The following is a 288358-nucleotide window of genomic DNA, read 5'->3' on the forward strand; positions in this document are numbered from 1 at the left end:
CCCTGGCTGTGGTTATGGTGGGGATGATGGAGTGGTGGCGAGTGGAGTAACCCTGGCTGTGGTTATGGTGGGGATGATGGAGTGGTGGTGAGGGGAGTAACCCTGGCTGTGGTTATGGTGGGGCACATGAACCATTCCACCAGAGGAACTGGCAAGGAACTGGCAAGGCACAGCATGTCCAATCTCTGGAACTCTCAAAAACTGAGATAAGAATCTCATCCTGAGACTGGTAGGAGTGGGGCTTACTCCCTCCTTGTTTCTGTGCCTGCCTCAGTAATAATCTGGTGACCCACAATCAGATGGTCACAGGTAGTCACCTGGAATTCTCCCCCATGCAAATGAGGCATCTCAGTGGCCTTAGCCTTCAGTCAGTGACCCTTGCTCACCCTGGATAGTCTCACCCCCTTTCCCCAATAACCCTTGGTTCACTCCCAAATAAAGTGTACACATTCAAACCCACCCCGAATAAAGAAAGATGCACAGGCTGAAATCATCTTAGGGAGCTGCTTCTAAAGAAATGCACCAGTTAAGATTGTCTCAGAGAGCTGTTTCATTGGAGATCCTGGAGAAGTCCTCCGCCCCCACTTGCTCCCAGCCTCGCTGGGATCCTGCCTGTTCCCTTCCAGCCCGGGCTGCATCTGAGAACCCTGAAATGGAGAAAGACCAAGAACACCACATTCATCCCGGACCCCACTCACCCCTCCTGGCCTGGTTGCAGTGGCATCACATTCTAGACTTCAAGATGGTGTCCTGGCAGAGTCCAGAAACTCCAAGAGAGGTGGAACTGGAACCACAGTTGATGATGACAGCTAATGGTGGCCAACTCTTAAGGTGGTGTTGGTTGTTAGTGGTTGGCAGTGTGGGTGATGACAGAGGTCCCAATGTGGAATGGTTTGGTGAAGGTGGTGATTGTTTTGATGGTGGTCATGGTTATGGTTGGGGTTTAAATCTCAGCTCACGTCCAGACAGAACACACCAAGTCAACATGGTTCCAAAACGTGGAGAGGTTTAATGAGAGAAGAGTAGCAGAGGGGATAAGTAAAGGCCGGCCCTGAGCATGTGGAGGGAAGGGGGAGGGAGGATGGGAAGAGAAGGGACAGGGAAGAAGGTACGAGAGCAGAGGAGTAAGAACAAGAGCAAGAGAGCGAGGGGGACCAAGCAACCCCTTATATAGTCAGGCACAGCTGGCTGTTGCCAGGTAACTGTGGGGCAGAGCATACCTGGCTGTTGCCAGGTAGCTGTGGAGGTGGAGCTTAGACAGAATACCAACAGTTATAGAGAAGGCATAAAAATGGATGATGCATGGTGTTAGGATAAAGTGGCAAGGGGTGGGGGTACCTTTGGTGGGTTTGTGCCAATGTGTATGGCTGAGTAATTGCGCCATTCAATGGACCTAGTGTGAAAAGTTTATTGGGGAAGAGCAAAAGGCTGTCTGGGAATGAGGACATAGGGGAAGACAGAGGCAGACAGATAGAATGAGAGAGAGAAAGAGAGAGAGAGAGAGAGAAAGAGAGAGAGAGAGAGAGAGAGAGAGAGAGAGAGAGAGAGAGAAAGAGAGAGATATCTAGGGTGATTGGGGTCTTTTATGCACATCTGTTGTACAGTGGAGGGTGCCGTAAGCTGCTATCTCCCTTAGGGCAGGCCCCTGCTAACACTTGGGACTCTGGGCTCAGGCACGCTTGGATTTAAGCCGCCAACTCAATTCCTGTCTTGGTTCATTTTCTGTGGCTGTAATAGAATGCCAGGGCTGGGTAATTTATGAAGAGAGAGGTTTATTTAACTCATAGTTCCAGAGGCAGGGGATTCTAAGATCTGATGGTTGTCCCTGGGCCTCATATAATAATAAAAATCTGGTGGAATCACATGGAGGGAGCACACGAGAGTTGTGGGCTGAACAGGGAAAGACAAAGAACTGGCCCACACGTTTCTGGAAACTCACCCATTCTTCCAAGAACAGGTCAAGGTGGCAAAGACATGAATTCCTCTTGAAGATTCTATGTCTCAATACCGCTAGACCGGCATCCAAACTTTAGCACGACTGTTAGTGACGATAAGCTACACAAACCCCTCCCAACTTTGGCCTTGCGGTTCAGCCCGGAGCAGGTTGGCTGCTTCTCTTTGTCTCTTCCTCCGTTAGGTGAGAAGTCTTCACGGAGCCTTTTTTCTTCCTCACTCATCCAGCACTGCAGGGTGAGACACGGCATCCGCATCACCAGCACAGCACACATGGCGCTGAGGAGCGGCATCCATCTTGGTTCCGGAGTTGCAGGTGAGTGCAAATCAAGGACGATGGACTTGCAGGCAAGCAGTTCTCAACCTGGAGGTCCTTCCACAGGGGTCACCTAAGGCCATTGGAAAACAGGTTTTGTATTACGACTCGTAACCGTAGCAAACTTAGAATTATAGAGTAGCAATGAAAATAATTCTATGGTTGGGGGTCAGCACAGCAAGAGGAACTGTATGAAAGGGTCGCAGCAGAAGGGATGTTGAGGGCCACTGCACCAGGTAGATGACAGGGAAATCTGTGACACTTTGCCCCCCAAGTCTACCACAGCAGGTGGAGCGGGCAGGGTGAGGTAGAGAGGGACTTGACATCCTGACTGGCTTTGAGTAACGGACTCTTTAGCGCTTTGTTCAGTCTCCTGTGGCCTTCAGTTCCTCTCGGTCAGCTGAGCTCCTGATATTCTGAGGACATAAACGGTTTGACTTGAGAATCAGGAGAATAGCCAAATGACAAGGGAGACTCGTGATTCACGCTGTTGCTGGCCAGAGGCAAGGACATGCCCAAGGTTATCAAGATTGTTTATCTCCACTTTGTGGAGTAGAGAGAAGAAGGAGGAGAGGAAAACAGAGAGGAGGAGGGGAAGCTGTTTAGAGGAGTTGGTTTGGGATTTAATCAAAAGCATTCAATAGCGGGCTAAATTCTGCTTGGCTTGTCAGTGCCTGCTCCCTCCCACCTCAGGATAGGAATCTACTAGAAGGGTATAGGGAAGTTTCCAGACCCATGGATGTCTTGAGGCAGCCAGGAAGGCTGCCTGCGCAATGTGGCTGGGGCTAGGAGGATGCTCAGGTATCACCACCTGGACTTTTGTGGAAGACCTGGCCCCAGGCTGCAACACTGCCTGATAATAAGGTTTATCTGTGTCACTCTTTCAAAGGCGAAGCCCAACAGGCATAGCTAATGGGTTGGCCTTAGGATGCATCCAGACTAGAGAAACCAAGCAGAGTGCCAACTTCCTGCTGAGCCTCTAGTCTGCTCCCGGGATGGGGATGAGGGTGGGTGGGTGGGGTGAGGGTGTTTGTGGTTTCTGCAGCATAGGGAAGCTGCTTGGATGTCTAGATTTTCACACTCAAAGTCATCCATCTTATCTTCACAGTACACACAAAGTAAGATAGAATAGTCAATGGCTCACCCGTTAAAAGCACTGGCTGCTCTTCTAGGGGACCTGGGTTTGATTCCTACCTTGTATGCGGCAGCTCTGGTCTAGGGCTGTGATGCCCTCTTCTGGCCGTTATGGGCACTTGTGTGTACAGACAGGCATACAGGCAAAACACCCATATATACATACAAGGAGATGGAGAGCGGAAAAGAAGGCAAAGACCCACCACTGGCTTTCCATTCTCCTCCCTGAGGGCACAAGGGGAGCTAGGCTAAGAAATCCACACCTACATTGTCTGTATCAGGGATGGATGAGGGAAGAGCTCTCTTTGCTTGTGAAGGTGAGGGAGGCAGCTGTCGTCTGGCCTCCTGTAAGCATCTCCTGGGAAACCCAGGGGTTGTAGCATCCCTGCAATGTTATGTATTTGGGGCTGGGTAGACTGACAGACCGCTTCTCCCTGGGAAGGAATAGGTGTGTCTCTAGGACTAGGGCAATCTTTGAGGTTCTTAGCTGTAGTTAGAAATAATACCTAGGGTGTTTTGTTTTGTTTTGTTTTGTTTTGTTTTGTTTTTTTCTTCCCTAGGCTCAGGCTTCAGGGAAACATATTCCAGAGGCTCTGTCTAGACAGGAACACAAGATTTTAGGTCCCAAGAGATAAGTGTCCCCCTCATTACTAAACATTCATGGCGTCTGGACTGGGTCAGCATGAGGGAATGGATCACTGCAGAGTAGACATCGTTCTATAGCAGTGGCTCTCAATCTTCCTGATGCTTCGAGTCTTTAATACAGTTCTTCGTGTTGTGGTGACCCCCAACCATAAAATTATTCTGTTACTACTTCATAACTGTAATTTTGCTACTGCTGTGAATCAGAATGGAAACATCCGATGTGTAGGATTCTGATATACCATCCCTGTGTAAAGGTCATTGGGCCCCCCAAGGGGTCAAGACCCACAGGTTGAGAACAATGGGTTCTCAGTCCATTGAGACACCACTTGCATCTGTCCAGTCCACTGGCCTTGCTTCTTGACAAGAGCAACAATTCCACCTGACAGTCTAGCAGCAGTCATTACTGGCTGAGAAGCCATGCATGATGGCTGGTTAGGGTCCACTGTGCAGGATCTGTCTGATGGCTGGCCTGGATCAACCCTTCTGAGGCTCATCTGCCCTGTGTGGCCAAGAAACACAACCCTAGTGTGGAGAGCTTAACGCCCAGGAGAAGTACCTTTGTGTAAGGACACATACCCCACCAGGGTCGCCTCTGACACCTCCCCCAAGGCCTTATCTGCAAACATCATCTGGTCGGCCGGCTTCCTGTTACCGTGAGAAACACCTGACAAGTATCGACTTGTAGACAGTGAAGTTTGGTTTGTGGTTTTGAAGTTTTCAAAAGTCGGTGATGGATGAGCCCCATTGCTGTGCGTCTTTGGTGACATTCATGGCAGGAACGTGTGGCAGAGCAGTCTGATCAGTTGGTGGCTGAGAACAAGAGAGAAGGGGACCCTGGGTCCTTGGAGAATGTGCTCTTCTCCCTGTCGTGAATTGAGAGACTTCTTTACATTTCGTCTTCCAATAGTGCCAAGCTGGAGACCACGCCTTCAACCTCCGGGTTCATTCACTCCACCTTAGAGCACCCTAGTGGAGGTAAGGGCCTCAGAGTATAGCTGAGTGGGAATCATGGCCCAGTCCTCCTCGGGGCTCTTTATCCCCTGCGTTGACTCCTTGCTTCCCTGTCCTAAGCCCTTCCTTGACATATGCCTCAAGAAAGCTTTGCCTCAGATCTTCCCTGTAGGGAACCTGTGCTAAGCTAGGCTTATGATCCAGCAGTGACATGGGCACAAGGCATAGAAGCAACCCACGCTAGAAAATGACTCTAGGGAAAAGCTTCCCGCCTGAGGGACGAGTGGGAGGGTCTGGAATGAAGAGTCCACCTTTTGCTAAGTCGTACGCATGGTCTGGCAGCACGGCTCTAGATGTGGGCAGACTGGAGCACAGCATCAAAACCCTCCTTTAGTTAGGAACTTACACTCGAGTGGGTGGGGTCAAACCACAGAATGACAGGGTGTGGGTGGGGCTGGGGAGGTGGCTCAGTGGCTACAAGCGCTCACCGCTTTTGCAGAGGATCAGGGTTCAGTTCCCACACCCACATGAGGCTCACAACTGCCTGTCACTCCAGTTCCAGGGAATCCAACACCTCCGCCTGGCCTCCATGGGTATAAAACTCATGCAGGCACAGGCACATATGCATAAATGAAAACACTTTTTTTTTAATTGTAAAAAGAGAGATGGGCACAAAAATAGACCCATGACTCTCATGACACAAATGATGCATTTGCTCTCACGACAGAAAGCAACCGGGGTCCCAGAGGATGTTAACACTGAGCAGGAAGACAAGGAGGACCAGACTAAAATGTTGTAATAAGAGGGCTAGTGACCAGATGTGGAAGGCATGTGAGGCCCCCAGGTCTCCTAGGCTCACGGCATGAGTACCTACTTCGTCTCCTGTGCTCTGGGAGTCAGTAGGTCTCAAAGGCCTCCAAGGCCAGGTTTGCACTCGAAACTTCTTCCCTTCTTTCATTTCCATCTCTTTCCATCCTGTCCCCCTGCTTCCTCTTCCTCCTATTTACCCCTCTATATACCTCCTGTGAGCCAGAGACTGTGCGAGGAATTGGTGGTAAAACTAGTCAGACTTTGTCCCATCCCTCGACAGTGGCATATAATGCACGGTTATTCTAACGTGTGTGAGGAGCGATTCTGTGACCATCAGACTGGGGCTTCTGCAGGGATCCCAGGAAGAGGCTATCTTTTGTGATTCAGCCTGAGACAGAGGACGGATTACGGAGGGGCCAGGAGAACTCTGGGCAGAATGGGAATGCTGCGGTGGAATAGGGGCAGGGCGGGTGGGTTGGGCTGTGGTCAGAAACATCAATGCTTTCAGGAGGTCATCTTGAAGCCAGCAACTGCTCTTGCCACTGTCAAGGATATTGGCCAGCTGTAGAGAGCTGAAGGCTAGGGTAGGACTATCGCCAACCCTGTGGTCAATCATTAGTGACTGATTATAGGTTAAGCAACAGGGTGACCCTGTTTGTTCCATCCCCACGGAACAACTCTGGCCAAGAGTCTGACAGGAGGAAACTATGTGGGAGAGAGTGGCTGAGAGGCAGGGGAGAGCTGCTTCCCCAAAGCAGGACATTCGAGATCCAGAGAGGCATGTGGGAATAACTGCAACTATTGTCCCTTATCTCCTGACTGCTCTGAAGGGCACTTCTTCGCTGTCCTGCCAGTGTCCTCGGCCTTCTGTAAAGCCGCACTGTCAGCCAGCTTCCTGTTCTGGTGGAGTTTTGAAGGTCTAAAAAGATTAATTTAAACTGTGTGTTCTACATTTGCGAGAGGTTAAAAATAACACACGCTCAATGGTTAAGAGCATTGACTGCTCTTCCAGAGGTCCTGGTTCAATTCCCAGCAACCACATGGTGGCTCACAACCGTCTGTAATGGGATCAGATGACCTCTTCTGTGTCTGAAGACAGCAACAGTGTGCTCATATACATAAAATAAATAAATAAATCTTTTTTAAAAAAGAAAAATTTCACTTTAAAAAATAACACTCACATACATATACACACTTATACACATACACACACTCATACACACATACTCATACACACATACTCATACACACATACTCACACGCACACACATACACATATACATATACACTCATACACACATACATGCACACACATACACATATACTACATACACTCATACACACATACATATATATATGTGTGTGTATATGTATACATATATATGCAAATTCCTATTTTCTTTAAACTTTACACTTGACAGAAGCATTTCTGATCCAAGGGCCTCTAGGCCCTAAAGAGAAAAATAGCCAATGTTCTTCTTAACCACTGAGCCACCTCTCTAGTCCCTCAAAATATTCTTTTTTTTTTTTTGAGGTGGGTGCAGCGAACTTTATTGATGGTATTAAAAGAGTAGGAAGGGCTCCCTAGGCCTCTACTGTTATTATAGGGGTCTAGGATGGGAACTGTGAGGGAGATGCTCAGTGTTGGGGGCCAAGCTGGGTCAGGGACTCCTCAGCAACTGCAGGCCTCTCTCTTACTCTCAGTGTCCTTGCTGGGGTGAGTGGTCCAGGGTTTCTTACTTCTTGGAGGCCATGTAGGCCATGAGGTCCACACCTTGTTGTTATCATACGAGGAAACAAGCTTTACAAAGTTGTCATTGAGAGCAATGCCAGGCCCAGCATCAAAGGTGGAAGAGTGGGAGTTGCTGTTGAAGTTGTAGGAGACAACCTGGTCCTCAGTGTAGCCCAGGATGCCCTTTAGTGGGCCCTCAGATACCTGCTTTACCACCTTCTTGATGTCATCATACTTGGCAGGTTTCTCCAGGCTGCATGTCAGATCCACAACGGATACATTGTGGGTAGGAACCTGGAAGGCCAGGCCAGTGAGCTTCCCATTCAGCTCTGGGATGACCTTGCCCACAGCATTGGCAGCACCAGTGGATGCAGGTATGATGTTCTGGGTTACCCCACAGCCATCATGCCACAGCTTTCCAGAGGGGCCATCCACAGCTTTCCAGAGGGGGCATCCACAGTCTTCTGAGTGGCAGTGATGGCATGGACTGTGGTCAAGAGCCCTTCCACGATGCCAAAGTTAAGCAGTTGGTGGTGCAGGATGCATTGTTGGCAATCTTGAGTGAGTTGTCATATTTCTCATCACACCCATCACAAACATGGGGACATTGGCGGAAGGGGCAGAGATGATGACCCTTTTGGCCCCACCCTTCAAGTGAGTCCCAGTCTTCTCCATGGTGGTGAAGACGCCAGTAGACTCCATGACATACTCAGCACCAGTGTCACCCCATTTGATGTTAGCAGGATCTCGCTCCTGGAAGATGGTGATGGGCTTCCCGTTGATGACAAGCTTCCATTCTCAGCCTTGATGGTGCCATTGAATTTGCCATGGGTAGAGTCATACTAGAACATGTAGACCATGTAGTTGAGGTCAACAAAGGAGTTGTCGATGGCAACCATCTCCACTTTGCCAGATGCAGAGAGGGCAGCCCTAGAAACCAGTCACCCAATATGGCAAATCCATTCACACCGATCTTCACCATCCTGTCTACTGAACAAGGCTGGCCCTGCATGAGAAGATGCTGCTGTCTCTGAAACAGGGAGGAGCCCAAAATATTCTTAATATATTGATAAAAGTCTTAAGTGCAAGGTTTCTATTAAGGCTGGACTACATGTAAAGTAATGGGTGTGCGTGTTTGCTAATGATCCTTATCTTAAGTTCCCTTTTTATGGTGAGGATTGCAGGAGGTATCATCTCAACAAACAGGAACGTTTAGCATCTTGTCTTCTCAGGATCTACGTGCATTGCGAATGTGTGTATCACTGTATACGTGTGCGTGTGTATTGTTTACCAGGTACCAAATCGACTTGTAAGGTCTCGTGCAAATGACAGTTGTTAACTTGGCCCAGCTTCATTTTGACTCAAAGTAAAAGTAAACATTTAGTGGGAAAAGCCCCATTTGACTGTCCCAACGGGCTAAGGAAGCTCTGCCACACGTCCAGCATTCTGACTGAAGGGACAAAACACTGGTTAAGGACGAGGAGACGTTTAGTTAATGTGACCATTTTGGTAAAACAAACGCCCTAGATTTTTCTTTGGGGGAATTAAGATGAGCTTTAAATTTTAAACTGAAAAGAAAAGCTTTTCAAGGGACAATATATATGTAATTACATATTTCTAATCAAGATATCTCTTTAATTCTTGTCTCAATCCTGTTCCAACAACATGATTTCTACTGTTTAGGAATATAAATTAAAATTTAAGAGATGATCACTCCTGCTTCAGGGACGTTCTCCGACCGGATGACTGTCCTTCGAGATGCTAAACTTCCTTCCAAAGATTAAGAGGATGACTTATGTCTGTGCTTTTAGGTATGTGCTGTATGTATGTATGTATGTATGTATATGCATGTATGTATGTGTTGTGTGTATATATGAATGTATATACTGTATGTACTGTATATATGTCTATGTATGAGCTTTATATATGTATGTATTATATGGATATGTGTGTGTATGTACTATATGTGTGTGTGTGTGTGTGTATAAAAATAAGAATTTTAAGAATTTTTTTAAAATCACAGTGGCCTCTCAAAAAAAAAAAAGATTTAAAAATTCTGTTTCAAGACTTACAAAGAGCTGGATGTCGTGATGCTTGGTTTTAATTCCAGTATTGGGGAGGCAAAGGCAGGTGGATCTCTCTGAGTTTGAGGCCAGCCTGGTCTATAGAGTGAATTCCAGGACAATCAGGGGTATGTAGAGAAACCCTGACTAAAAAGACCCAAACCAAAACCAAAACAAAATTAACAAGAACAAAAAACAAGAAAAAAATTTATAAAAATATCTTAAGGTTCACAGACAGTCTTAGGGTTTACAGACAATCTTGTGTTACATTACCTCAAAATAATATATCAGGGACAATTATTGATATATGGATTTAGTTTTAAAAAAGTGAAAGATAAGGGGACTGGAAAGATGGCTCAGTGGTTAAGAACACTGACTGCTCTTCCAGAGGTCGTAGGTTCGATTCCCAGCACCCACAGGGCAAGATCACGACCATCTCCAACTCTAGTCTCAGGGAATTTAATTCCCTCCTCTGGTCTTTGCCCCCAGGCAAAACACTTACACAAAAACAAATAAATCTTATTTAAAAACAGCCTAGGTAAAATCCTTGTTAAATTATTAACATGCTCACTACAGAGGTAAACAAGACTTTTACCTCTATTTCTTTTTTTTTTTTTTTTGGTTCTTTTTTTCGGAGCTGGGGATCGAACCCAGGGCCTTGCGCTTCCTAGGCAAGCGCTCTACCACTGAGCTAAATCCCCAACCCTTTACCTCTATTTCTAACTGTTAGATATTTAACAGTTATAGTTTATATAAACTATACAGTTATAGTTTATATAAACTAAACAGTTATAGTTTAATTATATCCACTTTCTGCATTTTAGATAGAGTGTAGCCTTGTTAGAGGGAATACACCCTTGGAGACCACTGAACCTTCTGGAAGCTGATTAATTGATGAGAACTTCAATTGCAAAGAGATTGAATGCTGCGGGTCCAGAACCTAATTATGATCATCTTGAGCTATCTTTGGCCCCACCTCTGCCTGACCCAACACGCTGTGACTGACAGCTAAAACTTTTTGAAACTTAACAGATTCTAATTTCCACCAAGTAAAAGGCTACAAACGGCCTCAGATCCCATATGTGGCCTTCAGCGGATGTTTTCCGGCCTTCCTGCAACCCTCTCCTTATTTAATGTCCCGTGAGAGATTAAAAACAACAAATAATAATATAGAAAAATTTATATCAATGGGAATGAACACTCCTGAAGAGAAGCTGTGTTTGTAGAGGAGGACTAACCGGTTAGAGCTCCAGTCCTGGGGAGGTTGAAATACTGCAGGTCCCCAGGTTAGTTAGCTTACGGTGGGCTAGTTCTGGCCCTCGGGCACAGTCATTCCTTGCCCACCTCTATGTTAGAAATAACATCCTGTGACTAATAGACAAAAACCTTTTGGAATCTATTAAGAGACCACTAGCTTCTGCCAATCTGAAAGCTAAGAATATCATCAGATAGCATCTCGGGCCTCCAGCAAAGCTTCCCCTCTCTCACTGTGACTAATGCTCTGATGCAGTCACCAATGCATTACATTCAATTAACTAATTTGCTTGCTTTCAGTTTTGCAAGACAAGGTTTATCTATGTAGCCGTGGCTGCCCTGGAATGCATTCTGGGAACCATGCAGGCCTTGAACACAGAGACACTCTTGCATCTGCCTTCCAGGTGGACCAGTGTACTTTAAACTTGCCTTGATTTATGACTTTCCTAGTTCTGTAAAACTATAAAAACTTCATGAACCTGCTTCCATGTTAGAACATGGAATTTGGAATAATCTAAACCGTGATCACTCAACATAACTTTAGAGTAAAGGATCTCCCTCATTTCAAGATGGCGCTGTACATTCTGTGTTGATGACAACATACTGTAAAGAAAGTTATTTAAAACTTACTGTTCGCTTCTGGGGTTTTCTCTGCTGTAGTTTTGGACCAAGGTCAACTTCAGGAAACTGAAGCCAGGCATGTCAGGCATTGGGGACTGTTGCAATGCATTTAAAAAGCAATACCCAGACTTATGCTTTTCTTTGTCACTATAAAAACTTCATCAGACTGTCACCATCTTGGAGCATGGAATTTGGGGTGGCTTAAATCTATGTTCTGTGGCTTTTGTCACTCATAGTTGGTTCTATAATAAATTATCTCTAATCTCCTTTGAGGTAAATGCTGTGTTTTTGTGCAGACACCCCATAGACTCTCAGCTGGAGCCATCCCCCTGGTGGAGTCACACTGGTGTTAGTGATTCAGCAGATCCTAGGAACATCCTGAAAGTCTCCATGGCAGTGGTTCTCAACCTGTGGGTTGCGATCCCCACAGGGGTCCCATGTCAGATATTCTGTGCATAAGATATTTATATTACAAAGATTCACAACAGTAGCAAAATCACAGCAATGAAAATAATTTTATGGTTGGGGTGACCACGACATGAGGATCTGTGTTAAAGGGTTGCAGCATTAGGAAAGTTGAGAACCACTGAAACTATAGGGCCGCCTGGTCCAAGCAGATATAGTCTAGGAACCCAACTGGGTTATGAAGACTGAGAATGCTGTGCTCCATTTGTGTGTGTGTGTGTGTGTGTGTGTGTGTGTGTGTGTGTGTGTGTGTGTGTGTGTGTGAATGTGAATGTGACGACATCATGTGGCTGGAGGGGGTGCCTTAGCAGGCCCATGCTGAGGCCCTCCCACCCCCCTAGGTATCAGATCTATCATAAAATGAAGTTTATTTGGGACATAGGAAGGGGATCTGGTGAAGAGAGTAGAGGCAGAAAGAAAGGGACAGAGGGACAGAGAGAGGACAGAAGGAAGAGGAGAAAGAAAGAAGGGAGAGAGGAGGTTAGGAGAGAGAGAGAGAGAGAGAGAGAGAGAGAGAGAGGGAGGAGGAGGAGGAGGAGGAGGAGGAGGAGGGAGAAGATGAAGGGTCCTTTTATACCTGAACCATTCCTAGAGGAAATGCTAGCGCATGCGTGCACACACAACACAACACAACACACACACACACACACACACATGCACATACACACATACAGACATATACACACACATACACACACAGACACACACATACACACACATATACACATACACACATACATACATATATACATACATACATATGTATAAAGCTCTTTGCTCCAAATATATACCTATGATGAGGCTTAATTTAGGAATCAGGCATAGTGAGAGATTAAAAACAGTAACAAATAATGAGAGAGAAAACTTATAACAACACACTTCAGGGAAAGACTTTAAGATGCTGACAATTCCTAGAGTATTTTCCCTGCAGTATTTTTGGATCAAGGTCAACTTCTGGAACTGACATCAGGAAAATCAAAATAGCTACCGCAGGGGACTGCTATATTTTCCTGCCTTGAGGCCCTTGGAAGATCACAAGCAGTTACTTTCTCTCTCCCAAGCACTTCTGCCTGAATCCCTGTTCACAGCCCACCTTTCTAGACATTTCTAAGAGGTTAAATTTGTTACCTCCCAGGCTTGTGGGCCAGGAGTCCAACTGGGTTGTCTTCCTGTTTCTCAGAGGCCTAGATTAAAGTGTCTGTCTACTTACCTCTTCTATGAGGAATTGAAATAGAGGCAGCTTCCTGGTTCCTTTAGTCCTAGCAGAATTGAGCTCTCAGGCCTCGCTTCTTGCTGCTGCAGACCTAACCTCTGCACACTTTCTCAGTTGTCCCCATGTGAAATACCCCTGGGCTGTGAACGCCTTCTGCCACAGGAAACAGCCTGAGTCTATGAACCTCCTTTCTGCTACTTCCCATGATTGTAGGAATGGAAAACAGATGCCAAACCTGTCCAGCGTGGCCTGACAGACTCCTTTTGTGACAGTTTATCAAATAGAGGTTCACAGAGGTTTGAGCTAGACCCTAGTACCCACCAAACATAAGAGGTCCATCTCAGGCAGTGAGCATTGTCCATGACCTGAATCAGATGAACATCTAGGCTAATGTCCTCTTGCTTTCTCTATGTACCTTACTTCCTGAGTGTATACGATGTGAGTGACTTTTTTCTAGCCACCTCTTCATCATTTTGCTGGGTCCCATCGTCACCTTTTTTCTTTCTTAGTTTTTATTTATGTTTTTTATTGTTTTTTTTAATTTACATTTTAAATGTTATTCCCTTTCCTGGTTTCCAAGTTATAAGCCCCCTATCCCATCCCCTTCTTCTATAAGGGTGTTCCCTTCCCCATCCACTTCCTCTTCCTTCCCCTACCCGATATTCTCCTACACTGGGGGTCCACCTTGGCAAGACCAAGGCTTCTCCTTCCATTAGTGCCCAACAAGGCCATCCTCTGCTACATATGCAGCTGGAGCCATGGGTCTGTCCATGTATAGTCTTTGGGTAGTGCTTTAGTCCCTGGGAGCTCTGGTTGGTTGGCATTGTTGTTCTTATGGGGTTACAAGCCCCCCATAGTCACCTTCTTGAAGTCACTTGTATCTATTCTGACTCATTCTCCAGGTAGCACTGGGAATTCTTTTTAAAACAAAGGTTCCTGTGTCAAACTGGTGCGACTGCATCTTCCTGGTTCCTCATTGCTGTCAGATGTATTTGGCCCTCGATGGTGCCCCAGCTTCTCACCAACTTGTCCAGACTTGGCTTGCTCTTTCCTGCCCTCCTCCCAGACTCTAGCCACTGGGACTTTTCAATACTTCTGATGAATCAGATTCCTTCTCACCCCAGGGCCTTTGTATACGCTGTCACAGTGACTTTTACTCCCCAGAACTCAGCTCAGAAGCCACTCTCATGGGAGTCCTTTCCTAAGGTTCCGTCTCTTTGGAATCCATTTTCCTGTCAATTGCTTTGGATTCTGCTCCATTTTAAATGGTATAATTATAAGATTTGGGGGATTTTAGCTAAGACAGCCTGAACTTCTGATCTCCTGGTCTCCACCTCTCAGGTGTGGGAATTACAGGAGCATACCACCACAGTTGGTTTTCAGGACTGAGTAAGGTCTGTCTCAGGCTGGAACCTGTCTGCTGCATGAGGTAAGGAAGTGCTGTGCTGTGCGTGCATATGTATGTACCTGCGTACGTGTGTGTTGTGTGTGTCTGTTTCTCAGCATCCTCTGTGGCACCCTACTCAGGCAACTACACTGCCTAGCTTGTCAGGAGAGCCGGGAGTCTAACTGGAGTTCTCTGGTCAGCCTCCGCCCTCTGGTTGGTAGGGAGAGCAACCCAGCCTCCCTCTGATTTCTGTTTTACACACTGTGGATCCCGTCAGAGCATAGTGCTGGAGCACAAAGTAGGGACAGCTTGAACTGTACTTAATCAGCTGCCCTGCGTGGGCAAGAGTGGGACTGGGTATTTCGAAACTAATGTAAATCATTCACCGGCCCACAGGAGGGAGTCATCGGCCTCTGGATGCAGCAGGAATTGATGGCAACTGTAGCTCAGTGGTTGTATACCAGTGGCCCTTGCTGCTTATTTCTTGGCTTATTTCTTGTTTTATAAATACAATGGGAAGATTACTAGGATTCAGTCCACTAAGGTTGGTTTGAGTCCAAATGTTTCAAAACCTCGAGCCCATGGATGAAAAGTAAAAGCTGTCACTGCGAGGCCACCAGGGGGCAGCACAGTCAACAAGCGGAAGTGAGGAGCTAGGTTGCTCTCCCTACCCGCCAGAGGGCGGAGGCTGACAGAGAACTCCAGTTAGACTCCCGGCTCTCCTGACAAGCTAGGCAGTGTAGTTGCCTGAGTAGGGTGCCACAGAGGATGCTGAGAAATAGACACACACAACACATATGCACGCCGCACGCACTCACGCACGCACGCACGCACGCACGCACGCACACACGCACAGAGCAGCACTTCCTTAGCTGCCTTTGGCTCTGGTTGTCCAGCCCTGGAGTTGGCATCTGTCTCCCCTCCCTGCTTCCTTCCACCCTCAACCATCTGCATGCTCACCTCTAAGCAAGCTTCAGTGGGACCCAGGTAGACAAAGGACATCCTTCCAGTTTGAAAAGTGCTGGTTGGCAAGTAGGCCAGGGACTAGGGTTAGACAGTAGGACATATGGAGGGACCCTGAGTCTGGGCAGTGGCTTAAGAAGATGACACAGAGGGGTTGGGGGCTGAGCCTGAAGTGACCTAAGTAGCTGCAGGGTGGGGTGGGGGTGAGGAGTGGGGGATGGGTGGGCAGGGAGTTGAAGTGGGGTGTAGGAATTCAGGGTGCCTGACCAGAGAGAGGCAGGTTGGGTTAGGGGGTGGTGTGTGTATGGGGTGAGAAGTACTAGACTAGGGTCTGGTGACATGGGTGCTTCCTGGGTAAGGGGTGGGGCAGCTGAAGCATTCTGACCCCCAGACAGGGATCTGAGGAAGGTAGACGTTCACATTTATGTGTCCTGGGCCAAGGTGGTGGAGCCCAAAGGCAAACATATTAGCAAGAATCTCAGTCTAGATCAGGCACACCTGGACAAGATCAAGTAGTGACGTTTTTCCAGGGGTGTGAATGGTGAAACTAGCTGGTCTTTACTCCAGTGGACCTTGTCTTTCCTGGAGATGCTCAAGGAGGATCAGAGCAGGACAGAGAGCAGCGCTCCCAGCATGCTTAGGAGCAGTGAATCCTGTCAGAGCTACTCAGGTCTGAGTGATGGGAGGGCGGGCACAGACTTAGAGTGCAGGGGTAGACAAAGGTTCCTCAGAGGTGGCAGAGAAGATCCTGCCCCCACGTCCCTGAGCTCCACTTTCACCTGTGGAACAAGGAAGTGCTGTCCATGTAAGAGCCAAAGTTAACTTGTAAGCCCCACTTGTCCCAAGGACAATTTTCTAGAAGCTGTAGTTCTGGGGCAATAGTCACACGCTGTCACTTCCCTAAACTAGTTTGCTTGAACCAACTAGACCAGATGTAATTGAGCACAAGTAGGCAGGAGGTACATAGTGTCCCCACTATGCCAGGGTGTATATTTGCCCTTGACCAGACCTAGAGGGAATTGCAGTGAATTATGGGTTTTGCCTTTTTAACCTTCTGCAAAATATGACTCATGTCTATCACCTGGGAATCCATGGATAGACCTCGCCAGAATCCATCTTTCTGACCAGTATTTACTTAAAGCTTGCTTTAAATTTGGCTCAGAATCGTGGCTTTTCTCTCACAGATTTCATGATTACCATCAACTCCTTGCCATTCTGATTGGACATGCTGTTCTAGGCCCTGAGAGGCAGGCAGTAGCAAGGGCTACCAAGTGGGCCCCTGGACCTTTTGCTTCTGATCATCTCTGATGCTGTTACCCTGGGCCACTGATGACCATCCCTGAGGGCCCTGGGCTGCAGGGTGGTTGGTTAAGTGAACCGGGCAGCCTGTGCCCTGGTCCTGGAACATAGCTTGTGGGGTCACCACTGAAGCCTTCTGCTTTCCCTGATGAGATCTCACCACAAGGTGGCGTTCACTGATTTTCTCTTTGTGAGTTTAGATGCAGAGATGAGATGCAGGGTTTCATTCACGAGGGGATGGAGAAACGCACTGCCACTGAACTACATCCCTAACACGTCTGGATTTTTGTTCCCATCCCTTCAGCAGGCACACAAGCATGTTGCTGAGCAGAGAGAAGGAAGGGTAACAGTCATCACTAGTCACCCGGCTGGTACTAAGGGTTATGTTATCTCGTACTCTAGCATCTTGCCACATCTGCGACTACCCTTCCTCTTTCTGCCAGAGAGGGGCAGGTTAGGATTTCAAGACCAAATAAAGGTCCTCATTCAGGAATCCTGCTGGCAGTCAGCCACCAGCGGCAGCTGGCACAGCCCTGTAGACAGCTGTGTGACCTTCAGCAGGTCATCCGTCCTGTCAGAGCTTCAGAGGGGGAATAAGAACAAGCAGAAACAGTGCTTGAATTCTGTTTTTGTCAGAGCTTCCCAAACTCAGTGTACACTCCTCCCCTTAGATGTTCACGTTCCCTGATTGCCACCTGACCTCTGTCAGGAGACAAAGATGTCTATGAGGCACAACCACCCTCAGAGGCCCACAGTCTGGGAGTCTCCTGAGAATGTACCCTTTTTAAGCTTGGCATGTGAATGGCTTTTCTTAGGTCTCTTGGACAATGTGTGGTCTCCGAGGGCTGGGGTCTGTATTCATGAGCTCAGAACAGTGACTTCAGCTTTCTTTAGTAGAACAAGGCTCCTTCTCATCTATTCCTGGGACCTGTCAGCACTTTGGCATTAGGCTGGCCGCTCCTGGTGAGGAAATTGCTGACTCCTGTGGCCTCCAGGTTGGGCTGCCAAGGAGAGCTGGTCAAGGCCTCCCAAGGTGACTCAGTCTCCTGCAGATCTGGCTTATAACCTCTGTACCAAGAAACACTGTCCACTTAGTCACTTGTGGCCTCCAGGACAGTAGCCACCTGAGGTACCTCTTCTTGAAGTTCCCAGGAAGGGTTGGCCTAATCCCTAATGTTTAGCTTGCCTCCTAATCAGGAAAGAGTCATCACACGAGTGGATTGCACAGGCTCTGATTTCATGGCTGGATTCCTCTATGGATACTGGATTCATCCAAGGATGACATTGTTGAGAATGATGGAGAGGGTAGCAGGCGAGGCCTGGCTGTTGAAATAGGTTACTGGAGGAATCCTCTGAAGGATTGTGAAGTCCTGCATGGCTGCTGTGGAAGGGAGAGTGTGACATAGTCCCCCCTCAGCACAGCCAGCAGGGTGTGGGCTTCCATGAGTGTTGATGGTTGCTAGGCATAAAGCTTATTTGTATAATAATGTGCATATTTTCATGTTCCTCCTTCGGGGAATTATCTCCCTGTTAAGGTTAATGACTCTGCAATAATTAGAAACAGCACAAGTCTGGGAGGCAAGAATGTGTTCCTTAGCAAAACGGTAAACTGTGACCTTCAGGACAACCCTTAAGGCTGTGGGAAAGAACTCTGAAAATGAGTTCAAGAATGTACAATTTCTCAACTATGCAAATAGCACTGGAACAGACAGAGGAGGATGTAAATGGACAGCTGAAGAATAAGTCTGGAGATGTGTTCATCCGAGGAAACAGGTGCTACACATAAGTCCACAGAGGATGCCTAGAGGCACTGCTCTTCAGAGATGGATATATGAAATGGTTTTGGTTCTCTTACAATCTTAGTTGGCCCATTTTTGTGGTGGTTGGTGGGTTTCTTTTAATTGACATTGGAATAAGATAGAGATATTACATTACAGATTGAATCTTAAGTTTTTCACACGTATGTTTCATTATTTATTATTTATGCCTGTATAGAATGCTAAAATTAAACAGCTTGCTTCTCCAGGTTTATTTAAGAAAATAAGGATGCAATATGAATTACATTAGGGGTTTCATGGACCTAAAATAACAAAGGTATCTATACTAATGAGCCAGCTTGTCAGAAAGGTACAAAGGCAGGCAAATTTCTGAGTTCAAGATTAGCCCCAGGACAGAGTGAATTTACGTCGAGGCATGGTGGGGAGTAGTAATCTCAAGACGGGATCCTACCGAGTTAAACTTATTGTTTGTGCTTACAAGGCAATCAGATCTCTGAGTTCATTTGCTATGTTAAAAAAATGTACTTGCGCACTCTAAGAATCAAGGGGGTAAGATTATAAAATGTTGATTCATGGGATAATCAAAAGGGGACCTTGGGTTATGATTAAATTGATGTATTAATAAAAGACTGGGGTTTAGATAACAAGAGCTGAGCTATTTACACAGCTGTCTGGAGAACCAGCAAGAGCAGAACACAGGGCTGTTAGCTTGTATCCACAATTGATTTTGAGTTGTTCTTTTGGTGTTCCCAAACACCCCTTCTTCAGGAACCTCTCTCCAAGCCGAGGCTCATCCTTGGCAAAGTATGGGTCTTTGCTCCTGCCCTTTCTCTGCTTCCTGAATATCCAGAGGAGGACTGCTTCGTGACCTTCACCACGTGTTCCTGTGACCTTCTGTCTCACTCTATCCCACAGAGAACAGAGACAACCAACCATGGACTCAAACTCAAACCTGCAAAACCATGAGCCAAATTAACCCTTCTTCCCTTTAAATACACACAGGTATTTGTCACAGTGATACAAGTCTTGCTAAGAGTTTCTGTTCTTCTGTCCTCGCCTCTGACAGTCTCTGTAGAACACCAAGACTCTTCCTTTCTGTCCTTGTAAACCCTGCTGTTTAGGAGATGTTAGCCCAGACTCTTCCAATCTGACCTTCATAACCACCCACCAAGGTGGGAAGGGTTAAAGGTAATTTAGTCCCCATTATTTAACCAATTTATAATTGCCGAGTTATTTTTAAAATTCAATTCATGTTTCTTTAACTCGTATGTAAGGAACTTGCTGAAGCCCTCTATAGATTCTTTCGTATTTGCTTATTAGACAATCATATAAGCAACAATAAACAATTATATTTTAAAATTCATTGTTGCTTTTATTTCCTTTTCACACCATATTGCATTGGCTAGGACCACTAATAAAACATCAATAATGGAAAATGTCCTTCACCTTTTTCATGTAAAGGGAACATTTTTTTAGTATTCTATCTTTAGTATTTTTAGTATTTTATCTTTGATTATTATTATGATTTCTTTTTTGTAGATATCCAATTTAATTTGTTTTAAATGTATTTTTGTTTATCTGTTTTTGAGACAAGGTCTTACTATGTAGCCCTGGCTCTCCTGGAACTTGCTATGTAGACCAGGCTGGCCTCAAACTCACAGAGATACTCCTGCATCTGCCTACTGACTGGTGGGATTAAAGGTGTGCACCACCATGTTTGACTAAAGTACACACTTTCAAATCAAATTGTTTTCTTTTATTCATGTTTTTCTAATTTTTAAAAGAATTCGTGAGTTAGTATTATATTTTATTAAATGCTTTCTCATGAGTATAAATTAATAGTATTTTTCCTACTTGTTCTGTGGACGAAGCTGTTTGTCAGTGATGTTTGTTTGAGGCAGGGTATGTAACCCTGGCTGTCCTGAAACTCACAATGTAGACCAGACTGGCCTTGAACTCACAGAGATCTCTCTACCTCTGCCTCCCAATGCTGGTGTCAGTGATTTGTGACTGAGGGTAAATCTTGCTCCTAACAGCATATTAGCAGTGTCTGGAGACCCCTTTGATGGACTCAGCTCTGGGTCTCTGTGTGCTACTAGCATTGGTGGTGTTGTTAAACATTCTACAATGCACAGACCTGCACCCTACAACAAAAATGTCAACAGTGCCTGAGATTAGAAACTCCAATTCATTCTTAAAGTTCTTTTTCAAGACAGGGTATCTATATAACCCTGGTTGTTCAGGAACTCCATATGTAGACTGGGCTGTCTTTGAATTCACAGATAACCTACTGCCTCTGTCTCCTGAGACAGAGTTTAAGACAGGGATTAAAGGTGTGAGTCACTACACTCAGTAATTTCTTTTCTTTTTCCTTAACTTTTATTTATTTTAAAGCTTAACGGGTTTATCAAATGCTTATCATGTACTTTGATCATATTTATCCCCATGACATCCATTGCTGCCCCTTCTACTTCCTCTTCCCAAATGTCTCCCTTCTACTTTAACACTCTTATACACACATGCACACACACACACACACACACACACACACACACACACACATATATGTAGGCATTCTACATCTGAAAAAAGTTATACTTTTCCTTCTGAGTCTGTTTTACTCAATATTGTAATCTCCAGTTACAAATATTCTTGGATGTTTCATACTTTTGTTCTGAACGACAGAACATAACTGATGTATGTACATCTACGACTTTATTCATTCGTCTGCCAATGGAGACATCTAGACTGATTCTGTGACTTGGACAGTGTTAATCGTGCTTCCACAATAAACACACTGTGCAGGTGTCCCTGTGGTACGCTGGCTTAAAGTCTGTTAGGAATGGACCAGGAGGAGTTTAGCTGGCTTACACGGTGACCTGTTTTTAGTTACTTAGTTAGTTAGTTAGTTAGTTAGTTAGTTAGTTTGTTTGTTTGTGGTAACCTCTGCACTGATTTCCACAGTGACTATTAACTTGTATCCTCACCAGCAGTAGACAGCTCCTCTTTCCCTGCATATCCTTGCCAACAATTGCTGTTTGCTTTCTTAGCGATAGTTATTCTGGCTATTATGACAAGGTGGAACCTCACATTTCCCTGATGGCTAAAGATGTTGAGGATTTTCCCAAATATGTTTTTTTTTTAAGATTTATTTATTTTATGTATGTGAGTACACTGTCGCTGTCTTCAGACACACCAGAAGAGGGCATCCGATGCCCATTACAGGTGGTTGTGAACCATCATGTGGTTACTGGGAATTGAACTCAGGACCTCTGGAAGGGCAGTCAATGTTCTTAACCACTGAGCCATTTCTCCTGCCCCCTCCCTAAAAAGTTTTATTTTGAGAACTATCTGTCAATTTAGAGTTGACAATTGTTTCCCTCCCGTTTTTGGCAGACTCTCTCTCATTCTCTTTTCCTCCCTCTCCCTCCTTTCTTCATTCCATTCCCCCTCCTCCTTTCTTTTCCTTTTCTTCTCCCTCTTTCTTCCACTTCCTGTAGCCCTGGTAGACCTTGAATTCACTCTACAGCTGGGCTGGCCTTGATCCCCGCTCTGCCTCTCAGGTGCTGGGATTATAGTGTGCATCGCCACCCCCAGCTTGGAGGCTGCTTCCCAACTCCTCACGTTGCTGGGAAGCTTCATTTCTTAGTTCCTACGATTATTTCCTGCCCCATTACAGTCCCTTACAGAAAGACCTTGTCTTGAAGTGTTTTCCTTTAGTATTTTACTAAATACTGGTCATTACATTAAAGTCTTTGGTCCTTTTAAATTGATTTTTGTTTAGAGTGAGGCGTGGGAATTTAACTTGATTCTTCTACATATATGTGGGTATCCAGTTCCTCCAGCGCCATTTGTTGAAGAGAGTGTCTTCCCCCAGTGTATGTTTTTAGCACGTCCGTTGGAAACCAGGTGGCTATAATTGTGTGGCTTTATCTCTGGGTCCTTCATTCTATGTCAGTGTGTCTTCTGTTGTGGAAGCAGGGTGCTGGTTTGGTACCATGGCCCTGCTGTAGAATTAGGAGTTAGGCGTGACATCTCCAGCATTGTTCTTTGTGCTGAAGCTCTTCCAGGCCTTAATGCTTCCATGTTATTCGGGATTTGTTTTCTAGTTCTGTAAAGAGAGCCATTGGAGTTTAAATGATGTTTGTGTTGAAACTACAGGTCTTTTTTTTTTTTTTAAATAAATATTAGTTCTGCTAATCCATTAGCATGGGAAGGGTTTTTTCTTCTTCTAGTGTCTTTAATGTCTTCCTTCATTTTGGAAGTCTTTCTCTTCCTTAGGGTTTTGTTTGTTTTGTTTTTGCTGTTATTTTTGAGTGTTTGTCTTTTCTGAGGTTACTGTGAATGGGAATGTTTTCCTGATTCCTTTCTTAGTGTGGTGTTCATTATTAATATATAGAAGAGCTACTGATTTTTGCTGGATTCATTTTGGAGTGTTAAGTTCCAGCAGTTTAGAAACAAGACCAACTTGGTTGTGACGTAACGCTCCTTCCGTAATGTATTTTATTTTCTAGTCTTTATTTGTATCTCTATGTTTATACATAAGCCTAGCCTAAAATGTTCTTGCGTGTGTGTGTGTATTTTCTAAGGTACTTGTGTGCACACAAATATGTATTTGTGTCTATTCCAAAGTTCAACCTCACCTGAGTTCTTCATTAGCTGTCCACCTTGGTTTTTGACACGGGTTCTCACTGAAGCCCAGGGCTTGTCAATTAGGTGAAATTGGCTCTAGGCAGTCACCCCAAAGGGTCCATCTACCGCCCCCCTCCCCCAGCACTGGGCCTATGGGGGTCACATTACCACACCCAACTTTTTACATGGGTTGAAGGGACAGGACTCTGGTCCTCATGTTCGGATGACAAGTGCTTCACCCACTGAATAGGTGGGTACACTTTACCACCTCCTCAGTCCTTGCCTGTATCTTTCATTTGATATAAAGTCCTGTCAGGCTAGGGTATCAGAGAACGTCTCGGGAAGGGCTCTGTTTTACTGTGGAAGGCTTTGTGACAAAGGGGAGTGCTTCTTTGCCTTGTAACCATATCAGCCAAGTCCGAGGCCTCCACGGCACCAGCTCATGCCAAGGATGGTTGCTCCTTCCAGTAGGTAAGAGTTCACCTGAGCCTTCCGAGCCTCTGCAGGCCAGGACAGGTAGAAGAGTGCACTGCGCCTCAAGCCTAGGACTTATGACCTAGTTTAGACATTCACCACGGGGCAGCAATTGGACACCACTCCAATCCTGACACAGCGTGTTGTGCTTCCTACTCACTGGCAGTCCTGGTCTACACTACCACAGGGCAGGAGCTTGTGGGAAGAACAAGGTTCCATCCAGTCACTCGGGATGTGGCCATCATTCCATCCTAGCAGCTCTGAAATCTCATCTCTGCCATGGCCACCCACCATGTCTGCTGTTGTCATCAAATACTAACCTCGTGCAGTTGAAGGCAGCTATGTGGCAACTTGAATAGCTTACGGTTTCGTCTGCCATACACCTGAGTCCACACACCTCAAACTCTACCTCTCATAGAGTCCCAGGGAAGCAATACAATTCAGACAGGGCTTTTTTGCCAATTTATAAGAAAGATGTATAAGAAAGTTCCGGCCTCCAACACTACGTTGCTCATTTCTAACACTTATTGTCTACGTTTCTACAGACATTGTGGTCACACTCTTGTGAGTCATCTCTAAGTCTCTGGCTGTCTGGCGAGTTCTTTTATTCTGAGCCCTCACCTGCCATTTTGGAGATCCACGCTTTTCTTCACCTTCTCTTCAAGCTGCTCTAGCCTCCACTCCACATCGCTCTTCAACGTTTCTTCCGAGTGTCCTTGCACTTGTTCGTGGAGCAGCCCCACATTTCCCATTACAATGTCTGCCTTCATTCTTTTTGAGATACCATATATGATGTCCAAGACTAGGAAATTTTTGAACGCGGAGGTTTGCACCCTGTAGTCCAAGATCACGAGGCCCACATGCAGGGAGGGACTTCTTGTAGCATCATTCAAAGTAGAGGGGGATAGACAAGAGAAAGTGAGAGGAAAAGCCTGCCGTTCTACAAGGATGTCTCTCACCAGCACTGAGCTCTCATGACCTAGCTACTCTGCCTCTCAGCACTGGTGTCCTGGATCACTTTCTAGCACACGAACTTGAGGGACATGATCAAACCAGAGCCTAGTGACATCCTTGAGCCCCAGCTGGGCCAAGCTCATCTGAGTGTTGCCAAGCATGGGTGTCTGCCTAAAGAGACAATGGCAGGGCTGGAGCAATGGCTCAGCGGTTTAGAGCACCGACTGCTCTTCTGGAGGTCCTGAGTTCAAATCCCAGCAACCACATGGTGGCTCACAACCATCTGTAATGGGATCTAATGCCTTCTTCTGGTGTGTCTGAAGATAGCTACAGTGTACTTAAATAATAATAATAATAATAATAATAATAATAATAAACAAACAACGGCAAAGGGGATGACAGCCTTGCAATTTTTCCAAATACTTGTCCTTCACACTTCCTGTAAGCATCTATGCAGCCCTCATTGACTGTCATAGTCAAAGGCGTCGAGGACATACTAACGGTGAGTCACCAAACCGCACACTGAGTAAGAGTGGTGAAAAATCTCTATCTTATTGGGTCTGGTCACGGGGAAGTAGGAGACCCCCAAAGGGAGGGGCTCATCTCTTTTAGGAAGAGCTTCATCAGGAAACCAGTGCCTGGCCTGAGAAGAAAAGGAGTTTGAAGGACAAGGGATGTGGCAGCAGGGTACTCCAACTCGCAACGGTTTCCAACTTTTCAGGGTCCAAGCACAGAGATTGCACAGGCCTGGGTCTGGATGAACTCAGAGTAAGCCAGGCTGTGAAAGGCCACAGCCGTGACTGCCCGAGAAACCTTCAGAAGGGGTGTATCTGAGGGGTTTTGTTCTCTCTCTCCAAACCTGCTTCCTCTCAGAGAAAAAAAAATAATAGCTCCTTCCTCTTGGGGAAGGTATCATTGGGGTAGTGAAAAACTAGAAAATATTAGCTAGAAAAATGAATTTGAAACGTCACATATTGACAATCTATTCAGTTACTTTCGAATAAGCATCTCCCCCTATGACTGTCTATGAGACTGACTGTAGAGGTCTAGCTAGCAGGACCATTCCCTTCTGAGTGCTATGCTAACTAGGGTGTTATGCAGTTAATAACAACTTGCTCTGAGTGGAATATGGCAGGGGCAGAAAGAGCAGAGGAACTGAGTTTAGTTTTAGAGCAAAGTCACTCCCAATCATGATAAATGGCCCCCAACCATCAAGAAGGTGCCTCATGATTTCATCTTCTATGGAGGTTTTGCCTTTCACTACCATCAGGGTGGCAGTTACATTTCAGCATGAGTTTTGGGAAGAGAAGTCAAATTACAGCAGTCCCGATATACAGGAGTGACTTTCTGCTATATGATCTCACTGCTCGAGCTCAAGTGACCTGTTCAGCGGTGGGCACCTTATTCAAGCATCTGTCCTTGGGATTGCGTTTGAGAACCAGTGGTGGTAGTGGCTACTCAGGAGAGACAGTTTGACCAAGCCAGGAAAGTGGGGTGCTCAGTGGGCAAGGTTGCTGTCTTAGGTCACTATCTCTGTTATAAACACCAGGACCAAAAGCAGCTTCAGAAGGAAAGGATTTATTTCAGCTTACAGTCTATGGTCTGTTATGGAAGGACGTCAGGACAGGAACCTGAAGGCAGGAACTTATAAAGCAGAGGCTATGGAAGAGTGCTGCTTACTAGGTTTCCCTCTCCCAGCTGACTCATCCTGCATTACTATCCCAGGAGCCAGTCCAGGAATGGCACTGCACATCATGGGTTGGGTCCTTCTACATCAATCACCAATCAAGGAAACCTCCACAGGTCTGCATAGACCAGTGTGATGGAAGCATTTTCTCAGCTGAACTTCTCTGCTCCAATGATGACTCCAGCTTGTGTCAAGCTGATAAAAAAATCAGCACAGTTGCTGATCCTGAGGAAACTGGTGTGAATGAAAAGACAATGAGCTCAGTACGTGGCTTAGATAACACAATCTCTATGGCAGACTGGAGGCATCACTTGGTGGGGGAACACTTGCTATGGTTTGAATATAAAATGTCTCCCTCGGGCTTGTGTGTGGAAGGTGTGGCCTCTAGTTAGTGTTGTTATTCTGAGAAGCTTTAGACACTTTAATTAGTGTACCTGGGGGACACAGTTACTGGGGCATGCTCTTAGGAGTTACCCTGCCTCCTTCCTTTCTTTGCTTCCTGTCAGCCATAAAGTAAGCAGCTTCCTTTGCCGTGCTCTGCCTTGTTGTATGCCAGCAAACAAAGGAGCTAGCAGCCCATGGACTGACTATTGTTTACTCACAAGGGGGAATACATCCCTCCTCCCTTCAAACTGTTCCTCTCAGGTATTTGTCACAAAGGCCTAATGTCACACCTGGAATGTGGAGGGCCCTGGGTACTGACTTCAGCGGGGGGGGGGGGGGGGGGGGAATACTCTGATAGTGTATGAGTTAAGATACCCAGGTCTTAAATTCTGATAGTGTTTGAGTTAAGATACCCAGGTCTTAATATTTGTCCTTTTTTTTAGTTTCCCGAGGCAATACAATATCCTAACATTAAGTTTGGTTTTGTATAAGTTTAATTATTAATTAATTTATTTATGAGACAGAGTTTCTCTGTACACACACAGAAGAAAGACAAAAGAGGTGGCAAGGTAACAGACAAGCCACCAAGCATAAGAGAAAGACAGAGATCAATAGAAGGCCAACTGTGCTGGGTAGCCCTGGAACTCACTGTGTAGACCAGGCTGGCCTCGAGTTCAAAGACAACCACCTGCCTCTGCCTCCCAAGTGCAGGGATTAAGGGGAAGCACCACCACAACCTGGCTGTTTTTGAATAACTTTAATCAAGTTGTGTTCCAGACTAGGGGCAGGATCTTTCGTAGGGACACGGCAAAGAGTAGTCCAGCTGTAGTGGAGCAGGGTGAATTGAGGGGGCAAGGATCATTAGGCTGCCATGATCTCAGGGTTGTTGGGGGGATGACATAAGGGGGTTGGGCATGGAGAGGAGAGGGGTAGATGTGGAGCCCACTTCCAAGGAAAGTAGTAGACATGATTATTGGTTAGGTGAGTAGGGATGGATCTCACAAATGCTCAGGGTATGGCTGAATGGTGGTGGAAATCCAGGATGGTGGCTTATGTTCCACAGAAGGCTCCAGGGAACCTTCTAGAAAATGAGTTGGCTTAGAATTAGGAACTGTGAGCATGCATGGGAATGAGGTTCTATCTTGGACATGGAATCAGGAACAAGAACTACTCTTTTGAGCATGGCTAATGGATATCTAGCCACCATGGCATAGGATCCCCAGCTCCGCACAGGGTTTGGTGGGGGCTGGAGTCAGGCTCTGTACTTCCTGGGGTGGGGGGAGTCCTCTCTTCTGTTGAACACAGGGAGGAAGAAGCCAGGTTTTTCTGGCTATATGTATCTCTGTCTACCTTTTCTCTTTAGAAGACCAGATAAGTGATAATGACCTGTGCTTGACAGAAAAGGAAGGGCTTCTGAGGGTGTCGGATTCCCAGAGGTAGCATAAGAGAGATAAAAGAGGTATGAGGTGACAGACAAGCCACCAAGCACTGAGGAGCCATCAGGGCTAGCATGGGAGAAGGACAGAGGTCAACACAAGGCCAGCTGGGCTGGGTTGGAAGAACAGACCACATGGCAGGTTACAGTTTCTTCCTGGTTGACTTAGCAGAAAGAGTTATCATAGGAATTAAAAGTAACAAATAAAGGCCAAGAAGATAGTTCATGTGATAAAGTGCTTGCTGTACAAGTATGAGGACCAGAGTTTGATTCCTAGAACCCACGTAAGGAAAAGCTGGTTATAGTGACATGTGACTGTCATCCCAGAATGGGGAAGATGGAGCAGGAGGATCCCCGAGGCTCACTGGCCAGTCCAGCCTATTGTCTGAGGTCCAATGAGAGGCTCTGTCTCAGAAAACAAGGTGGATGGCTCTGAGTCTACCCAAAGTAGACTGCTGGATTCCACATGTGCGTGCACACATATGCATGTGCACATGCACACATGTGATCCACACACAGACACAAATAGAAATCAGATATCCTGTGCTGTCTAGGTTGTCATTGTCTGAGTTGTTACCACTTGCAGGATAGTTACCTGGGGCTCACCGTTGTGACGGTTAGTGTTAATTGATAGCTTGACAGAATCTGGAATCACTCTGGAGAGAGCCTCTGGGCATGGCTGGGAAGATTGTCTTATTAGGTTAATTGATGTGGAAAGACTCTCCTTAGCTGTGTGTGGGACTGTTCTCTAGCAGGGATCTTGGACTACAGAAAACAGGCAAAGGAGGCGGAGCACTTGCCCTCATGGGTCCCTGAAGCACTGTGACCAATCGCTTCAGGGACCTTTCCTCCTTGACTCTCCCACCATCGTGGACAGAGCCCTGAAGCTCTAAGCTAGCACCAATTAAAAGTTTTCCTTTATAAGAGTTGCCATGGTCATGGTGTCTCTTCACAGGAGTAAAACCCCAACTAAGACAGAAGTTGGTATGAGGGATTGCTGTGATAGGCCTGACCATTCTTTTGCTGGGAGGAACGTAGATTTTGGAACTAGACAAGCAGTTGAATGCTTTAAGTGGGGCTTAAAGGACCATCGTAGTAGCAACTTGGAAGACAGTGGTGCTGAGGGTCATTTGAACTATGGGGGCCTGGCTCACGAGGTTTTAGAGAAGTATGTTAGTATGTGCCCTAGAGAGTATTCTTGTGATATTTTGGTAAAAAATGTGGTTGCTTTCTGCCCTTGTCTGAAAAGTCTGCCTGAGGCCAAATTGAAGACTTTTGAGTTAATTGCATTGGCAGAGGAAATCTCAAAACAGGCAAGCATTGACTCTGTTTGTGGTTAGTAGTGTTCACCCCTCTGCAGATCTATAATGAAAAGAATAAGCTGAGCAAAGAAAAATAGAAAATGTACAGTTCAAGGAGAGAAGGGGTTCCAGGAAGTGGAATGAAGATAAATCCTATGTTCAAGGAGATAAATAGATGAAAGAAAAGCCTGATATTAAGTGGAACAAAGGAAATGGAGACGCTAGGGCAAGAGCTCACCCTGGTAAGTTTCCAACTTGTGAAAAAGAATGAAAGAAAAGCATAAGGCCAGGTGTGGTGGTACACACTCATTTCAGCACTCAGGAAACAGAGGCAGGAAGATCTTTGAGTTCAAGGCCAGCCTGGTCTACAAAGAGAGTTACAGGGCATTCATGCTCAGCCAGTGAAGGAGACCATACAAATCAGAAAGCTAATGCAGGTGAAATTGAATGAGGGGAGCCATGTTCCATCCCCAGCAAGCAACAGGACCTGGCAGCTTCAGTCATGTGGCTTTAGAGTCAAGATAGAAGAAAATGTGACTGGAGAGATGTCTCAGCAGCGGTTAAGAGCAACTGACTGCTCTTCCAGAGGTCCTGAGTTCAAATCCCAGCAACCACATGGTGGCTCACAACCATCTGTAATGGGATCTGATGCCCTCTTCTGGTGTATCTGAAGACAGTTACAGTGTACTTATACATAATAAATAAATCTTTAAAAAATAATTTTTAAAAGAATAAAGTGGTCATGAAATCATCTCCCTCCATGACTATGGAAAGCAGCTGAGACCAGGTGTGTGTCACGGGTGTCCCTGCATGGAGGCCTAGAGAGGCCTCTGTGCGAAGCAGCGAAAATGAAGCCTGGAGACCTTGGATTATCTTGGAGACCCAAAGGTGTTGGAAATACCAGAGCCACGTGGGATACCTGCCAAGGAGAGTTGCTAACAGGGAAGTAGGGTGCATTCAACATGATGAAAGGAGTTGGAGATCTGAAGATTTTTGACATCAGACGTGGAGATGTAGAGTTTGGAGTTTGCCCAGCTTGTTTTGGCTTTGCTTTGGTCCAGAATTTCCTCACTGTGCTCCCTTTTATATCCCTTTTGGAATGGTAGTGTATATCCTGTGCCATTATATGTTGGAAATATGTGATCGGCTTTTTTATTTTGATTTTGTAGTTGATTACAGTTAAGAGATAGCATGAGTCTCTCAAGAGACTTTGAACTTTGGACTTTTAAACAAGTTGAGATTGTTATAGACTGTGGGACCTTTTGAAGCTGGACTGAATACATTTCTACATTATGATATGGCTATATCCTACACCTATGGGATAAGGGAGTAAATGTGGTGGTTTGAATAGAAATCGTCTCTATAGACTCATGTCTTTGACTGTTTGACCCATAGAGAATGCCACTATTAGGAGGTATGGCCTTGTTGGAGAAAGTGTGTCACCGTTGAGGTGGGCTTTGAGGTTTCAGATGCTCAAGCTAGGCCTAGCGTGGCAGTCTCCTTCTGCTGTAGATCAAGATGTACAGCTTTCAGTTCCTCCTCAAGCACCATATTGGCCTGCATGCCGCCATACTTCTTGCTATAACAATAATGGCTGAAACTGTAAGCCAGCCCTGATTAAATGTTTTCCTTTATAAGAGCTGCCATGATCATGATATCTCCTCGCAGCAGTAAAACCTTAAATAAGATAAGGTATTTTAGTGGCAACCTTAAAGGTTGATTGTGCTTTTTATATGGTTTGTGGGTAAAATACTGATTTTTCTACTTACAATATAAGTTCTGGCTAGCCAAGTTTTCTTTGGTTGCCCAGACACCTACGATAATTAAGTGGCCTTCAGTTGTTCCAAAGGAAAAATTAGTAACTTCCAGAGTTTGGAAAAGAAACAGACATAAGAGCAGGTCCTGAGCTAAATGACCAGGGTGGTGGTGAGCTGGTAGAACTGTGGTCTCAGCCTCTCCCAGGATGAAGGGTGACCAGCAAGCAGATGAAAGTACATGGATCTCCTGTCTCCCCTACCAGGGATCCATGATGGTTCTTCTGTAACTAATTGGCCCAAATATCTCCGTCATCTATGGGGAAATTGGAGCAACTAGGAGGACGACTTGGCCAGGGTCATTCCACAGACCGGTGGTAGCACTGGGAGGAAATTTGGAGCATTCAGGCTAGTTACAACATTATCACCATCAACCCAGCCTTCATGGCGCTGCTGTAGACTGTCCAGGAAGCCAGGCAGGGCATCCTGGGTGGCAGTAGCTGTGCTAGGGCCTGGTGCTGGGTGAGAGGAGGTGTGGTGTGCAGAAGCCAGATCCCAGGCAGACAGCAGTTTAGTGGAACGAGGAATGGCAGGGTCTTTGACACGGTTGGGTGTAAGCTGGGGTTCAGGAGGAGGGATGAGGGGTACGAGGGCAGGAGCTATACAGAATATGGGTCTTTTCAGAAGACCTGGGTCGGAACGTGGGCGGCAATTCCAGATAGCCTCTGCTCCCTGCAACTTTGAACACAATTTGGAGTTCTACTGGCTACCTGTGGGAGCATGTAGATGAGCAGACCTAAATCACGAGAGATGGGAAGAAGAGAGAAAGAAAGAGGGGTTGGGGATTTAGCTCAGTGGTAGAGCGCTTGCCTAGGAAGCACAAAGCCCTGGATTCGGTCCCCAGCTCCGAAAAAAAGAACCAAAAGAGAGAGAGAGAGAGAGAGAGAGAGAGAGAGAGAGAGAGAGAAAGAGGGTTTAGTCAAGGCCAGAGTCTCAGGAGCTTCAAGAATCCCCAATCTTTATAGACACAAAACAAGCTAAGAGAAGCAGAGAACTGGCCAAGGCCGCATGTTACAGTCATGGCCCAAACCACCCCTGCTGTCCCTGCTCTTCCCACGATTCCATTCAGTATGTTGAGGACACTGGCTGCCATCTTTCTCTATCCATCTCAAATCTCTATAAACAGAGGGACACGTGCAGATGTCTGAGCACCCCAGGTGTCTTCTGGAGTCAAAGCTTCCACCAGCCCTTCAAGAGGCACCAGTGAGCCTGCATCTCCTCCCAGCTTCAGGTCCTCTGGGAATCTTGCCCAGAACCTAGAGTAAGCAGTAGCCTGGGTCGTTCCAAGAGAGCTGTGGCCTTGAAATTTCTAATTCCTTTCTTACTCATGGGCTGTGCTTTCCTTTTTAGACCATGAAATCTGGGCACCAGTTCCTTGCTTCTCTGTGAATAGGCAGAATTCCAGGAATTGTTGGGGCCACCAGAGACGACCGTCGTGGGTCTTATGGGGAAGGGCATGTCTCTTTCTAGCTCCCAGAGTCTGAGAAGTTCATCCCGACTCCAAGTCTGAGTCAACTAACAGAACAGGAATCTGGGGGTTTCCTGACACTTTACTCTAGTCACCCACACAGGCTTTCTCTCCCTTCACATACGTGATGATGAACAGCCCCTATGTGTACAGGAGCCTCCTCTCTGGGACAGGAGAGCTCATCTAACAGCTGGAACCCTCTATCTCAGGGTACTCCCATGTCAGAAAGGGGGTGGAGGTCCTGGAGGTACTTTATGCCTACCTGAAGGCAGGAGGGCATAGAACTTCTGTGTGAGTGGATTTGGATTTAATCCTGACCTGTGCAGATGATCCTGTGTAGCTGTTTTGACTTCTCTGAGCCTCAGTCCCCAACTAGTTGAATATACAGTAAACTATAGAATCCAGTCCATGACTACCCAGGACATATATCCAAGAGAAATGAAAACAGGTTTATGACAAACTTGGACATGAATGTCCACAGCAGTGCTCGTGCCAACCAAAAGGTAAGGGCAAGCCAATGTTGATTAACCAGTGAGGCGAACTGTCTTTTCATATGGCCCTAAGACGGTATTTAGCAATGTGCGAGCAGTGTCCCCATATATTGTAAAGCACGAATGGACCTAGGAAACATAAAATGAAGGAAGCCAGACTCTGCCTTATAGGTTACAGGAGCTGTCTGGAAAAGGCAAATCTGCAAAGGCAGAAAACTGACCACTAGTTCTGGAGAGGGGAAAAACTCAGCCATGATGCTGAATGACATGGGACTTCTCTCCAGGGACAATCAATTATTGTCATGGCTGCACAACTCTGAGTGTGTTAAAGGATACTTAATTGTATACTTTTGGTGAATGAGTTCTATGCTATGTGAATTATACCTGAATAAATCTGTAAAAGGGACCCTTTCCATGCAAGACCGAGGCTTCTATGATCTAAGAGTACAACACAGGTAGCATAATGTCTAGCATCAGCAGACGGTCTGTGGATGTTGACCTTTATTTTTCTGGTCATCTTTAACAATCTGGTTTATGCTTTAAAACTATGTTCATTGTCTGCATAGTAAAGCCATGCTCTTCAGTGACTGGGGCCCACTTTGAGCACAGGTCCCTTTTTATCTACTGGTTCTGCTGAAATCCTGTGTGCTCCGTGATCTACCTATCTGTGCTCTGAGATGCCTACCTATGGGACACCTTGGGTGTCCAATAACCATCTGAGGTGTTTTCTGCAGGGTCACCAATAAGAACTATTCTGAGTCGGATCCTGTCACCGTCTGGCTTGTTTCTGGGTTCCCCGTGAACATACCATCTGCCCATGTGATACCTGGTAGTCCTCATCCAGCCTCCTGACACTGCAGACAGCATGTTCCTGTTATGTCCCTGTGTGTCCTGTGTGTCTCAGTGTTCCTGGGCACAGTGTCCGTGGTGGGCAGAATTCTGAGATGGCTCTCCTAACCTCTGCTCTCTGAGGATGATTCCACGAGAATACAATGCTACTTGGCGAGAGGAGGCTGGTGGTTGTCATTAACAGCCCTAAGCAGCTGCTGTTGGGCTGGGAGGAGGGTGGTCCACCCAATCACAGATGCTTCTCTTTACGAGAGGGAGCTGGGGCAAGCAGGGAGTCAGGATGCATCAGTTGGACTGGATTTAAAGGACTTAAAGTTTCCGTGGTTGAGATTCAAGGGGCCGTGGGCAGGACCTATGAGCATCCATCAGGAGCACAGAGTAGTCCTGGACAGAAACCAAAGCAAACCTGTAGTTCTTCAGTCCCAAGGACCTCAGCTCAGCCAGCACCTGAAAAACTTTGTAGGTAGACAGATCCCCTTTCAGCCTCCAGATCAGCCAACACCTTGGATTTGTCCTTGGGAGTCCTTGAGCAGAAAACCTTGCTGAACCCACCAGAGCATCTGACTTCTATCCTAGAAGATAATGAAATATGTTTTATTCAAAGCAGATACCTTTGTGATAATTGGCTGTGTAATGTAGAAAGCTCATACAACATCCATTGCTGGAGAGACAGCTTATTCTTGGTTTATAAGGCATTTCCCTAGGAGCAGAGTGTGTTAATTTCATCTCATGACAGTTTTTTACCTTAAAAAAATGTAAACATTCTTATTTTCAGGATATAGATCAGCACCACCACTGGAGACTGCTTGGTGTAGCTTGGTGATAGAATGCTTGCCTAGCATGCGAGAAGCCCTGGGCTTGATCTCTAGTACCACACTAAAGAAGGAAGGAAGGAAGGAAGGAAGGAAGGAAGAAAGGAAGAAAGGAAGGGAGGAAGGAAGGGGGAGGGTGGAACAGAGGGAAGGAGGGAGGGAGGGAGGGGTAAAGGAAGGAAAAGAGAGAGGAGGCAGGTCAGATCTTGTCTGCAGACACAGTCTCTCCACCCTTCTGGGTGCCTTATTGAAAGCTCTAGAAATGGGTGACTGAGAGAGAGCTTTGGACCCTAGAACCCCGAGTCTGTATCCTGGCTGTGCTGAAGGGACTCTGTGACTTTCAGTGAGTCCCTGTCCTTTTCTGAGTCTCTGAGCCAAAGCAGGACAGGCCTTTAAGATGTCCCTCTGCCCTCCATCCACCCCAGGCTTTTCTCTGGAGAAAGGTAATGCAAAAAGCCCAGGGTCAAAGATTAACATGAATGGTAGGGGTGTGTGGTACAGGAGTGCCTGGGACCTGAGGCAGGACAGAGAAGTAGGAAAGATCATGGTGTCACAGGACAGGACAGAAAGCATGGAACAGAAAAGAGACCCATCATTCAGGGGTCTGCTGATGGAGTCAGGCTTCAGATATACTGAGAAAACTCACATTACCTATGGAGACAACGCTGGACTCTCCCAGAGATAATCCAGTCAACTCCCATTGCCTAGGGGAACAATGCAGCAGTTAACCCAATCAAATGCGCGCCAAGTGCAACAAACAGACTCGGTCGCTTGCTGCCAAACCCCCTACAGCCGTGAGAGGTTTTTCATTACTCCAATCTCATTTTAAATCTGGACACTCAGCGCTCATAAATTCATTTTACAACTTTGTTCATAAAAGAAAATTTATTAGCCTTTAAACTGTGTTATAAGTCACACTTGGAGCAGGGCAACTTAAGACACAGGGTCATTTATACAGCCATCATGAAGACAGTCAGGCCTCTACCGGATAGGCCATTGCTCAAGCTTTGGTATGTCTCATTCTTTCTCTGAGAATCTCTCTTTCTATTAACTCATGTGCTTAAGATCTATGTTAAAGACACTTAAAAAATCCAATTCTGTTTCACATTAGTTGGCTCTGGAATTCTTTTCTGTGTCAAAGCTGATAATCCTGAATCGTCTTTATTGAAAGTCCCTAAGGAGGACGGTAATGTTCTAGGTTGCTGCTTAGAGCTGTGACTCCATCCCTCCCTTGCTGATAGGCCTACTCCTTCTCTTTCAGAAGTATTAGAATCTCTCTGCAGGACATGGGCCAGAACCTTTGGACCTCTAGAACCTCACCAAAATCTGAACTTCCCTCCACCTGACAGTGGGAACTTCTATATGGAGATGTTGTCCTGCACCCTGAGGATTGCTACGAGATGCAACCCCATTATCACCACAGCTAGAGTAACCAAAGATGCTTCTATACACTCTCAAATACCCTCTGGGAAGGTGGGAGTGGGCAAGCCTCCTCAGTCTGAGAGCTGCCTTGAGTCATTGCTTAGATGAAGCCAGATCCCAGAATCCCATTCTTTGAAGACACTGCATCCATGACCTTGACTGGCTTTCTATGCACTGCTGAATGACCTTGACTGGCTTTCTATGCACTGCTGAATGACCTTGAGATGTACTGTGCTGTTGGCAGCAGACAGAGGGCATTCACCGCCCCATAGCTCATGCTGTTCAAAGTAGCTCTCAAAGGACTGTTGTGGGCTGCTCTGAAATAGCATGGCAGCGGATAAAGGACAAGGCACAAGATGTTCACACTTGCCTTTGAGATGCTGTCAGTGAGGGAAGGGCAAACATGTAAGCAAAGAATTAGAACACACACACACACATAAACACACACACACACACACACACACACACACACACACACACACACACACACACACACACACACAGAGTTTAGAATAGTGCTAATGGGGCCTGGAGAGATGGCTCAGTGGTTGAGAGAACTGGCTACTTTTCTGGAGGACCTGGGGCTCAATTCCTAGCACCCCTAGCATGGCAGCTCACAACTGTCTTTAACTCTAGTTCCAGAGGATCTGACACCCTCGCACAGACATACATGCAGGAAAAACACCAATGCACATTTATTAAAAATCAATAAAAGTGAAAAAGAATAGTATTAGTTGAAAAATGCATATGCAGGCATTGGGTGGGCGGTTCAGGAGGTAAAGTGTAGGCCTGCATGAGGACCCGAGGTTACTCCCCAGCACCCGTATGAAAAGCTCAGCATGGCAGGGCTTGTCTGTAATTCCAGTGCTGGGATGTTGGAGATGAGAGGATCCCCTGGGCTCAGTGGCCAGGTGGTATAGCTGAATCTTTGTGGCCAAAGTATGGCACTGTACCTTGGACTTGGTGACACTGAGCTTGAAAATGACATAGGATAGGGGAGTAAGGAGGTGAGACTGGGAGGTGACCAGAGTCTTGATCACAAAACCATGGATGCTTAACAGCTGGGGTGACCCTTGGGATGATGGGGAGCCAAGTCTATCCAGGTGAGGGCCTGGTGGGAGGCTGGTGCATTGTGAGGGGCAGGCAGCTTCAGGGAAGAGCCAGTCAGAGGCCGGGCAGCAGTTTAGACTGTGATTGAAGAGAAGGTAATGAAGGAAAGATAGAAAAGTCTGGAAAATCCAAAGGATGGAGATTTTAGCCTCTCCTGTCTCCACTCCTCACTAACCTGGGGCCAAGCACTTCTCACGACACCTCTGTGATTAGCAGAGGTAACAAGAGGAAGAACACTTGCCTGGTAACAGATAAAGGGGAGGCACAAATGTAGCCTCTTTCCCAGTGCCCTTGGTGCAGAAGTTGCTGACCAATGTTCTCTGACCTCCTGGTGCCAGGAAGGCCTGAGGCTTGTTGTAGTTGATATTTTAATATTAATGGAGGTTCTCTACCATTCCCAGATAAAAGGCACACAACTTTTATATTTATAATAAGCCTTTAATATCCTAGAGCCAGGCAGATATCTACCTTCTATGCTATTATGTCTGCTTCCCCATCAATAACCCCACATTATAATTTACCCTGTTCCATCTGGGCCACTCTGAACTCCAACTGACCAGTCCTCATAGCCATTTTTTATAACTCACCTCCATGGTATCTTCTCCTCTCTCCACCTTCTCTTTCTCTTTTTTGTGACCTCAACTCTGGGAACCCAAACCCCATCTATCTCTCTTCTGGCCAGCTATAGGTTGTAGGCATCTTTATTCACCAATTAGGGATAACTTGGGGGCAAGGTTACATAGCATCACTGTGTATGTGCAAATTTTCTTGTTCCTGAGAGCAACCAGGCCTTGGGAACCAGTATTATAATACGGAGCAAAAGACTGTCCTCTACTGTCCTTTTTTTGTCTAAATAAAAAGGCTCCTTTTATAATAATAAACGACATGTAATAGGAACAATTATGAAACAATATGAAAATCATTAGGTAAGAGATACATTTAAAAAGTTTAATTTGTTTGTATTTGGCAATTCAGGAGAAAGTATTTTATTATCTATCCTCTCCTGGCAAGTTTAGAGTTCTGTATTTAAATCAATTTTTATCTTAATTTGCAACTATTAGCTTAAAATATCTTTTGAACGTAAAACATCTTCCTAAATGCTAAACAACTTAGGTTTAGGTGTGAGACTACAACTTCGTAGTCTTCAACCCCATCAGGAACCCGAGAAAGTATAAATATTACCTGAGTATGTGGGAAATTCAGGAACACAGCTTCCAAAAATTGTAGAAACGACAGAGACAGTTGACTGCCTGTAGAGTCCCCAATAGTCTCTGTAACAGTGGAGCATCTGTCTTCAGCCTCCTGGCCCAGAATGTCTGACAGGCCTTTTGGGAAGCAGGAATTATAAAGGTCTTGCTTATCCTGTCTTGGCAGAGCCTGGCAGTTGACTTCCCTGCATCCATTTGTCCTTCCTGGACAGATCCGTCTGCAGTTGAAGCAGGGACATTTTCTTTGCCTGGTGGCGAGCTCGCCACAACTGAAGCAACTCCATATGGAGGTTTTGATGCTCATCATCATCTCTGAAGTGGAATGGGGGTGCTGTCAGGAGCAGACCTGCCTCGTAGTCAAAAGAACTTTTAATAATGAAACAGCTATAAATGCTATATTGTCTGAGTTGTTGAGGCTTTTGAAGACTATAGCATATCTGAACAATCTACAACATGCATATTTTCGGGATAATCGAGACTACAATCTAATATGTCCATGAGGTTGACTAATTGATTATTAACTTGAATTATTTGGCTATCCTAAACAGTTTGTAACATCAGCTATTTAAATCACTGGTACTATTCTTTGTATTTTTTTTAAAAAAAGATTTATTTATTTATTTATTTATTTATTTATTTATTTATTTATTTCATGTATATGGGTACACTGTCACTGTCTTCATGCACACCAGAAGAGGGCATCGAGTCCACATTACAGATGGTTATGAGCCACCATGTGGTTGCTGGGAATTGAACTCAGGACTTCTGGAAGAGCAGTCGGGGCTCTTAACCTCTGAGCCATTTCTCCAGTCCTAATCTTTGTATTTTAAAATGAGTTGCATAGGCATAATACCTATGTAAGAGTTGAATCACACATATATCACGCAGTAACAAAATTAATCTTAAATTTTGTCTTATTATACAAAGATTTATATCAATGAAAACCTGAAATCTGTATCAACGTACAAAAAATTGTACTAATGTAACAAACTATAACCTCAATTGTGCATCAAAACATAAAGGTCTCAACCAATGGTTGATTATGGCTACAAAATGCTTTTTGGTTTAAGAATAGATTCAATAATCAACCCCTATGTGTCTAACTTCTTATAATATCTCTATATTCCCCTTTTCTTTTTAACCCCTTCCCTTTATCTAAGAAAGAAAGGATACAGAAGAGGAAAGGAAAGATAGAAATCCCTGAGTCTAAACTCTCTATTTTGTTTCCTCCCTGTCCAAGACCATAATTATCTATAATCATCCCTTAAAAATGACAACAGATCTACAACTCACAAAATGACCAAAACCATGAAGCCCAGCTTAAGAGACTGTGACAATGGTCTTTTTTTTTTTTTTTTTTAGAAGCTGGGGACTGAACCCACTGCCTTGCGCTTGCTAGGCAAGCGCTCTACCACTGAGCTAAATCCCCAACCCCGACAATGGTCTTTTTATAATTGTTTCCTGCTGAATTGGGGTGAAGAATTCCTGTCTGAGGACCCAAAAGCAAACTGGAAAAGTAGTTAAGTCAAAAGAAAGCTGGCTGTAGCATTTTTAGTCTTGTCTCGATGTGCTGAGAAAGTTTAGGGCTTAACAGAAGTCCAGATTGGAACAGTCTGAAAGGCTGGATGAACCGAGGTCATCTGCAATTAGCAGTCCTTTTTGAAGCTGTTCCAGAAGCCAGACTCTGGAAATAGCATCAGTCTGAGGCAGGATCAAGCAGGGAGCTGGAATAACAGGTCTCAGCATCTCAGCATCCCCGAGGGTGAATCCCGTCAGGGCCGCCCTCCTGGTCCTTTATTCTGTAACATACAAACCCTACAAGCAGCACATAGTTCTATGGAGACATTTGTGTGGGATGTGCAGGGTGCATAGGTCAACTAAGGATAAGTTCCTGCTCTTTGTTTGGGCAGGTGAAAGACAACTGTTTTCTATAGGTTGGTTTGATCATATGATCAAACTGCAATATAAATCTCCATCCATGCTATATAAAAGGATGGTGTGTAATAATAAGTCATGAGAATTCTGTAGACAACAAGATGTATTGGCCATGTAAGCTAACGTTCTGGCTGGAGATATATATATGTATATCCCAGTCCGTTTCGGAGTTGTTTCAATAGAGGATTTAGCAATACATATTACCAGTGCATTTAGTCCTTTTGATTTTCTCCTGTCTGCAGCCAAGATCTTCAGGGTCTCTCTCTCTCTCTCTCTCTCTTTCTCTCTCTCTCTCTCTCTCTCTCTCTCTCTCTCTCTCTCCTTCTCTCTCAAATCTGATCCTTATCACTTTGGAAGGAGTCCAAAGCCTTTTCTTCTTTCTTGTTAACACAAATACACAGCCTCTCTCTCAGCAGACCATGTACTTTGTCTGGCACTTTGAAGTCATTTTCTACCTAGGTGTGCTTTATTTCAACCTCTCTCACAGAAGATGTAAGATACCAGCATAACCATTAAACACGTAACCACCTTCATTTTGATAATTTAAAACAATTAAAAACTATTATTATTATGATCACCACCATCATCACCATCATTATTTATTGAGATAGGGTTTCTCTGTCTAGCCTGGGCTGACTTGGATTTCTCTGAAGATTAGGCTGGCCTCAAACTCACAAGGGACCTATCTGTCACCTGCCTTTGCCTCCCAAGTATTGAGATCGAAGGTTTGGATTTCTTTAATTATTATCTATGTATCCTTGAAAACATCTGTATCAATTCTCATTTCTTCCTCTCTTCTTTAGAGATTGTCGCCTATGTGGATTTATTAATCTTACCCCGTTTTCTCATCACTGAATATCCTTCTCTGTACTCAACTCCATTCTATCCTTCCATTTACTGTACAGGCCTATTCCCAAGCCATCACGTATCTGCTGAGTGTGTGACTTGGCCATGTGTCAGCATTAGGATGAACTGTAATCAGTTCTCCCATGGGGGCCATGTTTATAGAGACTGGTTGCTCAGACAAAACGTGACATCCTATTTTAAGTTAGCCCTCACGACCTGCCATTCGTTCTCCGGTGGGAACCCTACATTCCAGGGGGACGGACTGGCCGCATAGAGTAGTGTAGCTCTCAGGAACATATCCTTTGTTTTTCTGTTGGATAAAAGCAAAACAATTCTGCCCCAGTCCCAAGTCTAGGTCCCCACATTGACCAGCAGAATATATCATTCCTAGGGCAGATTTGGTTTTTGGCAACAGAAAAGCATCATCTTTTAATTTGAAATTATAAACACACCTATATTCCTCTTTCTCTTTATATAAATTTAAGATTTGTGTGTGTTTGTTTGTTTATTTATTTATTTTATGTATATGAGTATACTGTAGCTGTCTTCAAACACACCAGAAGAGGGCATCAGATCCCATTACAGATGGTTGTGAGCCACCATGTGGTTGCTGGGAATTGAACTCAGGACCTCTGGAAGAGTAGTTAGTGCTCTTAACCGCTGAGCGGTCTCTCCAGCCCGTATTTATTCTTTAAACTACTAAGTACATTCTTTTTTTTTTTTTCTTTTTTTCGGAGCTGGGGACCGAACCCAGGGCCTTTCGCTTCCTAGGTAAGCGCTCTACCACTGAGCTAAATCCCCAGCCCCTACTAAGTACATTCTTAATTATTATTAAGCAAAAACTTATATAGAGTACTTTTAAGGGGAAAATGTATCGTTTTGAATCCCAGACGGTTGTTTGGTAGTGGTCGTGCATTAGTAGAGCGTCCCACCCTGACTTTATTGTGAGACCAGGCAGGCCCAGAATTTAGAGATCTGCCTGTGTCTGCCTCTTGTGTCTGTTGTGTCTCACTTCAGACGATATACTGTGACTCAGCTGACACCCATTCTCAGCTCAGAGCTGCACTTCAGCAGCTGCACCATGCGGTGCCTGGGAAGAACCCAGTCTGGCCGGTGTAAACCTGCTATTTTAGCTTGTGGGCTCCTGGTGTGCCGTTCAGTTTTGGGAGGTGGGGGCAGAGCTGTGTCTTAGCTCATGCTATGAACCCCGGGGTCAAACATGTCGAACAAGCACGCATTCCAATCCTCGTTCTGAACTTAGCACAGTTTGGGGGAGAAACCAATGTTGCTAAGAAACCATTTCTCCTAGCCTTCCTAGTCTTAAAGGGACAGCTTGAGGTTTTTTTTATCTGGGATCTGAAATCAGTTTTGTTAAAAGTGAGTTCTTTAGGCTACTTGTTCAAAGAGGATGTGCAGGGGTATTCAGGCTCACAGTGGCTATGCCAGCTTCCGGAAGCGGGTAGGAAGGACGAAGATGGAGACAGAAGTGGCCCAGTTCCTTGTATTCCAAATGTACTCCATTTCAGTGCCCTGGAGTCCCTAGGGGCCAGGAGCTGTGGTGCTGACAATCCTGCAGCCCTCCCTCCTGCATCACCCACTGTGAGTGTTAAGTCGCTCTGAGTAAGCGGCTACTGTTTTCCTGAACAGGTAGTTCTGGGAGCCCAGAAGAAGGGGGTTAGCTTGGTTCGTGTTGTATATCTGTGGGAGGAGCAATGAACCACAGAAGTAGTAGCATAGGCTAACCTGGACCAAGCCGTAGGGAACTTGTGACTGAAGAAAGAGTCCACTCAGAGTGCCTGAGTTCTTTGAGCCTTAATTCCTTCCTCCGGTGAGGTGCCTTGTGCGTTGTCTGTTTTCTTTCTCATTGTGTGCGGTCTGCATAGGTATTCCATTTTACTGCAGAAGACATGCCCGGAGCAGGCTGAGAGGCCGAGTGGCCGAGTGGAGACAGGGACATCTGACTTTGCCCCATCCCATCAAGACAGCCTGCCAGTGACTAGCGGCCCCTTGGTGCCTAGGAGATGTGGGTGGGAGATAGGAGGCCATGACATTTTTGTCTCCTTTAATTTCAGCTGTGCAGGTATCCGCACACATAGGGTGTGTCCCCTCCCTGCTTCCTATCCCCAGTTGAGTCACTGCATGGTAAGGTTGAGGTCCAGCCTGGACCTTGTTTGACCCTGGGTCTCTAGTTAGAAAATCAAGGCCTTACTAGGGAATTGTGGTTTCTGTCTCCAGCCATTTGCAGGTTAGACAAGTCTGGCCATGTCCTCTGTAACATGGAGATCCAGAGCCCCCTTCCCAGGGCAGCCACTGGAGCTTAATGAGACCTTTCCTCTCCCAGAGACGCTGGTCTGCATACACTCTTGCCGTACACAATGGCTCAATGCATGACTCTCCCCTAACCTGGGGAGACCTCCCTAAGGACAGGAACCACGAACCACGAGGCTTGGAATTCAGCCAGACACCCTTCTTCTCTTAGAAGGCAGAGTCTCCCTCCAGGGAAGGTCCTCCCTCCATGCTGGTCCTCTGACTGATAATGCTGTCCTGGAACGTGGAGAGAATAAGGGAGGGTTGGGGAGCTGCTCTCTGGCCCTGCGGTAAAGCCAGTCCGATGAACGATGAACGTAGGGTGCAGGAAACAATGGGATAAGCGACTTTCCCTTTTTGAGCCTCAGTTTCTTTTTCCTGTGAAACAGGTGTGAGGGGGTCCTGGCTTAGGCTTCCCACAGTCCACCCCATCTGGATGTCTCTGGGAAATGAGTTTCCAGGCCCAAGCTCTATCTGCGCCGTTTCTACTTCTCTGGGAAATTGCGTCCCCCTCAGTAGACTATCCCTTTAAGGTTGGGCGGGGCCTGTTGGACACTGGCCCGTGAGGAAGCACTGAAGCGGCCACTAGAGTCCTTGAGGTAGTTAGTGGCGATCCAAGAGAGACAGTGGGTGGGTGGCTTCCCAGTGGGATCCCCAGCTGCTGGGAGGGGTGACAAGGGGGGAAGGAAGAACCTTACTGAGCCCTGGGCTCAATCTTACTGGGGACCTCAAGGAGCGGATGAAGTGCCCAGGGTGCAGCTGTGGATAGCTGCCAGAGCCTCCCCAGATGCTCGCTGCCTGCAGAGCTCAGCCACAGGCCTTCTAATGTGCTGGGCTCTCGCCTAGACCAGCCTAATGACTGCATGCGAGGTGGGTGCGAACATCCTGTCTCCCTCCCTAGCGAACACCCCAACTTCTGCTAAAGGGTGTGGCTCTTCCTCTAACCTGGACCTGGCAGAACTGACCTCGTGCCCTAACTCCTGCTGTCTAAGGCTACTGCACTCAGCCTGGCGCCAGTTTCTCTGCAGTTCATGGGTGTAGGTTACACAAACAAGTGTCTAGGGTGATCTTACAGTTCTTACAGAAGCAGGAACATTGCAAAGTTCTCCCCATCTCTGTCAGTCTGGGTGCAGGTGCAGCTCCCTTCTTCCTCTTCTGATGGCAACAGGGCTTTCTTCTCGCCGATTTGAAATGAACCCTTTGCCATAGACAGCTGGGGCAAGAGAGTAGGTACTTTCCTGGTCCAATTCCCTCCCGATGTGGTAGAGTAGTCAATACTGGGGGTATGGGGTGCATTTAGGCATTGAAACACTGGATAACTTGGTCATGTCTGAGTCGGACTAGCTCCAGATACAGTTTGCTGAACTTAACTCCATAATGTCTTACCCCTGACAGCCAGGGTGTGAACTAAAGATGTGGGTACCATAAGGCTGCTCAACCAAGGCCCCAGAGTTAACCAACTGCCCATGAGGGGGGTGCTACGGACAAAGCCTCCTGGTGGGAAAGGGCTTCTCTGACATGAGGGAGGTGGGCAAGGTCCCTGTGAGAGGTGATATTGGTTTCCTTTCTGAACAGGGGTGAAGTGGGGACCCAGGCAGAAGGAGTAACAGGTCTAGGAGGGAGTTCCGAGTGGCTCAAACTGAAGTCAGTGTGGGACAAGGGGAGCATGGCAGAACAGTGGAGTTGGAGCCGGCTTGGCAGGCCCTGGCAGAGTGCCAGGATGTGGTGGACCTTCTCTGGGGAAGGAGAGCTTCCCATCTGCCTCCAAGGGATTGGAAGTCACACCCTCCCTTCCAGGGATCCCTTCCTACCTCCCCTGTCAAGATGCAGGGGCTGTAGGCACACCCATGAAAAGGGTAGTGAAGTGTCTGATGGTGGCTTCTCTGAAATGGGAATGGAAAGGTCCAGCATTAGGACTTGCTGATAACCAGCCAGCACCAGGCTTTATAATGCGAAAGAAAACCCCCACCACACAAGGCACAGGCTTTCTTTTGTTGGGGTTGGGGGAATCAAAACTTTCTGCCTTCCCTAATGGCTGCTTAGCATGTGCCATGCCTGTCCCCAAGATCCACACAATGGAGGGAAGCCCTTTAGAAGAAGGTGGTCACTATTGAGACACACTGAGAGCCCTTGCAGGGACTTGCCTGAGGTTGGGACACACAAATTGTCATCCCATGAAGCCAGAAAGAGGATGCCTTGTTGGGGGAGATCAGCCTGGCAGATATGGACTCATGGGGTGGTCTCAACTGAAGGCCTAAAACTGTACATACAGAGTGAACATACAAGGGAACCTGAGATAGGTTAGATCCACATCTACAGCTCGCCATAACCAGTGTCTCTAGGGTATCACTGTGGTGGGCATCAAGAGGACACCTGTAAAGTGCGGGGTATGGTGCCCAGCTGGGCAAATGCCCCCAACAATGCCTGCTATTATCACCGAGTATGTAGACCAAAGGAAGACTGGGTAGAAAACAGCGCCATGGGCTCATGCTTGTCTCAGAGGATTCATCCTGGCATGTATTTTGCCACTTAATCCTCTTCGCAATGAGCAATTTTTGCTGTCCTGGAAAATGGAAAACATCATAGGTGTCTTCTAGCCTGTGTGTCCTGGTGTGAGCTCTGTAGAAATGTGGATCCCTTCTATACTTGGCTCTGAATGAAAGGCCCTTCCCTAGTTTGGGCCGTGTCTCCTCAGTTGTAGAATGGCCATTCTTCTGCACCACCCACCTACCTTGGTTATGGGAGTCAAAGCTGTTGAAGGTGGAGGAGCCGTCACCTTGTCTGCAGGTCCAGGATTTCCTCTGCTGCCTCCTTTGGTGCTTTTTCCAAACTGGTTTCCCCAGCCTTGTTTGGAATGGGTCTGTCGCCTTCCATGGCCTTGCCTTGATTGGAGGCAGGATGAACGTTCCCAAATGCTAATTCCCCACAAAGAGCTGCATTCCATAGCATCTCTATACGCAGCTGGTGACTCAGTGGCCCAGGGAACTCTGGCTTGGATGGAGGACAAGCCAAGGACTGGATAACCTTAAGAGATGTGTGGTGTGCTCCGAGAGGGCCCAGGGGTCTCAGAAGTTTCCCGAGCAAGGGCTAAGCTGAGCCTTGCAGGAAGGTAATGGGAAGGCACCACACAGAAGGCTCATTGGGACAGTGGCTTAGAGGTGAGCATTGGGGACCAGTGCCAGCCTCTTCTGGTCTGTAGGATCTAGGACCTGGCTTGTTTCCTGAAGCTTCCCCGTGCAATATTTTTACTAAGTCCTTCCTCTTCCCATGATTCATATGAGTTCAAAAGAGCCAAATACGTGAGTGCTCCCCTTCTGACAAGCACTCATGCTGAGCCTAACTTAAAATAAATCTTCTTAAAAATGCGTGGGTATGCCAGGCAGTAGGGGCACATACCTTTAATCCCAGCACTTGGGAGGCAGAAGAAAGCAGGTCTCTGTGAGTTCCAGAATAGCCAGGGCCATCCAGAGAAACCTTGTCTCAAAAAAAAGAAAGAAAGAAAGAAAAAAGAATGAAAGAAAGAAAGAAGAAAAAAGAAAAGAAAGAAAAAAAAGGTGTGGGTATTCTGCTAGCAAACGTATCTGTGCACCATGTGCATGCAGTACTCATGGAGGCCAGATGAGGGCATCACATTCAACTTCACTTTCCCAGTGCCATTGCTCACGCTCTTCCCGCTCCCCATGTCCCTGTATCTTTGGTTATATGGGGACACAAGGTAGACCCCATGAAGCAGTGACTATGACTAGGGGAGGAGAAGCAAGCCACAACCAGCAAGGCCTGGACTCTCCCACAAACTGTCCACCATAGGAACCATTCACCTACCAGGCCAAGGCCCCTGAGGCCTTTTTAGAGTTCCTGAATTAATGTGACGTGCTTATTAAGCACCTACTGTATCCCCGCTGTGGTGCTAGGAACCTGAAACAGCTTCTCTGTGACCATCAGAGTAGGCCTGTGTGCATGGGCATCTCATTCACAGGTAAGGAGACCGAAGTATAAGTCAGAAGACTTCTCTGAGGTCTTGGTACGTTTTGCTAGACCATTTCTTCAGATGCTCTCTCTTTCTGTGTGCAGACATGCGTCAGAGGCCAGGCGGCCTCCACTGTGCGTTACTGCATGACGGTCGGTGGCACAGTGGTCCTGGTGGTTGGGACACTCTGCTTTGCGTGGTGGAGCGAAGGTAACACAGCTGTCCAGCCTGGCTCACTGGCCCCTACCGTGGAACAGCCGTTGCCTGAGACACCCCTGACTTGGCTCAAGTCTGTCAGCTTCCTCTGCTGTAGCATGGGTGGGGTGCTTCTGTTCTTTGGCCTGCTTTGGTCCATCCAGGAAAGCACAAAGAAGTCAAGCCAGGGGGACCTCTACCGATTCTCCAGAGACCTGTATCACCTTGCTGTGGAGTCCCCAGAGAAGGAGGGCTACAGGTCAGTGGGGCAGCGTGGGAAGTTTGGGCGATTCATTATAGTCATGCTAGCCAGTATTTGTTCAGTAAATTCCCATGAGATTCCTCCACTGGACAAGGCTTTGCTCTGTATCCCTAGTATGTGGAAACCCCATGACAGAGATGGATGACAAACCAGAGTACTGAGAGTCCAGTCCTATGGAGATGTGGAGAAATCGGGGAAGCCTTACAGGTGCCAAGCTCACCAGAGAAGCACAGGAGTCACGAACCCAGCATAGGAAGGGTCCCTGAGAAACAAGAGACACTGGCCACGGCTAGGTACTGCATTGAGTGGCTTTTCCATATCCCTGGTGCCGTAGTCAGGACTTCTCCATTTGTGGAAGAGGAAGGCAGGCACAGAGACCTTAAATAACTTGCCCAAGGATATCTAACTGTATGTCAGAACTGGGGCTTAAACTCCAGCCACCTTGCTGAGAACCAGTGCTCTCCATAGCTCCTTGGCTCAGGAGACACCAGGGACAATGAGGGAGTTGACCTGAGAGAGCAGCTCACAGCAGGTGCCGAGCACACAGTAGGTGTGTTGGAAGTGACAACCTTTTCTGATCCACAAAGGTGGGTGTAGGTGGGGCAAGGTAGCACTTGGATGGGCATGGGGTGGGGGTTGGGTGAAGGTAGAAAGAAACGACTGCATTAAAACCATTCTCAGCCTGCTTTTCCATGCTGTTATCCCCTGGCCTTTGGACATGAAACGTGTGACCCTCCTGTCCCAAGGGCTGGGGTTACAGGCATGCATCTGTATGCCCAGCTTTCAGAACATCGTCTTAGAATCTGATCCCCATAGATGTGCTGCGGTCTGTGTGTGTTGTATGTGCACATTTGTGTTTTGTATCTGGAGGCCAATCTTGCCCTGTAAGGAAGCCGGTCATGCGTATTCTCACTGAGGACTTGTTTACTCAACAAAGCATCCCTAGGATCTGAAGCCTGCATGCGTTCTTCACCCTTTGCTTGTACCTTTATGCCACTGGGAACCACCACTGCTGTCCGTGGGAGGCGTTTTCTGTTACATGCAGCTCACAGGGGTGAGCCTGTGGTCTGCAAGACTGTGGCCTCTGAACTTTGGTTCCATAAGCACTGATGTCAGCTCAGTAGGGGCTAACCTGTGCTTCTGGGAACCGGTTGGGGCCCTACCCAGATGTCTTTCTTTCCTTTGTAGGTAGACAGTATCTTGCTATCACCCCATGGCTCCTTGAGGCCAGGTACAACATTCAACAGATAGTACATAGGCCAATAGCCAGATGTCCAGTGGGACATGGTGGGGTCCCCCTGTAATCTAGCACGTGGAAGGCTGAGATAGAACAGTCCCCGGCCAGCCTGGGCTACAGAGCTGGACCTTGGTTTTAAGAGACCATCAGAGGAAAGGGTACCGTATCCAGCCAAAGTTTGCTCTTCTCAGATGAGAAGCTTGTCTCACAGTGAATGATCTACATGCACATAAGACCAGCTGGACTCTGACGGCTGGGCCAGCCTGTCCTCCTGCCCTGCCCAGCCTGGCCTGAGTGCAGAGGTGTTGCTGTTGTCTGTACACACAGCAGTGTTTCCTCAACAGGGCCCAGGCCACAGCTGCAGGTTAGGTGAGCTACTCCCCGTCCTCAGCCAGTTAGGCAGGATAACTAACTCCCCTTGCCGGGAAGCCTGAAGCAGGGCCCTTCCAGCTCTGAGACCTGTCTTAGGGTTTTACTGCCATGAACAGACACCATGACCATGGCAAGTCTTATAAAGGACAACATTTAATTGGGGCTGGCTTACAGGTTCAGAGGTTCAGACCAGTATCATCAAGGTGGAAACAGGGCGGCATCCAGGCAGGCATGGTGTAGGCAGAGCTGAGAGTTCTACATCTCATCTGAAGGCTTCCTGTGGAAGACTGACTTCCAGGCAGTTAGGGTGAAGGTCTTAAGCCCATGTCCACAGTGACACGCCTATTCCAACAAGGCCACACCACCCAACAGTGCCACTCCTTGGGCTAAGCACATACAAACCATAACAGAGACCCACGTTTCATATTCAGAAACGGGTGTGACTGGGTAGGGAGGAAGTCATCTGCTCGTCCGAACTTTCCCATCCCCACGGGAGGGACCTCGCACCTAGTTACCTGGTTGTAGCTAGAACAGGCTTTTCATCTGTTGGCTTGGGCATTTCTCTTTCCGCCACAGGCCTTATTACCCCATTTAGTTACCTACTCTTTCTTGTCTCTATCTAACACTGACTAAGTACCTACCATGTGTTGGGTCCAACTCTTAGGGACAAGACAGAAAATATCCCACCTTAGGAGATTGCCATCTGGCAGCCATCAGCCCTGGAGGTGTAGGGCCAGAGGCCCCTGTGTCCTTCAGGGAGCACAGCAGACAGTGCAGGGCCTGCTCTGAAGGCCAACTTTCTGTTGCTGCCCTTTCTGTCAGAAGACTCTGTTGAGTGTCTACAAATGTCCCTAGGTTTTCTGAGGCACACCTGATGCCCCGTTTGTCAGTTGTAGCAGAAGGGAGGGCAGGCCTTCTGTATCAGCTGATCACTGCTAACAAAATACCTGAGAAAAGATCTCAAGGAAGGGTTTATTTGGGCTCATGGTTTGAGGGTACATCCCGCCATACTAGGGAGGACATGGTGGCAGCAGTGTACGGCAGCTGGTCCTGTGTCCACAGTTAGAGATGAATGGGGCTCAGCTCACTTGATTCTTTCCATTCTATGCAGGACCTCAGCCCCGGGGATGCTACACTGTGTGTGGGATGATGCGTCCACACATTCCCAGAGCTTTGTCTCCTAGGCAACTCTAGATGTTGCCAAGTTGATGCTGAAGATGAACCATCATTCCTTTCTCCTCTAGCGTGCTGCTGGGCTCCTGAGAGATGGCCATGGTGGTTGTGTATGCCACATAGTCGCACCCTTAGCTTCCCCTGCTCTTCTTTATGGCAGTCTTGGCCTCTAACAGGCCTGAGCCTTGCTCACAGGGAGGGTGTGGCGATTGGGCTTGTTTTACAAATGGGTAAAGTGTGGGGTAAACATGAGCTCTGCCGCTAGAGAAGAGGACTGTGCACTTAGCTGATGTGGTTTTCACTCATTCCTGGGAGGTGGGTGGGGCTTACTCCTGCTCTATTGGGTTTGCCCTCTCAATAGAAAGCCACCGGGGTCAGCCTGGAGCCTGTCTCTTGTCCTACAAGGCTGTCCTAGTCTCTGTGCATGACCACACCCCATAGCCACAGAGCTTTGTGTCGAGAGCCTCCCATGCTCTAGGACAGAACCTTGCAAAGGCCCAAGTTCCCAACATTCTTATATTCTGGCTGTGACCTTGGGCAGTTAAGTCTGATGAGCTATCTGGTGACAGGCACTGGTTGAGGGCTGTTGCACACCTGCCCTCTAAGCAAACTTCCTGCTGTGGGCTGAGCTCCTGGAGTTCCTGAGCCCTAGCCTGCTGGATGCCACATGCAGGGATCTCTGCACCTGAGCCCTTGTGGACCTCTCCACAGGGTAACTGCCTTTCCTCATCCCAGGTCCCCAGAGCTGGCTGCCACCCTAACAGCAGAAGGCAGGTTCACCCTCCTGGTCTCAGAGCAGCTCTGCAGGTCCTGGATTTGAACAAAGCATGGTTGAAGGTTCTGGTTTGCCACATGCAGACCCAGGACCAGATCGTGGGAGGGCAGAGAATGTCTGGGAGAGGGACATGAAGGGCGAGGAGGGCCCTGGGAGCCCTGTGGTACACATGTTCCTCTGGGCTGTTAACCCTTTCTCTGCTTTTCCTTTTCTGCATCTGTGGCAAGTATCCCCTCTTCACAGATGAGGAAAAAGAGGCCTAGAGAACGTGAAAACTGGACCCAGATACACAGCATTAGAATCCAGTGTGCTGCTTCCAGAAGCACAGCTTCTCAGCACCCTCGCCCACTTTTCCTTTTTCCTGATTTGTTGAGACAGGGTCTCACTAGGTAGTCCTAGCTGGGCTTGAACTTACTGTGTAGGCCAAGCTGGCTTCAAACACAGACTCTAGCATACTGAGATGACATTCATATTCTCACCAGGCTCGGCAGGGGCATTGCTGTCCCTTGCAAAGCCTGCTGGGAGCTCAGAGGAAGGTGAGCACTGGTTGGCACTCTGCTGCCGGCCTTCTGGCAGCTCCTCAGCCCTCTCCTTCCAAATCCATGCTTAATTCAAATCCAGGGCCTGCAGAGCTTCTGTGACATCAGGAGGGTAAGCCTGACTCCCGGTGGCCTGCTGTGAGCATGGCAGCCGGCTTGGGAACCTGGGATGGGGCTTCACAGGGCTCAGATGCAGGACATCTGTCCTTGGAATGCAGCCTGCAAAGCCTGATCAGGGTGGCCTCTGAGGACCCAGGCTTTGCCTCCCACCACTTTGAGTCGGTTTGGTGGTTTAGGTGTGAAGGGTGGGCTGGAGAGTCAGGGGTGGACAGCAGTGTAGAGTGAAAGATTGAGCACGCAAGGATAAGCAATTACTCGATAAACGTGCCCTGCTCAGTCTCAAGCATCCAGATGGGTAGATAAATGGAGGCCTCACACTCTGCCCTGAACATCACAACTGTCACTTTACAAATGACATTTCAGTCATCTGGGAGCCTTTCTGTCTGTGGACTGCCACTCAGTATCTCAACAACTCCCCCTTCCCTGAAGCGTCTGCTCTCAGTGTTTAGACACTCAAGCCAAGCAGGGAGTGTCAGTACAATGACATCGAAGAGTAGTGTGGAGACAGTCAGAAGATGTCCCGGGGAAGTTTCAAAGTGGGGAGTGGTGGCAGCAAGAAGCGTGGCAAGAGAACAGAGGTGTAGGTGTGTGAGGAGGAGGGAGAACTGACGTTGGCAGCTGCTCCAGCGTCATAAGGAGACTCCCCCATCTCCCCGGAATGAAGGAGAGTTTTGAGCTGGTCCTGCTAACAGCCTCTTTCTTGTTCCCACAGGCCTCCTAAGGAGGCTGCCATTCCCACTTATGAGGAGACCATGTACTGTCCACTGGCTGAAGGTCCCCTGCAATGCCCCATGCAAGCTGAAGAAGATCTCCAGTGCCATGCTCCAGAGGATGCCTGGCTGGGGTCAACATCCTTCTCACCTCCACCCAGCTACGAGAGCATCATCCTTGCTCAGGGGGCTGTTTCTGGATCGAGCGCTGTGAGCTCCAGCCCAGGTTGAGCTCAGACTGCAGGAGAGTTACAGATCTTGTTCCCTAACTAGAGAGCTTTGCTCGGGGCCTCCACCAACTGGTTCACAGCAGGAACTCAACAGGAGGTCTATTGCTGGGTGCTGTCTATGCATCTGTTGCTCTGTGAGCACTAGTTGGCTTTAAATAAACCCCACTTGATTATGTCTCATGTTTTATACGTGGCTGGCTCCTATAATTGTCCCTGTGAGGTACTGGGGAGGCCATCATCCAGGTCCCAACTGGAAGAGGACCTCTAAGCTGGCGTGCTGGGATCAGCAGCTGACAGCTGGGAGAGCATGTGTGGCGAGCACTGGGCCAGAGGCAGAAGCAGATGTGGTACAAGTTTACACACCTGATTTGTGGCCAAGAGAACACAGACTAATCTCAGCCCCTTGAGCCTAGGCCCCATCCAGTCCCACTTCCGTTTCCTCATTCATTAGATGGAATAGGCACTTTACAGCAGCGCCAGCCCCTGCCTCAGAGAGCAGAGTGGGAGAACCTGTGCGGTGGCATCAGTGTGTGCTGAGCAGCTGAATGCCTTGGGTTAGAGGCCCTCAAGCCTGCCACAAGTCTCAGAGTTGGTGGAGGGGAGGTGCCGGCCTGCTTAGCATCCTGTGACAGGGACCTCAGTAGCTCTCCAGATGTGGCACTAATAGCATCTTTCTCTCCAGCTGCATTCTGTGCATGATGTCTCTATCCACCCCACCAAGCCTCTGATTGGTTCAGTTCTGAACATCCCTGGCTTCTAATTCCCAGCACACCCTTTCCCTCCTCATCCCAACCCTCACCAATGTGAACTACAGATCACAAACTGGCAAACAAGATTCTTTTAGGGCAGGCTGTGTTGCTCATGCTGAAATGTAAGGGACCTATAGCACTAGAGAGAGGAAGGCATATGTAGTCCGGTGTCACTCCCACAAACCCCGGCTCCCACCCCCATTCCAGGGACAATTAGGGAAGGCTTTCTCCAGTGTGTCTAGGGCAAAGGCCTAGAAGGAAGCAAGGTGGCATAGGTCAGGCTAGACCAGAGTCTCACTAGGATATTCTCAGTCAGCGGGACTAAGTGGCCTCCCTGAAGCCCCTCAGCATAAGGTGGTAGCCCCAAGGGCCAGCTAGTGCTAGGCCAGATCTCTGTCCCTGTCACCTCCTCACCTGAGAAGCCCCTTGTTATTGCAGGTGTGGTGTCCCACTCTAAGAGACAGCCTGTGCAAGCTAAGAGCTCAGAGCACAATAAAGGATGCAGGGTCCCTGTCCATGCTGGACCACTGTGGGTGTCTGTATTGTCACTCTGCCTGTCTCCTGCTGCTCTCTCAGGCCACAGTAAGAGAGTCTCTTAATGCCAAGTCTAGGTAGGCCCTGGTCCCCACCTCACCCCTTATACACTCTAGGCTGGGAAAAGGCTTCTCCGCTTAGTAACCCTAAATTTCCAGCTCCGAACACTTATTTCTGCCCCTTGCTTTTTGTTTGCAGTCAGAACCCTGGGCCTTGGCACTTCCTATCCTTCAAAAGTTGTGGTCCTGCCTCCTCTACCCTCCTGTCTCATTCCCTTCTCCCAGAGGTTACCGTAGGCCGAAAAGGAGTCTGGAGAGGCCGTCTCCCAACTCTGGTGTGACTTTGGCTGAGCCTCTATCAGACCCTCTGCAGTTTCTAAGAGGTTTCCCACGTGAGGTGTTTACCACAGGGCACAGAGTCAGTGAGTGGCTGGTGTGAACAGGTTCTGTCTTGGCAGCAGCTGAAGGGCAGGTGGGAGGGCTAGCTGGCCACAAAGGACTTTACTGCCTTTCTCCACATCTGTTCATCTGTCTCAGGAAGGGATAGCGACTTGTTCAAGGTCACCAGCCTGAGCCTGAGTCAAGGCTCTGACAATCTCACCAGGCAGGGCGCTGACTCCTTCTGAGTGGTCTCAGTGTGGCTGAGGAACCTGTGGAGGAGCCCTGCATGGGGCCAAGCTGCTCCCTGCCACAGCCCCTCCTGAGCTTGACTGCAGGCCATCTGCCCACACCTGGGCTCATCCTGATTCACCACCTAGCACCCAGGCATCAGACCTTAGTGACTCAGGCCTCTTCATACTTTGTCCAGGATCCCTGAAAGTGAGTGTTGCTTGGTGATCCCTCCCTACCCCTGCTCCTGCACTGTCCACCTTTAATCTGGTTTTTCTAGAAGCAAAGTGTGATTTGCCCTCCCCTCTAACTCTATAGAGGCTCCTGCTGACTTTGGGAAAATGTCACCCCAAAGATCTCCTGTCCATATGCCCATCATTGGCCTCCCTCGGTCATTACAAGTCAGTTCTTGCCTCTCAAATACCATCTGGGGTCTTCCCTGTCCAGACCCAGGGGACACAGAAGTGAATGAAACATGGACACGCGCACACACACACACACACACACACACACACACACACACACACACACACACACACACACACCCTAGTCACTGTAATTTGGGCTGGAAAGACAGACAGGAGACAAAGAGATAATTTGTAGAGTCTGATGGGTGGTGGTTAGTGCTGTGGGATCCAACATATTAGGAAAGCTGAGGAAACTCCTCAGGGAGGTCTAGGGAATGACCAGGGAAGATCCCACTAAGGTTGAAGATCACAGGCTTGAATGAGTCAGCCATGCAGATATCTGGAGGAAGGTCATTCCAGGCAGAAGAAACAGCAGGTGCAAAGGCCCTGGGGTGGGGTGTCAGTGCATTCCAGGAAGAGCATGGAGCCAGAGTGACCTCGGGGTGATTGATAGCCTGGAGGAGTGATGAGCAGGCAGCACAAGAAAATGGTCCATGGACTTATGGGCCACATCCAGGCTTTTACTCTGAGAAGTCAGGTTGCCATTCCTGGGTTCTGAGCAGACCAGACATGAGCTGATATCTGTTCGGGCTAGAAAGAGATTTCAGGGGCCAAGTAAAAGTGACAAGGCGAGGAGAGTAGAGGGCGAGGAGTGACTGGATTCTTGTTTATGGACGGCAGAGATAACAGGATTTGGGGAGAGAGGAGTCAGGGTGGGGGCCCGGGAAGGATCCAGAAGATGGCTGCCATGGGCAGTGTGCTCTATGGGCTGGTTATCATGCAGATCCCTCTTCCTCACAGCTGCCGGAGAGACACACTCCTTCCTTGAAGCTGTCTACTCCGTCCTGAAAGCCGTGTCCACCAGCGAGCCTCAGCCCTCAGAGTGCTCTGTATGCCAGGAGCCTAAGCAGAGGCAGGTTTCCAGAACCTGGCTGGAATGCAACTCTGTTTCTGACAGACTCCGGCCCCTCAGCTCGAGCCTTGCCTTTCCAGGATTGGATTTCTGCTTGTGCCCGGTGTTCCTAGCCTGGAGTAGCTTGTTGGGCAGCTCACTCCGGGACCCGAAATTCCTTCAGGCATGCTCAACTCTTTGAGTTGCAATAGAACACTGTCATTCACAACGATCACACTGAGAACGGGACAGCTGAGTTTTTAAAAGAAGCGTGAACAAGTCTCTCGTTTTAAGTAAGTTTACAATTTGGTGTAGGCTGCATTCGTAGTTACTGGCCACAGATTGGGCAAGTCTTCGAAAAGACAGCATTTAACACGCCCTCTGCTGGAAGATCACAGACTCTCTGACCACTCCTGGAGCTCTTCTTGATGCAAGGAAGAAGGTCAGAACCAGAGTGGGCTCTGCTGTGAGAGCAGGAACTGCCTCTAGCAGAATCCAATCCCATTGACTTCTTTTTGTCCTTTTCATTAACACTGTTACAAAATCTTTGAGAATTTCCCATGATGCACCCTGATCTCACAAACAACCCCTTTCGCATCTACCTCGTGACCACCTCTTTCCCGTTCACCCAAGGCCAAGCCCTTCTTCCTTCTTCCGTTTGATTTTCCCCATAGAGCTCAGCTCCTGGGAGTTAGGGAGCGGGGCTACCCCAAGTATGGTTGATCCACCAGAGATCACATCACTAAAGCAAATGGACTCACTGTCCTCCCAGCAGCACCCCAGTTCCCTGGTCAGCGGTCAGACCCAGGCCCACTCTCCTCACTCCATGCCGTGAGCTTGCCTAGCCAGAGCCAGTGCAGATCCTAAGAGTGATGTCACAATTACTACTGGCTCATAGGTGCAACTGCCCCGTCTTGTCCAGAAAACCTTGTGTCCCTTGCTCCCCCACCCTTCCACAATCCCCTTGTCCATCCCTATGCAAAGATCTCTGAGCCCTGGGGGAGGGATGGGAAGACCACAATCCATCCAGGGCCCAGACTCACCCTCAGCCCAGCACACTCAACAGCCCAGGGTCCACTACAAAGAGAAATCCTCCAATGAGGCCGAGAGAGACATCCATCTATGGGTACAGCAACAAGCCACTATGAATCGCCTTGTCGTCATGTCTACCCAGGAGAACACAGCATTGGACATTTAATTCTTTTAAAAATATTGTATTGGTCCTTTGGGAATTTCATACAATGTATTTTGAATATATTCACCCTCCTTCCCCAACTCCTCCCCTAACCACCATCTCCACCCTCCCATCCCTTCCCCCCTAACCTTGAGAATGTTTCCCCTCTCTCGCCTTGGGGGTCTAGTTTGTGTTGCCTAGGCTAGTCCCGCCCTGTGGCCATTTAACTCTTACTATAACTCCTGCAGAGATCACTCATTTAAACCAGCACTAACTTTGCTCACACGCTCTTATTCGCTGTTGCTACCATTGCTTTAGGAGAAGGTATTTTGAGAAATGGGGCAAAGAGAGACCTAGTTATGGCCGAGAAAGAAAAAATAGGCAGAAATGTCCAGCCCTCTCCAGAATGGCTGAATCCATTCGCTAGTGCTCTGAAGCATTTGGGAAGATCTTGACTGATCTGTCACTCTCCAGGCTTTATCTGGGAAGTGGGTGTGAGTCTGGGCGCACAGAGGCAGCACCCAGAGGACGTGACATCATTGTGCCAGACACACAAGGCCACAAGGTGGCACAAGAAGCCTCCATGGATGTGGCAGAGGTCCATCAGGAGCATAGCTAGGTGGCCCTGGGCCTCATTCTTGTTTAAGGATGGGTACCAGCTAGGCTACTCTGCACTCATGGGATCTCTTCTCTTGTCTCCAAGCCTCTTGAAGATGATTCTAATAGCTCCCCTAGAGGCCCCTTGCCAGACACAATTCAAATGGATTTCCCTCTACTATGTCACTGTACTGGAAAGGGAGATGGCCAAATGTCCACTTTGCAAGCCACAGGCAACGAAATTTAAGTCCAGTGCCTAAGTTCACCCCAGGGATGAGACTGGCAGTGACCAGACACTTGGCACCTGGGCTGTTTTCTCAAAGTGTCTGTTCCCAGTTTCTGATGCCCTCTGCAAACTGTGAAGTGCAGGGGACAGAGCTGGGGGACAGTAATGGCGGGTGACAGAGAGAGCAGGGATCTCATGAGCAAGTGTGCTGGCAGAGATCCATGAGTGGCAGATGGGGGAATATGCACGGCCCATCCAGGAAAGCTCCCGAATGCAGGGACTCAGGGAGCTCGTCGACAGCCTGAGCTACTCACTTTCGAGATCTCCCGCTGCCATGCTCTGAGCACCTGTGGTGGTTCTGGGTCTCTGCAGTGGCAGCCATGGGAGCCAGTCTGACTTTCCCCATCAGACTGCCATTCTTACGGCGAAGATGGCTTTCCAGGTAAAGTAGAGGTCAGTCAGTCAGCCAGTTGGTCGGTCAATCTGCAAGGGCACCAGTTCACTTCAGCCCCCATGACACACAGGGCTGGGCTGTATGTGAACTGTGAAGGTGATATAGGAGAGAAGGCCTAGAGCCAGCTCTGGTCCTGGCTACTGTCTCCCCCTCCTTCCTCCCCTTATGGAGGAGGAAAGTAAGACACAGCTGGTGAGCATACACTCCACAGCTGCAGACACAGATCCAAGACCATCATGGACTTGGCTGCTCCAGCCTGCCCCTGTGTTCACCTATGCTGTGGTTGACTAGGGCCATGCTCGTGAGACACACAGCCTCTCGGCTCTAGTCTCAGCTGCTGTTGTTATCTGTGACTTTGGTCAGGCTGCCTGTCTATGCCTGCATCCTCATTTGTGAGATGGCTCCTGTCCCCTTAGTTGAATCGAACAGAGGCATCTAGGATGGTGACCATCCTGTTGATAGGCCTATATGATCAGGTGTCCTTGAGAAGGTGTCTTTAGGTGTCTAAGCTGTCAGGCTGTGGGTTCTGAAAGCCGCCATGGCCCCACCCACACCTCCCAGAGCTGGGAGGTGCAAAGCCTGTCTGGGCTCAGCTCCACAGTAGGCAAATGAGGTGATGATGTCAAAGCCATGGCTAGCCCAGCCCCTGTGACCTCCCCCAGCCCTCCTCTGCCTCTGTCCCATGTTCAGATTCACAAGCTCCAAACAGCTGGGCCCAGAGGGGAGGAGAGTGGCAGGAAGGAAGGTAGATGGCTGGGACCTTGGGCCCACTGAAGCGCGTCACCTGCCCTGCAGAACTGCTGGGCCCAGGGCTGAGAGCTGGACGCGTGGGGATCATTCCTGGCTCTGTGCATTACGCTGTGGTTCTCAGTCATCTACTGGGTCATCGCTCCTTGCAAGCCTGCTCAACGTTTGAGTAGGATTGTGGGCAGCTCTCTGCTGGTGGCCGGTTAGCCACCATGGCTGACGAGAAGACCTTCCGAATCGGTTTCATCGTGCTGGGCCTTTTCCTGCTATCCCTGGGCACATTCCTTATGAGCCACGATCGACCCCAAGTCTACGGCACCTTCTATGCCATGGGCAGCATCATGGTGATCGGGGGTGTCCTCTGGAGCATGTGCCAATGCTATCCTAAGGTAGGGGGGCTGAGAGGGGGCAGAAGGACAGGTGGCTCTCATGGTCTCTGACACCACCCCCTGTCCTCCAACTGCTGTGTTCTTTCCGTTGGACTTTCTGTGTTCTCTCTGCTCTGGGGAATATCCTCTGCTTATCCATTCATCTCTCACTGGGCTCGTCAGAAGCCCCTGTGTCTGGACCTGGAGCCAGCCGTCACTGGGACACAATGAGATCTATGCACTGTCCCTGTGTGATCAGAAGTTGGCCAGCATTTGCTGTCTGCCAAGCCTGAATCCACAGCTCACCCGGACCACGTCCCAAGAGCTCTGCATTTCCTGCCGTTCCCTTTCACCCTACAGACCCTGAAGCACATGCACAGACCTTGGGTTGGAGCTTGCTTTAAAAAGCCATGGTGAGCACCCAGGGCTCCAGCTGCTGTGGGCTTGGCTGTGCTGGGTCTTTCTGAGACATAGCACTTCCCTCTGTAAAATGCCCCCCAATCTCAGCTCCACATAGCCCTGAGCTAACCCAGGTATGATGTGTGGAAGGCGGGGAAGGAAGGGCATAGCTGCAACTGTAGTGTGTTTAAACATCGGCTGCTGCTTTCATTCTTGATCCTTCCACAGCCCTGAGGAGTGAACATTTCAGGTCTTGTAGAGCTTCAGTGCCCAGAGAGGTGGAGTGATTGTCGCAATGTCACACAGCTCGTTAGAGACAGACTCAGGGATGGAGGGAGAGCAACAGGAGGTCTAACTTGTGGTCTGCCTCTAAGTGCTTGGGAGTCTGAGCAACTTTGTTGTCTGAGCCTCAGCTTCCTCACCTGTACAATGTGAGTCAGGCGGATGGTGTGGGAGAGGGGGACGGACATCTGAGGTCCCACTGAACCTGATACTAACAGACTTACCCTCCCAGCCTCCTCCACCCCTCCCTTCTTTGGGGGTGGGAGTACCCAGAAGGAGTTCTAAGAATTGAGGCCAGGTCCCAGCCTCTCCCAGTCCTGCCACCTCTGTAGCCAGCCCAGGGCTGTCATGTCACTTATATCTGGAGCTTGGGCAGTCGGAACTGGTTTGGAGCCATTTATAAAGCAGTTTACAGTCAACTCTCCTTTAGGTGCTCAATGTCCTGAGCAGAGGTCACTGGGAGAAGAGGGCCTTGAGGCCAGAGCCACCACGTCCCCACCCAGGGAGGGTAGAGTGGTTGAAAAGACAGCGTCCTTCCTAGAGGCAGCTGGCGGAGACTGAGTAACAGCACAGTGTATGTGGGGGTGGGGCTGAGTATTAATGAATAACTGTTGAAGGCCCATGTGCTGTATGGTGGTGGAAACCCACACCTCCTGGAGTCCCTCAGACCCCAACTCAAGTCCCTGTGCCCTGTGCCAAGTCCGTGACCTTGGTAGAGTCGCCCCCAATGCCAGGCATGGCCAAGTGGAAGGAAGCAAAGGGTGCTGTGGGGATGGAGGGCTCCATGCCTGTGTGAAGCAGGCGCAGAGACCTTGTTCTTCAGATGCTGCTGCTGGCCCTGGAAGGTCATGGTGGTGGTGGTAGAGACTCAGACTGTTAGAGCCGTCAAAGTGGGGCAGGAAGGAGAAAGGGCTCCCACTCCTCACCGTGGCTGCTCCATTAGGGTTTGAATACAAACCTGGTTAGATCTGGTACTTACCTGGGACTCAGGCATGGATCAAGGGAGAATTGAGCCAGGGTAAATCTAGTGTGGGGAGCGGTTGACGATGCTGAGCCTGAATGTTGAGTTGGGAACAGGGGAGTGGGGAAAAAGGCGTTGAGTAGCAGGGAGAGCAGAGCCTTGGCTCCACATCCTCTGGTCCTTACTTTGTCTGCTGTGCTAGAGCTCAAAACCAGGACCAGCCCCAGTCCTCTCTGTGGGCGTCCCTCTCTATGCTTCTTGCTTCTTGGGACTGGTCAGTGTTCAGCCTGAACTCAGATCTCACGGGTACTCTCTGCAGGGAAAACTCCTCTGGAATGCTCATGGCTGTGAATAAAGGTTGAAACCTTTAGCCTGACGTTCTGAGGGTTTCCAGGTCTGGTCCCTCCTTCTGATCTTCAGTTCTGTGAATCCTTCCTCTTTCTTTAGGAAAGAAATCTGTGTTCTAAGGTGCTGTTTCCTGTCTGTCTCCTCCATGCTTCTCATGTCCATGAGGTGGTCATGATTGTGGTGGTGGTGATGGCAATGATGACCATGATGATGTAAATGGTGATGGTGGTGATGGTAACAGTTGTGATAGTGAGTATGATGGTAGTGGTGATGATGGTGAGGTGGATAATGCTTGTGATGGTGATGATGTTGGTGATGATGATGGTGATGATGTTGGTGATGATGGTGATGATGATGATAATGATAGAAATGGTGGTGATGGTATGAGGGATATGGGAATGGTGGTGGTGGTGGTGGTGGTGGTGGTGGTGGTGGTGATGATGATGATGATGATGGTGATGATGAGTATGATGGAGCAGATGCTGCTGCTGTCTGAACCATGAACCAGCTGGCCATACAGCATCCTTCGTACAGATGTAAGATGCTTAGACACCTGGCAGGGAGCGAGTGGTCCTCCTCAGGATTGTAAAAGCTCCTCTACCCATCCCCTCCCATCTTTCCATCATCATGAAGGTTTGCTGGTGCACAGCGCATCCCTCTCTCACTGAACTCTGTGGGAAGAGACAGAGGGTGCCATTCACCAGATTATGAATCTGGAGCCATTCACCAGATGCTCATCAGATGTTGCATGAAAAGTGTTCAGACTTGTGAGCTCAGTGGCTTGGACTTCAGTAGGACCAGGCTGTGATTTTCTGAGAAAATCCATGTAGCATGCTGTGAGAGTCCTCTGTATTACTCAAGGAGCCCTCCCAGCCCTCTTGGGACACAGACTATTAAAAGCATAGGATACATGATGGGTAAGCATTAGGCACATTCTCAATGTGGTCAGCCCATCTCCAGAACGCTTTCCAAACCGGGAAATAAAAGATGTAGACCCACCATGGGACAGTGCCCCATTACTGTTCTTGTTAGTCTTGGGGAGACACCAGCCTATTCTCTGCCTCTCTGATTTTCACAACTTGTGCAGCAGGAGAGTAGAATCTCAGTGTTTGTCTCTGCCCCTCCCAACGTGGCATATTTCACTCAGCACCAGGCCTTCAAAGTTCATCTTTGCCATAACTTGCTTTGGAACTTCCTTCCGAAGGCTGACGCATGCTGTTGCCTCTGTTCCTTGTATTTTGCTATCGCCCATCTCTTGGTTGTGGTTCACGGTGTTTCTCTGAGCATGGAGGAGCAGGTGTCTCTTGGAGGTTTCTTTCATTAACCCCAAGAGTTCAAGGAGGCTCTGGAAGGAGGGATGGCTCCCAGGACCCACAGTAAGGATCTGTCTCCTGGACCCTCCAGGACTGTGTCACCTGTCTCCCTCCTTCATGGCTTGCCTTCCCACCCCCAGTGGCCATCCCTGCAGCTCTGCTGCTTGACCCGGAAAGTTCAGGGATGGCACTTGGCACACTTCCGTCCATGTGTATCTCTGCTTCCCCATTACAGCCCTGTGAAGTGCAGGTCAGTGGCTGGCTCTCCACTCACTCACCAGATGCAGAGAGAGCACCCTTTGTGGAGACCTCAGGGAAATGATGGGCCGGGTCTCCAGGGCAGTTGTCTCTGTTACTCACAAAGGTGTCTGCACATGCCAGGTTCTCCAGGGATTGTCCAGGGAAAGGAGAACATGGTGTGGACAGAAGCCTGCCTACTCACTGGAGCTGAGTTACAAACGGGAACTCTGACATCAGCAGAGGCCCTTCCAGGTCCCCTTCTCCTGTACAATGTGCAGAGAAGCTTGCAAGAGGCTCTGGGCCAAGTAGCCAGCTGTGGAGTGACAGCTCCAGCCCTGGTCAACTGCAGAGATCATGTCCTCTCTCCTAACAGATCACCTTTGTGCCGGCAGACTCTGACTTCCAAGGCATCTTGTCCCCAAAGGCCCTGAGCCTACTGGAGACTGGGCTTTCAGAAGTAAAGAGGTAAGTGCAGGAGGAATGGCTCTCAGTCCAGCCTCCTGTCAAAAGTGCAGAGGAGGAGAGCAAGAAGGAACTCAGGAGGGAGAGGACCAGGATGTGTGGATTGGGCGCTTGTGTCTCTGTCTTGTTCTATCCAGCTTCCTCTTTGCCTCAAGTTTTCTGAGAACACACTCTGAAATCAGAGGTGGTTTCAAACTCTCAGTTTTATGTGTTAACACTGCCATTCCTATTTTATACATGTAGAAATGGAGGTTCGGAGAAACACAAACTTCAGATCTCACTGGGAGTCAGTGAAGGAGACAGGGGTGAATCCTGGCCTGATTTGGTCATAGTCTGCCTCCCTCCCCACCACCCCGCACCCCGTCACCCCCCACCGCGCCATCCCGGAGGTGCTGAGCCCTGGTTCTGGCTGAGAGCCCTTTGACTTCCCCTAATCCCCTGAGCAGTGACTCCCAAGCTCCAAAGGCCAGGTTACAGGCTCTGTAGCTAGGGGGCGCTGAGAGCCACTCTGTTTGCTTGGGGTAGTTTGTACCACTGGCATTTTCCACTCCTGATACTCAGGGAAAAGTGTCCCAGTGGGAAACAGCGGCCACCCTAAACACTATCCCAGGGCCCGTAACTAGCTCAGGCTACCTGGGGTTCCTTCCTTTATCTTGTCACCTCCCAGTCATGTGACCCTGGACAAGGACCTAGTCTCTAGCAGGGAACGATCACTATGGCCCTGGTCCACCAAGCAGGCAGGGTCTGCGTCTCTCTATATACAAGGCGGTTTACATATATGCCTCAGTTTCCTCACAGCACCTCCTGGAGTTGCAGGGAGGGTAGAGGCAATCAGACCCCAGCTTTGCAGGCGAGGAGCCTGTACTGGCTGTGGCTTGCTCCGTGGCTCGCTCTGTGGCTTGCTCTGGGGCTCACAGCTACTCGATACAGAACTGTGAACCCAGAACGGTGATTATAGAAGAGTGGCTCAGCAAGCCTTCATGCCGAGTCCTCTCCATTTTGCCATCACAAACTGTGGATACCTTTGGGGACATTATGTGAAGTTGACTTGGGGTCAGACCACTTAATTTACCTAGTTGGGCCTTAGCCTCATCATCCGTGGCCTGGGTCCAGCGATACCCCTGAGATTTTCCTTGTGAAATCAGTAGGCCCATCCCTCGACGTGGGCAGACAGGGGGTCATGGTGAGGAAACTCATGTCTGCCGGCCTGACTTCTCCCCCGCTATCTGTCCAACCCAGCCCCCAGCCCCCCTACGTCAGACTGTGGGAAGAAGCCGCTTATGACCAGAGCCTCCCAGACTTCACTCACATCCAAATGAAGGTCATGGGCTACAGTGAGGACCCCAGGCCATTGCTGGCCCCGGAACTGAAGACAGGAACCAGCAGTGCCAAGGAAGGCGAACCTCATTCTGCTCAGACCTGGATGGAGGCTGCGGTGGTCGTCCATAGAGAGTTGGATGAGAACGAGGGAGAGAAATCTCGTTCTCAGAGCAGGTGAGTGGGCGGCATAGGAGCGGGCTCAGTTGTAGGGCAAGAGGGGTGGGAATGAGGAGCTGGCAGCAGAAGGCCACAGACAAATGAGGGTGGGCTGGGGCTTTAATGGACTTCGGTGCTAATCTCCACTGTATACACGGTGGGTTTTAGACTCCCCTGAACAGTTTCTCTCGTGGGGACAGAGTTTCCGCCCCACAGGGACAATGCTTTAAGTAGCCAGCACATAGTTCTTCTTTTCCCAGATGCTCGGGAGCCCAGGAGGCCAGGAGCCATAGGGTTTGGATTTAAAGACTGGCTGGGTTGATGACCTGCTCTGTAGCTCAGGCAAGCTGTCCCTGACACAGCTCAGTTTCTGTTTATTTTTGAGTCTATCTCTGATAGATCCACTCACCCACATCTTCCCTCATTACTAGACACCAACTCCTTCTCAGGTCTTGACAACCCCCTTGTTTCCTGGAGATTCTGTTCCAAGCGGGGAGGCAGAAAGGGACACAGACGGACCTGGCAGAGTGAAACGGACTGGGGGGGGGGCGGCAGAGAAGAATCTAGAATGCCTGAAGTTCAGGATGAGGCACTTGGCTGGCTGGCTTCCTTCCTTCCTTCCTTCCTTCCTTCCTTCCCTCCCTCCCTCCCTCCTTCCTTCCTAACAGTTCTGTGGCTTGAGCACCTATGTCACTGTGCCAGGCACTGTATGAAATACTTTGAACAATTTACCTTCTGCAAATCTCAGAAACTACCGCTTGAGAGAGGATTCCCACTGCCCTCAATTTCCAGGGGAATTAAAGGAGACTCAGAGATAGAGACTCTGTGGCTAGTGGCTGAGATCTGGACCCAGACAGTGTTACTCATGGCCTACCCTTCACTCATGGTCTTTGTCTCTGCAGCCCTCCAGCGTGTTCCCAAGGCTCTGCACCCTTGGCTTCATTCCACGATGACCTGGACGTGGGCTCCAGCGAAGGCTGCAGCCCCCAGCCATCCCCACCTGACAGAGATGAGGCACACCCGCAGGTGCCCTGGGCCAGCAAAGGTCCACTGGATGGCTTCGGTGACTTTGCTCTGATTGATGACACCCCTACATCAGAGGACATGGGCCTGGAGGGGCAGGCACGGGAGGAAGCTCTACCCAGCAAGCAGCCATGGTCCCTGAGGATGAAGGAGACTGTCCAGGCAGGTGCAGAAGAACCAGAGCAGGAGGAGGAAGATCTGTACTACGGGCTGCCCGACAGCCCTGGGGACCCCCTCCCTGACAAAGAGTTGGGCTTTGAGCCTGATGTCCAGGGTTGAGATGAAACTGCTTCCTGGGTCTAGCCTGACAGCACTGCTCTCTTCATGTGACCCCCTCAAGGGCTCAGTTTTCCAAGTCCAAATAGGATTGTATGGAGGGTCGAGTGAGGCAGTGACCTGAAGCATCTTGGGAACTGAAGCAAACACACATGGTGGGCAGCCATCCTCCTCCCAGTGAGCCACATACTTCTGGTTGTAGCTTGTTCTGCTGACCTGCAGGTAGCGTGGGGTTTTCTGAGGTTCTGTGTTACAGCCAGACCCTCAGAAGCCTTTCTATCTCTGGCGTCTGATGGGGCCTCCTGTGGTGCTACCCAGGCCTCCGAGAGCCCCATGCCCACTGTGTTTTGGTCCTCTGATGAATGTTTGACTCACCCCACAGCGGATGCTGTCTCCCGGCTCCGTGTCTTCAGCAGGTCCCCTGTTCTGGGATCTATGACTCTGGCTGACCTCTGGTGACCTGCCCTGACGTCTGGATATCTCTCTGGTCCCTCCTGTTCCTGCAGTTGCCCCTAGCCCTTGCTTGAGCTGTGTTCTTCAGGGCCCCTTATGCTGAGTGAATTCCCACCCATTCCTATACGCCTGTCAATGTGACCTTTCTTCTGCTAGTTTTCCTGGCATCCCAACTCCTAGGTGAGAATTTCTCTTCGGGACTTGTGCATCCATTTCTGTGACTGATGCTTGCCACTGCCCTGGGACAACATCTTGGCCTCATTCACCATAGTTCCCAGGAGATCCTTGGCATGTGCAGATCTCAGTAGAGCTGGGAACCTTTGCAGATAGTGTCACCCCCCCCCATTTGACAAGTAATGGACTCTTAGTCTCTGACACCCACTTTTCAAAATGGCTACTAGACAGTCATAAAAATCAGGCAAAAAGCTACCAGAAGCAGCTCACAGAGCACACTTGCATTGACTTAGAAATGGACAAAATCCGGCTGTTGAATTAATTCCACTTGATGCCCTTGGCTTTTACTGAGCATCTGCTATGATCCAGGCACTCAGCTTGGGAAATAGTCACTGGTCCCTGACCCCTCTAAGGGCTCACAGTCCCCGCTTGCTGTCTTGTAAATTGGGAACATAGCATGGGGCAGAAGATGGGGTGGCATCAGAGCCACCCCCATCTGCAGATCATACTACCCTGTGTTCTCAGCCAACATGGAGGGAGCCATACGGAGGGTGTGGCTACCTTCCCCAGCCAGGTCCACACAACTTAGATCTGTTCTGAGAAGGTTAGGGGTCTCTGTGGAGGGAAGGAGATCCCGCTGGTGCTCAGTGAGAACATACCACAACCCTCCCCGCTTCTGGGGCATGTCTACCTCTTCAGTGAAGATGCCTCCTCCAGGGACCTCCTCTCTGGTCACCGGACCAGGTGTCCTTTGTTCATGTCGCAGCTGCTGTGTACTGCTGGCCCAGGCAGGGAGGACTGTGACCCACATCAGACAGAGCAGAGCCAGCACCAAGGGCTGAAATTAAAAAAAAAAAAGTTTTTGACATTGAAGGGTCACCTTTACTCGCCTGCAAATTCTTTTCTGTGAAACTGCCCATTCCGCTCGGGGCAGAATAAAATGAGACTTCACGCCTGGCTGCCGCCGAGGGTTCTTTGTGAAGGGAGCAGCAGACACAGCAGTGTGGCCATGTGGGATAGCAGTGGGGGGAATGGTCCCCATGCCCCTAATCATAACTACAGAGGCCTCAGATACCAAGAGCCTCTAGCTGCCAGCCCCGGGGCAGGGGAAAGTTAGCCCCGCCTTTCGTACAGATGGGGGCGGGGCTATAGCTGGCTTCCCCCACCTACCTTGAAGTGAGACCTTGCTCCCAAGCTGCCTGGGATGAGTCCGCTTATACTAATGTTTCAGCGAGGAGTAGAATCAGGTAGAATCAAAGCCAGCTTGTGGCATGAGTGGGGGACAACCCGGGGCAGCAAGCTTGGCAAGAAATGATACACGGGGATCGGGGCTTGTGTCAGGTGGCTGACTAGAGAGCAAGTTTTGCTCCTCAGGCAGCTTCAAGAAGCCGGTTTCTATCTGTGATCCTGTGATCTGCGACTCTGGGAGGGGAAAAGCCTGGACCAAGCTACACTGATGCCCGGGCAGCTGTGGTCGCGCAAAGGCGGTTGGAGGCGGGACGGGCAACACTGTGGTGTTCGCTCCTCTCGTGGCTTAGTCACCACCCGCTTTGCTTGTGCCTCACTCACCTGGGCTGCTTTTGCTGTTGCCTATCTCAGCCCTTCAGGCTCCTTATTAGCCTCTGGAGCCCGTGGGTGACTGTCAGGTATGGGTCGAGGAGAGGACATCGTTGATTCTGATGTCGAGGAAGGGTTGTGAACTTGGGCAGCAGGGGTAGTGGCTTTCTTCCTCCCATTCTAGCTAGTCCCTAGCTGTCCAGTTGTTAACTGCAGCTGCCATGGTGGACCTACCATTCTGTTGCTTCCCTGAGTCAATGTGGGGGGATACCAGTTGATGCCTCTGGATGTCCCCTAGAAGGCTGATGGGATTGGAGGGAAGTGAGGTGTTCATGTGGCCTGGAGTAGACAGAAGATCCTGAAGGACATGGTAGGTGTCACACTGTGGATCCCAGCCCCCAGCCTGAGGCACTGGTTTGCATGCCCAGGCAGTTGCTCCCCCTGTTTGGTGTTTCCACTCTGGGAGGAAGTCCCTGTGGAGGGGTGGCAAGGGCAGACAGCTGTCCCAGGGAGCCCTGAGTACTGGCCTGCTAATGGTTTGTTGTGGCCTGGGCACCCTGCAGTCCTTCTTAGGTGTCTGTTCCTTCTCTACACATGAAGGTAGAAGGAGGTAAGGCTGTATATCCAGTCCTTGTCCCTGGGCACACTCATGTCCTTTATTTTATCTGGTCCTCAAAAAAAAAAAAAAAAAAAAAAAGCCCTGGGAAAGGGAGGTCTGTTGACCACACATGGTAAATGCCCTAAATCTCAGACTCTGAAGTACAAATAGACCTGGGTTCATGCTGATCCTCTGCTAAGTCCTTGCTGTGCATGCTTGAACAGGTCTCTGTCTGTCTCTGATCCCCTGGGGATACGTTCCTGCAGTGAAGATGGCCCCCCTGGGTGGTGCTGAGGGTAGGATGAACAAATGAGTGTGGGGCCCGCTGGAGCGTCATAGGTATTTAAACAGTGTCAGGCCTCCTTCCTTCTCAGCATCTGTTTCCTCATTAGCCACACGTCGATCCACTATGCCTCACCTGTTAAGGAGACAACGAGAGAGTGACTTGATAGGGAGTGTGGGGTAACTCCCACATGGGTGAAGCTTGCACGTGTGCCAGAGGTGTTCTAACACCAAGTAGCTTGGAGCTAAGCATGGCATCTCCTGAGGGAGGGGGCTGCTGGGGAGGTTGATGCTGCCTCCCAGAAGCCAGAATAGGAAGAAAGTGGGCGGGAGGCCTGTGCCTTGCAGGTAGCATTGTGCACAGCGGCCTTTCTATAGCACCTCTGGGAGCCTATGTGTGCTTCCTAGGTCTCCTAGCAGCACTGAGGGACTGAGCAGGGGGCTGAGCTGGGACCCCAGGACAGGTTCTCTGAGTTGTCGCTGGGGCCATGTGGTCTACACAGTCGGAAGACTAGATAGTGTACTGATTTCCTCTCCCTCTCTCAGCCTGCAGGGCTATATTGTCTCCCATCTGACGGGAAACTGAGGCTCGGTGAGATTGGATCACTTGTCCATTTTTCAAGTGGAAGTAAGGAAATACAGCTGTAAGACCTTCAGGTCCTGGTGGGACACGTCTATAGCTCCAGGCACACGGAAGCAAGGCAGAGCAGCCAGGCGGGCCACGTGGAACAGCCACCTGTGCCCACCCGCTGCTGTGACTAGGGAGACTCACCCTGGCTTCCACACATTCCCGGGTTCCCTACTGTGTTCTGCTAAAGGTCAGATCCCTTAGGCTGGCTTCACAGCCTTTCGTCATCTGGCCTCTACTGCCCTTTTGCGGCGGAATCACCCTCTATGGCATGCATGTCCAGCACTGCAGACCTACCTTCGTGCCATCTCAGGCTTGGGTACACATGCCCTTCTCTTCCAGCCTCAAGGCTTGGCTCAAATTGTCTGCTCCCTGGACCCTGAACCAGCCTGCCCCAGAACACATTAACCACTCTGTCCTCGGGGTCTTTTCAGCTGTGCATGGTCTGCCCTTCTTCCCTAGGATGCTTGGGTGACTGTGGTCTCTGCTCCTGAAATGGGAAGCCTTTAGGGGTCTCCCCCCACCTTCCACCGTTTGCTTAGGGAAGTAAGCAGCAGCAGTTATGTGGGGCAGAGTGGGGCCGGAGGAGCCAGGTGCCCACTCTGCAGGTTCCTGGCATGGGTACAGTGACTCCCAGCCTGGGACAGAGGGACAACTCTAGAGTCTTGGCCATGAGTGTGAGGATGGTCGTCCATCTGGCCAGCACTGTGTCTACAGCCAAGAGATTTCATTTTTCCGAAATCTGAAACAATTTCATTGTTCTTACTCATGAAGCAGAGGCAGTAACACAGACATCAGAGGCACGCTGTAGTTATTTAGACGGGATGCTGCTTATGGAGTGGGTGGCCCGCCCTCGGTGCCAACGAGCCCTCCACGAACCACACTTACTGTTGTTCTTGTCGTCTGCAGAAACGAGCAGACTGTGCTCAGAATCTTGACACCTGGCATCAGTGAAGGCACAGGGCTGGCACTCAAACTCTGTCCCCAACATTTCCAAACTCAGGGATGAAGCTGGTGGGTTAAAAACATTACCCTCCCCATCTTCGCTCTGAATGAGCAAGCTAGAGATGCTACGGGAAAGGTCACTTCCATGTTTTGTTTGTTTTGCTTCAATTGGATTATGAAGGGCCTCAAGCTGGAACCCAGACTGAAAAAGGATGAGATGGGGGATCTCACCCAGAGGCATGACAGAAGCCAGCTCTGTCGTGGGAAGGAAAGGAAGGGCGTCTTCCAAACTGGGAATGCTTGGACACTGGTATGGAATGGTGGAAGTGGTCTGGGGCTCTTTGAATTCCTGCACAGAGCCAGATTTGGTCCTAAGAGCAAGGGAGATGTGGTGACACTCATGAGCAGAGGACTGACGTGAGGAAGGCGATGCTGACGGCCATATTGCTAACAGGCATAAAAGGGACCCAGGATGCCTGTGCCCTGCCAGGGTTAGAATTTAGCACTGACTGCCCATGAAGACTTATTGCACTGGCAGCCCCCACTGGATGCCAGGTCAGGCCTGAAGGCCATGGGGCCATGGTTCCACACCCTCACGGCTGACCACAGGCCCAGCCAACCAGCATAGCAGAGCCCAGTGCTTCTCCCCAAGGCACCAGAGCCCTGACTCAGACAGGGTACAGCTTTGAGATGAGCCACAGTCAACTCTGGGACCCAGGAAGGCACAGAGGTAGATGACAGCTCCACCGTAGAAGGTGGAAGCTCTCAAGCTGTCTGAGCATCGTCTGCACTTAGACCTGGGATGGGTAGAGCAAGTAAGGCCAGAGGTCAAATGGCAACGGCTTTAGATGCCTGCTCACCAGGCTTGGGGATAGAATGGACAGATTTTGTTAATTAATTAATTCACCAATTAATCAATACATTCTAGCTATGAGTGCTACCTCTGTGCCAGGTATGGAGGTCAGAGATGTGGCTGGCCTTTGTCAGGGGAGCCTGACTCCCCTGGGACAACTGTAGAATGAGCTAATGGCTCTCTGAGGGCTCAGGGGTGAGTCTAGGGAGGCACGAAAGGGTAGGACTTGACGGACAGTGAACAAGGCCTCGGGAGGCTCACCCTTCACATCCCAGACTGGCCCTGAAGCTGACGGCCAGGGATGGGCATGGAGGGTGGCAGGAGAGGGTGGGAGGGTGGGGAGACAGGACTGAACTGGGGAGGTTTGGGTGTTCCATGGGAAACCAGAGGGTTAGTTTGACAAGGACACAGAAGGAGGGGATTTTTGTAATGTATGTAAGAGAAGTGTGTGTGTGTGTGTGTGTGTGTGTGTGTGTGTGTGTGTGTGTGTGTGTGTGTGCACGCACGTGCTGAAATCTTATAAGGAGAGAGATGAGAGGTCATCAGCTCCAGGAACATGAGTGGAATGCAAACAAAGACAGCCAGTAATGCTGCCCTGGGAACTCGGCAACACTTTGGAAAGGTAACAGTGAGACAGAAAGTGGGGTTGGAGATGAGGCAGGGGATAAGCTTTCTTGAAGAGTAAGGGGTGGGCGCTCTGAGGAGAGAAGGCCCACAGTGTGAGCTCCAGCCTCAGCAGCCTGCGCCATTCCAGCAGCATCACTTCTGGGAACTGTGGTTTAGAATAGAGATTTACTCTCAGGTGACCAGGCAGTGTGTTAAGGTGGACATATGGAGCGCATTGGCGGATAAAACATCTGAAGATCTAAACAACACCAACAGGTTGATGTGAGAAGTTTAACTGCCTACTGCAACCTGAGGAAGAGGACTCCGTACAGATACTCAATGCTATGACCCTCCATTCAATTTGGTGTATCTCCACTCAATGAGATGACTCTGTGCTCAACACAGTGACCCTCCACTCAATACAGTGATCAGCCATTCAACACTGTAACCCTCTGTTGAAATTGGTGACAGACCGAACCCCTGCACTCAACATGTGATGTTCCTCTTAATATAATGACCCTCCATTCAACATGATGACCCTCTACTCAACATAGCGACCCCCACTTAGCACAATGACCCTATATTCAATGCCATGACCCTCTACTCAGCATGGAGGCCATCCTTGTTGAGTCGAGTCTAGACCTGTTTTTCTGTACCACATGGTAAGATGGAAGCTACACACGTTCCATGCATTTCTCCTGTAATTTCTGGATGCTTCATTAAGCTCTCTACCTCAAGACAGCGGGGCTCCATGATGATTGTCATTATACCCACAATGCCCAGCTAGGGTCCCAGAGTGCAGTGTGTTCTCAATAAATCACTGTTGAATGAGTGACTGAGTGTGCTCCTTATTGTGGGACAATTTGGTAGTATACAGTTAGGAGAGGTGACAGACTGTAAAGAGCACACATGCAGCAGGAGGCTGTCGTTCCTCTCTTTCCTGGATTTTGCTTGTGGCGATCACATGCCCACTCACAGTTGGTTAATTATGACTGGCTCAGAGGCACTTATGACAATTTTATTGGCTGCTAGGAATGTCCACACGATCAAAAATTATAACGAATGAGCCTTAAAGAACAGCCAACTGGGGTTATTCCTGAAACACACTTTGATTTCCCTTTAGAAATGTAGAACTGGTCTCGAATGTGGATGCAATGGATGGAGCTGCTACAGTCATGTTTCAGCCATGAGGAAAAGTCCAAGAGAACCACAGAAAGGCCACGACTTGGCTGAACCAGTGGACTAGTTAGCAACCTTAAGCCCTCCACCTAACTGAGAAAAAGTCTACCTTGTTCTTTAAGCTACTGCAGTTGCAGCCAAATGCACTCTCATTGGTGCAGAGTAAGGACCCCTAACATCCATGTGTACAGAGGTGATTAGAAAAGCTTAAAGTTGCCATTTAAGTGGGATTTTTCTTCCCATTTTCACAACTTTTTTCTTTTACAGAAAATATGTAAATAATGAGAAAGGGCTTTATAGTTACGAATAATAATTCTGGGTTTTTTTTTTAACTAAACAAAATATCAGGTTACTGGGAAGAACCTCACATTCTAGTCATCTGTTGGCACCTTAAAGAACAGATTGAAGTGTCCACAGGGTGTGGCATGTGACACTAAAGCTAAGGCCATCCTGCGTAGGAGTGGTGACCTGGTAGGTCAGTAGCAGGCATGAAGTCTCCAGGGAGGCAGGGGGCCCTGAGGCTCCGATGAACCCCTCAAGGACATGAGGTCTTTCCCTGAGACTGGGGCCCTGCCATCTATGCTACCCAGCATGCCAGGTGCTGTGGGACCTGCGAGGGACTGCGACAGGTGACAGGTGACGGCTGCAGTGTATTTGATGTAAACAGAGTCATGCGGGGAGCTGCCCAGGTGACTCTTCTCACAACAAACTCAGGTTGTGAAACCCTGTGAAAGTGACCCTTGGGGAGAGCATAGGAAATTGGAGGGGACACTAGGGAGATTCCACTCTCCTTGGTGAATATGCCAGGGACAGCCATGACTCAACCAAAGGCAGAGATCCACATGGCTACTGCCCTGGGCCTACATAGTCCCCCTCAGGCTCAGTTTCTCTTTTCCTACAGTGGAGAGCAGGTTGGCCCATGCTTGGGTGTGCTGGTGGGTTTCAGACGGCTGCCTTCCCTGCAACATTAGCTCCCTGGCCTGGAGGCCTGAAGCCCTGTCACATTTATAGCTGGTCTCCACTCCCTGCCACTTGCCCCGAGGTCCTGGATGCCTGGGATTCTGTCCCTTCCTCTCCACCCCTTTCCTCACTTGATACCAATGGGTGCATGCCCTTGGGGTCTTCCCGATCCAAATCCCCAGTCAGGACGGGGTTGTGTGTTCATGGGGCGAGGCTGCCATCACACCTGAACGCTGTCCTTCCATGCTTGACTGGTGGATGTACATTCTGTCAGTGCGGTGAAACACGTCCACAGTTGCTCTCTTAGCTGGCTTCCCCTTCCATTGGTGAGGTTGGAGTTATGGTCACCATTTTATTGATGGGAATAGCCTGGGAGTGGGCAAATGGGTGTCATGGCAACACAGTGCAGCCTCACCTGCAGCCCCACCTGACTCTTCTTCCCCTGCAAGGCCCCTTCGCCACCCTTCACCTCCCACTATGGTCACTGTCAGTCCTTCCCCACCCCCACTAGACCAGATCCACACAGAGCGAGAAAAAGAGAGCGGGGAGAGAAAGAGGAGTCAGGCACGAAAGGAGAGGCCAAGGAATGCTGCCTGAAGGAGGGTGCCATGCAGAGCGTTGGAAAGATCTGTGCTGTCTTAGAGGGAAGATCACTGGGAATGGCTACAGAAGGAGCAGCATTGTGACATTTTGGGCATTTGCAGGTCTCCGTGATGTTCGGGGAAGCTGACCTTCTCACAGGCTGCCACACAGGCAGTGCTCAGCTGTGGGCATCCTGGAGCATGGGGAGTCCTGGTCAGAGAGTGTGGCTGAGCAGGTGTGGGGTGTGCTATAGGAGGAGCCGAGGGGGTCACAGAGTGTACCTGCTTAGAAGTGTGTCTCTCCTACCCCCTTCCTGTCACACACACATCCATTGTGTCCTTCCCGGAAACTCACCACCTTAGGCAAAACACCGGACTCGTACTGCCATGTCTACAGCTGTGACCCGGTGTCTATTATACTTGAGGTGACAGAGGGAACTTGTTCTCTTTGTCTTAATTTTAATTTTTAGGGGATGAAAGAAGTGCGGGCATGCTGGGGAGGGGGATGGGGAAAGGCGCCAGCAGGTCTCAGTTATGTGTTCTCCAAATGGCTGGCAAGGGTCTTCAGGACAGGGAAGGCTGTGAAAAGAAGACAGTCTGAGGCTGGGGAACCTGGAGGAGATCCTATGTGTGTGTGTGTGTGTGTGTGTGTGTGTGTGTGTGTGTGTGTGTGTGTGTGTGTGTGTGTGTGTGTGTGTGTGTGTGTGTGTGTGTGTAAAAGTATTACTCAGCATAGGGCTACAGTCAAAGCCCTCTTCTGTTCCTAACCTAGATCTCTATACTCTCAGGAAAGACAATGCCTTGTGCTGGCCTCAAGAGCCACATACTGCACCTAGCATGTGGCAGCCATGACAACTGGACCATAGAGCCTGCTTCCATGTGCCGTGCTTGGGTCACTACCCCGGAGTTTGTGGAGTTAGAGCAGGGTCTCGCTCATCTCTCCAGAGCAGGTATTTATAGCACTGGGCGCTGCCTCATCTGTCTTCAGGCTGGGATTTCTCACTCGTACTGGTGCCCTCTGCTGGTCCATTGTGGTCACTGCTCCTGGGCCTCCAGTGCTTCTTGCAAGAGTAGGGCAAGTTTGATATTTCTCCTTTCTCCCTTTCTCCCAGCTTCACCATGCCCAAGACATCCTGGCCCATCCCCAACCTTGTCCTTTGTGGTTTCTCCATACCCATCCTCTCTCCTTGCTCTAGAATGCTTTGTCTTCTAGATAGCTCGCTTCCTATCTTCTCTTCCCGAGCCTTTCCCAGAAGCACAGAAGCTGCTCCTTAGGACCACCTCTTCTGTTGTCCTCTGCCCCCACAAACCCACAGCGGGCCACCATACTCCTTCCATGCCACCCCTGCTGCATGAAGACCTCGTTCTGACTAGCGCACTGTCACCTCTACATCAGAGGCCTTCCTGCCGCTCACATAGCCTCCCACTCCCTCCACTGAACTATCGACCTTGTCCTATGGTACCTGTGTCTCTTCCAGCACTTGTTTTAAAACTCTCATGCACTCACATCTGACTACGCCCTCCTTCCCAGCCTCTCTCCCAGCTGTCAATCATCACAGACATCCCCTTTACTCAGCGCCGCCCAGCTCCTTCCGCACTGTCCCTCCACTAGGTTAATCTCAGCAATTTACTCTTGGAGCCTGCCCTGCCCACTGCCTCAGTCCCTGACCTGGAACTTGCAGTCCAACTCCTGCCTCTGTCCCAAGTGTTTGAATTGTAGGTCTATGTCATCAGACCCTGCTGTTTATTTTAACTAAAAAACTTACAGCTCGGGGCTGGAGAAATGGCTCAGCGGTTAAGAGCACTGATTGCTTTTCCAGAGGTCCTGAGTTTGATTCCCAGCAACCACATGGTGGCTCACAGCCATCTGTAGTGGGATCTGATGCCCTCTTCTGGTGTGTCTGAAGAGAGTGGCAGTGGACTCAAATACATAAAATAAATCAATAAATCTTTTTAAAAATGACCAAAATGATCGGTCATTTATAAAACAAACAAGCTTATAGCTGGCTATTATAGCTTGTGCCTGCATGCCCAGAAACTGAGGGGGATTGAGGCAATGTAAGTTCAAGGCCTGCCTGGGCTACAGAAGGAGAAACTGCTCCAAAACGACAAGAGCAAGTTACACCTTGCAGGTGATATGGAGAACTCAGAAGCTCCGTCTATTCCCATCACCACACAGATGAGGTCACAGGGTCTCAGACAGAATGCTGTGTGACCCCAGACAGCACTGTCTCACCCAGTGCTGGTCCTGCTGTCTTCTCAGGCTTCCAAGACTCCTCCCTCCTCATCCTTCCCAATAGCTGATGCCTTGCTGTCCTGTTGGTGAGAAAACATATATAGAATAAGCAGAAGCTCCATCCCCTGCCCCCAACATCTGACTGCATGTGCCTTTCTGCATCTTCTGTTGTGTGAAAGAGGTCTCTGGGTCCTCCTCAGTGGCTCTGAGAGCATCTTCTCTGCCTACGAAATACTCCCTCTCACCTGCTCTGCCAGCTCTTCCCTCAGTACTGAGTTTCCCCAGCAGCCCAGAATGTTCTACCACTCCCGTCCTGTGAGAAGAGAAAGCTTCTTTGGCCCCATGCACTCTTCACCCACTGCCTATTTTGGGGTGCATTTAAAAATTATTTTTAAAATTTAGTTACCACATAACAGTGTGTGTGTGTGTGTGTGTGTGTGTGTGTGTGTGTGTGTGTGTGTGTGTGTGAGAGAGAGAGAGAGAGAGAGAGAGATGTTTAGATGCTTTTTGTGTAATGATGACCATTGAGTGATTAGTATATTGATGGCTTCAAGCACACGTCACTTCTTCACTTCTGTGTGGTGAGAACAGGCAGATGTCCCCTCGTGTCTGTTTTGAGATGTGCATGATATTTAGCTGCAGTCACCCAGTACAATAGAACCCCACCCCACTGATTTAGCTTTGTACCAGCCTCGCCACTCATGCAGGAAGCTTTTCCTTGGTGGCCCATCTGGTGATGTTCCTGTGCTGAATTTGGTAGCCAGATGCCATCTTCTGGTCATAGTTGTGGTAGCATTTCTGCTACAATGGTTCCCGAGTTACATTTGTTCCGGGGGGGGGGGGCACTTCCCTGCCTGTTAGACTCCCTCAGTGAACTCTGGGGCCCTGTCTTTGAGTGCCACTAATGCTCTCAGTTCAGCATCTTCCTGTCTGATCCATGGTGCCTACTGAGTGAATGGCTCAAGAGATCAAAAGGTGTACACAGAGAGTCCCGGTTTCCCCAGTGAGCTCCTGTCTCCAGCTCTCTAAGCAAGGACAGCGTCTTTCTAGCCATGTAGGCCAAGCCCCCTCCCTGCCAAATGCTCCCACTCCCACTCCCCACTTGAAAGTTGCTAGCCTTTGTAGAACATCCATGTCCATAGCCCCTCCCTCTTCCTTTGTCACCAGCTCTGCAGGTGACTCATGGGTGCCTGACTGACTGCCTTCTTTGTTTCTTCCCTGGCCCCTGCTAGATCTGTTTTCTAAGTAGCAACAATACTTCAGTAATAGGTCAGATAGATTACTCTCCACTCACAGTTCTCGTCACATCTCCACCTGAGACCCTGAGGGCGCAGACGCTCCTAGCATGCTACCCACCACATTGGGACTCCCATGGGCCCACCTCCTCATCTGGAAGCAGAGCTCAGCACGCTGTGCCCCGGGCCCAGCCCCTCAGGGTTGCTTTCCTCACTGCCCTTTCAAGTCCTTCCACTCCCCTCAAACACTCCAGCCTTGTTATCATCTGACACACTAGGCACCTGACTTTCTTGTTCTGAGTGTGTTCCACTCTCCTGTGGTAGGAGCTGCAGTGTGTGTGTGTGTGTGTGTGTGTGTGTGTGTGTGTGTGTGTGTGTGTGTGTGTGTGATGCTTGGAAGTCCCTGCTCATTGCCCTAACCCAGCATTCAGATGCAATGTGTACTTAGTAATTAATTAAGTCAGTGGTTAAAGGGATGTGTCAGGCTCAGGTGCTGAGAACCCCCTCAGACAAAGTTCCTGCTTCCACCAAATTTAGTTCCTGGGAAAGACAGACACACTAGTGACTGACTTGCAGGCAGTCATCTATATTTGTTTCTAGCTGACATAGCCCTTATTAAAAGTGGGAGGAGGTTCATTTTGGCAGAAAACTGCAGCTCCGCTCACCCACCTGCTCCCCAATCCCCACCAGCTGGAGGGGTGCCCTGGCCTCTGACAGTTGGCCCACACTAGACTCAGCCTGTATTCTCCTGGTCACGCTTTCTCTGAACCTTAGGAAAGAGCTGGAAAGGAGTCAGGTTCACCTGACTCAAGCCTGTACGATGGCATGCGGACCCTCAAATTCTTCATCTCTTAAGAAAAGGCAATGGTGTCAGCCCAGCGTGCTCCATGGGGCCTGGAAAGATGACACAGGAACAAGGACAAAGGTGAGGTGGCCGTGCCAGGTCTACCTCACTGCCACAAGCACACACATCACAGACCTAAATCGGACACAGGCAGCAAGAACCCTCCAGCCCAGTTTGGACGTTGGTCTACATACTCAGAGGCAAACCATATATACTTATGTGCCGTGGCTGGCATATTACTTGAGTGTCACTCCAGAGTCCGTTGTGATTGGTGGCTTGGTTCCTAGGGTGGGGCTATTAGCAGGGATGGAATCTGAGAAGGTGTGCTCTTGTGGGAAGGCTCATTGGACAACCACCGTGGAAGATCACATTGGAAGAGATTGTGCGGTCCTAACCTGTCAGCGCTCTTTGCTCGCCTTGGAGACCTGAGCCTTTTGGTCCATCACGCACTCCTGTCGTAGCCATGAGCCACCCTCACTGGAACGCAGCCCATGCTGGTGTCCTGCCTGGCAGTCCTTACAGGACTCAGGTTAGGAACTCAAGGTTGCCTTTAACCTAGGGACTGGTAACCCCCTCTCCGCCCTTGCTCAGCCTAGGCCATGGGTGGAGGACACCCCTGGTCCTGGTTGGGACTCACAAGTGCTTCAGTCACCCTCAGACTTTCTCTAGGACAATTTTTATGAGTACCATTTGCCCCCTTGCTTGATTCTTTCGTGGAATAAGTTCCTAAGAAATAAAGTCACCAGGCCATAACTATGTACAGTGTCACAGTTTGTTACTGATTAGAGCTACTAATGCAACAAAACGGACTAGGTACAAAAAACAGAAGGGGATTTATGACTAAGATATCATCTCTCCAGCCCGTCACCTGCTACTAAGGGAGACTAACACGCTTAGTATATAAAAGCCACAAACCCTCTTACCCCGGACTCTCCAACGTTACAGTTGCATACCATTATGCCATGTGTCCCATATTCTTTCTTTAGCTATGCATAATCAGAAATATGCCTGCTCCCAAGGTGTTTTTCTGTAGGAATATATAGGCTTGCTCCCCTGTTGAAAATACTCATGCTTCCTCTGAGAAGGAAACTGCTTTAGAAATAACGCCTATACTCTCCTGGCCTGCTGTGCGTGATGAATCTTCATTTTGAAAGTATTCTGTTTTTATTATGTGTGCCTGTATGTTTGTGTGCACGTTTGTGAGTGTGTGTGTGTGTGTGTGTGTGTGTGTGTGTGTGTGAGGTGCTATGGGTTGGAGAAAAAAAAAGTGAGTCAGAATGATGTGTTCACATTCTCTCTCTCTCGGTGCCCAGCAAGGTGCCCAGTGATGGCTCCTTCATCAGTCTAGTTTTGAGGTGAGGATACTGACATTGTGGAGGAACGGCCTCCTTTGTGGGCAGAGAAGTAAGGCTGAGAGGAAGCCCCATCCCTGAGCGCCCCTGAGGTCTGAGGTTCTGTATGGTGGAGTGAATCCCAGCCTAAACCCCAGGCTTTTCAGGGTAGGGATGAGAGCAATAAAAGCCTCCAAGTGCTTCCCCTCTCAACTCCATTTCTAAGAACTCATGAAATAGGTTGTGTCACACATGTAAGGAAGCATGAATCATCCTCACACTCTTGAATGTGACAGCCAAGGAGAGGACAGGCTCAATGACAGGAGGCTGACTAAAAAACTGTGGGACAGATATAGGATGTGTGTGTGTGTGTGTGTGTGTGTGTGTGTGTGTGTGTGTGTATGAATGCAGCCTGCTCAGTCAGTCCAATGTTATTTGTATGTATACAATTTCAAGGTCCATGTGATGGTTTGAATAGGTATGGCCCTCATGGACTCATGCGTTTGAATGCTTGGCTTATGGGAAGTGGCACTATTAGGAGGTGTGGCCTTGTTGGAGTAGGTGTGGTCTCGGTGGAGGAAGTGTGTCCCTGTGGGGGTGGGCTTTGAGGTCTCTTACACTCAAGGTCCACCCAGTGTGGAATCCAGTCTTCTGCTGCCTGTGGGTCACGATGTAGAACTCTTGGCTACTCCAGCATCATGTCTGCTTACATACTGCTTCTCTCCACAATGATAAAGGACCGAATCTCTAAAACTGTAAGCCAGCCCCAATTAGATATTTTTATAAGCATTGCCATGGTCATGGTGTCTCTTCACAGCAGTGGAAACCATAACTAAGGCAGTATGTGCGCCACCGTTGTGACCCTAAGTGTTTTAATGTCATGTTGGTCATTGTTGTGGTTCATGGGCATTATAGTTGGGTAGGACTATTGATTGACTCCTTCCTTTTGAAGCCTACATGGCATCTTCTAGAGTCACGGATGCGAGTCCTTCTGGAGTAGACTTACAGGTCAGATCCAGTCTGAGTGAACTCATTTTTTTCAATTTTTATTGGATATTTTCTTTATCTACATTTCAAATATTATCCCTTCCCGGGAGTGGACTCATTTTTTAAAGCCACATTTGACTGTACTCTGAGTGCACCTGATGAGGCAGGGTGACTCTGTATCTTGTTTGTGGGTGTAGATGACCACCCCAGCATGAAGCATGAGGCCCAGACTGATGAGTACCTTACTCTTGAAAGTAAAAACTGTCACCTACAAACTTAGCCAAGTAGATCAGGAGCGATGGATACAAGGCAGTGTGGGATACCAGACAAAGCAAGCCTGTGGACTTACCGAGAACACCAAAACATAGTCTCCTCATCTGGGACTATAGAAGTAGCAGCCTAAGAATGAGAAGTGTCAGATACACCAACCTCTTGCCGCAGCTGTGTCCAGGAAAATCGCCACAGGAAAGGACTTCTGCCTCTGTCCCCAGGTGTCCGCTGGAGCCGATTCAGCCCCTGGAACAGCTTTGTTCTGCCCTGAAGTTGGCAAAACCTCCCTGGTCCCCCATGGAGACCTCCGTGCTCCGTCAGCTCTCTCCATCTGCCTCCAGTGCAGCCTCTAACCATTTCATAGTTGACTGAGCCGTAGGCCAGTAAAGTGTACCACAGTGGTGAAGATGCTGGCAGTGGGGGAGCTTGGCATAAGTGAGGACCATGAGGTCCTCAAAACAGACAGATCCACGAGGAACTCAAGGGTTTGGCTCAACTTTGCTGTGAACATAAACTATGAGAAGTGTAACGTGTGGCCTCAGAGTTAGGGTTAGTAATTAAGATTGGAGTAAAGGAATCTATGATGGCCAGTGACCACTCTCCAGTGAAATCAAGATCACTTAGTGAATTGCAGGTAGGAAAACTGACGCAGCGTGTGAACTTGTTGCCTGTTAAGAAATTCTGATGCCGTAGGAAGATGCGAATGCGTCTGTCTGTATTTCTGACGTGGTGCCTTTATGACACTTGCAGGAGCAAGAGGGTCAAGGTGGAGTTCGTTTGTGACTTTAATGACTGGCTCAGCGTGGAGCCCAGGAATTTTGGGCCAGAATCTAGCAACCTTGGTGATGCTGTGGAATGTTCCAGGTTAAAGCCTGCAGGGGTTGGAGGACCTGTTGCTGGCAAGAGCACAGTCAAGCACTCTGTGATTTTAGGGGACCCCAGGGTTGGGTGGAAGGAACTGTAGTACCCTACAAGCTGGATCTAATGATTGACAGGACCTGGATCACACAAGAGTCAAGCCCCTGGACAGGTTTGTGAGGGGTTTTCTAGATTGAGTTAGCTGAAGAAGGATGGCTCCTGGACTGAATTAAAAAGGACAGCAGCGCTTGTCTGACTGTGGGTACAATGTGGTCATGTGATCAGATGTGATCACATGAGAAGCTGCTCCTGCAGTGACACTTCCCAGTGATGGGCTGTGGTGGCAACCTGTAAGCCAAAATAAAACACTTCTTTAAATTTTCTCAAGTATTTTTCAGAGCAAATAAGAAAGGACAAGATACTAGAGTTCCCAGCATCTAGAAAGACAAAGTATTTCCTTACCACTCTTCCAGTGGAAATAAAAAGTCAAATGCTTGAAATTCAGATTGAAAATATTTTTACAAAACTGCAACATGTCTGAGAGAACCAATAAGTGGTGATATCATTTCCTGTAGATGGTAATGCAAATCACCACAAAATTGGTTGCCTCAAACAGTCGAGTCTTGTTTTTTTGAGCTTCTAGAGGCCAGAAGTTTCAACCAAGGGTGAGAGGAGCTGCGCTTTCCAAAGCCTCAGAGAGCCCCTCCTAGTCTCTCCCCCTCCTAGTCTCTCCCCGAGGCTCTCCTGTGTGAGCATCCCTCCCATCCGTGCTGCTGTCTTTGCCCAGCCTCTTCCCTGGGTTCCGCTGGCTTTCGCATAGTCTTCTTTTGTTTATCAAACCATCCCTCTAGGTAGGGTCAAGGAAGTCACATCTTTTGGGTGGATACTCTCAAACCTAGTACTGTGATTTCAGGAGTGGGAGGAAGAACTTCTCAGTGAACATTTGTCAGTGCTTCTTAACCCTCCCACTGCTGTGACCTTTTAATACAGTTCCTCATGTTGTGGTGACCACCAACCATACCATTATTTTGTTGCTACCTCATAACCACAATTTTGCAACTGTTATGAATAGCAATGTAAATATCTGTTATGCAAGATACCCGGTGTGTGATCCCCATGAAAGGGATTCGACCCACTGTCGAGATCCACAGTTTGAGAACCTCTGGTTTACTTAAACTTGACAGCCAGTACATTTGAGGGACAGACTGGTGACCAGTGCTGGGGCTAGGGGATGGTTCTTAAAAGGGGGAGAAGCTGCTTGGGGGCAACTTATAGTAGGGGGTGTAATTAATGAGCCATGAAAACCCAGCCAAGTGGCAGGCACCCAGTGAGGTGTCCTCCCCGCCCCTGTGGAGAATGCAGTGGAGGGTGTGGGATGAGACCTGACTGCCCCTCAGGCTCCATCTGCCACAGAGCCCAGGGTACCTACCCCACCCTCGCCTCCTTACACCACACACACAGACACACACAGACACACACAGACACACACAGACACACACACACGCACAGAGAGAGAGAGAGAGAGAGAGAGAGAGAGAGAGAGAGAGAGAGAGAGAGAGAGAGAGAGACGACAGAGATGTGGATCTACACAGAGACCCTCTGTGTACAGGTTCATCACCTACTGGGTGGGCCTGAAGGGTGAGAAGCCTGGCCTCCCGGAGGGAGCACGAGGAACTTGCTCAGGGACCTTCTTGCTGCAGGTGGCATTAGTGAGGACTCTGACCAAAGCTTGGCTCATCAAGCACGGGAGAGTCTCCAGCCACCTCTGTGAAAGTGAATGAGCTCATTTGCCTGCCAAGATGGTGGGCTATGCGGTGGGGGGATGAAGAAACAGGACAAAGGGATGACAGACACCAGCTTGGTCCCGTGGGCCTCCTTCCGCCTACTCTAGTGGGCTGTCTGGTGTTAGGTAAAGGCAAAGGTGGAAAGGACGGCGGCCTCCGGCCCCCCGGACCTGGAGTCAGACCGCGGAGCAGTGCCAGACTCGGATCCTGATGCTGCTAGGAGTCTTGCTTCTGAGCAGAGGCTGGCCCCATGCCTTCTCTCTGTGGAACCCACTATAGGGTCTGAGGAGGGATCCTCTTTGCGTCTTCTGCCCAGCACAGTTAGTGTAGCTGGACACTTGCTCCACTGAGTTCTTGGTTAGAGTGTGTAAAACAAAACAATAAAAAAACAAACACAGTCTGAACCTTTACACATGACACACAGACACAGACACAGACAGACACACACACACACACAGACACACACACACACAGACACACACACACACACACACACAGAGAGAGAGAGAGAGAGAGAGAGAGAGAGAGAGAGAGAGAGAGAGAGAGAGAGAGAGAGAGAGAGAGCCCAGCCCCAGTTTGTGCCCACAATGGAGTTTGAGTCTCTGGCATCTTTGAAGACTTAAATGTGGCGTCTGTAGAATCGTCCCTCGAGGTGACCAGTGTAGCTGGAACCCAAAGTGAGCAGTCTTCTCCAGGTAGGCTAGGGGACAGGAGGGCCTAAGCAGCAGAGGGCTGGAGGCCAGGGAGGGAGGGGATACGGGCTGTATGGAGTGCAAAGTTTAGGCAGGTGGAGGGAAGTCAGTGAGGGGTCATGGGTCACAGGAGGAGGGCCCAGGAGAAGTTAGCTAATATTATTGGAGGGAGAAGTACAGGGGTAGCTGCAGACCCCGGAAACACTAAAGAGGTGGGTTAGCATGCCTCTAAGTTGGCTCCCAGTTTGAGGACTAGAGTGGGGGGGGTATGAGGGAGGAATGTAGCAAACAGGTTCGCTTTACAGCCCAATTAGGATTTGGGGTTTTGTCCTTTCTCTGAGCGTCATTTGACGCTGTCTGGGGAGGGCGAGGCCGAAACCCGATCCTTTAGTACCCGGGGCCCCGTTAATGTTTAATCAGAGAAGATCTTCCGATGGGGCTTGGATGGGGCTTGGGGTGGCGTGATCTCCCGGCCCCCAGGCGTCCAGCACCCACACCCTAAAAAGCTTTCCACCTTCATGTGGACGCGCAGTCTGCCACTGGGCTCCCGGTCTCTCTCTGTCTGAGACCTGAGGACTGAGCCAGTGCTTGGCTCCCCCAGGGACATCGCAGCCCGCAGTCCCAGAGCCCAGTGCCCCGCGTTCACGTCCTTCCCGAGGCCGCGTGCACCTCTCCTCGCCCCGATGGGCATCCGCTGCTCTGCGTGGTTGCGGTGGCCGCTGTCGCCGCAGCTGCTGCTGTTGCTGCTACTGTGCCCCACGGGCTCTCGTGCCCAAGACGAGGACGGAGACTACGAAGAGCTGATGCTCGCCCTCCCGTCCCAGGAGGATAGCCTGGTTGATGAGGCCTCACACGTGGCCACCGCCACCTTCCGCCGTTGCTCCAAGGTATGGGTGCGGGATGCTTTGGGTTTGGGGTGGTTCTCTCCGAGGATCTTCTCTGGCCATCCAGTCGTCTGGTGGTCTCTAAGTGCAGCCCTGGGGTGCAGGGTGCGGGGTGCGGGGTGCGGGGTGCGGGGTGCGGGGTGCGGGGTGCGGGGTGCGGGGTGCGGGGTGCGGGATGCGGGGGAGACCTACAGTGCAGCTGCACCTTGTGGCAGAGAGTGATAGGGTGGGATAGGGGAGGCCACGTGCTAAAGGTACTGTGGGGCTTGGTGTGTGTAGCGGGGGCGGGTTACCGGCGTGGTCATGTAGAAAGGGTGTTCTCCGAAATAAGGTGGCATCGGGAGGCTGAGAACTCTAGTGGCACATCTTTCTCAACTGGGTGCCAATAATCATCCTGGGTGCCTGTTGGGGTTCTATAGGCCTTGATTTAGGGGAAGGGTGTCAGGGATGAATGATTGGAAGCACTAGTAGGTGAGTGCGTGGGTGGGCGGAGTCAAATTCTTGGGCATATTTGCTCCTGGCTCTGGGCCACAGGAAGCTCCTGCCTGAATTTTCCCAGGGTTCCATTGAGGTTCTTTGCCCGGCTTGGAAATGGATTTGGGCCTGGAGGCTGCAGTCATTTACCTATCCCAGGGTGGCTAGTTACTTTGTCTTGAGCTTTTGTTAAAAGGGAAGTAACCATCCTTCGGGGACCACGTGGATGATCTCCGGATGTAGTCAGGGGAGAGATCGCTTTGGGACTGTAGCCCACTGCAGTGTGACCATCTGGCTGTTGTTAACAGGGCAGAGGGGAGAATGGGCTTCCGGGATTAACCTAGCCCCAGCCAGTGTGCTGGTGGGCCGGCCAGTCAGTGTCAGGTTCTCAACTCGAATTACCCCTCCCAATGGTCCTCAAGCTCTGTACCGAAAGGAACGTGGAGTCACGGCCAGTGTAATAAAGGGCATTTTAAAGTCCGGCATGCCTATAATTGTGGCTCTCAGGAGGGTGAAGTAAAAGGATTGTGAAGTCAAGACTAGCCTGGGCTATATAGTAAGACCCTGACGCAAACAAATAAAGCAGCTCTAATCAGCACTGCCCCCAAAGGGACTAAGGACCTTGTTTTGAGAGATGAGTGGGCAGAAGTGAGTGTATATCTGAGGGCCCAAGAAAACCCCAAAATTTATCCATCCACTCACTCATCCATCCATCCATCCATCCATCCACCCACCACCATCCATCCATCCATCCATCCATCCATCCATCCATCCATCCATCCATCCATCCATCCATCCATCCATCCATCCATCCACCACCACCCATCCATCCATCCATCCATCCATCCATCCATCCATCCATCCATCCATCCATCCATCCACCCACCATCCATCCATCCATCCACCACCCACCCACCCATCCATCCATCCATCCATCCATCCATCCATCCATCCACTCACTCACTCATCCATCCATCCATCCACTCACTCACTCATCCATCCATCCACTCACTCACTCACTCACTCACTCATTCATCCATCCATCCATCCATTCCGTGAATGTTTTATGGGAATAAAATTTAGAATGAAAATAATTTTGGCACGGAATTTTAGTCCAATCTCTTTATTCTGGCCATGAGATCCTGGGACCCAGAGAGAGAAGGTGCGCCCCTGGCTTCCCAGAAAACTCATTCCATTGCAGAGCACCGTCCCATTTCTGTAGCTTTTCATTTGGCAGAGGGCACTCTAGACTGACCGTTGAAGCATCGCTAGGAGCTCGGCAAATGAAGGAGGCATGAGAATCTTCTAGAGAGTTTATGTCATGGATGAAGGTGCAGAGATGGGGGAGGCAGAGGAAGAAGGCTCATGTGTGTGTAGCCCTTACTCTTATCTTCTGAAGTGTGAGCTATTCTTCCCAAAGGTCCTTTGTGATTTACTTGATGGCTTAGGTCTGATCAAGATTATCAAGAATCTTCAACTCTTCCACCGGGGTGAGTGAGTGCATTGACCCCTAACCCTAACCTGACCCCAGCACTGACTCCTCACTGCCCATTGCTTCCTTTCTAGAATGCAAGTGAGGTTTGAATCCCCAAATCCAGTTGACCCCGAGGGCTTGAACAAAGGGTTATGGACTGAGCTCCTCTGGCGAGAGTCAAAGGTGCCTGTGCAGTGATGTAGGAGGTGAAGGTTCAGAGTGGGTTAAAGTCAAGGCTAAGGACAGCCATTGGGTGTCGGGGATCTGTGGATGGCTTCTGCGCAGGCGCCTCTGTTCCCATGCCTTTGCGCTTGGCTCTTCCCTCTCTGTATGGAGGTGTGGTCTTGCTCCTTCCACGGTTCTTCTCGCCTGCCTCCATTTGCCAATCACCCAGCCTGGTGCCGTACACTCGTCCCTTTTGAGTATCCTTGCAGGTGCATCCTGGGAGTGTGACGGGCCCTGCAACACACGCACACTCTGGGGCTTGAACATGTCACCCGCTTAGGGCCAAAACGCCAGTAAATACTGAAGATGGGATTAAAGCCCGAAGCCTTCCGGTGTTTGCCTCTGGGCTGCTTCTGGAGGGTGTCAGAGGTGTTGGGATAGGAAGGGAGTGAATTACCTTGGATGGGTCAGTGAACGCAGAGGTGTGACTAGAAAGGTCTTTGGGTAGAGTCAGCTGAGTGACCAAGCCATGGATTCTGTAGACATGGGTGTGATATGGCCCTGCCTCCCCTTCCCGCCGGCCACCAAGTTTGTAGCACAAATAACTGCACAGCTGGGGGACTTGTGGTTCCAATCACTGTTTGGCCCCTTCTAGTTACAGTTTGTCTACTCTATCTCTTTGGATCCATTCCTATTCTGTAGGCAAGACTGGAGTCTGGCATGGATGTAATTGACTTTCCCACACTATCCCGTTGTGTGAACTCTCTTCCCCTAGAATACTGTTTAGTCCCCTGGGAGGAAGATTTCCATCCACTGAAGGAATGCCCCAGGCAAGATGCTTCTTCGACCCCTTTAACAGTCAAGTATAGTCATAAAGGCCATGGTGTAATCACCTTTTCAGGCATAGAAATCTTTTTCAGCTCTAACACGGGAGAGTCATTCGATTCACTGTCTGGTGGTCATAACACATTTGCCTCTCAAACCCTATCTTCTGTCCTAACTGCATAAGCTGCTCAGTGCTGGTCACCATTGGCAGGATTGGCATTTCGATTTTGTGCTGTTTGATGAACAGTCTCGTTATGCCACCGAGTCCTGAATTGCAGGTATTTCGAAGGTTTTAAAGAAGTCGTGGCCAGTGTGTCCCACTCATGAGCTATTAGGTGGTCTGCTTAGGCCATCCCTGTCAACATTCCAAAGCTATATGGAGACATAGCTTCAGAAGAGAGAGGGCATGGCATGTTTAAACCCCCAAGTGTCTTATAGGGGTGGGAATCGGCTCATACTCTGCATGTATTCCTCACTGAGGAAAAGCATCATCGACTCTTCATAAAGGGGATGGACCCAAGGGTTGAAGGGGTTGGAAATACCAGAGGCAAGGTTAGGCATGCCTCAGGATCCTTCTCTTGGAGCTAACAGAATCTAACAGCAGAGTGCAAATGCATCAAATTGTAGAGGTGTAGAGGAAGGGCTAACAGAAGATGTTCTGCCTTCTGAATCATTGGAAGAATCAAAGACTAGGAATGGGGTGAGGGGAGCTGAAGGCTTTAGGTAAGGCTTGTCTACTGTCTCTCTTTCTGTCTGAAGGGGCTGTCTATCTGGTGCTTTCTCTTTGTACCAGTAGGGTAGGGGTGGTTTGCAAAGGTGAATGACTAAGGCGATCAGATTAAAAGGGGCTGGACATTCAGTCGGCCCACCTCTCACTGCCCATGAACTTCTTTAAAATAACACAAAAACCCTTTCCTTCCACTGCTTTATATGTGCCCTATGGTGGCAGCCCGTCCATATGTTCTGACAGGCTTTAGAAATCTGCGTTTTGCCCCTTCCACCATGCTTTCAGCCTTGTGCCCATGATTACCCTTGGTGTCCTGGGGTGGGCTCCTGTGGGTTTACCAGAACCAGACACCTCTCATTAGATTCCCTCTCTTTTGGTCAGGCCCGTTTGGGTACCACACATTTCAATCCACCAATGATTGGGGCAACTCAAGACTCAACAAAACCAGGCCTCTGCGCTGCATAAGAGCCTTTTATTGGTGTTCTGGGGAGGTTCATTTGGATAGCTCAGAGCTCAAAGCAAGGGCAGAGAAACAGTGAAAATATCCACATTACTTATGATCACTCTCACCAGACGTACTCAGGAGACAGAAGGTCTCATGGCTGAATGCACTAAAGCTACATTGCTAAGGAGGAATGGGGAGGAGGAGGAGGAGGAGGAGGAGGAGGAGGAGGAGGAGTGGGGAGGAGGAGGAGGAGTGGGGAGGAGGGGAAGAGGAGGAGTGAGGAGGAGGAGAGGAGGGGAAGAGGGAGGAGGAGGAGTGAGGGGAGGAGGGGAAGAGGAGGGGTGGGGGAGGAGGAAGAAGAGGAGGGGTGGGGGAGGAGGAGGAAGGGAGGAGGGGGGTAGAAAGAGGAGAGGGAGGGGGAGGAGGAGGAGAGGAGGAGAAGTAAGAGGGGGGGGGAAGGAGGAGGAAAGGTGGGGGAGGAGGAGGAAAGGTGGGGGAGGAACAGGAGGGGGTTGAGGTAGGGGAGGAGGAAGAGGGGAGAATGAGGGAGAGAAGGAGGGGTGAGAGAAGAGGGGAGGTGGAGGAGGGAGGAGGAGGAGGGGAGGAGGAGGAGGGGAGGAGAAGAGGTGAGAGAGAGGAGGAAGGGTGGGAGTGGGAGGAGGAGGGGTGGGGGAGGATCCTGATCCTTCCTGCAGTATTCCTTAGGCAGGCAGAGATATTCCTCCCAGGGAAATGAAGTTCTATAGGAACAGAGTGCATCCAATAAAGACAGTGTGGGAAAATGTTATATGCATGCTACACTGGGATGATGTCATGCTGGATCCACTGCAGTTCTCATGTTCTCTGCTTCTCTTCCTTCCTGGGGATCAGGAGACCTGGAGGCTGCCAGGAACCTACGTGGTGGTGCTGATGGAGGAGACCCAGAGGCTGCAGGTTGAACAAGCTGCCCATCGCCTGCAGACCCGGGCGGCCCGCCGGGGCTATGTCATCAAGGTTCTGCATGTCTTTTATGACCTCTTCCCTGGCTTCTTGGTGAAGATGAGCAGTGACCTGTTGGGCCTGGTGAGCTACCTTCTTGGGCGTGGGACTTTCCAGGAAGAATGGGCTCCCATTTCCATGGTCCGACTGCCCTTAGTGTGCCCACTGCCAAGAGGCAGGGCCAGTTAGCACCTTGGCTCTTGGTTCCCTGAGTAGCTGCCCTGTAAACTTGGCCACATCCCAGTGCCGAGTCTACATCCATAGGAGGACAGAAGGGACCATAAGACAGCTAGGAGCCCCTACCCCATGGTCTGCCTGCCAGTATCCTTTTCTGGTTTCTCTACTGCCTGTGAGAACCTGTGTCAAAGGTGTCAGACTCTTCTCTGCCGGGACAGGTAGTGCTTGTCCATCACCCCTCTGAATGCTGCCTTTCTTTGCTGAAGGAGGTGAAAGGGGTACAGCTATCACCCGCCCTCCCTGTTGTCCCCATCTTGGCACTCCAGGTTCTCCCCTGCCTGCTAGCTCTCTTCTCCACCTGGTGCTCTCAGTCCCCCTGCACGCACTTAGGTCCAAGGGCTCAGGGGCTTTGCCCAGGCCTCCAGTGTGCATTGCGTGCACATGCACCTCAGGTCACTGCCGCCCCAGGGTTTAAACTGACTTAACATCTTGTTACTAAATGACTGTGGGGCATGGACAGTGCCACAGAGCAGGAGGACATCAAGTCAGTGCCTTCCACTTACCCGCTGTGCACTTTACCGAGCGTTGTCTGTGACACAGCCTTGAGTCTTTCCACCAAGCTTGCGGCCAAGGTAGAGACGCAATGGTTGAGGCCAGAGCAGTTAGCTGGTGCTGTGTGCTCAGCACAGTGGGGAAGGAATAAGACACCTGAAAGACAACAAGCTCTGTACAGGAGGCCATAGAGTTTGCTCTAGGCACTTGAGCCTTGGAGCCTCGAAAGGTGCATAGGCCCCGTTCAGTGTCTCACTAGTTTGTGTAATTTAGAGCAGATGCCTTTCTCTCCCATGGTTATCCGTAAGCCAGATGTGGCGATAGGAGCCATCCTTTGAGGACTAGTGGAGAATGTGGAATATCTTTGTGAATAGGGATAGGTTGAGACAGTGTCTTGCTCTGCAGCCCAAGCTGGCCTCAAAGTCATGATGCCCACAGCCCAGCTTCTGGAATATTACAGACAGGTGCCAACATCACCAGCTGACTGTTGAGTGTTTAAGCAGATAATAAGTAGAGAGATGGGCAGAGGTGGGTTAAGGAGCCCTGGGGTTACTGAAGCACCTAGAGATGCTTTGGGCCTCCAGGAGTCAGGGAGGGGGTGGAGAGAGGCAGCTGAAGCATGGGGGAAGGGTGTGGTAGCTGAGGATGCAGCTGCTGTGAGCCTGGTTAAGGAGCAGGGTGCAGGCCCCTCTCTCAAACTGATGCGGATGCTTCCTGTTAGCCAAACATGCTGGTGGGCTGGGAGTCTGGTTGCAGGGTCAGTGCAAAGGCCGGAGATGGGAGCAGACACACCATGGCCAACACTGGTGTCCTGACTTGAGAGGGATGGTACTAAGATTCCCAACCACCTCCCTGAAGCTAGGCATACCCTGACTCCCAGGTGAGGTGTGGAGCTCAGAATCCAGAGAGAGGAAGAGAGAGTCCTCTGAGCAGTCATACAGATTCAGCCACTGGAGTTATAGAGCACCACGCTCCCCAACCAGAGAGAGAGATGAGGATACAGGCCCCTGGCCTGTCTTTGGGCCTCAGGAGGGAGACTCTGTGACAGTCGGGGAGGTGGACAGTTGGCTCAGGTGGGGCTGCTGTTAGCTGAAGGACTTTTGAAGCCAAGTGCATGGCTCTCTGGTTCTGTAGGCCCTGAAGTTGCCCCATGTGGAGTACATCGAGGAAGACTCATTAGTCTTCGCCCAGAGCATCCCATGGAACCTGGAGCGGATTATCCCAGCATGGCAGCAGACAGAGGAAGATAGCTCCCCTGGTAAGGTCCCCTCTGCCTGCCCCTTTCCCGCCCCACCCCAGGGCTCCGGAGTGTATACTGACCTCTCTGTCCTCTCTGCATTGCTTCATGCAGAAATGCAAGAGTTTCCCCTTAAGTGACCCCTCCCTCCAGCTACTCATCCTTGTTGGCGTCATCCCCTCCTGTCCTAGTCAGTGTTCTATTGCTGTGAAGAGACACCATGAGCATGGCAATTCTTATACAGGAAAGCATCTAATTGGGGCTGGCTTACACTTTCAGAGGTTTAGTCCATTATTATGCTGAGAAGCATAGTGGCATGTAGGTAGACACGGAGAAGGAGCTGAAAGTTCTATATCTTGATCCACAGGCAGCAGAAAGACACTGTCACATTGGGCATAGCTTGAACTTATAAAACCTCAAAGCCTGCCTCCACAGTGACACACTTCTCTAACAAGGCCACACCCACTCTGACAAGGCCATACCTCCTAGTAGTGCCCCTCCCTATGGGTCAAGCATTCAAACACATGAGTGTCTGGGGGCGTCATTCCTATTCAAACCACCACACCTCCAATCTGGATAGCCCCTCTTGCTTCACTCCTCTCTAGGAAGAGCCTAAACCTGACTGACCCACTATTTGTGGGATACCCAGCCTTGTAGACAGGGATAGACCCCTCAGCAGGGCAGACACAGCTCACTTCAATGGCTCCCATTTAGATATCTAGTCTCCCAGCTTACCTTGCCCCTATCACTAGTACCATCAGCCTGCTGGAGGCTCCCTGTATCTGTCAATGGTCTGCCCAGTGTGCCTTGCTATCAGAGATGGAGAAAGAGAGACTTGGGAAGGTGGTCTGGATCGGTAGGACTGTGGTTGACATCGAGTTGAGAAAGGCTGCAGGGTGTCTGCCTTGGGGAAGGATCAGAGGTTCTGTGGAGTCTGAAGTGTCTGTCCCCTTCGAGGATGTAGGAAGGCTAATCTACTGCTTAAATAGATGGGGCATGGATTTGGTGAGATGGATGAAACCTGGCAGCTGTGAGTATCTGAGCTTCTCAGGCTGCTGGGTACCCCCTGAGGGTGGGCACAGGCTGGGGGGTGGCAATCCAAGGTTCCTTTTCCTTTTAGACACCTTGCCTTGTATCTCTACCATACCTGAGGCCTGCTAGGGAGGTACTCAAAGACTTAGCTGTATGCCCAACCCCAGGATGAGAATTCTTTAAAGATTCATGTTTTTAAAATGTGTGTGTTTTGTCTACATGTGAGTACACGTATGCATATGTGCCATGTGCAGGCAGTGCCCGCAGAGGCTTTGAGGAGGGCATCTGGTCTTCTAGAACTGGGGTTGTAGAGAGTTGTTGGCCACCATGTGGGTGCTGGGAACTGACCCCAGTTCATCTCCAAGAGCAGCAAATGCTCTTAGCCATTGAACCATCCCTCTAGTCCCCCAGGCTGAGAATTTTTGAGGGTAGCTGCCGCCTTGGGCTCTCCTTCCTTTCCTCCAGTCTCCTAGCTCTCCTTCCTTAGCAAACAGACATGTGCTACCCTCTGCAGGCCCCCTCCACCAGGCCTGCAGGGGCACCCCCGACCCTAAGCGTCTCATGTAGTGCTCACCCCATGCCTGTTCCTTGAAGATGCTCACCAACTCAGGGATGGAAGGTGCAGGCGTCAGGGTCACGGTGAACTTCCTGCACCGAGTTCCACCCAAACTCAATGGGGGAAGAAATAGCCCATGGGCTTACCAGTTGCTTGCAGGTGAATTTGTGGACTTGGAGCCTGTTTCTTCCCTGGAAATGTGTTGGGCAGCCAGGACATCAGGCAGTCCTGCTAGTTTCTTTCCGTCTTCTCGGTCCTTGCCTTAGCGAGATGGGAGCGCACATGCTTGGAAGATTGGTTCATCTTATACCATAATACTGTGTTCTGAATGTTCCCATCAGTTTACCTCCTGGCTCTGTCGTTTGCCAGCTACAGGCCGCAGGCAGCTCCCAGCCCTCTCTGTGCCCCACTCCTTGCTGTAAGATTCAATAGCATGCAGCTCAGGAAGTGTGGGGAGGTTTCGCATGAGCTGTGTAACAGGTGGGGTGGCAGACAGCTCAGGACATGCGCAATAGTGTTAACCCCGGAACTGTTCTCTCTCGTCCCACAATGGCTGCCATGGGAAGACGGAAGTAGCCAGGTGGAGGTGTATCTCTTAGATACCAGCATCCAGAGTGGCCACCGGGAGATCGAGGGCAGAGTCACCATCACTGACTTCAACAGTGTGCCTGAGGAGGACGGGACACGCTTCCACAGACAGGTGGGTGTGACTCTCACTTCGTCTCAGTGGTGGGCGAAGGTGGGCAGGGGTGCCACCCCTGAAGCACTGTGTCAGTACTGCCTAACTTTCCCTGCCCTCTGTCAGTTGGTTCGGACCCCCTCACGTGATCCCTGTGTTGATTGAGCAGGCGAGCAAGTGTGACAGCCATGGCACCCACCTAGCAGGTGTGGTCAGCGGCCGGGATGCTGGTGTGGCCAAGGGCACCAGCCTGCACAGTCTGCGTGTGCTCAACTGTCAAGGGAAGGGCACAGTCAGCGGCACCCTCATAGGTGAGTGACACTCTGGGTTCTACCTGGTGTGAGAAAGGAGCCAAAGCTTAGCAGGAAGCAAGGTCTCACGGTCAGGCAGTCTCTGTTACAGAGTCGGCAGGGCCCCAGAGATCAAGAATGCAGGTGGGAAACTGAGGCTTTGGAGGGGGTGGGGCTCAGTCCAGTGGGCCTGTGGGTGAGTGCTCTCCCACAGCTCTGCACTGTTCCCTTACAATGTTGTCACATGTCACCTTTGCAAAACCCCGAGGTAGTGGAAGCCAGTTTTCCCATCTGTGTGCTAACCGCGAAAGCTGGGACACCTACTTGGTGGGGGAACTGCAATGAATCTTTCCGGATGTTTGCAGCTCCTCGGTCCACTCCAGTGGTACCCAGAGGGTTAGAACTTCAGTATATACGCAGGGAGAGGACGTGCAGAAGCGCTGGCTCACTGTATCTCAGTGTGAGGCTTGGCCGGTGACCCCGAGGCTGGCATGAGATGGCAGTTAAACAGAAAGCCCAGCCAGAGAGCGTCACTTGGCCAGGGCCTACAGCAGGAGCCTGCCAGCCTCTGGGGATGGAGCTGCTAATGGCTTGACTGCCGCACACCAGTTAGATGTTGGCCCTGAGCTCGTCCACAAAAGATATGGGAACCGGCTTGGCTTATCAGTGGGACTTCAGTTGTTTTGTTTGTTTGTTTTAGATTTATTTTTCTCACGATCATGAATGTTTTGCCTGTATGTATGTATGGGTAGCAGGTACCGGGAACTGAACCTGGGTCCTCTTCAAGAGCATCAAGTGCTCTTAACCACTGAGCCATCTTTCCAGCCACCTGCTTGGGACTTAGAGCACAGCCAGTCATTGACACACAAATAAAGCAATAGCTTCTGTTCCATCAGGGATGGCTTGTGTCTGTCCCACCCCCTTATTGACCAACCTCAGTCCAGTTTGCCACTGCTGAAGGCCACTGTGTAGAAAGAGATTACTCATTCACTGGGAGTCCTTACCCAGGCCAGGCTCTGGGCTCTGGAGGGCTTTTTTGCAAGAGAACTTTCCCCACCAATGTGTAGAAAGCACCTAATGTGGTTCAGGGTGAAGTGGGCTCAACAGGAAGGAGCTGTTACTCCAGTCTCAGGCTCCTCTGTATGAAGCTGGGGACAGTGGTGTCAAGTCTAAGCACAGGTCTACATCAGCTAGGGGTCAGTTGTAATCACGCATGTCACCGATACCCCTGTGTCACCGATTCTCCTGTGTCCACTTCGCTGCCCCTTACCTCCTCCTGGTGTGAGGGACCTCACCAACCAACCCCTACATGAATGGTCCTGGACCCCAGTTCCAACTTCAGCCACAGTCCCCCAGGGCCACCTGGATCTAGAAGGTTCTGAGAAGTTGGCTTGGCCACACTGTGTAACAGAACAGGAGTCTGAAAAGGGACGGAGCTGTTAGGCTAGGCCAGCTGTGGTTAGACTCAAGTCTCCAGGCTGGCAAGGGTTAGAGTTATCTGTAGAGCAGGCCTGGGGTAGAATTGATCTCCACACTCATTCAGAGCAGGAACATAGTGTTGTTGATGTTGGAGGATTACATCCCCGTAGTGGAGAGTTGTGGGCGACACTGTGGAGTCTTTAACTCCTGACTTGATACAAACAGCACTGTCCCTGTTTATAGAGGGTAGATTGGCAGCTTGTGAGTGGGTGCCAGGGTGGTCTCTGATTATTTTGGGTGCAAAACTCGAAGTGTGGTGAGAGGGCCTCTGAGCAGGCCTCAGAGGGACGTGGAGGTTTATGAAGACTGAAGGCTGTCAAGGAGGCTCTCTCATTTCTGGAGGCCTAGGAATTTTCTGGAAAAGCATAAAAGTTTGGTGAGGCTCCTAATAGTTTGAATATTCAGGTTCTCAGAGAAGCTGGAGAAGTTAAAAGTGGGGAAAATGTTTCCCTTTTTAGGGCTAGTGTTTTTCTTTCTTTTAAATTCACTGTTTGACAGATTCATACATGTGTATATTTTGGTCATTTTACCCCCATATTATCTTCCTTTATCTTTCACACCCTCTGCCGACCCCCCTCTTCTTTCCAATAAGTCTCCAGTCTAGTTTTCTTTTGTTTGTTAGCTTGTTTTGTGACCCACTGAGTTTCGTTACAGTTGCTAGCAAGAGAATTATTTACTGGGGCATAAACAACTTAACAGTGTGCCCCTGTGAAAAAAAATGACACCTCTTGCCTCAGGGGAGCAGTTACCTGCTAGTGGCTCCTTAGGGTGGGGCTCTGTGAGTCCCTCTGCCATCCATAATAGAGTGTTACCCACCTGGTGAGGTAACATGATACTGTCATGAGCACAATGGCCTTGTCACATTCAAACGATGTTTCAGAGCACTCTGCTCACCCCTGGTCCTTACATCCTCTCTTACCTCCCTTCTGTGGTGTTCCTTGAGCCCTGCAGGAGAGGGGGTGATAAGGATGTCCTGTTATGACTGAGCATTCGTGGTCACTTACCCTCAGAACTTTGAGGCGAGGCTTCTCACACCAGGAGGAGGCAAGGGGAAGTGACGTGGACACAGGAGTGTCGGTGATATCTGTGTGTATAGCCAACCCATAGGACACAGGAGTGTATTTGACATCTGTGATTGCAGCTGACCCAGCTATGAGTCTCTGCATTAACTGCTCTCCACTTTATAAACACCAAGCTTGAGAGTAGCACACATCTCTGGCTATCAGCATAAACATTTAGAAGGCGGCCTAATAATATGACGATTTAGCAAAACCAATAGTGGCCTATGATCTTCCCAGCCATAGGTTTTGACCAGGTTTACCGCACCAGGCATAAATCCCCTTCGGTGGAGTGAGCCTCCAATCCGATCAGAAAGTGGTTGTTTACTCTCATGATAGCCACACTACTAGTGCACCGGTGAGCATATGCCATTGGCCAGGTTTGAACTGAACTCAAAGGCTTACAAGTGGGTAAGCCTGTTGACTTTTATCTCCCACCAGCCTGCGTAGCACCCTTCAGCTGTGAGAAACTGTGAGGCAGCAGGGGGCAAACTTCCAACTCAGTTCTAGCTTGATTTTTCTCTGCGTTAGTTAGGGCTATCTAGAGTAACCTAACTTATAGAATGAGTCTCTCTCTCTCTCTCTCTCTCTCTCTCTCTCTCTCTCTCTCTCTCTCTCTCCTTCTCCCTCTCTTTCTGTCCACACATATGTGTGTGTGTGTATGTTCATGCATGGCACACGCTTGTATGATTCATTAGAATGACTTACAGCTAATCCAACCATGGTCGGCTGTGAATGGAAAGTCCAAGAATCTAGTAGTTTCTCTGGAGTCTGAGTCTGGCTGTCTCGGCTGCTCTTCACTATATCCCAAAGAAGCGGGCTCTAATGCCAAACAAAGCGATAGACTTGCTAGCAGAGTGAGAGCACGCAGGCAAAGAGCAAACGCCTCCTTCTTCCAGGTCCTTAGGCTTCCCAGCAGAAGACCCAGATTAGAGGTGGATTTTCCCAACTCAAAAGATCTGGATTAAAGGTGTCTTCCTACCTCATAGATCTGGATTAGGAGTTGACAACCAAGAATAGCCATTACATCCTGCAACCAAAGTATGTGACGTTTTCTGAAATAACATCTTACCATCTAGTTCTGGGAAGCACTCAGCTCCTTCAGTTTTGAGTCTAAACTTAATCTAGAGGCAGAATTATTCCCTTCCTCCAGGGACCCAGTGCTTTCTCTCAAGGCATTCAATAGATTGGGTGAGGACCATCAATACTGTGGAAGTCATCCACTTTACTCAAAGGAAGTGAGTGAATGATTTAAATGTCCGTCATACATAAAATACTTTCAAGGTAACGTTCAGATAGGTTTGGCTAAGCATCGGAGCACCAAAACGACCACCAAAAAACCCCATCGCACTGTGTCTCTGAGGGAAGGAGCTGGAGGAGGAGAGTACACCTCTCTAGCAGGTGACCTGGGCTTGATTTTTCGCAGGCCTGGAGTTTATTCGGAAGAGCCAGCTAATCCAGCCTTCGGGGCCACTCGTGGTGCTGCTGCCCCTGGCGGGTGGGTATAGCCAGATCCTCAACACTGCCTGCCAGCGCCTGGCAAGGACTGGGGTAGTGCTGGTGGCAGCAGCCGGGAATTTCCGAGAAGATGCCTGCCTCTACTCCCCAGCCTCTGCTCCAGAGGTAGGTGCTGAGCTGTTTTGCCAGAACAAAGGGAAGGTGGCTCTCTTGCGACTGAGCTGCCTGGGCTGAAAAGTGCTTAGAGCCTCCAAACCGGGACCCCAATGGAACTCAAGCCATTCCTGCTTCAGTGTCTGTGGGAAGCTGTGACCCATGCAGCCATACCTACAATCCTGCCCAGCCCTTTCTCCCTTTCCCCTCTCAGGACCTGGGGCCTTATCCCATCCCTCTTCTGTCCCTTGGAAGGCAGGATAGCACCCTCAGCTTTCTCCCCACCCCTAGCTTTCCTAGATCACCCACAAACCCCTAAGCCATTTATGTGTCAGATTCACTGTCCTGTCCAATCCTTTAGTGTCCTTCCCACCCCCCGCATTGTTCAGCTCCTACCTATAAATGACCTTAGTGAGATTAGTGGGTGTCTGCTGGCCCCAAAGCCCTCATGTGATGGCCTCTTGTAATTATCCACCATGTCTGGGACTGTAGTAGGTGCATCCTGGGAGGGGCCTCTCTGGAGGACTTGATGGTCCAGTGGGCTCTTCCTCATCTGGGGGACATCTGCAGAGCAAATCTCTTAGTGCTGAATGTGCGGAAATGGGAGAGAGGCACCTGTTCCTGTTCAAGGCTTCATGTAACCCGGCCTTTCCTCCCTGACCACCAGAGCTTAGCAAGCTGCTCAACCTAACACTGCCGTCTTGCCCGCTCTAGGCTTTATACAGAACCTGAGAGCAGGCCCCTTTCCTACTTGGTCTCTACCCTAGAACATGGGCTCCACATGGAGTCAGGAAATGGGCTCTGGAAAATGTTGGGGAGCCCTGGCCACGGTGAGGCGCCACAGCTCCCCAAGGAGCTGCATTTCTCACAGGAGGTGGCATTTCAGTGGGCCACCGTGGGAACTGGAGTTGGCTAGTCCAGAGGCAAGATCTGCCAGTCTCATTGTGGCTCTGGTCTTTCTCTGCTACCCACTTCCTTACCATGCCAGGTCATCACAGTTGGGGCCACTAATGCCCAGGACCAGCCAGTCACCCTGGGGACTTTGGGGACAAACTTTGGACGCTGTGTGGATCTCTTTGCCCCTGGGAAGGACATCATCGGAGCCTCCAGTGACTGTAGCACGTGCTTCATGTCACAGAGTGGGACATCACAGGCTGCTGCCCACGTGGCTGGTGAGTCACCACCCCACTACCCTGCCACCACAGCCCTTTGGCAGGCAGCAGGGTCTGTCCCCTGACCCTCTGGGTCACCTCATGTGCCTGACGGCAAATGTGAGGGGGACCAGATGGTGACTGTGGTGAGCAGCTTTGCTAGTGCGGTGCAGTGTCCGAGGTAACCTACGTAAAGGAAGAAGTGTTTATTTTGACTCACGGTTTCAGAAGGTTCAGTCATGGTCACTTGGCACCTTTATTTTAGGGCATGCTGTGGTGGGGAGTGTGTGGTAGAGCAAAACTGCTCCCCTCATTTGCCTGGAAAGCAGAGAGGAAGGGTACACCCCTAATGACCTATTTGTATTAGGAAAAGGTTCTGTCTCCTCCCACAGGCTGGTGACTAAGCCTTCGATATATATAGGCTTTTGGGGAGAAATTTAAGAATCAAATTATCACAATGTCCTGTAAATGGAGTTTAATAAACTCTATTATTAATATGATCTGGACAGTCCCCCAGCTCTTGAACAACTACTGGGGGTTACCCTTAAATCTATTTTACTAATCGCTAGACTGTCTACTTTCTAGCTGTGGTACCCAAGTACCTGCTGTTTGAATCTCGCTGGGTTACTTCTCCAACAGTCCCTTCTGGAGGTTGGGGTGCGGGTGGGGGGTAATTTCGCTCGGGCACGTGCTCTTGGTCTGGCATGTCTAATGGAGACCTCCTCTTCTCTCTGTCTTCCTCCTCCTTCATTCTTTCTCCTTCTTCCTCATGGTCCCTACCTGCAACCCCCAGCCTGGTAACCGAAACTCCACCTACTTCTATTCTCCCCAGTAATCGGCTGTAATGGCTTCTATTTAACTGATACTTTAAAGCTGGGGAGCAAAGTTTACATAGCATCACTGTAAGTGAGGATCTCGTTGGGGGCAACTAGATCTTGGGGGTCAGTATTTAGCATTTGAATACACAGCAGCACCAGACCAACTCCCAACGATGTCCTGAAGAACACTGGGTCTATCAGGGAGGGATACACAAATGGTGGAACAGAAAGCAGTTGGAGTTCTCCTGAGGGAGCTCCACTGAGGCACCTGTAAGGCCTGAAGGTCAGGAAGGCTCCCCGGAGGAGGGATGTTTGATGTGGGTTTTGGTGGGTGGTTCACCTAGCAAATGCCTGCAGTTGCCAAGGCCCACAGGCATGATCAGATAGATGTCTCCTTACCTGGATTTCACCGAGTGAGGGATTGCAGGTGCTTAAATTTCCAGAGGAGCAGTGTGTGTGTGTGTGTGTGTGTGTGTGTGTGTGTGTGTGTGTATGTACGTGCGTGTGTGCATGTGTGCGTGTACGCACATATGTGTGTTTGTGCCTGAATGTGTGCCCTGGCAGGAGCCCTATGTTTTGGGAAGGAGGGCCAGGCCACCTTCTGTAATCTGCACCTCCAGGCATTGTGGCTATGATGCTGAACCGGGATCCGGCACTTACCCTGGCTGAGCTGCGGCAGAGGTTGATCCACTTCTCTACCAAAGATGTCATCAACATGGCCTGGTTCCCTGAGGACCAGCGGGTGCTGACCCCCAACCGGGTGGCCACACTGCCCCCCAGCACCCGGGAGACAGGTGAGCAGGACGGCAGGGAGGGTACACAGTCCCTCCCCTGGTCCTCACAGGAGGGTTTTTCTTCTCTTAGCTGCAGTTTGAGGGCAGATGAGAAGGCTTGATGATGATTTCTTGGGGAAATAGCCAGCTTGCAGCCTCTCTCCCTGCCATCAGCTGAGGCGATCCCTAACATCTCTGGTGGGTGCTTCTCCTACCCCGGAACCCTACTCATCTGGGCCTTGTTGCAGGCGGGCAGCTGCTCTGCCGGACAGTGTGGTCCGCCCACTCGGGGCCCACCCGTACAGCAACAGCCACAGCCCGCTGTGCCCCTGAAGAGGAGCTGCTGAGCTGCTCCAGCTTCTCCAGGAGCGGGAGGCGACGGGGTGATCGAATTGAGGTGCCGGGGCCCTGTTTGTGTGTCTGTCTACCCCTAACCAGTCCCAGCCCTCAGCAGGTACAAGTGGCTCATGCCTGAGTCTCCTTCTAATCCCCAATTTTAGGCTTAAAGTTACGGTCAAAGAGAGCCACATCCAGGATGGGCAGTGCCTGCTGGGTGTGGTCAGAGACTTGTGGAGGGACATTTTAAGAGCTGCTTCACGGTGTTGGTCTGGGACTCTGGAGTCGGGTAAAGAGCGTTCAGATGCTGTGTGACACTGAGTTTGGCTGGAGGGCAGCACCTGGCCAGGACAGCCAGGTCCTAAGGATAGACCTGTGAAATGTCCCAGGCTGGGGCTGGTATGTTAGCCACCCAGTGTCTCCGCCGGAAGCTTTATTTATGATGGAGCTGCCTGGAGACAGAACCGTCTGCCTCGGCCTGGGCAAATGACTTGTCTTTAGAGTGGTGGGGATAAGCATGATGCTGCGGGCTCCAAGGGTCCCAACTAGGTACCTGTGTGTACTCTGTCCCAGCCCCGTATTCTTTCTCACTGCTTCTTGTTTTTCTGCAACTCTCAGGCCATAGGGGGCCAGCAGGTCTGCAAGGCCCTCAATGCATTTGGGGGTGAGGGTGTCTACGCGGTCGCGAGGTGCTGCCTGCTTCCCCGTGCCAACTGCAGCATCCACAACACTCCTGCAGCCAGAGCTGGCCCACAGACCCATGTCCACTGCCACCAGAAGGACCATGTTCTCACAGGTAGGGATCTTTTCCAAGCGGTGAAAAAGAGGCCTGGTTGACTCCATAGTGTGGTCCTTCTGAGCCTGAGACCCAGGGCCCATTTTAAGCTGGCTTCCATCTCGTCCATGTAGTTTGATCCTCTTTCTCCTTAGCTTCCTTTGGGAAAAGAGGGTGATGATGGCGGGGTGAGGTGGAACAGAGGATGGGGGTGCCTGGTGCCATCCAAAGGAAGGCTCTGAGGTCTGTCACCAAGGGGGCAACCTCAGTTTGAATTCTACACTTAGTGGTGGGATAAGTTCCTAATCAGCCTGTGCTTGGTTTTCTAATCATGGAGGGAAAGGGTGCATGCCACGCATGTAGCCTGGTGCTGGGACAAGGTATATCAGCTCTCCTTGTTACATCACTGCCCTGCCTCTGGGCTAGGGGGCATTAACGGCCACTGTCAGAAATAGTCCCAGGCAAGTAGTAGAGGTCACCAGTGAGGACTTTGAATGCTGTTAGGGGATGGTGGCTCTCAAACTGGGAGGAGGCCAAACAGCCTTGCATGAATGGAGGTTAAGTGCTGGGCAGGGCGTGAAGGAGTGGGAGGTCACTGGGGATGGCTCACTCAGTGGCAGAATCTGGTGGAGTACAGGCTGGGGAGCCACTGAGGGTTCCAGAGTGAAGGATGGGGTTGGCAAAGCCCAGACACAGAATGTATCTTCAGGGGGCAGGTGAAGCCAGTGGGAGGCTGCAGCCTGGACCTGGCAAGGCCCCTGGACCTGTTGGTTGCACTTCCGTACTGGGCTCTTGTTTGCCTTTTTGAGTGTCAACAGCTAAGCCCCAGGGCATGTTTGGAGCCATGAGAGCCTTTGACCGTCCCTCTCTGCAGCCTAGCAGAGATCCACTTATCAGCTAAGCCAGTGGCTCTCAACCTTCCTGATGCTGCGACCCCTTAATACAGTTCCTCATGTGGTGGTGACCTCCAACCACAAAATTATTTTCGTTGCTACTTCATAACGGTAATTTTACTACTGTTATGAATTGAAGTGTAAATATCTGTGTTTTCTGATGGTCTTAAGTGACCCCTGTGAAAGGGTCATTCTATCCCTCCAAGGGGGTCTCGACCCACAGATTGAGAACTGTTGAGCTAAGGCACCTTCCCCTCCATGTAGAGTGAGGTCCTGTAGCCAGGACAGAGAGAACTGAAGTCCTCAACACCCTAATATGCAGAGTCCTTGCCATGAATAGGTTATGTGCTGGGACCACACACGTGGCCTCCATCTTCCCATAGCATCCCCATGGGTGCTCTGGTACTCCCAATGCCACAAAAGGGCACCTAGGGCTTAGAGTAGCCTAGTGACCACTATCCATGGTTTTTGTAGCCGGTGGTGTTCCTTATTTCCAAAACTAGAATCCCAGGTCCCACACAGAGCTGCTCACACCTTAACTTTTGGTGGTAGGATGGGGAAGGAACTCACAGAGGTTCTGAGCACCTCAGGCTGAAGAGCCCTTTCCCATCCCCTCAACCCCCTTCTCTGGCTGGAGAGACCATGTTTTAAGAAAGTAAATTTCCAAGAGGTTGGATGGCTCTCTCACAGCCCCTGAGATGGTCAGTGGCAGATTTGAAGTGAGAATCCAGGGATCCTATTGCTCAAGCCAGCATCATTTCTCTTGGAGCTGTTTCTGTCTTTCCCAAGCTTTAGACTTGAAAGGAGTAGCATCAGTTGGGACCAGAAAGACAGGAAGTCCACAAAATTACAGAGTCTGATCTGTGTGTTTTCTGTTCTAGGCTGCAGCTTCCACTGGGAAGTGGAAGACCTTGGAGCCCAGCAGCAGCCTCTGCTGAGGTCCAGACATCAACCTGGCCAGTGCGTTGGCCACCAGGAGGCCAGTGTCCATGCTTCCTGTTGCCATGCCCCAGGTCTGGAATGCAAAATCAAGGAGCATGGCATCCCAGGTCCTGCAGAGCAGGTGAAGGAGTTGGGGATGGCTGGGTACCTTGGTCTTGTGTGTGTGTGTGTGTGTGGGTGGGTGGGTGCTGCCCTGTGTTGAAGGGGGCCCCATGGGTCAGGAGAGGAGCTAGACGGTTTTTACTGTTGCAGGCACAGCATGTGAGTATTTGAGCGAGGCAGGCAGGCCCAGTTTTGCTTCTGCCCACCGCTGCTGCTCTTTGAGAGCATGCATGGTCGTGGCAAGTGGGAAGGAAACACCGTGCTTGATCACTTTCTGATGGGGGGCCGCTGAGGTTCTGCAGAGTCTGGACACAGAGCTGTAGATGCTGAGCGAGTGAAGGTTGAGGAAAGGAAGAGCCCTGGGAAGAGAGCCTGGGGCCAACAGATGGCCTTTCAGAGCTAGAGGCAGAAGTGTCCGTCCTTTATACAGCTCTGGGGGTGGGCGGTGTGAGGCAGAAAGCTGCTCTATGAAGGGGAATCTCAGTTCCACTCTATCAGTGAGCACAGGTACCCGGACAGGCTGGCTCCAGTCTAGTCCAGTCCTAGGAGATAAACTGGGCAGAGGTGCCTGCTTGGCCCTCCAGGAGTCCCACTTGGTGGGAGAAGTAAGCAGAGTTAGTTCCAGAGGGCCAGTTTGGAGAGTGCTAATATGGAGAAAAATGGAGCAGGGAAGGGTGGTGGGTAGAGACACCCTTGAGATGAGATGACAAGCCATAGGGTCACCATCGGGAACAAAGTTTCTGGCAGAGGAAACAGCTAAGGTCAAGAGGGGTGACAGTATATCTTGGTGACAGGATCATCTAGGCCAGTGGGGCAGGTAGGGTCTCAGAAGTCTGGAAACATCTGACCTGGGGCGTGACCAGGCCCATGGTTGCCGAACTGAGAGACAGGAAGGTCTGCAGGATAGCCCCTGCACTGCTCCAGGTCTAGGACGTGAGGGTCTAGGCTGGAGTGGGAGTTAGGGGGAGGTGTTGCAGCCGGAGATGTGTAGGTGAAGAAGAACAGGTTCAGGGTTTCTGCTGAGCCTCTGAACCATTCTGCTGAGCCATTAGATGGGATGGGAGGCTGCAGAGGGAGCGACTTTGGGGAAGTGAAGGTGGCTGAGTTAGACGTCTGCCCTGGAAGGAGAGTGTTGGTTACTGTTGGGTGCAACCCTGCCTGTGTCTGAGAGGCTGTGGAGTGTGGTCAGCCCACAAGTCTCAGACACAGGCTGTCTTCCTCTGGACTCTGGCAGGTCACCGTGGCCTGTGAGGCAGGATGGACCCTGACTGGATGCAACGTTCTCCCTGGGGCATCCCTCACTCTGGGGGCCTACAGTGTGGACAACGTGTGTGTGGCCCGAATCCGTGATGCTGGTAGAGCGGACAGGACCAGTGAAGAAGCCACGGTAGCTGCTGCCATCTGCTGCCGGAGCCGGCCTTCGGCAAAGGCCTCCTGGGTTCACCAGTGACAGCCTCAGGCAGGCATTGTGCCTGTGGCTGGATGCAGAGATAGACGGCCTGGCTCTCTTGTGTCTAGCCAAAGGTGGGGAGACTCTGCCTGGGGGAACTTGGCGTCTCATCCTGGGTACCCATTCCTGGTGTATGTGTGGGGAAGCACCTCCTTCATGGTCAGGGAGCCTGTGCTTGGCCTTCTGCCATCAAAGATGTTAAGCTATAGTTGGCTTTGGCCAGCTGCTCCAGGATATCAGAACCTGAGAGCACTTGCTACAAGGCTAGTGTTCAGTCCTCAGGCCTCCAGAGTGAATGTATCCTGCAGGAAGATAATGATGGATCGTGACCCTTGACGGTCATCCCCCCAGGTCAGATGTCACCAGACTAGAAAAGTATCTGAAAGCTGCTGGGGCCACTCACAGCTTGCTTACTCTGGAGACAGCATTTTGGGCTCCCTGATTAATGCAGATCAGTTCTGCCCACCTCCAGGGGTGGATCCAGCTGTGAGGCCCACCTGTATCTTCCAGATGTTCTCATCTGCTGCACCGAAGGCTCTGGCCCTGCTCAGGAGAACATGCTACGAACTCCCAGCTGACTCTGTTTGCACTGGAGAACCACACAGGGCTTACCCCACTACCCTGTGCACTGACTGGCTTCACTTTATGAAGGAAGAGACAGGGCCAGAGAAGCAATGTCATGCAGCCAGTGATGCTAGGACATAAATCCAGAGTGGCTGGCCCTGAAGCCATGCCTCTTGGCAATGCCAGGCTGGGCATCCTATTTTTGAAGCAAACAAAAAATGAGAGGACAGGCTGTGCTTCAGCGGCTTGTTCCTGGACCTATGCTCCCTTAGCCCCAGTCCCACGGATCATGTGGAGAGTGGAGGAGCAACAGAGGGCGACTGTACTAAGGCCACACAAGCCGACAAGAACACCTCTATCCTTTTGACCTCTTCTGCTTTTTTTTTTTTTTTTTTTTTTTTTTTTTGGTTCTTTTTTTTTTTTTTTTTGAGCTGGGGACCGAACCCAGGGCCTTGCGCTTCCTAGGCAAGCGCTGAACCACTGAGCCAAATCCCCAACCCTTCTGCTTTTTTTATAGTAAGCTTATAGTAAGGTAGGGACCTGCGATGCTTTTGTAACTCGATATTTATGCCGGGTTTTATAGAGTTTTTATTATGTAGTGACTTTTCAGAATAAAAGAAGCTGATGTGACTGCCTGCACCTGACTAAGGCTGCCTGCTTACCAGGTTGACTATCTGCCAGACGGTGGCGTGCACAGGCCTGCAGTGGGCCCATTCTAAGAATGCAGCCACTGTTCCTGTAGCCTCCTGATGCCTCAGAGTACTAGTATTTGTCCTGGGGATCCCACTCCCTCCAGCATTATAGACTCTTTGGGCTCATGCCTACAGCACTCCTAGCTCCCAACACTTCTACCACCCTTCTGGCAAGGGCTCAGCGGTGTTTCTCGGCTCATTCACTCATGAGTCTGTGGTGTTTCTGCAAGCAGTCTATAGTTGCCCCGATTTGAAATGAAACATGCTCTCAGATCTTTTTTCAGTGTGCAATGTGCGAATATCCCTGTCATGCAGTGTGGACCCCTGGGTGTTACTGTCTTAGGCATGGTCTATCTCTATACAGTCTACACAGTGGATCTGCCAAAAGCCTCCAAGTGGTTTTCTGCAAAGCAAAGCCATGTGTGAAAAGCACTATAGCTGGCAGATGCTGATGGCTCAAATGTTACAATAGTGGCTGTCACCGCAGCCACTGGCACCTGTGCTTTCAACTCTATTGAGATCTCCTCCAGTCCCCTCCGTGGCAGTGCCCACCCACTGGTTGGTCAGGTGCTGAATGTGGACAGTTGGCTTCTGAAGATGTAGTGAAGGGGATGGGACCCGTGCAAACAGTGCTGGCCACCAGGGACCCATGCAAACAATGCTGGCCACCAGGAATGATTGACACTTAGTTTCTGAAAGCTGAGGCTATGGGCCCTGCCCAAGTTGTACACAGACAGAGATCCTAGATGAGAGAAGGCTAGGAGGACACACAGCCCGACTGCATTGTGGCCCTCCGCCCCCCACTGTCAGTGCAGCAAGCACACCAGGAAGGGACCAGGTATGTCTATGCTGCTCCCAGTGTCCCCCACAGCCCCAGCCTAACATTTGGAGAAAAATGTCTGTGAGACTCCAATTCTACATTTTTGAAAAATTTATTTTATACTCTTAGAAGCTAAGAACTCCACCACACATGAACCAAATTTAGAATCCAGAGTCTTTCCTAGTTTTTCTACTTCCTTCCGAAATTTTATAAACAAGATTTTGTACACAAGAGGTAGCAGAGGAAAATTCCAGTCTGCTTGTTCCAAGCTCAAAGATGCTGTACACGCCTTGGTGCTAGCAGGGAGGGTGGGGCAAGCCAGGTGAATCTGGAGGCTCAGGCTGTGGGTCTCACAGCTAACAGCTGTTGGTGACCAGAGAGAGGCCACCTGGGGAGCTACAGGCAAGCTGCCTGTAGGAGGCTCATCTGTCTGTCCCAGGATGCCTTAGGGGCAGGACAGAAGTCCTGAGGTCAGCCTGGACTGAAGGAGCTTCTTGAGAACACACAGCATTGAGTCAATTGTGCAATTCCTGCTTGATTGCAGACCACTGTAAAAGATTATAAAAACATCTTCATCCAAAAATTGGCAGTAAAAATGACAATTCTTTCAAGGCAGGCCTGCCATAATTGTCACTGTGGTACTACGTTTAAAAAAGTCCTCAGGAGGTTAGTGGACTGAAGCTGTTGGAAATCAAGTGGTTCCTGATTACGTGAAGGATGCTCACTGCAGCAAGGGGAGAAGATGGACCAAAGTGAACGGTGCCGGCGATCCTGATTCAGCTTTATGTGAGGACAGCAGGCGTAGGGGCAGAGGGCGTCGTTTCCATAGGAAATAAGGGACTAGCTAGAAGTGGCAGTTTCACTCCTGAATTCGGGCTCCTGAGTGCAGCTGCTGGCAATGATATTCCTCTATGCATCATGGCCAGCGTCTCAATGCGGGTCCCACACAATCTTCCTGCAGGCATGGGTGTGAAGAGATGTGAATTGGGAAGGGAAACAATGGAACACGGGTGTCCAGATATTCAAAATCAATTTTAGACCCTCGCATTAAAAAACTAGAAGAACCCCAGAATCAGATCTGCCACTTGCCTCTGTTGTTTCCCTGAGGACACAGCTGTTCTTCCATGCTGTCCCGTCCATCTTTGTGGGTCTGACCAAAGCTGGGTCTGGCCTGTGGTGGCTACAGAACCCACAACTGAAGCTGGTTGCACGGAACATCTATGGTGAGATGAAGGTCCCTGAAGCACACAGCAGGGACTGCCGCCTGCCTGCCGAGTGTCCTCACAATGCAAAAGCAACCAAAAAGGCACTTAGGGGCTGGCTGTGCCTCTTTGACTTGGCAAACCTAGCTGACAGTGGCAGCCTGGCACTTCCAGAGGCCCCCCCAGTTCTGTGCATGGCAAGTGGAAAATAAGGCAGAGCTAAAGGCGAAGCGAGGCTGGCACTGAGCAACTGAAGATACACAATGTACAGAACACAGGAAATGGCTATGTGACCCCAGCCGGAAGCCAGTGAGAGATGCCATGTTGCAAACACAACTAAATGGGCGGTGTCTAACTATTTTCTAGTTACTTCAGAGAAAGTACATCTTAAATCTTGCCTTTTCAGTATTAGTCACATCAAGGAGAAACAAAGTCTTAAATCCTTTCTATGCAGTAAAATTCTGATGAATCTCACGAAGTAGCAGCCCCCGGCCTTGGTATTTAACTCAATATACAATCAATACAAGGGCCACAGAAATTATGTTTAAGCAAAACAAATGATTGCAGATCACATGACTTAAGACTAGTTTATTCAATATGTCTCCAAGCACTAAAAGGATAGTTTTATGAAGTCAAACTCAATAAACTTATAAAGTGCTTTTAATTTTGTTGTTTTAAATTTTATTTTAGGAACAACCCATCAGTCTTTAGTGACTGACGTCAGAGAACACACCCTATTCTTTTAGAGAACATAGCTTTTTGTTTTGTTTTAAATTTATTATTGCTCTTTTCAATCTTGATTCAGAAAATATCTCAAAGAGCTTAACAATGCCACAGTTTCTGATCCTGGAAGCATGTCATCAAGGTCTGAGACCATGCTGAGGGCTTTCACCAGACACCAGAGATTCTGTAGAGGAGACATATTAAATACAGAGGCCTGTGTAAACTGGGTTCATTACTATTTTACAACAGAAAGAATTTTACCACATATCTTCACATCATTCTAAATTGGATATTCCTATTCAATGTTACTGCAGATTACTAATTTTCCCTCCCATTTCTTCTCCCTGGGTCACAGAGAGAGCCACAGTTTTATCCCTCATCCTCACTGCTATGTCCATGGAGCACAGGTTTGCCACCAGATGTGTTTCCTAAAAGCACATGTCAGTGCACCAGTAGACGCTGGGACAGCTGGCCCACATTCCAGAATTCTCCCAACAACTCCCAGCCTCCAAGTGGCCAGAGAAGTCTCTCCTCTGGAGCACAGGTCCTCATCACACTCCTGGCTCCCACTCCAGGCTCTTTTAAGGCCTTCAGCGACGAGATTCTGGTTTCCCAAAAGGTGCTGAGCATCCTCTCTGGGCACACTGCTCTACGGATCAACATCATCAAGGTCACTTCTTAATTCACCAATCATCATGGGAGATTCCGAACCCTGTGGCAAGGAAAGGAAGTTAAGGTTCCTACAACTAAAGTCAGATAGTTTCCCACACTGCCTTCTTACTTGCACTCTGTAATTTAAATCTACCACTGAGCAACTTAATTCTGCTTATTAGAAAGGATGAAAATACAATGCTAACTATTACTCCTTTTGGCAACTCAGTCACGCGAAATATTTGCATTTGTATGGTCTTACTCAGTCACCAAAAGAACCCTGACTGGCCTCAGGTTGTACTTTCTTCTCTGTACCCACACAGGCAGACTCTCATTAGGACTAAGTGAGCAACTGGAAGAAGCAGGGGGTTGGGGGGTGGGATGACGATGACACTGAACGCCAGTGACACCTTATCTCGTGCCAGGTACTACACATGTCAGGCCATTCCTGAGTCTACCATTGGCTTCTGTAACCAAGTGAGCTTGGTTTATATGTTTAATAATTAGTTTGAAGACTTAGCCCATGCCCTGGGACTACTCTCACTTGAGGTAGGGATGAGGAGGAGAAGAGACATTCTCCTGTGGACAGAACAAGCAAGTTTGATAAACAAAAAGCGAACACTGAGGAGTGAGGTCTACAGGGTCGTCAGGCAGCACACATGGAGGAGCCGGCAGTGGCAACAGAAGCCACGGAAACGTTTCCGAATGTGCCATGAAAACGGCCACGGTACAAGCAGGGCATTCTCTGAGAGCACAGAGCTTAGGATGAGAGAAGAGATAGGTGGGTGCTAAGTAAGAGGCCTGGGACTGGCCCAGTACACAGGGGTGCTCCATACGGGCTGTGGGATGCTGAGAAAGTGCCAGCTTTGGTAGAGAAGTGAGGCACTGGGCAAACAAAGACAAGCTGAGGAGGTAAAGCAAGTTCACGCTGGCACTCAGCAGCTGGACAGCGGTGATGGAATGAAGCCAGGAGCTCTCTACAGGATGCAGGGAGGTGTGCAGAGTAGCTACCAAGGAGACTGAGGCACAGTCAGCCAGGAGGATTTGAGGAAGCCAGCAGTACTGCCTGCTATTGCTGGATAAGATCTGAGAAACACGGGCCACCTGCCATCCCAACTATGGGGTGACGAGGAGGGGATGAGACTGAAGACGGCCGAGTCAAGAGCTGACTTTTTAAAGATGGAGAACTAACTGTGAGGAAACATCTCTAGAAAGGTCAGCAAACAGAGCTCAGGATGGGAGGTAAAGTTCTAACGAGTTAGGCAGAGAGAAGGCTGAGAGGAAACATCCCTCACTGCTCTAGAAAGAAATGGACCAGTGCGGACTATAGGGCTGAAGTGTGGGAGTGTGGTCTGAAGGGCCATTCTCCTGATGAACAGGGCAGTGGTGAGGTAAGTTGCTGAGAACCAGCCTACAGTATTTTACATTGTAAACCTGGGCCACAGCCATCCATAAGTGAGACGAATAGTTGCCCAATGAGGTTGTGAGGGTGTGAAAGGCAAGCTTTATGGGAGCTGCGTCTCCACCTGCAGCAGCACTCACTCACAGGCAGGTGGCTGTCGGTCTCTGCTCAGAGGAGACTGCTGTGATGGAAGGCTGTGGACCAGGGGAGACACGGCCCAGGAGTTTGATTTTCTTTCCTACAATCTTGAGTAACCAAACTTTTCCCCCTTTTTTTTTTTTTTTTTGTGGAAACTAATCTTGAAGGATTTGGAGGCCCCTAAAAAAGTAGGTGTCCTTCAAGCGGCATGGAACTTTCAAATCCACATTTCTAGGCAGACTGGGGAAGAGCAATAGAGGTTTTCAGAACTAGGCAGAATGGAGAAGCAGACAGCAGGAAGTGAGTGTACAGACCCATCTGCATGCTGGCAGCAGACACCTTAGAGTCTGGGGTTCATTTCCCTTGTGGCACTGTTCAGCTGTGTAAGTATGCAGCCTAAGTTCTCAGCCCACAGCCTATCTTTATAGCCACTTCCTTCTGTTTCACCTTTGGAACACTTAGGAGCAAGTGTTGCCCTTTCAGCCATAGGCAGGCCCCAGAGATACCTGCTGTAAGTGTCGCTCTCCATTCTCATTGGCAGGACTGCTCTCTGACCCATTGCTGCTTCCTGATTGCTCCTTTTCATTCAACAAAGCTGTGGCGTATGCTAATGTGTCCTGCACAGATTCAAACACAAGAAGACAGGTTAGAAGCCTTTCCTGAGCAGCACCTCTTCAGTGACCGCTGGTGGCCCCTCAGCACCAAAGCCCCTCATAACCCCTTCCCTGTAAGACCCCACTCACCAACCTGCAGAGGCCCTTTCTCATTGGGGCCGATAACATCAGCTCCCTACCCTCTATATAAACCCAGTGGCTGCCTCTGCACCTCATTTCCTACCCTTCCCTCTCTGCTCTGAGCTGTGGTTTCTAAGAACCTGTCTGAAGTATGCCAGATCAGACCCGCCTCACCTGAGCTGAGATGGTTCGCTGAAAGGTTTTTCCAGTTGAGGTTTCATTAGAGACATTGCTCTGTGGAGTCCAATAATGCTCTGACATCTGGAGATAAAGGCAGAGGTGACAAGTAAGTCCCCACAAGTGCCGTTCCTATCTCACACACCAAGACTTCTGCCACCTCAGTTACCATGGAACACTGTTTGCCAACTTCCCACAGGAAAACACTGCTTCTCAACGACAGTCCCAGCCCAGAACCTTTTATCTTCAAAGTTAAGACAGATGTTACTTGTGAATATATTAAAGGAGATTTCAAAACATAAGTCATTCTTAGGTTTTATATTGTGTGCCAGTCCAGTCTGAACGTAGTGATGAAGCCCTGCACTGTCCAACTGGGCATTAACATTCATCCAGCCATGTACCTCCCCTCTATGTCTGCTGCTGTCTCCGAGCTCTCTCCATGACGACAATCTGAATTCCAGCAGCCATGTGGCCGCTCACAGCACCCCGCTCACCACCTCCCCACACTCCACATTACTTCATGTCACAAGTACAAGATCCTTTTACTACAGACCCCTGTTATCATTTTTTCTAGTGTATTCTGTCCCCTTCCTATCATTGTTAATCTCTTACTGTGGCTATATCTAAACTAAACGTTATCACAGTGTGTGTATCTACAAACACCATAGCATATGCACATTTGGCACTGCCATTCACTTGGGGCGTGTGCGCAGAGCACAGCCCTTGGGCTGCAGAGATGGCTCAGCCATGATGAGCACCTGCTGCTCTTGCAAAGGACTTGAACTTGGACCCAGCACCTCTAGGTTCAAAGGATGTGACACCCTCTTCTGGTCTCCATGGGCACTCACAAGCATGTGTGTGCACTCACACACATAAACATAAATAAAAAATCTTAAGAAAAAAAAGAACACAGTCCTGTGAGATGTGGGGATGGGGCGTTACCATATTAAAACACAACTCTAATACATATACGTATTATATGTATATGTTTATAATACTAAGGAATGTTGGAAGAGCTAGAGGGATGGCTTGGTGTTAAGAGCATGTGTTCCACTTGCACAGGACGTGGTGTCTAGCACACACGTCAGGCAGCTTACAAATGCCTATAACTCCAGCTCCAGGGATCTGATACCTCTGGCCTCCACAGGCACTAACGCTCATGCACACATACATACATAAATAATTAATAATAATAATATCTAAAAAATAGATATTTGACATCTGAAAATAGTTTGAGGTCATTCTGCAAGTTTAGGAAAAAAGATCCTTTTCCAGGTAAGATGTGCTGTTTTAGATTCCTATGTTATAGAGCTAGGAAAGTTCAGAATTCTATTACCTTCTTTTGTAACCATTGTACAGCCCAACTCCAGTGGTGGGAATTCTCTTTGAAGTATTCTTTAGCAGCAGGACACCTGGAGATTAAGGAGATTATTATTAGTCAAATACTTTTTTTGAAAATATTCTCGTTTAATCACAGTACTCCATTTTGAAACATGTATGTTATTTTTTTTTAAAATAGATTTATTTATGTCCATACACTGTAGCTGTCTTCAGACACACCAGAAGAGGGCATCAGATCCCATTACAGATGGTTGTGAGCCACCATGTGGTTGCTGGGAATTAAACTCAGAACCCCTGGAAGAGCAGTCAGTGCTCTTAACCGCTGAACCATCTCTCCAGCCCAGTGTATGCTACTTTTACTAGAACTAAAATTTCCCTTCATGTTTGGACAGGTAAGACCAACAGCCACTTGAACTCCGAGAGGCAGCAAAGGCGATACCATGCCTAATCTCACTATCTCTAACTTATCAACAGTCCTGCTACAATGGAAAGCTGGAGAACTAGAGAAACTCAACATATTTAATAAATAATCTTTTGATCTAATTCTGGAAGAATAATTTTTAAAGCATGTCTGGGAGCATCTCTCTTTGCCTATTCACAGGGCTATCCTTCACATCTGAAGAGAGCACTGAAGATGATCTTGCTTCTGCTGTGTGTAGACAGGGTGTGGGAGGACACTGGACAGGCAACTGTGCAGCTGCTGGTAGGAATAGGCCATTGGTCCTAGCATTACTCAGAAATGCCCATCTTGACATGCTGCAAATATCAAGTGTAATCAAGGAACCCACAGTTGTGGTCGGGTGACACCTGTCTGTGGCCAGAGTACTATGTCCTCTAGGAAAAACATTTTAAGCAAGCCCAAATTCTTGGTTTAGGAAGTTCAAGCACAAAGGATTAAGCCTAACACTTTCTCATTTTTAATCTGACACACATCCAAGAATGGCAATTTCTATGCCTACAAACTGGGAGAAAGAAAGGTGGCTAAGTTCAGACACAGTAATACACAGCCACTGTATAGTCACTGACTGCTTGACTGTGGAGTACACGGGGTTAGATGAGCACCACTGTCAGCGCAACATTAACTGAAGAACAACACACAAAACATGGCATATAAATACAGTATCCGCCTTCAGAAGGAAGAAGTTCTGCTACACTAGAGCATGAACAAACCTTGAAGATACTGCACTAAGTCAAGCAAGCTAGTCATGAGATATCCAGTGTGGTCAAATTCATGAGGCGAAATTACTGGTTGCCAGTGGCTCACGTGCAGGGAGCCAGCCTGGCCTGGAATGGCTTGAAGTTGAACATAGCAGTGGACAAAGAGGTAGCTTTGAAGACTGATGGTCTCTGGCCTTCTAGTTCTCTAACTATAGCAAATGCTTGCTGATAGCTTAAAAAAAAAGCCCTAAAAACCTTCTTGCTTATTCTGTGGTTAAAGATCCTCTGGCCTGGGCAGTTAATACTTGTTGCCTAGCAGGGTTTATTGCTGTCACTTCCTGCTCTGGCCAGGCAGCCAGAAGCCTCTCTGGCTAGGCTGGGTAACTCTTTGTGAACAAGAGAGGAAGGAAAGAAAAGAATTAAACATTTTTTACATAGGCAAATATGCACAGAAAAAATATTATGTGTATATATATGCATATATATTACATTTTCTTCCACACATTCTCAGTTACACATTGACACATTTACATTTTTGTTGGGCCCAACCACCTGTCTCATACACTCCACAAATATTCATGCATGCTTACATCACACATATACGTACATACAGACAAACAGACATATACATTTGGATAGATGGATGGGGCAGAACTCCCCAAGCCAAACCATCCAACCAACTTTATTTCTTTTCTCTAGTCTTTTTATACCTACTTAGATAAAAAGTTCTTTAGAAAATTACCTCAGAGATAAAATATTACATAGAATGAGAGTCACAGAAGGATGTTGATAACAAGTTCAAAGCAGTGTTTCATTCTGCAAGCTCATTATAAGTTCAAAGCAACAGTTTTTTACATGGCTTTGCCTTATCATAGTGTACACCTGTGACTTTATTCTTGAACCTAATGTTTTTCCTTAAACACAAAGTTGTTCGAAGTCTATTTCTCTTTTTAGTGTGATTATAAAAGCTCATTTTATTTCTCATTATGCAGCCTTTACTTACTATTATGAGGAGCAGGTACGTTCAATTCTTTGCTCTCACTTTGTTATATCTTTCTAGCAAAACAATAAGACCATCTCTTAAAATTTTCTTCCTAAAATTATTTGAATCAAATCAGAAATTTATAGAATTCATCTAAACAGTGTTAATTCATAAAAGTTCATCTTTACGGTGATCTGCAGGAAATCTGATCAACAAGGTGGGCTAATGCCCAGGAATTGTATCAATAATGACAGGAAAGGCTGTCAGCTGCAAGGAGCAATGCACAGACGGAGACTCTGGTGATTGCCTCACAGAGTTTCACCCACTGCAGCCCAGGTACACAACAGTGGGCCACCTCCAGGAAGGCCACCTATTAGCCTCAGCTATTGTAGATGGCTCCTGACACTCTAGGAAGAAGGAAATGGGGACCCAATATTCAGCAGGGTTCAGAGTTTTAGGTTTGGAAGATGAAAGGCTCTAGAAATGGATGGTGATCAGTATAAATTTTCTTTAAAAATTTACATTCTTTACTATTTATGAGCCATGGTGCAGATGTGCAGGACTGAAAACAAAGTTCCAAGATGGTAGGCACGCTGCCACTCAAACCATCTGTGGTTCGACATTCCCACCCCCAAACTGTTGTCAAGATTAGATGAGGCAGTACAAACAAAGCACCTGGTATTGCGTCACAAGCTCGCAAGGGTTTGACAGATAAGGTGACAAGATTTTGTCTCTCGATAGACTGCTTTCAAACTGGGGACTTTCGACTCAAAGGAGCTGCTGGTTAATGAAAGGGATCAGCACAGGGAAATACATCAGCTGTTGCTCCTGAGGTCTCCAAAGCCCCTTCTGCCAGAAGGCCAGGTGATCCACCTTTTCTTCTCTTTGAAATTCTGGACTTCTGTTACTTTCTAATGTTTCCCCTTCAGTTGCTTTGGGAAAACAATCTGGACACATTCATGTAGATCTCAAGCAAGCATGCTCCCAAATCAGTCAGCTTCTCTCAGGTTTCAAAACAAGGTAGATCCCAGCCCACAGTCAAACCCATTTCCTCTGTAGTTTTAGTTTGTACTTACTTTTGAGCAAGAGTGACAAGAAATTTGACACACTGGTAGCAACGACTGCTGTCCACATGATTACTGTGGTGCATCAATGCTGGAGGAAGAAAAGACACTTTAGTAAGAAGGTCCTGGATGGGTTCAGGTTAATAGTGATTGTTCTTGTTCTGGAAATAAGTTAGATTGGTGGGTAGGGAACAATGACTTGATGCAATAGAACCATCTGGATTCTAGTGTTTTACTATGTTTAAAAACAGGCATAAGTAGCAGCTTGACTTCTTAGAACTGAAAGAACAAACCTCCCACACACTGCTACCCAGACAAGAGCAGCAGTTACAACTATTCATCATTTGACAATGGAAACTTCTGATATTATTCTATTTAATGTTTCTCATTTCCCACTTCAGCAATATAAGAGTAAATAACACTTGTTACATGCCATGTGTTTATGCTTTTAGGCTACAGAGGACCTATTATGGCTGACAGCATGATTAGGGTACAATGCTCCAAACTGGGGCTTAGAAACCTTGAGCTTGTAGCTCCTTTCTGTGCTAAAAGATGGTTTTTATGTTCCTCTTAATACTGGCCTACTATGTGCTGCTTAAGGATGGGGATATATTCTGAGAACTGTTTGGGAGGTGAGGTCATTGTTGTAAAAAAATCAGGGGAAACTTATACAAAGGAGGACAGCTATACCACTAGTGACCTAAATCAGACTTCTACAGAGGAAAGCCCAGACACAGAACATGACAGTGGACACATGGATCAAAAGGCAATCACACTTCCTCTATCTGACAGTACTGTGAGTCCATGGTGTTAGTTTTCCTTCCATGGCTGCTAAGGAAGGAAAGATTTCTGTTATCAGAAAGACTCCTTCAGCTTGTAACAAACTTTATAGTATTCTCGAACCTTCCCTGAGCTGGGGAAGAAGCCCAGACTGCACCATATGAATAGAAGGACAGTGTCCTGGTCAGGATGAGGAACCCCAGTGTCAAGAATAAGACTCCGAATGGAGCAGTCAGCCATTGGTGTGAGTCAGCCAGAGCAGAGGGACCACGCCCACCGGAACAGAGCTTACTCAGCTGCACTTTACACGGCAGGCACTTGTTCCTAGGCTGGCATACTTGCCTAGTAATCCATTCTCTGTCTCAAATACAAATTTGACTCGCTCTACTTGTATGGGATCTTCCATGACCTGGAGAGGAAGGAGACAGAATAAGCAAGTGACAGCACAGCCTGTGCAGAACTACCTGCTGTTCCCTCACAGTTGACTCCAGAACTAAGTCATAGACTCAGTACTAAAGGATGCTATGCCATGGCCATGCATCTCAAACACACCCCTAATTCAAACCCAAAATATAAAATTATTAAGGATCATTCATCTGTACATTTCCATAGTTTTCTGAGGGCTGTGAGGACAAATGTTTTGTGGTCATAAGAACATGAGTTCATTTTTGTTAGGCAGGCTCCTCTTACATGTCCAGCTAATGGCACCGAGTGCACACACTGTAGCCCACTACTTGGGTCTGTTGCTTCTACCTCAATGATATAACCGTGTGCCATTTCCCAAAGTTCATAAACAGGACTGGGGTCAAAAAGAAGATCAGGAAGACGGGTGTGTAGTAGATGGCACCCATCATGTATTTTCCATGATGCATATTTATATTTTAGGCTATTTCAATGCCTCCTCTGAGCCAAGGTCAATTATTAAGCACTAGGTTTTCAATGGGACACAGTCTCCTTTCTCAGAGACCCTTAACTCGGCTCTCTCACCAGCTCACTCCAAATCAAATTCTCTTAATTCTTTTTCTAGTTCTGGTCTGCCTGTTGCTGGCCCTCTACCCACTTCACTGCCCCGTTTTCTTGCCAGGCTCCTGCATTCCTGTTCTCCCAATCTCCAACCTTGCTTGCTTTGGTTGTTCCTTCAAAACAATTGCCAAGAGGGATATCAAGGGGACCCCCACCCACCCCGAGGACGAAAAGGAGTATGGGGGAAGAACTGTGGGAGGGGGTGACTGGGAGGGGGCAGTGAGTAGGATGTAAAGCAAATAAGTATAAATAAATAAATAGTAAAAATAAAGATAAAAAACCCAATAAAAACAAACACCAACCCCCCACTCAAAAAAAAAGCAAAAAAAAAAAAAAAAAAAAACAAGAAAACAAACAAAACCTAAAACCAACTGCTAAAGGCTCTTGCTAAGCAATTGATTAGTTTTACTTTCCCACTTAAACCCCTGCTGGCCAGCTCTGATGTCAGAGGCTAGGAGACAAAGAGCTCATTTCAGGAAATAAGGAGTTCAGGGGAACTGGAAGCTACATGCACATCCAAGGAAGCGCATGGTTACCTATCTTGATGACTGCTGTTCACCAGAATGGAACTAACAGGCTAGATCACTTCACAGTCATCTTTATGGGCTGTGAATACACCCTGTGCCCTACAGGAAGAAGTTGGTGTGTCGTGGACATTGGCAACAGAAGCCTTCTGTAACCTGCCCCAAGCTCTGCTGCATGGTTCTGTTCTTCAGTCACAACAGTGAGATCCATCGAGGTCCTCTGTCACAGTGGAAAGGGCGTGACCGACATCTCACATGCAAACCCAGCAGGTGATCCTGAGGACCGTCCCTAGGGTTAAGCCTAGTGGGTCACACAACTGAGGCCTCGACAAAGGCTGACTCTCCTCCACTAGTCAGTCCTCTGATCTGCAGTGTAACTGCTGTGGTCTTGCCTGGCTTCCTCAAGATCCTGAAGGCTCCAAGGAGGTAGACTCTCATTGCTGCTCCTCTCAGTCAACCACAGTACAAGTACCATGATTGTTATGAAGAAGAATAAGTGCAGACAAACTGAACAAATCCCAGTAAGGAACACATGCCAAGTAGTAAACATGTAAATGCAAGTGAATCAGGAGAGGACACGTGACTTACCAGTATCTCGTGCAGTAGCTGGAATGTATTCTTTAACTCATGGGGTGGAGCGGTTTCTAGCTGGTTCTGAAAACATGTGAAAGGATAAAGACTGTGGTAACTTTTCAGTGGAGAGCACTACTCTGGAACCCAGCTCTAGTTCTCCCACTGTTTGCCTGTCATTGGTTACGTCACTAACAACCCTATCCTTACACAGCTACACCTATACTCTACTTTGCTATCTAAAGATGCTGGCAGTGAAGAAGATGCAAATAAAAACTCTGAGGTGAAGTATATTAAAAATGCAGTGTACAAAACAGAAAAATCCACTAAGAAAACAAGGTTTATGGAAACCTTTAAAACATCTGAAATTTTATTTTTACTTATGTGTATGTATGTGCATGTGTGTGCAGGTATCCACAGACACTATAAGGAGACAGTGAAAATTCCACTGAGCTGGAGTACAGGCAGTTACAAACTGCCTGATGTAGGTGCTAGGGACTGATCTCTGGTCCAAACCCACCCCATCTTCTGTGCAAAAGTGAGTTGAGAAAGAATAGTGCATCTATCAAAGACTTCTGAGGTGGCAGGGATGCACTCATAAGACACGTCTAGAGCTGCATGGGTCATCAAGCTTTGAAGTCAAGCCCTGCTTCTTCTGCTTTGTAAGGAGGAAGCTGCTTGAGCTCACAGTCAATGTAGTGAGTAAGCAGGGAAACTTCATCTCTGATGAGGACAGAACACCCTGCTAAGAGCAAAGGCTGTATCTAAGTACCTACACCTGTTGACAATAATGTAGCAATTACAAACACGGGAGTGTGGAGAACTGTGGGTAGGAACTAGTACATACAGTGTGACTTTCACATAAAGAACCTGGAAGGAAACTGCTGATGTGGCAAGCTTCTCCTTAGGGCAGAGTGGGAAGTGGAAAGACTATGCATGACTAGCAACCCCTGTCAAAGTAGACTTTGGCCATATTTGTGGACTTACATTTTTTTTTCCACCAACAGAATCAAAACCATATAATTATGTAAAGATTGAAGGCTAGCAAAAGAATATGCACACTTATGTTATTGGCTAAGTGTGTGACCCTCCTTACTCTGTCCCAGTTTCATATACTTAAAACCCTATCTATCCCATAGGACTACTTGAAAAGTAAGTGAATTAAATGGCATAGCTTTTCTGTTTAGTAGATATAGAGGCGAGGTAATAATAATTACTGATTAGTGCTTTATAATTAATTTTATCACTGTTCTAGAATACATAAAACCCTACTTTTGACTTTTAAGATACTGCAAGTAAATTTGATTATGAACAATGGTATCCATGCTCCCTGGGAGCAAGACAGTGTTCTCCAGGGGACTTCACAGAATGCCACAAGCTACTGTTAGGTTTAACTGAAGTTGTACCTTAATGAAATGCAACATCGTGAAGGAAAAGTGCTCATTGCAGAAACAGCAGTACACCACCATCTCCATGAGTGCCAGGAGGGAACCAGTCAGCTCTCGCAGAGCAAACATAACCTGGTGGGAGGACACAGGAATGGGCTCAGCGCAGTCAGCAGTCCGCTGTTCTTGCTTTCACTGCAATTTCAGAGACTAAGATCCACCAACACTGTTTGAGGTCTAAGGATGGATTTCAGGGTATCTGAGTCTACCTGCCATTTTATACAGCTCTGTACAAACATGCACTTTGTGTTCTGTAAAGAGTCATCTTCACCAGTTTTCAAATGTAAGCATTCTCATGAGAGATTAATGACTGATGACAGGAAAATAAAGTTAAACTTAAAAAAATAGGTTGCTCACAAATTCATCTCCACATACTATCAGATTCTTAAAGAATTCATAGGAAGGTAAGTAGCTCTAGGTGGAAGGAGAGCTGGCTGAAGATGAGTCACACGGTGAATGGGCAGGCATGGGAACAGCCCACGACCACATTTTCTTTTTTCTTTCTTTCTTTTTTTTTTTAAATCCTTGTTTGTATCTTTTTATTTGTTATCTTATTTATTTATATTCAAAAGTTATCCCCCTTCCAGGTTTCCCCTCCATAAACCGCCTTTTTTATCCCCGCTTCTCCTGTTTCTATTATAGAGCTCCCCCACCCACCACTCATTTCCACCTCACCATCTTAGCATTCCCCTACACTGGGGCATTGAGCCTTCACAGGATAAGGGCCTCCCCTCTCAACCAACCACATTTCTAAGGTTCACACACACAAGCTTCTAGGTTGCAGTGTTTTAGGGAGAGACATACCAGGGACACAATCTTTTGATAATGAAATACTTTCCATGTGAACTGTCACTCACCTCTGGGGCCTTAGGGGTAAGTTCTTGGTTGAAGAAGATGAATAATGCCCACTTAACAAATTTATCCATCCATCTGTCCATCCGTCCATCCAGTGCTGGACACAGAGCATGCTAGGCAAGTGCTCTACCATTCAGTAGGCCTCATTTTTAATGTTTTAAAAATGTATATAGAAAACGAGCACTTCTTCTCCTAACAATATTTCCTTTTACCAGAGAAACTTGAAAAATATTCCAACAAAAGGATTTCGCTCAAATAGGAGAAAATAACGTAAGAAAATGGCTTTAGCACAGCAATTACATACCTCTAAGAGATAAGGTTTCCCTTCAGACAAGAACAATAAGGCTTCTACTTCCTCATGGAGGGGTAGCAGAGGGCTCGAGGGAGCAACACTAATAGGCGGTCGTTGTTTAAATAATCCAGGAGCTTTAGGAGACCCAAGAAACAAAACACAAAACACAACCTGTCTCACTTGGAAATGTTCCATGAGGTCTGCACACACTACTGCTTCATTCTTACAACTCCATCCTTCGGTTTACTGCACCAATGAGCTATGTAAACAAAATCCTATTTTCTTCAAAGTTCACCTCAGCAATAGCTATGAAAAAGTAGCCAAAGCTGCTACCCAAGAGACATTGAACAAGTCACTGTTCTCTAAACAATTGTTTGCAAAAGACACGGCAGGGCTGAGAAATGAGGACACACTCAGATTTTCTGTTGTAAAACTGTTTGAACTCAAGCAATGAGATAGTTTTTTATTTTTGAGATGAACAACTCAGGTGTAGAAAGCAAGCTATATTCATTGCCATATGTCAGAGTTTGTTTTAGCTGTCAACTTGACACTAACCAAGGGTCATCTGAAAGAAGGAACCTCAAGTAAATAATTGCCCAGATCAGATTAGACTGCAGGGTGTTTTCTTAATTGCTAATTAATGCAGTAGGGTCCATCCCACCAGGGGCATTCCCTTCCCTAGGCAGGTGGACCTGGGTGTGTAAGAAGGATGGCTAAGCAAGCTGAGCAAACCAACAAGCAGTATTCCTCTGCTGCTGTGTTTTAAGCTCCTGCCTTGAGTTTCAGCCTTGGATTCCCCTGACGATGGAAGCCAAATGAGCTCCCCCTCCCAGTAAGGTGGTATTTATCACAGCAATAGAAAGAAAACTGGAACTCCGTTTGTGTGCTCTTTAACCTGAAATGATGCACATTGGAATCTTTCTTATTTCCTGCCTTTAGATTTTACTACACACATTACCAGCACGCGTGCAAGGTCTATCATTAGAGCTGTGAACCTGTGTCTTTATGTTTTCTGATCTACAGAAGGGGATAGCATCTCTCCAATTTGCTGTGGGGAATGAGCACAGCACTGTGAAAAAGTAGAGCACACAGAAACCACTCATATCATCATATCTGCTTTGCAGCACTACTGTGTGGCTGGCAGGACAAACCCTAGGGATTGTATACAAACACGGTATACATGTATGATTAGGACACTATCTGTGACTGTGCCACTGGTGGGTGACGACAGGAAAAATATCCAATTCTAACATTAAAAAAAGATTTCACTAATTTACATTTGAATCACCTTTGCTTTCACAAAGCTCTTTGGTATTTTATCTAATTAATCCTTACTATACCTAGAAGTTATTTTTAAATTATTTTCATTTTGTATCAAGGATCAGAAAGGTGAGGTGGCTTGGTCAAGTTCACACAGCTAAGAGACAATAGCTCATATCTTGGCTATTTTCCTACTACATAAGTTATAACATTTTGGTGATGAATGAACTTTGAATTAGTCTTTAATCCTAGAGTTCTTTAAAATAATATTTTTCTCTGCTCAAAATCAATGCTTAACTTATCTTCTGTTGTTATCAATAAACTAGGTTAAATAAGGTGAGGTTTAGCATTAATTAAAAAAAAAACTTTAAGCACTCCCCAAATATCAATAGTCATTTGAGAAAGAAATACTTTCATTCAGTTGCTAAGATGAAAACCTCTTCTCATGCTTCTGATGTGAGAAGGTAAGGTCAAACTTACCAACATTCCTCTGCGAGGAGACGTCTGTATGCAAGACCAGCAAGGCAACAGTGTTGTGGAGATTCCCAAATTCTCGTGCTTGTGCTGAACTCCATCGGCGGATCTGTCATTAGAGAAAATTAATTTCCTGTTCTGGGTGGGAAAGGGTGCATTAGGTGGCAATTTACAAAACCACAGCATCTCTTGATGCCCACAGTGGAAGAGGTCAACATATGAGGTCACTGATCTAAAGGCACCTTCAAAGACTTTGCTCCCCAGAAGGAAAACATTAACTCAGATTCTAAAACCAAGTATACAGTATAGGTTGGGCAATTTTCCAGAGGGTTGGTATAATGAAGCCGGAGGGTAGGAAGCCTGGCCTGTGGTGTCTCCAGTGTGCTGTATAAATGGGCGCACGCTCCCTAAAAGTCCTTCATGTAATGGCAGAGATAATCCACCTGCTCTGCCTACTTTGAGGTTTTGAGGACCAAGTGAAATATTAAGACTGAAACATTTTAAAAGTAGTGTGTTCCACAAATTCAAGATAATAGTGACTGCTTGTGCAGTGCAAATACGGTGAATTCAAGCCAGTCCTCATTCTATGTGAAGTCTGAAACAAAACAGAAGTACTACAAATCCCAGCACAGTCAACACCCACAGCACACCACGGTGGCAGTGCTGTGACGTAAGAGTCACAGCAGCAAGCTGATGCGACAGTGGCTGAGAGGAGCTTAGGAGACTCAGTGCCAAGTCTGCCCTCAACAAAGGACAGCTCTGCCCATGCAAAGCACAGCGCCTAGATCTGTTTCACCAACACCTGCGTGCTCTGTCATCTTGTGTAAGTTACTTAGCACAGTTGTGCTTAAGCTTAAATTCTTTCTGGAGAATGGGAGTAGCACTGCTGTATCCAAACTGTTCTACCACAGAGCAACCAGGAGTGCCTGCTACAAAAGAAGCGCTCTAGTCGCCATTATTGGACTTTAGCATTTGGGGCATCTAAAAAATCTATCAAAAGAAATATGTGGATGAGGTAAAATAGAGCTATGCAAGGATTTCCACCAGGCCATGCCATGTACGGACACAGCATACATACACACACACACACACCCCCTCTACTTCCCTCAATGCTCTGGGAACTAATATATTCCTATCGTTTGACTGCAGTATAGTTGAGTTTTTAACGGTCCAGCCTCACAGACAGACTCCAACCTCCCTAAATAAAGTTCACGGCTCCAGGGAAGAAAGGAGAGGACTCCAAAGCTACCTCTTCCTTGTCCTATTCACGTTCCTCTTCTACTGATCTCCAAAGACTTTTAAGGCCTACGTGTATTTATACCCACAACCAAATGGAGTATAAAACATTTATATCTGCAAAAAGAAAGCCAACAGCATCTCACCGAGAGCAGGAAAACAGTCCTTACCTGACTGTTCTGTTGACTGACCCCAAGGAGGAAGCTGATCATGTGTCTCAGTGCTGAGTGACGCAGAAGAAGATCTCCAGCCCTAATACCTTGCTGTCACAAGGCAGTAGAATGACAAATTATACTACCAGCCAGATAAAAAGTTGTTTTAAAACTACAGTCAGATGAGAAGTTTTAAGAAATCACCAGGTTAAATGCTGTAACTTATGTGTAGTGAATACTTGTTAATGTCTAATTACAGACTTCTGAGTTTTCCACTGCTACCTGATGGCAACAACATTGCCGCTGCCTTCCACTGCTGTCAGTAACTACATCTACTTCTACCAGAATTCTTACAAGTAAAACTACCCATTAATTTGGATTTAATTAGGAGCACCAATGAAACTACAGAACTATACAGAATGGAATTAACATTTTCCATGTATGAAGTAAGTTTTAGATTATAAATCTGCTGTATTAGGAAAATGCACTAGAAAACAGTATTTACCTTTTGTACAAAAGTGTTGAAGAGAGAAAAGTACTGAGCACAGTTTTTACAATTTTCTGGGACGTCTTTATCCAAAAGAGCAAGCAGGACTTCCAATAACTGATGAAGGCTTTTTAACTGGTGAGAGGAAAAAGGAGATTATATAAAGAAAAGGAAGACAGACGGACATTATCACAGGGTTAATTTGAAGTAAACCACCATAAGAACAAAGGGAAAGTGATACAATCCAGTCTCAGATTTAGGTGGATTTATACTTTGGAGAGCAAAACAGAGTTATCCTTTTACCTTCCAGGAGAGTGTCAGAATTGTAGGAGAACTAAGAGGCTAGTGCTACTTCTTAGGTACTGGAGTCCAGGGCATGATCCTACTGGCCCATGTCACATGTTCTCCAGAGTCAATTTCTCTGTCTTACAGAGGTAGGGTACCAAGGGGAGATGGATTCTGAATCCCTCCCTCCACTAGGCTGTTTCTTCACAGTCACAGATGCAGAGAATAAAACACAGACACAGGCAGAAGGGCTAGAAACCAAGCCGATGGAGCAAATGGAGAGAACAGCCTGACAGATGACACGGCAATACCGACTCAACTAGGAACTTACTTGAAAGCCCGCTGACGCCTCATGGAAAGCTTTGAAAAACATTTTATTTGTTTAGAAACCATTTTGGTATGACAGTGCTTCTGCTTTCCCTCCCACCCCAACTGTTTTTGGACAACTCCCTAGAGGTTCAGTTGTTATCCGAGCACGAAGACCAGGCTCACTACTCGTTAGTTCACTCCTGCGAAGACGGTGTTCACAGACTTCTGGAATACCCCATCCGCCTGCCACACCCATTATAAATAATACAGTCAGCACTTACATAGCACTTCATTTTCAAAGGACAGTATAGAGTGGGTGCCAAGAGGTATAATATCCAATGTGGGGAAAACAAACACAAAATACATCAGCTGGATATCCAATAAAATTGACTTCAGGAAGCGGTTTCCATGCTTACTCCTTTCTCTTCCACTACCTGCTCTTCTATCTTTAAAAGGTTGGTGATGTCCTGTATCCTGATCCTAGCTACAGAAGAATGAATCAAACCTGCCTTTCCTCTTTGGACTAGACAGTGGAAGAAGGAGAGTGAGACAGTCTAGGGTAAACACTCGTGAGACACCTTAGACAACTCCCACAATCGGAGCAATGAGATTCAAGTCCTCTAAGCAGCTCCAGGGACCCGCATAGTGTGGTTCTGCTGCTTACGGCAATGGAAAACCATCGCTTTGTAATACATGTAAGTCTTGTGACACTGGAACTGAGAGGAGAACTTTCAGGACCTTTCTAAGAGCACCTTGACTTGCTGGTCCTTGCTTCCTGCTCCTCTGGTGGAGCGACACTCCTCGACTCGTCTGGTCTAATAGTGCTTGCTGGGACAGGCAGCACCGGTTCCAGTAAGAGCCCACTAACTAGATCTGGAACACCCTCTTCAGGGCTGCGTTAACAGTCAGCATCTCAACTTGAGGCGGTCATTCCTATAATCATTGCTGCACAAAATGCCTGGAGTCAATGTTCATGAGGAGCCAATTTATCCTGAAACTATTGTTTTTCAAAGTTTTCCATGAAGTATCAGCTGTTTGAAACAGCAGACTTGGGAGTACCTGCTGTACTTGAGAAGATTTAGTAACAGACTGAACAACCAGACTGAGAATGTACACCACATACTTCCCCAAGGCTCAAACCTTTGGGAACAAACACCATAGTTTGTTTTATCATGTGTATGCTGAGTTGGGACTCTGAAGGTATCCGTGTAGAGAACAGGGTTAGAAAGGAGAAACAAAGCTCAGGGAAGGATGGAGGATGAAGGAACTACTCTGCCTGGGAGGAAAGGCTCTGGTTTGCCTGCCAAAAGCAGTCAATCAGGAAAACAGCTTTTGAGGAAACAGAAAGAGCCAAGGGTAGACTCAAAATGTCTAGATTAGAAGTGTCTAGATGCGATTAGTCTCAGTTCACAGTCTAACACAAGTTCTTGAGAGAAGACTGGTCAGGGATCTAGAAGGAAAATCTTAAAGCAGACAAAATCAGACCTGAACTCTTTCAGTCTATCCTGGTATCTGGAACACAAGGAGGGATGGAAAAGAATACCTTCTAAGCTGGTATGTATCAGAAAGTCTGTGTGTGTGTGTGTGTGTGTGTGTGTGTGTGTGTGTGTGTGTGTGTGTGTGTGTGTGCCACGCGTGTACCATGTGGCAAAAACCCTAGTCCAGACAACAGTTCTAGGTCATCCTTCTTATTATGTACAACTGGGAACATCTGATCAAAATACATCAAGTTTACAAGTGAGACTGACCTTATCCTGATAAAACAAGGCACTGTCTAAGGTCTTCTCCAGAATGGTGGCCACAGCAACTCGCACTTCTCTCACACTGCACTCCAACAAGAAAACCCTAAAATAAAGAGAAACATGATATAAAAAGGACACAAGGATGTAGTCCTAACCTGCTCTACATACTTCCAACCTGTAATAGCCATGGAGTGAAATGACTCAGAGGTATTAGTCCAAGTATCCCGAGAGCTTCTAGGCTCACAGGTACCTGGGAGCTTCCCCAGGTCACTCCATATGTTGTAAATGAGATCTGGGAACCAGACAGAAAGTTCACCAAGATTCTAAGTGGTAACTCAAATGCTTTAAGGACAAGAGACACCCATAACATTTGCAATAGGACTTAACCAGATGCATGAACTTTTGAGGAATACTGTATATTTCCTAATGTAACACTAAAGGAATAAAAGTAGGTCTAGAATGGGGGGAGGGTAGCAGACAAGTGGTCAGTCTCCTCCAAAATAAGCAAGCTAAACAAGGGGAGACATGGGGATGCCAGTACTGAAGGTTAGCATTCATCAGAGACATACACAGCAAAGCCCATTCGTGGACTCTGTAGGACCTGTGTCTGTACAAGCAGTGTGCAAGATGACATTTCTAAGGTATTTGGGGGGGGTAGTCTGAGTGGGGTATAAGAAGATGTGAAGGAATTCTTATTTTTTTTTTTTGTTTGGTTTGAAAATGATATGGTGCGTATGCTGGAAAAAGTCAAGCTCCTTTATGTGATAGAAACATATGCTGAAAAATGCTAGTGAATTTTGTGTCTGAAATTGGCTTTAGATCAGAAGGAGAAGCAAACTCCATTCATGGGGAGAACTAGGACAGTAAGAGAAGGCTTTGCAGGATCCTTCTGCCCAGCTGTCTGTCTTCTGTCTGTCTGTCTGTGTCTTGTAAGAAGTTCCTAAAGGAGGATAAAGAATCCTCCATGTGAGTGGTTTACACTTTAAGTCAACTTGAGAACATTCACTATTACAAATCCCAGAAAGCCTACGTTAAAAACCAGCATAAAGAAAGAAGCAGTATGGGGTGCTGCTATGAGAGAGGCCATTGTCATTTTTATGCTTCAGTTAAGAGAAATATTTATACATGCTGACTACTGACCCTCATTCCAAAATGCACTAAAATCTGAGATCTTTGAGTGACAATACAATGTCACTCTTGGAAAATTCTATGCCATGATACTGTTTAGCATACAAAAAGGTGAGCAATATTGTATAGATTTATCTCCAGATTATAAATACACTTAGATAATAAAACAAAAGTGAGTAAATGTTGGCATTTGTGTTCCATCCTGAGACATCTTTAAAAATGCAAATAGCCCTCAATTCAAAGGATTTTCCAAAATAGTCTGGTTCCAAGCATTTAAGAGAAGGCTATGCTCTCGCTCTGACTCAGTGTGTGTGCTGTGTGCAGGTGACACATTTTAATTAGAGCGATGACAAACTATCTTTAAGGCTCTATGAGATGGAGATATAGCTCAATAAAGTGCTTGCCCTGAAAACATGAATTCAATCCCCAGAAACTATGTTTTTTAAAAAAGGCATGGTAATGCACAGTGCTAGAAATACAAGGCGAAGACAGATGAACCACACAGCAATGAGACACTGTCTTTAAAAACAAAGGGTGAGTGCTCCACTCCTGAACATGTCCTCTGACCTCCATATGCAAAGGCAGCCGGCTACACACACACACACACACACACACACACACACACACACACACGCACACACACGCACACACATGCACACACAAACATACGCACACACACACACATCTGCAATATATGCAAAAAAGTGTGTGTGTGTATATGAGAGAGAGAGCGAGCATGTGAGCTAGACAACCTCAAGGTCCTAGAGAAAGAACTAGACAAAATATATTTTTTCTTAGATTTTAAAAACGATTTTACTTATTTTTATGTGTATAAATATTTTGCCCACACAAAGGTATACCACATATATGTCTAGTGCCTTAAAAGGCTAGAGGCGCGCATTGGATTCCCTGAACTGGAGTCACAGATGGTTCTGAGCTGTCATGTGGGTGCTGGGAACACAGCACAGGTTCTCTGCAAGAGCAACAAGTGCTCAACCGTGGAGCCATTCTCTCCAGCACCTGTTAATAATTTCTTAAACACATCAACTCACAGCAATGAAAAGTAATTAGATCTTTTAAGAAGATCAGGTAATCCCCGGGATGCTTGACAGCAGGAATACCAAGAAACTCTACCAAAGGAGTATAATTTCTCAGGAGACAGTCAAAATCAAGCCTGTCTTCATATAAGGTGATGAGTGAGTATTTTCTATGCATTTTCCAAATGTATAATCATTCTTTGAAATGGTGCTTGGGAGACCTATGAGAAAATATTTTCAAACTGAATTAGAAAATTTGGTAAAAGGGTATCTTTACTGCAAACTCTAAAGGGGCAGGCACGCAACTCTTCTGAGACATGTTTACAAGTTCTCTTCATGTATATGCGTGATGTATGTGTGAACATGTATTTTCGTGTGGGTTATCTGGCAGGCACTCTGTATGCATGGGCAAGGAACCATTCAGCAGACTTGACTCTATCCTTAAGCTAAAGCTCAGGAGAGACAGGCAAAACACTAAGGAGTACACAGAGCATCAGTCTCTGTGTGTGTAATCTAAGCTGACATCTGAAGGAACAAAAGCAGCTACTATGTAAGAGCAGAGAGAACCATGTTCCAGACAGCAGGATATTGTGTAAGGGGCTTGTCAGGCTGTCTAAGTGGTGACTGACTGCAAGGACTAAGTGTACACTGCAAGGTTGAAGGTCAAGGGAAGCTCAAGTAAAGCCCATGGGTCTAACTGTGGTGTGAGGGGACCCATCACTCAAGACCTTCCAGGAAGGAGTTACGTGACCCAGCTGTTTCAAAACCCACAGAACGTTATAGGAGAAAGAGATGGAGACAGCAAATAGGCAAATGAATAGCCTTGGGTTCCCTATTTCCTTGTTACCAAACTGTGCACCCTAGAGAAGGGACTGCATGCAGCTCCTTAGCCCCAACATGGATTAAGGGCTGCAAGCTGTGAGCACCTGGTGGCTATCACCTTACGCTCTTTCTGCAGTCAGGGAACCCTTGCAATAGATGATTTTGGAGTGGCCTAATTTCCTTACTACTTTCCTGAAAAGCTTAAAATAGACTCTAATCTGAAAAATGATTTCAAGTTGAAATGTAAAAAGAAGCTTTACTTCTAAATGATAGGAACAGATAGAAAGTTCTTTTAATTAAAAGATTTGACTTTTAATTACTTTAAAAGTAAAAGACACTTACTTTACCAATTCTCGTCCTTCAGAGCTAATAAAATATTCAACAAGCCACTGACAAGCATCCAAACTTTTTGAAAGTAATGCTTCAATAGTAGCGATCCATTCTTCAGTATCGACCCTTTAAAGAGCAGAGTGCAATGTCAGGCTCCAGCGAGTAACTGCACAGTGCATTCACAGTCACGCCTGTCTACCTAGCTGTCCCCCAGTGGCCGGGAACAAGGGCAAGATTAACTATTCCCTGGCTACCCGCTGGCATGACTCAGCGTTTGCATGCTTCGGTTCCGCGCTGTGACCCTCGCCCGCACACAGGACACATGTGCAGTACCTACACCTTTGACGGATTTTCATCTTTCACATCTTCACCACCTACTTCAACTGGTGAGGACCAGACAGATCTGTCACATTTTGTCTGGCACAACTGTGTGTCACCTTCACAACAGCTTATGCTTTATATCAGATTGCTAAAATCATTAGTATCTTGCTTTAAGATTCAGACAGAAAAAGTGGCCTGACTACACTCCCAATAATCTCACACCACTCCCGAGACTCCAGTACCTCACCAACCCTAATGGTAAAAACAGGCAAAATGGTGACAGTGTAACATGTAGATAGGAGTGAATTTCATAAGCCAAATTTCTCTATTTAACCCTGTGCAGACCTTAAAGGATGTGCTCTTTTGAAAATCATGTAACTTGGTTATTACACATAAAATGAGGCTGCCGTTCGTTATTAATTATTTTTCTTCATGAGACTGGCTGAAAAGTCTTTCCCCAAACCCAGAGCTCAATGGTCTTCCAACTTTAGCCAGTTTGCTCTTTCTCTAGGTATTTTTCTACAAGACCCCCAGCTCTCGCCAGCAGTCATATATTCACAGACCAACTGTTACTAACCCAGAGCCTGTAATGATCCAGACATCTTGGGATGTATAAGATGCAGACCATGTCTGGAGCTCATAAGATGACTCTGAACATGTCCTGGTTCAAACTCCTCCATGAACTGTCACTGAACACAGCCCAGCCTTTCTGGTCTGGCACCTAGTGATTAGTCTTAATGGGTCCCTTACAAGTACCAGAAAAATACGACTAACCAGTCACTCATAGGTGGCCTTAAGCAAATCATGCTTGCTATTCTAGAATCTTTCTTTTTGCCTAGATTGATGCCTTCTCTTTTCTTCCTTTTAAAATCCTCCGAAGGTATCAACAGCTATGATTTTGCCCAATTCTCAAAGACATGGAATTTATGTCTTATAGCACAGCAATTTCCTTTTTAAAAACCAATCCCCACTAAACCTTTCTTAAAGACTGAGGGTATGTTTCAGTAAGCTGATTATAAATTTATTTTTTCATTGAATTAAGCAGTGTTTTCTGTAACAACAGAGTAGTAAAACATACCACCCTTACCTGAGTTTCTTCTTTGTTCGTAGGTAGGTTTGGAAAAGGAACTGAACGGCAAGCTGCAAGCTCACCTTTGCCATGCAAGGGTAATGTGGATGCTTTAACTTAGTCTGTGAGAGGGAAGAGGGTGTTTCATAAAAATCTTACAGATCGTTATATATTTTATAGAATGCAATAACGACAAATGATAAAGTTATAGGAAAAACCCTAATCTTAGCACTTAGGAAGTGAAGGCAGAAAGGTAAGTAGTTCAGAGACATCCTTGACTACTTGGAGATAGCCTGGGCTACACACAAACACAAAGGAAAAAGAAATGCCTAGCCAGTTAATAAGAGAAAATACTCATTTAAATTTTTAAAAAGCTAGCTCGTTCATTTTTAAATGAAGTCCTCTCAGAAAAGAATCTTTGTCCCTCTTGGCATTATTAACAAGTGGTACTGTAGACAAGGAAGTACTGGAAAGTTAATTTTGAGTCTGACAATATATGATTCCAGATTAGGAAAAGTTAGCTCATAGAGCTCAGAAGCAATTGATAAAAACCAATCCCACAGCCCTCAGCCCAATAGCCCCTAACCTCATAGTCTTCAGCCCCATAGCCCCAACCCCATAACCCCCAACCTCATAGTCCCCAACTCCATAGCCACTAACTCCAGAGGCTTCAGCCCCATAGCCCTCAAATTTGCAATAAAACCTAAAACTTCTGTATGTGCAAACCTATACCACTTATTTACAGTGTACAGCCCAAAGCTGCCTGCACAATCGTATCACCAGGAAGTAACACATTTACAGGAAGCAGGGCTTTGAACCTAGCCTGAATGCTAACACCTGAGATGAGGCCACTGCTTTTTTAGTTCAGATACAACTGGCTACTTACAGCATTCAACGACGCTAAAGACAAAACAAAACTGAAGTAGTCACTACTGTACACGTCTCTGTTCTTCATGAACTTGAGGTTTTCATCTCGCACCATCTGCAAAATAAAAACAGTGGTCATTTTTAACAAACAGAATAATATGTGGAAGGTTAGCAAAATGTTTAGGTAATAAAAGTTTGTAAAAAAATTATACTTTATAATTAGCTTTTTCAAACTTTGGGTTTTGTAACAATGAGGGACAAAAATCTTTCCTTTAAGTCTAAGGTGCTGTAGAAAGGTAAGCCATCTCCAATCTCTTTTGGGGATTCAAGCAACAGAGGATTTTTTTTTTTTTTTGGTATGTTTGGTTTTGTTTTTGTTTGTTTGTTTGGTTACAAACACTAAATCCCACACCTTCCTGGTTCAGACTACTCAGGTCTTTTTTCTTTTGAAGGCTCCACATTTTCTTTAGATTCTCTGGTTCTGCCTACATAGCTTTGGGCTGTTAGTGTATAAGGTCTGGACCAGGCAAGTGGACAGTCTTGAATTTGAACCCTTGCCTTGTGAGATGGTGGGCCATTTCTCTGTCTTAATCAGCCTTGTTTATTAGTTCCATCTGAAAAATAGGAGTAATATCTCCTATTCTACAATGGATTTAGGAAGCTTAATCAATTCATAAAAACCTCTTTAGTCAAGTGTGGTGGTGCACGCTTTTAATCTCAGCACTTGGGAGGCAGAGGTTGGAGGATCTTTGTGAATTTGAGGCCAGCCTGATCTACACAGTGAGTTCCAGGCCAGCCAGGTAGTTGAGAACCTGTTTCAAAAACAAACCAACCAACCAACCAACCAACACCCCACCCCCCAAAACTTGTTTATAGTCTGCAGCACAGAACAGGTATTCAAGAAACACTGACTATCACTGTTGACTTGGTCTTAACTAAAAGCTCTAGGTCTTGACTTGTTTTCTCAGCTAGTATAATTTCCACAGCATGTCCGTCTGCTCAGGGGTGGTGCTGGCCATCTTGGCTCACCTTTGTGGCACCAGCTCTATAGCTTCTGGCATGGAAGACATAGGACATGCCAACTGTAAGCACAGAAGGCAGCCACCAGAAGTGCTCTGAAACTTACACATGGATTCTGATGCTCATTGTGCTTTCTCCCTTAGAGAAGGATTTATCTGCTGCCCCTGCCCTTTCAAAGACTGATTTATTTTCATTTTTGCATCAGTATTTTGGCTCCATTTATATATACGCACCATGCATGTGCCTGGTTCTGGGAGGTGAGAAGAAGGTATTGAATCCCCGGAACTGAAGTTATGGGCAAAGGTTGTGAGCCTCCATGTGGGTGATGGGAACTGAACCCGGGTTCTCTCAAGAGCAGTGAGAGCTCTAACCAGCCGAGCCCCCTCTCTGCCTGTTCATGTGGTTCTTACCTGGTATATCCGAGCAGGCATTTTCTCCACAAACAGTCCTTTCTTCTCACCTTTTTTAACCAGCTTGGTTAGAATAGAGAGCCTGTCATTATTAGGCCTATGGGGCCGAGGAGAGGACTGAGGTGAAATCTCAGGTGAAGATGGAGCTGACCTGAGAGACAAAAATCAAAGAACTGTTAAGTATAAAGGGTTTTTGTTTGTTTTGTTTTTAACTTGCCAGACTTACATACTGGGTCTGTACTTAAACATAACAACAAACATACTTTCCTGATCCAATAGCGTAAAGGCAAATTCATTAAGGAAAAGACCATAAAAAAATCTTTCTGGTTATAGTATTATGCTTTGGACAGAAAATGCATTCAATATGTGTGCATACACATACACACACACACACACACACACACACACACACACACACACACATACACACACACTCTCTCCTTAATTCTAGAATATTTATATGCATGTTGTGAAACACAAGTAACTTCTTGCCAGGGCAAAAAAGTCTGGGGAGCAATAAACAAGCAACTTCTTATTTTCTTTGCAGAATTTCTCTTATGCTTAATTATTTTTAAACATTAAGCATTATATTATGGGGCTGGAGAAATAGCTCAGCAGTTAAGAGCACCGACTGCTCTACCAGAGGTCCTGGAGTTCAATTCCCAGCAACCACATGGTGGCTCACAACCATCTGTAATGGGATCCGATGCCCTCTGCTGGTGTGTCTGAAGACAGCTACATTGTATTCACATGCATAAAATAAATAAATTAATAAACCTTAAAAAAAATCATATTCTGACGATCCTATCAACACCCACTGAAATCACATGGCAGAGCAACTTACAGAGAGAGGTCCTCGGCCTCCTGCCTTACAACGCTCACTCGACTTTTCTTTGGCAGCACGGGGGAGTTCTGATCAGACACCCTCTGATAGAAGAGCATGTAGGCATTCCAGTATCTTCGACGAACATCAGGGTACGGGTTGGCTATTTTATGACAGTAAGAGAGAAGGTCTGGTAAATAAGTTGTTTTTTAGAGTGATTATAATAAAAGGCCTCCAGATTAACAATTTATTTACTAAATTTGCAAAGTGCAAAGTGTAAGTAAAATGTGGGTCTTTTTAGTGTAGCCTAGAATGCCAGTTCACGCATCCCCTTGTTGGGGAGGATGGAGGGAAGACTTCTTTATCACACTACATAATGAGGTTTGGTAGAGGTGCTAGTAATCATATCTCTGCATATGAAAAATATGAAAAGAACAAAATCTATTGTATTGTATTTTTATAGAGAGAATATAGCTTCTAATCTGAAAAAACCCTATATAATAAAAAATAAAGCGAGCAGAATATATCTCCTTATAAATACTTACTTTGATCATAAACTTTTGGTCTATATTCTCCTCCAAAGCATTCATACTCCAGGGTCTCATCATTTAGGTCAAATTCTTCAATAACGGTGTCATTAAATTTATACCATTTTCCTTTTCCACATCCCCTAGGACCCAGAGATCAGGTAAACATTTTAAGATTTAAAAACGATTATGTTCATCCTTGCGTTTGTCTCTATAGATTATGCACAGATAAAGCAGGCGACAGTTACTCAGGAGCACCCAAGAGAAACACAGCAATAGAGGTGCAGTGACCAGTTTCTGAAACAACTTTTCAAATCAAAGGAGTAAAAGACTATCCTAAGTTTAAAAAATTCAAAATGCAGAACCAAGTATACTATGAATTTCTTTTACTGGGCATTATAATGCATGCTTGCAATCCAGTACTCAGGAGGCCGAAGAAGCAGCATTGAGAATTTAAGGCCAAAGTAAGCTATAAAACCTTGTTTTATCCATTAGCTCTCCCCCCTGCCCCCCCTCCCCCCCAAAAAACTTTTCCAGTGGTGAGCATGGATGACAGAGTTCATCAGGGAAGGCAGAGAGTACATGAGGACTTCTGCAGGAAACCCTTACCGCCGGTCCTTAATGAAGGAATAGTAATGGCCAGCATGGGCCTGCCCACTGTGTACTATGACACCAACAAGCTCATAGTTTTCTGTGAGGGCAACTTTTTTCCGTGGGGATCCTCCACCTCCTTGATCCATATTCCTCCCATTTTCACCAACTTCAGAAGATGAATCCTGGCGAGCCATTCCTGCAACTGTGTAAGGCTCCATATTTAGCATCCAAGGAAACTATGTAAAAGTAAAAAGAACACACCAGTGTTAAGTGGGAATGTACTGGGTAGTACCCAGTAAAGTCAGACAAAGTGAGTCATGCTTTCCTAGAGAAGGGCTGACTCCTACTCCCACTTATACTCGGCATCTCATAGTCATAACCATGGCTAGGGTGCCTTCCAGAAATAAATGGCAATATGTGTAGGTCCGCCAGTCATACTAGCAGCAGCTTTGCAAACAAGGGCTGCACACCCCTCATGTTGTGTCTCAGAGAACAGACAGGGTGTAGAAACAGAAGGAAAGAAGGAAAGGAGAAATTTCAGGAAAGGGAAGAAGTTACCCGTATTTGTTCATCGTATTTGATGGATCGTCCACTCTCCCAGTCAAAGCCAAATCTCATCAGGTGAATTACCAACACACTAGGTAAAGACTTAATGCACGTTCTTTTCACGGTTATTCTCTAAGAAAAAGCAAAAAACCAAATTAATTCCCTGGAGGAAATTGAAATAATAGATGTAAAAGCTTTGGTACCCATGTAAATCAAATAGCAGCAAATCTACTGGGAGCAGCTCGCAGAGGTTAGTGATGACCCATGGGGGGCACACAGATACTAACATTGTTTTTTGGAAAGGGCAAATGTGGTACCTTCTCTTTACACTTTTCACAGTAGTATGCATTACTTCCTTCTAGAACTTCACCTCTAACAAACTGGTCCAAAGAAATTTCCAAACTTTGGCAAGATGTAACTCCTAGGTTGAGAGCCATGAAAGCTTCCTCACGCTCATATCTGATTGGGAAAAGACAGAAACCCATGAATGGAGAACCACTTCAACTGACCAGATCTTCAACACACTCTGCAACAGCCACAGAATTAGACAAGCCTCGGCATAAAGGCACAGACAAAACCATCAATTTCAACAAATACTTTAAGACTACAAAGTAATTATAGAAACTGAACAAATAAAATTCACTGAACATTTATAGATCCACTAAGAAATACATCTACAAGTCAGCCAACAAACTAACATTATAGCTTTCTAAAACATCATTTTAGGGGTTGGGGATTTAGCTCAGTGGTAGAGCAAGCACAAGGCCCTGGGTTCGGTCCCCAGCTCCGAAAAAAAAAAGAATAAAAAAAAAAAAAAAAAAAAACAAACCATCATTTTATCCCCCGCCACTCCATGGTGCTAGTATCAAAACCAGGGTCTTATACATATCAGAGATGCTGTACCGCTGAGCTACACTCTTATCCCTAAGAGTCACTGTTTAACGGAGTGGTGACATCTTCACTAACCTGTGAGGACAATCTTTGCAGATCTTCTGATCAGAATAGATGCCCTGGAAAGTATTCTTAAAAATTTGTTCTCGTCCCATTTTCTGTCGGAATAAATATTTAAGGTTTTAATTGATAACCCTAGAATATACAAGTTGGTTTACATGAAATCTTATTTAAAAAATTTCAATTTAGCCACCAAATTAGCCAAAAATATTAGTACTATTAGTAGTTTCAGCCAGATGGCAGGCTGACTCATTGGCCTCAGTATCAGAGCAATACAGGTACGAGGAGGGAGAATGAGGGGTCACGAGAGCTCATCCTCCCAAGTCGACCATTATGATTCTGGATCTTCTTTCTGTGCTGCAAGCTGCAAGGTAGAAGTGCTTTGAAAATCTTTGCTCTTGTTCAAGGCCAGGTACTACAGATCTGTAAGTTATTTTAAACAGATGAAGCATAACAATGGTGCTTATCGATTCGATGTATAGTGGCACCTCTGGGCAAGTCTACTGTTTTCCTGGAAAGGCAGAAATCTTTGAGTCTAAGCATCAAAACAATACCATTCTAGTCCTTTTGGCCCTTTGCCAGAGTCTCCCAGTTCCCGATCGGCCTCCAGGAACCATCAGTTTACTAAGCACTCTGCAATCAGAATACCTCTAGGGACATTGCTAAAACAAAACAAACAAACAAACAACAACACCACCACCTTGCGCACAAATGGTCATTTATTATGAAACATAGATGAGGAACTATACTTCTTCTCAGCTTAGGTGCATAAGGAATATTAGCTGGAATAATGTGTAGGTATTCATTTTAAATGCTGAAAGAACGAACTTGTCTCGGTCACCGTCAACCTACACTGTTCTCATAGCTGTGGGAGCCAGAGGGCAGCAGAGAGCTTCATTACCTTGAGATACTCATCCATCTGATCAATGAGGCTAGTGAAGAACTCATATGCGTCCTGCTGCTCTCTCACATAGAGCTCCTTGTTCCACATCTTGAAGATCTACATAGCAAGAATTAAACAGGTGTTTAAAAAAACAGCAGCATGCTCTGAACAACACAGGATCACATACGTGTTTCTGAAAAGCAAGCTCACTCTTAGGGTGTGGGCTGTACCCAGCATCTGTGCATTTTCTTGGCTCTTCCTAACAGCAAGTCTGAAACCAACTGTGGGTGCAGGGTAAGCCCTTAGACTACACAACAGCAAGTGTCCGTCTTAAAAGTGACCTCTGCTCTGTGACAAAATGCAGTCATGTGCTTTTTATTGGAGGCACTAATGATACTGGCACAGGTGAGGAGAAATAGCTGGAATCACTACTTTAAGGTACACTGTCATTGCTATTTTTTTTTTTTTTCGAGCTGACCGAACCCAGGGCCTTGCGCTCGCTAGGCAAGCGCTCTACCGCTGAGCTAAACCCCTGTCATTGCTATTTTAAACTGTGTGTGTGTTCAACGTCTCTGTGCAGTTTGTGCACAGGAATACAGAGCTAGAGCTGCGGGTGGCTGTGAACAGTCTGCTGTGGGTGCTGGGAACCAAACCTGTGTTTCTGCAAAAGCAATGCAGCTGCTGAGCTACCTCTGTAGTTCCTTTAAGAATATTTTAAAGAGCTAAAATAAGAATCGTAAGAAACAGTCAACATAGATAAGTAGATCCCCAGGAATTACAAACTACTTTCTTAACATTCTAATCACTTCAAAAGAACCAATTTTTTGAACATTTAAATCTCTGACAAGTTGTTAGTGATGAGAGAAACCAAAGTGGAGCCAAACTCTAAATATTATCTAAATCAAGTATAGTTATTGTAAGTACCTTCCAGAAGTTCTCAGGCACATAATACTGCAGCTTGCTTTCCATCAAATGCCCAAAGAGAGACTGCACTTGGTAAAACACACTGTCGTCCGGATTGTCTGTGTCATCATCCACTGAAAGAAGGGACTATGAAGAGAAGCATTATCAACTGAGGGACTCAAACATGCACGCACGCGAGTGCCCACTCTGCTGCTATGCCAGCAGTGTCTGATGTGGAGACAGCCTTGTAGATATCTAGGTTTGTCATCTCCTAGTGGGTGTGGTTAAGGATAAAGTACAAAGCTGATAAGATGAAGATCTCTAGACACATGTGACACAATACTTATGGAATAGTCTCAAAATATTGCCTGCTACTCTACAACTCGTGACTATGTTAATAAGATATGCTAAAAATAGAGCCAGATATTCTAAAATATTTGTAATATAGCTTGAGAATTAATTTTGTATGTACAAAAATTACACTTGGTCAAATTACTGATTAAAGAATAGATTTACACAAATGTGTGACTATAACATCTTTACAGATTTCAGAAGCTAATAATTTTTAACTATAGCTACAAACACAAGAAATAATAATTAAGCATGGCAAACAGGACAGAAGAAGGAAATCACCTCAGGGAGTCCGGGCTGCATATACAGCTGCTGGAAGACTGCATTCATGTAACAAGTAGCACCACCATTCCTCAGCCCCACAAACCCTGAAATGGATCTGCTGTCCACTGGGGGGAGGTACTGGGGAAAAAAGGAACAGAAACAGTGGGGAGGAGAGTATTCTACCACAACAGCCATTTGGGAAGACGAAGACGGAAAAGTAGCAGACTCAGATCTACCCTCCGGCTTGGTGGTAACATCGACAGAGCCTATGCTCCTCAAGCACCTGTGCTAGGTGCTGGCATGATTACACAATGCAATCATCTTAATGTTTCTTACCTGTCCATAAAATATGTCACACAAAGCAGGCATTAGGTCACTCAAATCAACCTGCAGTCATTCACTTATCATTCAACAAGTGTGTGTTTACTAATGACCTATCATGTGCCAGGCACTGTGCCAGGGATTGAGAGAGAACAGAAATGTTCATGGTCCTTCATCTCTCAAGAACTGACAATGTGGTTGTGTCAGCTCTATGGCATTAATCAAGAAGCTACACTAGATGCCTACTATATGCTGACATGGTTTTCTGAATATTCTCAAATTTATCCTGAGGAATTCTATAGTGCAAAAAGTCAAGCAAACTAATGTTTTTATATAGTATCTTAAAAAAAAACCAAACAACCCATGTTTTTATACATTATCCTTTTTAATACAAGGTAATGTTCTATTAAACTTTTCCTATAAGCATGCGATTAAAATGACAGGAAAATACCCCATTGTTTTATTTACAAGTGTCATCAAACAATGCAGAGCCTAACACACTGCCTTTCTGGGTAGGAATAATCCAGATAAGGCATCTTGGCTAATGTTCAACCCAGCATCTCTGTAGGTAGAAGGACAATATAATTCCTTGTGGAAATTTGACTATACCAGGAGCTGGCTCTCTTACCATAACCACACACAAAGTGCATCATCCATGTAATAAGCAAACAGCTGACAAGACATGCGCGTCTTTTGAAGCATTACTAGATCTCACATGTTTTTCACTAACATCAGTAACTGACACAAGTACTGACATTTATTTGTAGTAAAAAGCACAGATTTTTTTTTTAAAGCTATGAAAAAATTTCTTTTGATTTTTTGAGGCAAGAGTTTCTTTCTCTGTGTATCCCTGGCTGTCCTGGAATTCACTGTGTAGACCAGGCTGGCCTCAAATAAAATATTTTTTTGAGTGCTGAAGTTCTGTACTTAGAGCACACCTCCAGCTTACAGTGTATCCCTCAGTGCTGAAACAATGTGCTGACGGCTCTCCCTTCCACTGGACATGCTCTGGCCTGCCTCACAGCTGGGGCAGTACTGTCATTTCTCAACTTCACACATCTCTTCTTAATATATGATAAACTCTATGAATCTCACTGAATTTATCTGGCTTTGTAACTCCGGTGCCTGGCATTCTGCCAGCATAAATTTACTCAAAAAACAAAAACAAGAATAATAAAAAAAACTAATAACAAAAATGGTTGGAATGTTACTTTTTATTGAGAGTAACTATTAGTCAGTTTGAGAATGGCTCATCTCTAACTGAAATGATATTTCCTAATAATACAGTGATTAAGTATGATAAAAAATTTTGTTGATTGTAATATGTAAACATGCCACACAAAAAAAAATATTGACTTGGTTGTGGCTAAGATAATGCAACCTGAGTCCTAAACTTACATGCTATGGGGCTAGAGAAACTCCACAGCAGGTAAAGGCTCTTGCTGCAAAGCCTGAAAACCTCATTTCCATCCCCAGGTCCCACATGGTGGTGGAAGGTGAGAGGACCTAACTCCTGCAACTTCTCCTGGCCTCCACCCTGCTCCTCGTCATGTACATCCCCACAAAAGGTAGACAGAAGTTATACATGTAGGAGATCATTCTACAAACAGGTAAATGAGGGCTGGGGCGATGACTTAGGGTGCAGTGCCTCCTATGCAGCTGTGAAGTCTACAGTTCGGGTCCCCAGAGCAAGTGGCCACCTAGTCTAAACAGCTCCGGGTTCAAGTGATGCTTCACATCAGCCAAACCAAGGGGAGCATGACAGAGGAGGACACCAGGGTCTCCTGCCTCTACCTCACTTACACAAACACACCCAAGAAAGAATATTAGTAGGTCCAAAAACTTACATCAAACTCCTTGGTGAGAGCAGGGTCAGGCTGATGATGCATTGAAAGCAGTTCTTTTGTAATAATCTGAAGATTTGAAGGTGAGCTGTCAGCCAACATCACAAGGACTTCATAGGCTGCCAATCGGCTGTTTACTGTACTACACCTAAGAACAACAGCACAGCCATCTTCAAAATCAACATTGGAAAACAAAACATGAACACTATAATCTCTTCAACACAGGTAAGTCAGGCATATGCAGGAAACCTAGTAATCTATGTGCCCTAATACAGGAGGCCAGAAGAGCTTTCAGAACTATTACCTTAGCCTATTAATAATCAGTAAAATCCTCTTAAATAAAAAAGGAAGCTATGAAAATAAAAATAGATTCCCGCAAACATTTCAAATATGCTGCAGGCCAATAATTTTCAGCGACACTAATAGCTTTCTACCGTGTTACAGAAATGGAGACAGAAACAGATAGCTTGTCAAATCAGTTTATGAAAGTGACACACAGGAAGCAGATTCCTTTACTGCCTGCCTTTCAACCCAGGCAGCAATTCTGAACTCTAATTAACCTGGCACTGCTGAAGTGATCACAGATTAGAGTGGACACACAAAAAAGAGGACATGCAATGTCTGTGTGAAATCAATTATAAAGGTGTGGACTGTGCAGCTCCTGGGTTAGCACTGCACCTGCTACTGAGGACAAGGGCCACAGAGGCCGCCCTTCCTTTGATTCTTGTCTAGATGTATGAACAGGCTGGACAAGAAATGAACAGGGAGGTACTAAACACAGAGGCGAAAACAGTTGTTTTGTTACTGTGACAAAGAATACATTTACTTTCAGAAAGTTGTCATCTATTTTAAACCCCTTTGCTTCAAGGTTTTGTTGGAAAAGGTCACTGATGGATGAGCACATTTAGTACACAAGGAAGGAAGAAACAGGTCTGCTTTTCCATTCAGGAGTTACACATGAGTTTATTAAGGGGAAGGAGTCACCAATTAATTTTTTTCATTAAAACTGCTAGAGATATATTGTTTTGTATTTACTGAAAAGTCAAAATTACTAATCTATTCCTGGTGCTTTAATTAGAATCCCAGAGACCTAGTGTTTCAAAACAAGACCAGACAGGAATGAGATGGGAGCCATAGCCCTGAGGACAGTTCAAGAGCTCTAAAAATGGCCTCTCCATGCCTTCCACTACATTCTGCTAATAAGGGATTTCTCTAGCTAGAAAAGTATTTACACATGATGCTTCATGGGACTCATGTCATTCTTATTATACCTTGCCTCTGAAATTTTAACTCTGTTCTTTAGAAAATTAAGTTTGATTCCAAGCAAGGTAAGTGGCAGCTCACTGCTGTCTGTTCTAGGGACAACAGTCTAAAACATCACAGGGTCAACAATACTTGTAGACATTTCACATTTATAGCTCCAAAGAATAATATAAACCTTGCTTCCAAAATTACAACTTTAATAAATTACTAGCAGTTGCAGATATGAGAACATAGTATGACCCAGCAAATGACAAGGTTCTAGCCCTTTCTCCTAAAAATTCCTGGTCTACGCTTGGAGTCTGTTTACACTGGAGGTAGTTCATTCTTTCGGTGCTGGGGACTAGACTCGGGACATCCCACACGGCTGAACTTCTGCTTTATGAAGGAGCTAAAGTCCCGATCCCTACGTGGAGTTCTTACCACCTTTGCTTCCCTTGGAATGTTATGACCAGACCAGCACACAGTTACTTCCTTCCCGCCTTGATGGCGGGAACTGGACCAGGACACTTTCTGTTCACTCCACGCCATGCACGCTTTAAACAAAGCTCATTTGCATGCACTGGTTTAGGTGGCCGAAAACAGGACAAACTCACAGGATGGAAGACAAATTCCAAATTAAGAAAATCTTTTTGGATCACAGTTGTGAATTAAGAGATTTTACCAAAACTGAACACAATGTGCACTTTCCATACTTTGGATGAAAGTCCTGTTGGCTGATGGCGGCACTGCCGGCTGGAGAATGACTATTCAGAATAATTCTTGAAGCTCGGAAAAGGAAGTCATCTAACAACGGTTTAATCAGTGATGAGCCTGGAACAGAGCAGAGTGTCATGTTCAAGAGGAAGACAGATTTTAATTGGGAGAGTCTACTGCACTTTCCTATCAGAGCAGCACAGGCCCTGAGGCCACCTAACAGCCGTATGTCTGGTTTAACTTAGCGTACTCTTCGGGAGCTCAGTATGTTGCACAGATCTGTGGCACGTTGGGACCAGGAAACAAGGCAAGGAGTAGTCAGGTGACAGTGCCTTCTTTAGGAGTCTGTGACAGTGAAAGGAGTCAAACCGTCACCTTGGAAGCACAAGTGCCAACACCACTACTAGGCAGAATGGTCTGAGGGACTAATTCGAATCTGGGCATCAGGAAGTCCTCCACACAAGGGCTAAAGAAACTTCCAAGCCTATCTTTGTCAGGTAAAATGATGCTCCCTCCTTCCTGGTTAAGAATCACTCTTTTCTACGTATCTTCAATAGCAATGAGGATTCTACAGCGCTGGCATAGTTGATGCTACAACTGTGGTAGTTATATTTTGGTTTGTTTTCTAAGTATCATTTATAGCATTCAGATATGAATATCCAAGTTGTAACTGTACTCCAGGGGAATCTTACATTTCCCCAATGCTGAGGGGGAAATGGCTGGGGATTACTTCCCGGATGAGAACCATTCTTTTTTTTTTGGTTCTTTTTTTTGGAGCTGGGGACCGAACCCAGGGCCTTGCGCTTCCTAGACAAGCGCTCTAACCACTGAGCTAAATCCCCAACCCCGAGAACCATTCTTATAAGAATGAAGATATATTATAAAATATAACAATCAGCAAAAGAGACAAACCTCTGAATTGCAACTTTTATTTGATAGTAAGTTACGTGCTAACTATTTTCAACAATATAAAATTTTCCATGTGATTTAAGGACACAGGTGAAAGACACCCTATGTTTTACTAATCATTAAAGTTACAGACCATTTTCTACTCTTAAAAGGTCAAGTTTTCATGGGACATTTAGCAATTATCATATTGTCACAACTATATGAAACACTCGTAGTAGCTGAGAACTGAGGGACTCTTTCCCACACAATAAATAAAATGAACAGTAAGTACCAAGCACTTCCTTCTCTGCCCCACAGAGTGACAGCAGGGTCTTAATGAGCCGCAAGTGTCCTGCCAATAGGATGTTGTCTGCTTCACTGGTCTCACACTCTGCTGTCCGATTGGGTTCAAAGTTATCCAGCCAGGTAACCTCGTCTTCAAGCATGGCAGCTGGGCTGACTCTTAACTGTTCCATTTCTGAAGCTGAGAGGGGGGTAAAGGTGAGGAGGTGGAAATCTATTACAAAGAAGATTTCTGTCCATGGGAAAAAAGTCCTGGACTAAAGATAACAGTCTAAAGTCCTCATCTTTCACCTCACATATCTCACAAGCCTTGTCATTAATAGCCATCTGGCTGCAGACCCTGTTAAGGCCATCTCGTGCATCAATTAAACACTTGATTGCCTCCTCTGTTGGAGGCCACCATGCTACACACTAAGTTTGAGACAATGGAGAAGATCATTGCTCTAACAAAGCACCTGATTTAGCGAACAAGACTTCGTAAGGGAAGGGAGGAATGGAGAGTAATGAGAAGACCTAAGGCTCTCCACAGTGCTTCCTAAACCAAAGAGGAAGATAAGCTCTCTTCTCCAATCCATAAACCAAACACCGGAGAATAATTTACCCTACCAAATAAGGGCCGACAGTCAAATTCCACACTGGAAGCGTGGCTCAAAGTATCGATTAGTCTAGGCAGTCATATGGACATAGTCGCATTCTCTCTACCTTATACTTGTCAAGACATATAGTCTAACTATGTTACTCCAGTCACCAAGGAACTCACTGCACTGCTCGCAGGAGGAGGAAACCATAGCCTGCAGAGCTGCTGCTCAGGTATGTATCAGTCACCACACACTAGAGCTTGTGTCATTTGTAAGAAGAAAGGCTTGTACATCAAAGTCTGTTTAGAATGAGGTGCTGGGAAAAGGTTGCTTCTTTTGAGAAGCCATTCTGTTCCTTTTCTAGAGCACAGAGGACAGCCACATGCTGTCTCCTTTAGACTTCCAGTCTCCAGGAACTGTACCTATGAATCCCCCATGGGGCTGCCCAACTTGTACATTCACAGTGGATGTTTATTTTCACCTGGCTTTGAAGTTCTACTCCAATTAATATTTCTGTTGATTCTGAATTTTATTTCCTGTAATCTGAAGTGAATTTGAGCATAAAGAGTAGGGAATACATTGAACACCTGATCTGAACAACTAAATTTTACATAGAAAATTTGTATTATTTATAATATATTTGCATTATTTGAAAGTACAGATGAGTCAAATCTCCACATTCTAAAGGGCAACTTCTGTCACTGCTATTTCACTCACTGACTGACCTCCGTCACTATCAATATGTTTCAACAGATCCCAGCTGTCATTAAACTATCCCCTCAAGTGTCAGAACAGGGACTGGAGAGGTGCTCAGTGGTACAGGCACTGGCTGCTTTCCCAGAAGACTTGAGTTCAGTTTCCAGTGCTCATGTCAGATGGCTTAGAACTGGTAGTAACTCCATTTTTAGGGTATTTAACATCTTCTTCTGGCCTCTGTAGGCATCTAGGCACATGTGCATACATTCATATAAAACATACACATACCCTGTCAAGACTCAATGCTCCAGTGTAGGGGAATGTTAGGACAGGGAGATGGGAGGGATTGGGGGTGGGGAACACCCTCATAGAAGCAGGGAGAGATAGCGGGTTTCTGGAGGGGAAACCAGGTAAGGGGATAACATTTGAAATGCAAATAAAAAATATCCAATAAAGGACATACACATAAAGTAAACATAAACCTTAAAAAAATAAAACATGGTAGAATAAATTATGCTAGAGAGTCAAATCCTTTATGTTAATTCTTCCTTAGTTCAATTACAGATGAGACTTGCAAATTCTAAAGTTAACAAGTCTTCTTTGTACCCTGGTTGGGTATATAACAGAAGCAGAGCTCAGTAGCATATGGACTTACAAGCCATTTCCAAGAAAACAAAATCCAATGTCAAAAATGAATGTATTCTGACTTTCTAACAGGTACTTCAGACCTGGTCTGTCACTTTCATTTCCCTCCCCAGAATCAAAGTGAGACTTTACTTACTTGTCAGATCATCCAATAACTGGCATCGCAAATCAAAATACTCCATACACTGAGACAGCAGTCTAAAAATCAGGTAGATTCCAGTTACTAAAAACGGGCTGATTTTAAAAGATAAAGCATTTTCCTTTAAAAAATAAGTTCACAAAGCAGCTAAGCAAGGTAATTTTCCTAAACATACAATTACTTACATTAAATACCAATTTTAGCATGAAGGAAATCAATAATTTTTGTAGTCTATAGACTAGGAACAATGGTGTAGAGAGAATAAAACTTAACAAATGTATCATGTTTTAAAATAACAAACACTGATTGCTTTTGTTCACCCAAATGTGAACTATTATCTATCAGTTAGCTGTCAAATGCAGGGCGTTACTGGATTGTTCCAGTGAACAGGAGTACGGGTTCTAGAATCGGATTGTGTTCCAGTGGACAGGAGCACAGGATCAGACTGGTTTCAATCCTGGCTCTACTACTCATAGCTGGTGTCCATGACACCTCATTCCTCTCAGTCTTGTAATTTCTAATGCTTAGTATAGAATAAAAATGTGTGAATATTTAGATATACATGGACCAAGTAGGTGTAATGAACCAAGATTTTTAGGTTATTTAAAATTAAAGATAATAATATATCCAAACTCAGGCATTTCTGAGGGTAAAACTCTGTCTGTCTCTGTCTGTCTGTCTGTCCGTCTGTCTGTCTGTCTCTCTCTCTCACACACACACACACACACGCCCCTTGGTAAACTGTGCGGCACAGTTAGCTATTGTAATTGCTAATTATATACCAAACTAAGACATTTTAAAAATGTAAAATACAAATTTCAAATTTATGAAAATTATAACCATTCAACTGTATGCAAAATTAAATAGTTTTACAAGTCAACAACCTGTCAAAAGATTCTTTTGTTAAAAAAAAATCTCATCTCATGTTTTGTTAAAAATTTATTCCTTTTATGTTACATGTGAATGTTTGTCTGCACGTGTGTATGAGTGTCATGTGTGCGCTTGGTGCCCACAGAAGTCAGGAGAGGGCAGTGGATCCCCTGGAACTGGGGTTATGGATGTTCTCATGTGGCTGCTGGGAGTTACACCCAGGTCCTCTGAGGAGCAATGGGTACTCTTAGCCATGGAGCCACTGCTGCAGCTCCTTCCTTTTGCCTGTCACCTTTAATTGTGGAGGAATTAAGTAACTTGTTGCACAGTGAGGACAAGTTCAACAGCTTCAACTTCTTAAACGACGGAAAACTTCCACTTGACAATCACTGTCCTTCAAATAAATGTTTATATTTAGAAAAATTTCACATAGGAAGTTTGGAATCCAATTCCAAAGTCAAAAATAGTCAAGGGAAAAAGAAGCTGTCTACTTTCAGTTCAGATGCTTACTAGGTAAAAATATTTCCTGAAAATTAGTTCTAAATAATTAAAGAACTATTTTTCATTACTAAAAATATACAACTAGCGTCTACTTCAGGTTCAATCCTGAGGGTAAGTTGCAAATACATTTGGGTTGAACATTTAACAAGTCATCCATAATGATCTATTTTCAAAACCAAAAAATACTGACTTATTTACACATCAGGATTTTAAAACTTAAAAGTCAAATGCTTCAAGATAACATGTTGATAATTAAATATGTGGACCATGAATTTTTACACATTAGAAAGTGTACGAGAGCATAACAAGCATTGACACAGACACCCACACAGAGACACACCCACACCCTCTCACACACATTTAATGCTGTAAGAAAGACCTAAAACAACTGAAGGATATCTTGTGTCATATGCCTCATCTCAAAAATACATACATTTTAAAAGCCCAGAATCAATAAAAAAAAAAAAGAAATATCTTGATAACTTTAGTTAGATTAACAAAACAAACACAGTCAAAAAACTTAAGTATTAAACTTGGAAATGAAAGTAAGAATGTTGTCATTGATTTTTATAGAGAAAAAAAGGGGGGGTTACGAGCATACCACCAGCAACTGTCCATAAAATTAATATTGTATATGAAATGAAAATTCTAGAACTCAAATATTAGCAAAGTCGAATTTAAAAAACTCCCAACTAAGAAAAGTACTAGGCTAGGAAGTTTTATTGGTAAATTCTATTAAACATTTAAAAAACTAATAGTAGTCCTTCTCAAACTCTATGACCCTGAGGAGAAGGTAATGCTTTCCAATTCTTATGAGGACAGCAGTATCCTAATATCAAAGCCAGATAAAGATCCCATGAGAAAATTACAAACCAACTACCCTCATAAATACTAAAGCAAAAATCCCCAATATTAGCAAACCAGCACACTTAAAAAATTCTAGAACATGAACAGGCTGTTTTCTTGGAATGTAGTGACAGTCAGACATGAAATGCATTATTACCAGAGAGGAGTGAAGGAGCCCACACAAATCAGCTCCAGTGACAGGGACAAAAAGCATCCAACATGGAGCCTGAAGAGAAGGCTCAGTGGTTAGGAGCACTTGCTGCTCTTGTACAGGACCTGGGCTTGGTTCCTAACACTTGAGTGCCAGATGATCCAATACCTTCTTCTGGTCTCTACAGGTTCTAGGCACACACACATGCAGGCAAAACGTCCATACGTATTAAATACAATTACAGAAGTTAAAAAAAGTAGGACCCAGCAAAGTTTAATGCTGCCCCTTATCAAAACACTGATTGAAGTAGGACCTGAAGGGTCTATCTCAACATAATCAAGGCCATGTGCAAGGGGACACAAGTGTGATGTGGACCAAGGGACAGGCTCAAAGAACCCTGGGATGCTACCAATTAGGAAGAGTAGTGTGGGAGTGAGGAGTGGTGGAGAGGGAAGCCTGGTGGGCTTTAACTCTCATCCTGCATCAGGAAAAACATGCAGAAGCTGCATGTGAGGAGAGGAAAGAGAAGCTCTCTTGTCTTGAGAACCGGAGAGCACAGAAAACCACTCCCCGCCTCTGTGTCTTTATTACGTACCTCTGATTGACTCCTCTCATGATACTGGTCGGGGACCAGAGAGGCAGCTGCGCTGTGAGAATGACACCTAAGAGGAACTGATTTGGCTTCTGCACTTCTGGATGGGCCGAAGTGTCTGTTTGACTAAGAGTGTACAGCTGATCGCAGGCGACCCGGCGGATCTGAAATGTGATCAGTGGTAAATGAAAGATCAACACTGCAGACTACTTAAGAAGTAGCACCCTGAAAATCCACATCATTTACTTATTCAAATGACGGAAATATATTAGAAAGATGTTAACTCTAACTTTGAATGGCAAAAGATTTGACAGAGTAAATGGAGTAATTAAAAAATAAATGTGGTTTGGAAACTGATTTCCCAAATTACTCTACTACTTTACTTGAGCTAAAAGGTTTATGACTCAATGAAAATAAACCCCATTTTCAAATATTTTTTTTTAAAAAGCTTATTTTCATGGTCACATATGAAAGAATTAAAAACCTAACAGACGTTCATGGTTTGAAGGTGATCTCTCCAGACTCTGACCAGCATGCTGAAGCCTGACATCTGCTGCTTTTGCACTTAACAGATGCTTAACACTGGGGGCTGCTCTTTGACTGTTAACAAAAACTCAAATATCAATCAGTTCTAACCCGTGCTGAAACCTTTGTTGGAATGTGGAGGGAGAAGGAGAAGGCAGACAGTATAGTCCGCATGGTCTCTTTTCCTTCAGGGTGGTGTCTGTAGCCATTCCTTCTGTGCTCCTCACCATGCTGTAGGCCTGGATGAAAGCCCATAACAAGAGCAAACGGTCTTTTGCTATGTAATAGCAATCCTTACCTCAGCACTTGGTGATCCGAGCAGAATATCGATGATAAAATCAGCAACACATGGTAAGCTGTAGAAAGACGCTAGAGAAAACGAGAGAATGAAGGAAATAATCAGGAAACACATTTACAAAATGACAGCATTCCTAAGGAATTTCTTAAAAGCAAATTTAAGCAGAAAAATTTCCCCTTTCTACATAGAGGCAAACCCCAGGATTGTCTATAATGGTCTCTGGGAACAGCGGGCCTCATGGCACATTTCAGTACCACTACCTTCTGTGTACATACCAGTTACAGAATAAGGGCGTCTTCTCTCTAAAAACTACAGTGCTACTAACTATAAAACACCTTAACCTAAGTTCATACATGAAAAGAGATAAAAACTTAGAGAAGTTGTATTTTCTCAACTTGAAAATGTCTTAAACAATTTCAGGAAAATTAAATTATAAGAATGGTACAGGCTTGAAAAGCTATTTCATAATGATTTATACTTTCCATATAAAAATCTTCAAATTCATTTGTTCTCAGAAAATGTCTACAGTTATTATTTTAATTAATTGTAAGTTGGAACTATTCTAATTTCTATGTCTATCTTGATTTTCACTTCTGACTTATACAATTAGTTTGCATGGCCATCAAATCTTTATCTGTGGTAGTCTGAAATAAGTAATTACAAGATCATCAGTACAAGATCATTAGTACAGTTCCTAGAACGGGTTACTTTGTGTCTATTTCCTGAGAGCTTCCTGAACAATACAAAGTTTTTGGGAGCTGGAGATTCAGCAGGAAATGCAATGTACAAAGTCTCTGGCCTTGTGGAGCTCACAGTATAGTTGGAGGAGAGGGGATGGTGGCAATACCATGAAAAATGAGTGTGTTGTATTGACGGTTATTAAAACAAACGAGGCTGAAAGAGTAAGGGAAGGGTTTGGGTTGTGTGAGGGCACGGGGAAGGCTTGAGCTTTTGGGAAGATGGTCAGGGAATGTCTAACCAGGATGTTACGTATTCAAAGGCTTGCAGGTGAGGAAAGAGCACGAAGAGAAAGAGGGAACAGCAGTGCAAAGGGCCTGAGGCAGGAATGTATCTTATGTAGAGGAAAGAGCAAAGAGGCCGGCAAGTGAGGGATAAACTAGAAGTTGGGAGAAAGAGAATTGCTGGTATTAAGTTGTGTTGGGTTTGGGGACTTAGTGAAGAGTTGGCTTTTACTGTGGATAAGCAGAGAAGCCTGTGAGTTCTGAAGAAGTAGCATGCATGAGGAATAAACTGTAAGGGCAGGAGTAGGAGAGAAATTAGGCCAGCATTGATTGGTATAATCTACTTAAGAGATGGGAGCAGTGTGGAAGTACTAACTCCGCACAAAAGGGGCACAAACAGGTAGAATTCAGAATCTGAAGGTTACACTCTGATAACAGAAGCAGAGACAGTAAAATGTGATAGTTACTCCAGGTTCTTAGGCAGAGTATGCAGGAAGCTCGAACTGCTCTGCTCATAATCTGGTAGAACTTCTGAGTGATACGGGCAAGATTAGTTATTCTGAACAGGTCAGGTTTGGGACATCTCAAGTAGAGTGATGAGGAGAATGGTCCAGACTACAGACTCAAACTAACGTGTAGGGTAACAGTGTCTAGGTGGATTTAAGGCTGTGAAACTGGATGGAGTCACCAAGAAAGAGAGAAGACAAAGCAGAGGTATTGAGGAACTAAGGCCTAGCATGTCCGCCCACTAGACGTCATTAACAAAGATTACAGAGCCAGACCTAGATTTCATCATTTTTATATGGTGACTATATAATTCTGACACTATTTATTATAAACCAGTAACCTGGGTGGTTCGATTCCTTAGTTAGAATTATCTCCAGAGCAGACATGGCACCCTACAACACCTGATGTAGAATTGTATGTGTGGCCACGCAAGGCTCAGCAAACACTCAAACATTCCTGTAGAATTAACCACTTTAGCACTGTTTTTACCTGGTCTTCATCCTTACTTTCTCTATCCCTTCTCTCATGAAAAGGAGCTTTTCATAAAGCGATATCAAGCCTTAACAGAAGCCAGGCTTTTCTCTGAGAGGAATGGATTACCAATCAGCCGTGTCCTACCCAGTTGCTGACTCCGAAGCTGCAGGCACGTAACAAGAAGAGACAGAGCCTCTCCAGCAATCAGCGCATCTTTGGTGGACACAGACTGCTGCCGGACACAGATCCCGGCATGCAGGGCCGCCGGCTCTCCTTCACTGCTCGAGCTGCAATTGCTTCCTGAAGGCAGGGAACACAAGCTGAGTATGGCCCTGTCCTAGAGCTTGCAGTGTTTAGTGTAAGACCCACAGTCCCCGTGCAGTGGTAAATACTGAAGGAAGCACTGATAGGGAGCAGGAGATGGAGTCTCCCTGCTTGATGCACACCAGCTGCTTTGCCCTAAATCATCTGCAGGGATTCAAAATGTTTTCACATGACAAAACTCCTTTCAGGTGGGAGAAGGCCTTGTACCTTACAAGATGATCTCAATGGACTACATGGACACGAGAATCCTAAAAATAGAATTTACTTAACATTTCTGCATATTCTGGCACACACCTTCAATCCCAGCAATGGAGAAGCAGGGTAGACAGATCTGAGTGTGAGGTCACCCTAGTCTATATAGCAAGCAGCTGGCCAGCCAAGGCTACAGTGAGACCTATCTCAAAAGACCCAAACCAAGCCGAACTAGAAAAACCTTTTACTATTGATGTATTTATAAACAGAGAGAGCAGGAAGAACTAACAAAACCAACAAATAAAGCTACATGAAAAGGCCCAACAGGGAATAAGTGGACGGTCCAGAAGGGTAGCTCAGTTGGTAAAATGCTTAGCATGCTAACTATAAGACCCTGAACTCGGTACCCAGAACCCATGGGTGCAGCGGGGCATAGTAGCACACCTGCCAATCCAGCACTGAGGAGGGGGAGACAGGGAGCACATTCCCAGGGCCTGCTGAATCAGCCTAGCCTAATGGGTGATTTCTATGTCAACGAGAGACCCTGTCTTAAAACAGCCGCTCTCACCCCAAACCAAAAGAGAACAAAAATATCTGAAGAACAATAATCTTATATTGATATCTCTCTCTCTCTCTCTCCCCCTCTCTCTTTCTCTCTCTCCACTCTGGAGTTGGAACAAACCAAGAAAAAAACTGTTTACCATGCTAGCCTTCTGGGAAATTTATGTTTCTGCTACAAATTATAGGTGTTGGAACACTTTTATACTCAGCAAAGCTAGTATAAAAATAAATAAAGATGTCAGGATTTGACATCTGCACATAACCCATGCATTAATAAGCGTCCTTTTTCTTAAGGTGTCAAGACTCACGGATTTTTTAATCATGTTCAAAAGCAAGAGGAAAAGCTTTTTATAATCTGGCAAATCTGCCCATGGATTATTCTTACAGCTGATTCTTGCCCAATGCTCTATTACTGTCTTTTTGGTTCTGAAGATTTTTCTACATGGGTACTGTATTCACATCACGTTTACCCCCACCCAACCCCTCCCACATTCTCGTCATATGTACACATGTATACACATGTAAACAGGCACACACACATACTAATGAGGACCAAAATGCCACAGGGAATATACTGTTCTGTGTTTACTTAAGAGCACTGTCCCAGTTTAAATCATTACCTGAACTGCTGAGTCTGTTTCTAATTCCAGCAGGAAACAGAGAATTACTTTCTTTAATTGGCTGGCTACTTCCGACGAGGTCAAGCCGTCCTGCGGCTGCAGCCCACGAGAGTCTCATGAAACAAGCCACAGTGGCAGTGAAATCATTTGCTTCCATAGTCTAAGGAGGCATGGGAAGGGTATTATGAGAGACACATGCTGACTTCTCTAACTGTGGCCTCAGATCATGCAGGACTGCCCTTCTCACGCTGCGTCCTCACACAGGCTCATTAAGAGCTGTTTCCTGTAGTCCCTAATCCCCATGCTCTAGTTTAACCAATCGTTCCTCAGTTTGTTTTCTTGCCTTGTCCTCTCCTACACAGTACACTGCAGCTTCCATGAACATCCTGTCACGTAGCATGTGAGCTCCGGTTTTGTTCTTTTTACTTGAACAAGTCTCCTCTCCAACTCTCCCACTCTGTTCACCATTTAGTCTTTAAGAGCGTAAACAGGCCTGACAGCACAGGTGAGTGGACTCACCCCCTTGCTTGTCTGTGCAGTTTTACACTTGCTACTTCCACCTTGATCACAGTTTCTGTACTTGCAGTCAGCCTCCTTCCTACTCGCACTAAGGTGCCTGGAAGCAGTGTTCGCACTGGAGCTGTTCTATATTCACTGCTTCCTCTCCCGAGCAGGAGCCACTTGGTTCTTGTTGAGTTCACCGACTACTTACTTGTATTGCAACTCGAGCAGCAGGAATGATTTCCTCAACCCTAATGGAAGACCTGTCTGATACCGACAACTGTCTGTAGGATGACTTTTCTGGGGTCCCACATAGGGACATCTGTCTGCTTGTCTGCCGGCTGACATTTCGGAATGGACGGGAAGAAAGTGCTTCTATGCCATCTTTGGTGAGGTCTTCATCTAATGATGTTGGCATTGTCTGTCCAACAAGTAAAAACCTTAAACAGAGAAGGCAAATGCTCATTTGAAGTTATTTCATACTCTTTTAAAATGATAAAATTTGGAAGACAAGAAAAATATTGCCTTGAGAGAATAGTGCAATATATCTTCATACCTTGCAAGTTGTAGACAGATAGAATAAACACCCTGTCTTGTCTCATAGTCTACTTCTGACGGGATGGAATCTCTCTGCATGACATTTACAACCAAACTTCAAAGAAAGAACAAAGATAGTATATTAAAGACCTCAATTTCTTTAAAACAGAAAACTAAATGCACTTTCCATAAATGTTTAGTTAACAAGTTTCTACATGAACTATGCACATACGTATTTCTATCACAAGGACTTCCATAATAATTATCCACATACATATTTCTATCACAAGGACTTCCATAATAATTAGACCTGTGGTTTCTACATAAACCATCCACATATGTATTTCTATCACGAGGACTTCCATAATAATTAGACCTGTGGTTGTGCTTTACAGATAATCAAGATAATATGTTCAGATTGCAGCTTTTCTCACTAATTGGTTTGCCACCACAGAACAATGCCTACCTTGTTATTAGTAGAACTAGCAATTCAAGAAAATCTATCAAAAATTGGTGCATTCAATCAAGCTTATTTTCAATCTCTACTTTTCTTGCTTCCATTCTTACCTCTCCACCCTCCAAATCTATTCTTAGAAGGTCAACCAGAGTAAATTAGCCTTTTAATGTAAATCAGATCAAGGTACTCATCTGCACAAAGCTGTTCACTGGCTTCCACGTGAACAGAAGAGGCAGAGGGCGCAGAGCAGGCTGAGAGGTGCTACACACTCTGATCCTGAGTGTCCATAGAGTGCCACATTCTATCGGGCCAAAGTCATTGGCTTTGAGCACCCTGGCCTCTGGTGTCCTACATAGGTACCAGGCGGCTTCCCCACCAAGAGGAGACGACTAGCTGCTGGCCACGCGTTGCCCCTTCCTAGTTTTCAAGTTTCTGTAAAATGTCACCTTACCAAGTAGACATTTTCTCATCTACCATTAAGAATCACAGCCTCGGGGTTGGGGATTTGGCTCAGTGGTAGAGCGCTTGCCTAGCAAGCACAAGGCCCTGTGTTCGGTCCCCAGCTCCGGAAAAACAAACAAACAAACAAACAAACAAACAAAAAACAACAAAAAAAACCCCCAAGAATCACAGCCTCACTCCTTAGCTTCCTCTTCTGTGTCTTTTGATAGCTCTTAATCCCTTTTAACAAGAACCTTTACTTATTGGCTTACTGTTTGTCTCCCTCTCTAGTAGACTGCAAGCTTTATGGGGACATAAATTTTGTCTACTTTACTCACTTCTGTCTGTCCCCATTATTTAAAATGTATAACATAGACACTATCAAGTGCACACAGGAAGTCCAAGAATAATGCCTTGACTACCACAGACATGCAAACTGTTGGCTCAACTTGAAATGAGTGTTTAAAGAAGAGCATTTCTAAACTGCAGAGTGGAAACTAGACATGGTGGCTGAAGCCAAAGCTGTAGAATTGACAAAATCATGGCAGGCTTGCCTGAGTTAGGATGTTAATTTCAGGCTAGCCTGGCCTACAGAATAAGACCCTGTCTCAAGGAAAGAAGGGGCAGGGTGGAGAAATGGAGGCAAGAAGGAAGCCTGCGGGGGTTGGGGGACTGCAGGGAGAAAGGTGTAAGCACAACAAGAAATTTTGTGTGCACACCAGAACTTCCACAATGCTTGGGAATTATTTTTTAATATTAATTTTATGTTACACGTGTGTGTGTGTGTGTAATATCCTGTGGAAATCTGAAGATGGTGTTGGATCCCGTGGAACTGTAGTTAGAAGTGGTTGTAGTGCACTCTTAACCACTGAGCCATCTATCTACCTGCTGCTTGGGAATTCTTTTACCTCATTTTTCCCTTGTTATCTTCAAGGTCCCTGCCTAGATTCTTTTCTATGCTATTTTTTCCACACAGGACTTCTATTAACCATCTTTTGCTCAAAGTTCAAGTTGGTCTTCATTCCTTCCTGCCTGAGGACCGTTCTTTACTTTTGACCTTCTAGTCAGGTCTAGCTGAGTAGACATAAAGACAAGCAATACATGTTTATGCTTTTAACTCATCTTGCCTTCTACTTGGATTACAGCACTCTTTCTCTCCTTCTCTGCTTACTGACCTAAGGAATAGTCCACTCATTCTCAATTCCCAGCTCAAAGATTCCTTTTTTTGTGAAGCATGTCCTAGACTCTTATATCAGCTTTTCCTTCCCTCAGCCATGGCCATAGGCCACTGCTTCCAGGCTAATTAGCTGTTACTCTCCATTTAAGTGCAAACTTCTGAAGAGACGGGTTCCACCTAATCAACTCCGTTCCACTAGTGTCAATGTTGCTGCAATGCAGGACACAAAGTCATGGACGACTGAAGAAAGAGAGGCAGTCACCTCAACTTTACTTTTCTTGAAAATCTCCCTCCCTTGCTGAGGGGAGAGACATTCTTCACTAAGTTTTCCCAAGTAATGAAAAGTCAGAAAATGAATAGAAACATCCTAAGATATCAAAGCACCGTTCCTATTTGTTGTAACCCTCATAAGGCCTTACACAATTCACTGGAGGAAAAAGCAGGGCTTACATGGGAGAAATAAACCAATATGACCATGATGAGTTTTGCAACTCACAAACCTCAAGCCTCCAGCTTTGAGAAAGTTCTCACAGAAGGACTTTGCACAGCTTCTTGCCATGTCATCATCAGCTGTTGGCATGAGTTTGGAGCTTAGAACCTGGGGAGCAAAGAAGCACAGTCAGTCACGCTAACATTTTCTGAGGAGGGTATTCTTACTTATTCAGCTCAAGGCCTTGATGCACCTCTTAGTTCCCCCAGAAGATTATGAAGGCTGATCTCCCTCAGTAAAGACAATCACATTTTTCCATACTGTGTTTAATTAGGATTTCTTTTTCCAGTTTTGAACAAAGTGTTTTCATAAAATGCCTTCAACTTAGATAACAGATAAATTCATGTAATACCCAAAATATGTTCTTTAAACACACGCAGGCCAGAGCTTTATAAACAGCTCAAAAATGAAAAGCACTAGCTGAAGCCTACTCAGTGGACACGTGCTCTACTCCAGGCACATCCGTTCACTGTGTAGGTGAGGTGGGGCTTACTCTAAGGTCTCTGCCCTTCTCTGATACTGCAAAGCCTACAGCGAAGTAAAGCTAAACTGAGTATTGTGGTGAGTGGAGGATTCTATCGTAGAAATCACAATTTAGCAGTGACTCAGTCATGTTCTAATTTTATCAGCTTTGAGCTGAGAGATCATCCACAGCCTCGTTTCCTTATGCTAAAGGAGGATAATGACTACGTGTGCTAGATGCAGCAGAAGGGGTCAGACCAAGGAAAGACAATCTACTCAGTGAGCAGCGGCACAAACAAGTGTCCAGGAAACAATAGCTCATTTAGTTGTTATGTTAAAAATCTCTTAGTTCTAAACTAGATATTCTGAACTCAAAATACTTTCCTATTCTAAAAACTTTATTTCTATGAACCTATGAGCATTATGAGCTTATGCACTTAATATGGGGTTTTTTAAAAAAATTTTTTTCTATTAGTGACACTTTCTTCTGTTTGGGAAGGGGGGGTCCTCAGCTCCAGAGAGTAAGCACAGCGTGGGAAGGGAAGTCCTCTGCTCTGCAGTCCTTCCTGTGAGCACAGTTAGTCACTGGCATGCACACACCCCAAACTTAGCAACAAATTACTGAAAATCAATTTTCCTCAGAGGAACAGATATTTATTGTATTAGTTTTGAGGTTTCCTGGTAGACAAGCGTAAACTAATGAGCAAAGTTCAAGGAAACTATGATTTTAGGAACTTGCAAAACTAAGTACTTTTGGAAGAGTTACGTTTTCCATATATTTTGTACATTTGAAGCAAAAGAGATCTCCTGAATGGAATTCAGTGACAGCCCCCAAATTACACTGGAGGTGTTTAGAGTCAGTGCTCTGGCTCTCAGACAGTGCGCTTTAGGCAGTGTGTGATGACTACACCCGACTGCCAGCACAGCCTTGCTTTGCTAGGTGCTCTTAAACACAAATGATAAACCTACACCTTAGCTTCCCAGAAGCATCTACTCAAAAGCAATAAAGCCAGTAGAAATCATAAGATGAAAAATGTAAGCAGGCCAAAACCTTCCAGACAATTTTGTTTTGGAATATTATACTTATTTTCAAATGTCCATGTTATATAAGGGCATATTTCATTTTAAAAATGATTTATTAAGTATTTTCCTCTTTTAAACTAATCTCTCTTTCCAGGATAATGAATACTCTTAAGGCTAATATGTAATATCATCATGCTCTGAACATATAAGCAAGAAGTGGGACAGAAAAGGAATAACTGTACACTCCGAATTAGATTAGATGAGTACACTTCAGGGAAAACACGTTTCCCCTCACTAATTATGACATTTGTTATGACTCAAAACCCACTTGAAATACATACTAATCAAGATACCTGTTATCCACTTAGGCATCATGATACACTAAGGCTGCTTAGTTACTGCTGTGAACAACCTCTGCAGGATAGGGATAAAGCCAATTCATTCAAGGTTTTATCTACAAACACATTGATCAGAGGGTTTGATCAATGAGCAGAAATGCTTGCACCCAGACACTTTCCCCTTTGATTATGCTTTGCTTTCCTGATTAAGTGCACTAGCATCCCATGGCCCTTACTTAAACACCTGAAGCCACTACTTTGTCTTTTTTAACTACTGTGATAACTTGTACACTGGAAACAAGTAATGTTTGGTGAATTAAATGAATTCATTAAAAGCTATTTTTAATGAGATAAGTAACTGCATTTGACTGAATTCACCCTTTGAAAATTTAATTCTTAGTGTACTACAGGGTGTTGGGGCTATGGGAAATGATTAGGTCCTGAAGGTGATGTGCTCATGAGGTGGACTGGCCTCTAAGTGACTTCAGAGAGCCCTCTCACCCTTTGTCTACCAAATGAGGACCCAGTGAGAACAGTGTGTATGACCCAGGAGTAGGTCCTCATTGGAGTAGGTCATCAGTCAGCTGATGGTTTGATCTGGGATTGTTCAGTCTCCATAACCATAAGCAATAAGCTACTCTAGTCTATAGATTTATTATGAAAACCTGGATGGCTAAATAAAAGATAATAAAATAAAAAAGATAATAATTGCTCTAATTTATTTGATAGCCTTCTTAGAACTTGACATAGTATGCTTTTTGACAAATTCTTCATAAATCTGTGAATGACAACAAACTACAACGTAAAGAAATATCACAATGTACTTAATCAAGAAAGCTAAAGATAATCATATTATAGACGTGCAAAGCTTACAGAGGAAGGCAAGGGGATATCGGACACAGGATTTCCTAACTCTTTTTACCTAGATGCCAGTATGTGAGTAAACAATGTATAGACGTATAAATGGGAAAAAATAAAAATTCTCAAAGGTGAAAAAAGTTTCACTTTAGTTCCCCCGCACTAACTGTCTGGTAGATCATCCCATAATACAATCTTTCATTGTTTCTGGTGTCTGTCAAATGAAATGGAAGGAGATGGCGTTTCTTACTTCCAAGTTGTACAGCACTCTGAAGGTTGACATGCCAGGAGCGAAAGAGCGAAACAAGCTTTCTAAGATGGAGCTGGCACTCGGCTGATGCTGCTGCTTTGACGAAAGTGACGGAGACTTTGAGGACTGGGAGCTTGTTTCAGAGAGCAAAGTTTTCTACATTTGGAAGAGTAGGAAAAAAAACCCACATCTTAAAATCACACTCTAAGGAGAAGCACACTCAGTGCTTTGTGCTCTTTTCCTCTTTAAGCCACAATGAACAAGTTCTCAAAAGGACAGTCTTCCTAAATCCACCTAATTCTCTCTTCACAAACCATCAAACTCACTACACAGCTGAGTTCAGTGAATGTCACACAGTGCATGAGCGCCTTGAGACTACATTCTCAGAAATACTTGCAAAGCCATTTTAATTTGTTCCCATGTTTCCATTTTATGCTTTTAATAAAACTGTAAGATTGCTAATTTAGAGGTCTTAAGGATTTCTTTTCAACTGATACTAATGATGTATTTCAAGGATACATAAGTTCTCTCTCAACACCTAAGCCTCAGATAACATGACCAAGCAGATCCAAATTTCAACTACTAAACTATTAAACAAAAAACTCAGTTTCAACAACTTTAGTATAAATGAATTTCTTCTGAGCATGTAATTGAAGAATATGATATATAAAACAGTTGATGTGTAAATCTCTTAGGGAACAATATTTTAAGAATTAAAACAAAATGAATTTTACTATTTTTATTTTCTCCTCTGCAGTGCCAGGGACTGAACCCAAACCTTTGTATGAGGGCAAGTGTCATGATGCCCAAAGCTTGTCTTTTTGAGACAGAACCCTGTTATGTAGTTCAGTGTGACGTTAAACTCGGATCTCTCTGCCTCTGCCTCCTGAGTGTTGGGATTACAGGCAGGCACCAAGATGCTCAGCCAGAATGAACTTTACATGCTACATGTGAAAAAAGTGACAATGACTACGTTATGCAAGACTTCAGACATGGAGTGATCAGATCCAGGGAGGCATCTTCGGGGAACACAGAAGTCCTTGGACCAACAGATCTCCAGTGCAACCAGGAATGTGAAGCATACAGGATTGTCCTCTCAAAGGAAAGGACACGTAAAATGTTTAGTGTAAATGACTATTACATTATCTATATTCTCATGAGCTCGCCTAAGCTCCCATATCTAGAACCAGAAGTAACTAATAGCCCTACACTATCTGTATGACCAAGACCAGACCAGACCCTCCCCTAGGTCCTTAGCTAGTTCAGGTAGCATCTCTCTAGAATCTATCTTCTTGGAAGAAATGACATGTATCCTGAGTTGAGGTTCAATGTAATTATATTTCCTTAGCCACTGGGAGATTATATTACACCAGGAAACATTTTTTCCAAATTATACTGTGTTTAAATTTGTTGGCAATTAATCACTGGGCATCAGACTCCCTGTGATGAAGTCAATCCAAGTTTTCATTCTCACCTCTTAGTGCTTTACTCCACAGCCTGACACCTGCAGAGGCCCTCTCAGCATCGTGAGAAGAGAAAAATCTCAATGCATGAGAACTGCCTGACCCTGAACAGTACATAGATCTCTTTGGGTGTCAGTCTCTCCTTTTGTACCAGGAGCACAGAGAAGACAATAGAAAGGGCTCTTCTAACACTCAATCCCATAATTGGATCTGTTTGGACCTTTTACAAGCAACACAAGGATCTGATTTTAACTTATGGCAAGGGTATTTTTCAAAAAAGAAAAGTATTATAGAAAGATGATATCATATGACCTTCATAGGATTCAGGCAATGTTTTCAATGAATCATAGGACAAAATTTCAAGCTAGTTTAACAACTATCAAAATCTGAATACCTTTCTGCCTAAAGAGTCCAGCTGATCAAGGGCTTCCTGAATGGCTGGATCAGTGGGTATCAAGAGCAGAAGCTTCCGTACTCGCAGAGTTATCCTGAGAAAATTTCAAAAATAAAGTAAATTTCTTTAATTTTTTTATATATGCTATGACTTCAGTAACAGGTCTTTTAATATAAGTTTATATACTACTATGAAATAAATTTAGTATATACATATATTAGATATATAATGAAATATATTTAAAGTCAAATTTGCTTGGTTCATTAACTTTAATAATGTGCTTTCAAGCCTCACAAATACATGTATTTACCTTGGCTCCTCTAGATTGGCAAGTTGGTATAGCATGTCAAACACATTACATACAAGTGCCATCACCACACCAGGGAGAGATTTCTCCTGAGGGAAAAACATCAAATATAAATATATACTAGCAAAAGAATTTTCGTTTTCTAACCAAACTTACAACTGATACTTGTCCTGAGAGGCTGGCACTACAAAGTCTGGGGGAGACTGAAGAACGAAGTGAAGATCACCGCCTTCCTGTGGGTATCACTCAGTCAACACTTCCCTGGCTACCTGCTTGAACTAAGGTGAAGTAAGGGGTGTGTGCAGGTTCCATGGCAGAAAGCAGGCAATAAGCTTATCAGGGGCTTTCTGGAGCAACAAGAGGATGAATGGCTTGGGAAAAAACTGAAGTAGTATCTATGTGTACATCCACTCACATATAACACACAGGTAGATGGGACTCAATGTGAAAATAGTTACTCTTGTTTTGGCTAAAGATCAGGGAGGACAAAGTGGACAACACCACAAAAAAAGAGGTTCGGATGTAACCTGGTCACAGGGCACAAGAAAAGAATCAAAGGCTTTCCATACGGATTAAAGGACATCTTACAAATACTGTCACTTCACATGCACTTCCTCTCTAGATAGTAAACCCTAAAACAGAACAACTTCCCTCAGTTCTGTGTCTCTGATGCCAACCTTAGTCTTAACACAGAAAATTATAATCTCATGAAGTCATTCAAGTACTGACTGACCCAGGTACTGTTTCGGGTGTTAGAGTGAGACAGCAAACAAAATAAACCAGTTCAGTCTCATGGAGCTTGTGTTTTACCAGAAGACAGTAGATAAAATGGATGCTAATGAGAACAAGCAGAGAAGGAACATGAGCAGAGTGTAAGACTAGAAATGGGGTTGACACTGTAAGCAGGACGTCAAGGATGGCTGACCAACTCGCTTCTATCTGAGCAAAAGCTGAAGTGAGAATAAGACACCCTTGTGAACTTGTTAGGAAACAATACTTTTGGCACTGAAAGTTCAGCACAGCAGGTGCAGTGCATTTGAGGGCCTTTAGCACGGCAGCTATAAAGGTGTGAGAGGAGGGCATTAGCAGAGGGCCTCAGAGATGCTTGAGGGTGGGGTTAGAACAGCAGAGCCTGAAGGTCTCAGTCCAGGCCCTAACTTTTGCTTTGAGTGAGATGGTAGCAATAGAGTGAGTTGAGGAGTGGCATAGTATGATTTTGGGGGTGTTGAGTGCCATGCAGACTCCTGACATGGTAGTTAAAACTAACACTCAGTTGAAGGATGATGGCTGCCCTGAACAGTAAGTACAGCAGCTGTGGAGGCAGAGAGAAAGTAGCTGGATTCTGAACACGTGGTAAAGGTAGAGCCAAATGTTGGCAGGTGCATATGGGTTCAAGAGAAAGAAGGCTCCAAGGCAGCGGGTCTTAACCTGTGGGTTCTTGACCCTTTCACAGGGGTCACCTAAGACCATCGGAAAACAGAGACGATATTTACACTATAATCCCTAACAGTAGCAAAATTAGTTATGAAGTAACAATGAAAATTTCTGAATGAAAAATTATTAACTGAGGGTCACCACAATATGAGGAACTATAGTAAAGGGTCCCAGCATTAGAAAGGTTAGAACCAGAGCTAAGGGCTCAGGTATGAACAACGTGTAAGAACAGGGATGTCAAGGTCTGAGATGGATCGAGACTATAAAATGAGAAACTTAGGAGCAGAAACTTAGGAGCGAGGACAAGGAGATAAGAGAGGGACAGTGAGAGGCTCAGTTTTGGGAATGCCACCACTGGGGTGTAGAGTGGTCAAGGCGGGACATTGGGTTAGTAGACAGATCATATCTGTGGGTTTCATGCAATGCAATTTGGGAACAAATCTGGAGACAAGGAAGGTCCAAGGAGTAGGTCTGGGAACTCCTCTGTATAAGGGAGATGACGAGAAGCCTACAAAGGAGATTAAAGCACAGAGCTGAGCACTGAGAGCCAAACAATTGAAGTATTTTAGGAGACCACAGTTCTCCCCTGAAACCTCAAGAAGATGAGGACTGAGAGGTAGAGAACACGAACCTGGCCTGGAGCTCGCTGAGCATGAGGGGCTGCTGGCCAGTGAGACCAGGGATCTGCCTATCTCTGCTTTCCCAGGGGTAGGAAAATAAACATGTATCACCTTCCCTACTTTTTCCGTGGATGCTAGGGACTGAACCCAGTTCCTAATGGTTGTATGGCAAACACTTTACTCAATGATTTACCTTCCTGCCTCTAAAGTACTAAGATAGCACAACACATCTAAGTTCTGAAGATTGACCCAGTGGAGAGAGAAAAACCAACAAACCAATGAAGAAAGATGTATGAGAGGACAGCAGGAGGAGAGACAGGAAGACCAAGTTGGTGTTTCATAACATTCCAAGATTGAGACTGAAGTTATCTATCTTCTCTGCTCTGAATCAGTTCTCGATTATATAGTTTGCTTTATTCAGATCTTGCCAGAATAAAGGGATGTGATCACTCAAACCTACAGAGGCTGAAGCAGAAAGGCAGTAGTTGTTAAATGCCTGTGTCTACCTGTTCCATGGCATATGATGAACTGAAGACCCCACTGCTACTGCTGCTGGAGCTGGTTGAGGAGTCGGCCGAGCTCCCGGAGGGGGTCCCACTGCCCGAAGTCTTCACGGTAAGAACTTGCTCATCAGAAAATCCCAGCTGGTGGAGGAGCTTTTGGTCTTTATTCACTGTCAGCTGCAAAAGGTTGTTTCTTAGTTACTGAGAGTAAAAGAGGAGGAAACTATTCAAGCCTGGGCTAACATGCCAACAACTGTTAAAAACCCACCAGACTATCGTTCGTAAATATCTGTATGTTGTCCACGGGAGAGCACAGCTGTTTGGCTATCTTCCACCGGACACTGCCTATGGTTTCATTACTGTGAGCCTAGGAAATAAAATACAACACCGGGGTGAGAGGAGAATTCATTTATTCACTTCATTCCCTTACGCTCTGGAAGAGCAGTAAGTGATCTTAACCGTCGAGCCTTCTCTCCGGCCTTTCATTTACTTAGTCCTTCACACAACAATACTGAGCATCAGCTATGTACTGGACCCTTTACTACAAACTAGGAAGACAGCAGGGTCTTCTGTGAGCTCCTGATCTTGGGTGATTGCCCTTACACAAGTGTTAAATGCTTTATGCCATGCTTGCATTCCTCCCCTTTATGCACAGAGTAAAATCTCAAGCCATTAGCTGGAAGTGACTTCTGTCCCCACCCTTTCTCATCAACACTCCTAACAGCCACCTTGTGAGCTTTTATACCTGCTGCCCTCTATCTGAAAGACTGTGCTAATAAAAGCAATTACTCTGTTGCTTTTCAAATCTCTGCTGGAACACGATCCATCTTAGGGGTTCATCTTTATTCAACATATTTCATGAATATCATCATCTTCAACTAACTTATTATCCTTTACTCTCACTCATTCTTTTAACACATATCTTCACTTGGCACTGTATTTTATATTTACTTATATATCTGCTTATACTCCAAGCTTTCCTTTCATTCCATGCTTACTTTATTTTATGTATGTGTGGTGTATAAGTGTGTGTATTCATGAGTGTGAAAACCAGAGACTGATGTCAAGTGTCTTTTTCTACTGCTCTCCATCTTACTTTTAAAAAAAAATGATGGGGTTGGGGATTTAGCTCAGTGGTTAGAGCGCTTGCCTAGGAAGTGCAAGGCCCTGGGTTCGGTCCCCAGCTCCGAAAAAAAAAAAAAAAATTATTTATTTTATGTATGTGAGTACACTAACACTCTCTTCATTCACACCAGAAGAGGGCACTGGATCCTATTACAGACAGTTGTGAGCCACCATGTGGTTGCTGGGAATTGAACTCAGGACCTCTGGAAGAGCAGCAGTCAGTGCTCTTAACCACTGAGCCATCTCTCCAGCCCTCCACCTTACTTTCTGAGACACTCATTGAACTTAGAGTTCACTGAATGGCTAAGCAACCTCTAGGGACCTCCCTATAACCCAGCCCAGCTCTAGGACTATAAGTACACACACACATAACCGTGCCCAGCTTTTCACCTGGGTGCTAGGATCCAAGCAGGACCTCATGCTTGCTCCCAGAGATCTCAGTCTTTACTCTCAATGTATTTACCAAGTATCGTTGGGAACCGTCATTATCTCCCCACATCACTTTTAGGAAAACAGGTGTAGACATTAGTGCAAACTTACCTCTACAGTGAAGGTATCCTTGGTAGACTCGTAGGTAACATTGAGAGTTAAAAGGTGTCCATGAAACGAGGCACCGTGAGGTAGAATAGTTCGTGGGACAGAGTAGAAGTCCTTGAAAGAGATAAGCCACCTGAGTCGGACACACTGTGGCACAACTACACATGTCAAACCCATGCTTCTCCCCTCTTCTAGCAGTATGAGCAAAGCTGCCCAAAAAGAAGGGAACGCACCTCTATTGTGATCACATAGCGCTCTGCCAGAAGAAGCAGCCTCTCGATTATCACAAGTTTTGTTGATCTGTGAGTTACAAAGACCAGGAAAGTTTTAAAATACATTTGAAATGAATTGCTGACTTCCGCTCAATTCTATTCTATTTCACCAAACCCAGATGCACAGTCAACACTCCCTGGTCAAAACTGAAACCCACAAAGATTAGACTCCCCTTTCACTCATGGCGCTCAGCTGCCATGCTCGGATGGAATCTGGGAAGTGAAGCCTGCCCTTTTCATGTTTCCTCTCCTTTTTAAACAGCTGTTCCATAAAAAGTGGACCTAAGTCCCCAGGTCTTCATGTTCACCAGCCCACCAAGAAGGAGATTTCATATTAGGATTTGATGTTCATAATCTTATAACTAAAATGTCACAAAATTCTACAAAAACATGGAATCTATTAGACAGGAAAATCAGAAGACAAATGGAAACAAATATACCACCAACACAAGTTGTTAATTGAAAGTAAAATCCGATTGACTATTTGGTCACCGACTGACAGACTGTAACTTATCATCTGAGACGGTAAGACTTCGGTAGCTAATGTTCAAAGAGCTTCATCTGCCACGGAAGTCTGTGCTAACGCCCTCACTTTAAATAGCTGTTGTTCCAATCACACTGTCTATCCTCCCAAAGGCAGATGAGAATAACCAAGACCTTAGTAAGTAAGAGAAATGAGCAGTCTGTTGTGAGTCCATCTCAACAATGAACCTGAACTACAGACAGCACTGTAATGGTAAAACTACAGCAGAATAACCTGAACTTCTAGACTACAGTAATCATAGATTCTAAACAGTCTTTCAGAACTAGTGAAATGAGATGAACTACAACAGTCTAACTCACAGTCAACTCTGAAATACAGTTTACTAACACTACTTAAATAAGAACATTTTAAAAATTATGTGGTTTCATTAGCTTGCTGTATTTGAGATTCAGGGTGAAAAGATGGGTTAAAAGTATATTCACTTAAACTAGCAATTGGAAAACCCAATCCAATAGACCATAAATGACTGGTGGATAAACTGCTAAGAAACTGAGCAAGAGAAATGAACTAAATCTTAGAAACCTTTTAATAAGATTCCATGCACATGTACACACAGAAATACACACAAACACACACATTCATGCATGCACACAAGAATGGGGAACACATTTATTCTTATCATGAACTGACTCTGTAATCACTGTGACCATTTAAAAATGGGGTCTTGTGGGGCTAGGTTTCATTCCATCCCTTCATATTAATAAATTATAGCATGTAACAGTCAGCACATTTTTTAAAAATAAATTTTAAAAGAATCTGGGAAAGAACATTGTCTCAACTACTGTGTGTGTGTGTGTGTGTGTGTGTGTGTGTGTGTGTGTGTGTGTGTGTGTGATATTGAATGACTGAGAAGCACCTAAAGAAATGTTCAACATGCTTAGTCACCAGGGAAATGCAAATCAAAACAACCCTGAGATTCCACTTCACACCAGTCAGAATGGCTAAGATTAAAAACTCAGGTGACAACAGATGCTGGCAGAGGATGTGGAGGGAGGAACACTCCTCCATTGTTGGGATTGCAAGCTGGTACAACTACTCTTGAAATCAATCTTGGAGGTTCGTCAGAAAACTGGACATTGCACTACCTGAGGACCCAGCTGTACCTCTCCTGGGCATATACCCAAAAGATGCCCCTATATATAACAAGGACACATGCTCCACTATGTTCATAGCAGCCTTATTTATAATAGCCAGAAGCTGGAAAGAACCCAGATGTCCTTCAACAGAGGAATGGATTAAAAAAATATGGTATATCTACACAATGGAATATTACTCAGCTATCAAAAACAATGACTTTATGAAATTCATAGGCAAATGAATTGAACTAGAAAATATCATCCTGAGTGAGGTAACCCAATCACTGAAAAAAACAAAACAAAACAAAACACATGGTATGCACTCACTGATAAGTGGATATTAGCCCAAAAGCTCTAATTACCCAAGATGCAATCCACAGACAACATGACATTCAAGAACAAGGACGACCAAAGTGTGGATACTTCACTCCTTCTTAAAAGGGTGAACAAAAATATTCATAGGAGGGGATATGGAGGCAACATTTGGAGCAGAGACTGAAGGAATAGCCATTCAGAGTCTGCCCCACATGTGGCCCATATATATACAGTCACCAAACCTAGGTACGACTGGTGAAGCGAAGAAGTGCATGCTGACAGGAGTCAGCTGCTCCTGAGAGGCTCTGCCAGAGCATGTCAAACACAGAGGCAAATGCTAACAGAAAACCACTGAACTGAGAATGGAATCCCCCAATGGAGGAATTAGAGAAAGGATTGAAAGAGCTGAAGGGACTTGCAACCACATTAGAACAACAATGCCAACCAACCAGCTCTTAGGGACTAAACCACCACCCAAAGACTATACATGGACTGACCATGGCTCCAGCTGCATATGTAGCAGAGGATGGCCTTGTTGGGCACCAATGGAAGGAGAAGTCCTTGGTCCTGCCAAAGTTGGACCCCCAGTGTAGGGGAATGTTGGGATGGTGGGGCTGGAAGTGGGGTGGATGGGGAGAAGAACACCCTTATAGAAGAAGGGGAGGGGATGGGTTAGGGGGATTATGTCCAGGAAACTGGGAAAGGGAATAACATTTGAAATGTAAATAAAAAAATCCAATAAAAGGATAAAAAAGTAATACCTCAATAAGTTAAAATACACACACTGCTCCAAGAGTAAAAAAGGACTGTACAAGTATCTGCCAGTAGAAGGCAGCAGAGGGATGCCATGAGCATTAAATCCTAATGATTAGGCTATACATAATTAAAGTAGTAGAAAATGAAGTAAAAGAAAACAATGTGCCCATAGGGCAGATGGGTAGGTATAAGCAATACTCAGGTGGCTCTGGTGATGACCTGCAGATCTTCAGGGCACAGACAAAAGGTGGACATTAGGAAACATACAATTATGTATTTCCAAGACAGAACAGCCTGTAGAAGCTCTGAGGACCCCAGAGAAGAATGTTGGGGAGGACATAGGGTAAACATTTCTAACAATATTCAGTTCTGTGCTGTGTGTCTGCATTCAGTTTTGAGGTCACTCACCTGTATGGAGACTGCACTGATGTTGCTACAGTTGGCATGGCAGTTGCAGTGAGCATTTTGGTTGCTCGGGTCACAGCATGAGTTAGAGTGGGGCCACCGAGTGCTGAACTGGCTGCCTGTAAGGTACAAAGTAACAGTCTGTATCTGGATCTCTCACCTGGTCTCTGACACTGAGGCCAACTACTTGTTGCAAAAGCTGCCCAGGACAATGCAAAGTGCTTAGCAGGATCCCTGGCTCTAACCACCAGGTGCCAACCGACTCTTTCCAGTTAGAACAATCAGTAGTCACCAAGTAACCTATGGGAGGCAAAATAAGAGCCAGTGGAGGCTATGAGACGGCTCAGCACGTAAAGCGCTTGCCAAGAAAGCATAGGGATCTCAGCTGAGTCCCTGGAACCCAAGTAAAAGAGAGAACTAACTTCATAAACTTTTGCCTTCTGACTTCCACATATGCATCATGGGATGTGAATAATCCCTTCTGTACCATCACACACACACATGCACATGTACATGCACATGTGCACAATAATAAAAACCATTAAAAAGAGCTAGTTGAGATATGCTAATACTTCTATTGTACTTCACATAGAAGAATATTTGAGTCTTTAATGACATATTTGTATGGAAGTCACAATTTGAGGAATATTGTATACAGTATAGAATAGTACATTGCCATGAGGAAGATCAATTTACTAACATCTGGGGACACTGGCATTTATACTTTTGGAAAACCCCATCAGCTATAAAACTTAAGCAGCTTTCAACTGAACATTAATTGTGATGGAACTAAGGCGGTAAAATGAATAAGATGATATTAAACCAGAGGCTTCTAATGAACACAGACTGCCAACACCATTTACTTCTACATCTCCTGCTGTGGTGTGAAATGGCCTTCACTGTATAAATTACACTCTACTACCTATGTGGAATCTATGTACAGTAGATGTTTCTTATGTCTCAGAAGTGGGAGCTAGCTAGATGGACAGACAGATAGGGGAGAGAGAGGATGAGATAGAAGGTAAGGTTTTATACAGAGTGTAACTGGTGTATGTGTGTCTATGTGTCAGCATGCACACATATGCACATATGTTCATAAGTACATGTGTGAGCTCATGCATGTGGAGGCCAGAATTTAATACCAGGTAGCTACCACTCTCTACCTTACTTTTTGCTATAGGGTCTCTTCATTGAGCTGCAGCTCACTGTTTTGGAATAGGCTTGCTGGCCAAGTGAGCCCTGCTGAGTTACACACCCCCACAGCAATGCCAGCAGTGAGTTCTGAATGCAGTTCTCAGGCTTTGTGGGAAGCACTTGGCTCCTGACTAACACCAGTGGTCACCCCTACTCCCACACCACAACATGGTACCTTTGATCAATTCTTCAATAGTGCCTAGCCACAGATATCAGCACTCAACATTTGTCCAAAAACATAAACTTATAAAAGGGGAAAAGAACTCATTTAAAAGACAGGTTGAAATTTTTTTTACTCACTTCTAATCTTGTATAGCAATCAGCAATGAATTTCTTATGCAAAGACACCGAGTCCTGAAAGTGGGAAGTATATGGAAATTAAAATTAGACTTTGGCATTTAATTGTAATCATTAGTCAAGACAAAATACTAAAATAAATCAAATTGGGATACAACAAGGATCACAACTTACCAATAACAAAATACATACTTTTTAACATTTTAATGTCTAAGAAACTTTTTTCCTTGGACACTCACCTTCTTTAACCTAGGGTTTAGATTTATGTAACTGTAGTTTATGATTAATTGAATAGCTTCATTAGCAATTTCTTCATCAGGCGATTCCATGGCTATTTTCCAAATGAAATCCATTCCTACCAACTCCAACTTTTCTACATACTGTACAAAATTAAAATGTATATTATTAAACTTAATAGTACACTAGTATTACAAAATCACAGGTCATTATTCTGCTACATTAATGAGTCTGGACCTCTGTTTAACAAAATGAAGACCACTATGTCAACACCCTACTGCACTGATATGGAACTCTCACACCAAAAACAACCAGAGATAACGGGCATCCTCCAGGCACTCAGAATAGGTTCAGGGATGTTTCTCTAGATAGTCCTGACACAAGAAAGACATCTACCTAGAGAAGCTAATCAATCAGAAACTGAGAAGTGGACGTCTCTTCAAAAGAAATGAGTCAAGACTGAAGTGGCTACTAACCCTGGGAACCTGATCCAGTCCTTCCCAAAGCTGTTAGGAAGCTTAGAGTATCTTGTATATATCCTGAGTACTTCAGGGAGCAGGACCTGAACACCAGGGACTTAGAAAAGATCAAATGCTTGTTTTCTGTCTTAAGGACATATGTGAACATAAGTGTTCTGTGGGTCCCCATTTTCCTACATCACAGTCTGTTCGCACATTTCCCTGCAATCCTTGCCACTGACATCCTAGGAGGGACGTCGTCTCATTATCAGGTTCATGTGAACCACTACATGGAAGCCTTCTGGACCAGTGCCCCTGGAAACACGCCTGACAACCACAGATGCAGAGCTGCTTCTACAGGGGAGGAGAAGAGTGGGCAGACTTCCTAGGTGCTGCGGAGGGAAGGTGGGACTAGACATGCAGCCGCCAGTGCCTTCAAGGGAGCCTCTGCCACTAATGCCCAAGCAGGCAGGTAAAAAGACCTCCTTATTTAAACAAACAGGTTTATGTTTTCAATCCATTAAAGACAGTTTTTTTCCTTCTGAATATCAAGTTATATCAAAGATTTCAATGTATCTAGATTGAGAATAAAATACATACCAATTGAGCTCCTTGTCTTTTCAACCGATGATCACAGAGATTCACATTTTCAAAAAAAGTCTTAAATAAGTTGAAACCTAAGAGTATAGAATGCAGTCAAACCCATGCACTCAGACACAGATAATCACTAAAGTGAAGCAGAAGTGTAGGCTATAGCACTCCTGGCAATGGTTTCTTAAACAGTCATCAAAAAAAGTATAATGTCAGTGGACGATGGTGCAGGCCGGCAGTTCCAGAACCTAGAAACTCCAAACCAGCCTGGGCAGTCCACCCAAATCCCATCTCAGAAAAACCAAAGACACCTTTAAAAAGCACAAGCCAGCCATACATCTTTAACCCTAAGCTTGGGAGGCAGAGGCAGACCTCTGTGGGTTGGAGCTAGACTGGTTTGCACAGCAAGTTCCAGACCAGACAGAGCTACATAAAGAAACCCTGTCCTAAAAAAAACCAGACAAATAAAAACAACAACAATCCACAAACAACAGAAGAAAATACATGTAAACCAGACTTAATCAAAATGTAAGATTTTTGTGCTTCAAAGGACATTATCAAGAAAAGAACACAACATACAAAATAGAAATTTTTTACAAACTATGTATATGCTAAGGAGCTAATACCCAGAGTATATAAGGAGTCCTTATAACACAGCAGTCTAATTAAAAAACAGTCAAAATCATAACTAGACATTTCTCCAAAGAACACATAGACAAACACCAGTCTGAACAGATGCTCAGTACCATTCATTATCAGGAAAAGCAAGTCATAATGCAGGACACAGCTCACCAGCCACCAGGACATCTTTTAAAAGGCAGATAATAATAATGTTGACAATGAGGAAAATTGGACCCTCATAAATTGCTGGTGGGATTATGAAATGGTGCAGCTACTTTATAAAAACGGGTTGGTAGATCCTCAAAGGTTAGATCTCATAGCAATGTGACTCTAAAATTCATAACCAAAAGAAATGAGAACACAAAAAACTACTCTATGAATGTTTACAGCTCAAAATGACCAAAGAATGAAAATAATGGGATGTCTGCATTGAAATATTATACTCCTAAAGTAACATCGCAACAACCTAGGTGTGCCTTGAAAACATTAATCTTCAGCCACAGCAGAGAAGTCAGGTAGGAAAAGTCCCAAATAGTATCTATGATTTCAGTTGTACAGAACTGGGCCAGTCACAGGGGAAGAGATTAGAGGCTGGGCAAGTGAGGGCTGGAAAGTGGCTGCCAGTGAGTGCAGGGCTCCTCTTGGGCTGATCGTGCTTACAGTTAGAAAGTAGCCACGGCTGCACACCTGAGTGCAGACTGAAGTTGTTGATGGTATATTTACAAAATGGAGTTTTGTGGAACTCAATAAAATAACTCCGTTAAAAGAAATAACTGAACGGGAAACATTATGCACTTTAATATATCTTTACCTAATGGATCCTACTTATTAAGGAATACCAGACAGTTATTTTGGCAATTTAACCTATTAGGCTGTATTATTTTAATACAGCTTCGGTGAAGTAGGATTACAGTTAAGAATAAGATCTCTCACTCTAAAAAAAATCTAAAACAGATAATTGCAAGCTTTCCCTACCATTCATAGTGATTTCATATGACTCCAGTTTCAGAATTTTCTCCTTGAAGAGCTGCTGCTGAACGTCACTCTCCAGATCATGCTGCCCCTTTGTAAACCACTCAAAGCACATCTGTGGATTAAGACAGAACCGCCCTAAGACCAACCAGTCCACTGCAGGCAGAAACATATGGCCGTCTGGGTAGTAAAGAGACATTTCAATACTTCTACACTCCTGTAACTGCTCAAACGACACAGCGCACTCAAATGTTTGGAGATCTTTCTGCTGGAGATGAAACATACACTCCCACTTCTTACTGGATCTTATTCCTAAATCTTCCCGCCAGCATTCAGGTAAGCCTTTGCTCTAGGCCAGCCCCAGTGCTAAGCACTGCCACGCTCAGTCCTTTCAATATGCCTATGACCTAGCTATCATTGTCAGTGAGAGGAGACTGAGACTCACTGTTAGCAAGTGCAAATGTTAAAGTAAGTGTTTCCATTTTTACTGCATTGTTCTTGACTCGTGTTTACATTTCTAGGGATACAACATTTTTAGGAACTAAGTTTTTTAGCAGTGATTTAAAATTTAGTCTCACAGAAAAGGATAGAACTAAATTATACCACAATTCTCCAGCCATATTCATTTTGTTTACTTCTAACCAGAATTGAACAAAATGGTCAAAGAGCCCACACATTTATGTCTATCATGGGTGTCTTCTAAGACATTTTTTCCTAGTCCTTACAGTTCCCACTCTGCCCTTAAGTGTTCACATATTCACAGTCACAGCAACGGGACTCACACAGACAACAGGAGACACAGGGAGGAGGGCAGCGTTTACTGCAGTGTTACGAATTCACAACCCTATGGCTTACCTCTCGATCTAACTCACAGACGTCCTGGCCAGTCACAAGGCACTCCCAGATTTCTTTGGCTCGGTTCCACCCAAGATACAATGTAGCTTCTTGTAAGAAAAATGCCAGAAATTTCAGATGTGCCTCTAAATACTGAAAAGAGCAACAGTGCAACCAGTTAACTCATTTGCGGCATTCATCCTAAAAGAAACGACACTAAGATTCCACAAAAGAGGTTTACACAGAACACTTGTCATGTAATTCATGATAAAGTAAATATGACAGTGGACTTATCAGCCAGTAATTCAATGCAGCAGAAGCAACCTCAAATTTATTACAAAGTTGGTTGATATCAATCAAATTCAATTTCAGTAATCTTATAGTAACCATCACACTCACAAGTGGTGAAGTTAAGTTTTATTTCTGGTAGTTCTTTTGTTTTGTAGAGAGTGATCTTACTCTGAATTCTAGAACAGCCTAGAATTCAACTATATAGCCCAGGCCACGAATTCACAAAAATCCTCCTGCCTCAGTCTATGGCAGCAGTTTTCAACCTGTGAGTTGTGACTCCTCTGGTGAATCAAAAGAACTTTTCACAAGGTCACATACGAGATATCCTGCACATCAGATATTTACATTATGATTCATAAGAGCAGCAAAGTAGCAAAATTAGAGTTACGAATTGGTTGGGGGGTCAACACAACATAAGGAACTGTATTAAGGGTCTCAGAATTAAGAAGATTGAGAGCCACTGGTCTAACCAAGTCCTGAATTACAGAGTAAGGCACTATACCCAGCTAAGATATTTTAAACAAACATTATTAGCCATCAATTGATTTGAAAAACTAAATGCATGATCTACAGAGTTTGCTATTGTTCCTAAGAAATACTATTTTTCTAAATTTAATTTGAAATTATAGTAAAGGATTGGAGAGACAGCACAGTGGGTAAAAGCACTCATTGCTCTTGCAGAGGACCTGGGTTCAATTCCTAGCACCCAAATGGTGGTTCATAACCACCTGCTACTCCAATTCCAGGAAATCTGAGGCCCTCACCTGACCTCTGTGAGCACCAGGCCCACATGTGGTGCAAATACAAACATGCAAGCAAAATGTAAATTAATAAATTTTTCTAATGAAAAAAGGAGAAAAAATGAAGTTATATAGTTATATATTCAAAACCATTCCCTCATTACAAAGATTGCTCATGGTACCCTTTCATAGTTGTACCCAACAAATATTTATTTTATAGTTCAAACAGAAAAAGGTAAGCAAGTCCCCAAACCACAAAGCACAGACACGGTGCCTGATACCTCCCGGTAGGTGTAGCGGCCATCCACCAGTGTTAATCCAGTTAAGCCTCCAGGCCCGGCCACGGCTGCTGCAAGTCGGTGACACGCTAGTAAGCTTCCTGTTACCAATTTGACTATTTCAAAATTTTTCTTCAGGTCTTGAATAATGCTCTTAACAAAAGTAACAGAAATGAAAGTGGTGTGAGAATGTGTGGTCATTTTGTTGTTTAACATAATACAGCTTTATTTTAGAATGGAGCACCAGCTGAAAGAGCAAAGGAGATTTCTTATGACAGTTAATGAAGTCAATCTGTATTTACTAGGAACTAAGGCATTGCTAAACGCTGCACTGAAGAGAGAGCGCATTCTATGTGCTTCCTGGATCTCACCCCCAAATCCTTGACATTAAGAAAGCTCCAACCAGCTCCTTAGACAAAGTTATCTTTTTGTAATAGAAAATATTCCTTTTTAGAATCTTTTCAAATTTTGGAAATATCATTAATGTTTTTACAAGCTAGTCTAGTTATCTTAATAAACTAAGCAATCAAGAAGAAGAGTTAGGTCTGTATTAAATGAAAGACCTCCTCCAAAAGAGTTCCACACGATTAAAAACCACTGACATTAGTAAACATAAGCTAGTGAGTTCCTATCAGTGCAACAACCTTAGCCATGCTTGCTTATTACAATTATTACAATAGGCTATGCACATAAGAACCAAAAGGAAGCGTGTTCCTACCTTGTCTTGCTTTTGATAGGTTTGTTTTATAAATGAGCGAGTGATTTCATGGAGCTGACGTAAAGCTGGCACCACCCACACAAACTGCGGGTTATTATGTTGAGATGACTACAGGGTTAAAAAGAAGTTACATTAATTTACAACTAAATGGCACTTGTTTATTAGCTATAAAAAATGTCGGAGTTAATTATTTCACTGTTACACATTCTACAATTTCCCCTTTCATATTACTTATTTATAGCTTATCTCATGCAACCGTAATTCAGTCTTCAACTTCTTACTCTGCATGCAATTTCCTAAGCCAAGAACTGCAAACAGGAGTGGATGTGAAATGATAGCAAATGTACAGGGGACATCAGCAAAAACAGACAGGGAATTAGCAACTTCAGAGGACAGATTCAGTGGCACAGGCTGCTAAGACACATTGACTCAGTAAAATCAATTGACGACAAAGCTGAACGCTGAACTAGAGAGCAAGGAAAATGGACTAAGAATATTGCTTTCTTTAACTAATGATCTGATCAAAACACTGGTGATGAGTTAAGTACTAAAGAAAAATATAACCTGCTTCTATTTCTATTTAAGGTAATTTCATAAAAGGAAACTCTGCCTTAACTGAGGACAGGGTTTGGGTGCAGCTCCAAGGTAGTCATGGCTCAGTGTGGGTGAGCCTGTGACCCAGTTCTAGCACTTCCCAGACTCCATCGAACCCTATTACTATTTCATTAATTATTACGGATACTGTACTCAGACTACATTTTATTTTCAAAGCACTTCAAATATACTATTTCTGAAACTGGTACAACAATCTGGACTTTTGTGTTGTAGACCAAAGAAATCTGACAAGCATGCAATTCTTCTGATAGAGAATTGACCTTTAATTAATAGCATCTTTTAAACTACAAACTTTCATAATAAAATTGCTATCAGATTAAATGCTATTAATAAACTGATCAATTATTATTCAAAACATCATATAGCCTTACTATTTATTTAAAAGGCTAATATTTTTAAGTAAATTTTATCAAATCTTTCTGCAAAATGAAGACCCTGTTGAAAGGAGATCTTAAAGAAATGCACCTACTACTTGCTTACCTTATGCAAAGTAATTATTACCACCAAACAATACTTTCTCCTCACCTCAAATGTGCAAGCTAAATAAGTTCCCAAATGCCATATTTACTGGATCTTAAGACACATTTCTATGACACATTTCTTTATTCTCAACTTGATACTTCTTCATTATATCAACAGACACTTACCAGTCACTAAACATTAAATGTAAGCTCTTATAACTGTCCATTATCTTTGTATATACAAACTTACCTATACATAAAAGGCATGTGTTCATCTACCTGTTAGCTGAGTTGAGCTGTTATTTAGTATAGGTAGTAAGTACCAAACAAGGATGGCCTTTAAACCTAATTTATTTAAATGTTATCAGAAACATACTATGACACAGTATGACTGCCCTGATGTGACTGTCAAAGCAGCTTAAGTGATATTATAGCCAGAAGCTACCACGCAGTCCCCTTGCATGGAGCTCTTTCACTTGGCGCTGGCATCTCTCTGCCTTAAGCTGCACACTAATTCAGAAGCTCAACCCTTACTACTCAGCCTATACTCAGAAAGCTGCTTTCATGAAAGGTGAGCATACAGAGCTCCACATGCTTCAGTATGCCTCAAGGGCTGCTGGGGACGCAACTTGGTGTTAGCACACTTGCGTACACGTGCAAGCACTCACTTCCTAGTACCTCTCATACCAAAGATTTCAGGGTGGTCCAAAACACTACTACAGATAATGATAACCAGTGTGTAAAGGTAAAGTTACACATCATTGACAAAACAAAACAAAACAAAACAAAAAGGTTTCATTTAATCTTTGCTGTACGTCTAAACAATGGCTAGTAAATGGAAAAATGAACTTTTTTCTTGGTTTCCGGGCAGAGTCTCAGGTACCCTCAAACTCACTATGTAGTTGAAGATGATTCTGACTGTCTGCTTCTCTTGCCTCCATCTCCTGAGTACTGGGATTGCAGACGTGTGCTATCACACTTGGCTTATAGTGTGCTAATGACGCAACTCTTATTAGGCCTTCTTTATGCCAGGTAAGCATTCTCCTAACGGAGCTAAAGTTCAACCCCAAAAGGTAGTTTCTGTTTTTCTTCTCTATAAATCCAGTAACTCTGCAATGTAGGCTGCAGTCTCTGGCATCTTCAAATCATAGAAATAAGGTATATATTGAAGGTCAACTACTTCTGAAGTTAGCCAGAATATTTTTGCTAAAATAAAATTGTAAAGACAATGAGGAAATTTGTGAGGTTTGTATCTGAACTGACACCTTCCAAAAGGATTACAAAAAAATAAAACGTACACAATAAACCCTTTAGCAATACGCAGATACATTTAAAAGTATTATTACGACTAATTAGGTCAATTATGGCTAGTGGAAATTATACTTTGAATAAATTAAGAGAATAATCATGTAAGTTAGGATTTAAGAATTGTTGCTAATACAGTCTCTCTGAAGGTTAGTAATCAGAAAACAATCAACCACGGTTATCTATGTATTATCCTGTTAAGTTACAAGAAAAACTGAAAATCCCTGACTGCTGAGGATGGCTGCAAATACACTGAGTACATTTGATGATGTCACTGAATTTAGTGTGCTCTCCAAGCAGTGACATTAAAGGAAGCCGCAAGGCTCAGCTGGGATGTCTGCGAACCGGTCTGCATTCTCCTCCTTCACGTTATGCACCCACGACACACTCACTGCCTCAGCAGGTAGACAGTCTGTGCAGACACTTGTCACTAGAAAGCCCACTGACTTCTTGCACATGAGTATCTTTTTTTTTTTTTTTTCTATTTTTTTGGAGCTGGGGACCGAACCCAGGGGCCTTGCGCTTTGCTAGGCAAGCGCTCTACCACTGAGCTAAATCCCCAGCCCCGCACATGAGTATCTTTGCAGCACCTTAGGACGTAAGTGCACTCCAATTTCTCTTCTTACTACCCTCTAAGCACCTAAGCACCTAAACAAAGGGTTCATATTCTTTTGAGTTCTCTCTTCTTAGGGCTGAACATACCCACCCCCAATTTCCTTATCTGTATTGCTTTTCCAGTTTTAGATTTTTACCTAGAAATACAATTAAAAAAAATGTATACAGGAAGAAAGCCTTTAAGCACAATTTTCTCCTCCACTACTGTGGGCACCACCGTGAGACTATTTGTAGTGAAGACGCCTGGCTAGCTTTACTGTATATTCTATCCTTCGGCAAACAGAAGCAACTCATTGATATACATATGGATTAATGTTCCAAATCTAAAGACGTGAGTTCTAAAATTGAAAGCTCTTTCGAGTGCTAATATTATACTAGAAACTTTTATTATTTGAATTTGGGATGCTCAACCAGCAAAGTCTATGAAAATATTCTAAAACCCAAAAAGCTCCAAAACTGCAAATACTGTCGGGATTTCCCAAGCATTTCAGACAAGGCTTATTCCACCTGTGTAAGTACAGCATGTGTCTTCCTAGGGGCAGGGGAGAAGAGGAGGGTACTAAGATTTACCAGAAGCCTGCCAGGCGCTGTCAGGAGACCGACAGACAGCCTTTGGAATATGAAAACACCACTATTGGAGAAAACATCGTTTCTGTTTGTTTAGTAATTATTTTTTGGATGAGAACATTTAAACTTTTAACTGAAGGAAATAAGAAGTGAAGTAAGAGACAAAGGGTTGGGGGTGGTCAGTGAGGGTATAAATGAAGCAAAGGGAAGAAAGGGACCACGGGAGCTGAGGGGGCCTCGGCATAATCTATAGAGATAAAGTCAGAGTTTCTGAACATGACAGTGGAACTTGGGAACTTGGGAGTGTCAAAAGCAGCAGGAAGGGAATCAGTTGGGAGAGAAGAGGTAGCTGAGGGCAGGAGGGAGTAAGAGGTGGGTGGTCTTGTCTTACCCTTCGCTTAGTTTCTGTGTAGCCTGGCAGGGAGACATAATCCCCAGTCAGCCCACCTTGCTGCCTGGCAGGAAAGGGCATAGCATAGAAAAACACCTTTAGTGGCAGTAAATATTTCACGCCCCTGCCACGGGGGTTTGATCTTCCCACTGCCCCCCTCAGCAATGTGCACTTTGGGTATCTGTGAAGCACTTGGCAAACTGGCAAGTGCTGCTATATAAACGCAAGCTATTGTAACTTGGAGAGAGCAACAGTGCACTAAGACTTCCTTTCTGGGAGCAGCAAGGACTAAAAAGGAAGAGTATTCCTTTTGAATCCCACAAAATGACCAGATAGTTCCCTTTTGTTGTTGTTGTATTGTTATAAAGCAACAGACATGAATGAAATGACTGCAAAGAGAAGCAAGACACAATGATGCGCCTGACTAGGACAGCTGGGTGATGTTCAGCAGGGACAAGGGAGGGGCAGAGGTCCAAAGGAGTCTGGATTTAAAGTCATTTCCCTTAAGGGAAGAAAATGTCTCTTCAGCTCTGACCTGCACATCTATCTATAAAGAAAAAAAAATGTCTGTTGCCTAGAAGAAAAGAGTGTTTTCCTAGAGGTCCCTTTTCTTTTATTGATACTATTGAAGGATATATATTTCAGTAACTCAGAATCATTCAATCATAAGAAGAGAGACTGCTAAATTGTGTGAGTCACTGAGCAGAGGGAACTGGAAAACTTAAATTCTGAGTAGAAAGCAAGCATTAAACATTCATCTTTCCTTTTAACCCCAGCATTACTGATGCCAGTTTGTGAATGTTTTTTAAAATCACTAAAGCTAGATCTTATGCAGGAAATTCCACTTATCAAATTTCAATGTCAGCAATATAAAATACCACATTCTTATACTCCCACCTAAACTTTATAGCCAGATAAACTGAAGTGCACAAAAGCCTGGTAAATCGCCAAAACTTGTTAGCAAGAATTATGTATCTCTGGGATTCAGATGAAAGCCAGCAGTACTCCACCCAGCTCCTTTCAAGAAACACCAGTGGAAACCATGGAGAGGTGTGGCTGATGAAATACTAAGTCCCCATCTATTTTTGCCAGAAATGTTTCCATGTTATTAATATGAAACTTCAAAAACAGAATCACTCCTACATGGCTGGGATGTAAGTCTAGGGCTGCCTGAGTGCCGTCTGCGGCTCTGATCAGGGCTGCTGTGAGAACGAAAGCATGCACATATATGTGCATGTGCACCCAACACCTACCCCTCCCACACACCAGCATCACACACACCTTCCCCTGCTTTCTACTAGTCACAAATACTCATTTTCCCTTATGGGAGAAAAATGGGACAGAATTTATTTAGAATCCAATGTGCTTTAAAAATTGTATATACCCTACATATAATCTAAAAGGAAAATGAAGCTGAAAGTCATATCATTTCATAAAAAATTATTTTTTCAATGGAACCCTAATTTTTCCCATTTAAGGGTAAACAGCTAGTAAGTTCTAAATAAAGCACAGCTCATAAAGATCACATCTGTATATTCATATTAGTCTAATAAACACTAGATATCTGTATATTCTTATGAGTCTAATGATCACTAAAATATCTTAGAAATAGGATGAAATTCATTAAAAGTAATTATAAAGTTAGATTACCTTAGTTGGTTCCATATGGAAATACTTACCTTAAATCCATCTTTCTTGTTTTTTTCCAAACCTGACCATTCTCCAGGCTGAAAATTCAGAGAGATACAAGCGACTTGGTAAAAACAAAACCTATAGCCCCAAATTTGGATTCTAAGGTAAGTTTTCAAATAGGACATTCCACTTAATTGGCATAACAGGGAGGGAATTTTCTTGGCTCTAATCGCTCAAAACAATATTATTGCTCTGACAACAAAATTAAAGCCAAAACCAACCCTTTTAATGTCTTCTATGCATTTAATGATGTAGCTCCTCTTGACCGCTTCCTTCACTGCATAGGCATCACTAAGGATTGTGAGGTGCTCCTCCAAGGCTTGCTGAATAAGGCTACTGGGCAAGGTGGGGAGGTGAGCCAGTTCCCAGAGTACATCTAACACCTGCAACAGCACCATTATGATGAGCCATCCCATAAGCACAGAAGACGATTTAAGCATTTGTGCTAGAAAAACTCATGCTTTTCTTGCCTTTCCAGACGTGGCCTCAAAGCGAGCTTCCCGGCCTATTCGTCCAATCAGACTCAGCAGCTTCTGCCTCACTCTGTCAGTCTCAGTCTCCCAGCTCTGCACAAGAGAACAGGTGAGAACAGAGAGGGGCCACGGTCAAGCTGGTGAGATTAGCAAAAACTCTAAAAGTTGAACTAAAAAGGTTAATAAGGTAAGAGAAGTACATCTGAAGGCAGCTGTTGGGGAAGGACGCCGTTTAAACTTTACCTTCTGAATGAGGACGAACAAATGATTAAGCTGATCTGCGTTAAACTTCACAGCTGCCGCAGCGATAATTGTATGAATGTTCTCAATTACTGTAGACGACTGTCCTGACTAGAAAAGAGGAGACGCCGGGAGAAAGTTAAGTCCTGGCAGTCGGCAAAACCTAAATCTTCTTCCCAACAACTCACACAGTGACTGTGGTCTAATTAGCACTCACTTCCACGCCAACACTGGAGGGTTACACGAAGCAACTATTACTAATGGTCACCTCACTGCATTTCCACTCCCAGCAGCATTTTGTCTTTTACGTGTGAAAAAGCAAAAGAATCAAGATCTCAGTCTGATAGTTATTTTAGAAAGAAAATAAAGTATTTTCAACAAAAAAATTCAAATTGATTTATTTCAAACTGAAAAGTATAAGGCAAATACACGTTTAGTGTCTTGCAGATCAGTGTTCAGGGCTTTGGCTGAGAGCATTATTGGCCCCATTTTAAACGTTGCTTATAAAATCTTTATGACTTCAACTAGTACTTATTGACCCAATGGGCAGTAAGTCTGCATCAAAGCTATAGGCCCTACTTGAATGACTGACACTTATTTATAACCTCAGTCATGGCACAGGATAGAAACTTGGAAAGCAGGAAAAATATTTGTATATTCAGTTAATTTTCTCCATAACCACTATGTATATGTAGTTGTTCATTAAATGTAGCAGGCTCTCTGTGTCTGTCTGTCTGTCTGTCTGTCTGTCTGTCTGTCTCCCTCTCCCTCCTCATCTTCACCTCATGTGGGTTCAGAATGTACACTGAGAAAACATTATACATGAGGGTATTCACCTCGGCCGGATATGGGAAGTCTACCTAGGAACCTAGGAGTGCTTTTCCGTAATCCTGCCCAACTGTAGCACTCTGTACTGCTAGAAGGGGACCAGCTGATTGTGCTCCCACAGTGCCCGGTCAGCTAGCTTCCTGTGACATGCAGTGAGTGGCAGTACTGGGAGAGGAAGGGGTGTTTTGGGTTCAGGCTCAGAGAATGAATATAGGGCTAGTGAGGCACCAGGGCTCTGTCCGGCATTGCTACTGGGGTGGCACTCCCCACTTTCACGGTCTGCGCCTCCAAAGGTAGATTCCTCCCAGCCATCTTCTATCTTAGCAACACATTTTTTGTTTGTTTGTTTGTTTTGTTTTCATTTTAAGCTTTTTAAAAAATTATTTATGTGTGTGGGTATTTTATGTGGACATATGCCTGTGCGCCTCATGCATACATGCTTTGTAAACAATTCCCCAGCATCAAGTCCACGTGCCTGAAATGCCTAGCAGAGTTTGTTTCCAACTAGATTCTGACTGCTACAGAATTAAGTGGACACAGTTAAATACAGCAGCAGCTTTCACTGTGACTTAGAGTGGAGATTTGTGCACACGAAGCTGAGGCACATACATATTTAGATGCTGCACTGCTTAGCCTGAATTAGTGACTCACAGTCAGCAACACACAAACCTAACTAAAGCCACAAGAGTGAGTGAAACTGACTATGAAAAGCTTTTGAAGTGAGAAAAGGGCAAAAAATTAAGGCTTGGGGGGCAGGCAAAGTAGAAAAGAAGCTAGGCACGAGAGAACACATCTATATACTACTCAGCTATCAAAAACAATGACTTCATGAAATTCATAGGCAAATGGAATGAACTAGAAAATATCATCCTGAGTGAGGTAACCCAATCGCAGAAAAACACACTTGGTATGCACTCACTGATAAGTGGATATTAGCCCAAAAGCTCAAATTACCCAAGATGCAATCCACAGACCACAGGAAGCTCAAGAAGAAGGATGACCGAAATGCAGATGCTCCCACTCCTTCTTAAAAGGGGAAAAATATCCATAGGAGGAGATATGGAAGCAAGGTTTAGAGGAAGGACTCAAGGAATGGTCATTCAGAGCCTGACACACATGTGGCCCATATATATATATATAGCCAGCAAAACTAGATAATATTGATGAAGCTAAAAATGCATGCTGAAAGGGACTGGATATAGATCTCTCCTGAGAGACACATCCAGAGCATGTCCAATACAGAGGTCAATGCTAGCAGCAAACCACTGAACTGAGAACAGGACCCCCTTGGGGGGAATTAGAGGAAGGATTGAAAGAGTTGAAGGAACTTGCAAGCTGATTAAAAACAACATTTCCTACCAACCAGAGCTTCCAGGGACCACTAACTAAAGACTATATACATAGACTGAAGCAGGGCTCCAACTGCATATGTAGCAGAGGATAACCTTGTTGGGGCACCAGGGGAAGGGGAAGCCCTTGGTCCTGCCAAGGTTGGACCCCCAAGTATAGGGGAATGTGTGTGTGGGGGTAAGGGGGGGTGGATGGGGGAACACTTGTATAGGGGAGGGGGAGAAGATAGGGGCGTCTTATGGACAGGAAACCAGGAAAGGGAATGACATTTGAAATGTAAGTAAAGAAATATATCTAATTAAAAAAATTTGAAAAATTAGGATATGTGTTATTTCTCTCCCTAATTACAAATAGCATGCTCCTTGGGGGGTGGGGGGACACATCTATAAACTCAACACTCAAGAAACTAAGGCAGAGAATTTCAAGTTTAAGTCCAGCAGTGACTATAATGAGAACCTGTCTCGGGGGAGGGGGGCGTGGGGGGGAGGGACAGTAACGGAGACAACACAAATAAAGAAGGAAAGCCATGTGGGAGTCTGTCACACTGATGAGTTCTGAAAAGCTAAAATCTAAAACCTGCTGCTACTATCAAGCTCATTTATTAGACTAAATAAGAAGAACTATACAAATACAATACAAAGAAAGTAACAGGATTGATAAATAGGAGATGTATACCTACTCCTAGCTCTGCACTAGCTAACACAGCTTTCTGGAAGACTCTGACCTTTTTTAACAGAACAAAAAAATAAGACTAAAGTTTGAAATGTCTTGTGAGTATGACATTCCTTTTATAGATGTAATTTATTTTTCTGGAACTGAGAGTGGAACCCAGGGCCTTGTATTTACTAGGCAAGTGCCCTACTACTAAGCTAAGTCCCCTAATCCCCAACCCCTTAGATATGTAATCTTAATAAACCATAAAACAGACTAGTTATAGCTCACCTAGTGCAAACCAGAGGAGGTCCCCCTGCTTTGACTGACTTCTCACCACCCTATCCCCTTACCTATGGTCCAAACATATCAGAAAAAGCCAAAAATAATTCTGCTCAACTTACTTGTATTTTCCAAATTTTAGTGAGTTCATCTAGTGACAATTTACTGCCCAAGAGCTCGATAATTCCCTTTATGCGATCACAGTATTGTGCTTGGTCTATGTTGCCTAATAGAGGAGACATCAGAGGGAAACCAGATGCAGTGAATAACAGCTCTATTAATACAAACAATGATGACTTCCAAGATTACCTAAAGACTAATAAAAACAAACAAGATGTTTGCATTTCTTAAAAGTAAAACTAATTCACATGTCAAATAATTTTTATTCTTTGAAAACAACTTACCTTCCAGTGCAATTGACAGAACTGAGTTTTCAACTAGCCAATCTAGTAATCTGTCTGTGTCTATAGCATTCTTCACAGACTTGGATAAAGTACTATCTTCTATTAGTTTTGTTACCTAAAATGAGTGAATTAGTTAGCATGAGTGAATCAAATATGCATAATCAAATCTTCTCTCTTATATGTATAGTCATTCTCAAGACTTATCAAAGTCTAACAATTAATCAAAATATTTAAAAACTAGATTATTTTTTAAAAGATAACAATTAAGTATGACGTCTCCTTAAAAAGAAAATGGGATCGTTCTTAGAGCTCTACTTAATGGCTGGCTGGCTTAATGACAAGGACCCAACCCAAACTGTAACCATGACTTGTCCTCCACATTTTATAACTGAAGGAGGAGTGAGAAGCAGACAGCCCAATTCTGGTGATGAGAAGTTCAGAGTACGCTTGTGAACTATCCATGGCTACAGGCTTGATGTCCCAGAATGTGGAGTGAGACACAGACAGAATCCTGGCACTGGCCTGTTCAAACTGTACTCGTTCACTCTTGCCTTTGCCTGTGTTCATGGTCTGGCTATTCAACGCTTCATATCTGTGAAATATCTTAGTCCCTTTCAAGAAATTCTTCTTTGACTTAAAATGATCTAGGATGAACTGATTTGACTTAAGAGTTAAAAATCTGAAAACTCAAGGGAAAGTAACTGGAAATGAGTGAATTAGCTTATGAGCTTAACCTGCCCTCCACTGAGCCCCACCACATTGTTTGGGCAGGTCTAAGACGAAAGAATGGGAAAGCAAGCTGAGGAAAAGTACTTTTTGTTTGGACTCACTAGTCTTAACAGTTACTTCATTTTGTCCCAACGTTAGCTAGAAGATAAAGTTCTATGTGAAACAAAAAGAAATGTCGCTTAGTAAATAGCTAAGGATGATACTGTAGGAAATTTCACAAAAACAATTTTCAGGGAGAAAATCTTGACAATAATACAAATATGACTTTTCACTAGCAGACAATTCACATATAGTACCACTGTTTTTTCTGTCTTACAGAGTCAAGAGAATTTATTTTCTTCCAACATCTTATATTAAAAACCACATGTGAGTCGAATGCAAACTTACTTCTTTGAGGGAATTCATTTTAGCACTAAAATGTGGTGATTTCAGCATGCGCAGCAGGATATCAAGGCGAAGGTCATCCACAATCGTCACCAGATCCGGTTGGAAGCGCATGCAAAGTAACTTAATGGCGGACAAGAGCTCAGGGATGCTGACCAACCTCTTTCATTTAATAAAAACAGAAAAACAAAGAAACAAACAAACAAAAACTGTAAAAACATCCTGATATTAATTCTCATGACACACATAATATAGGCTGACAGTGGCCAGGAGACAACTCATATTTTACATGGTCAATTAACTCACCTAAACAAAGCTATTTGGGGAGGGGCAAAGGAAGGAAAAAGGATCGCAGAAGGGATTCAAAGCAGGAAAGTGTTCATCAGTGTTAAAACTGCTCTAAAGAACTTCTGATACACTCAAAAATACACTATTATTCTAATCTAGCCTGATTGTAATACCATCAAAATCACATTAGAAAAACTCTGAATTAGGTATCACTCCTAATTTGTTGTATTTACTGAGACAACACTATCCTCAGTTGTTTTGAAAGTAGCTTTTGGGGGCAAGGGCAGAAAACTAATTAATTTGACACATGCCATTAAGCATATCAAGAAGGTCCAGAAAGCAATGGCATGGGAATTTGCCAGGCTTGGCTTTGCTATCATGAACTAAGCAGTGCTAGGTTCTACCGGTCTAGGGAGTAATTACCTTGTCTTTGAGGTCTTTCTCCTCTACACTTCGCACGTCCTGGATTGTGGTAAGGATGACTGGGTCTAGCATAGGCTGTAGACATAAAACACTAGTTACAAAGAACTCCTGAATCTATGCTACAATAGCTACTCCTCACCTGCTACTCACAAAGGAGAGGGCACAGTGAAAGGTATGAATTCTATCCTGCAGTGCCACCATTAACTAGCTGACCATCCCAAGTGCCCTTAACAGATTCTGTGCCTCTATTTCTTCACTGTAACATGAGCCAAGTCCCTCTCACTACATTGTATAAGAGTTATCTGAAGAAAACTCAAGACACATGAACTTCCCTCTTAAAAGAGTAAGAGGTACGGCTACCTTGTTTGAGACAGGGTCTCACTATATAGACTTGGCTGATCTGGAACTAGTCTGGTCTCTAATTTAGAAATCTGTATGACTTCCAGGCCTGGCATGAGTACTTTTATAATAAAATATTTTATATTTGACTTTTAAAAATGGATACAAGTAAGCACAGACGATGCAAAACATGCTGCATACAAACTACTTTTATTATGAATGACATGACAGATTGCTACAGAATGAGAACACGATCACACACTTAACTCTAAATTGTTATTTGAGAAACAGTAAAATAGTAACTAGAGATAAACTGACCCTTCCAGTGAAATAAGCAATTAAAAAAAAATTAGATAGAAAAATAGTATTTGGCTGTCAGAAGCAAGTATATATGGTCCATGAGTGCAGATGATATGAGACACTAATCAGATACAATTTCTTCCTTCATACAGAAGCCAACAGTACAGGAAGGGCTGTGGGCTGTGATTAGAAAGTGAGTCAGGACTCTTATCAGCAGTACCAGGCCACTCAGTCCTCACTGGCACGCTGGGAGACAGGCGCTGTTACAACAGCAGCACAAACTTCTAGTCACACCACACAGTGCAGACAACGGATGGCAGCTAACATGCCCATGGTGTGCACAGATGACTGAGTTTGGATCAAGACAGGTCAGTAGAACAGACGACAGCAGCTGTAGCTTCCCTCTTCCAGCTCTCACTCTAAGTGCACCCTGCTCACATGTACATGCTCACACACAATCTGCAGCTTCTGAAGAACTCAACTAATTAGCATTTAGAGTATTTATGCTAAATTTTCTTACATGGAATACAGAACATTTAAAAGTGAGCCCTGAGCTTGATTCATTAAGCTAACTGAATTACTAATTATACTCTTTTTAAAAAACTCAAATTACTTTGTCTTTTATGTCTTAATGTTTTAGTCACTAAACCACTGATCTAGGCTAGGATGCAGCTCAGGTGGTAGCGTGCTGGCCAAGAAAGCATCAAGTCCTGGGTCTGAGCCAGCACTGAAGAAACTTGATTTGATGGTGTACACCTGTAATCGTATCACTGAGGAGGTGGAGGCAGGAGGATCTATAAAGTTCAAGGTTGTCCTTGGTTACACTGCAAGTTTGAGCTTAGCCTGGATTACATAAGACCCCATCTCAAAAACCAAAACATAACAAAAAACCTTATATTGGTATACTTAAAAACCTGACATCAGTAGATGTTTCTAAAGAACTTAACATACAGAATTAAGAAAATATTTAAATTCTATCTTTTTTCCTTAAACATTTTTACATAGTACTTTAAAGTTTAAAGAAAGCACTCAACATTGAGAAATGGCAGAAAATTCTCACACATACTTTTCTTATAAAATTTAAATGGATGTATTCTGATAGGACATTTTGTTTGGTAACTTACTAACCAAAGCAGAGCAACAAGAAAGTATAAGGCCTTCATTCAGCATTAAAACCTGACTACTCGGGGGACTAAGAAGATGCTTCAGTGGGTAGAGATATACAGTATACTAAGGACCTGCGCTCAGACCCTGAGTGCAGGACTCCCCCACCCCTTTTCAAAGTGGCAGTGTGCACCTGCAACCCTGACACCAGGAGAGAGAAGGCCTCCGGAGCTCCCTGACCTGCAGGGCATGGTGGTATCTACACACGAGCATGCACACAAACAAACTGGAACACTCACAGCTTTACGACGTTATGACCTGAAGAATTACAATTTTGCAGAGGAAGGAAGTCAGACATGACATGCTGCTAAGCTGTTACCCTGAAGAGAGAGACTAGACTGTAAGCCTGCCTGGCTGACCGTCAAAGCTGATCTAGGAGAACCCAGTCAGAAACAGAGCCCAAAACAACTCAGAGAAGTCAGGGATACATGCCCCTTCTTTATAGAAAGGACAACAGCTAACACTAAGAAATTATATTTGATAAAAATCCATCTTTAAAAAAAAACAAATGTTACAGGTCTCCTTACTCTTATTTTCTGACAACATTTTCAGTATAAAGACGGCTATCTTGAAAAACAGAAGCTATTCTGTATTGAGTATCATTCTGAACAACCTAATAACATAGAAGTTACTATTTGTCATGTCCCAGGCAGTGATACAAACGGCTTCATCCTACCTGCACCACGGAGGAGTTGAGGTACTCTGCACACACCCCTAAGGGCTGCACCAGTGCTGAGACGGCCTGGGAGAAGACAGTGAAGGTGAGAGACATGTGAGGCAGCTTTGCACCCTTTAAAATTAAGCAAATCCTTTTCCATGTATCTGAGAAAAATGTAAATGGTAACTGGATCAAGCCATGAAGTAATAATTAGATAAATTAAATTCCTAGACAGAAAGACAACCCACTTAAAACATTACAGACATTTAAATCAGAATGCCAACAAAACTCCCCTGAAAGATTGAATGAAATGATTCTAAAGTTTATAATGATGGATATTAAAGCATTTCCTTTTGAAAAGGAAAGAATAAAGAGGAAGTAAAGTAGCCTCTAGTCAAAAAAAAAAGTTAAGGTTTATTTGAAGAATAGACAGTTACTAAAATCACAAAAGATCCAAATAAATAACGGAGACACTGTGTTCCAAGTGGGACATAGCAATTATAGAGATGTCAATTCTCTATTCATTGACCTACGTATTTAAGGCTATTCCAAACATGGCCTCGGTGGCTTTTTCTTTTTTCTGGACATGCTGATTCCATGCAGAAGAGTGAAAGGTGTCAAACTAAGCCAGAGGATTTTAGACAGCAGGGACAGCACAGTGGCAGCATGGCTGGTAACTCGAGATGACTGCACTTGCCCCGAATCAAAGACTGCAACAGTGTCCAAGAGCACAGCACTCTCAGCACTGAGATGAGACAAAGCTCACAGACACCAATATAATGGGAACAAGAATTAGTCAAAGAGGACCCTGTATCAACTGGTTATTTATTTGAAAGAGAAGCATTGGACCCTGTTATACAATATAAGTAAACTGAATAAATCAAGAGCCAATTTTAAAAAATTATAAAAGCATAAAAAGAAATTATAACCTTGAAGTGGGAGAATAATTCCTAACATTGGAAAATTTTTAAGCCATTAAGGAAATTTTATAATTTCTGATACCATAACACAAACAGGGCTGGCAAGGTGGCTCAGCAGTAAAGGTCCCTGCTGCCAAACCTGAAATTCTGGCCTCAACCCTCAAGGCCCACATAGAGGGAGGAGAAAACCATTACCAAGCTATTTCTGACCTCCATGCCTGTGTCACATACCCTCACACACAAATAGACTACACTCACACAAAAATGGTTTAGAATTAAGACTTCCTAAAAATTAATGATTTACTTGAAATTAATAATTTACTACTTGAAATCTAAAAAGTCAATTTACAGATGAAACCGATAGACAGTACTCACTTAGAGAGAAATGCTCTAGCTTCCAGAATAGCAGAGCACTCCAAATTAATTAAGAAAACAGCATTTATGTCAATTATATTAGAAAATCACAGATTAAAAGATACTTAGCATTATCGGTTGTGCTGTAAAATGGGTTTGCAGAGCCCAATGGGCAGTATAGCTTTTTGGAAGGAGATTTAGCAATCAACTGTAATTTTAAAATGTTTAGTCTTTAATCCAGGAATCTTACTTTCTAAGAATTGATCCTTTACAAACACATCTACATGAAGACACATATATAGGGACCATTTTTCTGTAGTAGTAAAAACTAAAAACAAGCCAACGACATCAACAAATGACATCACAGTGCATGCACCTCTGCACAAGTCACCTGGGGTCACTAGGAACACTAATGGTTCTAAGTGGGAAAGATGCCCATGATATGGTAAGGGAAAAAGGACTACTGTGTACAGGTTGACAGTGACTTGTTTTAGAGAAACGGAGAAGTGGGAGAAGAGACAGAAGGAGTGGGAGGGGAGCAGGGGGTAGGTACATGCACAGGGTAAATCAGTTTCATTCTTTAGAACTGGTGTCTTTGAACTGGTGAGAATGTGATTATTTTTCCCAATACTTTTCAAGCTAAAAGATATAACATCAACAGTCTTATCATATGGCCTAAATTTATTCTGGGACACAGCTACCTTCCTAATTGGTCAGAAATCAGGCACTTATCATGAAACTTTAATTATACTTGTTATGAAAACGAGAACTGAGGTCACTCTCTCCTCAATGCATCCTCCACAGACCACCGTTGCCCGTTAAGAGTGACTTTAGAAAATGGTCTGACCGAATGTACGATTTGAAGGTTTTTAATTTCATAACACTTAATATCAAATAGAGAATAGGCCTTCAATACATGTGTGCACCCGTCTCCAGTGCTCAGCCATGTAGGGTAGAAATGGAAGGGGGATTCTTTGTTGTTTAAACACTAGAAAATTACTGAACGTTTTTACCTTCTTGAGAAATGAAGCTAATTTCTAACATTACTCAATATCTAAATAGCCAGTTATTGAGAAACAAGTAAATTAGAAAAGTGTCTCTGAAGAGATTTTTTTTCTCTTTTCTTTTTCAAATCACTACTATCTTTCATGTCAAAAAGTCATTTCCAACATGACTTATTATATTCCATTAATATAAATGACAATCCAACAGCCTAAGTGACTCTCAAGGCAGGGAGACAAAGCTTCCTGGTTTGTGGCAGCAAAAACCAGGTCACTCTATTACTACTCCATCAGGTCTCTTCTGCCTTCTTCCACAGGGGACCAGGGGAGTTGATCAGTTGTCATCCCACAGGAACTGCCCAATTTTTAACACTTAGGGTTGGAATTTCAGCACAGAACTTCTGCATCGATCCAATTATGGCAGGTAGCACGCCCAGGGCTGTTGCTACGATGGGTCCTGAGATCACACTCAGGTTCTTCTGCTTGCACAACAAGCACTGCAGTGCTTGAGCTTTCCCCAGATGTTTACCTCTACCAACCAACCAAAGTCCTGCACGCGGAGTGCAGAGAACGGTCTGACTCACCCCAAGTTCTATGTCTTCTGAATGGAGTTTGGCTTGGATGGCTGCAAATCCACCTAATTCTCCAAACTGAAAAGAAAGCAGGCATGAATTATTTTTTTAAATGCTCCACAGTAATAACTACCCCATTTCTCTTTGTCTCTGCTCTGTGAGATTGATCTTTGAAGACCAGAAATGCAACTCCAATGTGAACTGCAAGATGTGCTAAGGTGAACTGTAAAAGATGAACTAACCAGAAACTTGATGCTCAGCTCTACTTTATCACATACACAGAGAAGGACTATACAGCATTCCTCCTCAGTGAACCATTCTTATTTGTGGTGGCTTGAACAAGAACTATCACCCACAAGCTCATGTAGTTGAACATTTGGTCTCCAGTTGGTGACACTGTCTGGAGAGGCTATGGAGCTTTAGGAAGGGCAGCCTTGCTAGAAGTATGTATATCCGTGGAAGCAGGTTTTGAGGTTTACAGCCTCATCTCACTTCCCATGCTTGCTCTCTGGTTCCTCTGTGTGTGTGTGTGTGTGTGTGTGTGTGTGTGTGTGTGTGTGTGTGTGTGTGTGTGTGTGTGTGTGTGTGCCTCCTGCCTCCTGCTGCCATGCCTTCCCCAGCCTTATGTGCTCTGCCCCTGGACTTATGAACCAAATGAACTTTGTTTACACTGCTTTTGGTCATGTTGCATCACAGCAACAGAAAAATAACTAAAAAATAACTAATAATTATTTTCCACTTGTTTAAGATATCGAACTACCAGAAGTCACACTAGAAACTGGGAGTGGTATCTCAAAGCCAAATTAATAAAAGTGTATACCTTATTTACCAAGTCCACCACCCATCCATGAGGCTCCTGTGAGAAAATAAATCCAAAAATTAATATGGGAAGAGAAAAGCTTCCCCATTGTTAACCTTTTTTATTTCCTAAATAGGAAATCTGAAGGAAAAGCATTAAAATTTGAAACATACTTTGGAAGTCTTTCCCTAATGTTTCTTAATGTAACCCTTTGACATTACTGTATACAATTTGTTTTCTTTAAATTTTTCTTTTAATGTATTGGTATTCTGTGTTTACACACACACGATACATGCCAGAAGAGGGCATCAGATCCCATTACAGATGGTTGTGAGGCACCGTGGTAGGTGCTTGTAATTGAACTCAGGCCCTCTGGAGAGCATCCAGTGTTCTTAACCGCTGAGCCATCTCTCCAGCCCCTATGTTATACAATTTTTGAAGCATACAGATCTAGACCTTCGTGGCACTGTCACATGAGGAGCGTGTATGCGTTTGGGGCAGTTGGAGTTTGCTGTTTAAGATCTCTGAGGAAAAAGAAACCTCAAGTTAAAGTCTCTAAGAAAGTTGTATTTTATTTATTGTGTTTTTCCAAAATAGGGTCTCAAGTAGCTCAGGTTGGCCTTGAACTTGCTACACAATTGAGACTAGTATTAAATTCCTTACTCTCCTGCTTACTTCCCAAGGGCTGGGAATGACCATTCAGGACTGAAATCTTTATTTTAGAAAGTAAAAATTATTACCTAAAAAGTAGAAAAAAAGAAAGGAAATCAAGGGTTAGAGTTCAGTCCCAGCCTTATCATCACCACCCTTCCTGGCTCTCCCTTCCCTTCTCTCTTCTGTGCACTCAGGGCTTAGGGTTAGGTAGAAAGAGATGTCACACCCACTTTCACAGGGCTCAGATTGCAGCAGTTAAAAGCTAAAAAACTACCACATACACAAGCACTTCAAGTTATGATAAATCAGTTGTAAAAACAAAAGGCAAAGAGTCCTTTAAAGAATAGGAGGTTTCTCCACACAAGGTGCTGTGCGGGACAGTAGGCTAAAGGCAGAAGGCTAAAGTGGTGAAGGCAATTTGGAGAAGGCACAGAGTACACTTCCAGGCTGCCTGGACTGAGTTGTGGAGACTGGCAGTGAGACTGCAGGCAGCAGTAAAGGCCCGGACAGCATGCAAGCGCCAAGGAGAGGCAGGGTAGTCTTTCTGTTCTAAGAAGAACGGAAGACCCGGAAGCATTCAGAGAATCAGTTAGAACAAGATAGGATAGGTGGGGTGTGGAACAGAATGATGGCAGGACACAGAGTACACACTGGAGGCCTGGCGGGTTTTAAATCAGACTCTGGTTGTGGTTTGAATACAGGAACTAAGAAAACAGGTCAATTTCGCCAACTTGGGTTTAGCTTGAGCACTGAGATAGTCAGTGATGCTATTTACTCAGTGGAAAAGAAGAGAGGCTACAGGCAACAGCAAGGCCCTGACAGGCATGTGAATCTTGAGAACTCTGTATGACAACTAAGAAGGAATGGTTGTCTTCTTAACTTAGGCATGCTCAGAGAATAGTCTGAACCACAAAGATAACGTTCTCATCATTAAGGTGACATTATATCAGTGAGAACAGAGGACACTCCTTAGGAAAGTACAGTACAAAGAGAGGAAGGCCTGGACCAAAGCTAGGTAGCAGAAAAGGGCCCAATAACATGCAAAGCAATCCCTGAAATCCCAACAGTTAAGAAGCAGAGGCAGGAAGATCGGGAGTACAGGACAGCCTGGGCTATATGAGACCCTGTCTCAAAAACAAAACAAACAAAATGTGTGTGTGTGTGTGTGTGTGTGTGTGTGTGTGTGTGTACACACGTGCACGTGAAGTTAAAGATTAAATGTTAAATAGAAAACTAAATACAAATACAAATACAAATACAAATACAAAAGGAAACTAAATATGCGGAGCATAGTACCACAAATATAACACAAAGAAACAGAAATAGCGGGAAAAGGGAAGGAACACCTAAGACAAAATGAGAAAGTCTAATGTGTATCCAATCAAAGTTCCAAAAGAAGACAGACTGTCTGACAGAGAAAGTAATTCATCAAAAGGTAATGGCTGGGCTAGAAAGATGGCTGAGTGGTTAAGAGCACTGACTGCTCTTCCAGAGGTCCTGAGTTCAATCCCCAGCAACCACCTGGTGGTAATGGGATCCGATGCCCTCTTCTGGTGCGTCTGAAGACAGTGACAGTGTACTCACGTACATAAAAGATAACGTCTGAGAAGTGCCAGAACTGAGACAAACTCTATTAACCACTGTAAGATGATTACTATCTCAACAACAGGAGAGTGGCTAAGAAAGATGGATGATACCAACCTCTGGCCTACATACATAGGCATGCACAAACACCTGAAATACATGTGTACAAACTCACATGAATACATGCATCACAGACCTCATCCCCATTCATGCACACCTCCCCCTTGTGTATGTACATGCACACAAGACATTAACTGTTAAACTACGAAGCTGAATCTGCACCAAAGAAACAATAAGAATATCTTAATCAGCCACATAAGAGTTAAAAAGATAAGGGTGAAGGAAGAGGAGTCTGAAAAAGAAGGGAGATGAAAATGCACTTCTCATAAAGAACCAGACCAGGAGCTACTTTCTCAACGGGCCTAACCAAAGCCAGAAGACACTGCGAATGACAGATTTATTATTCTGACAAATAATAGCAATTAGTTCAGAATTTAAAAACCAGTGAAAATATTAAGAAACGTAAAATAAAGGTTCAGGCCATTAAAAACCATCACTAACAGACACTTAACTAAAGCATGTTTTATAAGTGAGCTACCTTTTTATATGGTTTAAAAAGAAACAGAATGGGGCTGGGGATTTAGCTCAGTGGTGGAGCGCTTACCTAGGAAGCGCAAGGCCCTGGGTTCGGTCCCCAGCTCCGAAAAAAAGAACCAAAAAAAAAAAAAAAAAAAAGAAACAGAAAAGGATTAAGAGATTGTCCACTAGAGATAACAAGGTAGGAATTAGAGGTAGAGGGAACCCCAGGAAACAAACTAAAGTCTATATGTATTACTCATGGAAGAATAAAGATAATGAAAGTCAGCTTTTGTTCAGTTAGTAAGTTAAGTTCAGGGCAGCCACTGAGAATGACAGGAGAACCTGCAATCTTTCATGAGGTTTGTCCATGAAGGAAACCCATGCTGGAGCCACGAAGGATGTAAGGGCAAGAACACTCAGAGGTGGAAAACACCAGCGCATGCTGAAGGAGAATAACCCTTCAGGGAGGGAACGACTAAGACACCAGAGAAGGAACAGGAACCCTAGGGAGTAAAATGCTTGAGGAGGCAGGACAGGCAGCCAGGGCTCTCCTGGGAGAAGTAATTCCCTGTGAGAAAAAGAGGAGAAACAAAGATTGAACCTTTCTGGTCTCAGGTGTAGAAAGCAAAGGGAGGAAAATAAATGTCTGCTGAATATTTATCTGCACTAAATCACTAAGTGTAGCACTTTTACACACTCCTGCCATGTAACACAGCAAATATGCTATGTTCACAACAAAAAGTGAAGAAAAGACTTTAGTATTTAGGAAAACCATAATGTATAAGTTCAAATTTCATGACTGCATAAATTCTTCTTGTACCTGGGTACCTGGCCTTTGGAAATACTTAGGTGCAAAGGGAGTAGAATGGACCGTACTCCCAGGATTACTAAGGGAGTCAACTGGGCATCCTGGGCACTCAGCAGCAGGAGAGGCAGCGCTGCACTCACCATCCCTCCCCACAGTCCACACACAGGAGACAAGAGCACCAATCGCTTACTTACTGTAACCTTTTGCTTTCTATCTCCTCTACTATACTACAGAGGTGGACTTATCCTCGTATAGTGTTACACACTGTTTGGCTTGTTGGAAGCTGACTCAGGGAACAAGGAGGCTCTCCCTTGTCTCCTCCAAAGCTCCCTGTCCTAGAACAGGCTGGTCCCTTCACTCTGTGAGAGGGACAATGGAAAGCAGCAAGCAAATAAGGGTATTAAAAATGTGTCCTTGAGACTAGCTGGGAAGTAAATGATTCTAAGCCAGGTTACTACTGTTAATCTTATCATATAAAAAACATCTGCAGTGGAAAAGAGATGAAAAGTTCATCCATGGAAAGTCTGCTCTACCCTGCCTGGGACTTCAATCGGGAACCCCAGCATGACTGTTTCAAGGTTTCCCCATCTGCTTCTGCTAGGTGACTGTAAATGGCTGATTCACTATTTCTTCTTTTTCTTGTAGGCCTCTCCTGAAGAACACTCTAATCTGCCCAGGACATGTTCTATTGGAAACTGCAGCTGCCAGCCTCAGTTAGACTTCTCCAGTTAGATTCCCACAAGCCCTGGTTTGATGTTACGTTTCATTTCTCTCTCAATTGGGTCACTCCAATCTTCACTGCTAGATGTTGGGAGGGTCTAATTTGATGATGTTTTGCTATCTGTTGCTTCTTATGTATTATTTTATTTGTTTGCTATATAGTTTAAAAACTGGGGTGGAGAGATGGCTCAGTGGTTAAGAGCACTGGCTGCTCTTTCAGAGGTCTTGAGTTCAGTTCCCAGCAACCACATGGGGGCTCATGAGCATCTATAAGGGATTTGATGCCCCCTTCCGGCATGCAGGTGTACACGCAGCAGAGAACTCATGCATAAATAAAATAAACAACAAAACAGAAACCAACAAATACTGCTCAAGTCATTCAAAACTGGGAAGTTATAAAAGACAGCTTTTTTTTTATTCTGTACAGAATAATCATGAGCCAAGAACCATGTACTATTACACTTTTTGATAAAAGCAAGGAGTATTGGTATTTATTTCCCAAACCTAGAATAATGCCAGGTAAACATCAAGTGGCCAGATCAAATGTGCTTCTGATGAGGTGATGGACACCATTCTAACAACTAAAACTGACTTATTTCAACTGTTTTTAAAACCCGTGTCTGAATTAGAGAACATTTAGAAGATACCCTCTTGTGGGCACAACACTACTGCCCTGTGACAGACCTCTCGTTATCAGGATACTGGACCTGGAAATGTAGGGACAAAAGTTAAAATGCTTGCATGTTTGCAAGAAAATTCTAGAGAGCACTGAGGACTGTTTTCACTATGGTTTTGGGGTAGAATTAGTCATTTTAAGTAATTTCAAATGCTCTACTCTCTCAAATACCTCTAGGAAACTGGGACACCAATTAAACTGTGGTTCTGATAATCCAGTATGTAGGGCAGTGAAGTAATTTCTTTCACCAAATATAATTTCAGATAAAAAGATTTTTTATAACATTACTTAACAGCAACAGAAAAAAATAAAGAATTTTAATAAATTTTAGGAAGTTCTATTAACCAGTTGCAATATTTATCTTTTATTTTCAAATAATTTTAACTCTTCTATGTAAATTGTCAGTTCTGAAGCATAGACAACTTCTTTTCAACATATTTATGGATAAAAAAGGTGAAAAAGAACTACATTTACCTTTTGGAAAGTAGATACAGGTGAAACAGCAAACATATTTCCCTCTCCAAACACCTCTGCCCAGTTCCTCTGAGACACTTTCATTCTGTTTTTAAAGTGGTATTCATTATCAGGATTGAAAGCCTAGATTCAAAGAGAACAGAGAAACATCACCTACTTTTATAGCAACGTATTAGCATTAGAAAAGAAGATAAAAATACAGCCTTGGTTCCTCCACTGATGGAGTCGCTGCATGTTCCTCTGCCCTGCTGGCATCCATGCCATGGGAGATGAGCCAGCAGGGCGAGAGGTCTGACTTGAGGTAAGGCAATGCCAGCATCCCTGAGTGGCATCTTGCCACAGGTACAGCCAAATGACAGAAGTGGAGATAATGAAGCTGAGGAAAAAGACAAGAACGGGAGAAAAGGCGGAACTCTCTGTAAATATATTTAAGATGGGAATAATCAGAGTTACCAGGGAAAGCTATTGAAAATCAATTAGAACTAGAGAAGCAGTTCTTCCGAACATGATGGCTGCTCTGCTTCTAAACTAAAGGTGAGGATTCTCGCAGCTAAGTTCATACTTTTCATGACAAGATATTCATCACTTCTCACTAGTTACAAGTAGAAGAATAGCAGATTATTTTCAATTAAATCAAAACAAAGAGAGTAGCACTTCATTTTCAAGATACTATACCATTGTAAGCACGCCTAGGAGACCAATGGGAATTGGATCCTGTTTCATCCTCTCTGCAACCAATTCTATTAGCAGCATCAACATGTTGTAGATTCCTTCATGAATTTCAGTTCCCCACTTGTGAACAGCACTCGATGTCAGGAGCTACAAAAACAAAAGGGAATCTAGAATATAACTTGGAAAAAGCACAAGAAACCTACAGTTCACCAAACAGATCTCCAATAGTCAAGAACTATGACCACAATACCCTTCTGGGTGGGCACGGCTTGGAGACAGTAGTAACTGCCATCTCGCTTCTTCATGTAGCCCGAACTCAGTACCGAAGTTCTGTTTTGAACTTTAACTTCTTTATAACAAAGCAGTCTGTTTAAAAGCAATTTTTTCAGGGTCTCTCTAGGTAGTACTAGCTGCCCTAGAATTCATTATGCAGACTAGGCTGGCCTCAAAGTCACAGAGTCTGGCCTGCCTTTGATTCCTGAGTATTGGGACCGAAGACGAGTGAACCCATGCCTGGTATTAAAACAATTTTTTTTCTTTTTTCTTTTTTTTTTTCAGAGCTGGGGACCGAACCCAGGGCCTTGCGCTTGATAGGCAAGCTCTCTACCGCTGAGCTAAATCCCCAACCCCTTAAAACAATTTTTAATTTGTTCTTTTGTTTTCCATTTTTATGTCAGGAAACAAAGTAATACAAGGCAAACAGAAACTTGACATCTACTATGGAAACTACTGGTTCCTAACTGTTGCGGCCTTCAGTAACGTTCTCAAATTCAAGAGACACTGTTCTTATTATACCAGATAATGAAAATGTCTCTATGGAGGCATGATTCTTGCTCGTCTCACTCAGATGTTACAAAGATCAAACGATATAACAAACAGGAGTGTTTAACGAATGGTAAGGTATTAATATATGCTGATAAAATAACATTAATCAGCAGCTCAGGAATCTAAGAACAGGAGGATGAGTCTCAAGGATTCATATATTCAATCCACTTCATCCGTATCTCAGAAGGATAGCATCTCATCATCTGTCCACTAATAACTATCAATGTGAACAAATTTTATACTTTCACTGACTCACTGTACCGTACCCTTTTCGGTATGTACAAAAGTAACTTTTTAATGGTAAAGCAAATTTAAAACAGCTCAAAATAATAAGATATTTCAATCTACTCACTCTAAAACATTTATCGGCATAAATATCAAATATAAAGCAATGATATCATACTAGGTTCATTAAAATAAAAGAAGTTGGACACTTCAACTCTTCAGTCCTTAGGATACCTAACTCAAGACTAACTGGCAGGTCAGAGAACGAGGACACAAAGCATCACACTTAAACCTCTAGGCTGCTCTCGCGGGGCTCTGTTTAGATGGATGGTGTTTTCTTTGTATTGCTGTTGGTTTGGGGTTTTGGTGTTTATTTTCTGAGATTGGGTCTCAGCTCAAGCTAGCCTCCAACTCCCAACTGCCCCCCTTAGCTTCCCAAACACTGGAATTACAGGTGTGTGCCACCAAGCTAGGGAGCTAGCTCCGTGTTTTGGAAGATTTCCCTTTACAGGGAAATACTCTGCACTAAAAACTTACTTTGGTCACATTGAGAACTGAAGAAAAGCAGCCTGGACAAACCTAGATCTCAGTAGTAGAAGAAAGAAACATCAGTTCTACATTTTCTTTTCTGTTTTTGTTTGTTTGTTTGTTTGTTCCCCTCCGAGTCAGGGTTTCTCTGTGTAGCCCTGGCTGTCCTGGAACTTGCTCTGTAGATGAAGCTGGCCTTGGACTCAGAGATCTGCCCACCGCTGCCTCCCAAGTGCTAAGATTGAAGGTGTGCATCACCAGTTCTACATTTTTAAAACACCGTTCAGTTCCACTGTTAGCTCAAATGAGAAAAACTCCAAAGACTACACTTATTTAAACTGGCAAGGTACTATTTCTTGTGGCAGCAGTGACTGTATACTGCTCCTATACCTAAAAATTACACATTAAAATGAAGCACTGATTATGAAGTTTCATGTGATCTCAACAATAAAATGCAGAGTCTGGTCTCATCTCCTTAGCTCACTTTCACTTTGCACATCAAGTTCTATCTCCTAGAAGAGATGGGGAGACAGGCAGCACCTTGTGTAGAGATGGGCATAAGGTTCAAACACTGGAGCTGACTCGGATGACTTCTGCTGGCAGAATAAACAAGTCAGCTGGAAAGTGAAAGTAAAGAAACCACCTTGACAACAAAGCCACTTTCCTGCGCCTTCGCCATGCTGTCAGGGCCAGCATCTAGAAAAGCTGGAGATGGAAGGAGGAGCCTCACAGTAGGAAGCAGTCACAGAGCACAGCACCAAACAGAGCACATCCTGCCCAGTCTGTGAAGGCTACGCCTAAAGGCACCAAACCTGCTGTTCAGACTTAACCAAAGACAGCAAGTCGAATCACGAGGGCGGAAAGTCTTCTTCATCTTTCTAAACCCTGAGGAACTTTAACTGTTGGCAACTCATAACTCAGCATCTCTGTGTTCACAGTTTCGGAGAAAAGCAAGCAACCAGCACCTGATTGCAGTTATCGGCTAAGGGTACAATGCAAAACAGCTCTCCCAAGCAACTCTGGAGTTGGAGTACCAGACACCAAATGTGAAACTCACCACTCATCTTTCTGGATCTGGAGCTTCTCAACATAAAGGCTGGGTTTTTTGTTTGTTTGTTTGTTTGTTTGTTTTATTTTGTTTTTCTTGCCTAGAGATTTGTTTAATGTTTTGTGTGTGTGTGTGTGTGTGTGTGTGTGTGTGTGTGTGTGTGTGTGTGTGTCCACAGGTGTTGTGGATGCCAGAAGAGGGTGTCATGTCCCCTGGAGCTAGAGTTACAAGTATTTGCCTAACATGGGTACTAGGACCCAAACTCCAGTCTTCTTTAAGAGCAGCAAGTGTACTTAACAGCTGAGAAAACTCTTGGCCCCTACAGGCTGTTTTTTAAACTAATTGAATTGTTTCCCATGACTAAATAAACAAGCATTTCCTTCTTTGTAAACCTATGTTCATACTATGACACATGTCAGAGTAGGATGTCTGCTATTTTTAAAGCTATTATATATTAAGAACACTTTCTATTTAAAATTATAAATTGGTGAACAAATACATCTTAAGGACAGACCTTGATTCCAAATAATTTCTATCCAAATGCAACTTAAAGAGATTTATTCCCTTTATTCAAAGATTAAACCATTTTCTTTCTCAAATTAATTTTGTTATTGCTTATGCCTTGAATCAAAGGACAGACAGGAATAACCATTAACAAAATGATCATTTATGCCAGTAAGTTTTAAGGTAAATACAAATATCATCCATCTGTAGGCCAAGTGACTTAATTTGCACAGGGGACAAAAATTAATGCAAAATCTCTAAGTATTAGACCCTGGGAAACTCATTCCAGCCAAGTGCACTGAGCACTTGGTTTTCTACTGGGGAAAAAGCAATGTCTATGACATAGCCCTTTCTCTTGTGAGGAAAAAGACTCAGGTCCTGAAAAGGCAACCAGGCCGAGTCAGACTGCGTTTAGAAGGACAAGTGTGGGGTCTCCTAGTTGAAGAAGAGGGCTGTGTAAGAGAAGTGACCAGATTGAGGTGCAAACTTACCATTCTGGCTTTGACAAGAGATGTTCTCATCCATGTCATTTTAAACTTTTACAAGTTTAAAATATGTTTCTGCCTTGGTAAAACAATAAGCATAGCGACCCCTGGGCCTCAGAAGCAGGATTTGTGTTGTAGGTATATCGGCTGGGACTGGGCTCCACAGTCCTGTATTCTGACTGGTTTTCTATTATGGTCTCCATTTGAGGCAAAGAAACATTCCCACAATGAGGAATGGAAACATACAAGCTAAGCAAATTGTAGTTATACATTTAGGATTATCTACCTACCTAATCTACCTACCTACCTACCTACCCACCCACCCACCCACCCCCTCTCTCCATTCACACACACTTATGTATATAACAACAATTAAAGAAAAAGAGGCCATGGATTTCAAAGAAATCAAGGGTGAGTACATAAAAGGTTTAGAGGGAAGAAAGAAGGAAAATGATAATATTATAGTCTCAAAAAATTAAAAATCAAAACAAAAAACAATAAACATGAAGTGGCCCTGACTTGGGTAGTGAACACTAACTTACTAAGTGTCACAGCCTTTATATAATCCCCTAGTATAAATTAATCTATTAAATATTAGGAAGTAAGAGTTAAATTTACCAAAGGTAAGTGTGAATATTTAAATGAATGAAAGTAAATTATTGTTAAGTTTCAAATTCAGAGCTTATTTCATAGAAGAGAATTTCTCAGTTGAACAAAGTCCGTGAACTGATTGCATAGATTTTTACATATGCATAACAAGTTCCTAAGACTAAAACCAAAGGCTTGCCCCTACCAGCCATCCAATCAACACACTTTCTTACCTTCTTAAATGCTTCAGGCATGCACCGCTCCATAAATCTTTTGCAGTTCTCGTCAGACTCTGAAAGACCTTGGTTAAACAGATAAGAACATGTAAGTTATGTAGATTCCAAGTGCTTTTTGTAGACATTGTATATCTGTTCTAAATTCATACATATAGACCGTTTAACTCAAAACTTTGATTCTTAAGCGATTATTAAAAGCAGACATTGTGGGGTTGGGGATTTAGCTCAGTGGTAGAGCACTTGCCTAGCAAGCGCAAGGCCCTGGGTTCGGTCCCCAGCTCCAAAAAAAAAAAAAAAAAGCAGACATTGTGCTGTAGTAGTTTGCTGAGAAATAATGAGAGCATTCAACTAGACACTAGTTAAACCTGAAATGGACAGTCTTGTCTCCATGCCACAGTAGCTTACATGATCTGAGGACAGCAGCAGCTGCTTAGGAGCACTAGCTGCCTGAACAGCCATTTATAAAGCACCTGATATCTGGGACATAGGCCTAATCATATGCCTTAATGCAGATGAGTTCTGTGTAAATAAAACAAAAGAACTGTGCCTGGCACCGCACAAACAGCAAGGAACGAATGCTAAGCGAATGGAAGAACCTAGTGTAAAAGAATTCAGTGTTTCTTAAAGTTACTGTATGCACTTACTTACTGTGGGGTGGGAAATGTATGTGTAGGGAGGTTGGAGGACAGCTTTCAGGAAAAGAGCTGTGGTTCCCTTCTACCATCTAGGTCAATAGACTTGGAGGCCAGGGCATTTACCTACTGCGACAACTCACTTAAGAGAGAATGCTTTTCTCTCTTAAACTTAGTAATGAATTTTATCATTGGGAATATTGATAAACAATTTTATTTTCCAGAATTCTTGCCTAGCATCCTAACAGGCTCTTAATAAATGCCAGTGTTGGGAAATCAATACTAAATACACCATAGATGTCTGTTGAAATTAAACTTAGGCCTAGTCAAAATATTTCTTTTGATGCATCTTACATTTAATCATGATAGTAAACTACACATCCTTCCCATCCCCCTCACTCCTTCCTTCCCACCCTCAGGGACTTGGCCTCACAGATGCTAGAGAAGTACACAGCCAGAACTCTTCCTATTCTGAAAAGCCCCAAATTGAGCCCAAATATAAAGTGCTTCAAGCTCCTAGGGGAAAAATTAATTTTCATCTCTACAAAGCTTTTCAATTGTATTATAAGTAATTTTATGCTCTACTAGAAACAAAAACAGCTGATTTATCATCCCACAGGGAATGACAAAGAGTGAGAAAATAAACGGTGTGACCAGAATCCCAGCCAATGATTTGTGTTTGACCTACATGAAACTTCATGTCCTGCAACAAACACCTGAGGTGTGGAAGCTCACCAAGTCTTGCTAGGTAGGTAGAAGCCAGCAGACATTTGCCTAGTGATTCTTCTCGCTTGTACGGGATAGACCAGTGATCAGTCAAAACACGGCTTTCCAGCTCATACAAATTTGTTGTAGGAAATTCAACTCCTTCTCCTGAACAATTTCCATTTTCATCATTCTTCTGAGAAAAAGAGATGAGCATAAGAAAAGCACTCCAATTAGTCACCCCTCCAAATATTCAGAATTTAACACCCAGCAGATGCTTAATCAATGGTAATTATGTATTCCTTAGTGTGGATTCATCTTTCTCAAAAACTACTTCACCAAACCCCAGAAATTCCCAACGTATCATTCTGATATCCCCACTCCCTCTCAAAGGTTATCATTCTCCTGAATTCTCATTTTCTCTTTATAAAATATTAAAACTACATCCCCGTCAGCCATACTCTTCTCTCTCTGACTGTGAGGCTGAGCTAGAGGGCGCCATCCAATCTGCTTTCATCTCCTAATCAGCCCCATCGGGCTCCCAGAGGCCTCACTCCCCCAATGACTGCTGTTATGTCCACAGCTGAACTTACACAGCTTTAAACCAACCACGTTTCAATCTCCCCAAAACTTCTCAGGAATATTTGATCTTTGGCCTGACATTCCTGATATTCCTCTTAAAAAGCTAGATTTTTTTTCCTTCTTTGCCCATGCCTACCTGAAGTTTGGCTTTTCCTTCTCTACTCCCTTCCCCTTTATCCACCAACTATATGAGTCCCTCAAGTCTCGGTCAACTATATGGACCTCAAGCCTCTTCTCTGTTCCAGACACTTTTCATATTTATTTATCTGTTTTCCAAATCTCCATTACAACCTACACACAACTCAGGAACCTCTTTTGTGCCTGTGGGTGCCCAGTGAGGGTCTAAGAGAACACTGAATTCCCCGGAAGTTAATAGGTTGTCATAACAGTCCCAATGTGGGTGGCAGGAACTAAACTCTGGTCCTTTGCACAGGCAGCAAGTACACTTGAACCTCAGATGTCTCTCCAGCCTCAGATGATCCATAAATTTCTATCTCAGCATAGGTCATATCTTCTGACCTACAGACTCACAAATGCAGTCTTCTTTAATACCTTTTCCAGTTCAATGTGTGTCTCAAACCAAGTTCCTGTGCTTCTCCTTACTCTAGGCCACTTCTCCTATCTCTCATGCTGGCAAATGGCCCGTTGTTGGCAGCACATCAGAAACCAGGAGACCAGACTTAACACTTGGTTTTCTTATCCCTGTCCTCAAGGTCTAGTTATTATGCCTAAAGCCTTCATTCCTCTCAAAACCATGCACTTCTGTCTCCATAGTCACCCCCAACCCACTTTACTCCTGGATGATTTTACATGCTTCCTAACTGGTAGGGGCAGGGCGGAGAAAGAGGCCGACTCCTACAGCTCTCCACGCTGACCTTAAAAAGCACATAGCCTCAAAATAATGTCCTTAAAAGCAGTTTCTAAATGTTCTACAAGGCCTTGTGAATGACCTATCCTCTATCTCCCTCTCCAGCTTTCTGTACTCTTGTTTCTCTAAGATCTACTAGCTTCCTGAGAGGCATTGCAGTCATACTTCTATATTACCACTTTGCTACTCTCATAATCAAAAACCTTACTTCCCTTGGCTCTCAAGTAGAGTGGGGGTTTGTGTCGCAGCTTGATGTCTAAGCCTCAGTCATGAAAAGGGAATATTGCCTCCTGGCTCTTTGGAATACTGCCCTGGAGTCTTCTGTCACCAAAATACACATACTGAAGAGTGCAGGAAAATCTCTAAGAGGCCGCCTGTGTGTACCCTGTCTAACAGCTTTGTTTGGGCACCACCTGAGCCAAGCCCCGAAGGCCAGGGAAGGAACTTCAGATTCCAGACTCCAGCCATTACCTTCAGTTTTAAGAGTGCTAGCTGAAGGCCCAGATGTCATGGGCAGGGACAACTGCTTCATGGGGAGAAGTCTAAGGCTGTTTCCTGCAGAACCAATGGGCAGGCATATGCTGTTTTACACTGCATATCCTAGCTCACCTTTGCCTACTTGAGCCTATTGATTCCTACACATACTTCTTTCAGAGAATACTGTCTAGATCAGACCAAATTTCACCCAAAAACTGATTCTTGCCATTCTGAAGTACTCCCTCATAGCATTTACTCACAAATGTAATCGGACATTTGTTTATGTTTGTTTGTTGATTTTTGAGACAGGGCCTTACTAGGTACCTCTGGCTGTCTTTGAACTCACAGAGATCCACCTGCCTCTGCCTCCCAAGTGCTGGGATTAAAGGTGTGAGCCACCACGTCAGGCTTATTCATGACTTATGTTTACCCCCACAAGACCAAACTCCATAATGGTGGCACAGACCTTACTTACTTAGCATCACCTTTTATCTCCAGAGACAAGTCCTAAGTCCCAGTCAGCCCATACAGTCGAATGGGAAGCAACCCATGCAAAAGTGCGACTCTTAACTGGAGGGAGATGTGCCTTCAGTTCTCATTGTGCTAACTTGTGAGAAAGAAAGCACCAGAACCCTGACTCTCCAAAACCTTCAATTTGTCTAAAACCTAGTTTCAAACATGCCATAATTCACCCACAACAAAATAATAAAACCATTCCATAAAAAACACTATAATTTCAATAAAGGAAAAAAATCCACTATTATAAGACAGAAATGATAAAGCACAAAAAATTAATTTCAATTCCATATCAATGTGCATCAAAACTCATAACTTAATATAATTCCACAAAGTTATGTTCATCAGAGAAACATTACCCCCAAAAGACAAAAATATGAATATACGTTTCAATATGAATACACTTCAAAATGTTATGCTAAATCAAAAAAGTCTGAGATGTTAGTCCATATACTGCATCATGCTACTTCTGTGAAATGGCTGCACAAGACGGCCACTCTTGGGGAGTAATTGATGATGGTGTCATGGCTGTGATGTTTCTTTTTCAGGAGATTAAAATATTCTCAAGTTAAGTGGTTATGATGACACAACTCTGTGCACAAATACTTTATGGTATGGGAATTATATCTCAATAAAATCATTAGGAGAATTAACACATTAAAGGTAGCTATTATAGTCCCTTAACCAAGAATTTCAAAACAGCACAGAACTTTATGATCTGTAATAAAATATAATACCTGTGACCAGTAAGACAGTTTTTTTTTTCTTTTTTCTTTTTTTCGGAGCTGGGGAAAGTGCTAGGCAAGCGCTCTACCACTGAGCTAAATCCCCAACCCCCAGTAAGACAGTTTTAAAATAACAATTTAAAAATAGTGGTTAGGGTCTGACAGGTGAACATAGCCTGCAGCCTGCTAACTAAGTAGTTAACGTTTTCAGTCTGTAAAAAGGAGGGAATAAGGAGAGTTAGGGCGTATGTGATCAAGGTATCCTATATTTGTATGAAATTGTCAAAGATAGTCTTTTTTAAAAAGGAGGGAAAAGCTATGTAATGTATGAGTGCAGGCAGCACTGCAGTGTGAGGAAGCTACTGCCAACAGAGACGGGAACTTCTGAGGGGAGGAAACAGCCATACCTACTATAAACACAGGAATGGCTATTGTTATTAGGCAAGGAACTGTAAGAAGTGAGACTGGGTGAGTGGCTGGTCTTACTTGGGCCTAGTTTGTCTGTTCTGAATTAGTGAGGGTGTAGCTTTGTGACCATAAATAGGATCCTGAACCTCTCCTGTATTTCTCAGTTTCCTTCAGTGAGAAACAGGGGCTAGAATTAAGACACACACAGACAATAGGAACATAACAAAGCAGCCAGCCTCTCTTTAGGCTGTTGTAAGTACTTCTCTCTCAGCTGGAATGACTAGCTGCGGTATATTAAAGGCACTTCAAATGTCCCACATCCTAAGAACTAACAGTTCTGCCTGGAGTCTGTTTCCTTCCTCCTTCCTTCTCTCCTATGGTATTCTGAGCAAGAATGGCCCCTATAGGCGCATATATTTGAATGTCTGGTGCCCAGATGGTAGATTATTTAGGAAGGATTAGGAGGTATGGCCTTGTTGGAGGAGGTATGTCAACAGGGGACACTTTGGGGTTCAAAGGACCAGGCCAGGCTGATATTGCTCTCTCTGCCTCCATCTTGCAGATCTGCTGCAAAGTCTCAAGTTACTGCTCCTTGGACATGCTTGCCTGCCTCCCAGCATGCTTCCTACCATGGACTAGTGCTTTGATATGATACCTTGGTTATGGTGTATCTTCACAGCTACTAGAATAATAACTAAAACACTTCCTAATCTCTGAGAGTTTTGTGAAATTCTCCCAATCAACTGGTCAGCGTAAGACCTCAGGAATTTCCTGAGCAGTCCTTTAACATTGCTTTAGCTGAGGACCTTCACATGTTGCTTAGACTGATACAATGTTCATGTAAGTGCCATGCCTTGGACTGTGCCCCTCTCCCTACACAAACTGCTACTTGTCTTACTTAGGGTTCCTAGAACTGTGATAAAACCATGGCCAAAGCAGCTTGGGAAGGAAAGGGTTTATTTATTTGGCTTATACAGTCTGTTGATGGAAGCCAAGGCAGGAAGTGGGAAGCGAGCTGAGGCAGAGGCCTGTCCACTGTCTCACTCCCGTGGTTTGCTCAACCAGCTTCTTATACAGTCCAGGACCTGCCCCAGCGGCCCCTCCCACAGCAGGTGAACTCCCCACATCAATCATTAATCAATTAAATGCCCTACAGGCTTGCCTAGGGAGCAGCCTGACGGACATAATTCCTCAAGTTGAGATTCCCTCTTCCCAGATAGGTCTAGCTTTGTGACAAGGAAACAAAATATACACAAAAAGAAACTGAGCCCACCATTCTCTTCCATTTCCTACCCCTGTTGCTGTGTTGCTGACAGGCACCTAAGAAGAAAAGCTTATTTCCTGCCCGATTGTGCCCCCTCCCAGCCCCCCTCCCCGTAGCACAAGGTCCTGTCAGGAAACCATGTACATCGGGGAATGATCTCTCTACCCCAAATGTCTATACTCAATTAGAATGCCCTTTCTCAGCCTAAGAGATTTCTACTCCCACAAAGCCATATCACGTATCACCTCTTCTGAATTTCCAATGTACTTCCAAACAAAGGAATGTCCTCTGTCTTCTATTTTAAACAGCATTAGCATTCCACATTTTCTGAAAGCTGTGAATAACTCACAGCAGGTTCTGATGGTGAAGCCTAGAGAAAACAATTAGATAAGAGATTCTAATTTCTCGTAAGGAACATGTTACTCTAGAGTGCTATGTGAAAACATGAGGGAGTTATTCAACTTTTAAAAAGAAGAAAACTTGTTCCCTCCCCCAAAAAGCATACACATGAACACACCTTGAGGCTAAATGAAATAAGCCAGTCACAGAGGACTAGTATGATTCTCCTTGTAAGTAGTATCTAAAGTAATCAGACATGGAAAGAGCAGAATGGTGTCTGCCAGAGGCTAGTGAGTGCAAAGTATTTGAACAGGCATGGAGCTTAAGAGTTTTGTAACACAAAACCTTATGAACATACTTAGCACTACTAAAACACACACTTTATAAAAGGGATTCCTTGCAATCACAGTTGAAGACAGCCTATTACGTTAAATTATACATAAGCCAAATCCCAGTATACAACTACTTCACTGCAATTGCATACTACACGTGTGGTTAGACACTAGTCCTTATCAGGCCTGACCCACCAGCAATATTTAACTCTGCTGCTCCCTGCCTCCTCCTCGAAAGCCCTCCACTACTGGGTTTTAGGAGAGCCCTTGCCTAGTTCCTCATTATCTAGTATCTAGACTGAGCACCTTGGGATCCAGTTCAGACCACTTCTCTGGCTGGTTTTGTGTGTCATCTTGATATAAACTAGAGGCATCACAGAGAGAGGAGCCTCAGTTGAGAAAATGCCTCCATGAGATCCAGCTATAAGGCATTTTCTTAATTAGTAATCAATGGGAGAGTCCTGCCCATTGTGGGTGGTATCACCCCAGGGCTGATCTGGGTTCTGTAAGAAAGTAAGCTGAGCAAACCAGTAAGCAGAACCCCTCCATGGCCTCTGCATCAGCTCCTGCCTCCAGGTTCCTGCCCTGTTTGAATTCCTATCCTGACTTCCTCCAATGGTGGGCTATGATCTGGAAGTATAAGCCAAATAAACCCTTTCCTCCCCAATTTGCTTTTTGGTCACAGTGTTTCACTGCAGCCTTAGAAACCCCGATTAAGGCACCGACTCTCAGTGCCTGTGCATGGACTCCAATCTAATGCTGTTTTCCCATACCGTTTGCACCATTACCTCTCGAAACACCTTTTTACAAGTTGAATTACCCGACTCCCCAAGAACCTGCACAACCAAGAGTAAGACAAGGCCAGGAGTGCTGAGCTTTGGAGTAGGTCTCGGAGAGATCTTGGCGGTTTGTTCTTAATTGTTGTTTACATCCTCCCCGCGTGGAGTAATAGTGTCCTGCTGAGAATGCACATCCCAGAGGCTCTAAGTACCACTTCTGAGCAGAAGGCTTCCACTTTGTCTGTGGGATAGTCCTTCTCTGGACTCCAATTCTCTACCTAATTCCCTTTCTGATTTAACTTGAATATCTGACAGGCATCTCTCAATCCCCCAACTCCCAATCCTTTCTACCCAATCATGTTTCCTTGTTTAAAACCTTCAACTCCTTCATTTTTCTCAAAGTTGAGGAGCTGACCTCCTCCTGACCCCTGCATTAAGCCCCAACAATACTTGCTTCTCTGCTGTGCTTCAAACAGTCCAGCGCTGCTCTTACTGAAGCCTGTGCACTAGGTGTTCCTGCATTGAAAGAGAAACTGCACGACCACTGCTTTTTAGATAAAGCTATCCTGGAGCACAAACCCACTCGTTCATCTGGTTACATTCATCGGACAACAGCAGAGCTGAGTAGACGCAGCCTTTATGGTTCACTAGCTTTAAGTGCTTACTATGACGTTCTACAGAGCACAATCTCCCTACTAAGAAGAGGCAGCGCCCTCACCTTCTTCAGGTCTTAGTTCAGACATGACCTCCTCCATGAAGCCTGCCCTCAACAATCTATTTTAAAAGCATCCTGCCCTGTCATCCTACATACTTAGTCTAATTAGCTGCCCCTACTTTCTCCCATAGTACTTAAAACCTCACAACATTCTACATTTTACTTATTTATCTTAGTGGTTTGTTTGTTTGAAACATATTTTGTTTTACTTATTTTCCTGTCTTCCCTGGACTACATACAATACACAGGTTTCACCAGGGAGGATGTCTTTTGTTGTATCATCTAAGCGAGGCACAGAAACAAAGATGCTCCATTAATGTCTGATGAACGAATCAGTGACTGTTAGGCACCTGATAAATACTTGCAAAACTGAAGAGAAGGGGAAGGGACCCTGGGCTCAGAGAACGATGTGTACTCAGGCAATTCAGAGTGACATAGTTAAATCACATTTCTTATCTTCCTAATACCAAGTTATTGCTGTTTTAAGCCACGTGCTTGGGTATTTGGTGCCTGCAATCAGGCTATGGACACAACAGAAGGAGCTGTGTCCTGTCTCCTCAGTCTCCAGTGTCGAACTCTTGCAGATCCTTACACAGCCTCTCCTGTGTACCCAGAACATCTGCCTGAGCAGCTCTTGCACCCAATGATTAGGTCACTCTAGCACTGCCTGGTTCCTCTTTCTAGATGAAATTTTAATTAAAACCTATCTTGAAATAATTCTAATACCTACCTGAGCACAATAGAATGTTCCTCCAAACTTCACTTACTAACTTGGGAGAGAAACGTATCATTTTTTGCTTTGCTTCTAACTACAAAAGTTTTTGTGGGCATTGAATAAATAAGATCACTTTCCAGTATGAACAAGAATTCTCCAGCTCGGCTCTCTCTCTCTCTCTCTCTCTCTCTCTCTCTCTCTCTCTCTCTCTCTCTCTGTGTGTGTGTGTGTGTGTGTGTGTGTGTGTGTGTAAGAGGTGGTGGGGGGGAGCATGTTCTGAAAACCCAAATTCCAAATGAACAAGAGTAAAGTAATACACCTTAAGAGGTTATCTACACAAATATTTCACTTATAGAATAGAATTCCTTTAAAAGTTCTTTTATATTACTCCTAGAAGAGACTCAATGTTCATTAATTGATGCATTCTAATTTGTCTTAATGTTTTCAGCTGTCAGATAATTCATTTGTAAGAAAACGATCCAAAAGTGAGACCTGAGGATCACGGTGAGTAAAACACAAAAAGGAAGAAAACAGGCCCTACTGTTCCTGGTGTGGAGAGAACATAGGACTGCAAGTCCAAAAGTGATTGTCACCCCAGGTAAGGAAGCTTCTCTTCATAGTGAGTGACAGCCACTGCAGACTCACACATGGTCAAGTGTGAGAAAAGGTGACTGGTGAGAAGAAAATTGCGGAAGAGTGGGTGGAAAGAATGCAGGACCAGAGGATGGAGAGACGAGCTGTAAAGGGCTGTCTTCTGGACACAGCACTGCTGCTGCTCATGCATGTTACCCATTGACAATCCATCCAAGATGGGGTCCATCAGCATTCCACCACAGATGGAGGAGGGGCTCGCGAGTACTGCCTCTCCCTGGGGAGCCGCTGCTTGCTAGGGAGAGGGAATCATTCCCCACACCCCAGTGGTATAACCACAGTTAAGATACCCTGAACTGTGCTGCATACGATCCTACTTATCATTGGGTCACAGAAAACAACAAAAGCAGCCAAGCACACAAAGAAACACAAGGCATGAAAATGAAAAGGGGCTTGTCGGGAAGGAGGGGCTCCACAGGAATAAGACAGGGAAGAGGGAGATGGGGTGTGTGTGGAAAGACCCAAAGACATAATATACATGGATTAAATTGACAAAAAATAAAACATTAAAGACACAAACCAACAACCATGGGGTGAAGTCTCACCATTAGTTGTATGACTCTTGACCCTGGCTCAAATGATAGTTTAGGCTGGATATTTATTTGTTGAAGAAATTGTCCTGTACATGAAGGATGATTAAAACTGTTAGCCCTGATAGTCAAGGAGACTCGTAGTGATTGCACTGCAAGTACTGAGTACTGGCACACAGCACTGTGCTGAGTTAGGTGGTCCTAGGCTACCCAGAGCTCCATTCAGGCTGGGCAAGCACTCCACCAACCGAACACATCCTCAGCCCTCCTGGCTTAATGGCATGGTAAAATGTTTTCTCTTTTGTCACCAGAAATGATAGTCTCTGCAAATAATCTCCTACTGAAGTCCACTCCTTCTAAAAACGAAGGTTGTTTTGAAAGCATCTATTGTGTGTGTCCTTTCCTATGGACGATGCTGTTCTATGAGCTAGAGAAACACATAAAGCAAAGGAAGTAGCACCAAAGACCGAAGACCACATTTAATGTGTTAAGGCCCAAAACTGGCTCCTTATTAAAACGCTGGCAAGAGTTCAAATAAGCTGTTCCCTCATACTGTGATCGAAAGAAAACACCCTGACAGGAATCTGCTCAAAAACTCCTAAAACTTAGATGACCTTCAGTGATGGTTTAAAATTTTAGGCTACCAGCTTGGTTTACACAGAGAGTTCCGATAGATAGAACTACACAGCTGGACTTTGTCTCTAAAACATAGACTGATGGACGGATGGACAGGTGGATAGAGTTTTAAGCAACATAACTTTAGGGGATTATATGATACACATGAATGGAACAGATATTTCAAAACAGTGATGGCGACAAATAAAAACAAACGACAAAGCTCAGAGCCTTTCATTTGACTCAGTACCTGATATTAAATGCTCCTTAGACCTTAGAGGGACAGGAGACCAACCAGGCCTCGAAGCACCCGATTTAGTACGAGCGAAAAATAACAGTATCAATACAGTGGGGAAATGCCATAATATGTAAAAGTTTCTATTCAAATTCAAGAAGGGACTTCTAGCAAGGGGCAGGGAGAAGGAGTAAGAGGCTACGCTGTGTAATGGAAGGTTATGCTCGATGAAGCCTTAACTGACAGCTATTAATAAGGTGATTAACGGCACATTGAGTATGGTAGCCTTTGAGGTCTTAGAGGGCTTCACCAACCACAAAGCTGTGCTAAGTCTACTTTGTAGAGAACAGACAAGTGCAGGGTCAAACCGACAACACTAGCAATGTCATGGATTAACTCTTAAGGTCAGTCTATCAATGCAGCAAGAGCAGAAAGAGAAGGCAGCAAGGGAGGTCAGATAGGAGAAAAACCTTGTGCAGACAAGGAATCATAATGCGATACATCATGTTTTAAAGCTGACTTTTTATAGTATCCTCTAAGAGTTCACTAATTTGCTGTTTTATTTCTACAGTTATTAACATACAGAATCTAGGTCAAATGTTTTAAACATGTTAATACTGTTCCAAGTTACCTTTCAAAATGCTTAATTTCAAATTTACAAATGTACACAAACTCCCAGATGGTAAACATACACTCTATGTTTAATATACAGAAAACAAAAGAGCAGTTTAAAAGACCTGAAGGAGACACATCTAAAACAGTTGTAAGTCAGGCAATGTACTGGCCCAGGACTGACTGTACAGCTTATTTCCAAGGATTCAGTACCCGTGCTGACTGCATACACTCGGGCAGGGCCTGGGAGTGCTACAGTGATAGCTGACACAGCATCTTGGCAACTGATAGCAACTGCCTGGCCTCCTCCTCCTCCTCCTGAAACCCAGCATCCTTCACTAACTTACGAAGTTAGTGCTCAAGAGGCAACAGCAGGAGGATTGCTGCAAACTGAAGGCCAGCCTGGCCTACAGACACCCTCTCTTGAACAAAGTTGAGTGTGATGGTGCAAGCTTTAATCCCAGTACTTGGGAGGCTGAGGCAGGAAGATTATTGTACACTCGAGGCCAGCCTGAACCACAAAGAGAGGCCCTGACTTCAAAAAAAAAAAAAAAAAAAAAGACATTTAAAAAGGTAAACAGTATCTACCCCAAGAGGCAGGAGGAAGATTTATTTTTCTTGATTTTGATAATGAGCCAAAAGTCACTGTCCTTTAAGTGGCAAGATTTGACACGCCAAGATCTGTATGGTCCCTTCCAAATCTTTTATTTTAATCCCTAAAGTTATAACACGAAACTTTATTTGCCGGAATAAGAGAAGAAATGGCAGAAAACAGCTCTGTGAAGTTTTCTGTTTTGTAAGGAATGTCTTGTTATGCAGCCTTGATACTTCTCTCCAGATTCTAATCACTATGACTGGATGAATGAAAAGCAATGTTGCCTTTTCTGACCTTTAACCCTTAGTGAATGCTTAGAATTCCTTTTTTGCAGACCTGTTCTAGATGCTAACCAAGAGTGATGAAGACCGATAGGACTTGCTTGCCATCCACTGCTGACACTCGTGGGCCTCTCTGAACACATATTATAAACTACTGCTTTTATGGTACAGAGGAATATATTTCAACAGGAAATGAGTGTTACTACTCACCAAATGCATAACATTCTGTCAGAGACAAACCGTGCTTGTCTGTGTGTGTAAGACTGAGGCAGCAATAATCCACTGCGACTCTAATCCACCTGAACATTTCAAAATGAGGCATGAGCCATGAGACGTAACCACACAAAGTGAAAATAACGTTGGCAAACTATTGCTTTGGTTAGCATTTCAACATAAAACATACTGTAAAAATCGAAACAGGAATAATAAGCCAGAGCCCAACTTTGAGTGGCCTCTGCAAGGCTTTCATTCACAGGGTTGCTGCTATGCCTCTGCATCAAGTGTCCCAGACATTCCTACATCCATCCAGCTCTAAGGGACTTCTTTTGAGATCAAAGATTAGTTCCTATCCAGATGTGGCAGCTTACACTTCTAACCCAGCACTTGGGAAGGAAGGTAGTGGATGGCCACAATATGAGAACCCATCTTTAAGAAAAACAAAAAAACCAAACCCAAAACAAAACAACAACAAAAACCAAGCAGGCAATGGTCAGGTACTCTGGGAGACAGGCAGGTAGATCTCTGAGTTCAAGATCAGTATGGTCTACACGTAAGTCCCAGGTCAGTCAGGGCTTCATAGTAAGTCCTGTCTATGTACAAAATAAACTGCTGTATTTTTTTAGATTTATGCTTTTAGGAAAAAATAAATAAACGGCACTATTCTTAGGAGACAGTAGTTGAGAAAATATCAACCCATGAATATGAAACATTCAAACAGGTAAGTAAATAAAAATTCTGTCCATAGAAATAAAAAAATTTCCCTTAAAAAATTTGATTCCTGGCAATGGATACCACTATAGATAAATTATATCACAAAAATTCTAAGGCACTACGCAAATTCTTTTGATAAATCTACATTTCTTCATACTTAACTCATAATTTTAAAGTCTCTAGCTTCTAAAAAATCAAATATAATTTATTACACTTTGAACACAAAACATCTACTAGGCTCAAGGCTGTAATAAAGAAGTATGGTGGTTAATTCTATGGTCAACTTAAATGGATTAAGAAATGTCTAGGGCATAGGGAGGTACAGATAGCTTTGTGTTATGATGCTGGAGAGACTGAACTAAAACAACTGGCCTGGATGTGCACAACAGCACCCCTGGCTGGGGGCTGCAGCTGAAAATGAAAATAGGAGAAAAGCAGCCATGTCCTTTTCTCTGCTTCCTGATTTGTTCAGATAAAAAGTGTGGGATCCCCCCACCTCCCAATCCCTGATGCCATGCCTTCCTTACATGATAGACTGAGACAAAATAAATCCTCCCTCCTTTAAGCTGCCTTTGTCAGGTCTCCATCACAGCAATGACAAAGTTCGAAGAGGGTACTATATCTAATTTCTGCATCCTTACATCTGTTCTCAATACCTACCTCAGTGCCTAGCAAACATGGTAAGTTCTTGACAAAAAAACTAGCCAATCTGAATGGTTAGTTTCAGTAAACTGGTATTAACTATTTTGCTGTTCTGATATTTCAGTATAAAATGTGTTATTTATCAAACAGATATGATCTAAACCACTATTTAATATACATCTACAGTTTTTATTCAGAGAATTCTTTCCATTTAATAAAAATAACAGAAACAGCTGTGCTGCTCTTTTAAGAATGCACAGTAACTGTATGTAAAGGACTGAAAGAATCAGGTGATTAGAATCCTAAACACTGCGGACACACAATTCTCACAGTGCTAGGCGAAGCAGGAACACAAAAGGCCGCTAACTGTGCTGTCAGGGTCTACCTGTGTTCCTCCGTAATCTATCCTCTACCTTAAAACAAACCTCGTAAGATAGCTGTTTCAAAATACAGTCATGGCCCTTTCAAAAGCTGGTAGGTTGATAAGACAGAGATCAATCAGAACATAGCAAAAATTAAGAGAACAAAATGCTGATAATGGGGAAGGACACATGGAGGGCAAGCACAGAAAAAAGGTGCGCAGAGCAGAAAGATAAACTAAAAAACGCAGGCTCAATATGGATAAATTCTGTGGAATCAGAGTTTTCTCATGGTTAGGAATAAAAACAAAGCAAATACCTGAACCAAATATTTCTAGTTTTTGTAAAGTAGTTCCTGTGACAGCTAATTTTCACTGTCAACTTGGCTAGATCTGTAATCAACCAAAGGGTAAGCTGCTTGGCCCGCCTGTGAGGTGTTATAACCATCTAAAGGGGGTGACCTCCCTAAACATGGCAGCAGAGAGGAGAGCTTTGTACATGCTTGCTTTCACTCCTTGTTAGTCTGTCAGCACGCCTTCCTGGTAACAGAGCCAGCTTCCTGGGGCTTCCAAAACAGACTGAAGACCAATAGCACCCAGGATTCCCCCAGCCTTCAGTGCCAGACTGAGACTATGAATCTGTTCTAGCATTACAGCCTCTCAGTCTCTCTCCAGTGTGAGACAGCCACTGCCGGACTACACAGACTGTACTGTCTATGTAAGCCAACCTAATACAGTCACCTTTGATTGTGTGTGTGTGTGTGTGTGTGTGTGTGTGAATGTTAGATAAAAACCAAGTAAATCTTTTTATACTTTTCTTCAGAAGTCATTTGAGTAATTTAAGAGTCTTATTTAAGAACTGTTAAGTGCTTTAGACTTTTTAACTACTTGCATTTTAATGGGCAGACAGTAAAATTTATTTGTCTGTGTTTTAATGTTTATTTACATTTATTAAAGCTTATAGGCCATTAAAAGTTCATCAAGAAAACTTTAATTCAAAAAAATCAGCCTCGTCATACAAAAATAACAGTATATAACTACTTTGGTATTAGCTTATTTTAAATATTGCATATATATTTATACTTTTGGTGGTTTGAATAGGTATGGCCCCCCATAGACTCATGTTTTTGAATGCTTTGCCCATAGGGATTGGTATTAGGAGATATGGTCTTGTTGAAGTGGGTGTGGCCTTCTTAGGGGAAGTGTGTCACTGTGGAGGTGGGCTTTGAGTCCTACACACTCAAGCTATGAGCCAGTGTGACAGTCTCCTTCTGCTGCCTAAGTGTTAAGATTTAGAACTCTTGCCTCATCTACCATCATGCCTGCCTGCACGCTGCCATGCTTCCAGACATGATGATAATGGACTAAACCTCGGAAACTATATACCAGCCCCAATTAAATGTTTTCCTTCATAACAGTTGCCTTGGTCATAGTATCTCTTCACGCAATAAAACCTTATGATAATAAATAAACATGATTGGTTCTACAGTTTCTAACTTCTCCAATGGGGCAATAAATGAAAGAAATTTAAACCAGGCACGGTGGTACACACCTATAATCTCAGCACTTGGGAGGTAAAAGCAAAAGCATCAAGAATTCAAGGTTAGCCTGAGTAAAATAGCAAGTTTGAAGCCTGCCTCAGCTACATGAAACCCTTTCTCCAAAGGGAGTGGGGAGAGAAAGAGAATTCGAGAAAAGAAAAAAAAGCCATAAATTGTCCAAGCTGCACGTGTGCATGTGCGTGTGTGAGAGAGGTTGGCATCAGGTGTCTTTCTCAGTCCTTCTCTACCTTCCATCATATGTTATGATACAGTCTCTCTCACCAAATGTGGAGCTCACCTACTAAGCTACACTAGCCGGCCATTGAGCTTCAGAGATCTGCTTGTTTCTGCTTTCCATGTTGACTTTACGTGATGTGCTTGCTAATTTAATATCAACTTGAAACAAGCTAGAATTATCTGAAAGGAGAAAAACTCAATTGAAAAAATGCCTCCATAAGATCTGGCTATAGAGCATTTTTTAAATAAGTAATTGACGTGGGAGGGCACAACCCATTGTGGGTGGTGGCACCCCTGGACTGGTGGGCCTGAGCTCTTTAAGAAAGCAGGCTGAGCAAGTCAGGGGGAGCAAGCCAGAAAGCAGTATCCCTCCATGACCTACCTCCATGCTCCTGTCCTGCCTGAGTTCCTGCCCTCACTGCTTTTGACAATGATGAGCTTTATATGGAACTGAGTAAAATTAACCCTTTCCTAATCAAGTTGCTTTTGGTCATGATGTTTCAAAACATCATCAGAAACTCAAACTAAGTCATGTGGGGTCTGGGAATGCAAGCTCAGGTCTTTATGATTTCATGGTATGTTAGTTACTCTTGATAAAAACATTATGACCAAGACAACTTACAGAATAGTTTATTTGGGCTCACTGTTCCAGAGAGGTAAGTCTGTTGTGGCACAGAGGCATGGCAACAAGCAGTGGGAATGGTGGCTGGAACAGGATGCTGAAAGCTCACATTTTTCATCTTAAGTGCAATGCAGGCTGTGCTGATTTGAATAGGAATAGCGCCCATAGATTCCCCCATGTGTTTGAATGGTTGGCCCATAAGGAGTGACACTATTAGGTATGTCCTCGTTGGAACAGGTGTAGTGTTGGAGGAAGTGTGTCAGTGTGTGGATGGGTTTTGAGGTCCATCGTGGAAAAGGGCTTCCTTCTAGCTCTGCCTGATGATGCCAGTCTTCTCCTGGTTGCATTTGGAACAAGATGCAGCACTCTCAGCTCCTCCAGTACCATACCTGCCTGGATGGTGCCATGTTTCATGCCATGATGATAACGGACTGAACCTCTAAACCTATAAGCCATCCACAATTAAATGTTGCCCTTTATAAGAGTTGCCTTGGTCATGGTGTCTCTTTGCAGCGATGGGAACCCTAACTAAGACTCAGGGACAGCAAATTGGAAGTAGCTGGAGCTTTTTACTCTTGAAGCCTACCCACAGAGGTAGTGACATAAACTCATCTAGCCTGGCTACACCTTCTAAACATCTACAATCAGTGCCACAGATAGAGACAGAGGAATCATACGGCTATGACTATAGGGACATTTCTTAGTCGAACCACCGCACATGGCACACGCCTTACTGACTGAGCCATCTTCTCATTCCAAGATATTCATTTTGGAGAGAACTACGACTCAGAAAGGTAACTACCCAGTGTGATGGCTTGGATAGGTATGGCCTTCACAGATTCATGTATTTGAAAGCTTGGCCATAGGGAGTGGCACTATTAGGAGGTGTGGCCTTATTGAGGCATGGCCTTGTTAAAGGAAGTGTGTCACTGTGGAGGCAGGCTTTGAAGTCTTAAATGTTCAAGCTACAACCAGTATAAAACACATACAGTCTCTACCAATAGCCTACTGATCAATGTAGCCTTAATTATTTCTATGTAGCCTTAATTATCCTGGAACTCTCTACGGAGACCAGGCTAAGCTGGAATTCATAGAGATTGTCCTGCTTCTGCCTCCCATATACCTCTACACACACACACACACACACACACACACACACACACACACACACACATTATACATCCTCTTGTCTCTAAGGTCCCTGCATCAGGGTTTTCGTTTGACTCCCTGACGCCCTGGTGGAGTTGGGGGTGATAGTAATAAATGGAACAGGCCCCCAGTTCTACCCTTTCCTTTCTAGGGACATTGGCTCAGTCATTTCCCTTCACTGTGCATCCACTTCCCCAGTCATAACATGAGAGAGCTAGGAAGACTTCTGGATTTCAAATGTTTTTAGTAGATTTTTTTTTTTTTGATGAAATTCTTAACATGGCAACCAATCATGTAACAGATGCAGTAATGTTTCTCCTGTTGAAGAAGGCTCATGCTCTTTATAAATAAATCCCTTGACTCTGTTTTGTGAAATATTAATTCCATGTGACAATAGTACAAGTGTCCAAGGGAAAGAAAGGAAGAGGAGAGTCTATGCTCCCCTTTGGCCAGCAAAGTTCCACAGATGATTTGCCTATTAAAACTGTTGGGGCCTTGACCACACCAGCATGGTAATGTATAGTTGGGAATGGTGATGTAGACAACAGTTTACTCGGTTCTTGAGACAAGAGTCTTATTATGTAGCTCAGTGTGGTGGTTTGACTAAGTATGGCCCTCATAGATTCATGTGTTTGAATGCCTGACCCATAGAGAGTGACACTATTAGGAGATATGGCCTTGTTGGAATGGGTGTGTCCTTGTTGGAGGAAATGTGTCACTCTGGGGGGTGGGATTTGAAGTCTCATATGCTCCAGCTATGCCCAGTGTGACATATCCTTCTACTGCTACCTGTGGATCAAGATATAGAACTCTCAGCTTCTCCAGCATCATGTCTGCCTATACTCTACCATGTTCCCACCATGATGATAATAGACTAAACCTCTCAAAACTGTAAGCCAGCCCTAATTACATGTTTTGTCTTATAAGAGTTGCCATGATCATGGTGTCTCTTCACAGCAATGGAAATCCTAAGACACCCAGTAATATAGCTAGCAAACAAAGAACCCAGAACAGAGAACAGTCTCCCCAAACCCTTATTTATTATTCAAGTATCATTTTACCTTTAATTTCTATCTATCCATTCATCCACTAACTAGTTTCTCTATCTAATCAAACACCAGCCAGGAACACTACAGATAAAATGCACATATAGGGGCTGGAGAGATGGCTCAGTGGTTAAGAGCACTGACTGCTCTTCCAGAGGTCCTGAGTTCAAATCCCAGCAACCACATGGTGACTCACAACCATCCGTAATGAGATCCGATGCCCTCTTCTGGTGTGTCTGAAGACAGCCACAGTGTACTCATATATAATAAATAAATCTTTAAAAACAAAAAAAACAAAAAAAAAACAAAAAACAAAAAAAACCCCTGCACATATGAAATACCTTTTAAACTAAAATTTCACCATTAACAGTGCTTTATTTGATGACTGCACACTATGGAGTGGGAGAATGGAGCAGTGTAAAACATTTGTGCACTTCATAAAAAATGGTACACGAGCTAACCTTGAAGAATGAATCAGTGCTAGCCAGATAAGCAGGAAGCATGGAGTGGGAAGGCAGATGGCAGAAACCTACAAAGGAACAGGAAGTAAGAGATAAAAATCAGGTAACAGGGAAACCCTGGAATAAAAGACTAGATTTTACCCAGAAGAGATGAGGGACTTATGACCAAGGTTATGATTAAAGCTTGATTGTTGGAAAGATCCTTCTAATGCTACACACAGAATCTCAGAGAAACATTCAAAGAGGCAGGAATGGAAACTGGAGCAGATGAGAAAGGAGCACTTGTACACACATGGGCATGCTGGCATTGGCTGGAGTTACAAGTGTTGTGAGCCTTGAGATATGGGTCCTCAAGCTTGAGCAGAGCACTAACCGCTAAGCCATCTCTACAGCCCTGGCAGCAGGTGTCAATAGAAAGGAGAAAGGAAGGGGCTACAATGACTAAGATAACTGATAGGGTGCTGCCTCTTGTAGGTGGAATACCTTCCTATTTCTGAGATAGCAAAACTCACTTTAAATTGTTTCTAAATGTCTTGCTGACCATTTGCAAGTATAAATCTTAAAGTGCAATTCAACTTCCGGCGGAAACTGACAAGATGTAATGAAAAGCATGACGGAAAGAAGGCATTCTTTTTCTCAGTAAGTTGGGGTCTGAAGCACAGGTCACAGATGCTGCAAGGTGTCTGCCATCAAATGTCTGGCTAATAATCTTGTTTTAATTTCCAAAGTCATTTTGAAGACCTACTGATAAAGATTATTAGTGTCATGTTGATTCTTATTATTTCAAAAATATTTCTGATATAAACTCGTGTAAATTCAACTGAATGTCACAAAAATGGATCAATAGTATGGGACGGCAGACTTTAACAGGACATCTGAGTTTGCCTTACAAGTGGGAAGAAGATGGTAAGTAACTAAGATTTACTTATCTGCAAGGACAGTCAAGTCTGTGACTCAGCCCCAGGAAGCAGTCCTCAAACCTTCCTATCATGGCTAAAGTACTTTCATTTCTAAGAAAATTATCTGATACTTTGACTTAATTCTTGAAGTTTGGTCTGCTCCTATGTATTATAATGCTAAATTCTGTAGGCTTTTATTGTGCAAACCTTGTTGCTTGATTTGAAGCTGTAAAATTTGCTACATTTAATTGAATTACTAGAGAAATTAGAGGTAGGTAGGTTTTGAGTTAGCTGGTTGAAAAGAGAAGTGAGCAGAGAACAGGAGAAGAAGGACAAACAATGGGGGAGGGGGAGTTATGATCCCCACCTTGAGGGGAGATGGGCTGTAAGCACGTGGTCAGGAGAAACAGCAAGTATCTGGGGCATGTCACTGTAGAGGTAGCTAGCCCAGCAGTTAGAAGAGTAGATTAGGGGTTACCCCTAGTAATTGTCAAAGCCAAATAAAATAACCACAGTCCGAGACTCACTTTGTAAGCTAGTCGGGGTAAGTCTAAATGAGCTCTACTGCACTTAACTGTGTTAGCTCTAGAACAATGAAAACAATCAAGAGTGTATGGCTTTATAATCCTTAAATTAGAGTTACGGAATCTCTAAAAACAAGTAAATTCCCTTCCACACAGAGGAAGAGAGAAAAATCATAAATCGTCAATGGTGGGAACAGTTTCTCACTGTTAGACAAAATTATAAACATGAAAATGGTCATATATTTTGTTGAAAATTCACCACAGGCATTATAAACACCACTACCACTGTGAGCTTATCAAAGAAAACTGTATGAAAGAAATGTGACTGAAGACTGACAATACTCAGCAATAAAGATTCCTATGCGAACAATGAGAATGAGCAGTACAAGCTTTAAATGAAACCAATGCTCTCAAAAAGGCAAAAAACAGCTCTTCTTCTAAAACTGAAGAACAATTTTCTTGGTTGACTATCTGCAGTTTGCCCGACTGAACTGTCATATCTGAAGCTTATCTGTTCAGTGCTCTAAACTAAACTTTTTTTAAGATTTATTTTTATTTTATGCAAATGTGAGTTTTATCTGCATGATTGTGTTTAAACCACATGCATCCCTGGTGACCGCAGGGACAGGAAGAGGGTGTTAGACCCCTGGAAGTAGAGTTGAGCACAGCTGTTTTGAAGTCACCATGTGAGTGCTGAGGACTGTGCCCTAGACCGCTGAGCCATCTCTTCAGGCCCACAACCCAAAACTGTGAAAGTACATTGCTCATTTCAAATCCTTTTCAACAAAACAGACTGAAGTGCCATCATTATAAATGCAGACATTCTCTTAAGGTTACGATGCACACAAAGGTGTTTCAAATTGCCCTATAAAAACTTAACTAGCCTGCTTTTAAGGTGTCCTTTCTCCTATAACTAAGGGGCTACAGACACTTCTTACTACAGTCCAAAGTCCTTACTTCTTAGTGCAAACCACCTCATGTGAAAACTATGCTTAGATGAGGGGACAGGAACGAGAGGATGGAATGGAACCCCTGTCATGAAGGCAGGGTGGGAGATAAACTGGATGGTAGCTCTGCCTGTTCTCTCGGCGCTCCAGAAAAGGAACTACACAGAGGGTTGGAGGCCAGCCTGAGCTACAGGAAGCCCTGTCTCAAAAATCAAAACCAAAAACCCATTCATAAAACACCTCCAACAAAATGAAAGGGGAAATATTTCTATGAGCAGTAGGGGTGAGGAACAGCAGGAAGGAAAGCGGAGGGCTAGGGAGGGCAGTAGAGGAGCAGGTAAGCACAAAGTATAATGGTGTCTGTGTGGAAATATCTTAGGAACCTATCTCCTAGTATACTAATCAAAAAACAAATAAATGAAACAGTAAAGCTAAAACACATATGAATAAATCTATGTGCTTTAGTGCAGTGCATTTCTTTGGAATTCCAAATATGAAAAATTTCCTAGAAAATTTATCTCTGGCTTTGAAAGATTCTATTAAATCTTTTTTGACATTTTCTTATTAAAAATGAAATCTTTCAGTGCTGAAAGGAAGCTTAGCAGTTAAAAGCATGCACTGCTCTTACAGAAAAACCGTAACTCCATCTTCACAGGATCTAACATGCCTAGCCTTTGCAGGCTCCTGCTCTTATGTGTACACACACACACACACACACACACACATTTGAGAAGTAAACCTAAAAATGTGTAAGTACACTGATATACTTTCCTAATAAAAGTTGAAACCTTGCAAATAAAGCCTGGTGGCACAGGCTTTATTTCTAGCACTGGAGAGTCAGAGGCAAGAGGATCTCTATGAGTTTAAGACCAGTCTGGTCTACAGAGTGAACTCTAGGCCAATTAGCTACATAAAGAGACCCTGCCTTTACACAAAAACAGAAAAACAAACAGCCCTGAAGTCTTCTCTTCAAACTATCAAAGCAGTAAAATATAAAGAACTACAACAGTTAATTTTCAAATCCTAGTCTAATAAACTATATGATTCTGCCACAGTCTACTATGATAAACAGACTAAAAGCACAAGACACCCAGAAGGAAATTCCTTATACCAATTACAAATATTCTAAAATCAAGTCAGGGCCAGCAAGCCAGCTCAGCAGGTAAAAGCCAGAACGATAAAGCAGAAGCCTCGCAAGCTGGGTTCAATAGTCAGAGCCCACATAAAAAGCTGGTATTGGGCTGGAGAGGTGGCTCAGCGGTGACGAGCGTTTGTTGCTCTTGCAGAAGACCCAGGTTTGGTTTCCACATGGCAGTTCACAATCATCTGTAACTCCAATTCCAAGGGATGTGGTACCTTTTTGTGGCCTCTGTGGGTACCAGGTACACATGCCATAACTATACGTACAGGCAAGCAAACATTTTTTCATGTATAATTCATAAACGAAATAAAAACAAATAAAACAATTTTTAAGCTGGATGTGGTAGTGTACCTTTGTGATCTCTGGAATCCTACAGCAGGATGGAAGGCAGAGACAGGCGAATCTCCCAAAGGCTCATGGGCCAGTCAGCCTGAGGTACTTAGCTCAGCAGCAGACTGAGACTTTCCTCAACAATGGAAAATAGAATCTCAAACACGCAGACACAGACAGGCAGACAGACAGACAGACACACACACCATTAAATAAACAATTGAAAAAATCTTAAAGGCAATGAGAGGGTAAACAAAAGTGAGAATCCAGCCCTTCCATGCACTCACTCAAAAATTCCCCAAGGAACTCCACAATGATCACAGAGAAATGTTTACTTCAAAAACCAGGCTATCCCGATTCATCTTTCAGATTCTTTACTTTTATTTCATCTACTTTCAACTGATTTGAGGATTTTTTTCCTCAAACCTTTACATGATTTTTTAAAATGTATCAAATCATAGTAAAGCAAACTACAGATCATATATTCTGATCACTGTTAACTAATTCCCACGTGTTTTACATGTGCTATATGTCAGGGCCACCTTAACCTGAGAACCAAAACCAAACAAAACAAGGAATTCTTGCAAATACTTCTGACATAATACTACCAAGGACTGTCACATTCAATAAAAAGCATGAAATTCACAATTACTTGTCTGATTAGAATATGAAATGATATTTCAGAGAGTATTAATGAATAGAACTAGGCAGCTAAGAAAAGTCAATTCTTTAGTCAATGTAAAACTCCTTTCAAAACCTTTTAGCATTCACTAAAGACAAAATTAAAAAGGGAAAGGTATACTTCATAATTGTTAAAATTTCTAAGCTGCCAAGGATACCTGGTCAGAGCTCTACTGACTCTCTGGGCAAGACTACAATACAAGGACCAATTCCAGAGCCCTGTGGAGACAGACTCCAGAGCAGCTCTCAGCTGAGGCACTGAGTTTACTTTGGCCACAGTAAAAGCTTCCCACGGTGTGAATTTGAAAGCTCAGGAGAAGTCATTTAAAGCAGTTGTGAGATATTACACACTTTAATAAAAATAGGACAGACTACCTTTTTACCAGGGAATCGTTCTGGAATAATGCCATTCATTCAAAACCAAAACCAAAAGGATCCTTAAGAGTTCCTTCCAGACCCAAAACCCAAGAACCACTTCTACACCCACATCCAACAATACTAGCACGAATAAAACGGCTTCCTTTGCAAGGCAATACCTTTACTTAATGAAGACCATTACGAAGGTTTTCTATAGTCTCTGTGTTTTATGGGCTATCTGGTCTCTCTAAATACACCTCTTGCTCTTACTGAAATGCAACTTTTACTTTTCAAATTTCTAATTTTTAAAGCAAGTTCTAACTACAGAAGGGCACCAAATCACCAAACTGATTCTAGCTACATGACCTTGGTAAGTCACTCCACATAAAACGAGAGCCTGAGAGTAGATTATTAGAATGTACACTGTTCTGCTGGCCAATCTACCCGCCCCCTGCCATGGGACACAATGACTGCTGTCCCAAAATACGTATAGACAAATAAATGTAACCATTTTTTTTTTCTTTTCTTTTTTTCAGAGCTAGGGACCGAACCCAGGGCCTTGCGCTTGCTAGGCAAGCGCTCTACCACTGAGCTAAATCCCCAACCCCAAATGTAACCATTTTTATCATTTTTCTGCCACAATTTTTTTATTCATGTACTAAGGACATGACCCAGGTTTCCAGGTATACTAAACATATTCTAACACTAAGCTGCATCCCCTGCCTCAAAAACTAATTTATCGTCTCAAAAAGATTTCTAAAGGACCCTGAAAATAAGATGTCCTATATGTAGAAAGCAGACGTATGTGTATTTTAAGATACAGTAGTCTGCTCTTAGAAATAGGGGTGAATCAGACAGAGCTGGCAACGGCCGCTATGCTCACTCCATTGTCTCCCTTGGACTCATTACCGCACCATCTTTTCCTTCTGAAAGGAAAGCATCTGGCTGTACTAGCTGCCTCTGTCGAGACAACTTCCCTTTGAGGCCTCAAAGGCCACAACTATAAAACAAGGGGACTCAACTAAGTATTAATTTCTAAAATCTATGCTTAAAAAAAAAAGATTCTGCTTTCATTCTACCCACTAATGTAGCCCTGATGCCTTGATACAGCTGTTTGCCATCCTAGACTCAGAGAGTAGCTTCACGATCCACCTCTTCCCAAATGCTTTACCTTTCCTTGCCATCTATACTGCACCAAGGAACGCAACCCCCTAAAACTATTGCATGGACACAGCTAAAAGCACCCTGGCTTTTGATGCCAGAGACCTGCACTGGAATGTATGTTCCACTACTAACTGCATACCTACAATGGTGTGTACTAACTATTTTACTGAGGATTAGTAAAATGTCAAACAGTTAACCTGCAGCTGGACATACCTTTCAGAAGCCCCAGTTTCATGGATGTCATACGTGATGATTTTTAAAACTGTTAAAAATATTCTTATCACATGCCTGGTGTGGTGTCAGAAGGCGGCCTGTACTCTACCAGCATAGAGTAATGAATGCAGCCTTAATCAGCCCTCTTGAACTCTTACTAAGTGATAGTATAGGCCCAAGCCACATGTCAGGAGAAATGAGGGCTAGACTTTCTTTTAAAAGAAAATGTTCTACGGCTTATCTTGAAAGCAAACTTCTCAGCCTGCTGTTTAATTCAAAGAAGCCACTCCAGATTGCGCCAACTTAAATGTATGGCAAGTAAGCTAAGGTCAAGGTGCCACAGGTATTTTAACTTACACTGTCAACCACAGGAGATTAAAAGCAGAAACAGAAAATAAAATCTCTCACCTACTGAAAACACACTGAGCTCTGTAAGACACGTATAAACATGTTCAGAAGAAGTGAGTTTTCCTCTTGATTTCTAAATAGACGAAACTGGCTGCTAGGACAGGGAAGAGTGATGGGAGCTGGTATCTTAAACGTCACACTTAAGAACTGTCGCTTTAAGACCCGGTGGTGGTGGCACAGGTCTTTAACTCCAGCACTTGGGAGGCAGAAGCTGGCAAACCTCTGAGTTCGAGGCCAGCCTGATCTTTCAGGACAATCAGGAGGACTACACAGAGGAAACCCTGTCTCAAAAAAACTCAACAAGAGACGACAGCCAATTACACAGAATCTTAAAAATCCCCAAAAGAGCTACTGGTTAACGGTGGACTTCTAGCTGGAGTCTGGAGCAAACACCAGACTGAGAAACTGCTGCAAACACAGTTGCTGCACAGAGCACTGCTCAGGAAAACAAAATCAGGTGTCTTAGCTCAGAAATTACCCAAATTAATTTCTCTAAAATCACAAGCCTACTTACTAATTTGAGATCTGTGCTGTTCCGTAGCCAGACTAAGCCAAGCTGCTATCCTGGACCCTAAAATACACTATCTGAAGAAAAGTACAAGAATTTCTGCCACGAGCTCCCATTTTCCTGCAAATTAATCATAACCACTATGGCTTCTGGGTGATTTCTTCCTTGTTTTGGCAAGCTTGTCAGCCTCTCCCATGCTCTTTGCTCACAGTGTAAACCAAACACTAAAAGCATAGTTTCGTTACTTAAGATACGAGGTATCTGACCAAACACACTAGACTCCCTTGTCTAGACTCCAGTTCCATTTATTTCTCCTCTCTAGTCTATGCCCCCGCCTCCATTTTAACCTCTCTAAGGCTAGAACCCTTTCCTCAGTCTAATTTCTCCTCTTCAGTGACCCCTTAGTCAGTTCGTGTCCCAGCTTCCACCTCCCATTCCTGATCTCATGGCTGTCTGGTCCTTCCTTTGCTCCTACTCCTGCCCAGACTTCTCACTCATTCTTTATCTCAGTCCCATTCCACTACTTGTCCTAATACCTGACCTTAGTCAAGCCCATCCTTCCAACCTAGACATTAAAACAGCCAAACCTGCTCCTCTACCCTGTATTCATTCCTACCATTCCTGGTCCTGTCTAGGCCCTTCCTCATTTTAGACCCTGTCCACTTTCTAACGGTTGGCTTAAAAACCTAAACCCTATTCCTAACCCCACTAGTCACTCCTGTGTGACCCGGCAGAGGCCTCTACTCTGGCAGGCCAACAGCAACGCACTATTTCTGACTCTCAACTGGTACCTATCCCAATCCTTCAGTAAAACCTAGAGTCACAAATACTGTGGTCCAGTGGGACCTCTGTTTTGACACCTGATATTCATGTCCTTCCCATTTCCCAAGCCACACGAATTTGGAAATGTGGACGCTCCTCCCCATCCCCTCCAGGGATTCCTGCCCACTGCATAGACTCGGCAGGTAGCCTATGAGACCCCTCCGCAGCCCAGAACCGTATACCTAACTCCATGCGGGAATATACCTCTCCCAAGGCCCTTCTCCCCATTTGACCCCAGTCTAGTGACCCCGATCTCTGACCAGAGCCGGTGTTCTATTATCTCCGTGCCCCGAGTTTCATTACAGCCCCCGCCCAAGAGTCCCACTGCGAGCAGGGCAGGCTACATTCGCTGTCCACGGGACTCCAGCGCGGCGGCCTCTCTGGCGAGGTCAGGGCAACCCCACTCACCTCCGCGTCCACCACCTCGTGGTAGGCGGGCGGGGGGTCGAAGCCGCCACCACCTCCGGTGCTCCCGCCACGGGAAGGCCCGCTGCCTTCCCCGCCGCCGTCGCCCCGTGGGCCGCCTCCAAGCCCCGGACTGGGGCCGCCGCTATCCATGGGCTCGTAGCCGCCGTAGTCGAGGCCCGGCCGCTCGTTGGTGAGCAGCGCCACGGCCTCGTTGATGTCGTTCTTGGCCAGGCGCAGGGCCTTGCGGATGGTGGCCGGGTCCGAGAAACCCATGCACAGCAGCGTGGTCATGTGCTGCTCCTCCTCCGATTCCATGGCTCGGGCCTCGGAGCCGTGCCGGCCGGCGTGCGGCGAAGCTGCGGCTCCCGGGCCTGGAGGGCCGTGCCGCGCTGCCTCGGCGCCGGCCCCGTACCCGGGAGGGTCCCTGCGCTCCTGCCCCGCGCGCTCGGCGGCCGCCGGGCCAGGGTTAGGTGCACGCGTGGGCGTTGCGAGCCGAGCTGGGGTGGTGGGGCGCTCAGGCGCGGCCGGCCGGCCCAGCCCTGCGCGCCGCCATGTTGTCCTGCTCCTCCTCTTCGCGGGGCCGCGCCTCCGCTCCCGGAAGCAGCACTAGCGGCGCTCGGGCGGCCGTGCCCGGGCACGGGCTGCTCTGAGAGGTGTGTATGTGTATGTGTATGTGTATGTGTGTGTTTCTCCGAGTCCGGGGCCAGGGAGGGGCGTGCGCGGAGCGTGTCTGAGGTGAGAGGCCGCGGCGTGCAGAGCGAGCACGAGAGTCCCCCGCCCGCGCCTCCCGCCCACCCCTTCCCGGGCAACAGGTTCCCTCTGGGACGGGAGGGGCTGGCGCGGAGCCGCTCGCTGACGGCGTTGCTGAGGTCCCGGGCCGCCCCGGCCTTGGTGGCTTGACGCCACTCGTGTCCCATCCCGGGCGACTCCACTCGTCGTCCCCGGAACCCTGCTCGATTCTCCTGAAGTGTCCTGCGGTCCGAGGAAAGTGACCCCGCGCGCCGCCGAAGCTCTCCTTGCCACGCGCAGGCTCGGGCGCCCTGATCCGCAAGAAGAGCATTGCCTCACACCTTGGGCCTCGACCCTCCAGCCTTCTCTGGAGACCTCCAGACCTTGAACTCCCACTCCTGACTGAATCTTCCCAACCACACTGACCGCCTTTTCCACCAAACCTGATAAACGTTACCATACTTTTCAGCCGAAATCCATGGAAAATCTAAAACACACCCCCTGCCTCCCAACCCAATATAGAAACCCTGTATGAGAACGCCAGAAAATGCGAACTGTATAACCGTTCTTCAGACACAGACACATGGAAACATTCTGGGTGTCCAATCCTGATTCTGACCACCATGTTTCTACTGAAATCTTTGGTTCAGGGTCCGGCTGTCTTTGGGGGCTCATCTCTGTTTCTGTCTTCCAGCTTTTCTTTAGCTCTTTGCCTCCTATTTTCACCTCAGCATTGGCATTACCATGGCCAGTCCCTTTGCTCTTTTATCCGGGTCAGTGTCCTAGGACAATGATCTAGGTTTCTTCTGGGTTCTTTCCCAAGATCCTGGTTCCTCTTCTTGCATACTTGCTTATTAGTTCGTCTCCTGTGGGTCTTCATCCTGCTTTATTCTTGAACCCCAGATCCACCAACCTTTCTCATGCTGTTAAAACATTTCTGATGGCTCAGCAATCAGACTTTCACATACCCGAAATCTGAAATTATTGACAGCACTCAGAACTTTTCTCTGCATTCTCTGCCAGCATCTTTTTCCTCAAATCCTGGTGGCTTCTTGCCTAGTGACTTGACAGTGTATAAACAATTTACAGAGTGAATTTATCATACACACACACACACACACACACACACACTTTCTATTGTTCTTAATAAAGGCTATGTAATGGGTTTGGTAACTATTAAAATAGACACCTAGATAAGATTTTATTTATGAGATAATAAGTCCTGGAGTGTCAGTGAAGTGTTAGGTGCATCTAATAGATAAAGACCAAAGTAGTCTAACTTGAGGTAAGCGACCTGTCACAGAATACACACCAACAGTATAGGCCAGGACACCTGTCATCCCAGCCCTCTAGAAGCTGTGCCAGAGGGATCTCCAGTTTAAGAATAGACTGAACTACATAGCAAGACCTTGTCACATAACAACCAAGTGTACCATTTACTAAATCAGGAACTGTTGGTGCTGGTGACGCCATGGCGGAACAAAAAGACCATTTAATGATGGAAGGCGAAATGGAAGCATTCCATTTTACCCTGGGTTTGCAGAGTTAAGTCAACAGCTAAATTACTAAATGAGTTAGCCACAACAACAACAACAACAACAACAACAACAACAACAACAACAACAAAAATTGCTTTCTACTAAGATTGCAGATAGAACTGAAGAGGTAATGAGACGAGAGCCGGCCCATTCAGATGGCACATAAAAAGACTCATCAGCAGTGGCAGGTTTGCAGACCATGACAGAGGAAGCCGTGCTTCACTGAGAGGAGGAAGCAGAGAGAGAAAAACAATGTCTGTGATGAGAACTGGGAAGGAGCCACAAAAGACTACCCTCCCCTCCCTGCAAAAGATAAGATCCTGCAGTGACCGAAAAGCCAGAGTGTCATTTGAGGACGCAACAGCAACAGCACAGGATTTTTTGCATTCTTTTAAAAAGCAAATCTTCTTGAGTAAGCCGAGAGTCATAGCTCATGCCTGTCATCCTGGCCTGAAGGCTGAGATAGGAGATTAAGAGTTCAAGGTCATCTTCAGCTACATAGTAAGTTTGAAAGCCATTCTGAGCTACAGGAGACCTAGTCCTAAAGAAAATAAATATCTTGTTAAATTGGGGATATATACATATGTCCTTTTCATGTTCATTTACATTTTTATTTTAACTGCAGAAAATCCAGAAATGTTAAAAAAAAAAAACTTTAGAGAAATTTAATTATAGCCGGGCATGGTGGTGCAAGGCTTTAAGCCCAGCACTTGGGGAGCAGGGACAGGTAGATCTCTGTGAGTTCGAGGCCAGCCTGGTCTACAAATAGAGTTCCAGGACAACCAGGGCTATTACACAGAAAACCCTGTGTCATAAAACAAAGCAACAGCAACAAAATTGCACATATCTTCTTTAGAAACCTAAAGAGAAAGAAGAACCTAGGACTAGAAATAAGTTGTGATAAAGTATCTTAAAGATACGAAGGACTCAACATTATTTTTACTCTGTCTAGTCTGAACTCAGACGGGGACATGTGAGCAAACGCACAGCTAATGTCCTTTTGAACTTAGTGTCTGTAAAGGGAGAGGATCATAAATAAATCATGATAGACACTTTGATAGAACTTCTTACTCTCCAGCGTAAGAGCAGATTTCTTACTCTCCAGAGAGCAATTTCGAAGGCCAGGGTGTCTAGAAAGGAAATGACGTCTTAACTATAGTATGAAAGGAAGCAGGCAAACCAAGAACGGCTGCGAGGAGAGAAAGTCCCAGGCGACAGCAACAGAGTGTGCAAGCGTCCTGAGGTGCACGAGAGTAAAGCAAGGCAGAGGCACCGAAAGCCAGGGTGCTATGAAGTACAGAGTTCTGGAAGCAGAAGAAGGAAAGAGGAAGCTACAAAAATACACAGACACTAGATCCCAGAAGACTATGAACTAGAGGTTTCGTTCTGACAGAATAGGAACCATTAGAACACGTGTGCAGAGAACAGAGCTACCGCTGCTTAGGAAGATCAACCTGGGGTGGCCAGTTTGAAACAAAGAGTTGTGTTTTGTTCTCTCACCTAATATACAACTTTTGATCCTGTTCCTGTGCCAGTACTGGAGATCAAAGCCAGGGCCTTGCACATTCCACGTAAGTGCTCTGGCTAAGAGCTCTAGCTGCTCCTTATGTTCTTTCTCTCTAGGACTTTCACTTTGATGTCTCTAAATGTGCTTTCTTTATGCCTATCTTTAGTTTGTAGAGTTTCTTGACTGTGTGGCTTGAGGTCTCAGGAAATTTATTATTATCATTATTATTAATTGTATTAAGATGGTCTCGTTGTGTATAGCCCAGGATAATCTCAAACTTGTGAACCTGCAGCCTCAGTCTCCTGAATGTTCGCACTGAAGGGTACCGTCACATAGGACTGGATGTTATTTCTTCACGTATTTCTATTTAATTCTCCCCCTCTCCCACCCTCCCCCTTCCCTTCCCATTCCTCCTCCTCCCTCCCTTCGTTTCTCCCCATCCCTTCCTCATGAGACTTCAGTTACATACATATCTATTCTGGGAAACTAATGCTTTCCACACGACCTCCCTTAACATAATGTCCCATCCTGCAGGCCTTATTACTATCCTTCTGTCCCTCTCTGACTCTGTCTAGATACCTCTTTGATTCTCTGTTCGAGTTCACAGATTTTCTCCTCAGTGGTGTCTTTTCTGTGAAACTGTTTATTGAGTTCTTAATTTAGTTACCGAATATGTAAATCCTTTGTTCGTTTGTTTGTTGAGACAGTCTCTATGTAGTCCTGGATACCCTGGAACTTGCTATATAGACCAGGCTGGCCTTGAATTCACAGAGATCCTCCTGCCTCTGCCTCCCAAGTACTGAGTTTAAAGGTGTGTAATATATACATTTTTAAAGTTCACTTTAATTTTTCATGGACTCTGTATTTATCTTGATATTTAATTCCTCGTAGTCACAGTTATTTTTATATTCTGTGCCTGGAATAGCCATAGCTGAATCTCCTTTAGGTCTCTCTGATTTTCCTCTTGTCCTTCTTATATGTTTGTAAGCACAGTAGAGTTTTTGTTTATTTATTTTGAAACTGGCATTGTATCTTAAAAACTACAAAGATGATTTTTGTGTTTGTTTTGCCTCAGGCAGGTAATTAGAGTTAGAGATGATTTTTAAAAACCATGAATGTTTATTATTATTTTTAATTATATGTATATATATACCGACAAGTGAGTGGAGTCTGTGTACATGAGGGCAGGTGTCCCTGGAGACCAGAGGCATCAGATCCTCCTGGAGCTAGAACGTAGGTGGCTGTGAACCTCCTAATGTGGGTGCTGGTAACTGAAGGCTTTTCAGGCCCTCTTTCTGCTTCTCTAGATCTGCCTTCAATTGCTGAGCCCAATGATGATGAACCTACTTTTAGGTTCTTCTTGGTTCCTAACTGTTTTAATTGTTTATTAGTGTATCTTAAATCACCTCAATATTTGTGGCTTAAAACACTGATTTGTTATTACTTCTAATTCTCTGGGTTGGTGGAACAGTTTTTCACCCCATAGATGTTGTACGCACATACATAACACATAAATCTTTCTTAAAAACCTACCTCTTCTTCCAGTTACCAGTCAGAGGTAAAGTAAATACACAAAATATTTCTGTGTTTTTTTTAATTTTTTATTATATATTTCTTTACTTACATTTCAAAGGTTATTCCCCTTCCCAGTTTCCTGTCCATAAGCCCCCATTTCATCCCCTCCCCCTCCCCCATACAGGTATTCCCCATCCATCCCCTTTACTGCCCTCCCCCATATTCCCCTGCACTGGGGGTCCAACCTTGGCAAGACCAAGGGCTTCTCCTTCCACTGGTGCCCCAACAAGGCTATTCTCTGCTACATATGCAGTTGGAGCCCTGGGTCAGTCCATGTATAGTCTTTTGGTAGTGGTTTAGTCCCTGGAAGCTCTGATTGGTTGGCATTGTTGTTTTTATGGGGTTGCAAGCTCCTTCAACTCTTTCAATACTTCCTCTAATTCCCCCAAGGGGGTCCTGTTCTCAGTTCAGTGGTTTGCTGCTAGCATTGACCTCTGTATTGGACATGCTCTGGATGTGTCTCTCAGGAGAGATCTATATCCAGTCCCTTTCCGCATGCACTTTTTAGCTTCATCAATCTTATCTAGTTTTGCTGGCTGTATATATATGGGCCACATGTGGGACAGGCTCTGAATGGCCATTCCTTGAGTCGCTGCGCTAAACTTTGCTTCCATATCCCCTCCTATGGATATTTCCCCCCTTTTAAGAAGGAGTGGGAGCATCTGCATTTCGGTCATCCTTCTTCTTGAGCTTCCTGTGGTCTGTGGATTTTAAGATACAATATCTCAAACAAAAACTCCACTTGGCTACAAAAATACAAGAGATAAGAAGAAAGTCACACAATGAAACACTTCTGGTGTTAAAGTCCATTCAGCTCGGAGCTTGTCTGGGAAACTCTAATGCTTTCCACACGACCTCCCTTAACATAATGTCCCATCCTGCAGGCCTTATGGCCTGTCTCTTCCTTGGAATGACATTGACTTAAGTCTGAAGGCTCGATCCTAAAATAGAAGCCCCAGTGAGCAAGAGTTTATAAAATCTCTCTGTTTTAAAGAAATTTATTTTTATTATTCCTTTTGTGTGCCTGTGTAAATGAATGCCACATTAGTATGGGTACCAGTGGAGGCCAAAAGAGGGTGTCAGACTCCTGGAGCTGGAGTACATGGATGGTTATGAGCTGGGTTGGTGCCAAAAGCCATACTTGGAAGAACATCATCTGGAGGAAGAGTAAGCATGCTTAACCACTGAAATCATCTCTCTAGCCCCATGTATCTCTCTTTACCTGACCTTTACTGATGATATATTATCAATAAAAACAGATCTTAAAACCACACCCAGAACCACAGTGAAGACTTTTTAAAAAGATTTATATATTTATTATATATAAATACACTGTAGCTGTCTTTAGATACTTCAGAAGAAGGCACCAGATTCCATTACTGATGGTTGTAAGCCACCATGTGGGTTGCTGGGAATTGAACTCAGGACCTCTGTTTTAGAGATGTCTTAGTCACTGTCCTACTGCAGTAAAGAGAACAACAATGAAGGCAACCCTTACAAAAGAGAGCATTGAATTGAGAGCTTGCTTATAGTTTCAGAGGTTCAGTCCATCATCATCATGGTGAGGATCATGATGGCATGCAGTCGGGCATTGGAGAAGCAGTTGAGAGCTACATCCTGATCTGTAGGCGGAGAGAAAGGGAGCCTGGGCCTGGCATGGGCTTTTGAAACCTCAAAGCCCACCCTGAGGGGCACACTTCCTCCAATAAGGCCACACTTCCCAATCCTTCTAATCCTTTCAAATAGTGCCACTCCCTGGTGACTACACAGTAGCTACACATACCATTCTCACTCAAACCATCACAAGAAAAAAAATAGAATAATACTCAATGTATCAGTGTTTGGTCAATTCAGATTTATGCCCATTGTATGAGTTAGAAAGGATAAAACAGCAACCAGAAAGCTGATCCCTTTGAATGCACTGATCTGGCATTGATAGGGGATTTGAGGAGGGTTTTTTTTTTTTTTTTTTTTTTTTTTTTACAAAATCTCAATCATTCCATTTTATCGATGAAGACTCAGGAACCAGATGCAAAAGCCTACTAGTTCAGAGAAGGCATCGAGCTGACCTCCCTCCTCAGCTGATTTTCCACCAGCAATGTCTCCCCGCCCCTGTCTCAAAAAAACCTCCCTCAAATGGAATGCCCTCCTTTCTACTTCCTGTGTATCTCTCTGTCCGTCTTCCTGGCTTCCTCTTGCTGTCTATGTTTTCTTCTTAGTAATCTTATGCTCACTTCCTGTCAGCCAGTTGCTTGCTCGGTCTCATGACCTATGGCTGCCTTTATTTAATCTTGTTTACACTATTCAAGCAGAAAGCTCTTGAACCCAAACTGTCACAAGGAAAAAAAATAGAATAATACTCGATGTACCAGAGTTTGGTCAATTCAGAGCCAGGCCCATTGTATGTGTTTGAAAGGATAAAAACGTACCTTTAGGTGTGTGCACCACAACTGGAACACAGGTTCCCCCCCCTCAGTAAATAGCACAGTCTCGGGTTTACAGTGTGATCAAATATCCTGCAACAGGTGGGGAGGGTGTGGTTTCAGGCTTTTTAAAATGGAGGTCATTCACCACACAGTTCACTCATACGAAATATACAATTCCATGGTTTTAAGCATATTATTTACAGACATATGTGACTATTACTGTAATTTAGAACAGTTTTATTATTGGTTTTCCTTTACCTTCATTCTTGTACATACGTTAGGGACCCTTGAAGAGGGAGGACTATAAAGTATTACTTTTTTTTTTTTAAATGACTATAAATGCTTCTGTCAATTCTGAGACCCAGAAGCCTACATTTTAAGTCTTTGGAAATTGTAGGTGAGTCTATAATTTCAAAAGAGCTTTTTAAAGCAAAATTTGAGCCAATGTTCCCAGGTGACCTTTGATTAAGTCTATTCAAAATCAGGCTGAAAATCAACCCCTGACTAACAGTTTTCAACCGCTAACAGTTTTCGTGGCGTTTGTGTTAACTTCGTATCGACTTAGTTTTTCAGTTTCTGATAAAACTTGCTTTAAAGGAACAATAAGCTGCAAGTAGTGTGAGCTGGACCCGTAGGAACCACAGGCTAGACGTATTTAAGGCCGTTCCTCATGAGTATTAGCAGGAGTACGGCTGTGTTCAGTTTTGCAGTTAGTTCAACGGAAGCATACTCCTCAATAGTTTATCTTAGAGTCTAAAGTACAATGGGAGGAGGTGGGGAGGGCCAGGTGGAGAGGAACCCAGTAGAAAACAAGTCGCTGTCTCCTCATCCCACCCCACTCCCTAAGTAACCGTGTACATCTTACCTGTCCTCATAAGGTGTGGCCTCTCTCTCTGGCTGCCTCTACTGTTTCCTTTCAAGTGTGATCCTGTCGTAGCATGTTTAGAACTTCATTCCGTGTGGATGAATGGAATCATATATAGCTATGCTAAAGTGAATCATATATAGCTATGCTAAATTTTATTTATCCACTCATGGTGGATATGAGCTCCAATCTACCTTTGGGGGACTATAAATGGTGTCTCAGCAAACACTCAAGTTTTTATGTGGATAAATGTTTGCATTTCTTTCAGGCATCTACTAGGAGTTGAATTGTTAGTGTTAGTTCTGCTGAACTTTTTCAGGGATTACCAAATTGTTTTCCAAATGTGTCCCACCATTTACAGCCCTTCCTTCTAACAGTGTTTAGGGGTTCTATTGGGTGGGGGATGTCTACCTCTGTCTTAGTTAGGGTTTTACTGCTATGAACAGATACCATGACCAAGGCAACTCTTATAAAGACAACATTTAATTGGGCTGGTTTACAGGTTCAGAGGTTCAGTCCATTATCAAGTTAAACATGGCAGCATCCAGGCAGGCAGGGTGCAGGAGGAGCTGTTCTACATCTTTATCTGAAGGCTGCTAACAGAATACTCACTTCCAGGGAGCTAGGACTAGGGTATTAAACCCCTGCCCACAGTGACACACCTACTCCAACAGGGCCACACCTACTAATAGTGCCACTCCCTGGGCCAAGCATATACAAACCATCACAACCTCTATTTTCTTATTGTTTCAGAGTAGTGGCTATGAAGTGGCCTCACATTGTGGGGTAGCTTTGGTTTGCACTTCTCTGGTGACTGATGATGTAGGAGAGTAGTCTCATTCAAGTCCTTTGCCCATTTTTGACCCAGGTTATTTGTCTTTTATATTCGAGCCAAATATCTTATCAGATGAATGATCAGCAAATTGTCTTTTATCCTGGGAACTGAGGCAATGGTTCAGTGAGCAAAGTGCTTGCATTTGAATCCCTGCCTCCCATATGGAAGCCGGGTGAGGTGGGGAGTTCCTGTACAGCCACTGCTGGAATAGGGGTCTGACACTGAAGGACCTGGGGCTCTTTGGCCTAAATAGCAAGCTCAGGTTTAGTACAAGACACCATCTCCAAAAATTAAAGAACTGCAGCGGTAAACATCCACTGGCAACTTCAGGGTTCCTCATGCATGACAGGCACAACACACACACACACACACAAACACACACACACACACACACACACACACACACACACACACACGTACTACCGCAACCAAACACATAAAATTTATGATGTTAAAATGTAAAATTAAATGGCAGTCCAATGGTTAACCATGATTTCCATCCATTTCTAGAATCCCTCTTAATTGAGGTGATAATACTTTTAGAGAACCAGTTAGTAATTAGCAGAAAATATTAATTCATGATGGACATGAGTGTGTGAGGTATAGTATGACTTCACTCTTCTGCATGTGGCCATCTGAATGTCCCAGCACACTTGTTCAAAAGGCTACTTTCGCACTTGAATGGTCTTCACCCTTGCCCAGCAGCAGTTAGGCATAGATACATGGTTCATTTCTGAAATCTAAGAATTACCCATGGCCATGTATCTTTATCTTTATGTCTACACTGCACCATCCCCACGACTCACTAGTAAGTACATTTACTAGCAAATTCTCCTATCTAGTGTGACACCTCCAATTTTGTCTTTCACTTTAAAAAATGGTTTTGGCCATCTGGATCCCTTGGAATTATATTTTAGAATCAGCCTGCTAATTTCTATGAATAAGTCTTTGTGACTCCCACAAGCCTGCTTGGAATCTATAGATAGATTAAGGGAGTTTTGGCACATAAATAACAATAACTCATTTGGCCCACGATACCAGACATTCCCCATTTATTTAGGTTTCCTTTCATCTTCTCTATTGTTTTCAGAGTACAATTTCTCTTGCTAAATTATATCCCAAATATTTTACTTTCATGGGTGTTTTTGTAAATAAAATATTTTCTAAATATTATTTGGAGTTGTTTACTATAAGTGAATAAAAACGTAATAGAACTTTCGTGTTGATTTTCCCCGAAACCTTGCTGAACTTATTGCTAAGTCCTAATGGTTCCTATAGCAGGTTCTTATTATCTGAATAAAGATGGCTTTACGCCTTCCTTCCTAAGCTGGGTGCCCCTCACTTATTTCTCTTGTCTGCCTCCCCTGATGGAACCTTTAGACCAGTGTTGAACAGGGCAGTCCTCCTGGTCTTGCTTCCTGCCCCTGACAGGAGAGGAGATGCATCTGCCTGATCTTTTGCCACTGAGCGTCCCATCAACTACACTTTTCATTATTGTCCACTACCAAACTGAAGGAGTTCCTCCTCCTTTCCTTTTCTGTCCTTTGGTCATGTCAAAATAACCTGTCAAATGGTTTTTTCTCATCTAGTAAGATGATCATATGGGCTCTTCATTTCTTTTGAGTCAGGGTCTTGCTATGTTGTTTAAGCTAACCTCACACTCCTGGCCTCAAGAAATCCTCTTTGCTGGCCTTTTAGACTGCTGAGACTATATGCATGGACCGCTAAACTCTTCTAAACATATAAAATGCCCAGAGGTCAGCATTATAAAAATCTGTGAACTGAAACCCTTTGGCCAGAGGAATCTCTGAAGGCCCACCAACGTTTGTCTCCAAAGGCGGACAAGGCCAGGGCTTCATGGCATGAAGCAATTCTATCACTGCTGTTGCTCTCTCTGATGCAGCAGTGTGAATGGGAGCGGGTTAGCTGCCTTCCACAATCTCAGTCATTTTCCATCTTGCCTCTTCATCCTGGGGCAGCCATGCCTCTCTGCACCTCCAATGGGCTTGGCCAGGCAAGGCTCGCTTTTGCACTGCATGGCCTCACTTATTGTACCTGCACAGGCTTCTTGGATTTGATAGGCTCTAGGTTCAAGCTGTGGTTTGCAGTTGTTGCCTCTCCAATGTCGCTGGGCTAAGTGAACATCCTCCAAACCTCAGGACACTTTCTTCAGGAGGGAAATGTATACAGCTTAATCTATATATTTGTGTGTGTGTGTGTGTGTGTGTGTGTGTGTGTGTGTGTGTGTGTGTGTGTGTGTGTGTAGGGTGGCATGTGCATGCGTATGCTTGTGGGGTGCCTTCCTCAGTTGCTTTCCACTTTACTTTTTGAGACAGGGTCTCCTGCTGAGCCTGTAACTCACCTATTGAGCTAGGCTGGCTGGATAAAGAGCTCCAGGGGCTTGCCTGTCTCTGTCTATAAGCCCCAAGCCCCAGTGCTAGGTTACAGGTTTGCCTGTCTCTGTCTATACCAACCCTCTCCCCCCCACCCCCAAATGCTGGGTTACAGCTTTTATATGTGTTCTGAGGATCTGAACTCAGGTTCTTAGGTTCAACCTTTTAAAAGTTTTTAATTCTCCTGCAAGCACAGTCTTATCTGGCCCAACAATCTAGACATTAAGCACACTCCGCAGTCTGCTCAGTTCCCTTTGTAATTCCTGTGCTTCCTTTAATGTCCTCTAGTTAGGGGGCTGGGAGGAGACAGAGAGGGAGAGGGGAGGGAGGGAGAGGGAGGGAGAGGGAGAGGGGGAGGGAGAGGGAGGGGGGGAGGGAGAGGGAGAGGAGAGGGAGAGGAGAGGGAGAGGGAGAGGGAGGGGAGGGGAGGGAGATCTTGCACCATGGCCCATGTATGGTCAGAGAACACCATTGGTGTTAGGACCCCCCAGTGCATCCTGGTTCACATAGACGTCCTCATAGCCAGGTTCCCTTACCTGAGAGTTTCTTCTGTGTCTGTGACCTGTCTCACACTAGAGCACTGAGATTACAGGGGAGTAAACTGCACGTGGCTTTAAATGGGCTCCTTACACCTTCAGGCTGAAGTGCTTTATCCATTGAGCCCTCTCCCTAGTTTCCAACCCACATTCCTATGAGTAATTCACAGTCTCAATGAAAGAGCTCTGTAACAGACAGGAATGGGTTTACACTGGTAGCAGGGTTGAAATAGAAAGATGGTCTCCTCTGGTTCTGGCTGAACGTTTGGGGTCTAAGACTTTTTAAAGGACTTGGCCCTGAGGTTCCAGCTTAATTCTAACATGGCTTAGAAGTCTGTTTCCTTCCCCTGATGTTGAGTCACCAGACTGGCTTCATTTTCCAGGGCGTTATGCTAATTATACGTTACTGGAGCTAATGGATTAAATAGTAATGATAAAAATGGTAACAAGTGTAAAAGGTAGCAGAGCGCCCTGGCTTCTTCTCCAGGGCAGGCCTGCTTGTAACCTCGCAGTCACTTGGCTACTGTTAATGAATAAGCATCACAGTGAGCGTCAATTTTCTGAGCTGTCCACCATGATTTTCTAGTTAATCTCTCCCAGCCATTACTGCCCTGACTTTACACGAAGGGTGGAGTTGATGAATTGGTTGCCTGAAGTCATGTCTGTGGTGAAGCCAAAATTACATTTTAAATGGTATGAATAATAATAAAAATAGAGTAGCTGTGATATACCTCACAGTTTTCAAAGGACTTCCTCCCTCATTATTTCCCTACTGCTTACTAAGCTCCCTGGGACAACTTCCTGTTGAGTAGCTAAAGACAGCAGCATAGAACTCACTTCATAGCTGTCTTGGTGAAATGGGAACTTAGAGAGGACCATAACGTCTGTACAAACTTCACTTCCTAGCTCCTCTTTTGGTAGAATTCTGGGATTTTTCAGGCACTACAGAACAATTTACATTTACTCAAATGCATTTTGTGTTCTATAAGGCTTTCGTTTTGTCTTACCAGACCATATAGTGTGTAAATCCCTGGAATCCATTGTTAATAGAAGCCTAGTTTAAGAATCAGGCATGCTGGCACAAGCCTGTGACCTCAGCTCTCAGGAAGCTTGTAGGAAACCTCAGAGTCAGCTCAAGACACCCCAAGACCAAGCTCTCAGCACAAAGGAGACAGAGAGCAGGGATTTATTTATTTGCCACAGAGGGACAGAGGTCAGGGCTATGACAAAGGTAGGAGACAGAGGAAGAGGGAGAAGGTAAAGGAAACAAGGGAGAAAGGAGGCAGGGAAGTGCGTGCACTCACAAAGCACTACCTCTGGACAAGAGAAGAGACCGATGTGGCCATAGACAAATGGCAGTTTATAAAGGTCAAAGAGGAAACCCCAGTTTAGAATGAGGTGTTTAATTTTAATTGCGCATGTTAATTAGGTGAGCCAAAGGAGGATTTTAATCCCTGGGCTTCAATGCTTTGATAGCTGGACCTTGGTCAGCCTCTGGAGGAGGAAGTGGCCAAATAAGGGACTGTACTTGGGGGTCTAGCTTTAGGAACGTAATGTAATGTTTTAGTGAGGCAGAGGGAATGGGGGAGGGCAAGGCCTGCCAGAGCCGTCTGCTGTGTGGACTGGAGCTCCTTCAAAGCTGAAGTGGAAGACTGCTGTGAATTTGAGAGTGGCCTGGACTATAAGTCCTGGGTAAGCTAGGGCTACATAGCAGGGCCCCATCTCAAGTAACACAGCTCAGTTAAAGTTGAGTTATTCCAAAGACTGCTCCTGCTAGGATATTGGAATAAAATCTCTGAAATCCTGGGTTGGATCTAATGGCTACTGCGAACATACACAGCAGAGAAGCATTTCCGCTCACTTTTCTCTCTTCATTTCCTTCCTCTCTCCCTCTCTCCTTCCCTCTCTTGTCCCTCCTTCTTTTCCCTAAGTCCCTTCCTTTATCTTTGCTTGAGACAGGGTTTCAGGTAGCTCAGGCTGGTTCAAGCTCCTTATGTAGCCAAGGCTGACCTTGAACTCTTGATCTTCCTGCTTTTGCCTCCAAATTGTTGAGATTTTCAGCATGAGCCACCCAGCTCTTCATTTCTCAATGCCTGGGCTTGCCTTGACCTTTGTAGACCCAGTATCCGCACTCCCCATTTAGTCCTTCTAAACCCTCTTATAATCCCACCTCAAAGAACGGCATGGTTGGACAGGTTTTTAAAGTCACAGAGTCTATGCCTCTTATAAATACAAAAGCGAGACTCAAACAGTTATGTTCTAAGTCACCAAGTTACTAATAGTCAGGCCAGAATCAAGAAGCCACTAGACAAGAGGACAGTGTAGAAGTGTTTGCTCAGCTCACTGACCACACATACAGAGAACTGTTTCCAAGATATGTTCATATTCATAGGGCCTCTCCTCAGCATACGGTTCTGTGGTCATATCACTTGGCTTAGTTGGAAATTCATGATGCAAATTAGAAAATTGGAGACTCTGGAAAGTCCCCTGGGAAAGAATCTGTTTAACCAAGCATTTCTCAAAATACTTTGTTATCCCCCCTCCTCGAGGGATGTCTAATTACAGCCTATGTAATTAGTGTTCCACAGTGACGACACAGTAACAGACAAACAGATGTTGTTCTTTGTGATGGGACAGTCACAAGCTAGGTCCTTGGCTACCAGTTATGTTTATATTTACATGACTTTAGGAATAGGTATAGTCAAAGGGGGAGACTGGTTTAAACTGGGTATATGGTGGCATGGGCCTGCAAACCAAGCATTCCAAAGTGTAGGCAGGAGGATCAGAAATTTAGGACCATATTCTGTCAGCTACATAGGAAGTTTGAGGCCTAAAAATAAAAGAATTTAGAAAAGGCTGGTTCAGGGTCCCATTTTACTATTTAATTGGAAACAATGAACAAGTATAGGGAAGTTCCTTTGGGGCTGGCATCCCTGAACTCTAAAAGCTTACGGGATGGAGTCTTCCCTAGAGACCTCTGTCTCTAAACCCCAAGAGTCAGACTTCTGAGTCCAGGTTCTCAGTCAGAAGCTTATCGCTCTGAGCACCCAAAGCCAGAGGCTTACAGAACTAGGCTATGGCTCTGAGATTTCAAAGCCCGCGATTTATGGCTCTAGATGCTCTAGACCTTGAGTGTGAACAGCCCAGTACCAGGCAGCTAATGTAGTCTCTCTGACATTCCTGTGGTAACAAGGCTCTTGCCTTTTAACTTTCAATGGTTCTCTTGAATGTTTCCAGCAGTGGCACGTGCAGATCTCCTTGGCTTTTTGCCTTCTGCAGTGGTCTTGGTTCCTCTTACTCTCTTGCCTTCTAGTCATCTTAGCTCTTTGCTTCTTCTCACCGTTTTTTGCTCTTCTGAAGTCCTTAATAGTCTCCGTCATCCTACCCAGCCAATCTCTGGAGGTCTTCGGCTGCTGCACGAGTCAAGAACTTAAAACCCCAGGAATCTGTTACCATCAGGCATATCCTGCTCTGAGCTCCTCCTTATTGTGTAAAACGGTGTTTTTTTTAGGTAATGCTTTGCCACAGGAGATTCCATTTCACAAGTCTTTCTCCCTCTCTTTCTTGTTTTCTTTCTTTTTTTTTAAAAAAAGATTTATTTATTTATCTTATGTATATGACTGCATTGTCCTTGACACACCAGAAGAGGGCATCAGATCTCATTACAGATGGTTGTGAGCCACCATGTGGTTGCTGGGAATTGAACTCATGACCTTTGGAAGAACAGCCAGTGCTCTTAACTGCTGAGCCATTTCTCTACCCCCCCCCCTCTATCTTGAAGGTGGAAGATGATTGTATGTCTAGTGGACTGGCAAACAGGACCATCTGTCTGTGTAGCAGGGTAAATTGAGACCTTAGGCGCACATGCGCATATTAAGAGTCACATTCAGGGCAATCAGGTCCAAGAACTTATTATGCATGCCAGACTGAGTGAAGGGTATAACTCCCTCAACTGACCCCCATAAAGTAGTAGATACTTAGCACTGTGATTGCATGGCCCCACTGACCCAAAGTGTGAGTCTCCCAGTAGGTCATCCGACACCCAGAGTGTGTGTGTGTGTGTGTGTGTGTGTGTGTGTGTGTGTGTGTGTGTGTGTGTGAAGGACTGGCAGAGAACTCTTGACTCTGCTCAGAGCTTTAGCACGCATCAATCCCCTCCTGGTGATGTGGCCCATTTGTCCATCTTCCTACTTGCCCATTTCGACTGAATCTGTTGTTTCTGCCCTGAACTCAGTCCTGCCCCTTCATTTCTAAAGCTGACTACATCTTCCTTCTCAACCCCAAGTTTTATCCTTCCCTGCATCTGGCTTGGATCTGTTAGGTCATCAATACAGACTCCACACACACTTCTGTCCACCCTCCTCTGAAACCTCTGGAAGTCTGCTATGGCTGCTTTAACTTATATTCATTCTGTAACTCACTTAAAGATAGATGATAGATAGATAGATAGATAGATAGATAGATAGATAGATAGATAGATAGGGATAGATAGATAGAGATAGATAGACAGATAGATAGATAAAGATAGATAAATAGATAGGGATAGATAGATAGATAGATAGATAGATAGATAGATAGATAGATAGATAGATAAATAGAGATAGATAAATAGATAGGGAGAGATAGAGACATTTTCCAGGTGCTGTGTGATATAAGTTAATATTAGTAATTCATATTGGAATAAAAGAACCCTCATTTGCCTTGGACAGGTTAGAGTAGATAAGATCATCTGGAAAGCTTTCTTGATGATCTATTTTTATTATTTTTAATAGTGTGTCTTCACATGTGTCTGTGTAGGTATCAGCTTCCACGGAGGCCAGAGTCATCAGATCTTTCTCTCTCTGGAGTTATAGTTGTGAACTGCCCAATATGCCTACTGAGAATTGAACTTGGGTCCTCTGCAAGGGCAGTGCATGCTCTTAACTGCTAAGTCATCACCTCTCCAGCTTATGAATTGATTTTTATTTAATAAATTCTGACACATGAAAAAAGAACGACTGTCTTTATTTATGTCCCGGGCATAGCATGCTCAAGACAAGTCCCTGCAGGTTTATGGCTTTGGGAGTCACTTTTCAGTTGCTTCTAGCTGCTGCTGCTGGGTAGCTAGGGTGGGAAGTCCATGGTTTCCTTAGTGTTGCCAGCTCAGCTAAGTCCTACCTATGACAAAGACCACAGGGAAACAGTAAAAGACAATCCAGAAGAGACTTTTAATGGAGCCAACTGTTGTAGCACTTGTGGGCAGTATATAGGAAGGGAACTCTCCAGAATCATCCAGAGAGAGTAAAAAAACATGCCTGCTCATCAAGACAGAAGAAGAAGACAGTTGGCTTGTAAACAGCTTCTAGTTCCATCCATCACAGCTTGGAGCTCCACCAATCGCAAGCTTTTTTGCTAAGTCAGCAAGTTGCTCTTCCTGAGTGCGACCAGCTGCAGTTTGGTGGGTCCTCTGCAGTTCATGGAGAGGCTAAAGTGAAGTCTCCTGGAGTCAGGGCAGGATGTCTAGGGCAGTTGTGACTAAAGCAGAGCCTCAAAGCTGGTGCTGCAGCTTCTTCATTGCGATGGTTTCAGGCTACTTGGCAAAGAGGAATTTGCTCAGAGGGACTGTTGTAGAGCGTTCAAAGAAGCCAGGCCATTATGATGATGGTCCAGCCAGTTTGCCAAAGCAACGGTGCTGGATTGACAGTTCTCCACTTGAGGCAAGTGTCAAGGGTAGAGTCTACCAGCTGTTGGTGACGTGGCCCACTGGCTGACTCTAAACAGCCTTGTGAATTTAAAACACCAAAGGGTGCTTATAATGAAGGCCTAGTAGGATATCAGCCTTCTCAGTGGTACTTATTAGCACATAAGTCCTTCCCAGATACCCTACGGAGAGCTAGGTCTCTGCGATCTATCCCTACTCAACAGACGAGTTTGGGACCCTGGTTGCCTGTGACCAAGGCTGAACAGAAAGTTAAAGAAAAAGGACTGGAAAGATGGTTCAGTAGGTAGGAGCACTGACTGCTCTTCTAGAGGACCCAGGTTTGACTCCCAACACCCACAAGACGGCTCACAACTATCTGTAACTCCAGTTTCTTCTGCTGGCACAGGTGCACAAGTGCTGTACCAGGCACATATGCAAGCAAAACCACCCACATCCATGAGAGAGGGAGGGGGCGGTGTTTTATTTGTGTAACCGGGAAGTTTAGAAACATTGACAGCAATAGTTCCTTTCCTTATCTCTGCTTCCAGGTTTCTGAGGTCCCTTCATCCCGTTCATAGACAAACCTCCTCAGAGAATGAGAGTTTATATCCACTCCTCCATGCAGCAGCCAGAAAGGAAAAGGCTTGCTTCTCTGGGGAGGGCTTGTGAAGGCCCGGCAAGCCTAGCCCCAGCCACTCACCTCTGTCCCTGGCATGGTGATCCCGAGTGATGTGAAAGTCTCATGCCAGTATCATCTCAGGTTACACAGTAAGTTGTTGTTGTTGTTTTTTTTTTTTAAGAGTCTAAATGGGTCCAAACTCCATTTAATTTTCTCTGTAGTTTATTGACTGAAAAAGCTATAGCTTCCACCTTTGAGGAAGTAATAGTCTGGTAGGACAGTTGGGAGGCCCTGTGGGAGGATGGGTGAAGGATACAAGAACCACAGCACTGAGCAGAAGGGGGGATCGCTCAAGGATCATTCTTTGAGGATTATGGGAATCCTTAAAAATCTGCTGAACCCCATGGGTTCTTTTCTGCACACACACACACACACACACACACACACACACACACACACACACACACACATAGTGCTTTAAACTTTTCATGATTTTCTTTTTTGGGGGGAGTTGTATTTAAGGGTGTTCATTGTTACGTCTCCAAGGCACTTAAAACTTCAGGCTAAACTTGCTGTTCTGAAGATAGACTTTGCTAGAAGAGCCTGGAATGTTGGTACCAGCAGCGACATGGCCAGTCTCAAACAAGAACCTCCCTGTGTCAGTCCGCAGGAGAGTCTGGGCAGCCCATGTGGAGCGAGGGCGTGCTAAAGAAACCAAACTTCCTTGGCGTATACTTTGGATCGAGCTAATTCACAAACGCTAAGGTGGGCAATCCCAAGAGCACAGAGTTGTTCACAGAGATCGCCAGTTATGGCTCCTTTTAAAAATGTAAGTGACACAGTCATAGTGATCATGGCTGAGCTCATTTTAAAGAGAAGGAAATACTGAGAGACTTAAGAGATTGACCCAAGAGTAAACAGTCTGCACCTGAGTCGAACATGGGCCATTGGCTGGGACGGTCCTTGCTTTCGCTGTTCTCCCTCACCACATAGCAACAGAGTAAGCAAATGGAAGGATGAATGTAAATAATACTGCTCACTTGTGATACCCATCTCACTTTATTGTAGCCCGTCTTAACTCCTCACTTGCTCACCCAGACTGTACCATTCCCATGAGAATGGGAATTATACCTGCTTTGAAAACCACAACTATAGCCAGTACTCTTGTAAGCTTGGCCCAGGGGAGGCAGAGGCAAAAAAGTGATGATGATGATGATGATGGTGGTGGTGGTGGTGGTGGTGGTGGTGGTGGTGGTGGTGGTGGTGGTGGTGGTGGTGGTGGTGGCGGCGGTGGTGGTGATAGAGAGTTTTAGATCAACCTGGGCTACATAGTGAGACTCTGTCTCAAAAGAGTATATCTCTGTCCCATCTCTGTAACTAGCTCACAATGGATGCTCAGGAAGTACCTCCCTCCCCAGGATGACTGAAGAACAACAGTGTTACAGGAGTTCCACTTCTGTACATGGTGAGTTGCTGCTATTTGAGGAATGTCTACATGGTGGCCTATCACCCTACCCCTTCTTTTGTCCCTAGCCACTTTCTGTGGTTTCCTAATTCATATCAGGGAAGCCTCCATCTTCCATGTGCGGTGGAGACCCACTGGTTTCTAACTCCTGGCTGTGTTGGTGTTATCTGTGGAGACCTGAAAGCTCTCATCTCTCTAGAGGCTCATCAGGACAGATCTGGGGTCTTGGTCACTTTTCTGTTACTCTGAAGAGTAACGTAACAAGGCAACTTAGAAGAGAAAACATTTATTGGGAAAACATTTATCAGTTCCAGGGGTTAGAGTCCATGATCGTTATGGTGGGAAGTAGCAGGCAGGTAGGCAGGCAGGCAGCAATGGTGGAATGGTGCTGGAGCAGTAGCCGAGAGCTATATCCTGATCCACAAGCCTGAGGCAGAGACAGATTGGTTATCGGTGTTCGTGTGCACGTGCATGTGCGTGGTAACTGGCAAGAGCTGTTGAAACCTCAAAGCCGGAACCCAGTGACTCATCTCCTCTTCCAACAAGGCAATAACTCCTAATCCTTCCCAAACAGTCTACCAAGTGGACAGAGCATTCAAATATATGAGCCTATGGGGGCCATTTTCATTCAAACCACCACAGCCAGTGTGATCTCAAGAAAAGCATTAGAGGAGCATGGCGGATTGAGGGCAGCCCCCACAGAAGGTAGCTCTCACTACACCAGTTGAAGGATATAAAATTCTCTTTTACTTCTTTGAGGCCGAGACTAGCTTTAGGAAAGGGAAAGGTTCTCCTTGGTATTTGTCAATCAAACTAAAAGTCCCCAACTGCTTGGCAGCAGGCAGGAATAGATGCCACATCTTTCCACTTGCAGCTTCCTCAAACAGGAAGTCTGTGCGGTGCGATGTACTTTTAATGTCCTGTGGAAGGGCAAGTGCTCAGACGTTTAAAAATCTACACTGAAATGAATTTTTTAAGAGCTACACTAATTGGGTGGCTGTATATGTATGGGCCACATGTGGGGCAGGCTCTGAATGGGTGTTCCTTCTGCCTCTGTTCTAAACTTTGCCTCCCTATTCCCTGCCAAGGGTATTCTTGTTCCCCTTTTAAAGAAGGAGTGAAGCATTCGCATTTTGGTCATCCTTCTTGAGTTTCATGTGTTCTGTGCATCTAGGGTAATTCAAGCATTTGGGCTAATATCCACTTATCAATGAGTGCATACCATGTGTGTTTTTCTGTGATTGGGTTACCTCACTCAGGATGATATTTTCCAGTTCTATCCATTTGCCTATGAATTTCATAAACTCATTGTTTTTGATAGCTGAGTAATATTCCATTGTGTAGATGTACCACATTTTCTGTATCCATTCCTCCCACCCAATTAGATAAGATGGATGAAGCAAAGAAGTGCAGGCTGACAGGAACTGAATGTAGATCTCTCCTGAGAGACACAGCCAGAATACAGCAAATACATAGGCGAATGCCAGCAGCAAACCACTGAACTGAGAACGGGACCCCCATTGAAGGAATCAGAGAAAGGACTGGAAGAACTTGAAGGGGCTCAAGACCCCATATGAACAACAATGCCAACCAACCAGAGCTTCCAGGGACTAAGCCACTACCCAAAGACTATACATGGACTGACCCTGGGCTCCAACCTCATAGGTAGCAATGAATAGCCTAGTAAGAGCACCAGTGGAAGGGGAAGCCCTGGATCCTGCTAAGACTGAACCCCCAGTGAACGTGATTGTTGGGGGGAGGGTGGTAATGGGGGGAGAATGGGGAGGGGAACACCCATACAGAAGGGGAGAGGGAGGGGTTAGGGGGATGTTGGCCTGGAAACCGGGAAGGGGAATAACAATCGAAATGTAAATAAGAAATACTCAAGTTAATAAAGATAAAAAAAATTAAAAAAAAAAGAGCTACACAAGTGCAGGCTATCACATCCTCTTTAAAAATCTAAGGCAAAACGAGGCACGGCAGATTACACATTTTTGTAAATGTCATCCCTCATAATGCTGTAGTGAGGCTTAAAGAGAATGCAGTGTGAAAGGCACCCAGAACCTCGCTCAGTGACTCAGTTGTCTTTGCTCTCGTTTCCCGGCCCAGATCTGAGGGCAGAGCCGCCAGAACAGACGAACCTCCTATGTGTATGGAGCGAGACTGACTTTGGCAGGAAACAACAGAACACTTGACATCCGATGTCAAATCGAACTTTATTTGTTTTAGTTTAGAAGCCCACTCGACTCATGGCTGATAGGTCTTCAGCTTTCTTGGCTTTGCCCCTGTGTTTATTGCTTCACAGTTTCAAAATAGTTCCTGAGACTCCAGTCCTATCCAAGAGGGGGAGGGAGGGCAAGAGAGTCATTGGTCCTGTGGACTAAACCCAGGGCCTCACTCATGCTAGGCTAGTGCTCTGTCATTGAGCTATATCCTGGCTGTGTGTGTGTGTGCGTGTGCGTGTGCGTGTGCGTGTGTGTGTGAATATGTGTGTGCATGTGTGTGTATGAATATGTGTGTGTGCATGTGTGTGTGTGAGTATGTGTGTGTGTAGTGTGTGTATGTATGTGTGAATATGTGTGTGTGTATGTGTGAATATGTGTGTGCATGTGTGTGTATGAATATGTGTGTGTGCATGTGTGTGTGTGTGCATGTGTGTGTGCATGTGTGTGTGTGTGCGTGAGTGTGTGAATATATGTGTGTTTGTGTGTGTATACAACTGCCTGTAGAGGACATATACATCAGCTGTCTTGTTTAATAACTTTCTAATTCCTTAGTGCTTGAGACAGTCTCAGTGAGCCTGGAGTTCATGAACTCGGCTACCCTGGCTGGCTAAAAATATCCATGGATCCTCCTGTATCCTTTGCTCCAGAGTGGGATGATAGGCACATGTAATAGTGCCTCGCCTTTTATCTTTATTCTGCTTATTTATTCATTTACAGGGTCTCACTGTTGCTGGCCTGGAGCTCACTATGTACACTAGACTGGTCTTAGGCTCAGACTCCTGCTTTTTAAAATGCGAATGTTGGAGCGGGAGCTCAGCTTCTCGTGCTTACAGAGAAAACATTCTACAAACTAAAATGTCTACTCAATGTGCCCAGCCTTTTTACTTTATCCTTTGAGACAAGTTCTCATTTGAACTCACTCTGTAGCCCAGGCAGGCCTTGAACTTGCAATCCTCCTGTCTCAGCCTCTGTAATAGCTAGTATCACAGGCCTTTGCCACAAAGACTCACAAAAAGCAGAGAAATAAATGTTTATTTTTCCACTCTGTCTAGAATGTCTACATAGACGAGGGAGACAGTGGTGAGGAGTAGGTCTTGGATCAGCTGCTTGGTGACCAATCTTACTACAGCAAAGATTTCAGTATGAACTTGATTTCTCCCACAGAGATGGAAGTGGGAGTTGGGGATCAGGTAGCAGGATATGACTTTCCTTTCTCCCTTTAATCTAACCGAAGACATCGTTTACCAGAGCTGGCTCCTCTCTGAGAGCTGTCTGGGTCTAGTCAGTTGGAGAATGAGCGAGGGTCTTATACTGTCTTAGGGCAATGAAATCAATGCATAAAGTTATGAACAAACCAGCGTATAAACTCAGCCAGTATCAACAGACTCCTGTCTGCTCCCATCTACTGTCCCCGTCTGGTGTTTTAAAACGGACTGCTCCGCATGCCTTCCCATCAGTATGTCGATAGCCTTAACTTGGCTATAAAAACATTTACCCCAAAGAAATGCTACAGATCTGTCCTTGGATGTTTTTGAGTGAGTCAGTTGGTCAACATTCACCAGCACAGCAGTGTGATCAGTTCTAGAGGATAATGACTTGGAAAGAGGCTGAAAGTGCACGAACACCTGGGGCAAGCATGTAGGCACCACAAACCGCCTTTCAGAGGCCTTCCAGAAAAACCGCAAGCAAAACAAAACAGCAACAGCAACGAAACTGGTTTGTGTTCACACAAGCACATCGAATGCATTCTGTACCTTTCCTTCTTTCTGCAGGGATGCAAAGAGAAGTTCAACTTCTTTACCCCCTGCTATTAAAGATTTATCCCCCACACAACTCTGTCCTTCTCTATTGCCACTACCATTATTAATAAACATCTGTTGTTGATTATAAATATCCAAGACTCAGCTTCTGGGTTTAGCTGAGTGACGTAAAATATGGTCTGTCTGATGAGGAAACATTCAGCTAGACTATAGTACTTACAGGAAAAATGAGAGTGGTGTATTCTAGATGCTCCATATTGTCTCTTCACGTGCTTATCTTTGTATTAAAGTGCACACACATGCACACACACACACACACACATATACAATGTATCTATCTATATATGTACATACATGATTAAATAAGATTTTGTTTAGTACTATATCTTTTGACACTGAATTACATTGATGGCAGCATCTGCCTCTCTTTCGTTCCCAGATGTTTCTTTGTATTTTCAGAGTCTGACAGATAATAGGCACACAGTTGATGATAATTAAATGCATAAATGAAATAAGTAGTATGGATGGTAGGAGGGGTAGAAGGTAGGAGGAAGGAGGAAGGGACCAGGGACTCGGGCCATTGAACCTGCTTTAACGAGGTGCTAGGACTTGAGTGGAACCTTGAAGGAAGGGTAGGGCATAAATGAGGTATCGTTTTGCCAGAGTTGGAACAAACAGCAGTAATGAAGCTATTTATTGGGTTGGGGTCATCAGGGTGGCAGCCACTTAAAATGCTGTGTCACCAGACTCTAAGGAGGCATGAATAATTCAAGAAGCTTTGTGGTTTGAACAGAATGTCTCCAACAAGCTTTTATGGTTGAACATGTAGTCCTCAGCTGATGGCACTGATTTGGTGAGGTTGTGGAACCTTCTGTAGGTGGAGCCTAGCTAGAGGAGGTGAGTTTTTGGGAACAAGCCTTGAAGTTTATAAACCTTCTAAATCCTGGCCCACTTTCTGCCCTGTCTTTGCTTTGGACAGTGAGAGTCATGCTTTCTCTACGGTGGTGGGCTTGACTCTCAAACTGTCAGCCAGGACATACCCTTCTTCTGTCACACCACTTTTTTTCCCCCTCAGGTAGCTGGTTACAGCAATATGAAAAGTTACCAAGGCAGGAAGCAAAGGCAGATCAAAGCTGGGAAGGGAACTCAAGATTAAAGGAACAGAACAATAGCTGCTCTGAGATCTAAGGGACAATTGTGAGGTTGCAACCTTGAGACTAGGGAAGCAGGAATTTGGGATGCAGTGGGAGTCTGCATGAGCAGAGTCTGATGCTGGGCCTCATGTCTTTCCTCTTCTGTATCAGTCAATCTGTATCAGGGTTCAATAAAGTAAAAAACTGTTATAGTGACTATATACATATATGTAACTTATAATTTATAATATACACCATATATTAAATAATATAGAATATAATTTATATTCTATATTCTATAAACATTATTAATATTAAAGTAATATACATTAAAAGAATATTTATTAGAGTGTCTTATAGTCTGCAGTCCAGGGTAGTTCAACAATGGCTGTCTCACAACAAGAAGTCTGAGAGGCCACTGTCTACTTAGTCCATGGGTCTGGATGTCTCAGTGTTCCAAGACTGGTGCTGGAGACCTGGAGGATTATTGGAGAGCTGCTGGTCTTCAGTTTATATTGAAATCTTGAAGAAGTGGTGATACATCCCTTTAATTGTAGCACTTGGGAAGCAGAGGCAAGCAGAAGCAGATCTCCGAGTTCGAGGCCAGCCTGGTTTATAGATCAAGTTCCAGGACAGCCAGGGATGCACAGAAAAACCCTGTTTTGAAAAGAAAAAAGGAAGGAAGGAAGGAGGAAGGAAGGAAGGAAGGAAGGAAGGAAAGTGGAAGGAAGAAGGAAGGAGGAAGAAAGAAGGAGGGAAGGAAGGAAAGAGGAAGGTAGGAGGAAGGAAAGAGAAAAGGAAAGAATGAGGAAGGGAGGAAGGAGGAAAGAAGGAAGAAGGAAAGAAGGAAGGAAGGAAGGAAGGAAGGAAGGAAGGAAGGAAGAAAGGAAGGAAGAGAAAACGCCTCACCAGAGTGCCCAGCAGCTTAGGCTTTACTTGGTTGCTGATGTAGTCAAGTTGACAACCAAAATTAGCTATCACACCTTTCCTAGGTGATGTTGCCCAGTTTCATGGCTTGAAATACTTCTTCTCTTGGGCCCAGACTTAACATCTAATTTCTTAACATTGTCATATGAGCTCTAAAAGATGCTTCAAACTTACTTTGCCTAAAACAGAGCTCTTGATTTTGTATTCCATTTCATCCCCTTCTGCTTCCCCCACCCTGGTCTTTTGTGTCTTAGTGAATAGAATCCCTGGCCTCCCCAGTACTGGTCTCATCATTCTTTGTTGTATATTTTAAAAAGGTGCTCAACCTGGTTCCTGCAAGTTCCCTCTCTGTGCGGATCTCCGCGCTCTTGGCGTTTCCCTGTCAGCTGCTTTCACACACTGTCCCCTTGGCCGGTTGTTACCAGGCCTGTTACCATGACATTCCAAGGACCATGCTAGTATGGTTCCACACCAGGCTAGCCCCAAGTATTCTATAACCTAGCATGGCTTCCTGTCACTCCAACTACCCAGTGACTCAGCAAACTGGAAACAACAACCAGATTTATGTGTTAAATGCTCAGTGTACAATACATCCACACAATTAACTTACAACCAGTTGATAAGGATATAAACCACCCACCTAGATAAGATATATTTTGTTCATCTTGACGTACAAAGCCCTGTACACATCCATCCCTTAAGAGTAGTCATAACAACCTGTAAATGTGTAGAGAGAAATCTTAACATCCGCCTACATGTTCTCTTGGCTGCTCTCCCTCTCGCTCTAGTCTCCTCCCTCTCTAAAACTTTTCTCCCGCCCATCCTTCCTTCTTGTCCAGTGTCAGGCCTCGTTCTATCCTGTACCTGCCTTCACCTGCATAATGACATCAACCTACACTTCACCCTTTCTGTCTAATTAAAAAAGCTTTTCTCTCAAATATAAGCTGAGCACAACTATTATCATTTTGTAATTTAAAGGCATAAAATATATCTAACACCCAGTCCAACATTTTATCAGTTAAACAGAACATTTAGTTATCCATTCCAGCTTAAGAAAGACTTAAAATCTATGTTATATCCTGGTTAGCTTGTATACCATTTGATAACTATATAATTAAATATGCATTTTCAAAGTTAAACAGCCTGAGTAGGCTATGAGACTATAATCAGTCTTCAACCCTGTCAGAAATCTGAGAATAACCAAATATCTATAAGCATAGGAAGCCTAACACGGCTTCCAGAACTGAGAGGTTGTAGAGACAAATCTCCACAAGCACAGTCCCCTGTTAACAACATGCGAACGTTTAAGTCTTCAGCCTTCTGGTTCAGAATCAACTGACAGACTCTTGAAATGTAGAAATCTTGAAGGGCTGATAATTCTGGCTCAGCAAAGATTATCCGTCAACTATTTTGTATAATGTGTCCCTTTTAGGACAGTACTAGTCTGTAGATGGACCCAGCTGAAAGTCCTTGATTTCAGGAATCCAAGCAGATACACATTCTGCAAAATATAATTCTCAAGTATTTCCTTGCCTACACTAGTTCTCTCCTACAGATCACACTTTATCCAAGAGCAGTCTCATCTGATCTTGTCTATACATCCCCAATCTCTGATGGTGTCTCATTTCTCTACTGATGTATCTCTGACATCTGGACAACTTCAAGTGGCTTTCTAAAGTGGCTTTTCAGCGGATACACTGCTTCTGCTGCTTCCTCCTCCTCTTCCTCCTCCTCCTCCTCCTTCTCCCTCTTCTTCCTCCTCCTCTTCTTTACATTCCATACAAAGAAACCAGAATAGTCTTTTAACAATGCAAGTTAAATAGTTATCTATCTATCTATCTATCTATCTATCTATCTATCTATCTATCTATCAATCATCTATCTACTATTTATCAATCATCTATCTATTTTTATGTGTGTGAGTGTTTGCTGGCCATATTCATGTGCACCATGCACACAGTCTTGTAACTAAAAAGCTCAGAAGTGGGCACCAGATACCTTGAAAATGGAATATCAAATGGATGTGAGCTGCCAGGTGGGAGCCGAGACGTGACTGCAGGTCCTCTGATGAGCAGCCAATGCTCTTAAGCCTTATGCTATTCCTCCAGCTCCAGAGGCAGAAATGTTCTTTTAAAATTAATTATTTGAATATAGCATTGTGCAAAAAAGGTGTACACCTTGGTGATAAGGAAATGGGGTTTATTTCAGGTATAAAAAGATGCTCAATGTTTGAAAATTATAGTGTTATATTTTTTTTGATAAAATTCAACTTTCATTCCCGAAAACTCTCATAAAAATAAGAGTAGTCAGAAATGAATTAATTTGATAAAGAGAACCTATAAAGTTATCTATAGACACAATTATATCAAATGGTGGAAGGTTAAAGGCTTTCCCTCTGTGTCTTAGTTACTTGTTGCTGTGGTAAAATATCTGAGAGAAGTCACTACAGGAAAAGAAGAGTTTGCTTTGGTTCACAGCTCAAGAGCACAGTCTGTCAGGCCCTCGAGAGGGCTGACCATATTGCATCTGCAGTCAGAAAACATGATGGCCAGTGCTCGTGCTCAGGGCTTTCTCTGGCTTCTTTGTAAGTGACATATTGAAGAAGAAGCACGTCAGCTGAGAAGCTGGTTAGAAAGTCACTTGATGCTGTCCAGATGTTAGAGATATGTCAATAGAGAATTCAGATGCAACCCAAGTCCCACGTCCCAGGCAATGGTAATGGTTCTTCTCTCCCCACTTGACTTAATCAATAAAATCCTCACAAGCATGCTCAGACATTAACTGTGGCATTTGAATAGGTTTGGCCCAAGAGACTCATGTTTGAATATTCTTGGCCCCTAGGGAATGACACTATTAGGCTTTGTGGCTTTGTTGGAGTAGGTGTGACCTTGATGGAGGAAGTGTGTCGCTATGGGGGACGGGCTTTGAGGTCTTCTCTGTTCAAGCTGCACCCTGTGAAGCACACAATCGTTTCCTGCTGCCTGTGGATCAAGCTGTAGAACTCTGGACTCCTCCAACACTATGTCTGCCTGCATGCTGCCATGCTGCCCACCATGAGGATAATGGACTCTGAAACTGTAAGCCAGCCACAATTACAAGAGTTGCTGTGGTCATGGTATCTCCTCACAGCAATAAAAACCTAACTAAGACTTAACCTAATCCAGATAAACCCTCACAAGTGTGTCCAGAGGCTTGTCTGATGGCTGATTCTAGATCCTGACAGGTTGACAATATTAATCATCACTTCACGGTTAGGGAAAAACAAGGGTGTTCCTTCCCACCACTCTCATTCAACATAGTTCTCAAAATTCTATGCTGCACAAGGTGAGAACAAAATTCAGTTGGCTCTCTCTGCTTCCCACTTGTGGATTAGCTGCAAGCTATCAGCCCCTGTCATGCCGCTTCCGTGCTGCCATGTTCCCTGCCACGATGCTCATGGTCTCTAACCCTGTGCAGCTGTAAACCCTATGGTTAAGTGCTTTCTTTCTTTTATAAATTTCCTTTGTCTTGGTGTTTAGTCACAGCAATAGAAACATAACTAAGACTGATGTGTACAGAGTTTCCACTGACGAGGAATTGGACGTGGCAACTAAGCACATGAGAACATGGTAACCCCATTATCCATTACTGTGGGCAAATTAAAACTATAAATGGATTATCACTGTATATCTAGCCAAATGACTAGAAGGAAAACTAGTGTTAACAGAAATGAGGGTGCAGAAACACTGGGTTGTCAACAGCCTATTGGTGGTGGAAATATAAAAGGTAGAAAATAGTTTAGTAGTTTCTTTGAGTGTGTGCATGTTAGATAAAGTCAATGCCCAGAGACCAAGGGATACCTGTCTCTGCTTCTTTCATGCTAGGATTGCAAACCTGTACTACTGAGCCCTCGATCTGCTTCCCCCCAGTACTAGCAATTAAAAAAAAACAAAACTAAAAAATGCACTCACTGTATAGTATAGTGCTTGAATTCTTTGACATTTACTCCAGAGGAGAAAAACTTATATTCATGTAAAAACCTATGTGCAAAGTTCTTATTATTCATAATAGCCGAGAACCAGATACAGCCTAGATTTTCCTCAGAGTAACAACAATGGTAATCCGTACCAAGGAATACCACTCAGCATTAAATGGAACGGAACATTGGATGGGCCCCAGGGAAATTCTGCTTAGTAAAGCGGCTGATTCAGAAGGGCACGCGCCTTGCGACTCCATTTATACAATATCTTTGGAATGTTGTAATTACAGAGATGGGAACCAGATCGCTGGTTCTTGAGATTGGGATTTGAGGGGAGGGAGCAGGACTGGTTACAGAGGGCGAACCCCATGGAGCCTTGTGGTGAGGGCATAGCTGGCATCTTGACTTTGGTGGTGGTTATACAAAGCTATGCATGTTATAAAATTATCAACAGCTCCCCCTCTCTGTTACGCATGTGCACACGTGTAGATGGGATCCGTGAGGTCTGGCAAACTGTGGACTGCAGCCGTGTCAATCATAACGTGGATGTTACACTTCTATAATGACGTGAGCTGCTAACGTGGGAGCAGAGTGAAGGATTTTAATACCTGGGTATTTTTTTTGTACTTCCAGTGAATATAAACCATAACTTTAAGAAATGTCAATCAGGCTCTTTCTTTCCCAGTCCCAAGCGCTGGGCTGTGGGAGTTGCAGGTTGCCGTGCAGACATGGCCAAATCTAAGAACCACACCATACAACCAGTCCCTTAAATGACACAGAAATTGCACCAAGAAACACCAGTCACAAAGATACGAATCTTTTAAGGGGGTTCACCCCACGTTTCTGAGGAACATGAGCTTTGCCAAGAAGCACAACAAGAACGGCCTGAAGAAGGTGCAGGCTGACAGTGTAAGGGCAGTGAGTGCACGCGCAGAGGCCACCAAGGCCCCTGTGAAGCCTCAGGCCATCAAGCCCAAGATGCCAAAGGGCCCCAGCCGCAAACTCAGCCTTCTGGCTTTCAGCGCTCACCCCAAGCTTGGGAAGCGGATTTGAAGCTACATGGCCAAGGGTCAGAGGCTCTGCCAACCAAAGCCCAAGGCTCAAACCAAGGCAGAGGCCACTGCTCCAGCTAAGGCCCAGGCTTCAGCTCCAGCCCAGGCTCCCAAAGGTGCCCAGGCCCCTGTGAAGGCCCCATAGAAAGGGCTCCTGCCAGTGTGAAGACAGACGGACTGCTGTGACACACCTACCTACACACTATCTGCAGATGACCAGCGTCCTATGCTGGTTTTACAAATAAGCTTGAGACAAGAAAAAAAAATGTCAATCGGACTTCATCCAGCTCTAATCTCTTATCTAAAATTACTTCAGGGCTTTATATTACAATAAGAAGAAACCCCAAGTTTCTCACTTTGTGTCCCCAACTCTTCACCCAGCCTCTCCTCTTCATCTTGTTAGTTAGCTTCTGCCACATGCCCCTTACACACGGTTTTGTACTTACCACACTCTTTCTCACTTTGGAGGTGTTTTCTCTGATAGATTCTGCTAGAAAAGCTTTCTGTCTGTCTTATCACCATATCCTGTTATCATTCAGGCTCACAGCAATGTCTCCTCAGAGAAACTTCCCCTTAGTCCCATCCTAAAGCTTACTCCTCACTGTCCTGGTCAGTCACTGCGCTTGCTTCCTGGCGCCTGCCCTATTTGCACGTAGTTTTCCTTTGGTCTCGCATCTTCTTCTTTTCTCTATGAGGATGCAGACTGGGCCATCCTGCCTTTTTATTTCTTTAGTTTTGTTTTAAAGCAGGTGCTCTCTACATAGCCCTGGTTGTCCTGGAACTCACTATGTAGACCAGGCTGGTCTAAAACTCACAGAGATCCACCTGCCTCTGCCTCCTGTGTGCAGGGATTAAAGGTGAGCGTCATGATGCCCCCCTCCCTGCTTCTCACCGCACTGTCTTGTTTGTCTCCAGTGCTTTAGACCATGCCTCATGCTGGGACCCATGGAACATTTCCTGACTGCAAAGCAAGCCTTACTCCCTAACCTCTTTTGAGTCCAGGACAATTTCACACATGTATTAAAGGGGCAAGAGCAGAAATGAGAGCACCGCCATGCTCACTGGTAAGGGCCAGATTATAAGTGTATTTTTGTTAAAGGTCAGTGGCAAACCAGACAGTCTTAGCTACCAGCCAGCCCCATTCACCTCTCCTTCAATGCCTGGATCACCGGCACGCACTAATTATTCTGCAGCTTGTGGGGCTCCAGAAGAAAGGTACAGAAATAGGCCTGCAGATAAAGACACAGGTCTCCCTGGAGAACGGCTGTGGGATGGGAGGTGGAGTGGGGTGGGTGTAGACTTGACTAGGAGCAGCTTGGAAAACATCCCCAGAAACAGACCTGGCAGCTGCCCAGGGGGGTGTTGGAGCAAGCTCGCACTTTCCCACACCTCCATCTGCTCATTCACCTGGTGCTATTTTATTATTTGGGGGAGGCGTGAGCACAATCGCATTTCCTGTGACTAAGCTCACTTTCCTACAGAACACGATACAGTATGAAGCAGTCTGTCAGCCTTAATGGGGTTTGTGTCTCTACCATAGCTGCCTTTTCTTAAAAAATAATAAAATTGCACCTTGCGGGTCTATGCGTCAGCTACATTAAGGTGCTGTATTAGTCAGAAGTGGAATTTTAAAAATGCCAGGTTGTGAGTTACGAACCACTAACCCAAGTATTTCTCTTTAACAGAAAATAAAAGTTTCAAGAGTAAGCAGACTGTTTGGAACAGTCTGGTCATAATTGTGAATAAGAGATTTTAAAAGAGGGGGCAACATCATAGGCTCAAAGGAACATATAGAGTATGGTTCAGACAGTCAATATATGGGTAATGTCAGAGACTGCGGGAGAGACCACACAGCTCAGTGAGTAGCCCCAAAAATAAGCTTTTCTTCTTCCTTGTTTAAATACTTAAAGTGTGTGTGTGTGTGTGTGTGTGTGTGTGTGTGTGTGTGTGTGTGTGTGTGTGAGTGCGTGTGTGGGTGTGTGAGTGTCAGCATGCCAGAGGCATTGAATCCCCCTAGAACTGCAGTTAGCAGGCAGTTGTGAGGCCCCTGATGGGGGTCCTGGAAACTGAACTTTGGCTTTCTGTTCTCCTAACTGCTAAGTTGTGTCTTCAGCCCTGAGAAAGGAACTTTCAAGAAAGATTAGGTACTATTTCCACTACCAGATTAGAATGATGACCCAATATTTGATATTTGAATCCTACTTTCCTTAATGATTCCCCATTTTCCCTTTTTCCCAGGCATTATTATGCAACTACTCCCCTCTCTGCTCTATCTATCTATCTATCTATCTATCTATCTATCTATCTATCTATCTATCTATCTATCATCTATCTATCTATCTATCTATCTATCATCTATCTATCTATCTATCTATCTATCTATCTATCTATCTATCTATCTATCTTTCTAACTATTTACCTATCTATCCACCTATCTACCTACCTACTATCTATCTATTTCCTTTTTGCTGTTGTTGTTTTGTTTTTTGGTCTCTGGTTTGGTCCACAAGGCAAAGTTAAGCTTGCCTATATGTGAGGTAGGGCAGGGCATAATGATATGAGAGATTGTTGTCTATAAAACCAGAGATACCGTTTGTTTGCTTTCACATAAATTATCGCCTTTATTCATTTGTCATAAAGGTGTAATGTTAGAGTCTAGCTGCTCTTCAGGCTACAATACCTGCAGTAGCCCCTCTCCTCCCACAGATACAGACAGGCCCCTGACTGAGACATTGTCTGAGTCCCTAGCTTCCAGGTGCTAGGATTTCTCACATGCAGAAGGAAGTTGCCATCACAGAGTGTTTGTGGTCACCGATCCTGCTCTTCATTTCTCTTCTTGCCTCGCCTTGGAAGCACAGCACCTAGTCATAGGTTTGTGCTGTGAAACCCCTCCAACCTCAGGGGTATCAGAAGAGACCCCTATCTGTGCCACACGGGCCCTGGTTTCCTCTCTTAGGAGTTCCTGCCATGCTGTCTGTCTCAGATACTGAGACTTGAACTCTCCCCAGAGTCCCATCTAGTTGTTGTCTATCTGTCTGTCCATCATGTTAACAACTCTTTAATAAACTTCAAATCCCCAACAATCCATCTTAGTGTTCTTTTGAATAGTTATCCAAGACCTTTTATTGATTTATTGATTGATTGTGGTTTGTGTGTGTGTGTGTGTGTGTGTGTGGGGGGGGGGGGGGGGGTTGGGAGAGAGAGCTGGTTCTTTCTTCCTTCAGTGGGGGTCCTTGGGATTGAACTCAGGTTGTTTAGGTTTGGCCGCAGGCGCCTTTATTGGCTGAGCCATCTCACTAGTTCCTGTTCTGACATTGCTTTAGGATTGAAGAGGGGGATGAGTATTGTGGTTTGTGAGTGAAAAAAGAAATAAAGAGGAAAAGAAAGGACATGATTGCTCATTGGTATGGTAGATTGTATTGTATTGTATTATTATTATATTATATTATATTATATTATATTATATTATATATGTGGGAGAGTGTAGCCAGAGGCAGACACAGCTAGGAGAGTTCAGTGTGGTCATGACCCTGAACCATGCAGGGAGAGGGGTGCAGGAAGAGAGAGAGGAGAGCCAAGTACAGTAGCCAGGAGGTCAAAGGTGCAAAAGGAGCAAACGGAGAGAGGATAGGTGGGTAACCACAATGTCTGGCTCTATAGGGAAGAGCCAGCCTCTGCAGGAAGGGCAGCCCAGCCCCTTGGCTGGGAAGTTCAGGGTGGAGGGTGGGGTGTGCCAGTCACTACCAGTAACAGGTAGGGACTGAGGGATGCTGGGAGAACCCTGAGGCCAGGACTGCTTTGATATGTTAAATAGGCACCCCAGCTGCTTGTCCCAGGTTTGAAACTTCATTCTTTTACTCCTTGGTTTGCTATAGTAGAAGAGAGTGCCAGGACAGCATGGAAGGCAGAGAGCAGGGACATAAAGGCAAGAGCTGGAAACTATGGCTGGCATCCTCAGCACACAAGGGACTGTTTTCAAGGTCAAATCCAGGTGTGCCACCTCATCTGTCATCCCACGGCCCGTGGGAGGTTGAAGCAGGAGAATTACCTGGGCTACACAGTAGATTCTGAGTTACCCTTGGAACCTGCCTCAAAACAAAACAAAGGGAAAAGGCCTAACAAACAATAAAAATAAAAAGAGAGGGGTTGGGGATTTAGCTCAGTGGTAGAGCGCTTGCAAGGCCCTGGTTCGGTTCCCAGCTCCAAAAAAAAAAAAGAAAAACAAAAACAAAAACAAAACAAACAAACAAAAATAAAAAGAGAAAACTGAAAAGCAAAACAACGGACACTTCAGAACAGTTAAAGGGGACTGGAGAGATGGCTCAGTGGTTAAGAACACTGACTGCTCTTCCAGAGGTCCTGAGTTCAATTCCCAGCAACCACATGGAGGCTCACAACCATCTGTGATGAAATCCAATGTATTACTCTTCTGGTGTGTGTCTGAACACAGTAGACTCATATAAATAAAAAGAAATAAATCTCTAAAACAGTTAAAAGACAGAAAATATGAGTTGTTGGATCCCCACACAACCTTCTAATGTTTATTGTTGTTAGACTCACAGAGCCATTTCAACTTTTGACTGTCCCATTCCTTGTTCCCTGAGTGAAAAGAGGGTGGGAGTGAGGAAGTTGGTGCATCAGACAGGGTCCTGCATCCCTTAGATTGAGCCTAAGAAGCAAAGTTGTGGCAGCATCCAAGGACAAGGTGCTACCATTTAGAGGTCTTGACTAGACTTTTTGGCAGTTAAAGTATGAAAAACACATTAGGCAGTGGAAGAGGAAACCTCAGGCACAGCAAACAAAACCAGCAGGTGAAGTAAGGCTTTTATTAGGGATGAGGAAATACACACACAGCAAGGCACACAGAGAAAGGGACCCTCAGAAAAGCAGAGAGGGCACTGTGGAAGCCGAAGCCAGTTCTCTTCTTGAGGGATGGGGGTTTTAAGATTCGTTGAGAGTGTCTTCCTCCCCTAGTTTAGGGTTGGTCAGTTTGAACACAGACAAGGATCCTGATAGGACTGACCCATAGGCAAGAGAGCTCTACTGCTGGAGAAAAAGGCCTTTATTTTAAGCTACCAACTTTTATGTTTTGTCAGGAAGGTGAGGAAGATGCCATCCACCTTGGAATTTCACCATTTTTGTTACCTAGTCCTAACCCCTCTTCCTATCAGGAAATCTAAGTCCCAGTCCCTCAAGGTCACAGGGAGTAGTCTCCTCCACCTACTGGTCCATGGGTACAGAGGTTACCCAGTAGGGACTAAGGACCCAGAATGAATTCCAAGAGGATGCTGCTCCATGGCCTGTTAGTGCCTTCCCTTAGGAAAGGGAGCCCAAGATATTTCCCCCAGTAGTTAATGCCTTGGAATCCTGAGCAAGACACGGCGGGGGCGGGGAGGGGGGTAGGGGTAGCATTTTCGTAGGTGGAGAGGATAGCAAAAGACAGAACTCTTGGCACTTAACATTTGTGAACTTGATGTTCCAGTGAGAGGGAATTTTCATTCAGGAGGAGAAGGTAAAGCACTGGGATAAAACACCATGACCAAAAAGCAAGTTGGGAAGGAAAGGGTTTATTTTATTTTTTTTTATTATTATTATTTTTTTATTATTAACTTGAATATTTCTTATATACATTTAAAGTGTTATTCCCTTTCCGGTTTCGGGCAAACATCCCCTCCCCCTCCCCTTCCTTATGGGTGTTCCTCCCCACCCTCCCCCATTGCCGCCTCCCCCAACAGTCTAGTTCACTGGGGTTCAGTCTTAGGGACCCAGGGCTTCCCCTTCCACTGGTGCTCTTACTAGGATATTCATTGCTACCTATGAGGTCAGAGTCCAGGGTCAGTCCATGTATAGTCTTTAGGTAGTGGCTTAGTCCTGGAAGCTCTGGTTGCTTGGCATTGTTGTACATATGGGGTCTCAGCCCCTTCAAGCTCTTCCAGTTCTTTCTCTGATTCCTTCAACGGGGTCCCTATTCTCAGTTCAGTGGTTTGCTGCTGGCATTCGCCTCTGTATTTGCTGTATTCTGGCTGTGTCTCTCAGGAGCGATCTACACTTCTGCACTTCTTTGCTTCATCCATCTTGTCTAATTGGGTGGCTGTATATATATGGGCCACATGTGGGGCAGGCTCTGAATGGGTGTCCCCTCAGTCTCTGTTTTAATCTTTTACCTCTCTCTTCCCTGCCAAGGGTATTCTTGTTCCCCTTTTAAAGAAGGAGTGAAGCATTCACATTTTGATCATCCGTCTTGAGTTTCATTTGTTCTAGGCATCTAGGGTAATTCAAGCATTTGGGCTAATAGCCACTTATCAATGAGTGCATACCATGTATGTCTTTCTGTGATTGGGTTAGCTCACTCAGGATGATATTTTCCAGTTCAACCATTTGCCTACAAATTTCATAAACTCGTTGTTTTTGATAGCTGAGTAATATTCCATTGTGTAGATGTACCACATTTTCTGTATCCATTCCTCTGTTGAAGTGCATCTGGGTTCTTTCCAGCTTCTGGCTATTATAAATAAGGCTGCTATGAACATAGTGGAGCATGTGTCTTTTTTATATGTTGGGGCATCTTTTGGGTATATGCCCAAGAGAGGTATAGCTGGATCCTCAGGCAGTTTAATGTCCAATTTTCTGAGGAACCTCCAGACTGATTTCCAGAATGGTTGTACCAGTCTGCAACCCCACCAACAATGGAGGAGTGAAGGAAAGGGTTTATTTGGCTTACACTTCCATATAGTAGCCATTACTGAAGAAAGTCAGGACAGGAACTCAAGCGTGGCAGGAACCTGGAGGCAGGAGATGATGCAGAGGCCATGGAAGGAGGAGGATGCTTACTTCACTGACTTGCTCAGCTTGCTTTCTTCTAGAACCCAGGACCACCAAGTCCAAGGATGGTACCACCTACAATGGTTCCAGCAGTCACTAATTGGGAAAGTGCCCCACAGCCAGCTCTTATGGCTGTCCCAGCTAGTTGTATGTCAACTTGACACAAGCTACATAACACAAGTCATCTGAAAGGAGAGAACATCAATTGAGAAAAGGCCTCTCTAAGACCCAGCTATAAGGCATTTTCTTAATGATCAGGGGAAGGCCTATCTCACTGTGGGTAGTGCCATTTCTGCACTGGTGGGTCTGGGTTTTGTGAAAGCAGGCTGAGCGAGCCATGGTAGGTGAGCCACTAAGGAGTGCCTCCTCATGGCCTCTGCACCAGCTTCTGCCTCCAGGTTCCTGCCCGACCCTCTTCAAGGACAGACTATGAAGTGGAAGTGGAAGCCAAATGAACCCTTTCCTTCCCAACTTGCTTCTTTGTCATGGTGTTTCATCGCAGCAGTGGTAACCCTAAGGCAGACACAGTTTCTGCATGAGGGTCCCTCTTTTCAGATGACCGTAGCGTGTGTCAAGATGATATAAAACTAGCCAGCACAATCACCCAGGCCTAGACTATTTGAGGAATGAATGCAGAGAAGACGACATACATTATTTACTGGTCTCTGGAGGCAGGAGGCAGCCCAACTCTTAGGCAGCTGCCAAGGCTGGCACAGTTTCCAGCCCATTCCTGCCTGAATGCTGCTCCATTGAGCAAGGAGTTTTGCTCCCTTCTAGGGCGAAGGTTGTCTTAGGTGAAAGGTCTTCATTGTTGGAGGAGTTCTGTTGGCCAAGGAGCTGACATCACTCGACCAGTCCTTTACGCCCAGAATAAGACTTTATCACAGAGCTGTCTTCGGCTGAGCCTTGGCCAGGACCTGCCATACACATGTATTATACTCCAAGCTTTGCAGACGTCATCCTGATAGAGAGGTGTGGCTTATCTCACCCCACGGATGACTTCATGGATAAGTGGAGAAGTGAGTAGGTTTGATGGAAGGTGAAAAGTACATATGTATTCTGGTGATCTCTTTTGAAAGCCCTCTCCCTAAATTAATTTTGCTACTTTTAACCTATTGATTCATTCTATAAATATTAAGTGTGCCATATTGTAGAAGTTTGCTCTAGTTCTTCCTCTTAGCTCCTAGAAATAAGATTCAGACTCAAAATATATTTACAAATACCTTGATCATAAAGCTAGGCTCTTCTCTAACTAGCTCATAATGTAACTCATTTATTCTAATCTACATTCTGCCACATGGCTGCTTGTCTGTGACAAGCACCATACATCTATGCTTGTTACATCTACCCTGGCGAATCTCCCGTGCCCATAATATCCCAGAATCCTTTCTGCTTACAGGATAGTCCACCTCCTATTTATTTTTTTTAAAAAGAATTATTTATTTATTTTATTTATATGAATACACTGTAACACACAAGAAGAGGGCATCAGAGCCCATTACAGGGGGTTGTGAGCCACCATGTGGTTGTTGAGAATTGAACTCAGGATCTTTGGAAGAGCAGTCAGTGCTCTTAACCACTGAGCCATCTCTCCAGCCTCCACCTCCTATTTCTTGTCTAAGTTATAGGCCATCAAATTTATTGCCAGGTGCCACATCCATACAGGCACAAGATATTTTCTCTATATCATACGGCTCAGCTCCAGCCCATCCTAACTTAAAGAATGCTCTACATTTGTGGTTAGGCTCTACATTTGGCCCAGCCCATATAGAGATGGGTAAAATATTGTCCGTACCCTTTAGAAACATCTGAAGAACAGGGCAGCTGTGGGACATATCCCATTCACTGCTGGTCGTCCTCAACAGATGCAGTCCAAGGGCTGTCACTCAGGGGGCAGAGTACTAACATGGCCTCTGGCAGTGTAAGACAGCTAGATGGTCCCACCGCTTCTATTGCTTGGGCTAAATCATCAAACACCTGTTTAAAAACATTAATCTGTCCTGGGAAGTGGGAACTGTTGACTTTGTACCTGTAACTGTAATTGTTCAGACTGTATAACAATTTTCAGATTCATTTTTTAGAAAATATTCAACCACTTCCTTCCTGTGTGTGCCTTTTAAGCATTTAAGAATGCTCAAAGCTTGTATAGTCCAAAACATTTTCTCTGGACCCACCTCCTCCTGCAATCCTCTTTCCCCCTTTCTCAGAGCAGCAAAACTTTTCAAAGGAATTGTTACCTTCCAACCATTCCTACCTCTCAGCTCCCTGCACCTTTCCTGATGCGCCCCCACCAACGTTAACACTAACACCCTACCCTGGGTTGCTTGAGCAACTGGCAACCTTTCAGTCCTCAGCTTGCTCCATTCTTAGCAGCATGCCTTGGAGACCATCACAACCAGCTTGGCTGAACACTTGCTGCCCTTGGCCCTCGTGTGCCTACTTCTTTCTTCCCCTTTCTGTGGCTACTCTTTCTTGCTTAGAGAATGACCCTCCTCTTAAGACTTCTGAATGTGATTCTTAAATGTCTTTTTTCCTAAGTCGCTTCCTCTTGTTCCTCAGTATTCTGCTTATACATGAACTCACAGCCACATGGGCCCCAGTGATCATCTGAACTCCAGTGTTCACAACAATACCTTTAGACCAATTCTCCTTTTTTTTGAGTCCCAGATTCATATATATTAAAATCCCCATTGAAATGTGTAAAAGACACCCCCAAATTCAAGTTATTTAAATTAAAGTCTAAGGAGTTCTATCTCAAAATTGGTCTTTTGTGGTAGAAAAAAGTCTATATAAAAGTATAAGTTCATTCTTTCTCCCTTTTTCTTTCCTTTGTTTAAAAAGAATTTATTTATTTTTGTGTATTATGAGTATTTTGTCTGTGTGTAAGTATGCATTTGCATGCCTAATGCCCATGGAGATCAGAAGAGTTCTGGGTTCTGAATACAGCAGTAAAGTACTCTTAACTGCTGAGCCTTCTCTCCAAAACTTCACTCTTATTACCTTCTCTTCAGTTTCCCCAGACTTGATTCAGTTTATTATCTATAAGTATCTCTATAGCGTGTCTCTAATTCTCTGAATCTACCCCTTTCTTCTAAATTTAAACTATCATCATCTTCCCTTGTACTCTCACATGGCCTGCTAACTAACTGATTTGCATATGGTTACACTGCTGGTATATTCTCCATGGGGCCATCCACAAGATCACTTTAGAATCAATATAACCAGTGCTAGAAAGGTAGCTCAGTGGTTAAGAGTACTTACTGCTGCTGTGCCAGAGGACCCAAGTCCAGATCACAGTCCCTATATCAAACAGTTCACAAATGCCTCTAACTCTAGCTCCAAGGGATCTGATGTTCCTGTATGGCTTCCATGGGTACCTGCAAATACATGTGAAAATACACAGATACACATAAGTAAAATACAATGAAAGGACTATACCCTTACATCCTGAGCACCATTCCAGCCCCACCATCTGGAAACTGCTTGTCCTGAGCACCCTTGCCAGGTAGCCTCCATTCAGTACATAAGGACTATGTATTTTCTGGATATCCCTAGGTACCCATAACCACACCCTTCTTCTGCTGACTACAAACCCTGTGTCTCTCAGGTAGCACCATCCTCACCCCCTGTCATAACTACACCCCTACTTTCTGAGGGTCACAAGTCGAGGAACCACTTATATACCTCTGAGCCTTCCATAGACTTCTGAGGATCTGCAGGATGAACCTTCTAACCCTACAGAAAGTTTGCTTCTTTACTTATAAACTTCACCCAGTCCCAGCTGAGCTGGAAATACTTCTTGTGTCCCATTTGAACATTAACACCCAGTGATTGCAAGACTGAACTCCTAGCCCCATTCATCAGGTCTATAACTGACAAATTGAGGTAACAGAAAATAGAGATCCAAATGCCTATTCAACAAAGGTTGGAGAATGATGTCAAATAAAAAAATTATAAATGTTTAAAGAGCTCAAAGGTAAAATAAATAGACACCAAAAAAAAAAAGACTGGGGGGAAGTAGAATGAAATAAAGAAATAATTCAAAATATAAAAATAGAATTTAATAAAGAAATTGAAAACTTGAAAATTCCAGGAAGTCAAGTAAAAGGTTCCCTGAAAAGCCTCACCATTAGAATTGAACCAGTGGGAGAGAAATTGGATCATTCACAAAGAAAAAAAAAGAAGGCTTAAATTCAGAACTAATGAATGGAACAAACAGATATTCTGGGAGACCATAAAGATATACATATACATATGAATCATAAGTATAGAAGGAGAAGAAATTTAGGTAAAGGCACAGAAAATCATAGAAGAAAAATTTCTAAAGAGATACCCACCAAGACAGAGGCATATAGAACACCAAATAGACATGACCAGAAAAACAAAACAAAGCAAAACAAATAAACACCTCTCCCCCCATCATATAAGAGTGAAAACAGTAAATGTATAGAACAAAGAACATGTATAGAAAAATAGAGAAAGACCAGGTCTCATATATAGGCAGGTCCATCAGAAAAGCGGCTGCTTTATTAATGGAGACAATGAAGCCACAAATGATTGGAACAACGTTCTACAAGTTATGAAAGAACACAGATGCCAAAAGCAAACGGAACTATCAGTCATGATCAAAGAAGAAAGGAAAACTTTCCATGATAGAAACAGACTTATGGAATTTACTACCACTAAGCCAGCTCTAGAGAGAGCATCAAAAGAAATACTTAGACCTTAAGAGAAGGTCAATGTGCTGGTTAGTTTTATGTCAACTTGACACAAGCTAGAGTCATCTGAGAGGAGGCGACCTGAATTGAAGATGCCTATAGAGCATTCTCTTAATTAGTGATTTATGGGGGAGAGCCCATCAAGCCCATTGTGGATGATGCCATCCCTGGGCAGGTGATCCAGGGTTCTGTAAGAAAGAAGGCTGAGTAAGAACACGTCAGTCAGCTGCACCCTTTCATGGTCCCTGCTTCAGTTATTGCTGCCTGCTCTGCTTGAATTCCTGTCTTGACTGCTTTTGATGATGGACTACAATGTAAAAGTGTTAGCAAGATAAAACCTTTTCTTTAAAGTTGCTTTTAGTCATGAATTTACCACAGGAATAAAAACCCTGAAAAAGGTAAGTGTATTCTGAAAGGCACAAGGAACAAATAAACAATTCCTAATGTGGAATAAAAAATGTCTACTAGATTACCAAAAGTAGCAAAATGGTAGGAATTAATAGACATTATTTAATAATAGTTCTTAATAGTAATGGTCTCAACTCCCATTAAAGATACACAGAGATCAGATGATTGACCAACATAACGATGCCCTTGAAAGCCATGGAAAAATGAGAACAAAACATCCCAAAACAATAGTTAGGGAGGGATAATCAAATCAGGGCTGAAGTGACTGAAATAGAAATCAAAACCACAAGATATTGATGAAATGAAAAGGTGTTTCTTTGAAATACCAACAAGATGGATAAACTAACCAAAAGGAGGAGAGAGAAGATTCAAGTGAACAAAGTTAGAGAAGAAAAAAGAGACATCACAACAGACACTGAGGAAATCAGAGAATCCTAAGGACATATTCAAAACCTATATTCTAGTAAACTTACAGATTTAAAAGAAATGGACAAATCTTTAGATGTATAGAAACTACCAAAGTTAAACCAAGATATAATAAATAATTTAAGCAGATCCATAACATCCCAATGAAGAAGTAGTAATTTAAAAATTTCCAATTCAATGAAAGCTTAGGGCCAGATGGATATAGTGTAAAATACTACCAGACTGTTAAAAAAGAATTAACACTAGTATTATTCCATAATAACTCAAATTATTTCATAAAATAAAATAAAGGAACACTTGCAAATTTATTTTAGAAAGCCAGTATTGCCCTGATCCCCAAAAACAAATACTTACTCCCCAAAAGAGAAAATGATTCAATTTCTCTGATGAATAGAGATGTAAAAACTCTCAATAAAACACTTACAAGTCAAGTCCAAGAACATATAAAAGAGATCATTCAACATAATTACAGTGGATTCAAAGATGGTTTGATACACACGAATCAATAAGTATAATGGGCCATATGATCATTCACTCAAGAACAAAAAACAAACAAACCACATGATCATTTCTTAAGATGCAGAAAAAGCTTTTGACAAAATCTAGCATCCCTTCTTGATAAAAGTTCTGGAGAATCTAGCGATAAAGTAGAGATATCTCAACATAATAAAGGCAATGTACATCAAGCCAGAACCAACATCATGCTAATGGTCAAAACAGAGAGCATTTTAATAAAACCAGGAACAAGACAAGTGTGTTCAGTAAGTATTTGAAGTTTAGCCAGGGCAATAAGACAAGCAAAGGTGAGAACAGAGACACAAAGAGAAAAGAAGCCAAAGTATCTTTATTTGCAGATGATAATGTTCTATACATAAATGACCCTAAAGACTCCATCCAAATCTCCTATAGCTGATAAGCACATTCAGCAAAGTAGCAAAATACGAAATTAACACATAAAAAATCTGTAGCTTTCTTATATACCAATAACAAATATACTAAAAAAGAAACCAGAGAAACCTATTCACAATAGCCTCAAAATATAGTATTTTGGGATAAATTCAACCAATGAAATGAAAGACTTATACACCGAAAACTTTAAGGTTGAAGAAAGAAATTGAAAAAGATACCAGTAGATGTCCCGTGCTCATGAATTGGTAATATTAATATTGTGCGAATGGCCATTATACTAAAAGCAAACCACAGATTCGATTCAACTTCCATGAAAATCCCAATGTAGCTCTTCTCAGAAACTCAAAAATCAATCTAAACTTTCAAATGGAACCACAAATGATCCAGGACAGTCACGTTTGCTGAAAGCATCTCCAGCACTGACTTCACGTTATACTACATAGAGCAAGAAAGAGGGTGACAGTACATTAAAGACAGACACTTTGATAAAGAGGATAGACTCGAGGACCCACAAAAAAGCACACAACTCCTAATGTGGCCTGATTCTTTGACAAAGAGGCTTGTCTTAGTTACTGTTCTATTGATGTGAAGAGACATCATGACTAAGGCAACTTAGAAAAGCATTTAAATGGAGATTTGCTTGCAGTTTTAGAGGGCTGGTCCATGATCATCATGGTGGAAAACATGGCAACAGGCAACAGGCAGCTACTGGGACAATAGCTGAGAGCTTACATTTTCTCTAAAAGATAGAGGTAGAAAGAGAGCAACACTGGGCTTGGCTTGGGTTTTTGAAACCTCAAAGCCCACCCCCAGTGACACATCTTGGACAAGGCATACCTCCTAATCGTTCTATACAGTTCACCAACTGGGAACTAGATCTTCAAATACATGAGTCTATGGGGTTCATTCTCATTCAAACCACCATATTCCACTACTCAGTCCCCCATAGATCTGTAGCCATATCATAATGCAAAATGCATTCAGTCCAACTTAAAAGTCCTTGCCATCCTTCATGGTCTCAACATTGTTTAAACGCCTAAAGTCTCTTCTGAAACTCAAGGCAATCTCTTAGTTGAAAACCCCTCTGAAAGCAAAACACAAACGACATACTTCCAACATACAATGACAAAGAATTTATATTACCATTCCATAAGGGAGGGAAACACAGTGAGGAAATACTGGACCAAAGCAAGACTGAAACCCAGCAGGACAATCTCCAAGTTCTGGATCTCTTCCTCTGATATCAAAGACCTCTTCAGACCTCCCATTACTTCCAGCTTAGTTGACTGCAAAACACTACTCTCTCTTGGGCTGGTTTCATACTCTGTCTGCAGCTCTTCTTGGTAGGTGTCTCATAGTTTTAGTATCTCTAACATCTTGGAGATGAAATCAAGGCTTCACCCTCACAGCTTCATGCCATGGCCTTTTCAGACCTCCATACATGGACTCCCCTGTCACATGCCTGTTCTCAACTACTTTTCTTCACCATCGAGAAAGTTTTCAAAACCCCTTTACTTCTGTGTCCTTCTTGACAAATCCAGAACCACTTGGCTAGGAACTGTCAAGTTTTGTCGCCTGCTGGGGCTGGAACCTGGCTCCCTCCTTGAATTAAATTTGCATTAGCTTTGACTTGTTGGTGGTTTCCTTTGTTGAATGACCTTTTATCCTTTTCAGGAAATGAAAGATGAGTTGGGTGGTGTCTTACCTTGAGAGCGCCACCTCTTTTACTCTATCCCCTAAGCCCTTGTTTACACTCCTTGTCTCTTTGAGTACAATACTTGGCTGCAATATTAAATGTCCTAGAGCTCCTTTTCTCATTACACTGTGTAGTTTGAATTACTCTTTGCCCTGCTTGCTCTTTTTCACTGTAGCTCTGCACAAGAGTAATCAAATAATAACCATGCAACAGAGTCAATACTAGGTTGTCTTGAAATCTCCTCTGCCAAGTACATTGTCCCAAATCTCTTCAATTTAACCTTTGGCTAAATTAATTAATTAATTAATTTTGGACAAGGGTCAAAGGCCACATTGTTTGCCAAAATATCACAATAATGGTCTATAATATTATTTCCCAACTAAGCTGGGGCTCACAGTTCACGTTGCTCTCAGCATGACTGTCTTCCAAGCCCATTAAGCTCATTAAGCTCTGCTTATAGATTCAGGGTACAACTGCTTTTCTAGTCAAAAGTACCAAAAAACCTTGTACATTCCTCCAAACAACAGCATGGACAGGCTTGTCACAGCAATACCCTAGCTCCTGGTACCAATTTCTGTCTTAGTTACTCTTACATTGCCATCAAGAGACACCATGACCAAGACAACTTATAAAGAAAAGCATTTAACTCAGGGCTTGCTTATGTTTTCAGAGGGTTCATTATCTTCATGGTGGGAAACTTGGCAGCAGGTGGGCAGACAGAAGTGGCTTAGAAGCAGTAGCTAGGAAAACAAAAAGAAGAAATGCAGATAGACAGAGGCAGAGAGAAAGCAATACAGGGTCTGGCATGGGCTTTTGAAGCTTCAATGCTTACTGTCAGGGACACACCTCCTTTAAAAAGGCCATACCTCCGTATCCTTCCTAACAGCCTTCCAACTGTGAACCAATTGTTCAAATATATAAACCTATTGGGGATGGGGGTGGAGGTGGAGGTGGGGAGGTGTGATTCTCATTTAAGCTGCTACAAGGTCAAAAGCACACATTGGAGAAAATATTGTTAAGGGTCTGGGGTTGTTCAGAGATTCACCAGTCTAACCATGAATATATTTTAACAATAAAGAGGCTTTTATTCAGATACTGGTGCCGGATACTTAGGGTACTTGGTGCATCTGAGAGTGCTCTCAAAATACAACCCCAAATTACATTAGTCATGGGTTTATGAAGGCAAAATTTACAAAGTTATGTACTTCCTGCCTTGAGGTCATCAGGCACCTGTCCCATTTATGTGCAGTCAAGCTTATAAGCAAGTTTGTTTACAGAAGTGAAAACACATGGTTTGTTATTGTACATGAACAAGATCAGGCAATTACAAGGACATCCCCAGCATTCCAGGAAGTTACCTGTCCTTGGGAAATCAGGACTTACAGGTTAGAGTCATTTTTGTTTTATAGTTCTTTAAAGCATGAGGATTTTAAGTTTTTTAAACCTAATATTCACCATCACAAGATGGTGTCTTTAATAAATCATGCTGGCCAACGTGAACATCTACATACAGAATAATAAAACCACCTCTTTATCTCTGAGCCTGAGCAGAACCCAACTCCAGATGGACCAAGGGTCTCAGCATGAGACCCAATATCACTGGTTTATTAGAGGAGAAAGTAGAGAATACACTTCAACTTCTAGGTGCAGGAGAGGACTTTCTTAACAGGTCCCTGATAGAGTGGGCATTAAGATTAAGTACTGACAGGGGTTGGGGATTTAGCTCAGCGGTAGAGCCCTTGCCTAGCAAGCGCAAGGCCCTGGGTTCGGTCCCCAGCCCCGAAAAAAAAAAAAAAAAAAAACAAGATTAAGTACTGACAAATGGGACTTTGTGAAATGAAAGAACGTCTGTACCATAAAGAACACTATCATTCCAATGAGGCAGCAACCTACAGAGTTGGGGGAAAATCTTAAAATAGCTAAAGATTATTGTTTAGAGTATATATAGAGAGCTAAAAGTAACAGACATCACGAAGACAAACAACCCAATTGAAAATCGAGGCATGGAATTAAACAGAGCTATCAAAGAATAAAATACAAACGACTGAGAAACATTTTAAAAAATGGCTAAAATTCTTAGCTCTCAGAGAAATGCAAATTAAAACGACTTTGAAATTTTATCTTAGCCCAGTCAGAATGCCTACGATCCAACAAAAACAAGCATGGATACATTGTCACATCATTTTCTGATTAGCTGTTCTAAGAACAGAACTTACGAGTGGCAGTCCAATAGCCTGTTGTTAATTACATCACGGGCCCCATGGGAGAACCTACTACTAGTATCCCTCTAAAGCATTAAATCAACTTCTAATGGCTTATTTGGCTTTTAGTATATGGTTACTATTATAATGATAGATCAGTGCATCTTTTTCCCATTTCTTCCTTCCAGTGCTCAGAGATCACTGTGGAAAGATTGTGAATGATTACAGCGGAACATTGTTTTCTGGATTCAACAGGGCAGCAGCTCACATCAGCTTATAGCAATAATGACAACATGCACGAGATCTCTGCAAACTCAATCCAGACCAAAATCCCAGCATAGAGGAGGAAGGTGATCATGAAACCTCACCCCTAGCTGAGGAGCTGTTAGTCAACGATGGTTGTTGCAAAAGGGAGAGTCAGTTTTCTTCAAGGACTTGGCTCCTGAGACCAAGTATGCGATTACCTGCCCAGGTGTATACTGTTAAGAGTAAGTGGACTCAGGGGGTTTAAAAATAATTTAAAGAGAACATGTGGAATTAGAAGACGGCAACGGTGAGGGTGACTCAAGAGGAACTGGAAAGGATGGAATTGGGTGGACTTCGTTAAAATACGCTTGCATGAAATTCTCAAGCAAGGAAAGATAAAAATAAATAAATTGCAAAAGAAAGAGAATACCATGAAACCATGTTACCCCTCTATTTAGGAGCCTTTGGTGGCTTCCTGATTCCCTGGGATCAAGGGAAAATCTTTTCCAAGGCCCAGAGGCCCCAAGTGCTCTGTCCTCCAATCTCCGGCTTTCCCACCCCTTGCCATCTTGCTGGCTGCGCCGGCTCCTTCAGATGCCCGTGCTTTGTGTATTTCTGGCTCGGGATCTGCAATCTTAGTCCTTCTATCTGAAACCCTCTTTCCGTCTGTTCGCCAAATTAGCCCACGTTTGGATCTGAGCTAAACCTATGCATCTTCAAGGAGACTTGCTTGAAGTCAGGCCAGCTATGACTCCTGGTGCTGGCATGTTAATAGAAATTACCTTTTCCATCCTAATCTTCAGGTTTCAATTATTTGATAAATGCTTTTCTTCGACACTAATGCTTATGCTATCTGGGTTGATCTGTATTTCCCTAATTATAGGTGCCTTAGTTGGTGTTAGGTACACAGCAAGACTCCATAAATCCTCTCTTTTTTTTCTTTCTTGGAAGGAAAGAAGGAAGAAGGGAATGAAAGAAGGAACAGTTAGAGATGGTTTGCGAACTGGAGGGGCGAAGAGAAAGCTACTGAGGGCGAGTAGGCTTGCCTGAAGAGTGATCAGGAAGACGTGGTGAGCTCTGGGTGTGCGGAAGTAGAGAACAGGAACACGTTGTTATGGGCAGAGTGCAGAGGCACGGTCTCTCCCTTGTAAGGCTGGGCCACACAGAGGTTAAATGCACTGTCTTAGATAGGGTTTTACTGCAGTCAACAGAAAGCATGACCAAGACAACCCTCATAAGGACAACATTTAATTGGGGATGGCCTACAGGTTCAGAGGTTCAGTCTATTATCATCAAGATGGGAACATGGCAGCATCCAGTTAGGCGTGGGGT

At 44.9% G+C, this 288358-nt stretch overlaps 4 protein-coding genes across 5 annotated transcripts; 3 read left to right on the forward strand and 1 right to left on the reverse strand.

Annotated features, from left to right (window-relative positions):
• The first annotated feature begins 47670 nt into the window (after nt 1–47670).
• On the forward strand, nt 47671–53294 carry Tmem61 (transmembrane protein 61). The gene is made up of 3 exons (XM_032891615.1): nt 47671–47689; nt 47762–48134; nt 53066–53294. Exons 1-3 carry the CDS (start codon nt 47671–47673, stop codon nt 53292–53294), a joined length of 621 nt encoding a protein of 206 aa, XP_032747506.1.
• A 6369-nt stretch (nt 53295–59663) lies between these two features.
• On the forward strand, nt 59664–68413 carry Bsnd (barttin CLCNK type accessory subunit beta). Of its 2 annotated transcripts, none has more exons than XM_032889213.1 (4): nt 59664–60070; nt 63966–64057; nt 65294–65548; nt 66433–68413. In XM_032889213.1, the coding sequence occupies exons 1-4, from the start codon at nt 59894–59896 to the stop codon at nt 66830–66832; spliced, it is 924 nt and encodes a 307-aa protein (XP_032745104.1). In that variant the 5' UTR covers nt 59664–59893; the 3' UTR covers nt 66833–68413. The 2 variants fall into 2 exon arrangements, with proteins under 2 accessions (XP_032745104.1, XP_032745110.1); XM_032889219.1 differs by having other exon boundaries at nt 59692–60070; nt 63966–64055; nt 65286–65548; nt 66433–67045.
• An 18037-nt stretch (nt 68414–86450) lies between these two features.
• On the forward strand, nt 86451–108705 carry Pcsk9 (proprotein convertase subtilisin/kexin type 9). The gene is made up of 12 exons (XM_032901162.1): nt 86451–86769; nt 91747–91938; nt 93718–93841; nt 95975–96108; nt 96257–96398; nt 100341–100537; nt 101514–101697; nt 103115–103288; nt 103516–103664; nt 104222–104399; nt 106153–106334; nt 107550–108705. The coding sequence occupies exons 1-12, from the start codon at nt 86566–86568 to the stop codon at nt 107763–107765; spliced, it is 2076 nt and encodes a 691-aa protein (XP_032757053.1). The 5' UTR covers nt 86451–86565; the 3' UTR covers nt 107766–108705.
• Nucleotides 108706–109937: 1232 nt separating this feature from the next.
• Nucleotides 109938–239013, reverse strand: Usp24 (ubiquitin specific peptidase 24). Its single transcript, XM_032901177.1, has 68 exons — nt 238378–239013; nt 211781–211946; nt 210411–210478; nt 205978–206121; nt 205303–205425; nt 199829–199864; nt 199021–199086; nt 196180–196245; nt 193701–193775; nt 192993–193151; nt 191877–191991; nt 191595–191698; nt 188365–188472; nt 188119–188214; nt 187870–188031; nt 187636–187683; nt 182003–182110; nt 181288–181437; nt 179997–180128; nt 179145–179256; nt 177558–177634; nt 176502–176642; nt 176266–176319; nt 174775–174890; nt 171637–171703; nt 171407–171517; nt 170010–170108; nt 169745–169918; nt 167188–167273; nt 166878–166971; nt 165021–165176; nt 162100–162197; nt 159544–159639; nt 159199–159427; nt 158487–158646; nt 156934–157089; nt 154847–154917; nt 154027–154187; nt 151061–151122; nt 148995–149186; nt 147814–147931; nt 145862–146006; nt 143712–143831; nt 143100–143225; nt 142194–142292; nt 141308–141390; nt 140659–140800; nt 140354–140473; nt 139811–140031; nt 139220–139344; nt 138696–138837; nt 137852–138002; nt 136441–136536; nt 135573–135676; nt 134177–134290; nt 130854–130950; nt 128530–128646; nt 128043–128135; nt 126643–126745; nt 124915–125036; nt 123717–123830; nt 122329–122394; nt 120536–120602; nt 119426–119504; nt 116205–116280; nt 114866–114952; nt 114464–114574; nt 109938–112478 (listed from the first exon to the last, which is right to left on the reverse strand). Exons 1-68 carry the CDS (start codon nt 238690–238692, stop codon nt 112416–112418), a joined length of 7854 nt encoding a protein of 2617 aa, XP_032757068.1. The 5' UTR covers nt 238693–239013; the 3' UTR covers nt 109938–112415.
• Between the last annotated feature and the right edge of the window lie 49345 nt (nt 239014–288358).

Source organism: Rattus rattus, chromosome 1 (assembly GCF_011064425.1).
Source record: "Rattus rattus isolate New Zealand chromosome 1, Rrattus_CSIRO_v1, whole genome shotgun sequence".
Lineage (NCBI taxonomy): Eukaryota > Metazoa > Chordata > Mammalia > Rodentia > Muridae > Rattus > Rattus rattus.

Coding starts and splice junctions, on each gene's coding strand:
- Pcsk9 (XM_032901162.1), top strand. CDS start 86,566: ATGGGCATCCGCTGCTCTGCGTGGTTGCGGTGGCCGCTGTCGCCGCAG. Junction 100,538..101,513: donor CCCCAGCCTCTGCTCCAGAG/GTAGGTGCTGAG, acceptor TTACCATGCCAG/GTCATCACAGTTGGGGCCAC. Junction 106,335..107,549: donor TCCCAGGTCCTGCAGAGCAG/GTGAAGGAGTTG, acceptor GGACTCTGGCAG/GTCACCGTGGCCTGTGAGGC.
- Usp24 (XM_032901177.1), bottom strand. CDS start 238,692: ATGGAATCGGAGGAGGAGCAGCACATGACCACGCTGCTGTGCATGGGT. Junction 159,640..162,099: donor CTCAAAGCTGGAGGCTTGAG/GTTTGTGAGTTG, acceptor CTTTCTTTGAAG/TTTGGTTGTAAATGTCATGC. Junction 158,647..159,198: donor CTGCTCGAGTTGCAATACAA/GTAAGTAGTCGG, acceptor ATGCCTCCTTAG/ACTATGGAAGCAAATGATTT.
- Tmem61 (XM_032891615.1), top strand. Junction 48,135..53,065: donor CCAGAGAAGGAGGGCTACAG/GTCAGTGGGGCA, acceptor TTGTTCCCACAG/GCCTCCTAAGGAGGCTGCCA.
- Bsnd (XM_032889219.1), top strand. CDS start 59,894: ATGGCTGACGAGAAGACCTTCCGAATCGGTTTCATCGTGCTGGGCCTT. Junction 60,071..63,965: donor TGTGCCAATGCTATCCTAAG/GTAGGGGGGCTG, acceptor CTCTCCTAACAG/ATCACCTTTGTGCCGGCAGA. Junction 64,056..65,285: donor CTGGGCTTTCAGAAGTAAAG/AGGTAAGTGCAG, acceptor CCGCTATCTGTC/CAACCCAGCCCCCAGCCCCC.